This window comes from Callithrix jacchus, chromosome 19, assembly GCF_049354715.1.
Source record: "Callithrix jacchus isolate 240 chromosome 19, calJac240_pri, whole genome shotgun sequence".
Lineage (NCBI taxonomy): Eukaryota > Metazoa > Chordata > Mammalia > Primates > Cebidae > Callithrix > Callithrix jacchus.
This window is the reverse complement of record NC_133520.1, coordinates 27,906,092-28,186,031: the sequence shown is the minus strand read 5'-3', so window position 1 is coordinate 28,186,031 and position 279,940 is coordinate 27,906,092. Positions and strand designations below refer to the sequence as shown.

Here is a 279,940-nt window from a genome sequence, read left to right as displayed (position 1 = left end):
TCTCAATTTTTAAAAAAATTTTTTTCTTCAGTATAACCTCAATAATGTTTTCTTTTTTTTTGAGATGGAGTTTCGCTCTTGTCGCCCAGGTTGAAGTGCAATGGCGCGATCTCAGCTCACTGCAACTTCTGCCTCCTGGGTTCAAGCAATTGGTTCCAAATGATAAAACCTGATCTGTTAATACTCAAGGGAAGGATCTAGGAGTCAATGGAGCAGCTTTTCCCCAAGTGTGGAAATGCTTCAGCCTCCTGAGTAGCTGGGATTACAGGCGGCTGCCACCACACCCAGCTAACTTTTTGTATTTTTAATAGAGACCAGGTTTCACCACGTTGGCCAGGCTGGCCTCAAACTCCTGGCCTCAGGTGATCTACCCACCTCAGCCTCCCAGAGTGCTGGAATTACAGGCATGAACCACCACGCCCGGCTTAACCTCAGTAATTGTTAAGAGTGTAAAAGGACACAAGACCCAAAAGTTTAAAAACTGCTATTCTAAACAAATCTTTTCGGGGGAACCTGAGCTCTAATGGGCTAGTGCTTTGACAGGAGTGAGTTCAAACTAGAAGCTGGAACATATGACTTCTGGTCCCGGGACCTTTCCATGACCTTACCCTGCTCCTTCACTAGTGAGAGCTGAAAAACAAACCAAAACCCAAAACATTTGACCCGGTTAAGAACACTGAAACCAAAAAGTGAGCTGTTATCCTCTATTTATGCAGTGCCATGAAGGCTACCCCCAAAAGAGCATGCGCAGTTGTGGGAGCTGAACCAAGAAAAACACAACAGAGGGGGCAGAATGCGTAGCACTCAGGACTGTGCACATCAGAGTGCCTAATGGGCAACTGCTGATAGAATGCCTGACACAAACTGGGTCTAGCATATCAATTTAAATATGTGTGTATCACATCTGTGTGTGATGCCTGAGAAATCCTGCTATGGCCAGAGAGAGAGAAGTTACTCAGGTATCTGAGGATGGTGCCCATCCTATTTCAAGGACATCGCCAAGCACCTGACCTGCCATCTGTGACTAGAGGGCAATGTCCTTTGGGAGGGGTCAAGCACTCCTTTGTATCCCCATATTACTGTACCTGATCTCCCATCTGTGGCTAGAGGGCAACGTCCTATAGAAGGGGGGTCAAGCACTCCTTTGTACCCCCCACATTACTGCCCCTTTGAGAGTGTTGACCCGTATCTGTATTCTATCATTTGAGCTTTAGTCTCTGTTTAGGTTGATCTCTTAGTATGTCTAATACATGGTTGCTAATGCAAACATTAGGAAGTTAATCATCTCATAGGAGTTTGAGGTTATGAGACACTGGACAGAGAAGCTTCAGTGGGGATCAGTGGAAAAGCAGGGCATGTAGTTGATGCCAGGGAGAGTAGACACCATTTGGGAGTGATGACAGTGTTCAGCCCCTGTCCAGGAGCACCAACACTAGGGACAGCGAGTGAGGAGGAGCCCAGACCCTCAGCTGTGGCATGGATGCCAAGGCGTCGCCTCATAAAGTCAAATTGATTTTAGGATTATTGGATAAGAGTGAGTATGAACTGGAGGGTATGGGTTTTGGTCTGAGTCCTAGAGTTGCAAACTTGAGGTTAGGAGGAAGGCTAAGTGCTGAGAGGAAGCAGTGGGAGGCTCCAGAGCTTCCTTAGGCCTCCTCTGCTGGAGAGAGCACATTGCTGAGGTTACCTGGTCTTTACCCTCTCAGTGAGCCCTGAGCCAGGGGCTCCCTGCTCCCTCCTGGTTCACATTCTGACTCTGATATCACTGAGCTCTCTGTCCTCCCTTCCCATTTGCTTGTCTTAGGATCGAGCCAAACTGAACTGTTAGAACTTTCCCTACCTTCCTCTCCCTGCACTTCCCCAGTGCCATCTCTTTGCTCTTCCTACACCGCCCCTGCCCCCAGCAGCATGCCCGCCTCACCATCACCCTGCTTCTGAATGTGTCCCAAATTTTGCCCACCCTTCCTGGCAGTATTTGTTTTCCGTGGCTGCTGTCACAAATTACCGTAAACCTGGTGGCTTCGAACAACACAGACATAATATCTTACAGCTCTGTAGCCCATAAGTCTGACAGAGGTGTTCCTGAACTAAAATCAGGGTGTTCACAGGGCCGAATCCCTTCTAGAAGTTCTAGGGAAGAATGCACTGGCTTGCCTTGACCAGCTTCTGCAGCACCTACAGTCCTTGCCTGGTGGCCCCCTGCCTGCATCTTCAAAGCCAGCTGAATAGCCTCTCTCTGACCCTACTTCCACATCCATCTCCTCCTCTAACCACAGTCAGAAAAGGTTCCTCTGTTAAGGAGCCATCTAATTCGATTGGGCCCACCTAGATAATCTATCCTTACCCAAGGGCCTTAATTTAATTAAATTTGCAAGTAATATAATTACAAAATTACTTGAAAGCAGAGTTGCTGTGTAAGACAATATTCACAGGTTCCAAAGATTAGGATGTGGCCACTTGGGGGTGAGGTATTGTTCCCCCCACCACTCTGGCCCAGCCCAAGTAGCCCTCAGTGCCCTCTAAGCACCCTCTCCACTATTCTGGGCGCCCCGGGCCCTTGGTCTAGGTTTCCTGAGTGCCTCTGCAGCCTTCCCCCAGCCCAGCTCTTACCACCCTGAATTGTAATTACTGGTTGATTTGTCATTTTCTTGCAATAAATTTCAAGTTCTGTGAGAACAAGAACAGGGTTTGTCTTGTTTACTGAGATATTCCCAGCACCTAGCATAGCGCTTGAAAAATATTTGGAGGGAAAAAGCTCTTCTGATACAGGAGATAGAAATTATTTCGGCAGATAGTGAGTACAAAAAAGTCCTTGGCAGAACTTCGCGTCTAATAAGAAACAGCCCTAGAAATCATTTCTTTTCTAACAAAGAGCAACCAAACATATATAAGCAAGCTGAAAGGTTGCATGGGGGAATGCTGGCAGCTGCACTCATAAACAAGGGCTACCTGGAGGCCAGGCATGGCCCCATGGGGCTCCACCTTCCCTTTTTTGTTAGCACATGTACAGTAAGAAAACTGGGCAACATGGAGAAGCTCAAGCAGAGAACCCACACACATGATAAAGATTGGGGTGGGGCTGCCAGAGATTTGCGCCCTATGCAGATGACACACCTGGGCTAACTGGTTTTTTGTGCCCTATAGAAATGAGATACCGCCTCCCCACTAGCTCATCTATAAAACTGCCTGCATTTCACCTTGAAGCAGCAGCCCATTTTTCCAGGACCCCTTTCTGTAGCAGAGAGCTATTCTCTTTCTTTTGCCTATTAAATGACCACTCTTAACCTCAGTCTTTGTGTGTGTGCATCCTTGATCTCTACGGCCATGAGACAACAAACCTCGAGTGTCGCCACAGACAACAAAGCCGCTTTGCTTCTTTAACACATCACTTTCTATGTTACGTTCTGGCCATGTGATTGCTCCCCTATTAGGTTGTGTGTTACTTGAGAGCAGGGTTGCATGTGATTTGTCTGTTGTATCCCTGGGGTACCTAGCATCTGTGAGCCCTGGAGTTTGGCTCATAGAGTGTTTGGCACGTGTTTATGGAATTACATTGAATGAATAGTTCAGACTCACTTCTCTGGCATGGCTCATAAACACAGGCATGTGGAGGATGTATGGGCATGACATAGCCTGGGTCAGGTAGGATGATTTGGGAAAAGCTTCTGCAGGGCCAGTGCTTGGGCAAAGATTTGAATGAGATGAAAGATAAGGACTGGCAGGGCTGGGGGTGATAATGTCCTATGGAAAACTGTAATGAGCAAAGTCAAATGTAGGGACAGCTGGTGGGGGAAGTAACCAGTGATGAGATGGGGAAGTGCAGAAACCAACCAGCGCTTGGTTGCCAAATGGAGGGGTCTGAATTACATCCAACAGGGTGCTTGCTACCAGGGATTATTAAGCAATGAGTGATGCGCTGAAAAAAGTTGGAGGAAGATAGGATGGACCTAGGAGGACAGAGGAAGGGAGTGCATTTCAGAGAGCAGAATGCTAGCTGAGGAAAGATACAGGCAGGGAGATGATAGCTGCCTCTTGGGGACAGCTGGATAGACTGGATGTGGAAATAGGAGAGAGGAGTCAAAGGCAGTTTGATGCCCCAACCTAGGACCTGCAGAAATGCAGAATGACAGTGCAAGGCCCCCTTTCTGTATAATGAGGAAGATGGTGAGCTCAGTATTGGGTATCTTTAGTGTTGTGTGTCAGAGGGTCATTCATTGGAGGTGACAGACTCAGCCCCATGCTTTTGTCCCCAAGAAAGTCCCCATCTCCACACAGAACATATATGGAGTGAAGAAATGTGTTTTTCTAGAACCTGAACTATCCCTTCTGTCCCTTCGAGGTAGGCATCCTGTCTCTGCCAGACCTTGCTCACCAAAGCACCCATTCTGACCTCCACAATGAGCTAACATTTCCATTTAAAGAGCCTACCTCTTTGTGCCAGATGCTGTTCTAGGTGCTTTGTGCATATAAACTCATTATGTCCCCACAACCACCCTGAAAATTTGGCAATATGAATCCCATTTTATGGACATGGAAACAGAAACTTCTGAAAGGATTCCAAAGACCCAAAGGCGGTGTCCTAAAGGAAACCACCCAGATTCACACAACTAGGAAGGGAGGAACCAGGATTCCTGCCCTGGTCACTCTACTCCAAAGCCCTGACCTTTGTTTCATACCACAGGCCTCCTGCCCCTGCCCCCTGCCAACTAGGTTTAATTTAATTCTACCAGTTCAGCGTAGCAAACACTTCCTAAACACCCACCAAGCACAGGGCACTCTGCCAGGTGGCAAGGATATAAAAAGGAATAAGACATAAGCATAGGATAGAGGAATATAAACTCAGTGGCCTCCAGGTAAGTACCCATCTCAGTTCACAGGGCCTGCAAGGGGCTTGATTCCACCTGGGCCCAACCCATATGCTAATCCAGCCACCAACCTCAAGTTGGGGCCATATTGATACTGCCCCTCACCCTAAGGAATCCCAACATATCAAAGCTGGAGGGGATCTTAGAATCCAACCAAATCATTTTACAGATAAGGGAAGAGAAACTGAGGCCCAGAGAGGGGAGGTATCGTATCCAAGCTAACACAGCTGCATAGCAGGCAGGGCCAGGGCCAAAGGCCCGGTGTCCCCACTCCGAGTCTAGTGCCCTGAATTCAGATGACACCTCTTTCCTTCACAGCTGGCAAAAATTTCACATCTGCCCCATAGTAGCCTCGGACCCTCACCCCTGTATCCTGGCCGTTCACACTTTGCCCCATTTTGCCAGGCCCAGTACCAGCATGGGGTAGGGGGACCAGGCTGAGGACGCTGTTGTGCACACTCCTCACAGGCCCAGCCCACACCACCCCATCGCCAACCCTCGATTTCTCCTTTTCAGGGGTGTATGTAGGGGTAGAGGCGTTGCCTAGCAGGAAGTCTTCCGCAGCAAAGATGTGGATCCCTAAATAACATTTCCAGATTTTTAATGAGGACAAGGCCCTTCAATCTCTCTCATCGTTTTTGTTGATGTTACTAGCATACAGTGCATAAAGTGCTTTCTCTCTAAAACAGCAGGATGAAACAAGCTGAGCTTTATGATACAAGGAAGGGCGAAGCACTGCAGTGAGAGTTCTACAGGCCACACGAAGGCGAGACCCTTCCCCATGAGTTTGGAAGGCTGACGTTCCCTTTTCTGGTTTGCTCGGGTTTGAGAAATGCCTGCCTCTCCCTTGCGCAAGAGTCTCCACGCCCAGGTGAAGGCGGGTCTTGTTGCCATGGCAACAGCGCGGTTGGGCTGGGGGGCTGCTCTGGCAGCCAATAGAAGCTAGGAGAGGGCGGGGCCAGCTGGGTCGTGTGCGGCTGCGGCGGGGCTTGCAGGTTCGTGGACGCGGCATTGGGGGAGGGGACAGGGGTCGCGGGGGCACTAGGGGGTCCCAGTAGCTCCCAAGATCTCTGGGCGTGGTGGGCACTGGCCTTCGCCGTCAGAGCAGGGGTCCCAGGCTTGCACCCAAAGTTCCCGTCGGGCCCAAGCGGGGAGGAGCTGCTGGGCGGGCCGAGGCGGAGATGGCGGAGGGCGGTGGGACGCGATGCGCGGGTCAGACCCGGGCCTTGAGAAGAAACTAGAGGTCCCTGACGGGTGTGTCTCGGCGAGGCCCCCTCTGCTTGCTCCACCAGTTGGCCGGCCGAGAGCGGGAGGCTTAGCAGCGGGAGGGAAAGCAGCGTTTGGCGATCGGGTTTAGCAGGCCTTGGAATCCCGGAGCCCAGCCCCCAACCCCAGTCCCACTTCTTGGCAAGATGGTTAAGGGCCTAGCGTGCTGGCTGCGGTGTGGCCACCTTCCCCTTCTCCGACTCCGTATCTCTTTTTCCAGGTGTCCGGCTTTGCTGACCCAGCAAGCCTGATAAGCATGAAGCTCTTATCTTTGGTGGCTGTGGTCGGGTGTTTGCTGGTGCCCACAGCCGAAGCCAACAAGGTGAGGGAGGTGAGCCAGCAGCACCTGGTCACGACCACCGTGCACGGCCACCCTGTCTACGGGGCTGACTCAGAGGTAGCTGCTCCTTAAGCCTGCCTCTCACTCACTTACGGGGCCGTACTTTTGTAGTGGTCTTCTTTCAGGTTCCAGGCTCTAGGCCTCCCGGGGAGGAGTGGGGAAGGCACAGAGCACGGGCTCACACTCTGGATCGGACAGACCAGTGGTGGAATTCCAGCAAGGAAGTTTGGAGAAGTTATCTAAGTTCTCCGTAACTTCCTTTGCTTGGGACCGGAAGTATTTTTCGTTTCAGATATTTTGGATTTGGGAGTATTTGCACATACAAAATGAGGTATCTTAGGGAGGGGACCCAAGTCTAAACCTGAAGTTCGTTTATGTTTCATAAACGCTGTATCCACATAGGCTGAAGGTAATTTTATACAATATTTTCAACAGTTTTGTGCAGGAAACAAAGTTTATTTACACTGAACCATCAGAAAGCAAAGGTGTCATTATCTCAGCTACCCATGTGCGTAGTCTGGTTGGTTGGCATCACCGCTGTTCCAGACAATGAATTTATATGTTACAGATAAATATTTTCTTACACATAAGTACTTAACAGTAAAAAATATGATGTCCTGTGAACACAGTGAAAAAAAAATAACGTGTTCAGGGTAACTAAGCACAGTAGCATCACCAGAATACCTGTGTCAGCTGCCACACCGGGCAGCATAGGCTTTCTGTCTACTGCTGTGATGCTGTGTTACACCTTTAGGTGAGAAGTATCTGAAGCAGTAGAGGGACCAGGAAGTGGGTCCCCTAGAGATGAGACACTCTTTTCAGATGGCTTTTAAAAATGCTTTTACCAGTCACCTGATTCATTATCAAGTTTTTGTCTCAGAAGTCTCTGATTTGGTAAACTGACATGATTTCTTTTTCTGTTACGAAGGCACTCTGTTCTAGTCCTTCAAGAAGCCCGCCACGTATTTTTACGATGTCTGTAGGTGTTTTTCTGCAGTGTTCACATCGTCTTCATGGTCCTGTCAGTGCTTCACAAGTTTTAGAATTGGAGCGTTTTGAATATTTGGATTAGGGATGCTGAAACTACCACCTGTAGTAGTGGTTGTATCTGTTACTCTGCAGGGCAAATCAAATTACATAGCAATGTAAAAATGGCCTGTAAATGTAAGGTCCTGTGCGGAGTGAAGTTTCTGTTATTAAGAGTGACCCACCTAAGTTCCAGGACTCCTGAGATAACTTCCATTCTTCAGAGGGACATTCTTATGGAGCTGTTTGGGTAAATCTGCAGAACTAAAGGTCACCTGGGCCTTGAAGTAAGGTTAAGGCTGAGCGTTTGCTTCCATTCCCTCCTCAGAATTCCTAATTAGTAAAGACGTTTATGGTGATATCTCTTACTCAGAAGGGAAGAATGCTCAAAGGGGTTGCTTGAGTATTCTCACAGAAATGATCCACTTCTTATTCACCCCTGCCCTTTGTGTTTCTCCAATCCTAACCTAAGAAGTTGGAGATGGAAGGTGGGAAAGAGGCTGGCTGCCAAGTCCACTGACAGAGCTGCACACACAAGTGTGGGGTCTAGGGTAGAGGACTGCCACTCTGACACACACACACACACACACACACACACACACACTTCCCCCCATTCCTCTAAGCACTCTACTTAGGGACTGGCAGCCCTAGACAGCTTTCTGTGAGTCTTATTTGCCACCTGGACTTTTTCTGTGCTGTAATTTGCTTCTGACAGAGGCAGTCCTTGCTGGACTTGAACTTGGGGATGCAGAAAGCTCAAGAGCATAGCTATGGTTTACCTAACAGGATGGGGAACAGAAAGTTGACAATCTTGCTAGAACCTGAACCCCAGGCAGCGTCTCTGCATACTTGACATGTGCTTTCTCTTCCAGAGTTCTGAAGACATCCGGTGCAAATGCATCTGTCCACCTTATAGAAACATCAGTGGGCACATTTACAACCAGAATGTGTCTCAGAAGGACTGGTAAGGCATTACACACAAGCCCCTGGCTACTATACCCAGTCAAAGTTATGGGTATTTGCTAGAGTTCTTGGCCCCTTCAGAATAAGCATGCTCTCCCGTTCCTATGGAGAGCCTTTCAAGGAATTATTCAAAGGAATAATTGTTCATATCACGGAACCAATTCCATAGTTGTCCACTGTCTGTGGAAACAGGACCCAGGTGTCTTGAATTCCAGCTCAGGGGTCCCTGTCTAGATAAGTGGATTTTGTTGTTTTGCTTTGAACATTGGTCTTTATTGATGTATACAGAATGGTGGTAGAGAAGTTGAGAGAGGTAGGTATTATGACCACATACTATAGGATCCCTAATGCTGTAAAGCTGTGTTACATGTGTTAGTCTGTGCCAGTCTCATAGCATTCTTGTAAGGTAGGTGGGATGGATTTTGCTCCCATTTTATAATAGCTTAGACAGAGACCCAAAGAAATAATTTAGAGTCTTGAATTCATTTCTGGGTACCTCACCTTTACAAAGAGAAGAATAACTCAGAATTCATTCAGAGAAAGGAGGCCAGTGTGGTGAATGGAATTTTCAACACATTGTCCTGGAAGGAATGGTTTAAGGAAGCAGGAAGAGCCTAAAGACGAGAGGACTTGGGGACACAGGATGATTGAGAGCTGGCATGTTATGGGAGGTGGGATGTGTGGGAGCAGGTACTGGGGGCATCAGTTATGTTCAGTGGAGTTTCCTGGTGTAGAGTTGGGGCCAGTGGATAAAGGCTTCAGGGAAACCGATGTAAGCATGAGTTGAGGGAGCATTTTTGATCTAGGCAGTTTTGGGACCCAGGAAGCTCCATCCTTGGAGGGCCCCGAGCACAGACAGGCTGAGGTCACTGTGGAAGGGATCAACATCAGATGAAGGTCCAGGCCATTGCTGCCTCTCCTACTTTCTCAGAGCAGGTGAGCCTTGGGAAAATACAGATTCCCAGTACTATCATAACCCCCGATTTTGATTGTTCAAATAGAGTGAGGGGGAGGGGAGGCAATAACCGTTCTTAAAAGTTCCTTTGCTTCTTAGGATGCAGTTGATCCAGAGCAACATTTGAGAATTTTGGAACTCGTTGAATTTCCAACTCTGAGACTTGTCGGTGATTTTCTGAGAGGCAGTCTCATTAGGTAGATAGACTCCGTTCAGCCTTCCTCACTTCAAATTTAGCTTAGCCACTTGTTAATTAGGTGACAAACTACTTAATCTCCACTGCACAGATAAGATTTCCTTATCTGTAAATGGTGGCGATATTTGAGTGTTAAGTATGTATGTGTTCGTGTGTGTGTGCACAGGTAAGTAACTATAGCACTTAGAACAATACCTAGCACATAGTAAGTGCCTATGTAAGTGTTAGCTGATATTGTTAATGTATATTATCATGCCTTACTGGTGGCCACATAGATAGTCATGATCAAGCTGATACCACAGACTGAGAAAATGGGCTCCTCCTGAAGCGCTGGCCTTATATTTAGCAGAAGTCCAAGTAACCCCCTGGTATCTTGTGGTTATAGTTCAAATAGCATCAGTAAATACTTTGATGGGCTGTCTTAGCCCTTCACCAGGTAACAAGGCTGTCTTCCACACTCCTTGGGCAGGCAGACACTTGCAAATTTAGGAACACTCTCTGTCCTGGAGTTATAGATGGCGGGAAAATGCGAGGTCAGATGCCTGCAGAGGATGGAGTCCTGTCTAGACCTCTTGGGCTATAGTTTATCTCCTTCCCCTTAGAAGTCAGAATTAAGGCACTACCTGACTAATAGCCTTACACCCAGAACCTCGGGGCAGTTCCATTAAGGGTGGTGGGTGTAAACTGAGGCTGGAGGAAAGACTTCAGGATTCTAAGACCTAGTGACATTGCCCTTGACTGGGAGTCATCAGGGACTTGACATTGATCTGAGCAAGAGGAGGAGGACAGTTTGAATGGGTCTTCTGGTTTGCCATGTTTTCACTTTGGTGTCACATTGGTTTCTTGCTAAAAAAGACTTGCACTCTTCCTCTTGGCTGTGCAGAGTAAAGCCAGACCCTCTGAGTTGCGGTCCTCAGGTTTAATGGCCAAGCCATGTATGTTCCTGTGTTGTTGGTATCCTGCCATCTAGTGTTGAGAGTTTATAACCATATATGCATATAAAGGCAAAAACCCCAGTGTTGCCCTTTTCGTGGGTCTGGCAAGGAGATGTCTTATTAGAGACACTCCGAGAGCAGGAAGGCACTTAATACGTTGGCTGTTCCCTTGCCTTTAAAACTTGTTAAAATAGAACGCTTCTGCAAACAAAATCCATTTTGGAAACAAAATCTATAGAACGTAAAGACGGAATTGCTCTGGCTGAGAGGGAAGTGTCCCTCAGTCCCTCCCTGACTACTACCCCACCGTACAGTGGTTCCCGTGGGACCCAAAAGAATGCAATTTGAAAGACACTGACCAAGTTTAGTCTTCATTTATAAATGAGGAATCCCAGGCCAGGAGAAGTTAAATAAGTTGCCACAAACACAGAAGAGCTGGAGACAGCAGAACTATTTCAGCTTCTTATTGCTGTTCCCCTGGGTAGCAGGATCCCGCATGGAAGGACTCAAGTGAGCCCTACCAAACTGCCTGTGACACCTTGGCCTTATAAGAAACCCATAGATCCCACTGCAGCACTGGTGTGACCTTCTAGACCCGGGGCCCAGCATGGCTCAGGAAAGGGAGTAATCTGGAGGCTTGTAGAGACTTCCTGGAGAAGGGAAGATGGCGTTCCTTCTGGACAGGAATGACAGTCAGGCACCCTGGGGGACCCTGGCCTTGGTCCTCAACCCCGTCCTCCCAGAGGAAAAAGTGTGCAAGGCCTGAAAGCGGCACTTTCAGTTACAGCAGGGATGGAGATGTGCTCATGGAAGGGAGTAACATGTTGGACGCAGAGATGGAACTGGGTCATGAGAGGTCTAGATAAACTCATGCATGCCACATACAGATTTTTAGGAGAACAGAGCCTTTTAGAGGACATCCCATTCTTATTCCAGCACGTGATCTTTACATCACACACCCTGATGCTTCTGCCAGAAACCTAGCCCTATGGCTCAGAAGGGAGCTGTGCTTGACTTGCAGGATTCCTGTCAGAGCTGGAAGGACCTTTTAAAGATTACCTGGTGCAGCTGCTTTATCTCAGAGGAGAGGACAGGCCCAGGGTATAGACACTTGGCGGCAGAGCCAGGATAGAGCCCAGGTACACTACAGCATGACACCTGCTTCACCTCTACACACTGCCAAGGGGTTTGGTTTTTTCTACTGGTAGTGATGAAGTGCGTTCTGTAGGGTTTTTTGCTTTCTCAGTGTAGTCCATGAACCAGATGGTTGGAACCATGCTAATCTGTGGAAGCCTGGGAGTGAGAGGCCTGAGACAAGCCAGGCACCAGCCCAGGCCCCACTGAGGCTGAGTCAGAAGTAAAGACATTGAGGCTGAGGGTCTGGATTTGGGTCCTGGCCTCACCACCACTACGGAGATGCCACTTTGCCTCCTAAGCCTGTCTTGCTGTTTTTCAATGTGGAACCTATGCTCTTTACCCTGCCTTAGTCAGGAGTGCTGTTAGATGAAAGTGGGCTAAGGAGGGCTACTCTTAAGACATGTCATTCCTTTGGCAGTCACTTAGTTACCGAGCTAGGCACTGGGAGTATGGAGACATATAATACATAACCCTGTGTTCAAGGATGTACATCTCCTGGGGAGACAGCACAAATGAAGATTGGATTCCAATGCCTTGCATTGGGGGATGGGCGTGGCCAAGAGGAGATGGACAGGGGAGTTGGGGGAAGCTGGCTGTTGGGCATGGGCGGCTGAGCTGAGAGTTAAGATGTGGTGAGGTGGCAAGCCATGCCCTCCTGGTGAGAATGGGTGTGACTCATTAAGAGAGCAGCCTGGCAGATCAGTGTGACTGGAGGATGGGGAGGTGGGTGAGGGAGGAATGGCGGGAGATGGAGCTGGATTGAGGTGGGTTGGGACACCTGGCAGAGCAGTTGTGTTGGCCCTGGTGGCTCTGTGGAGGCACTGACTGGGTTTCAGCTGGGGAATGACATGGCCAGGATTGCGTTCTGGAAGACTGCTTGGCTGCCATGGGAAGGTAGTACATGTTAGGCCAAGCTAGAGGCAGGAGGGCAGTGCGGAGGCTGGGCGGTTGTCCGAGGAAGACAGGATGAGGGCCTCAGCTAAGACACAGCAGTGGGAGAGAATAAAGGAGATGGGTTCTAGGAATTTTTAGGGAAGAAAAATCACTGGCCTTTGGTGGATTCATAGATGCGGGGAAGGCAGTGGCAAGGATGATTTCCAGGATTTGACCCGGACAGTGAAGTGGACAGGAGAGGTGTTCTCTCTGCCATTGGGAATGGGAGGCAATTTGCAGGACTAGAGAGTTGGGGGCAAAGGGTATGCAGGGGCAGTGTAGAGGTCATAGTTTCAGTGGGATTTGAAAATGGTGACTCCTGTCGCTCGTAGGAGGAGAGCAGCCCTGACTGGAGATTCTGATGTAAGACCCATCAGCTTCTGAGTCGAACCTTTGGGACAGATGAGCGCATGCAGGGAGAACATAGCATGAGATGAGGAAGGCGGCTGGGGGCAGAACTCTGAATGTTGATGGTTTTGGTGCTGGCACCATAGGCACAGTTTGGAGCTGGTTTTGATGTGCAAGGGCCATGGGCTTTGAGGCTGTGGGTTGGGAAGGGATTCTGCCAGCCTTTATAAGCAACCCTTTATAAGCCCTCAGCCCTCTCTGGGAGCAGCCTTCACCTCTGCCCAGCCCCTTCCTCTCAGCTCCCTGGTCTGGAGACCTTCTGGCGGCCCTGCCCTGACAGCCCCGTCTGTCTCTGTTGCAGCAACTGCCTTCACGTGGTGGAGCCCATGCCAGTGCCTGGCCACGACGTGGAGGCCTACTGCCTGCTGTGCGAGTGCAGGTACGAAGAGCGCAGCACCACCACCATCAAGGTAACGTCAGGGTCTCTGGCAGTCAGCAGGGTTCCCAACGCCATCCCCCACTCCCGGGCTGGCGTACACCCACAGTAACTCAGTTTATTCTGGAACTTTCCAATGGCTATGAGACTGGCCTAGTATGGACACAGGGACCCACATCCCACACCTTCCTGGAGCCAGCTCCCTTCTCCGCTCTCTTTCCAGTGGTTTCCCATTACAGTGAGAGGGGAGAGCCCTGTTAGAGCTGTGTGAGACTCCTTTTCCCCTGCATCCTTTCAAGTTTTTTTCCCTTCCTCTCTCTTCTTCCATTCATCCAGTAAATCTCTTTTTGGTGCCCGCTATATTCTGGGCACTGTGCAAGATGCTGCCAGTGGGGAGGTTGGCCCGCCCTCCTGGAGCTTAGTCTAATTAAGCTTCCAAAGTGACTCAGCGCCTCTAAAAAGCATCAGAGCCGTGGACTAGGGCCAGGTGTTGGGTGCTGGGAGGGACATCAGACTGGTCCTTTTGTGTTTTCCTGATCTTTGTTCTCGTTGATCATTTGGGTAAATTCAGGAAAGAGATGATAGGCACAGCCACCACCATAGGGAATAAGGAAGGACATCATGAGGTCTCTTTGATTTCTCTGCACCAGGCAGAACTTCCCATCTCCTAGAGGCCATGAAGTCACCCCAGTAGAGGCCCTCATGACTCCCAGCCTCCCACTGTGGTCTCCTAGTCCAGGCTCTAGCAATCCTGGGCCAGGCACCTGGCACACCCGGTGCTCACTGATTACATAGCCATTTCTCTTTTTTTGTTGTTTTTTAGAGATTGGGTCTGACTCAGCTGCCTATGTTGTAGTCCAGTGACATGATCTCAGCTCACTGCAGCCCTGACCTCCCGGATTCATGCAGTCCTCCCACCTCAGCCTCCTGATAAGCTAGGACCACAGAGGCACACCACCACACCCAGCTGATTTTTTAAGTTTTTTGTAGAGACAGGGTCTCACTATCTTTCCCAGGCTGGTCTTGAACTCCTGACCTCAAGGACTGCTCCAAAGTGCTTGGCTTCCCAAAGTGCTGGGATTATAGATGTGAGCCACCATGTCCAGCCTAATGTAGCCTTTTCTGTTCCAGTTTGTAGCATTTCTCTGTTTGTCCTTTGAATAGTCTATAAACAGCACTGGAACATCATTCTCATATTTAAAGGCACTGCTGAGTCCTCCATCAGGTTTCTCCTTTTGAGACACATTTCGGGGGCAGTGGTCTTCACTGCTGTCCTTCTTGCCTGTTCCAGGGAGCCCTGTGCTGTAGCCCTCTGTGTTCTCACCACTCAGGGAAAAAGCAGCTGTTTGTCCCTGAACCCTCCCAGCCAGTGCTCTGTGCAGACCTGACTCCTTTCATCCTCCCACCTGAGGTAGCCCCTCTGGAGCTGTCTTTCTCCTTCTCTGAACTTGCTCCAGTGGGCCCAACCCTCCAGGGACCAGATGCCTGAGACCCGAAATTCAGAGCCAGATGTCGCCACCTCTCCCTGTTTGGCAGGGAGGGAACTTCCCGGCATGGGGACCTCATCAGACACAACTTTATAATCCCTCCCATTTTCCCCAGTCCTCCTACCTAGGAGGTTCCCCTCAACTTCAGCCTATTGAAGACCCAGCCCCTGTTCTCCTTCCACTTTCCTGGGGTATGTGTGAGAGGTCTGATTATTTGTCCTGTTTAAACAGGCATGAACAGGATGTCCCAATCAGGGTGGACATTGGTCCAGTGGAACTTGGCTATTGGCTGAGCTGGGCATCCTACTTGAAAGTCCTGAGGTTCTCCTTTTTTTCACCCTTCTTCACAGTCTAGGTAAGGCAGGGCTGAGATCAGAAGTCGGCAATGGCCAGGTGTTGCAGAATTAGGAAAAGCATTTGAGAGGGAGTCAGCAAGTCTGGGTTTGAGTCACACCTCCTCCATCTGGTAGCCTTGGGATCCCAGGTGATCTAGCCCAGCAGTTCTCACTCAGATGATTACAGCCCCCCAGTGGGTATGTAGAGGTGGGTGAAGGTGCTTTTGTGGTCCCAATAACTGAGGTGTATTACCAATACCGTTACAGGGACCATGGATGCTAAATATCCCACCCAAAATCCCAGAGCACCCACACTGAGAAACACTGAATTTGCCCCATTAAATCTGTCTTTTCTGTAAAAACAAAATGACCCCAGCTTGTGAAGCACTGTGTGTAAGAGATTCGTGGAGTTGTTCTGCTGCTGGCTTTCCCCTCCCTGCGGGGGCTGATCACAGGGCAGGTGTGACTTCCTCCCCCAGTGTACGCCTTCTTACCAGCCCATGCCACTCTGCACAGGGGCGTGCCATGAATGGGTCAGTGTGCCCCATCTGTCCTGTACTCCACAGAGGCAATGAGCTCCCCAGCCCAGGTTTACTCTTCCTGGACGCAGCTTTCCAGCCTCTCCACAGCCAGTTCTTCCTTGCTCTTAGTTTCTGATTGCTTTCCACCCTTCATCATGGACTCTTCTACAGCCAGGGAGGCCCTGTGGTCCCACCTCTATCCTGGGAGCCTCTCAGGACGTCAGGCTCCAGACTTCTTCCTCTGTCATCTGCCTTCTGTCTTGATGCCTACTGTGTAGACTCCCTCAAGTTAGGACAGAGTGCTTCCTCTGTGGAGTAGGGCCCTCCTTTCCCTTTGGGGCATGCTTTCCTTCTAGGCCCACGTTGCCTCCAAGCCCTTTCTCAGTGCAGCACTTGAGGAGTCACTGCCAGCCATACACAGATGGCCCAAGACTAGAAATGGATTTCTGGCCCTGGCCCCAGATGCCAGTTCACAGGCACGCTGGTGTCTTTCTCAGGTCATCATTGTCATCTACCTGTCGGTGGTGGGTGCCCTTTTGCTCTACATGGCCTTCCTGATGCTGGTGGACCCTCTGATCCGAAAGCCAGATGCATACACCGAGCAGCTCCACAATGAGGAGGAGAATGAGGTAAGAGGGCTTTGAGTGCCCAGCCCTGGGCTCCCTGCGTGTGCGTCCCCAGGACGGAACCCAGAGGAGCGTCTCCTAGATCTAGGTTCCACCCCCGCCACATGCTTCAAGTTGCTCTTTTCCCAGTTAGTGTCCTACACGTCACTCAGACTCAGCAGGGACACACCCTTTGCCCTTCCAGATGAAGCAGGACACCTGGCATCAGGCAGCCTCAGTACACAATCCGGGGGAGCTGTGTTGTCCTGCTATACTGTCTTGCCAGGCAGAGGGGATGTGACCAACCAGGGCCAGTCACTCATAGATACACGTACTATCCCCCACGTGCTCGGACACTGGTGACAAGCTGCTAGTGGACTGGAATGCGGCAGGTTAATTCGTTGGTTCAGTGATTCCACAAATATCTGTTGAACACTTGCTCCAGGGTCTGGGGGGAAATGTAGGATTTCAAGAGTGGAAGAGGAATGAGGCAGACAGCGGTGCCAGGCGGGGGACATTGCCTGATGAGTATGTATGAGGAATATTGAGCATTGTAAGGATAGGGTAGGGGTGTGGGGGAATAGTGGCAAAGAGAGCTGGCCAATAGCCTTAGGCCACATTATTAAAGATCCCAAATGTCAAGCTAAGGGGGTTTGGCTTTATCTGATAAGGTACGTAAGGAACCACTAATGCCAGACAGACTGCAAGACCTGCAGGAGTTCACACAATGGTGGGGAGCTGGTGGGGCCTGGACCAGGCCCAGCACAGTTAACAGGCGCTCTCACCATCTTCCCATTCATCCTCATCCTAAAAAGGATGCCATGGAGAGGAAACCCAGGGGGACAGGAAGGCTCAGGTGAAGGGCTCTTCATGGAAGTGAGACGTGCATATCCGTGCTGAGCAGAGTCATGATAAGGCCCACACTCCCCAGGTGGTCTAGGGGAGTCTCCTTGCCGGAGTAAGGACTGCACATTCCCAGGTGCCTCGGGCTCCCCCTTTACACACTCACCTACCCGCTAGCTGGGTGCACGAGACAGCAGAGCAGGCTGCTCAGAGGCATGCAGCCGAAGCAGGTGGGGTTGCCTGCTGCTTCCACTCTGAGCTCAGTCCCCAGGGCCTTGCTGCTGGAGGATATTCCTGTTTATTGACTGATGGAGCAGTGCCCTGAGTGAACTCATGCATATGCATAAGGAATATCGAGTGGGGAAGTGCCTCAGCTAGTCCTGGGAGAATTAGCTGAAGAAACTGAAAGTTGTTCAGCTTGAAGTTAGAAACAACGGAAGACGATGCAGGATAGCTGCCTTCAGAAGTTTGTAGGAGACAGCCTAGCCTCCCCCAGGGCAGAGAGATTTAACACTAACACGGTATAAGCTGGAAGCTAGGGGTCTCCCTGCAGACAGCGTGGTCTAACTGTGAGGTAGGTGGGCTGGGCTCCCTTGCAAGACCATGAGCCAGTTCCTCACCAAAAAGAGGACCCAGGGGCTCAAGTCTACGTGTGAGGCTACGTGGGTGATGTGGGTCTGGGCCAGCATGAACAGTGAAGACAAGGGCAGGTCGGGGAGGGAGCCTGGCTGCTCCCGCAGGCTGTGTTGCCCCCCTTTATACATGCCTGGACTTCTCCCAGTTTTCCTCTAACCTCCTGCTGACATGAGTTTGGCCAAAGGTGGAGCAGAGGAGATGAGCCTTGCCCCGTTGGAGCTGGGGCCTGGGAGGTGGTGGCACTGGCAGTTGGGTGGTCTGTGTTCAAGAGGAAACCTCGTGTGCCTACCTGGTTATTAATGTAGAGTAATGGCAGCTCTGATAGGGGAGAAGCATCGCTAATAAACACTCAGTGATTAGGGGTAATGTGGTAATTGCAGTCCCGGCTGGGGTAGTAATTGAGAGATGCAGCCCAGTGATTTCCGTGGAATGCATGGCTCTGGGGCATGGCCTTGTGTCTCCTGCTGTCCTAGCTAGGGAGTTGGAGGGAGGGCAGCTCGGGGAGGGCAGCTTGCTATCCCTGGGTCTGAAGCCAGGTCTCTCTTACCCCCAGAAGACCTGGGGTGCTCCTCATTTGCAGCCTGGTTGTATGAGGGGCCTTGGAAGAAGGGGTTAGATTTGGGAACCTATAGCAGGTGCTGGAAGGACAGTAGGTTGTGACAGTGCACAGTACATAGAAGCTGGAGAGCCATGCTCCCGGCTGGAGGGGAAATTGCAGCCCTGGGATGGATAGTATGACACCCCCTCACCTCTCACCTGAGGTTCTGAAAATTCATAAAAAGTTGTGTTTATTCTTTGATACTCTGACCTAGGGTGCAGCCAACTCTGGCAGGTTGTGGCCTGGGGCAGGTAGATCTCATCGGGTGCCCTTGACTGGGTAAGGAAGTGCCCCCAGTCCCGTTCTTTGGCATCACCTCTCCATCCCCTCACCTCCTGTGATTCTGTGTGGTCTCCAGGTCACAGGTGTCTATGGTTCAGCAACTCTGCTTTTCTCAGTATATTCAGAAGACCTGTAGGTGGCACAGTGTTGAGGTTTACACAGACCCCTTGGCTCCCTCTCCCCAATTCCTGTGGCCAGGAGCTCTCCTGCCCTGGGGGTAGAGAACCGGTAGAGGAAGGAGAGGCCTCCCACTCAGCTGCAGCCCCTGTCATGGAGGGAGATGAAAGCCTGTCATGTCTGCCCTCAGGCGTTTAAGCCCCAAAAACAGGTGAGCCAGCAGGAGACGGAAAGGCTGGCAGTAAGATCTGGCTTCCTAAGATGGGTGGTCAGCTGAGGAAGTCAGGTGCCTTGGGAGGTCCCTCTTTATTAGACAAGCGGTCGGGAAGTTACCCTTCCCTCTGTGTTAGTCTGGGAAGGAAGGCTTGATGGTAGAGGGGGATTTTCAGTGCCAGCTCAGGATGGATGGGAGAGTGACCAGTAAACTGCAGGGAGGATGAATGGGGTACTACTTCGGATGGACAGAACTCACGGAGCTTGTCTTTACATAGACCTGTGGCCCTAGTTCTGGACGGCGAAGGATGGTCTACTGCCCCTCTCAGCACACAGAGGAAAGGGATGTGGGGAAATGTGGGAGTGGGGGGCAGGCACTCAGCTGAGCAGCAGCACCTAGGCTGTGGCCGTGTCTCTGGGTTTCACCCCAAGAGGAACAAAGTCTGGACGTGGCCTCCTGGGGTACCTTGAAAGCTCGCCTAGGCCTGTACAACTCGGTGACTTTAGAAGGAAAATTCTCTCTAGGCTCCAGGGGCTTTCAGGCCCTATTCCCCAGGAGTCTGGGACCTAGTTAGAGGTGAGATCGGCAGGGCATTTTCTCAGGGCGAGGGGTACCTTGGCTCCCTCTCCCCAATTCCTCTGGCCAGGAGCTCTCCTGCCCTGGGGGTAGAGAACTGGAAGAGGAAGGGGAGGCCTCCCCCGCTCAGCCGCAGCCCCGTTCATGGAGGGAGATGAAAGCCTGTCATGTTCCCTTTGAAAGCGTTGGCAGAGCCTCAGTGGGCCCTGATTGCTGGGCGCTGCCTCCCCTGGAATTCCAGCAGCATTAGGCCTAATCCCTGGGCTCAGACGCCCTTTGAAAGGAGGAAGCAAGCATGTTTGCTGGGGCAGAAACGGCAAACAGAGCTGTTTTAGATGTGCAGGTTGAGCCCTCTTTGAAGAGACACATGGTTTCTCTGAGGCTGGGGATGTCGCTGCTCACAGCCTGGGCCCAAGCTCTGAAGAGGTCTTCAAAGTGCTCACCCTCCTGGGGCAGTGGGTAGAGTTCTGGGCCCCCGTTTGGGAGAGAGTCTGCAGGGAAATGAAGGAAAGGTGGTGATGATGATGGGAATTGGAATACATAGGCACCCAGGAGGGGACTCGGGCCACTGAGGGGCAGTTTCCCCTCCTGTCTGCACATGGGTGGACAGCTGTGTGCTGAGGACCCCAGGCCTGGGGAGCTGACAGTGAAACATGGCACAGACATGCTGATGAGGGCAATGCAGATGGCCTCCTCCCTCGAGGGCAGGATAGAAAGATGCAATTCCACAGGCTCTTCTAGAGCCCCCAGTCCGGGCGGCACAGCATTGTAGTAAATCACAGTCCTGGGAGGGCTCGAGCCCTGCCACTGTCTGTGGTGCTGACGTCCTGGTTTAGTTTTCTAAATCTGGAACAGACGTCATTTTTACCTCGGCATAACTGTTGTGATCGTGTGTGTGGAAGCTAAAGTGTTTGCCCGTCCTTAAGAGTGTGCTGTTTCAATTAGGTGTTAACACTTACGTAGCATGATGATTGCTGGAGGGAAGCCTGGGGGACAGCGTGCACAGGGGCCTGAGTGAGGCGGTCACCACAGGTAGAGAGAGACGCATGGACCAGTGTGGCCAGAGGGCTGGGGCAAGCAGGGAGGTGAGGCTGGGAGTGCCCTTGGATGTCAGGTTCAGCGGGCTTTTATTTGTGAGAAGCTGGATCCCAGCTGGGTGTTTGAGCAGGGAAACAGCATGATTTGCTGTGTCATAGGAAGGTGGCTCTGGCCGCAGCGTGCAGGCAGAGCCTCACAGCAGAGGTGCAGTGGGACTTGGCAACAGCAGCAAGGATTTGGGTCAAACTTGGAAAACTCAGAGAGGCCGTGTAGTCCCTTGCTAAAGGGCTTTGCACTTGGGCCATACTTTGCTGAGTGGCTGGTAAGTGACGAGACCGCCTGGTCCTGCTCCTGTGCCTGGGCCTGGGGAGGAGGGAGGAAGAGCAGCCAGAGAGGGGAGAGCTAGCTGCCTGAGGTGGAGTTCTCTCTCTCCCTCTGTGTCCTCGTCATCAGACTTGGCCCAAGTCCAATACCAGCTCAGAACCGGTGCCTCTGGGCGGACTGGGACGGCCTGAAGGGCTCAGGGCTGGCTTGATCAGCTCAGGCTTATCCACAGTTACTTGGGTCTTCCCAGTGCTGGAGAGGAGGGCCTCGCTTTATGTCCTGAGCACTGGTTCCTGAAGGTGCTTTGTTCTTGCTCTTGCTGTGGGGAAAGACACTAACCTGTCTCTTTGGTTGTCCACGCTGGCTCCCTCTTAGGAGAAACCAGCCAAAGAAGGATCCAGCGGGTCCTAGGATAAGAGATAGACATACATGGGTTCACATTCCGACTTGGCCACTGAACAGCTGTGCAGCCTCGGGCAGCAAGATGATGCACCTTTCAGAGCCTCATTTTCTGCAGCTACAAGATGGGATGGTTTTGCCCATTTTCCAGTGTTGTGAGCCTGGGAATAATCTGTAAAGTGCTGAGAGAGTGCCTGGCTCACAGTGGCACTGGTCATAGTCACCCTGGTCTGGTCCCCTCGGGGACCTCCTGGGAACCCATCTGTGTCCAGGCTCTTTCTCCTGATTGGGAGGGCTCCACCCGCCTCCCCTCCTAACTGCCCTTCTGTTCCCGAGTTACCCAGAGGCCCAGCCTCAGGGGGAGAGGGGGAATTTGTGATATTTCTCTTGCTTGCACCCGCCATACTTGCAGCAGAGCAAGCAGGATGAGGCCCCACTCTGGGCTTTCTCTGAATCAGATGCGGAGTCTTTAATACCTTTTAATCAGACTATTAGCGATGGAAACACAGCCTCTCAGTGGCAGCTTTCCCCCACTTAGGAGCTGTTTGTTAAGACTTTACATGAAGGGAAAACAAATGATACTGTGGTAATGCGGTGAATTTCAGCATGTTCCCTTAATGCTCTGCTCTTGGCTCTGCCTGGCTTCCCCTCCTCAAGATGCTCCCCTGAGAAGCAGAGCAGTGGAAGGAAGGCAGAGCTAAAACTGCCCCACCCTTCTAAGCCTAGCGCCCCTCACTGCAGCCCTGCCATGAAAAAGACAGTCCAAGAAGGGATGAGCTTGGGAATAGAAAGAGGAAGAGAAGGCATGCCAGCCCCCGGAGCCAGGACAGCCAAGTCCTGGTGGGCCAGCAGCTTCCTATATGGGTCTTTAGTGCCCACCTCGTGTAAACGGCCACACAGCGGCAGGACTGGGTGGAGGCTTGGCCTTAGCACTGTGGCCAACTCAGTCAGCACAGTGAACGGGGAAGGCATGGAACCAGAAGAAGGGGCACAGCCACAGCAGTTTTCACAGGTTTTTTCCTGATAGCAGGCTGCCAGCCTACTGCCTAGTAGGTTCCATTGCTAGGGTCTGATACCAGTAATCAATCCTAGGGAAGAAGGAAGGCAAACGTTTCTTGAGCCCTAGCTCTGTGACAGCCAGGATAGTAAGTGCTTTATATGTATGTCATTTAACTGTGCCATACCCATCTGCTAATCATAAACCAGGGTATTGCAAACAAGCCATTAGGTCATGAAATGAATTTTGTGAGTCATGACCAGGAGTTTTTAAAAAATAAAATGGAACAGAGCAAAGAATATCAGAATGATTTGTTTTGTGAAACTTTTTTTCACTTTGTGTGTGTCTGTGTGTGTTAGATAATTTGGTAACTATAATTCCTAATGACTGTGTAGCAGAAAAAAGTCTCAGTGACTAGATTTATTATATTAAATTGAAGCTTGGAGAAATAAAGTAACTTGTTCTGGGACACACAGCCTCAGAAGTGACTGAGGTCATGACTCCTTCTCAGCCCTGCCGTGGACCTGTGGTTCCACCTGGGACATGGGCCTAGGGGGGTCTAAGGAGGGAAGGGGCAGGTGGTCCTCAGACTAGGAACAGAATCCAGGGGTTCTAATACCAAGCTCAATATGCCCCCTGCCTGACACAGCCACCCCTGCCCTTCAGGCATTGCCTGATCCTCACCTAGCCTGGCACAGGAAGCCTTTCTCAGGGCCTAGACAAGAGGATCCCAGAGGGCAGTGTCCACCTCTAACACAGCCTAGAGATAAGTGCTCACAATACGAAGTCCTCAGGGCTCCAAGAGGACGATAAAGAACCCCTCCCAGCCTCCTCCCTGCCAGCTCATTCTCTGTCCACCCTACCCTCACCTCACCACCCCCCTTCTCCCCAGCCTGGCAGCTGCATGGTGACAGAAGCCGTGCCAGCTCGGAGCATTAGAAGCAGAGTTGCATTTACTAGGCGGCTCTGGGCTTAGAGAAGCGCACTAATCCCTTAAGAGATGTGTGGCAGGAGATGAGAGGCAGGGAGAGCTAGGGAGGAAATCCCCATGGGGGTGCGGGCCTGGCCCTCAGCTCTAATTCTCTCCAAAGATCAGGTTCAGGTCCTGCAGGAAATGCATGGGCTCCGGAGCTTCAGAGGCAGAAGTGGTAATTAGGGGAGGACGCTTTTGACAGCAGCAACAGTTCTGAAAGCAAAGGGGAAGGGAATCAGCAGAGGCAGATAGGGAGGAAGCTGAGTGGTCCTCAGCTATCAAAGGAGGGAGTGGGCCAGAGTGGACTCTGCAAAGGGAATGCTGGGGCAGCTCTGAATGTCCATCCCTGCCAGACTCCCTGAGTGATGTCACATCCCTTTTTCCCAGGGAAACAGATCCCGTGGATCTAGTTCTGTGCAGACTCCTCAGTAGGCCCCTTCCTCCCATGTCGAGCAGATGTGCTGCCATCTCAGGATAGCCAGACCCTAGCCCCTGGGCCTTCCTCCAGTTCCCTGGGCAATGGTGGGGAGGGCAGGGGAGTTCTCCAGCCTAGTAACTAGCCCATGAGGGCACCTGAGTGCATTTCCTCAAATAGCGAGTGTCATCTTGTCCTCTAAGTGAGGTCTTGAAGCCTATGCTTAGAATCCTTCTTGAGAGTTAGAAATGGTAGAGTGGGGCATGGCGAGGGGTGGGTTCAGACTAGGAACCTGATTTGAGCTAGCTCTGTTGCAGAACTGGGACCCCAGCAGAACCTACTCTTCCTGGAGTGCTTCCTTTCCCAGGCCTCAGGGAGGGGCAGGGGCCCTGTCCTGTAGATACTGCAGACACCAAGGCCTGCAGCAGGCTGGGCACACTGAGTTCAGCTCTGTGGATGACAAGGCAAGGTCCTCAGTGAGCCCACAGCCTCCCAGTCTGGGGAAGGTCATTCTTCCCACGTCAGACTTTCAGGACCCAAGACCCTCCTGGCTTGGAGTGCCAGAGCTTCTCTTGTTTTCTTCCCACTACAGGATGCTCGCTCTATGGCAGCAGCCACTGCATCCCTCGGGGGACCCCGAGCAAACACAGTCCTGGAGCGCGTGGAAGGTGCTCAGCAGCGGTGGAAGCTGCAGGTGCAGGAGCAGCGGAAGACAGTCTTCGATCGGCACAAGATGCTCAGCTAGATGGGCCGGTGTGGTTGGGTCAAGGCCCCAGCGCCATGGCTGCCAGCTTCCAGGCTGGACAAAGCGGGGCTGCATCTTCCTTTCCTCAGTGCCAGTCTTCCCTTTAAAAGCCCATGGCATTTTTCCTCCTTCTCCCTGACGTCAGAAATGTTGTGCTTGGCTATTTTGATTAGGGAAGAGTGATGGGGTCTCTGATCTCTGTTGTCTCCTTGGGTCTTTGGGGTTGAAGGGAAGGGGAAGGCAGGCCAGAAGGGAATGGAGACATTCGAGGTGGCCTCAGGAGCGGATGCCATCTGTCTCTCCTGTCTCCACCCTTGCCACCTTCCAGCTCCGAGTCTTGGGAATGTTATCCTTGGACGATGAAGCTGGGTCTTCAGGAACTCAGTGTCTGGGAGGAAAGCCTAGCCCAGCATTCAGCATGTGCTCCTTTCTGCGGTGGTTCTTACCACCACTTCCCTCCCAGCCCCAGTGCCTCAGCCCCAGCTCCAGCCCTGAGGACAGCTCTGATGGGAGAGCTGGGCCCCCTGAGCCCATGGTGGTCTTCAGCGTGCACCTGGAGGCTGGTTCCTGTGCCCCGTGCACTTCCCCCACCCAGGCATGGAGTGCCCATGCACACTCTACTGCCGGTCCTCTCACCTGCACTTCAGGGGGCTGGGCAGTCCCTCCTCTCCCAGCATCCACAGTTGCTGAGCCAGACGGTGGGAACACGAGACTCAAGAGGCTGGGCGTGGATCTGAACGCCACGGCCCCTGTCCTTGGGTCGCCTCTTGTCCCTGAACTTGATTGTACCAGTGCATGGGGAGAAACTGTCCTGTTGTCTTAAGAGTTGTGTGGAAATCAAGGAAGCCATCATTAAATTGTTTATTTCTCTCACTTTCTGGATTTTAAGAGATTTAGGGAACTAGGAATTTTTCACAAATGACCTGGTAAATGTAGTGTCCAAGAGAGGGGACAGAGCATTGTGCTTGGTAGGTCCAGACAGAGACAGAGCCTTGGGAAGTCCAGGTGGCTGTGCCAGAGCCATGGTGCAGTCAGGCCAAGGCCAGGGCTTGCTGAAAGTCCCCCTCACCTGATGAGGAAGGAGATGGGTAGGCTGGGGCAGGAGCACAGGGGGAACTGGCCCTTGGGAGTTTTCCTGACGTTTTATTTGCTTCATGTTTGTGGGCGATTCCTCTGAAACTGAACAGTGCCTGATTGATCCTAATATCCTACAGACAGAGTAAATAGTGCTCCCTGCAAAACCCATATGTATCCCCAAATGAAAACCAACAGGTATTAGGAGAAGGGTTGGTGGGGGCAGCCAGAATACTGGAGCTGCCCCATAGAAGGAAGTGCCAGCAGCTTCAACAGGGACATCCAGAGGAGCCCGGCACTGCATCAGCCCAGTCCAGATGCACGGTGCAGGGCACATCCAAGACCCAGGCAGTTGCAGCGCGTCTAGAGGGACTGAGCTGATGTTCCTGTCCTCAAGGTTGTCCAGATAAACGGATTGAGAACCTTTGTGTGGGCCCCATGGGGGTTCTTGGAGAGGGGAGGGAGGCTAGAGAACGATGTGAGGTGGGGGGTCAGTTTGAGGTGGAAAGTTCAGATCCAGTTAGAAGCATAAAGGGGTTGGGCCTGGGTTACCTGCAGATGGGGCTCCCGGGAGGAGCAGAGACTCTGGTTGGCATGGGAAACAAGGGACACCACTGGGAGGGCTCAGTGGATTATGGGATCCTGAGTTAGTGCACTTAGGAAGTTTGTGGTAGGGCTCGCAAGAGATAGATGTGCCCCAAATGCAAGGCTGAGACAGAGTAGTTGGTACTGATGCCATTTCTACCTGTTCTTTTACTGGGCAGCTACTCAGTGCCTACCAGGGCCGAGTACTGCTGTGGAAGCTACAATGGGCTATTTTCTCCCTTCAGGATGGAGATGCTTTTCAAAAGACACACAAAAGCAGCGCTTTCCAAAGGTGGGCAGGTGGGTGTATTGACTTATCGAGAACAACCAGTACAGGGGAGGACTGGTGTCTAACATTGCCAGTCCTCCCCTGTAAAACCACATGCCCTGGGGGAAACCGCGAGTGCTACATTTCTCTGAGGCTTGGCTAAGTCCTGCAGATGACCCAGCCTGGCTTTTAAGGATTTGGGCTGAAGCAAACAACTGCTGTTAACTATAAATAAGTCAAACAATAAGTCCAGTGTATGAACTTTTTTTTTTTTTTTTGAGATGGAGTTTCGCTCTTGTTACCCAGGCTGGAGTGCAATGGCGCGATCTCGGCTCACCGCAACCTCTGCCTCCTGGGTTCAGGCAATTCTCCTGCCTCAGCCTCCTGAGTAGCTGGGATTACAGGTACGCGCCACCGTGCCCAGCTAATTTTTTTGTATTTTTAGTAGAGACAGGTTTTCACCATGTTGACCAGGATGGTCTTAATCTCTTGACCTCGTGATCCACCCGCCTTGGCCTCCCAAAGTGCTGGGATTACAGGCATGAGCCACAGTGCCTGGCCAAACATTTATAAAAGATTGGGAGTGACTGTTCACTGAGGATTCAACCAGTAACCAAACATCTCAGTATGTCTCCACACACACACAAAACCCGATTTTCAGACAATGGCGGAGTATTCACACTTCCTCTCTGTGAGTATGAAAGGGTGGAGATCCCCAGCAGGGGGACAGTGCACTGCTGGCTGATAGCTGGAACATACTAAGACCCCTGCAGCCGATGATGGCAGAGATCCGAAGTGACGTTCTTCATCCCATCTTACATGATGTAAAAGGAACAGAACTTGGTGCTGTTGTGTTCAGAAATCCTGTCTTCCCCTCAAACCCGCTCACCATGCTGTTGTGTAATAGATTGGTCCCACCTGGAGAAACAACTGGCTGGGATTGGGCCTGAGAACCTGAGCCTTAGAATTGGTCTCCACGGTTAGAGGCCAGCACTCATCCCTCGTGTGGCTCACAGGGAAGCCGATGGAGAGGGAGAAGCCAGCCTGCTTCCTCCTGGCCTTTCCTTCATTCTCCACTCAGCCTGACTCGGTCCTCCTCCTCCTCCTCTTGTTTTCGGGTATCCATGGTTATGCATCTGCCAGCAAAACCCCAACCCAGTCTGTCTTCCCTGCTCCTCCCTGGGCAGCCCAGTGCTGCCACAGAGGCTGAGGGTGCCCTGGCAGGTGCGTGGCCTCTGCCTCCTTACCCCACGAGGGCAAATAATCCACTCTTGAGGCCACTAGGCAACCTTCTTGTCGTCCCTCTCCCTCTCCTAGAAAATCCTGCCTATTAAGAAAATTGAGTGATCTCTACTCCCTCACCCCCATCGTTAAATCATTCTTCATTCATACTCATCCTGACTGCCTTTGCTACAGTCTTGGGGGTAGTGTGTTCCTGCTCAAAGCCAACCTCCCACCCCATATTGCGTGGGACTCCCATCATTTCTCCAACTCCCCCCACCAAATACGCCTTGGGACCTTCATTGTTTCTCCAATTCCCCCAAATACTGCCTGAGACCTCCATCATTTCTCTAACACCCACCCCCAATACTGCCTGGGACCTCCATTATTTCTCCAACCCCCAATACTGCCTGGGACCTCCATTTATTTCCCCAACCCCCGCAATACTGCCTGGGATCTCCATCATTTCTCCAACCCCCCCACAATACTGCCTGGGATCTCCATCATTTCTCCAACACCCACCCCCAATACTGCCTGGGATCTCCATCATTTCTCCAACCCCCCCCAATACTGCCTGGGATCTCCATCATTTCTCCAACACCCACCCCCAATACTGCCTGGGTTCTCCATCATTTCTCCAATGCCCCCAATACTGCCTGGGACCTCCATCATTTCTCCAATGCCCCCAATACTGCCTGGGACCTCCATTTATTTCTCCAACACCCACCCCCAATACTGCCTGGGACCTCCATCATTTCTCCAACACCCACCCCCAATACTGCCTGGGACCTCCATTATTTCTCCAACCACCCCCCCAATACTGCCTGGGACCTCCGTCATTTCTCCAACACCCACCCCAATACTGCCTGGGACCTCCATTATTTCTCCAACCCCCCCAATACTGCCTGGGACCTCCATCATTTCTCCAACACCCACCCCCAATACTGCCTGGGATCTCTTTATCATTTCTCCAATGCCCCCAATACTGCCTGGGACCTCCATTTATTTCTCCAACCCCCCCAATACTGCCTGGGACCTCCAACATTTCTCCAACCCCCCCCAAATACTGCCTGGGGCCTCCATTATTTCTCCAACCCCCCAATACTGCCTGGGACCTCCATCACTTCTCCAACACCCCCCAATACTGCCTGGGACCTCCATTATTTCTCCAACCCCCCAAATACTGCCTGGGACCTCCACCATTTCTCCAACCCCCCCAAATACTGTCTGGGACCTCCATTATTTCTCCAACCCCCAATACTGCCTGGGACCTCCATTTATTTCCCCAACCCCCTCTCAAATACTGCCTGGGACCTCCATTATTTCTCCAGCCCCCCCAATACTGCCTGGGACCTGCACCATTTCTCCAACCCCCACCCCAAATACTGCCTGGGACCTCCATCATTTCTCCAACACCCCCCCAATACTGCCTGGGACCTCCACCATTTCTCCAATCCCCCCCTCAAATACTGCCTGGGACCTCCATCATTTCTCCAACACCCCCCCAAATACTGCCTGGGACCTCCATCATTTCTCCAACACCCACCCAATACTGCCTGGGACCTCCACCATTTCTCCAATCCCCCCAAATACTGTCTGGGACCTCCATTATTTATTTCTCCAACCCCCCCAATACTGCCTGGGGCCTCCATTATTTCTCCAACCCCCCAATACTGCCTGGGACCTGCACCATTTCTCCAATCCCCCCAAATACTGTCTGGGGCCTCCATTATTTCTCCAACCCCCCAATACTGCCTGGGGCCTCCATTATTTCTCCAACCCCCCAATACTGCCTGGGACCTCCACCATTTCTCCAATCCCCCCAAATACTGTCTGGGACCTCCATTATTTATTTCTCCAACCCCCCCAATACTGCCTGGGACCTCCATCATTTCGCCAACACCCACCCCCAATACTGCCTGGGACCTCCATTATTTCTCCAACCCCCAATACTGCCTGGGACCTCCATTTATTTCCCCAACACCCCCCAATACTGCCTGGGATCTCCATCATTTCTCCAACCCCCCCCAATACTGCCTGGGATCTCCATCATTTCTCCAACACCCACCCCCAATACTGCCTGGGATCTCCATCATTTCTCCAACCCCCCCCCAATACTGCCTGGGATCTCCATCATTTCTCCAACACCCACCCCCAATACTGCCTGGACCTCCATTTATTTCTCCAACCCCCACCCCCAATACTGCCTGGACCTCCATTTATTTCTCCAACCCCCCAATACTGCCTGGGACCTCCATTTATTTCCCCAACCCCCCCAATACTGCCTGGGATCTCCATCATTTCTCCAACCCCCCCAATACTGCCTGGGACCTCCATCATTTTTCCAACACCCACCCCCAATACTGCCTGGGACCTCCATCATTTCTCCAACCCCCCCCCCAATACTGCCTGGGACCTCCATCATTTCTCCAATGCCCCCAATACTGCCTGGGACCTCCATCATTTCTCTAATGCCCCCAGTACTGCCTGGGACCTCCATTTATTTCTCCAACACCCACCCCCAATACTGCCTGGGACCTCCATCATTTCTCCAACACCCACCCCCAATACTGCCTGGGACCTCCATTATTTCTCCAACCACCCCCCCAATACTGCCTGGGACCTCCGTCATTTCTCCAACACCCACCCCAATACTGCCTGGGACCTCCATCATTTCTCCAACCCCCCCAATACTGCCTGGGACCTCCATCATTTCTCCAACACCCACCCCCAATACTGCCTGGGACCTCCATTATTTCTCCAACCCCCCCCAATACTGCCTGGGACCTCCATCATTTCTCCAACACCCACCCCCAATACTGCCTGGGACCTCCATCATTTCTCCAATGCCCCCAATACTGCCTGGGACCTCCATTTATTTCTCCAACCCCCCCCCAATACTGCCTGGGACCTCCGTCATTTCTCCAACACCCACCCCAATACTGCCTGGGACCTCCATTATTTCTCCAACCCCCCCAATACTGCCTGGGACCTCCATCATTTCTCCAACACCCACCCCCAATACTGCCTGGGACCTCCATTATTTCTCCAACCCCCCCAATACTGCCTGGGACCTCCATCATTTCTCCAACACCCACCCCCAATACTGCCTGGGACCTCCATCATTTCTCCAACCCCCCCCCAATACTGCCTGGGACCTCCATCATTTCTCCAACACCCACCCCCAATACTGCCTGGGATCTCTATCATTTCTCCAATGCCCCCAATACTGCCTGGGACCTCCATTTATTTCTCCAACCCCCCCAATACTGCCGGGGACCTCCAACATTTCTCCAACCCCACAAATACTGCCTGGGGCCTCCATTATTTCTCCAACCCCCCAATACTGCCTGGGACCTCCATCACTTCTCCAACACCCCCCAATACTGCCTGGGACCTCCATTATTTCTCCAACCCCCCAATACTGCCTGGGACCTGCACCATTTCTCCAACCCCCACCCCAAATACTGCCTGGGACCTCCACCATTTCTCCAACCCCCCCAAATACTGTCTGGGACCTCCATTATTTCTCCAACCCCCAATACTGCCTGGGACTTCCATTTATTTCCCCAACCCACTCTCAAATACTGCCTGGGACCTCCATTATTTCTCCAGCCCCCCCAATACTGCCTGGGACCTGCACCATTTCTCCAACCCCCACCCCAGATACTGCCTGGGACCTCCATCATTTCTCCAACACCCCCCCAATACTGCCTGGGACCTCCACCATTTCTCCAATCCCCCCCTCAAATACTGCCTGGGACCTCCATCATTTCTCCAACACCCCCCCAAATACTGCCTGGGACCTCCATCATTTCTCCAACACCCACCCAATACTGCCTGGGACCTCCACCATTTCTCCAATCCCCCCAAATACTGTCTGGGACCTCCATTATTTATTTCTCCAACCCCCCAATACTGCCTGGGGTCTCCATTATTTCTCCAACCCCCCAATACTGCCTGGGACCTGCACCATTTCTCCAATCCCCCCAAATACTGTCTGGGGCCTCCATTATTTCTCCAACCCCCCAATACTGCCTGGGACCTCCACCATTTCTCCAATCCCCCCAAATACTGTCTGGGACCTCCATTATTTATTTCTCCAACCCCCACAATACTGCCTGGGACCTCCATCATTTCTCCAACCTTACCCTGTTTACTGGCCTTTCTCAGCCTAGTAACATGCTTGAGTCTGTCCTAAGAAACTTCTAGGGGCTCCAGGTCCAGCCCTGGCCACAGTGGAGTTTCCTCCCTGTCTCTGTGCACTCGGTCATTCACCCTGTGCCCCTGACAGCTGCCCTTGCCCTCCATGCCCCTCTGAAACTGCACTCAGCAAGGTCACAGCTGGCTCTGTGAGCACCAGGCCCAGAGTGTGTCTTTGGTTCTTGTCCTTCTGGCCCTCTCCGCTATATTTGGTGGTGCTGATCCTCCCTCCATAACGCTTTTCACTTGGCTCCTGGGACCTGGCCTCGTGGGTCTCCTTAGTCTTTCTGACCATCCCTTCCCTTCCCACTGAATGTTGGTTTCCCAGGCTTTCATGCTCAGCCTACTTGGCTTAATCTAAAACTTAATTTGTAAGTACTCTCCTTGGAAGTTATTCTGTTTTGCAGTTTCGTGGTGTTTATTCAGACTTCTCTATCTAACCCAGCCCTGACTAGCCCCCAAGCTGCACACTTGCATATATGGTTCCCAGTTGGACTGTGCTCCTGAGCACCCCAGAGCCTGTTCAAAATCAGCATGTCCAAGGTTAAACCCACCTTTGTCCTGAAATTGGCTTTTATATATATAATATATAATAGAGATTATATACATAAATATATAATGTATCTTTTGTATATGGTTTTTATACAAAATAAGCCACTTATATGTAACATAAAATTTTATATATATATGTATGTGTATATATATATATATATATATATATATATATATATATATATATATATAACACAAACACACAGACACACACACACGAGACCAGAGTCTTGCTCTGTCCCCCAGGCTGGAGTGCAGTGACATGATCTCGGCTCACTGCAACCTCCCCCTCCCTGGTTCAAGTGATTCTCCTGCCTCAGCCTCCCGAGTAGCTGGGACTACAGGCATGAGCCACCATGCCTGGCTAATTTTTGTATTTTTAGTAGAGACCGGGTCTCACCATGTTGGCCAGGCTGGTCTCGAACTCCTGATTACAAGTGATCCGCCTGCCTCAGCCTCCCAAAGTGCTGGGATTGCAGGTGTGAGCCAATGTGCCCAGCAGCTTCTTTTATATTCTGAACTGGTGGTGCCATCACCCACCAAGTTGTCAGGCCAGAGACCTGAAGGTCATCAATTCTTGACTCTCCTCTTGTACAATCACAACGTCCCGCCAACTTTACCTCCAAATAGTCCTTGGATCTGTCCTCTCCCCTCAGCCCCTGTTACCACATGCAGTCAGTAGTTGGTAGTTTCTATCTGTAATAATACCAGGCCTCAGGAAAATTTGATGAGGCCGTAAATCCTCATCAAATGAGGCAGGCGCTGGGGCCTAAAGCTCCCTAAATGACCCATCTTCCAGCTAGTAAAGTAAGCGGCGTGGCCGAGAGCACAAATGCTGAGTTCAGTACTGTGGGCACGAGTCCCAACTCCGCCACTTACTAGCTAGGCAGCGTAGGGTAAATATTCAAAATCTGCATGCCTGTTTCTTCACAGCGAAATGGGGCTACCAACTGTTCTTGGTCATGTCACTGCTATCAATGTCACCGCATATCCTCCACCCATCAAGTCAGGGTTTGCAGATTCAACAGCGACTTCCTGCTCAGGGTCACCAGGGGCCCTTTAGGCTCCAGAAAACCCTGACCCCTCAGCTAGATTCCACCCTTGTTGAGGTTTGATTCCACACTTCCAGGTGGCTGACTTCTCCTCCAGCTCCCCTGTCCCCAGGCGTGGAACTGAGCACAGAGCCAAGGCTGCAGGCATCCTCTGAGAGTGCCTGAGCTCCTGGGAGTTTGGGGGCTCCTCTGATTCCTGCCTCCAGGTAGACACGGAGGCTGAGGCTCCAGGCTGGGAATCAGGACCCCTGGCCCTGGCTCTGCTGCTATTTGCTGTGTGACCTTGGGCAGGACAGTCCTCCTCTCTGAGCCTCAGTCTCTCCAGATATCCTTTCCAGATAAAGCACATTAAACTAGCCCGTGGTCTCGCAAAGCATGGTGCACACATGCGAGGCAATTTTAGGTGGTGTCCAGAAAAACACATTTTAGCAATAGTTATGCAATTACATTCATATATATTAGAAAAAAACATAATTGTCACATACACCTCATGATTTTGTGGATATTAATGCTAAGGACAAGTAAAAAGGTGCCGGGGAGTGAGCACATACTCATTAGGAAAACAGTGAGTACAGACCGTGCTATAAAGGGCAGAAGCTGTGGAAGCAGCTGCGTGCTGACGGTGCCAGTGTGGGCACCCTGAGCCAACTGCCCTCTAAGGGACCTTCAGATCCCACATCTGTCAACTATGGAATCTCTAGATTTCAGTCTGTCTGTTGACCGACTGGGGCTGAAAAGGGTGAAGAGAGGGTTTGCTCAAGGCTCGGCTGCTGCAGTGATGATGGGGCAGCTCAGACCAGGTCCCGGATGGATCCACACCCAGAAACCCAGAAAGACACTGGTACAGGGGCCGGGAGTGTAGACCCCAAGGGAGTGAGACCTCGGAGCCAGACCTGAAGGTCCAGTCCCAGCACTGACGCTTCCTCGCTGTGTGACCTTGGGCAAATCAAGCTGTCTCCATTTCCCCAGCTAAAACATGGGAAGAGTGCCTTCTCTGATGGGGTGTGGTGAGGGTAAGTGTGTATGAACGAGTCTGGAGCAGGGCCTGGCGTGTCATGAGCGCTCAGTGGCTGTGGTTGTCTTTCTTCATACGTCTCTGTGCAGCGGAAAGGAGGGCCTCCCCACTGCTACTGAGAGAGGTCCCTGTGGCACCAGTCCCTAGGCTTTTTCTGTCTGCAGAGAAACAACGCAGAGTTGGATGTGGAGTGAGGGTGGGGAGGTAGAAGCTGGAACGCAGGTCTCTCGGCTCCGAGCACAGGCCTCCTCCCTAGAGCCGCAGGCCCCGCCACACAGAGCTGGGCCTTCACCTTGGCGGAGGCTCATCTGGCAGGCCGCATATCGCTGGGACGCCTCTTTCCTCTCTGGGTGCCACTGGCCTTAGCTGGCCACTGGGGAGGATGGCCTTGGTGACCTCCACCAAGCGGCCCCCTCCAGCTCTGGCACCAGGCAGCTCTGTGCGTGTGTGGTGCCACTGCCCTGCAGTCCCTGGCAGGGGCCGGCTGTGCGATGGCCCTCTCAGCCCCGCACTGTCTCCCTCGGAGCTGCAGCAGCCCTCCTAGTCACCGGTTCAACAACCCCAGGAGTGGCAGTGATCACCTGACAGTGCCCACCCGCAAACTGGCATCATGAAAGCCACTCCAGAGAGAGTGTGGGCTTCTCCTGACCATAAGGACTTCCCCCATAAAAAGAGACTCCCTGCGTGTTCCTGGGTCTCTCGCCCTTCACGCTCACGATGCGTTTCCTATGAGCTGATTCAATCCCTCCTGCTGCACAGACTTCCATTTAGAGGTTATCTGAGGCTCCCTGCCAGCTGGTCCAGATGTGCCACCCTCCCTTGGCTCTCAGTAGCAGGGCAGTGCCCTGGAGGACAGCATCTTCACTCCTCCTAGGCTCCAGCCTGGAGCTGCTTGTCGCCTGCCCAGACTCAGGGCAGCCAATCACAGGAGGCCAGGAGTGGCCCTCTCTCCTCCTTGGGAGCTGATCCCAGATCAGAGGAGCCCCCACCCCCCTGCCGCCCCTCCTCCCTCCCCTTCTGGGTGTGTTGCCGTTTGAAGCTGAATCAGGTAAAGTGTACCTGGCTCCCGGTGCTGTGGCAGGAAAGCCTGGCCAGGGGCTGCCAAAGAGCAGGCGGGCAGCCCCGGAGATTCCTCAGTCCCCCCAGAAGGTTCAAGAGCCACTGATCAGGAACAGCGCTGCTGGAGGACCAAACCCCGAGGTAACCGTGCGAAGGTGGTGGCTGAGGGATGTGCCCGAGTTTGATCCTGAAATAGTGATGGCCCCACCTGGCCTGGAGAAGGGAGGCCAGGAACACTTTCCTCAGGGCTAAGCCACCCCTGACGGCTTTCCTACCCAAAGGAGGGCATAACAGAGCTAAGCTACCTGCTAGCGGGGGTCACGGCACCCACCACTGCGGGAAATCCACTGTGCTGCCAAGGGCATTACCACTGAGCAGGCATTTTCCCATGGACTTGCTCGATGTGAAGGGTCTGGTCAGGGGAAGAGCTGGGCCTGGGTCTGAACTTGGGAGCAGGCTCAGGAGGTGCAGAGCAGTGGTGAGGGGCCTGGTGGCGGGAAAGACTGACAGGCTCACACCCCAGCTCCATCACTTAGTCGTTGTGCGGGTCATTTGCATATCCAGGTCTCTGTCCTTTCACTTGTTAACTGGGTTCATAATGGTATATGCCTCACAGCACTGCATGAGAATCAAATGGGTAAAGTGCTTAGACTAGTACTTGGTATAGTATAAATGTTATATAAATATTTTCGTTGTCTTTAATCCCGCTATTAACTAAAAATATGATCCCCCTTAAGCTCACTGAGACTCAATTTCTCCACCTGTAAAATGGGAGGAGAAAGTCATTTAAGGGAGGGCGGGTGCAGTGGCTCACACCTAAGCTCAGCCACTCTGGAGGCTGGGAGGATCACTTGAGGCCAGGAGTTCAAGATTCTGTCTCTCCAAAAACATTTTTAACAATTAACCCAGCATGGTGGTGCATCGCTATAATCAAGAGGCTGAGTCAGGAGGATTGCTTGAACCCAGGAGTTCAAGGTTACAGTGAGCTATGATTGTGCACTGCACTCTAGCCTGCATGACAAGGTGAGATCCTGTTTCAAAAAAAAAAAAATTGACTTTAAAAAGTGCTAAAGGAACTTGAAGAGATAAATAAATTGCTAGCACAAGGTAGGTGCCTGGTAAATACCAGTCTCCTTCCCTGTGGTGTGAGCCAAGATCCTGTCCTGTTAGAACACAGCATTTTCTCCCACTCAGGGCCTGTGCTTTGAATCCTGCTCCCAGAGAAGGCACTTTGCATTTTCAGGCCCATACCTCTGGCCCGCTGCTGTACCACAGACGTTAAATGAAGGTGACACAGCTCATGAGAGTACCTGCTTTGCTATAACAGTCATGGATTGGTGACACTCACCTGTGCCCAGCAATTGCCATTCATCCAGCAGCCATTTGATTGCCCCCTCCACATCAGGACACCTCCTGTCTGTCAAGGGCAGCGCTGGGCCTGCAGGATACAGAGGGGGCATAATGTTCCTTCCTTTCAAGGAACTCCTGCTCCTTGAGAGGGCAAGATGCAAAAGTGCGGCAAGGTGAATGGCAAGGCGCGAGCTCGCCAACCAACAATGACCACTGAGAGCCAACACACCAAGGCTTCAGGATTCAGGGAGAAGGAGGAAGAGCAGGAACAGGAGAGGGTAGCAGAGCTCTGCGGACAAAGAAAGACCCAAATGGGTTCCAGAAGTAGGAGTAGGAGTTGGATGGGTGGAAAGGCAAGGGGCCGATTCTCCAGGAAAGGGACAACTGTGTTTAGAAGAAAAAAAAAACATTTTTACTGTAATACAGCACTTTGGGAGGCCGAGGCGGGTGGATCACGAGGTCAAGAGATCGAGACCATCCTGGTCAACATGGTGAAACCCCGTCTCTACTAAAAACACAAAAAATTAGCTGGGCATGGTGGTGCGTGCCTATAGTCCCAGCCACTCAGGAGGCTGAGGCAGGAGAATTGCCTGAACCCAGGAGGCAGAGCTTGTGGTGAGCTGAGATCGCGCCATTGCACTCCAGCCTGGGTAACAAGAGCGAAACTCCGTCTCAAAAAAAAACCCATTTTTAACAATTAACCCAGCATGGTGGTGCATCGCTGTAATCAAGAGGCTGAGTCAGGAGGATTGCTTGAACCCAGGAGTTCAAGGTTACAGTGAGCTATGATTGTGCCACTGCACTCCAATGGGCGTAGAGGGGAGAGCACAGAGGCTGCTTGAGAGAAGAGAAACAGTTGTGTTTACGCTGCAGCTGAGGGCTGATTTGGGGTTATGGGGGAGGAGAAGGTTGGAGAGAATGATGGCAGACTGCTGGGAACCTAGATGGCAGGCCTGGGAGTGTGAGCAGGTGCTGATTCCCGAGCACTTCCCAGCCAAGAAGCATGCCAAGGTGTTTTCATGTACCATCTCCTTGAACTTGGCAGTAGCCTTAGGAAGTAAGTGCTGTTGCTCTCCCCATCCTACAGAAGAGGAAATGGAATAGGCCTGCTCAAGGTCTTATCGCTGGGAAGAGGCAAAGCCAGGGTTCTCAGACACATCTGGCTGGCTCCAGAGTCCCTGGTTGTAAGCCAAGGTACAACAAGTTCAGAGAGTACCGGTTCCCTCTAAAATACGGTAACCACAGGCATGAGACAGGTTGGAGAATCCCAGAGACAGCCTGCATGCAGAGGGAGTTGCGAGGGCCTCGTCCACCAGGAAGGGAACCTGGGGTGCAGGCAGTGGAGAACCAGGGCCGTGGTCCACCCTGGCCACAGCTCCAGGCTCTCCTGGCCTTGGTCCCTCCTGTGGAATGGGGGCTGCAGACACCCACTTCACAAAGACACCCTGAGGCTCGAATGAGATCCAGGGTGTGAGTTCATGAATCTCCTTCCCTCATTATAGACGCCATCTCCCCTCCAGCCCTGCAGCTGCAGTCACTTCCCACCTTCACTTTCTCTGGATCTATTCATATGATCTGGAGAGGCCACAAGGCCCACCTTCCTTGGGAACCCTCAAACTTTTGTTCTGTGGCCCCTAAGGGCTTTTCCGCCCATGAAATATGCATCACCTGCAAGGGAGACTCCTTTTGTAGAGAAGGGAGTGAGAATTCTATTCCCCTGAGTTGGCAATAATACGGGCCCCAGGGCATTACTCAATGCCTGAGGTCGGCACTGGAGCCTAGGGCAGGAGGGCCGGGCATACACAGCGGTGATGATGGGTGGGAGGCTCAAGGGCAGAAGCTGGCAAGCAGCACCCTCGGGGGCAGATTCAATGGTACTCATCGCTCAACCTTAGCCTCCCCTGGCTTCCCAACCTTGAAGCCAGCTCCAAGGCCGACTGTTCCTCATCAAGGGAGGCTCAGGCCCAGCTTGAATTTCTAGGGTTCAAACTGATTTCATCTGCAAAGCCGCCTGGTTTCATTCTGACCATGACTTCACTGTGTCCGTACGATGATCTTCCTCTCTGTCTTCTTTGAAATTAACGTTGATTCATCGTGAGTGTTCAAAAAGACACCTACTGTGTGCAGCCAATGGTGAAAACAGGAATCACAGTAACCTGCATTTGCACAGCAGTATGAGTCACTTCAGCCAGAGAGACCAAGCTGAATACTGGGTTCCTAGTCACAGTTTTGGCCAGGGTCTCACCTTTCCCTTCTGCAACCCCAAAATCCACACCCACTGAGGCTGTTGGACTCCTCAGAAGGTATTTCTACTTCCTGAAAGGCAAAGTCCGGAGCAGTTTTATCTGCTGGTAAGATTTGAGCAGAGTCACATTAACACTTAATGGTAGCTTTGGGACAAGAGTCCAGGAGCCCGGCTCCTGAGCCAGAGACTCTTCCTCCTCCCCTTGAGTGGGTGGGGGTAGCAGGAGCAATGTAGGGAACGGACTTTCTTCTGAATCTGAGACTTATTCTTCTGGGCTAAGAAAGATGCATCCCTGGACAGATGACGATGCCTTCTCAGTCCCAGAGTGTAGAAAGGATCCCTTGAAGCCCCGATCAACACTTGTCAGCTGTGTGACCTGGGGCGGGTTGCTTAGCCACTCTGTGCCTTGTTCTTCTTATCTGTAAGATGGGGATACCATCCTTCCTGACATCATAGGGTTGTAATGAGAGTTTTGTGGCACACTTAGAGCCGCGAGGGGCATATAGGTAAGTGCTAGGTATGTGTAGCACTGTTACTAACATGTGGTCCTTCGCTCCTCTACCAAACTGAGGACAGCAGTTGAGGTTGTCCTGTGCTGGGTCCCCAGAAGGGTTCCTGGAAGGACCTCAGGAGATGTTATGTGGTAGATGGATTGGCAGGCAATAGAACACACGGTTGAATAAATCCAATTTATTAGAATTATTCGAATTCAGTTACCCTTTTCATTCAAAGATTTGAGGGGAAAAAATCAGACACTTAATGCATAGAATTTTCCCTTCAGACATTGTGAGGGCAGATGTGACAATAGGAATCTCCCGAGTGTGAGCATGGGTACTGTGCCCACTGCAATGTTGGTGGGCACCTGCCCTCCTAGACTTGTCTTAGCTACATACAAGGGTCCTAGAGCTTGTGGGAGCTTTTCCGAAGGTCACCCCTGCCTTACCAGCAATAACAGCTACCATTAATTCAGTCGCTATTAGGTGCCACGTGGCTCACATGCATTACCTTTATCTTTACAGTAACCTCTAAGGCAGGTATTATTACCCTTGCTTTTCAGATACGGAAACAGGCTTACAGAAATCAGTAACTGGCCTAAAGCTGCTTAACCAGTGAGAGCAGCGCCAGGACTCATCCTGGCCAGTTTGATCTAAAGCCCGTGCTCAGAGTTCAGAAGGTAGAAGCCTGGTATTTTTCCTGGGAAGTGGGGCTAGTTGCCTCTGGAAACATCTTCCCATGAGTCCACAGCATTGCAAATACCCAGTTATATTCAGGGAACTGGGAAGAACTAGGCTCCTCGCCCAACTCCGGCCCCCAGGAGATCCTGTAACAATCATGACTCATAAAAAAGTTCGGGACACCTGCCCAGCCAAGAAAGTCCTCCTATATCAACCCAACGAGACCCTGGTGAATTCGACCAGCGGTGTGACCCTGAGCAGCTGCTCAGCCTCTCTGAGCATGTTTTCGCTTCTGTTCTGTAAACAGGAACAGTAATAGCTCCTCGCAGGTGTGAGGATGACATGAGATAGGGAAAGCAGAGCATGCCACAAAGCTCCAGGCATCAGAGGGCACTTAATCCATGCTAGCCCTTCCTTGTCCACCTGTTTCTCTTCTTTAAGACTCTCGACAAAGTGATGCCACATTGAGGACTCAGCTTGCTCAGCCCATGTCAAAAAGCTCTGTGAGCTTTTTTCTTCATGAAACTGGATGCAGACAGGTGGCTGGGGAGCAACAGACGTTTCCAAACCAGGGTCAGGGAGGATGGCATGGAGGGCAGTGGGAGGCTCTGGGGCCCACGGATAGTACAGCCTCATTCAGGACAGGTTAACAGGCAAGTAGGGCTGGAATCCCGCCTGCACAGCTCAACAGCCACCCAGAGCATGAAGCATCATTTTCTAACCCAGCAAGGTGCCATGTGGGCTCATGGGCACAGGGCCTGGCTGCCCCTTCTGCCATCAACGTTGAAACTATATCCATCAAGATTCTGAAAGAATTGTTTATGTTGAATATGGGGTCTGGAGTGTTCACTATGTTTACAGTGGGGTTGGTGAGGTTATCCTTCTAGAAATATTTACCGGTTATGTGACAGAAAAGGAGATCGTAAGATTTCCTCCTTGGTTTCTTGTTGTTGTTTTGGGTTTTTTTTTTTGTTTGTTTGTTTGTTTTTTGAGATAGGGTCTGGGTCTGCCACTCAGCCAGGTGCAGTGGTGCAGTCACAGCTCACTGCAGCCTCCACCTCCTGGGCTCAACCCCTACCTCAGCCTCCAGAGTAGCTGGGACTACAGTCGTGCATCACCACGTCCAATAAACTGTTTTTATTTTTAGTAGAGATAGGGTCTCCACTAAAGTATGCAGAACCCAATGAAAGATGAACATGATATTTAATGAGAGATTTTTTTCAAGTTAGTGATAAAACGATGGTCTGCTTAACGAATGCAGAATAAATGGACACTGCTCATTATTGGTCTATAATTAAAAAAGAACCTATTTGAAACCCATTGACAAAACTGAGTTCCTAAAGGGAAATGTAGGGGTGAGTAAGACTTAAACAAGCCTAGAAACACAAGTTTCCCAAGCTGGTCACAAATTCCTGGGCTCAAGCGATCTCCCACCTCGCCTCTGAGGTGCTGGGATTACAGGGGTGAGCTACCACACCCGGCCCCTGTTTGTTTTTCAAAATACATATTTATCCTGGATATTTAAAGGCAGAGTTTCCTGAAGGGTGTTCTATTTGATGTTAGTAGGCTTAGGGCAATTTATTTTTAAGTGTTCTGTGACCCGATTGGGAATTTGGGGGTTAAACACAAACAGGATTCTTTACTCAAAGGGCTTCCCAGGGCCTCTGACGCTAATGTGCCCTCCAAGGGCTAATGCTAATGTGGGTATCCCAGGATGGGCAGAGGGGCATGTGGGGAGCTGTATTTCTCAACTTATGGAGCCCTCAGGGGAAAGGTTTAAGCACCCACCTTGCCTGGAGGCAGGAGGATGAGTGAGGATGCCACAAGCTAATGAATGAATTCTGGCTTTCTGAGTCCTTGGCTTCCTTACAAATGTTCCCAGCCTTTGGCAGCAGCGGGTAGAGGGGAGGCTATGGAAGCAGTCTCCCTGCTGCTGCCCAAAAGCAACATTATGGACCAGTGAACTCTCAGAAATCTCTCAGAGTGGTAGGAGAAGACAACTATGGAATCACGTTCCCCAGTACCTCCTCCAGAGCCATGGGTTCCCTGTTGAAAGAGACATGTTCAGCCAGTTTCTGACCTCAGACCCCCAGCTCTGGTTCCAGTCCCAGCAAAGAAAATGAGAAAAGCTGGAAAGGTAGAATCATGTTGTCTGCTTCTTCAAGTTTACATCGGCCTTTGTCTCCCCAGGGCTTCCCACCAGTGTCAATCAACAAACACTTACTGAGTTTCTACTGTGTGTCTCAAAGAAGGATGAGACCAGAGTTCTTGGGCTCACAGTTTACAGCCTGGGTTGGGGGCAGTGACAGGAAGAACCCTGGGGAGAGGACCCTCAGGCTGCCTGTTGCCCACACAGAGTATAAGCCTGAGGAGAGTGGGGAGACAGGGCCCTGGAGAACGCTGGGCACCAGGGAGAGGCCTGGGAGAGATGGGAAGGGGATGAGTATAAAACCACTGACAGCAGGTTATGATAATGGGCCATCCCCGGGGGTGTGGACAGTGAGACCCTCTGGCAACAGGGACAACAAGGCGCTAATACTGCTGGGGTAAACACTAATGCTGCACACCTAGAAGCAGCAAGGCCTTGCAAAGGAGGCCCGGGAGACCCCCGCTAGCAATGCACCCTCTCTGGTGCCAGTCAGAATTGAGGATTAGAAAGTTATTTGCACAATAACTGTGCACGGTACAACTGAGCACAGACTGCAGACGTAAGAGCTCAGTGTAGTTTTGCATCATGAAGAAAGCTCTTGGGGGAAACAGCAGTCACTTCTTGCCAAGCTCATCTGCTCTGTTGTTTCCCAGGGCAAAATAAACTAGAGTACAGCTGGTGATGAATGGGTTGCTGGGGGCGAGGAGTGGCTGCTGTCCCAGAGAGGAACCCGGGCCCCTTAAAAAGGCGGACAGCGTTGCCTGCATCTAATAGTCTGTGCCTACTCGAGGCAATCAATGGGTTCATTCAGCTAGCCATGGGGGCTAAGAATGAAGGGAAAGCTCTTCCACTGTTTCGGAGCCACATTTTTATAGTAAGTTGCCTAACGCTGATGCAATGTGCTATTTTTTATTCAAACAAAGTACATCTAATTGTATTAATACATATTTTATGTATTGGTACATAGTGAAAGTTTAGGTGATATGAATTGTTTCACAAACACAGGGAGAACATTAGTAGATGTTGACAGAAAACTCAGTAGCTTTTCCTAAAGGGTATTCTCTTACCCTGAATTTTCCAGAAGACCTAGGGACCCACAGTCCCCAAAGGGAGCTGTCACAGGAAGTGATGACTTTGACACCCGTGGGGTCAGCATGGGAATTTCATCCTTGGGCAGCCGCCATTGCTTCTCACCACCACACGGTGGCGCCATTGACAGCTGGTTCTGCCCAGTCCCATGAACTTAGCGGATGTGACAGATGCTCTTGGGGCCTCTGCTCAGGTTTTCTAAGCTCAGGCAAGGGGGCTTCTGCTGCTTGAATCAGTCTGATGGTACTCCAGTCCTCATCTTCCCAGCAGCAGAAACCCATGGGCCACCCTCCAAGCACATCTTCAAGGGGATGCTACCCTCCCAAAAGATGACCAGGGTGACCTGCAGTACTTCTCTTATCAGAACAGAAGCTAAATAACAGCATCATAATTTGAATCTTCCGTGGGACACCCCCTCCAGGAATTATAATTATCATTCCTTTCCAGCAGGAATTAAAATTTACTACCATCCTATGATTATCATCACCATTATTATTATTTCACTACAATGCTTGTTTACTGCTCTAGCCTAGTTCCCAGGGCAGTCCCAGGAAACACAGGGCCCTCTGCATACATTTACTGAATGAAAATCATGCTGCTTAATGGTTATGTGCTACATTGTGCCCCTCGGCTTTTGTACTCAGTGATGGAAGCAGAACACAGTTCCCTTGCAGGTGTGTACTCACCTATGCTACCTGGCAGGTAGATTGTACAGTTTTTTCGTGTTTTTTTTGAGATGGAGTCTCGCTCTGTCACCCAGGCTGGAGTGCAGTGGCACAATCTCAGCTCACTGCAACCTCTGTCTCCTAGGTTCAAACGATTCTGTGCCTCAACCTCCCTAGTAGCTGGGATTACAGGCACATGTCACCACTCCTGGATAATTTTCGTATTTTTAACAGAGACAGGGTTTCACCATGTTGGCCAGGCTGGCTTCAAACTCCTGATCTCAAGTGATCCACCTGCTTCGGCCTCCCAAAGTGCTGGGATTATAGGCATGAGCCACTGCGCCTGGCCTATATGTTCTATTTTTTTTTTTTTTTTTTTTTTGAGACAGGGTCTTACTCTGTTGCCCAGGCTGGAGTGCACTGGTGCAGTCTTGGCTCACTGCAACATTTGCCTCCTGGGCTCAAGCCATCCTCCCACCTCAGCCTCCGTCTGAGTAGCTAAGACCACAGACACATGCCACTGCACCCCGCTAATTTTTTAAATTTTTTTGTAAAGACAGAGTTTTGCCATGTTGCCTAGGCTGGCCTCAAACTTCTGGGCTCAAGTGATCCTCCCTCCTTTGCCTCCCGAAGTGCTGGGATTACAGGCGTGAGCCACCAGCCCTGGCCTATCAGCTCTTTTCTAACAGTGAAGACAGAATTGGCTCAAGAATACATAGTCCAGCTGTGAGATTTCTTGTTCGCATCGCCTTTCTGAATGGCTGTATGAAAACATATAAACAGTACATGAGGAAAGTAAACGTTATAAATATTGAATCGACATGGACAGATAGCAGCTTGTATTTGTCAAAATTGTCATAAACTTCTGACTTCTATCGAATTAAATGTAAATAATTAAGTCAAGCTCAGGTGTGGTGTCTTACGCACTTTGGGAGGCTGAGGCAGGCAGACCACCAGGTCAAGAGATCAAGACCATCTTGGCCAACAGGGTGAAACCCCATCTCTACTAAAAATACAAAAATTAGCTGGGCATGGTGGCGCGAGCCTGTTGTCCCAGCTACTCAGGAGGCTGAGGCAGGAAAATCCCTTGAAGCCGGGAGGAGGAGGATGCAGTGAGCCAAGATCACATCACTACACTCCAGCCTGGTGACAGAGTGAGACTCCATCTCAAAAAAAATATTAAATCAAATATGAATAGACAGGAATCATATGGGAGGGTACAATCTGGGTCCCAAATTAGTATAATAAAAGAGCACTGCTGGAAAATAATTTTGAGCTCCCATTATGCGCCTAGCACTGAGCCAGGGACTGATAGGCATTACCTGAGAAATAAAAGCCCTAGCCCCTGCCTTCCGGCTGCTTACTTACATTCTGGTTGAAGACTTAGAATGCACAACCCACGTTGGAAGCTGGAGAGCTTGGGCAGTCAGGATGGGCAGGAGCTGGAATCGAGGATGGCCGGACTCTGGGGTAAAGCAGAGAGATGTAGAGAGGGCCCCCCAGACCAAAGCCAGCATCAGCCAAGTGTGAGATCAGGAGAGCAAAGAGTTCCAGAGAAGACTGACCTGATAGACTTGAGGGTCTGTTTGGGAGACGTTTTCTAGAACCTTCTCTTGAAAGAAACGGGGAGCCTTTGAAGGCCATTGAGAAGGGGAGGGATATGTGAATTTGTCCTGAATTCTCAGACATTTGGTTTCACTTGTGTGTGTGTGTTGGGGGGGTGGGTTTGTGGGTGGAATTTTGCTGTCATCCGAGCTGAAGTGCAGTAGCATGATCTTGGTTCACTGCAACCTCCACCTCCTGTCTTCAGGCGATTCTACTGTCTCAGCCTCCCAAGTAGCTGGGATTACAGGAGCCCACCAGCCTACCCAGCTAGATTTTGTATTTTTAGTAGAGACGGGGTTTCAACCATGCTGGCCAGACTGGTCTCAAACTTCTGCCCTCAAGTGATCCACCCACCTCAGACTCCCAAAGTGCTGGGATTATAGGCATGAGCCACTGGGCCCGGCCTGGTTTCACTTTTGAGAGCATATCTAAGTCTGTGATGCTTAGAATCGTTGATTTTTCTTGGTCCTCATTTAGTGTGGAGGACAAAGCCAGCTGGAAACAGACTCAGGGCTTGCAAAAAGGACAGAGGTGAGAGAGTGCAGGAGACATTCTCAGGAATCTGACTTTGCCGCCTGTCAGGGAGAGAGCCAGCCCTTTCTGTCTCTTGGGGAGGCTGTGCCCAGTGGCCAGGGTGTCACGCTGCCCATCACTCATTCACTTGCTGAGTCCTGAGCTTTTTTTATAAAGAAGAGAAAAATAATAGTTCAATAAGTGCTAAGATGGCACTTATGGGACACTGCAGACACACACAAGAGGGGGGAGTGGGATCAGAGGCTTCCTAGACAAAATGGCACCTCACTTGGATCAGATAACCACATGCAATGAAGCTTGGTGGCACCTAAACTCAACACAGACCAATTATTTCTGAAATAATAGCTTCCTAAAGCCTATGATAGGCTACGTGTAATCAGTTCCAACCTGACAAGCCCAGCTTTCTGCCTAATCCTCTCTCGGTTATTCCACACGGATCTGTGGAGCATCCATTACTTGACAGGGGCGGGCTAAGCTTGGGGCATGCAGCTGACAGAACAGATGCCTCCATTAGGTGCCATGGAGAAACCCAGGGTGGGGTAAGACGGTGTCTCCTGGACTGTCTGGAAAGGGGCAAGATGGCCTTGATGACTGTCTATGCCAGGCAGAGGGCTTTGAACGACCCAACAACACCTACCTTGTAATCGAAGAGGTATTCCTTTCCATGAAGAGATGGCTTCCCTTGTTGGCTGATGGCTGCTGCTGCTAATTCAATAGACAGTCTCAGACCTCCTTCTAGATGTAAAGCCCTGGAAGGGATCAGGGATGAGACTTAATCCCCACTCTCGAGGGACATGACAAAATTGGGCATTTGTATAAGCTGTGTCCTTTAGGTGTTTTTGCATATATTTCTTCACATCTGATTCTCATATCTTAATAACCTGTCGAGGATGTTTCCCTTGTCGTTCCGTTATGGAAACCACCACTCACAGTGGTCACCCGACTATTAAAGGGGTGGGCACAAGATTTTAAGCCAGATCTGTGCCCCTTCAGCAGCCAACTGTCTCTCCTCCTGAGGCTTACAGTCCCGTTTGTGGGTGAGGATGATACAAAGCAGCCCATAATACAGGCCTTTCCTGACTGATATGTTCACTCTCCTCTCTTCTTTAGAATGGTCCCCAGACTCCCTCCACCGAGCTGGCGGACTCCTAACAGCAGCCATCAGCGTGTGCACCCCTGACAGCCCAGGGATCCCGAGGCCGTGAGGACCAAGAACCAGGCGCTGGGGTGGGGGAGGGGGACATGGAACGTGGGGTTTAGGCCGGAGGTGCCCATGTTGGGCGGCAGGAAGAGGCAGGGCGCACGGGTCTGTGACGGTGCCCATGGGTGCTGTGGAGCGGGGTGACGGCGCCATGAGCTGGATCTGAGAAGGCGGGCACCGACCCCCTGGGATTGGCCACACTTGTCCAGGGCGATGGCTCGTGTTTGGGAGTTCTCAGAAGCCACCCTGAAGGGTGAGAAGAGGCCCTAGCAAGTCCTGGCACCCCGGAGCTGCTGCTAGCTATGTGAGTCGCCCCAGTGGTGGAGACCGTGCAGACCCCAAGCAGGGGCCATTCGCTGGGGACCTCGCTCCGGGTCCAGCTCCACGCGGCACCATGAACAATAACTTCTGCCGGGCGCTGGTGGACCGGAGGCCCCTGGGCTCCCCCGGCTGCATGCAGCTGGGCGTCGTGCCCTCTCCCCGGCAGGCGCCCCTGCCCCGCGCCGAGCCCCTGGGCAACGTGCCCTTCCTACTGTACCCGGGGCCCGCCGAGCCGCCCTACTACGACGCCTACGCGGGGGTGTTCCCCTACGTGCCCTTCCCCGGCGCCTTCGGGGTCTACGATTACCCCTTCGAGCCCGCCTTCATCCAGAAGCGCAACGAGCGCGAGCGGCAGCGCGTCAAGTGCGTCAACGAGGGCTACGCGCGCCTCCGCGGCCACCTCCCCGGCGCCCTGGCAGAGAAGCGGCTCAGCAAGGTGGAGACGCTGCGCGCCGCCATCCGCTACATAAAGTACCTGCAGGAGCTGCTGAGCGCCGCCCCCGACGGCGCGCCGCCCCCCGCTGCCCGCGGCCTCCCCGGCACCGGGCCCTGCCCCGCGCCGCCCGCCGCCCCCCGGCCCGACTGCCCCGGCGACGGCGAGGCCGGGGAGCCCTCCTCCCTGGTGCCGGAGTCATCCGAGTCCTCCTGCTTCTCCCCATCGCCTTTCTTGGAGTCGGAGGAATCCTGCCACTGATCCAGCCTGTGGCCTCCCCCGGCTTGGGGGTTGATCCGCCCGCCCCGTCCCACTCTCGGGAGCAGCTGGGGGCTGCTGGGTCACCCGCGATGCGCCGCAAGCCGGTGACTGTAGGAGGCCCGCGGCACTCCCGCGTCTGCAACACCCTCCCTCCTCCACCAGCTTGGGGCGGAGGCGCGGGCAAGGGGCGCTAGGGGCGCGATGGAGACCTGAGGAGCTCCGCGGGTGCAGCGAGGGGCAGGACCTGGGACTGCTCTGGGCGCGCTGCGTTCCCTCCGGGGTGCAGGGGGGTCACCCCAGGACTGTCATCCCTGGGTCTGGCTCCCGCCCGGCCTCAGGTGTCTCTGGTCCGTCCCTCCTCGCCGCAGGCGCAGCCCAGTCTCCGAGTCCGCGGGAGGCGAGCTCGGCTTTGATCCCTCGGTTATATGCCCTGCTCTCCACCAGATGGCCTCAAATACAATCCCGAGCGCCCTTGGCCCTTGAGAAAGGAACCCAGAGGAAGGGATGGGAGACCAGACTGCTGCCGGCGCTCAGCCCAGAGGGAACCCACAGACTTAGGAGAGGCGGCCTGTGTGCCCTGGTGGCTTCTCTGGCTTCCTTGGTGGGGGCGGCCACTCCCTCTCCGCCCCCGCAATGAGGTCGTCTAGTTTCGTCCCAGGCTGGGTGGGGACTGTGTGTTTTTTCCTCAGACTGTAAGCCTTGGGGGAGGGGGTGTGCATATGGGTACATTGGCACTGTGCTGGCACCAAAGAGCTAAATAAAATGTTGAATTTTCTCATTCCTAGATCACTGTCTGCCCTCACCCTTCTTGGTGCCCCTTTCTCACTCCCGAAACCAGTCCAGAGTACTTGCTGGGAGGGTATGTGGGGTACGCTGTTAGCTCAAAGATTCAATGAACTTTTTTTTTTTTTTTGCCTCAGGTTTTGCTGTCTCCCAGGCTGGAGTGCAGTGGTGTGATCCTTCCTCACTGCAACCTTCACCTCCTGGGTTCAAGCGATTCTCCGGCCTCACCCTCCAGGGTAGCTGGGATTATAGGCACACACCACCATGCCCACTAAATTTTGTATTTTTAGAGAGTCCAGGTTTCACCATGGTGGCCATGCTGGTCTCATACTCCTGACCTCAAGTGGTCTGCCCACCTTTGCTTCCCAAAGTGCTGGAATTACAGACATGAGCCACCTCACCTGGCCTCAATAAACTTTTTGTCTCACTCTGTCACCCACGCCGGAGTGCAGTGGCCCAATCTTGGCTCACTGGAGCCTCAACCTCCTCAGCTCAACTGATCATCCCACCTTGGCCTCCCTAGTAGCTGGGACTACAAACACACACCACTGCACCCTGCTAATTTCTGTAATTTTTGTAGAGACAGAGTTTCATCACGTTGCCCTGGGTGGTCTCGAACTTCTGAGCTCAAGCTATCTGCCCAACTTGGCCTCCCAAAGTGTTGAGATTACAAGGGTGAGGCACCATGCCTGGCCTCAGTGAACACAGGGAGGGCAGTATATGTGGGGACTCTCCAGAGGAGGGGCCAGAGTCCCAGAGTTGAAGTACACAAGCTTTACACCTGTAGGGGTGGGAGGAAGTGGGGAAGAAAGACACACAGCAGATGCTCCACAGTGAGGCAGGTGCTATGTCAGAGGTGTGCACACTCCGGGCTGTCCTGGGAGCCTTCCAGCCCACTGGGGAGGCGTTTACTGGTTCCCTGACATGGGATTGCTTGGGGAGTCTTGGCTGACGGTGCAGATACTGAGATGGGTGTGTGGGGGGCGGAGGCTGTGCTGTGGAGCTGTCCTGACTTAGGCTGCCCAGCGCCTTCTCCAGACAATGTCATGGGGCTGAGGAGGGAGAAACCTAATTTTGGCATGAGGGGGTCACTCTGCAGTTGGAGGTTCCATAGTGAAGTCTACCCCTTCCTTACCTCTGTGGCCCCAGGCTTGAAACCTTCCATCCTGTCTCCCTCTCCCACTGCCCCGCCCCCCTCCCAGGCCTGTGTGTAGATTCTTCTCCCCACCCCCCACCCCCGCCCTCCTCAGGGGACAGATTGGGAAGTCACTGACTGGGCTGGATGGAATGACAGCTGCCTGGCCTCCGGAGCTCAGGCCCAGCAGCAGGGAGCCAGGGAGCCGAGTGGAAGCTAATTTTACATGCTGGGAGCAAGGAGAGTAATCCTTCTACCCCCATTCCTGCCCCCGCCCCCCACCCCCCGCTGGCTCAGCAGGGCAGGCTCAGCCGACAGCCTCAGCCAGCCCAGTCCCCAAGGCGGGGGCATTGGGGACGCAGGGAAGAGAAGGCACTGGGGTGGGGGAGCAGGAGAAAGCCAGGTTACCGGGGAGCCATGGAGCCGTCCTCACCCCAGGATGAAGGCCTGAGAAAGAAACAGCCCAAGAAGCCAGCTCCTGAGATTCTGCCAAGGCCACCCCGGGCCTTGTTCTGCCTAACCCTGCAGAACCCCCTGAGGAAGGCCTGCATCGACATCGTGGAGTGGAAGTATCCTTCAGGGTCTGGGCGGCGGGGGAGTGTGTGTCATGGGGGAAGGATGTGGGGTAGTCACAGAGCACAAACTTTCTACAGCAAGGCCAGGGAGACCCAGAACTTAGATATGGGGTGAACCCACAGAATGGAAGCCTGGGAAGGAGTCCTCGGCTTAGCAGGAGAGGAGGAGGAAGAGGAGAAGGAGGAGGAGGAAAAGGAGGAGGAAGAAAAGGAGGAAGAGGATGAGGAGGAAGAGGAGAAGAAAGAGGAGGACTTGGTGGGAGCATTTGGTGGGTCTTCCTGGGCCTTAGTGGGCCTCCCAAGTCCTGTGTGACAACCAGAGACACCTACTGACCACCTATGGGTGGGGCCTGTTTCATGGGGACTGTTCTCAGGTGTGCCCAAATCCACATTACCATGAGGTGCCACTAGGTTTTTGAAGCACCAGCCTCATTTTGGAATAGCATAGGGACCCAAAAAAGACACGATGACCTCTTTGAGATAACTCCCTTGATTGGGTTGGGAGGGAGGTGACAGTAGAGAGGTGAGTGGAAGGAAGGCTTCCTCTGGGGGCGCGTCCCAGCTGAGGACAGAGCCAAGGGGAGAAGGGCCTGCAAGACGCCCGCCCGGAGTGGCTCCAGATGCAGGCCAAGCAAGCATGGCTGTTCTAGCTCAGACAGGCCACCCTGGGGACAGGGACTTTGAATCCCATGCTGTGTTTTCCTCTGCTCTGGGAGGAGAAATGATGAAAATATCTGGGTTATTTGGGGAAGGGAGGAAGGAGTGGCCGAGAGAGGGAGAGGCCTGTTTCCAGTGGGATCTGAGAGCAAGGGTCGGGCATATCTGAAATATTTCCGAGGAGCTCTGGAAGTCTGGGTGCCCACCAGCTGTTCCTAGAAGGAGAGAGAATGAGGGATAACCGGAAGGACAAGGGAAACATGGGGCAAGTGGAGATAGTTTGGGGTTAGGGTCAGCCCCGCTCCCCTCACCTGCTCTCAGCCAGGTCGGTGGATTGCCCGCATCAAACCCTGGGTGCTCCTTCCCTGCCTCTCTTCTGCAATCGGGTTTACCCTGTGGCTTCTCCCTCTCCTCCACCCTCTGCTCCTCTGAGCCTTGCCCTCTCATAGCCCCCTGTGGCCCTCCTCTTTTCTCAAACATTGGAGGTTACTGGGAAGAGAATGGGGTGTTTCTGTCAAGCTCATCTACATAATATGCCTCCCCATTCGCGCCCTGACAACCCCTTTGCTTCCTCCCTTGCTTCATCTAGTTCTTTTCACACTTGTCATCTGATGGGTCAGAAAGTTAAGAAAGCCCTGGGGTGCCCTCTGGAAATGGCCGTGGCAGGGTAGGTGTGTCTGGGAGGGGTGAGGTGTGACGGGTTTGAGCACGTGCACACCAGCAGGGGCACGTGGCTCCGGAAATTCAGCTTTCACCTCCCCATCCTTCGTTCCCAGTCCTGCTGGGTGAGTTCTCAACCTTACCCTACATCAACCCTTACCCTCCCGTGCCATTTCTCTGGGTGAGCCCCTGCAGATTGGCCAGAATCTGAGAAAGTCATAGCTCCTTGGGAGCAGAAGGGCGTGGGCAGGCACTGAGAGTGGAGCGGTGTGAAGACCCCCTAGGCCTTCAAGCTGAGGAGCCCTCAGCCAGGTACCAGACCTTTGCCATTCCAAAGCATCTACGTGGAAGTGACTTGCTCCTGAGGAAAGGGAGCCAGATGTCCAGGCGGGAACCTGGTCCTCGCTGTACCCTGCCAGGAGCTGAGGGAAGGAGCAGTGTGGACGAGTGTCCAAGAAAGAGCCTGTCCACCAGCCTGGTATCAGTCACAGTCCAGGCCCTCAGCTCCCTCTTCCCCTTAACCCTGTAAGTCCCGTGCCTCACTCAAGAGCTCTCCTTAACCCTGGCTCCAGGCCCTTCGAGACGATCATCTTGCTCACCATCTTTGCCAACTGTGTGGCCCTGGCCGTGTACCTGCCCATGCCCGAAGATGACAACAACTCTCTGAACCTCGGCCTGGTAAGACTGGCGCTTCCATCCCGCTTCCTGCGGGCCTGCAGTCCCAGGCTCGGGGAGGCCCCCTTGGTGGACTCTGTTCCGGTTGATGGTGCTGGTGGTTGACCTCCCTGAGGAAGCAGGCCCGAGTCCCCAGCCTCCTGCAGGGCTGGCTGAGTGGCTCAACAGATTTCAAGGATCAATCTGCTTATTCCTGATTCTGAGATATTGCCAGCCAGCACTGAGCACGCACTAACTGGTCCCAGTCACTGTGCTAACACCTTATGAGAGCAAACTCATTCAATCCTCACACCCACCTCATAAAGTGGCTCCATTTGGCAGATGTAGAAACTGAGGCTTTGTAAGGTCAGCTAGTGAGCCACAGAGGTTGAATGCTAATTTCCCTTGTCCAGATGTAATTCAGAAGAAACTTGCATCCATTGAATTTGCCTTCATGGGAGAGTTTTATCCAGGAATCTAAAGCGAAACATGTTTTAGAGTTTTGTAATACCACTTACTCTTTACCCCTTCATCAGCAACGCATGCCTGGAACCGTAAAATGCCAGGGCTGGAAGGAACTTTCAAAAGTTAGATTGTCCTACCTCCTTCCCACCTCATTCTGTTTTATGGATAAGAAAACTGAGACCTAGAGAGGTTCAGGGACTTACTTACCCAACGGCCAATTAATAATAAAAACGGTTAATGTTTAGTAAGTGCTTATTAAATGCCAGGATTTGTGATAAATATTTTACATTATTGTATTATTTAATCCCCAGGACTACTCCTGTGGGGTAAGAAACATTATTAGACCCATTTAAAAGACAAGAAGACTGATGTTGAGAAAGTTTAGGTGCATTGCCCAGGGCCGCCCCACATCTAAGCCTTGTCTCGTAGGGCCTCCAGCGTGGTCTCTCCAACTTTAGAACCTGCTTTTAAAAAAAAAAAAAAAAAAAAAAAGAGTCTCACTCTGTTGCCCAGGCTGGAGTGCCATGGTGTGATCTCAGCTCACTGCAACCTCCGCCTGCCAGGTTCAAGGGATTCTCCTAGCTCAGCCTCCCAAGTAGCTGGGATTAGAGGTGACCACCACCAAGCCCAGCTAATTTTCATATTTTTAGTAGAGATGGGATTTTGCCATGTTGGCCAGGCTAGTCTTGAACTCCTGGCTTCAGGTGATCTGCCTGCCTCAGACTCTCCAAGTGCTGCGATTACAGGCATGAGCCACCGCACCTGTCGAGAACCTGCTATTGTACAGGCTGTGTTGCCAAGGTGGTGGGTAATGACAGAAAGACTTCTAGGGGAAGCCCTCTTAGAAACAATAGCCTCAGGCTCCCTAGGGGACAGGACAATGGAACCACGTTTTCAACAGGGCTTTTTCCTGCACTGAAACTGCAGGGGTCTTGAGGGAGGAAGCATATTAGCATGTGTCCCGGGCCTGACACATCTCTGTATTTCTTTATGCTGGTTTCCATGGGAATGTATCTTGAGCTGATGGGAAGCTGGGATTCTAACGCACGCTTGCTGTAAGGGGAAAACACTCCGAGCTTCCAAATGTGGAAGGAGAGTGGGATTAAATGTTGGCAGGATCAGTACCACCTTTGCCAGCAAGGAAGACATTTCTTTTTTTTGAGACAGTCTTACACTGTCGCCCAGGCTGGAGTACAATAGCCCGATCTTGGCTCACTGCACCCTCCGCCTCCCGAGTTCAAGCAATTTTCCTGCCTCAGCCTCCCAAGTAGCTGGGATTACAGACGCCCCACCATGCTCAGCTAATTTTTTGTAGCTGTATTAGAGAGGGGGTTTGACTATGTTGGCCAGGCTGGTCTGGAACTCCTGACCTCATAACCCACCTGCCTTGGCCTCCCAAAGTGCTGGGATTATAGGTGTGAGCCACTGCGCCCAGCCGGAAGGCATTTCTTAGAGTCTGGGCATTCTACACCATGGACTTGGCTCTCTGCGGTCCTGAATGCAGGGAGAGTTCTGGGTCTACCCCACCCTTCAAGATTTCATATTTTTGGGCCTCAGTTCCTTAAGACATGGACTACTTTTGCAACAAACTCTGCCCCACCTTGGAGGATATTAAATTACACCATTGGGGGATGCAGGGACTCATGCCTGTAATCCCAGCAATTTGGGAGGCTGAGATGTGAGGATCGCTTGAGCCCAGGAGTTGGAGACCAGCTTGGGCAAGGTAGAAAGACTCCCATTTAAATTAGCAGGGCCTGGTGGCACATACCTGTAGTCCCATCTACTCGGGAAGCTGGAGTGGGAGGATTGCTTGAGCCTGGGAGGTCGAGGCCGCAGTGAGCCTAGATCATGCCACTGCACTCCAGCCTGAGCAACAAAGTGAGACCCTGTCTCAAAAAAAAAAAAAAATTACATCTTAGTGGTTGTGTCGTCTTCCATCTTGAAACAAAATGGTTGCCTTAACTGGTTCATGTGGTCCTGTGTGTGTTCTTCTTTAGTTTGTGGGCTGGAGTTGCAAAACCTTGGGTCAGGCCTAGAGTTCATAGAGACAGGATTATGAGTTCCCCGGAAGAGGGAAACCTAATCAGAAATGTTTCCAAAGCAGCAAATGTCACCTGCGTGTCGGAGCTCTATGGGAAATGAACGTTCAGTGAGGCCTCCTAATCTGACCCCTTCATTGTGAAGTCCATTGGGAGTCGGTGATACCCAAGCTCACGCAGCCAGCTTCGAGCTCAGGCCTCCTCACTGTTCATGTCCACAAAACCCAGCAAGAGGGAGATAAGAGGAGCCGAGGAGGAAGGAGCAGGAGGTGCTGTCTCTCTCTTATCCTATTGGCTGCTTTGTACGTGTCGGAGAAGAGCTAGGGTCTTTCCGGTCACCCAGAATAACCCATGGCTTTCAAGAAGGGAGGCCTAAGGATTCATTATTCATGAGCTTTCTCATTCATTTAACGAATGTTTCTTTAGTGCTTGTCATATCCCTGGCACATACTGGGGATACCGCTGTGAACCAGACAGAGTTCCCATCTTCACGGAGCTTAATTACATGGATTAAACAAGGAAATACAATAAAACCAATTAAGTAGTTAAAATGCAATGGGAAAAGTTCAAGGTTTGGGAACATTACAGTAGCATATTGGCAGAGAAAGTAAGCTAGTCTTGGGATCAGAAAGGTTTCCCAGGGATGGGATGTTTAACCTGAGACCTAAAGGTCGAGGACAGGGACAACTCAGGCATGTGCCACCTATGCAGACCCGCACTCACAAGGGCCCCACATTTGGGTTTGAATGCTCTGTGGTCAAAGTATTAAAATTTTAGTTAAGTTTATCTTTGAATTTATGATTTATAAGTGAAGCCCATTGGGAAAATGGCACACACACCTCAAGCTTAGAGCCTTGGCTTACAAGAGGTCCTGCCTTCTGCCATCTCCTGCCTCTAAGGAGGGGCTCTCAGCTTGATGTTTTGACCTCTAGGGTCCTGGGCCACTTGGCCTGAGTGGGAGGATGGGAAGGACCGTGTCTCAGGAAAGGACAGTGTCTCAGAGAAGGACATGTCTCTGGTTGTCTCTACCCTGGGCTGACAGTGCTAAAGTCAATGACCCTATGAGGTTGAGCCTCTAAGGCCCGTCCCATTCTGGGTACTTAGTGTCTCCCAGGAAGCAGAGATTGCAACACCCTCGGGTGCCAAATGTCCACTATGGGCTGAGGGGTGGGTCTGAGTGAAGGGGAGATGCCTGGCTCCACACCTCCACTTCTGGCCAGGGCACAGGATGTCGGGCAGTGGAATGGTGAGGGTGGAGGGGGAAGATTGGGAGGAGGTGCCCATGACAGTCTGCACTTGCCCCGCACAACACCGAACAGCAATCAAAAGACACCTCGGTAGGCTGAGAAAGGGGCTGAAAGAAAGGGTAAACTTCATATTTGGTGCCTTCATCAGCACTTATTTCCTACTGTTTTAACATGGAGGGCCCAATTTTCACTTGTACTGGGTCCCCCCTTATGTAGCCTGGCTGTGAGGGAGCACGTTGTAGAAGGCCGAGCAGGAGAGGGGACTCTGGGCAGAGGAAGCCACGTGGGCAAAGGGCTGGAGGCAAGAGATGGAGAGGTCAGGTGGGGATTTAGAAAAGTCTCTCAGGCCCCATGTGAGGCACGGACTGGGGTGATGTGGGGTGGGATGGGAAGTAGGGGACAGGGCAGGGAGCCCAGGGAAGTCATCCAAGCAGGAAACCGGCCGGTGCGGGGGGGTGGCAGCTGGGCTGATGTAAAGATGGCGATGGCAAAGATGGCTGCCAGGTGGCGGTGAGACCTGCCAGGTGGAATTCATGGTGAGGACTGGATGTGAGGATGGAAGTGTGGGGGCCAGGTGAGGGTGACACGGGTGTCAAAAGGGGACAGAGCAGATGACAGTGCCACTTACCAAGACTGCAGGTGGGGGTGGGGAGGAGGAATGTGGTGAGTTCAGCTTTAGACGTGTGGAGATACAGGTGCCTGTATCCCCTGAAGGGCAACTGGATTTGCAGGTCTGAGCATTTTATGACAGAGATTTCCTCACTGGCACATTCCAGACTGGCTGGGGCGGGGCTGGGATGGGGATGGTTACGGGACAAGAAAGGCTTCCCGAAAAGGGTCGGGAAATGGCTGCTGTCTGCGGGAATGGGCTCCCCTCGGAGTGTCCCCCATATCCCTTCTGCCAGTGTTGGCTGAGGGTAATAGACATGGACAAGTTTCCTGAAGCCGGGGCACCCTCTGACTCTGCCTGCCCTGTGTCAGTGGGAAAGCCCAGGATCCTCCCTGAACGGAAAAGGAAACTGAGGCCCAGAGTGAGCAAGGAGTCCTGGGAATATGCAGCAGGCCAGAGGGTGGCCAGAGAAGGACCCAGGATGCTGATGTCCTGGCCACTTGTAGGATGTCACAGTGGCTGAAGAGACGGGCTCTGAAATCAGCCCACTGTGGCATGGTAGTTATAAAAATGGGCTCCGAAGCTCGAACCTGCTTTTGAGACCAGGCCCACTCACATACTGAGGCAAGTGATGTGACCTTTCCGTTCCCTCAGTCTCCTCCTTTATAAAATAGGGATGATATTGTATACTTGAGAGAAGCCGCTGGATGAGTGATGACCTATCTATCAACAGAAGGCACTTTGATCGTGCAGGTCCCATAGTGCCTCCGAGCGGGCTCACCAGCCAAAATGCCTGTAGCCACAGAGACCCCAGGTTGTTCTAGATTCAAAGGGTCTAACCCCCAACAGTTACGCCAAAGGGTCATTTCAGGTAAAGAATTCCTCTGCACTCTGCCTGTTGCCTGTCCCCGGTTTCTCTTTACGTCTGTGCCTTCTCTCCTTGAAGCGTCTCACTTTCCTGGTCTCCCCTTTCTTGGTCTCCCCTCCCCAGTCCTCCAGCAAGTTAGCAGCAGCAGCAACGACATTCAATATTTGTGATGACTTTCCTGTTGTCAGGCACTGTTCCAGTGCTTTGTGTGTGTTATCACACTGAATGCCCACGAGGCAGGTACTTTCATTTTTCTCATTGTACAGAGCAGAGAGGTTAGATCACGGCACAGGCCCCGTGGCTCCGTGGGCAGGCCTCCGTCCTCTGTTGGGCAGGGTCACCATTCCAGCCTGGGCCAGGCGGAGGAGGGGGCCAACGTGGAAAAGCTGAAACAATAATCAACTTACTAATGATTGGGCAGAGATGAGAAACTGATTGCTTTTGCTACATTATCTCATTTCACCCTCAAACCAATTCTACGTCAAAGTATGATGCTCAAAAGGTGAAAACACAGCTGTGAGTAAAATACAGAAAAAAAACACATATCAAAGATTAGTTCAGCTCAAAAGAAAACAAACAGGCATCTGAAGCTGGGTTAAAGGGAATTAGAGGAGCAGAAGTTATGAATCCGGAGAAGGAATGATGGGATGGGGCTGGGCAAGGTGGCTCATGCCTGTAATCTCAGTACTTTGGGAGGCCGAGGCGGGCGGATCACAAGGTCAGGAGATGGAGACCATCCTGGCTAACCTGGTGAAACCAAGTCTCTACTAAAAATACAAAAAAATTAGCTGGGCTTGGTGGCATGAGACTGTAGTCCCAGCTACCTGGGAGGCCGAGGCAGGAGAATCACTTGAACCCGGGAGGTGGAGGTTGCAGTGAACCGAGATCATGCCACTGCACTCCAGCCTGGTGACAGAGCAAAATTCCATTCGGGGGAAAAAAAAATAAAAAAAAGAATGATGGGATAGGATTGCTCGGTTAGATACCAAGCTGGTTAATGTCCTACAGGGCAATAAAACCGTAACCCTTGGAGTGGTCTTCCTATCAGGCAGACTTCATTTGCATCTCTAGGGGATAGAATAGTGAGAGTTAAACAAAGCTACATTGTCTCCTAGGTCAGTGGTTTTCAAGGGATTGGGGAGGGGAAGTAGTTCTGCCCCAGAGGACATTTGTCAACAACTGGAATTGTGAGGGGGAGGGGCGGGGACGGGGGTGGAGATGTGTGCTACTAGCATCTAGTGGGGTAGAGGCAGGAGCCCTGCAAAGCACAGGACAGGCCCCTGCCACTAACAAAGAAGTATCCAGAACAAAATATCATTAGGGCTGAGGTTAAGAACCCCTGGTCTGGACAATTAGATAATCCTTGGCCAGGCCTGTTATAAAATGTTCCAATGTGAGATTACAAAGATATGGAGCCCTCTCTGCTTTATTTCCAAGTTCTGGATAATTTAGATTTTTAAGTAGGTGCCTGCTGGCCTTGAGGGCAGGGCAGGGCAGGACGGCTCGGCAAGATGGCTGCCCATTTGGCCCCTCCTGGGCTGCAGGGCACTGCCCACCTCTCAGGCATCAGCCGGCTCCACCAGGCTGACGCATTCCTGGGGTTCAAGTTGCTGCAATGTCCTCCAGAAGGCTGGAGCCTAAGCCTCTGGCAGCCAGGGGGGTTGTCTTTTTATAGGGTCTGGAATGTGCTTGCCAACTTTTGCTGCCAGCAGCCCATTCCTCTCACCATCTGGGGAGGCTGGGGCCTCAGAAGGACCACAGCTCTGGCCTCACCCCTCAGAGATCCCAGACCTGCAGAGCACAGTGTGGTTTGAGCCTGGACCACCGTACAGAGAAGTGACAGTGCTCAAAAAGGGTCTGTGGAAATGAATGAAAGCCTGGATTTGAGACCCCCCTGGGAGCCCCGCTGTGAGGACTCACCCCCCCTTTCAGGGCACTTAGCTTCTCCCCGAATCCCAATCCATGCCCCTTCACATCAGGGCCAGGGGCTGCAGACGCTGTAATAGCTGAACAACAGAAGCCTTGGAGGAAAGCCTGACGCTTTGCCCAAGCTCTGCTATCTCCCCAGGGAGTCTCGGGAAAGGACGGGCTCTCAAGTCAAACCAACCTGCCTGCAATCCAGACTGTGGTTGACAGCTTCCTGAACTCAAACAGCCATTGCTTCAACCTCATCTGTGAACAGAGGTCAATTTATTCTCTCTTCCTTCTGTCCTTCTGTCCTTCCTTCCTTCTGTCCTTCCTTCCTTCCATCCTTCCTTCCTTCCTTCCTTCCATCCTTCCTGCCTTCTGCCCTTCCTTCCTTCTGTCCTTCTGTCCTTCCTTCCTTCTATCCTTCCTTCTGTCCTTCTGTCCTTCCTTCCTTCTATCCTTCCTTCTGTCCTTCTGTCCTTCCTTCCTTCTATCCTTCCTTCTGTCCTTCTGTCCTTCTTTCCTTCTATCCTTCCTTCTGTCCTTCTGTCCTTCCTTCCTTCTATCCTTCCTTCTGTCCTTCTGTCCTTCCTTCCTTCTATCCTTCCTTCTGTCCTTCTGTCCTTCCTTCCTTCCTTCCTTCCATCCTTCCTTCCTTCCTTCCATCCTTCCTTCCTTCCTTCCTTCCTTCCATCCTTCCTTCCTTCCTTCCTTCCATCCTTCCTTCCTTCCTGCCTTCTGCCCTTCCTTCCTTCTGTCCTTCTGTCCTTCCTTCCTTCTATCCTTCCTTCTGTCCTTCCTTCCTTCTATCCTTCCTTCTGTCCTTCTGTCCTTCTATCCTTCCTTCCTTCCTTCCTTCCTGCCTTCTGCCCTTCCTTCCTTCTGTCCTTCTGCCCTTCCTTCCTTCTGTCCTTCTGTCCTTCCTTCCTTCTATCCTTCCTTCTGTCCTTCTGTCCTTCCTTCCTTCTATCCTTCCTTCTGTCCTTCTATCCTTCCTTCCTTCTATCCTTCCTTCTGTCCTTCCTTCCTTCCTTCCTTCCTGCCTTCTGCCCTTCCTTCCTTCTGTCCTTCTGTCCTTCTATCCTTCCTTCTGTCCTTCTATCCTTCCTTCCTTCCTGCCTTCTGCCCTTCCTTCCTTCTGTCCTTCTATCCTTCCTTCCTTCCTGCCTTCTGCCCTTCCTTCCTTCTGTCCTTCTGCCCTTCCTTCCTTCTGTCCTTCCTTCCTTCTATCCTTCCTTCTGTCCTTCCTTCCTTCCTTCCTGCCTTCTGCCCTTCCTTCCTTCTGTCCTTCTGTCCTTCCTTCCTTCTATCCTTCCTTCTGTCCTTCCTTCCTTCTGTCCTTCCTTCCTTCCTTCCTTCCTGCCTTCTGCCCTTCCTTCCTTCTGTCCTTCTGTCCTTCCTTCCTTCTATCCTTCCTTCTGTCCTCCTGTCCTTCCTTCCTTCCTTCCTGCCTTCTGCCCTTCCTTCCTTCTGTCCTTCTGTCCTTCCTTCCTTCTATCCTTCCTTCTGTCCTTCCTTCTGTCCTTCTGTCCTTTCTTCCTTCCTTCTGTCCTTTCTTCCTTCCTTCCTTCCTTCCTTCCTTCCTTCCTTCCTTCCTTCCTTCCTTCTTTCCTTCTTTCTTTCTTTTTACCAAGTTTCACTGTCGCCCAGGCTGGAGTGTAGTGGTGCGACCTTGGCTCACTGTAACCTCCACCTCACAGGTTCAAGCAATTCTCCTGTCCCAGCCTCCCGAGTAGCTGGGACTGTGGGCACACACCACCACACCTGGCTCATTGTTTTTGTATTTTTAGTAGAGACGAGGTTTCACCATGTTGTTCAGGCTGGTCCACAATATCTTTCTTTTCGCGACTGTCACATCCTTGAGTGCAGCAACCTCATGTCAGAGCACGCAGAAGTTGCTCAGTAAATGTTCTTTCCTTTCCTTCTCTGCCCTCCCAGCACTAACAGCTCACAGCTGAAGTCACCCTGAACCCAAGCTTCAGCGGGTAAAGACGGACCTGGGCTGAGGGCAGGATCTGACAAACTTATCCAGAGGTCCCAGGCATGCTGTTTCTCTCCCTCCCCTGGCTGGCATGGTGGCTGAGACCACGGAGTCTGGAATCAAACTGTCTGTCTATATCATGGCTTTGCCTCTTGGTAGCTATGTGATCCTGGAGAAATTAATCCCTCTGTGCTTTGGTTTCCTGGTCTGTAAAATGGGGATAAGAGTACCTACCTTAGACAGCTGTCATCAGAAGCTAGGGAGAATGATGGACTGCCCCGCACAGACCGCGATGCATGTTGGGTTTGGGTATAGCTGCATGTCCACTCCAGCGAGAGCTGGGCAACATGGAGGTTTGTGATCCTGTGGTTGACTGATGGAAATGTGTTGGGCCCTCCTTTCAACCTGGTTCCTCTGTTGGGCCCAAGGGTTGGGAGTAGGAGACCGTATCCCAGGCTGATGAGGGCTTGCCCCTTTCCTTGGGTACCTCGTTGCTTTCACCCCATACGCTTCCCTGCTTTTGCCCTCGAAGTGGTTGTATGTGGGAAGCCCGTCTCAGTTCCTGTGACCCATTTACCTTGAACCAAGGAGGAGCATCTGGCCCCTGCTGTGACACTGGGATCCGAGGCCTTTCCCTGTCCACTCTGGAGCCTGCCCTACACTGCACCAAGCACTGGACTCCCGGACCCCCTCCTTCCCTTTACTTCCCCTTTCTTGCCTTCAGGTCATGTAACCCTGTGCTCTATCCAGCACCACAGAAACCTCAGTGTTCATCCTCTGCTGGGCTCAGAGGCACAAGGAAGCCTTGGGGTGTGGGGAAAGACTGTTCTCATCTCGAGTTTACTCCCAGGCCAGGGGGCTGCTGCATGCTTCACACACACCCTTGAAAGAGGAAGCCCCTTTGGGGCAGAGAGATGAGGACTTCATCTCAACTTAGGCTGGTGGAGGAGCGGGGATGCTTTTTCTTCTCTTCTTCTTTTCCTCCTCCTCCTCCTCCTCCTCCTCCTTCTTCTTGACTTATTAGGAGTTAATGTTGCAAAAAGTACTTTACATCTCCAGTTTCTGAAGACACTTGAATTGAGGACCGATGTAGCTGTCATGGCGGGGGCCATCAGGTCTGGCCACCTCGCACCCACCATCCACCCATGGGGCTCCAAGACCTGAGACACCAAGCAGCAGCCTGCTCAGATTGCCCTGTTCATCTCACACACTCCTAAGGCTGGTCCATGCCAGCACAACCTCTGGGCATCAGACATCTGAAAGTCTGTGTGCCTCAGCCCTGAAAGGCACAGGTCTCTCTCACCCTCTCCTGCACCAGGGAGCAGATGCATTACCAGTAGAGAAGGATCACCTGGCCCTGCCCCAGCCGGAACCCCTGCGGCTCGGGTAGAGGTGCTGAGCCCCTATGTCAAAGTTGCTAAAGGTTTTAGTTTTGTTCCATCCTAGCTCTTTTTTCCCCCCTTTCCTGATAATTGATTTTACAAAAGATACAGCTCAGAGGGCCCTGGAATCGAGGAAGAGGGTGAGGGTTGTTTTTTGCCAAAAGCCTGAGTAGAGTGATCTGGGTTATCTGACACCCTCCTGGATGGAACCCCAGAGGACCCCCTGTGTGGAAGGGTCCCTGGATTTTCCCCTGGCCCCAGCCTCCCCCACTTCAGCCATGTTCATGGCAGAGAAGATAAGAACTTTTAAGAACTTCTGACATAGCCCGTTTCTCAGCGGAGAGGAAAGCTTATCTGGCTTTGTGGAGAAATTTCCATTTTACACTCGTAGTATGTGATCTTTCCTATGTGCTAGAACATCACATTTAAAAGGACATTTTAAAAAAAGGAATGTAAAATGCTTGGACGAGCTTGTATTATGACATTAACGCTATTGAGAGTATCTGCTTTCTGGGCAAAGTGTGCATTCATTCTACTCCTACCTCAGCCCTTTGTAATCTGTGATGACTATTTTTCTTTTTAATACAAAAATGTCTACAAATAAAAACTTGAAAAGCCAAAAACAACAGAAACAAAAGTACCTTATAAGGTTTCGGTAAGGTTTAAATGTATGCATGTGGCCAGAATAGGGCCTGGCGAGCAAGCGGGTGCTGGCTGAAGCCGACCTGTTACCATCGTCGTTACCCAGGACAGCACTGGCCTCCCTTCCTCTCTCAGCCCCCTTCGCCCTGCGTGTACAGACCCCTCCTGGCACCCTCAGCCCCACTGTTCCTCTGTCTAGTCAGCCCTGGTGTGCCTGGCCTGCCCAGATCTGGGGGAGCTCACTTCTCTGGTGAGGGAAGTGCTGTGCAGGGAAGGGAAGGGGGAAATGGAAGAGGAAGATGAGACCCCTGTGAGGCAGGTGGGATGGCAAGGGAGAGCCATTCCAGCTGTATCTATTTGGGTGAGCATTCATTGGGCTAAACATAGCCACTTCCCTCACTCCTCAGTGGGTCATCTTCCAAACCTGGAGGCTGAGGTGGTCGTGGAGACGCCAGAATGCTGGACACCCAGTGTGCGGCGTGGCCATAGGGGTCAACACATCAGGCCGGCCTACCAGACACACTGTGGCTTCAGTCGCGTCAGGCAGACAGGGCCTCCTAGCCTTTGGCAGGCACCTCCATTCCCCTCTTCACTTCCCTCCTCTGAGAAACAGGAAAAACGGTACAGCAGGACCGAACGTCCATCCACAACTGAGGTTGCAAGAGATGACGTGTTTTTTCCTGTGAACCAACTTTCCGTGGATCCTAAGCAAATATCCATCTGGGATGGAGAGGGATAATTGCAGCTATTCTGGTGCTTTCAGTTTTCCCACCTGCCTGGGGATGTGCCCAGGCCCTGGGTCTCAGGCAGTGCACAGGTGACAGGGTCACAGGTCCCCTGCACCCTTCTTAAGTCAGGAATCAAGGCTGCGTCCTCGATTTGGGGGCCCCAGGGCCTCCTCCCAGATCCTGCCACACCTTCAAACTGTGAGCTCTACCTTGAGGCCTCCCAATGCTGTGGGGATTCTCAGGCTTTGGAAAACAAAAACCTGGGACTCTGCCACAAACCCGTCCTGAAGCAAGGGGGCCCAGGCCTGCTGTCAGCTTGCAAGGGTGCAAGAAAGTGGGGGAATCCAGGAGGAAAGCAATCATGAATATTGTAAAACTGTCTTGTAATAGTAGCACCTGCCCAGCCTGCATAGAGAGATTCCTGTGAGGTCGCTAAGAGGGAGGGGATACTTGAGGATGTCTGGCCTCCACCCCAGCCTAAGCTCCCTGCAAGCCCCCTGGGCTCCCTCCCTCTCCCCCAAATCTACCTTGCTCCTTGCAGCACATGTGCCTTAAAGAGTTAACAACAAATAAGAGTCCAATGCCTCCCTGCTCCAGTGAGATTTGTGCCTGAGCAGGTAACCCTGCCTTGACCCTAAGGAAGGAGACTTTCAAGCCCAGGTGACAGGCAGTCATGTGTTAGTAGAGCACCTTCCCAGGGAGCCCTTCCACTGCAGCCACCTTGCCGCCTCTGCCAGCCCCTCCCCAGGCCAGTCCAGTAAGGTCCTTTCGGTGGGCTCTGTAGACCACAGAACCCTCCAGGGGGTGGGGCATAGGGAACCCGGGAGCCTGGAGTCCTGTCCAGGCCACTGTGCTAGGGGAAGGATTGCAGGGGAAGAAGGTGCAGAAGCTGCTGCTTCTGTGGTCCCAGACAGGAAGACTGGCACTAGGCAGATGCCTTTGGAGGGAAGCCCAACCAGTTCTCAACATTTTCCCACAAAACCACATGCAGGCCAGGGGAGGAGAAGCGTTCAGGACTGGCTGACCCTTGGAGATAGCAGACCCAGCCTAGAAATAGAGGCAGTGGGAGGGTAAGGTGATTGCAGCCCTGTTTTTCTAAGCCCAAGATTCTGGGAGTGCCTGTCTCCAATGTCCCTGGGAGCAAGTGCGAGGCCTGTGCATCAGGGGTGCCAACCTCCAGCTAAGTGTGGCCCCAAGGAGCACCAGTTAGAGGCTTGTCTATGAGGGAAGGACGAGAATTCCCTTGAAGGGGACATTTGGTAACAAAGGTCTTTGTTAGGGGCTGAGGTAAGGGAGCTGTTACCTCCTAAAGTCCGCAGGCTCACTGTCCTCCCCTGAGCTCAGAGGTCAGGAGGTCAGGGACAGGCACTGCTCCCCGGCTCTGGGGTCAGAGCCTGAGGTCCAGTGTCTCTTCTTAGGAATGCAGATCCCAAGGCTGCACCTGGTTTGAAGGTGAGCAGAGATTGTGACTTTCCATTGTTCATTTATTCAACAAACGTTGCTTGAGAGCCTCCTGGGTGCCAGATAGGACGATGCATTCCGGGGCAGAGCTTCTCAGATGATCTGTGGGGAAAGACCACAGTTGGTTGTTTTTACTATGAGGGGTTTTTGTTGTTGTTTTTGTTTTTGTGTTTTTTTAAGATGGAATCTGGCTCTCTCGCCCAGGCTGGAGTGCAGTGGCATGATCTTAACTCACTGCAACCTCTGCCTCCTGGGTACAAGCAATTCTCCTGACTCAGCCTCCTGAGTAGCTGGGACTGCAGGAGCCCACCACCACATCTGGCTGATTTTTAAATTTTTTGTTCTTTTTTATTTTTAGTAGAGACAGGGTTTCACCGTATTGGCAAAGGTGGTCTCAAACTCCTGACCTTGTGATCTGCCCGCCTCAGCCTCCCAAAGTGCTGGGATTACAGGCGTGAGATACTGCGTCTTGCAGTTTCTCATTTTAAATTTCTACTCCATCATGGCCTGATACATGGTACTACCGCATGGAAACTCTTCACAGTGTGTGCCAGCTGGGACTCACCATGTGACTTTGACAAACCCAGATTGGTCTATAGTCCACCCGCATGCATGGAAGTGACTGCAGATTGCCACAGAATTTTCCAAAGCTTACTCAATGCCTACACTGACCACATCTCAGAGTGATAGCGACAGTGTGCGGCCGTACCTGCCAGCAGCCTGAACCTCCAGCAGCAGAGCCCTGGGACCCTGGTTCATTCATTCCATCACAGCACTTTCAGACGCTGTTCCAGACTCCGTTGACCCGGCAGTGAGCAGAGCTGTCCCTGCTCTCATGGACGTTATATTTAGGTCAGGAAGACGGGTCAAATGAATTAACAAATACATACTGAGTCAGGTTCTGAGAACAGCTGCAAAGAAAAGTACATCAGGCTAAGAAGATAGACAGTGCAGGCAGTGAGGACCACGAAGGCCTCAGTGATAAGGTGACATTCCAGCTGGGACCTGAAAGAAAGAAGAAAGTGAGTCATGTGGATACCTGGGGAAGAGCATTCCAGGCAGAGAGAACAGCAAGGGCAAAGGCCCTGAGCTGGAAATATTCTCAGCTGTGTCAGGGGAACATAGGCCCCCGGAGAAGGGGTGTCAGAATCACCAGCTGGGGGGAACTTTTCAAGCCATACAACCTCCCCTCACCCACCACCAGCTGCAATTATGAGAAGACTTCTTTAGAGAGTGACCCTGGCCCTCATACCCAAATGCTATTACTGATGGGGGAGTGTCACCTCTCTCCTCTTCTTGGGGGGGAGAAGCCATGGAGATTCCCCACAGTTAGGAACACATCTGAGAATGACATGGTCTCAAGGAGGCTGTGGTCTGGCAGAGGCAGCAAAGAGCAGCCGAGGGTCACAGGATGGTGAGGACACAGAGCAGGTGCTCCCTGTCGGGGGTAGGGGGTCAGAGGGTTGTAACAGGCAAGGGGTCTACTTGGGCAGTGGGCCTCAGAGACATTCTAGGCAGAGGGGCCGGGGTAAGCAAAGGTGAAAGCTGGTAGAGCTGGAGAGCTAGGGGACCTGCAAGTCATTCCATGTGAGTAACAGGGTGACCAGCAGGCCAGTGGGAAGGCCAGAGGGATGAGCAGGGGTCATGTTATGGAGGACCTTGCATGCCACGGGAAGCATTTGGATTCTTCTGGTAAGTGTTGTGGAATCATTGAAGACTTGCAGGCAAGGCAGCGGCCAGGTCTGTATGGAAAAGGGCTTGGGGAGGACATGTGGATGGCCGTGGATCACTGCAGACAGGGAAGAGCAAGCAACGGCGGGGACAGTCGAAGAGGCGGGGGCTGGTTGCAGGAGGCGGTGGGGCTGGAATGGCCAGATCTGCTGGACACTGGGACCCAGGCAGAGCAAGAGGGAGGAGGAGTCCAGAAAGACCCTGAGGGTTTCTGGCTTAGGCCACTGAGTGCCTTTGGCTGAGACAGGGACACAGGAGGAAGAGCAGCTCTATCAGGACGAGGAGTTTCGTTTCCAACCTGTTGAGCGTAAGGTGGATCACAGCCAAGCCCTGGTGGCTGCTCACAGACATGACAACAACAGCTCCGTGAAAACCAATAGAACATAATGGAAACCAATAGAACACAGTGTAGGCAGAAAACAGACCTTCACCAAGAGCCCAGGTGTCTCGTAAGAGTACCTGTGATGCGTTCGGCATTTGGTGCATGCCAGGCAAGGGCAGACGCTTGCTTACAAGGTGCCATTTAATTCTCACCAAGACTCCTCCAGCTAGCTCTCATTATCTCAGTTTTACAGATGAGGAAACAGAGGTTCACAGAGGCTTAGGAACTTGCCCAAGGCAGCAGAGCTGGTGAAAACCACCACACCATACATCTACTGCCTCCCACCTGCCCATGGTGGACTCTAGGGGGTGTCACAGGAAATTGGGATGACTTTGCTCTTGGGGAGACAGCCAGGTCTTACCCAGGGCATCCAGTCTGGAGCTTAATAAATATCTGTGGAATGACTATCCCTCATTTTTCCATGGATGACTGAGCCCAGGCTGCAGAGGCTGTCGGCCAACTCAGTGTGACATTGATGACACTGTTCCTATGATGCAAGAGTGGACATATCCCTCTTCCCTGTCCTCCGGAACAAGGGCTCATGCTGTGCGCACACAGAGGGATTGTATGGTACTGAGTTTTAATTCTAGGCACTCCAGGGTTGGACTGGAGGGAGTATGGTGGAAAGAGGCAGGCCTTGGAGCTGACAGGCTGAGGAAACTGAGTGACCTCATCTGAAGCCCACAGCCCCTGACAAGCTCTTTCTGAGCCAGGCTGCGGCCAGACAGGCAGTGGCAGGTGCAGGCAGTGCTCTGGTCGTCATGGCTGGCTGCCCAGCCTGTGAACACTGCAACTATTTCAGGGCCTGTTTTTCCTTGCCTCCACAGTGTGCTGATGGGGAGGGCCCCTTGTCCCAGGACATGCTTCCAGGGGTGTGAGCACACTGGAGACTAATGGTGATGGGGGCTGGGATGTGGGGGTACAGACCCCTTTGTTGTGTGGCTCCAGGGAGCACCAATCAGGATGGATCTGTATATACACACACACCTCCTGGAGCTGAGTCGTGCTGCAGCCTCACCTAGGCAGCGGGCTTGGTCAGCGCTCCTCGGGAGGCTTTGCTTGGCTGGGGAGACCTGAGGACCAGAGCTCTTAGAAGCTGCCAAGCTAGGGTTCAGATGGCTGCAAGGAGAGCAGTTTCAGCCTGGAGTTCTGACAAGACAGACCTGCTTTCTCAGTTAGAAATAGCTCTCGCCTGGGCCTAGAAGAGTGGGAAGGGTGACGTGGCCAAGGATAGGGTAACTCGGAGGATCAGGCTACAAGGACAGGGCCTGGAGTGTTGGCAAGGCCTTTTGCAGGTGGGGCTGAGCCGAAACCTCAGCCTCTTACCAGTGCTACCCTGATACAGTGAACCCCACACTCCACTCACCCTGCTAATAGTGTCATGCCCTTAAGGGACTGCCTAAAGGAAGCCGATGTGAGGGCAGCTGAGCTGAGACAGGCAGGGAACCTGAAGGGAAAATGAATTAGAGAGCAATGCTGCCCAGGAAGGGACAGCATCGGGAGTCCTGGGAGATCCACCCCCATCTCCTACCGTCCATCCCCTGGACGATTGGAGAAGAAAGGTGCCCCAACCAGAAACCCCCTGGAGACTGTCATTTTGGGAACCTCAAATCCTTCATTTATTCAAGCAGTTCTAATCCCTGGAAGTCAAGTAATGGAAAAAATGGACAAAAATCCCCATGCTTCGGCTGGGCACGGTGGCTCACGCCTGTAATCCAAGCACTTTGGAGGCCAAGGCGGGTGGATCACCTGAGGTTGGGAGTTCAAGACCAGCCTGACCAACACGGTGAAACCCTGTCTTAAAAAAAAAAATCCCCATGCTTCATGGAGTTTATATTCTAGTGGGGAAAAGAGATAATGAACAAGACTCTCTATATAATATATTTTATAGATATTTATTATTATCATATAATATATTTTATATATATGGTATTTAAGCTAAGGGCAAGTGCTAAGAAGACCAAGTTAAGCAGAGCAGAGGAACATGAAATGCTGGAGATGGCTCGCATTACACTTGATGGCCAGAGAAGGCCTCAGTGAAGGAATTTTGAGTAAAGACCCAGTGGGAATGTGTGGTTGTGTAGCGGTGAAGGGGGTGAGCATCCCAGCAAGTACAAATGTCCTGAGGCAGGCATGCCTAAGCAACAGCAGGGACCCCAGCGTGGCTGCCAGGAAGAGAGCACAGAGGCAAGCTGCGACTGCGTTTGCCCCCACAGGAGAAGCTGGAGTATTTCTTCCTCATCGTCTTCTCAATTGAAGCCGCCATGAAGATCATTGCCTACGGTTTCTTATTCCACCAGGACGCTTATCTGCGCAGCGGCTGGAATGTGCTGGACTTCACCATTGTCTTCCTGGGGTGAGAGCTGGGTGTGGGGGACTGGAGGTCAGTCCCTCTCTGAGGACTCTGTGCCCACTGCCACCACCATCAGCATCTTAGAAGTGGGGTGGGACTCCAGAGTCATGCTAACCTCTCCACAGAGCAGCCTCTGTTAGAGGTCGGTCCGGCAAAGGTGCTGTCCATGTTGGTGGAACAGGGACCATCGCCCTCACCCTGCTCGCCAGTCCCAATCTCCTTCCCTGGCTAGATGCTGTAAATTCCATTATCCTTCTCCCATCACACACATTGGGAAATGATATGGGTGGTTCCACTGGCCAGCAGTTTCTGGATGCTCCTAAGTTTCTCAGCCTCTGTCGTTTATTAGTTTCTTCCACAGACGATGCTGAGTGCCTGTTATTTGGGTTCACAGAAACGGACACTTATTAGCCTGTATTAGTTTGCTAGGGCTGCCACAATAACACTCCACAGGTTGGGAAGCCGAAGCAGCAGGAATCCAATTCTCGCAGTTCTGGAGCTGGAAGTTTAAGGGCGAGGTGCAGGCAGGATTGGGTTCACACGGTCTCTCCTCTATGCGTGCGCATCCTTCACGTCTCTTTGTGTGTCTAGAGTTCCTCTTCTCACAAGGAGACATGGCAAATGGGATGAAACGAGACAACCTCGTTTCATCTTAGAGCCTGTTCCAACACAGTGTCTCCAAATACAACCGCCTTCTGAGGTGCTGGGGGTTAGGGCTTCAGCACATGAATTTGGAGGGAACGTGACTCTACCCACAGCATTACCATGAGTGACTACCATGTAATGATAACAATAGCGTTATGAAGCACCTAATATGTGCTTACACATACCATCTCATTTAATTCTCCCCATAATCCTGTTTTTCCTCATTTCATGAATGAGGAAGCTAAAGAACAGAAAAGTCAAGCAACTTGTCCAAGGTCACACAGGTAACTGGTGGCAGTGCTGGGATTCAAGCCCAAAGCAGTCTGGGCTCCAGAGGCTGCAAATGCGGCCTTCGGTTCTGTAAGGATAGTGTTGGTTACCCGCCAACCGTCCAGTGCTGCTTTTGGCTAAGTGGAGAAAACAGAAGAATTCTGTGAATCGGCCTCTGCCTTTAACAGGCTGCCCCGGTTGGAAGCCAGCACTAGAATGCAGAAAGCAATACCTCACACTGCATCGTTGTCTCATACGCAATGTGTCCCTGAGGTCTTCTGTCAGGAGGATTCGGAGGTGAAGGAATTTGAGATAGACTTCAAAGGATAACGGAAATTCGAGCAAATTAAGAGGAAGAGGAGGCCAGTAGGAAAGAAAATAAAGGGCATTATCAAAAAGTGCACACGGGAGGAAAAGCGCAGAGGGAGAACTTGCTGTGGATTTTCTTCTCTGGGTCACCCCTGAGTGTGGTACAGGTAACCTCCAGCCCAGGTGGGGGGTGCTCAGCCCCATGGCCAGCGACTGCACCTGTGGCACACATACCTCGACCCCATTCGGCACCCAAAGTAGACCTCACAAGTGGAGAACAGTACTCTTTTCACTGAATAGGAACTTGATGTCAGAATCCTTTTAAATGAAATTCCCCAGATAAGCATGACCAGATCATTAGTTAGCAGTTGGTGAACCGTATTTGCTGTCTCTCCCCTAGGCCTTTCCACAGGTGCCCCAGCATGGACAGAACACAGGGCCCCAGACCACCAGGGCAGTGGCTTTTCCAACCCCTGGACTGCTTCTCTCCCTCTTCTCCACTCTAGGGTCTTCACCGTGATTCTGGAACAGGTTAACGTCATCCAAAGCAACACAGCCCCAATGAGCAGCAAAGGAGCCGGCTTGGATGTTAAGGCTCTCAGAGCCTTCCGAGTGCTCAGACCTCTCCGACTGGTGTCGGGGGTGCCCAGTGGGTGGCAGTGTTCCTGCAGACCCCTTTCTCCTTTTCCTTCCTGTTCCCTTGTCCCCAGTTCTGGGTCCCCTTCCTACCTTGACATCCCAGAGGCTTCCCAAGATTTATGGGGAGGGAGGGCCGTGAGACCAAGTGTGGGGGAGGTGACCCGTCTTCCCCTCCCTGCTCACCTCTGCAGGCCTGCAAGTGGTCCTGAACTCCATTTTCAAGGCTATGCTCCCCCTATTCCACATTGCCCTGCTGGTCCTCTTCATGGTCATCATCTATGCCATCATCGGGCTGGAGCTCTTCAAGGGCAAGATGCACAAAACCTGCTACTTCACTGGCACAGGTGAGCTCCCAGGGAAAGTGGGGCTGTGGGAGAGGGCCTAGGACAGCTGGTGAGGGAGCCCAGGGGTCGGCCATTGCCAACCACACCTGTTGACCTTGGGAATGGGTTTCTCCTGGATAAGGGGGACTTGGAGGAAGGACAGCTCTGCTGAGTCAGTGAGCAAAGAAAGTGAGCAGGGGTCTGGGCCACGGCTTGTTCTGAAACACCCACGTGCAATGTGGTACCTTCCAGTCTCTCTGGGCCAGTGGTAGATAGAGACATGGGCATGGGATAAGTCTGAATTTCTATGTAAACTTTCTCCTGTTGCAGTTTTAGCTTCAGTCTGAGCTGCCCCTCAGAGCAGGCACCCAGAATAGGGGCTGAATGGGACCTCAGAAAAAACACCCAAGAGCCAAAGGGGATCATTTGTTGGGTTTCCAAAAATAACCTACGTTGAAGATATACTTGAGCTGAACCAGCATTTCTCAGACTTTCCATCTTGAGGACCCTTTTTCACTCTTATGAATTACTGAGGACCTCAGAGAGCTCTTGTTGATATAGGTCTGATCTGCTGATATTCATGGAATGAGAAATGAAAACCGAGGAGCATGTCATGATATTAATTTATTAATTCAGTTTTAAAGAACAGTAAGAAACTCATGACATGAGAACATAAATAGTATATTTCTAATAACAAATAAGTAGATTTTCCAAAACCAGTAATATTTGGTGAGAAGAGTGGTGACACTATTGCACATTTTTTGTAAATCTCTTCAATGCCTTGCTTGATAGAGGCTGCTGGATTCTCATCACCTTCTGCGTGTGTGTGCTGCCACATCACATCACATCCATGCAGCCTCTGGGAAATAACAGTCTACATTGTTCAGAGACTGGGAGACAGATGGGCAACTCCCATCTTAACAGTATTGTGAAAATCGTTTTGGTCAGGCCGACATCCTGAAAGAGTGAGTCCCACTCTGAGACTGGCTGCTCTACCCTGCCAGCAGCTCACTGGGACTTAGCCTCCTCCTTGAGCCTGAGCATCGAACTTACCAGAATAACTCTCCTTGACCTTCAGCGTCTTAGGAGACTTGACTCACCTCCTCATGCCCACTGACAACAGAGAGACAGTCAACGCCAGTCCCAAGCCCAATTCATGAGAGTAAACTCTGATCCAGCTTTCAGGGGTTACATTCCTAGACCCTCCTATTTCAGCCTCTTCCCATCACCACCACAATCTACATCCTATAATAAGCATGATCAGGATGGATACGAGGGGACATTCAATCACACCTTCAACCCGAATTTGAAGGTCTCACTGGTGTTCTCGTGAGATCTTAAGAAATGCTGAGCAGCAGTGCTCAAAAGCCTCTCTCGGATCGGGGCTTCTGACTTCATGGGATCAGGGCCCCCTGGAGACCATCAGTGTCCTCTCCTCTCCATCTTCAGAGCATTGAGCCTGCACAGCAAATATGGGTAAGGCGGAGTGTTCCAGTTCTGCTGAGCCAATCTAATCTCTGAACACAAAAGGAGACTGTAAAACATCCTAAGATAAAAGGGGATGCAGGATGTCATCAGAAGTGCAGGATTTTCGAGACAAGAAAGCACCATCCAGGGGAACAAAGGGGAGGGCAGGCTCAGGCCTGGCGGGAACTTCCCGAGTGCAGACCCCTGCCCCATCAGCTGGGTGTCTTGTACAGCCCAGCGCAGTACTGCTGGAGCTTCTCCAATTTCACCTTCCAGACAGAACTCTCAAGTCAGAACATGTGAACCCTCCACCTCCAGCTCCACTCTAGCCAGGCAGCTGCCTCCTTTTTTAAAGTTCTACGGGGACAAATGACACTCAGATTACTCCTCTTTCGTGGGTTGCACTGCATAGGACAATTAATCCTAGAAGCAGACCCTGCCATGAGGCCTGCGGGCCCAAGACATAATTCCCGCTGCCTGTAGCCATCCTCAGCCCTAGGCATTCCTCTTCACTGTCACCATCTGCTCCGTGAGAAGCTGTCTTTCGCATTTTCAGCAGTGTTTTTAGACTACGATCAATTCTCTCAGACTGCTCCTGACACCTTTCCTACTGTCACCACCCACCTACTACTTTTGTCTGACGCGCGATCTGCCTTCTGCCTCCAGATATCGTGGCCACGGTGGAGAATGAGGAGCCATCACCCTGCGCCAGGACGGGCTCAGGGCGCCGCTGCACCATCAACGGCAGTGAGTGCCGAGGCGGCTGGCCAGGGCCCAACCACGGCATCACCCACTTTGACAACTTCGGCTTCTCCATGCTCACCGTGTACCAGTGCATCACCATGGAGGGATGGACTGATGTCCTTTACTGGGTAGGTCTGGGCTTGTACCTGCTAGAACCGCCTCCCTTCATCCACAGGCTTGCAAGGGAGTGGGCAGGGAGGGCTTGCCAGTCCACACAGGAGGCCATCTCCCTCTTGCTCCTCCCTGGGGAAGCTATACAGGATGTGAGGCCCCTTCTTGTTCCCAGGTATGTGCCCCAGCATCCTGTGGGGAAGTCCTCATGAGACAGTATGTCTGTGCAGGATCCAAGGGGCAGGTGAAGAATGGAAACCAGGAAAAACCTGGCTGTGAGTGACTCAGTTCTGATGGCTTCAAATTTCAGACCTTTTGAGGAATGAAGGGCCTTTTGAGTCTTTTTCTCTGCCTCTGCAAGACTCCTTTCTCATATAAGTATTATTAGATACTAGTTTCCTCCACCATAAAATAAGGATAATAATACTGTCCATATCAGAGTTAGTGGGAGGATTAACTGAATTACAACAGTGCCTGCCACACAGTCAACAATGTATAAGAGTTTCTTTGTTGGAGTATAGTATTTATTTGGTGTTTGTTAAGAGCTTTCTTATTTCATCCTTCAATGATGGAAGACATTGCTCCCATTTTACAGATAAGGAAACTGAGGCTCAGAGAGACTAAAGTAAGTTGCCCATAGTTAAGAACTTAGCAACAGAGCCAAGAATCAAACTCTGATCCCCTGGTTCCAATCTGGAATTAACCACAATACATGCTGCCTATGAGAGGAAAATTGTAAAAGTGTCAAATGCTTTGCAAATATAAAGGATTAGTATAAATATTTACTGTAAGTGTGTATTGGGGAGCAAATTATTTAAAATGTCAAAGGACTGTCACGTGTATGATTTCACCTCTGTTTCAAGCCTGTGAGGAGAGAGAGCCCATGTCATTCTCGCTGTGAGACAGATGGGAATAATGCTCAGAGATGTTAGGTGACTTGTCCAGGGTCACGGAGGTTGTTCATTTGAAAAAATCTTGGCTTTAAATAAATCAACTGGAGATAGAGTCCATGAGAGAGGTCAAGTGAGAGAGGCAGGTAGGAGACACTCTTGGTCGGAGGGAAAATGGGTCAGTCTTGGCCCAGCCAGGTGGGCAGCCAGCAAGGTCTCCCTGGAGAGATGCTTCCAGACCATATCCTAGTCCTCAGGCTGGAAAAGTCCTTCCTGACTAGTCCTCAGGCTGGGGAAAAAAAGTCCTGTCACTGTCCCCGAATGGCTTCTCTCCTTGTCCCCCAGGGTTGGGTGGAGTCTTCATGAGCAGACTTGGGGAAGGGGAGCCAAGTCCTCAACTCAGAGGATCACACCCCTGCCCCACCAGGTCAATGATGCCATTGGCAATGAGTGGCCCTGGATCTATTTTGTCACCCTCATTCTGCTGGGATCCTTCTTCATCCTCAACCTGGTACTGGGCGTCCTGAGCGGGTAAGAAAGTTGAAAGGCAGCCGGGGGGATGGGAGGAAGAGGAGGAGGGAGAGGAGAAGGAGGAAGGAGAAGGAAACAAGGAAGAAGAAACAGGAGGGGTGGGGGGGAAGAGGAGGAGGAGAGAAAGGAGTGGAGCAGGGCAGGGGGCTGTGGGTCAGGTCCTTGACTCAACCCTGGGTTCCCTGTAACCTCAGCTGGGGCAAGAGTGCTTCCTTCCTGGTGAGCAGGAAAGAGGAGATGCAGGCAGGAGCCCCTCAATTTCTAGTTTGCCTTTCTCCTCCTCCTCAAGTCTTCCCCCATTCTCACCCTTCCTGTCCCTCTGCTTTGACACTCCTCAGTGAAGCCCCTGAGGCTCCAGCCTCCCGGCCCCAGGGGCGCCCAAGTGGCACCTCGGCACCAAGAGGCAGTGGAGCTTTTGGTTAAGGACAAGGACTCTGGAGCTAGAATGCCCACATTTAAATCCCTGCACAGGCAGCTGTGTGACCTTTACCTAATTACCTAGCTTCTCCATGCCTTCATTTCCACGTCTGTCAAATAAGAATTATTTCAGTATCTATCTCATAGGGTTCTTTGAAGATTAAATAAGTTAATACAAATAAAGTACTCAGAACAGAATAAGCACTAACTACTAATGCACGATTCATGAGAGCTGTTCTCTTTGAGACAGTCCTGCTACCATCCGTCCATCCACCCCAGCACAGAGGAGAGGCTAGAAGTCGCCATCAGCCTTCTTCCCCCTTGGTGTTACTCCATTCCAGAAGCTTCCCTCCAGGTAGTCTGTAGATAGAATTCAGGGGTCTGTGAACTTGGATAGGAAACATGTATCTTTATTTTTCACAACTGTAACTGAAATTTAGTGTTACCTTCAGTAATAAACATGCGCAACAAAGCACAGTGCTATTAGCGGGGCCTGTGACTTGTCCTCTTAGAAATCGGGTCACCTCACATTGTGAATAGTATTTACACTAATCACGCCATACTTTGAAATTATGATCATCAGACCTGCAGCTGGATCTTGCTAGTCAATGAGTTAATGAAAAAGCACATGGACTACTCCATCCCAATTTTTTTGCATTTTAATAGTGACATTATAACATACAGTCATCTGCTGCATGATGACAATTCAATGACGGGCTGCAGATACAGCAGTGGTGCGCTAAGATTGTACCGCATTTTTACAGTACCTTTTCCATGTTTAGCTGTGTTTAGATCCACAGATACTTACAGTTGCCTATAGTATGCAGCATTGTATACAGTATGCCTGCTGTCCAGCTTTGTAGCCTAGGAGCCATAGGCTATGCCACACAGCCCAGATGTGTAGTGGGCTCTCCCATCTGGGTGTGTGTAAGTACACTCGATGTCTACACAGAGATGAAGTCGCCTAGCGATGCCCTTCTCAGAACACAGATCAGTCATTAAGTGAAGCCTGGCTGTAATTGGCGTCTCTGTCGCGCTATGGTTTTATTTTACGCATTTCACATTATTCTGAGGAGTGATCCATAGGCTTCACTGGACTTTCAAAGAGTCCGTGGCACAAACTGGTCACGAGCCCCTGCCTGGACCCCGCCTGGCCCGGGCGACTCCACCTGTCCTGTGGGCCGACCCCTCCTGGCCGCTGAGCGCGGCTCCTTAGAGCCCACACCCGCGCTGCCGTCTTCCCTGTCCCACGGGTTCCTGCCTGGTGGCTCAGGACTGCCCTCTGCTGGCCTGAAGATCCCTCGCAGAGCCTCGGGACCTTTTACAATACTAAATTTCTTTCTTTCTTTCTTTCTTTTTTTTTTGAAGCGGAGTTTCGCTGTTGTTACCCAGACTGGAGTGCAATGGCACGATCTCAGCTCACCGCAACCTCTGCCTCCTGGGTTCAAGCAATTCTCCTGCCTCAGCCTCCCGAGTAGCTGAGACTACAGGCGCGCACCACCATCCCCAGCTAATTTTTGTATTTTTAGTAGAAACGGGGTTTCACCTTGTTGACCAGGATGGGCTCGATCTCTTGACCTCGTGATCCACCCGCCTCGGCCTCCCAAAGTGCTGGAATTATAGGCGTGAGCCACCGCGCCCGGGCTACAACACTAAATTTCTGAAGTAGCTTAAAAGGTTGCTGTGGACAATTGGGGGCTCCGTGGATGATTCAGTTAGGCAATGGACTGCCTTGTCATGAACCTCTAATGTCCAAAGGGAATCCCAAATCAAGGCAGGAGACACTGAGATGGATGGGAAGGAAGAAAGGAGGAAGGGACAGGGAGTGCTCCAGGGTGTTCCTGGAGAGTGGGAGAGGTGAGCGGGCAGGGAGAGGGGCTGCCCCTTAGCCACCTTGAGGGGCACCTGGACTCCTGGCAACACCCCAGGACCAGAAAAAGCAGCACTCCAGCCACAGAATGTGCTCTACCCCCAGGAAGCTCAGTCTTTCCCCAGCCCTGTTTTTTCTTCTCCTCCCCTCCTGGCATCCCCATCCCATTTCAGGGAATTCACCAAGGAACGGGAGAAGGCCAAGTCCAGGGGAACCTTCCAGAAGCTCCGGGAGAAGCAGCAGCTGGATGAGGACCTTCGGGGTTACATGAGCTGGATCACGCAGGGCGAGGTCATGGATGTTGAGGACTTCAGAGAAGGTTTGGGCCCAAAGGCGTGGTCAGTACTCACCCCACCCTCTCAGTCCCACCTCTAAGCTGCACCTTGCCTGCAGGCTCCACAGAAAGCACTACCTTCTTTAACCCCAGCAAGCCTGGGAGACCCAGTGAACCAGTCCAACATTAGCCCTTTAGGGTGAGTGACTTGCCTAAAACAAAATGGCTCAAAATGATAAGATCCAGGTGTGACCAGAGCTCTTCCCAAAGGTGCAGGCTGCCCTCCTCATGGCTCTGAGGCTGCAGATAAAGTGGGCTTTTTGGCCGAGCACAATTGTGCTCGTGCAGATCACGAGGTCAGGAGTGCGAGACCAGCCTAACCAACAGAGTGAAACCCCATCTCTACTAAACGGACTGGACTTTGTGGCGTCTGCCTGTAAGCACAACTACTCATGAGGCTGAGACAGGAGAATCGCTTGAACCCGGGAGGTGGAGTTTGCAGCGAGCCAAGATCCCGCCACTGCACTCCAGCCTGGATGATGGAGCAGGACTCCATCTCAAAAAAAAAAAAAAAATGGGCCCTTTAGCACTTGGGACTCTCAGTCTCTGAAAAGCACCAAGAAATCCAAGCCTACTGAGGACCCCTTGTCACAGATGTCTCTGGTCAATGGGCCCTTGTCTTGGTTGCCCAGCCCAGGTGTGTCCAGCATGGAGGGGCCCCGAAGGCTGACTGGCTCTTTCTCTCCTGTCTCCAGGAAAGCTGTCTTTGGATGAAGGTGGCTCTGATACGGAGAGCCTGTATGAAATTGCGGGCTTGAACAAAGTCATCCAGTTCATGTGAGTATCTGCCCACCGCCCCAGGAAACCCCCAACCCCCAGCACCCTGAGACACAAGGGTAGAGTCCAGTTACTTCCCCTCAGTGGCTTCAGAGTCACTTGTCTCATCCTTTAGAAAGGCAGCCTTTTTAAGAAAACCGGGCCAGTTTCTGCTCTGAGGGACCTCCACAGGGACCAGATCCTCAGGGAATGTGTGATCAGAGGGGTCCTGAGCAGATGACCTATTTATGTAGCACATAAGAAGGACACTGGGAGCCTCCAGGGCAGTGAGCATGCTCGGGGCTGCCCTCTGATCCGAGAGAAGCTGGGTGAGGTCGTTCATGCTGGAAACCTCTGTGAGGGAAGAGGAAGGTGCGCAGCAGAGGCTGAACAAACCAGGAGCACCTCGGGAAGTAGGCTGGAGTCAAGAACACTCGCCGCGCTCTCTTGCCTTTGCCTTAAGAGGAGGGTTGGTTTGTTTGGTTGGCTGTTTCCTGTTATAAATTCACACTTAATTATAATTTTAAAGATCAAACCATAGAGCTATACATCAAAGAAAAGAGGAAGGTCCCCAGTGCCCTTCAAAGAGGTAACCATGGTAACAGATGTGTACGCCTCGAAGACCTTTTCTATGCTCTCATCTCTGTGCATGCACACACACACATACATATGCGTGCCAGGATTTTTTTTGGTTTTGTTTTGATTTTTTTACATAATGGGGTTGTTTATGTTAACTGCTGTCACTGCAGGGACTAGAACAGTGCTTAGCACATAGGAGGTGTTGCCAAATGTTTGTCAAATAAATGAATACAATATACACTAAAGAATAATCCATTAAAGGATTATCTAGTGACTTACACTTTTTTAACTTAAAATTATCTATTGAGAGCAATTTTCACAACAGAGTCACTTTCTTTTTGTGTATCTTTGGATATAAAATATTCCACAAGATGAATATATCGCGACGTAATTTATCCTTCCCCTCTTTGGCAATGCAAGCAGTGCTGCAGGGAACAGCTGCGCATGAGTATGACCATTTCTGCCAAGGGAACTCTAGAAATAGAATTGCTGGGTCACAGGGCATAGCTACTCCTAGCTCCTTGGGAGTCTGAGGTGGGAGGATCACTTGAGCACAAGAGTTCAAGTCCAGTCTAGGCAACCTAGCAAGACCTGTCTAAATAAATAAATAAAACAATAAATAGAGCATATAGATTTTAAATTTTGGTAAGTGCTGCCAATTCATCCCCAAAAGACTGTACTTCAAAGCTGAGTTCCCCACACACCCCCACCAGATATTAATTTGTTGAAGAGTGACCTTTGATAATGAGTGAAATGTGGTGTCCCAGAGTTGCTTTGATTAAACTTAAACCACATGGAGCACCTGCTCCTTGCCGGGCACTTGGGCTAAGCATTTTGCGTGCATCCTCTCATTCCATTGCCTGGGAAGTTTGCCCTGCTGTTGCTTTTCCGTGAAAGCTGGAGGATTTTACTCAGTCTGGCTCTCCAGCTCAGGCCCTGAGCTCCTTTCATGTGGCTGGAGGAAGAGGGTGGTCAGGCTACACATGGCTGGAGTGTGTCTGAAGGCAGCTTGGAAAGGTAGGGTGTAGAGCAGCACAGCACTGCACGCCGTCCTCTGTCCCCTCCCTCAGCCGGCACTGGAGGCAGTGGAACCGCATCTTTCGCTGGAAGTGCCACGACATCGTGAAGTCCAAGGTCTTCTACTGGCTGGTGATTCTCATCGTTGCCCTCAACACCCTGTCTATCGCCTCAGAGCACCACAACCAGCCTCTCTGGCTGACCCACTTGCAAGGTAAGGCGGAACGGACTGAAGCCAGGAGGAGGGCAGATGTGGCTGGATGCCAGAATCAGCCAATGGCACCACAGGTTTGACAGAAGAGGTTGATTAGATATCAACATCATTTTCTAAAAATTATGGACCGTGAGTCCTGGATTATATGACCCAATCTGCTCCTTTCACAAGGGAAAAACAGAGGCCTCAAGTGGCAGAGCAACACACCCAACTTTCTTCTTCCTGGCCTTGTTACTCGCCGAGGACAGTAAAAGCAATAGGTTGGGTGTGTTATTATTCCAACCACAGATCACTGGACATAAAATTGCTAGTAATTTAGAACTCTAAGCACCCAAGTTCACATTCTGCTACAAAAACAGCAATCTTTCACGAGCTACTTACTGAGTGCGTCCGGTATGTAAGGCGCAGGAAAATAACTCAGGATGCAGAGAACACTAGTACACTGCTCCTGGCTTCAGGGAGCTTACTTGGCCAGAGGGGAGACCAGTGTAAATAAATAATTCCAAGTCAATACAAGGAGGGCAACGGTAGAGCTAAATACAAGGTAGCAACAAGAGGAGAATCATGGAAGAGATGCTGGCGCTCTATGGATCTTAGAGGACTGGTAGACAAGCCCCAGGCGGTCAAAGGGAGGAGGGGATCCTGCAGAAGGAACAGCATGTACAAAGATATGAAGATGGGAAACAGCTTAGTGAATTCAGGAAGCCACAGAACTTTATGTGTGTTTAAGAGAGCAGTAGGGATCCTAAGCTAAGATAGTGAGAGATGTGTTTGCTCACGGAGGCCTTGTGTTAGGCCATTGTTGCATTGCTGTAAGAAACTACCTGAGACTAGGTAATTGATAAAGAAAAGAGGTTTCGTTGGCTCACAGTTCTGCAGGCTTCACAGCAAACATGGGCTGGCACCTGCTCGGCTTCCAAGGTGGCCTCGGGAAGCCTGCAATCATGGAGGAAGGCAAAGGGAGGGCGGGCATGTTACATGGTGAAAGCAGGAGCAAGAGAGAGAGTGGAGGGGAGGTGCCACACGCTTTTAAATGACAGGTTTTGTGGGGAACTCAGAGTGAGCTCACTTACCACCAAAGAAACGGCCCAAGCCATTCATGAGGAATCCCTCCCCATAATCCAAACACCCCCCTGACCCTGCCACCAGGCCCCAGCTCCAGCACTGGGGATTACATTTCAACATGAGATCTGGGCAGAGGTATCTATCCAAACACTTTCAGGCTTTCTGTGTTAATAAAGTTGGACTTTATACCTTAGGCTACGAAAAGCCAATGAGAAGTTAAAAGCAGGAAATGATGTGATCTGACTTGAATTTTGGAAAGCTCAGTCTTGATGGCAGGTGAATGAGTCAGCCTTGTTCGTGTGGTAGATATTCCCCTGGGCGCGGAGCTCTGGACCAGGAGAGGAGTGGGATCTGAGGAAAGGAGGGCCGGTTCCAACGACACCGTGGACACACTAAGTGCCCTCCCCACCACAACATGCAACAATGCTGCATGGGGCATAGTAACGGCGTTTCATGGAATGGAAAGGAAGTCTGAGTGGCAGAAACAAAGAAGTGACCCAAAGCTGGAGCAGCGGGCTTGTGAGCTGACTTCCAAGGACGTTTTAGACCTAGGCCTAAACCCTAATGGGCAGCAGCTGGCGTTAAGCCCTAAGGCCCGTGCAGGGCTGGCGACAGGACCCTGGCCCTGCGTGAGGTGGGAAATGGAACTGGCATGCCTGCATAGAGCCAGGGCCCTGGAGAGGCTGCCCCCATGGAAAGGAAGCAAAAAGTTCACTGGGCCAGGGAGCGAGCTCAGAAGTTTATTCCCACTAGAGGCCCAAGGAGAAAGGAAACATGTCTCGAGTGAAAAATCAAAATCCTGTCAGTACCTTGTATGGGTATGGGGGCCAATATGCTGTACTTCTTGTGGTCCAAAGATCCCAAGCTAAGATAGCAACGTAAAATTCAACTTGCAAACAAGTAAAATCCCTGGGGTACCCAACAGAAGCAAACATAAACCGTTCTTTAAGGATTCTTCTTAATCTAAGGCATGTAGAATTCCTGCAGGGAAGAGTGTTTCCTGAAGATGAGCTCACAATTTAAAACAAACTAACAAAAAACCCCTGCAAACCAAAGAGGAACAGAGCCACCCTCAGAAAGAGTCATCAGGTACAACCAATGGAAGCTGGCAGCTCCGGAACCCTGAGATGATAGAACAGAGCCACCCTGAGAAGAGTCATCAGGTACAACCAATGGAAGCTGGCAGCTCCGGAACCCTGAGATGATAGAACAGTGCAAAGGACACTGTTTAAAGTGATGAAAGAGGTAAAGGAAGGAAAACAAATAGAAAACAAGACTGTCTTTTTCTATGGGAATGAAATAGGAAACAAGCTAGTTCTAAGTTACTGGCTACAGATCAGATGAATTCATTCATTCATTCATTTCAACCAGTCTTCTTGAGAGCACCTCGAATGTGCCAATCATTGTCAAAGCACTGTCAGTGACCAAATGTGGAGATGATGTGAACACTGCCGACCAAGAGGACTCAGGGGCGATTTCGAGGTTTGTAGCCTATGCAGATAAATGGGTAGTAGTGCCACCTACTGAGGAAATGGTGAATGACCGAGTATTTTGGGTAGCGGGGGAGGATGGGCAGTGTCCATGAGCTTCATCTTGGCCATGGTGAGTTTGATGTGCCTTTGAGACATCCTAATGGATATGTCAAGGAAGCAGATGGAAAAATAGATCAGGAGCTCAGCGGAGTGGTCTCAGTTGAAAAATTAAATCTGAACGGCATTGGTGGGGCTGGTCTGAAGCTGTGGTCTCAGATAACACCAGATCCCCAGGGCAGAGTGTACAAATCAAGCATTCAATGACTGCTGTTTTATCCTGCTGAACCCTCAGCTGGAATTGCCCCAAAAGCAGTGGTAGGGGAATTCTCACAAAGGACTATCCCAAACAGCCCTGAGATAAGGGTGGGTGTGATTCCAAAGAAAGAAGCACTAAACGCCAGGGTGGTCAGTCCAAAGCTGTTACTGGAGAAACTCACGACAGAATGCTGCAGCAATCCTCACGATGGACAGCAAGAGAGAAGGGGTGTTCTGCCTCAGCTTACCCGCAGCCACAGGGTCAGGGCATGGACTTTATATAAGGACTTAAGGAATCTGGCTCAGAGCTGCAGCCAGTTCCTGTCAATGTTTGGGGCAACACCTATTGACTTTATTAGTGCCTAGGAATGTTCAAAGCCCCGGGCTGAGGTCAAGCCTGCTGAGAAAAACCTGTAGCTGCAGGGCACAGAGTGGTCAAGGCACTCTGATTTTTAGTCAGGACACAGAAACAAAGTGGTGGGGTGGGGGTGGGGGGAACTGGAAGACCCTATACTTGCTGATATAAAGAAGGCACCTGTAGAGGAGGCTTAGGAACATGCAGAGAAGTAGAGGAAACCCAGAAGGATGGGACACCACAGGAGCCAAGGACGGAATGCTCGAAAAAGCAAGATGATGGGCCACAGTGCCCAGTGCAGCTGGGAGTTAGATCAGCATTAGATGTGGCAGATTGATGCCCCTGGAGGGAATTGTGTTGGTGGAGTAGTGAGGGAGCATGAGGTGAAGAGCAAATGGGGCAGGGCAAGGGTTGAAGTGAAGAGAGCAATATAGACAGCTCTTTTGGGAACTTGACGGTGAGAGGGAAGAGAGAGCGAGGACAGGAGATAGAGGGAAAATGGGAGAGACTTGGGCTTTTTTTTTTTTTCGGTGTATAAACTATTTATTAACAGACAAGGCCTACAGACTTATTTCTTCTTGGACACACCCACGGTGCAGCCACGGTGGCCAGTGGTCTTGGTGTGCTGGCCTCAGACATGAAGGCCCCAGAAGTGGAGAAGCCCTCTGTGGGCCCAAATCTTCTTCAGTCGCTCCCGGTCTTCACGGAGCTTGTCCAGACCATTGGCTAGGACCTGGCTATATTTCTATCCTTTACATCCTTCTGTCTGTTCAAGAACCAGTCTGGGATCTTATATTGGCGTGGATTCTGCATAATGGTGATCACACGTTCCACCTCGTCCTCAGTGAGTTCTCCTGCCCTCTTGGTGAGGTCAATGTCTGCTTTGCTCAACACCACGTCAGCGTATCTTCGGCCCACACCCTTAATGGCAGTGATGGCAAAGGCTGTTTTCCGACGCCCATCAATGTTGTGTTGAGTACTCGCAAAATATGCTGGGACTTTTCAGGGATCACTAGAGACATGGCAGCAGAACAAGCGGTGGCGTGTAAGCCTCCTGTGGAAGAGCGACTTGGGCTTTTAAGAATGGCAAAGGGGCTGGGTGCGGTGGCTCACGCCTGTAATCCCAGCACTTTGGGAGGCCAAGGCAGGTGAATCACAAGATCAGGAGATTGAAACCATCCTGGCTAACACAGTGAAACCCCATCTCTACTGAAAAGAGAAAAAAAGATTAGCCAGGTGTGGTGGCACGTGCCTGTAGTCCCAGCTACTTGGGAGGCTGAGGCAGGAGAATTGCTTAAACTCAGGAGGCGGAGGTTGCAGTGAGCCAAGTTGGAGCCATTGCACTCCAGCCTGGGTGACAAAGTGAGACTCCATCTAAAAAAAAAAAAAAAAAAGAATGGCAAAGGGAGGGTCCATTTGAAGGAGGAATTTAAATGTATAGGAAAGAAAAAGGATCATAGACAGGTAGCTTCCCAAAAGGGGGAGGTGGCAAAGCAAAGGAGGAAGGATTGGCCTCGGGTGCGTGGTGAGACCCCTCTCTACCTGGAGGGACGGAGGTGTATAGGAATGAGAGAGTAGCAGACTTCATGAACTTCAGTAGAATTAAAAGTAATAAGATCCTCTTTCTGTTAAATATGAGTTAGCTTGCAAGAAATCAATGGGCAAAAGTCATCAGGTTTCTTTTTAAGTTAATTAAAAAACTCACTGGGCACAGTGGCTCACACCCGTAATCCCAGCATTTTGGGAGGCTCAGGCCAGCATATTGCTTGAGCCCAGGAATTCAAGACCAGCCTGGGCAACAGGAACAAAACCCTGTCTCTACTAAAAATACAAAAAATTAGCTGGATGTGGTGGCGCATGCGGTGGGGTGGAGTATCACTTGATCCTGGGAATTTGAGGCTGCAGTGTGCCATGATTGTGCCACTTCACTCCAGTCTGGGCAGCATGAGGCCCTGCCCCCCAACCCCCCAGAAATCCATGGTGCCTTGGAAACAAAGAAACAAGGGAAGGGGTGTCCTGGGTTGAGGCCCGGCCAAGGCCAAGGCTGGGAGGCGAGAGAAGGGAAGGAGAGTGATGCCAGGGCTGTGCCACCAACCCTGCAGACATTGCCAACCGGGTGCTGCTGTCCCTCTTCACCATCGAGATGCTGATGAAGATGTACGGGCTGGGCCTGCGCCAGTACTTCATGTCCATCTTCAACCGCTTCGACTGCTTCGTGGTATGCAGCGGCATCCTGGAGGTCCTGCTGGTGGAGGTGGGCGCCATGACGCCCCTAGGCATCTCCGTGCTCCGCTGCATCCGCCTCCTGAGGATCTTCAAGATCACCAAGTGAGTGCCAGGGTCGGCTGGCACTCTGGGGTCCCCCGTGGGCACTATGGCCTGGTCTGGTCTGGTCTATACTCGTCTCATTTCCCGGGGTCTGGGATCTGTGCAGGTTCACCAGCGGCCCCTTGCCTGGACTTTTCCCTCCTTGAAATAACCTCCTTCTGTGAAAAAGGAATCACTTCCCCACTTCGAACTCTTTATCTGTTCTTTTCTTACCACAGTCTATGACAGGGCAGGGAGAAGGGGTGGTGGAAAAGAGAAAGGAAGAAGAGAAAAGAAAAGATGGGAAGAAGGAAGGCAGACAGGAAGAGCTGTAGGGAAAGGGGTGGAAACAAGAAAGAAGGAGGAACACACAGAATCGGGGCCTTTGCAAGGTGGCTAGGGAAGAGGAGTTGGGTCCATTTACTTGCAGTACTTAGCCAGCACCCGTGTGAGCTGGGTACTGTGCTAAGCACAGGGCACTGGGGCTGTGCAGGAGAGAAGCCGTCCTTACTCTCACGGAGTTTCTCGTCCAGTGATGGGACCTAAAATTTATCAATAGTCATATGAATGAGTGTGAAATAACAAACAGGAAAGTGCTCTGAGGAAGGAGAGAGTGGGCACGCAGCCACGAATCCAGGGCCTTGCAGCCCCTCCTTCTGTGTCACCTCAGTCCTGAGCTTTCCCCTTAAGCCTGTCCACACCTCTTGGGCCCCATGAGAGGGTCTGTCCCATCCCTGCTTGCGGCTCCTCCTCCTTCAGGTATTGGACGTCGCTGAGTAACCTGGTGGCGTCCCTGCTGAACTCCATCCGCTCCATCGCCTCCCTGCTGCTGCTGCTCTTCCTCTTCATCGTCATCTTCGCCCTCCTGGGCATGCAGCTCTTTGGGGGCAGGTATGACTTCGAGGACACAGAAGTGCGGCGCAGCAACTTCGACAACTTTCCTCAAGCCCTCATCAGCGTCTTCCAGGTGGGCTAGCCCTCTGCGTGTCCCTCCTTCAGTACAGTTGCTAAATCCTGGTCCTTGTCCTTCAAGGTCAAGGTGGGCATCACTTCCTCCAGGAAGCCTTCTCTGATCTCCTGGTTGAGTACAATGTCCTTCTCTGAGTTCCCCTATCACCTGTGCTTCTCTCCATTGTAACACTTGCTTGTGTGTCCCCTTCACTGCGTCTGCACCCACTTTGTCTGATTAGTCTGTGTTTCTGGCACCCAGCACAGTGCTGGCCTGCTGCAGGATAATATGACTGCATTAGGGATGGTCTGGGAGTCTAGATGTGAGCTTTCTCTCCCATGTGCTACTCACATCTCAGGCCAAAGTCAGATAAGGGAAGCTTTTTCTCCCCAAGGTTGAAAAAACCCCAGAGAAATGCAAACCATTTCCCACTCTGCAGGCACGGCCAATCCACTATCAGCCACCTGGTGAGCACGACTGTGGCCCAGTGAGAGGCTTTCAGGACGCCTGGCCTCCTGGAGGAGTTTTCTTAGTGTAGGCATGGACACACTCCTGTGTGGGGTGGCCCATATTTCATGAGTGACACCTTCCTGTTGTACCAGTGAGAGGGGCAATGTGCGATCGTCTGTCGGTCCTGTGGATGGCTTTGCCCTCTCTTTCCTTCATTAGCCCCACTGGCTGGTCAGGCCTCAGACCTTTCAAGAGACTTGACATTTCACACAACTTCTAAGGTTGGAATAACAGGAGGCCTGGATGGATGCAGCACAGTGAAGGCCGGGGATAAGGACAGAACAGGGAAGTGGCGAGCCCACAGTCCAATTCCTTGTCCACAGAGAGCAGCAGTAAGCTTCTAGATCATTGGGATAGGGGTTTTGTTTTGTTTTTTGAGATGGAGTCTCACTCTGTTGCCCAGACTGGATTGCAGTGACACAATCTCAGCTCACTGCACCCTCCACCTCCTGGGGTCAAGCGATTCTCCTACCTCAGCCTCCCAAGTAGCTGGGATTGCAGGTGCCTGTCACCACAGCTGGATAATTTTTGCATTTTTACCATATTGGCCAAGCTGGTCTCGAACTCCTGACCTCAAATAATCCACCCACCTTGGCCTCTCAATGTACTAGGATTACAGGTGTGAGCCACTGCACCCAGCTGGAATAGGGGTTTTGAGGAGAGCAGGGGGTGGCCACAAGGACCGTGGAATGAAAAGAGGGAAGGTCTAAGAGAACCACAGAGTGAGAGGAGACTCCTGAGCCCTCGTTCCTCCCTCCACACAGGTCCTGACAGGTGAAGACTGGACCTCGATGATGTACAATGGGATCATGGCCTACGGCGGGCCGGCCTACCCTGGCGTGCTTGTGTGCATTTACTTCATCATCCTTTTCGTCTGTGGCAACTGTATCCCCGGGAAGCAGGGAGCAGAAAAGAGCTTGGTGGGGGGTGGAGGAAAGGGCTTAAAACAGGGGTCAAGGGTGTCTGGTTTCTAGGCAGCCAGGCCCTCTGGCTGGAGGGGAGCTCCCAGGCCCACAGGGTGGTGGGTAGGTCATAGCAAGTGCAGATATAACTGTAGGATAATTCCTTCTGCCAGAAAGGTTAGAGACTTAATGGGGTGTGTGGCTACAGCTGGGAGGAATGAAGCCCAGCCAGGTCAGTGCGCCTGGAGCAGTGGGGAGGAAGGACAGAGCTTTGCTGAGGAGCATGAAGACAGCAGGACAGCCTCCTCCAAAGGTTCAGAGGCAGGCGGGGAGCCACTGGGACCCTGTGGCAGGGATGATCCGTCTGAGTGCTGGGACCAGAAGGATGGAGCTAGGACAGGCCGAGAGATGAGAGGAGAGATATGAGGGGAAGTGGATGAGGCATGGAGATGATGGCAGTGCCTGCACTGTGGAATCCAATATTGTGGGGAGTGGGGAGGAAGGGCACCACTGTTCCCAGACTCAGGCGTGCCTCGCATGGCTCTCACTTGTTTTGCCTCTCTGGCTCTCCATGCAGCTCAGTGTGGGAGCTGGAGCCGTCTGGACAGGAAATGCATGGGTTCAAGGCCACAGTGGATTCGGGCTCCTTTTGGGGTACCCTCTGCAGGCAGGCTTCCCTGAGAGCCTTCAGCTGTGTCCCTCGACCCACACCTTCCCATGGGTAGCTCTGGGAGTGGGGTTAGGACCTGCCCACATGCAGGCAGGCAGGACTCCTGCTCTGGAGGCTCCCTTCCACCTACAACCCAAGGATCCTTAGCTAAACCTGCTCAGACATCCTGCTCAATGTCTTCCTGGCCATTGCCGTGGACAACCTGGCCGAGGCAGAGAGCCTGACTTCTGCCCAGAAGGCCAAGGCTGAGGAGAGAAAACGCAGGAAGATGTCCAAGTGAGTGCTTCCTCAGCAGGAAGGGACCTGGAGTGCGCAGCCATGGCCATGGCCTTCCAGCCCTGGACAGGCCTCCCTGTAGCCCAATAAGCAGGGGCCCTGACATGGTGACCCCTGCCCCAGCAGGCAAACTTCCACAACCTGCACATGGGGATGGCTGAGGTCCTTCCCTGCGGGCAGGACCAGAGGCAAGTTGGCCTTCTGGACAGACAGGCCTCAGGATGCGGAATGCAAGAGCCTCAGAGCCCGGCCAGGTGGGCAGGGTTCCTCTGGGGAGGGATCCTGGGAACTCCCTTCCCAACCCTGTCATTGAGTCGCTGTGCTTCTGGGAGAGAGCCATTGCCCTTTGCTGAACCTCAGGCATCCTCTCTTCTGTGAAGTGGCCATTGGCTTCCCAGGTTCTTCACAAGTCTCTCCATCTGTGACTTTGTCAGTGAACTCTGTAGCCTGGGACCCTCCTCCAGGAGTGGAAAGAGACTGGTGTTCTAGACGGTGTTTCTCAAACCCCAACTGCAAACAAGTCACCTAGGAATCTTGTTGAAATGCTGATTCTGTTTCAGCTGGTCCAAATCAAATGGGGTGGGATCTGATTCTCCATCAAACAGGCTCCTGGGTGGTGCCCATGCTGCTGGTTGGAGGACTATGCTTCAAGGACCGAGGTTCAAGCAGAGTCCTGCTTCTTCCAATGCCCATGCCTGCAGGAATGGGACCCCAGTTCCTGCTGAGGCAAGATAGAAAGAGAAAGGGAAAACGAGGGACCAGCATGGAGTTCAGACATTTCTAAAGAGTTGGAGCTGGCTGGGTGTGGTGGCTCACCCCTGTAATCCCAGCACTTTGGGAGGCCAAGGAGGGTGGATCATGAGGTCAAGAGATCAAGACCATCCTGGCCAACATGATGAAACTCCATCTCTACTAAAAAATATAAAAATTAACTAGGCATGGTGGCATACGTCTGTAGTCCCAGCTACTCGGGAGGCTTAAGATAGAATTGTTTGAACCTGGGAGGTGAAGGTTGCAGTGAGCTGAGATTGTACCACTGCACTCCAGCCTGGCACCTGGTGACAGAACCATCTTGGGCAAACCATGCTTCCACTCTGTGAATCTTGTATAAACCCAATGCAAAGCCACATTTCACCCATTCACTATCAACCAACATTAAACATGGCTGCCCAGTAAGCCACAGGTAGCCGTGGGCCCATGCTGTGTGTCAGACCCTCTCACCACAGAGAAGGGACTTGCCTGAGCCCACTGCCCTTCCCATCTGGGGGCCGATGCCACTCCTCCCACAGATCCCCCTGGAGCCCTTGCCATGGGATCCTCCAGAGGGTGTTGTCAGGCTGAGCAGATACCTGAGAACTTTCTGGTTCGGCTTCCACTTTGTGTTTTCTAACTCAGGGGTCTCCCAGACAAGTCAGAGGAGGAGAAGTCCACAATGGCCAAGAAGCTGGAGCAGAAACCCAAGGGTGAGGGCATCCCCACCACTGCCAAGGTGAGCACCTCTTGTGGGAATGCTGGAAGGAGGCTGGGGTTCTTATAGTCCCGTGGTTCCCCTCCTGCCACAGGGTACAGATGGAGTAGGGTGGGAGGTGGGAGTTATCAGCCAGGTGAGGGCATCTCCTTGTGTGCTACTGGAGGGAGACCAGACAGATCCATCTCCAGGGACTCCTGCACTGAGAGGCACAGACCTTCCAATCTGGGAACCAGACTTCCCCAGAGAAGCAGCTTCTCACTCCAGACCAAAGAGATAATTTCTCTCCCTGACACCCACTTTCCCACTTTCCACTGAAAGGACCAGACCGGCTTCCACCATTGCTAGCCCTGCCCTGCCTGTTCCCATCTGGCTCTGCTCAACATTGCTGAAAACTGAGGAATGGAGTTGAAAAAGTCAGGGAACTGGGCCCACAGGGGCTGGAGGTCCTGGCCTGGGAAGGTCAACTCTCTTCTAGAGATCCAAGCAGCGGGCACGTGAAGATTGAGTCAGACAGGACCTTGCCCCACGGGAGCCTGTGCAAATTGTCCGACCTTGCTGGGCCTGGCTTCTCATTTGTAAAATGGGGATGATCATAATATTCCCTGTCCCTCAGGCTATCAGGATGATTGAGGCAGCTGAAAGCTCACAGGCTCTCCAGTTGATGCTCACCGAGGGGAAACTGCAACTTCTCCCTCATTGTTACAGTCATTGTGTTCCTTCCTACAGCTGAAAATCGACGAGTTTGAATCTAACGTCAACGAGGTGAAGGATCCCTACCCCTCAGCTGACTTCCCAGGTGAGGGTGCTGGAGCCCGGGCTGGAGCAGGGTGCTGGCATGAAGTAGGGGTGTGCCGGTCCTGAATTCTCCCTATGGGCACTCTCTTGTGTGTCCCTACCTGTGGAGATCAGGGCACTGTAGACATCCCTTCTGTGTAAATAAGCCATCTGCTAGTTTGTCTCTCCCAACAATGCACACGATAGAAAAACACAGACATTTTATTTTCATGTAATTCAGCGAGCATTTATTAAGCACCAGCTGTGTGCCTCAGTGCTGAGGACTCAAGTTTCCAAGAAGCACAGAGACTCGTGGGTATACAAGTCTTCCCTGACAGTCATGCAGAATGGATCATAAATGAGGACACACCCATCTGTGTAGTGATGAGGCAGATTACTCACTATCCAGTGTCCAGTAGGGCTGGGGGCCGGAGGGCACAGGGATGAACAGAACCATGAGAGGCAGTGTGGGAAAGTGCAAGGGGAGGAGAGGATGGTAGGATGGCGGGAGCACGGGTAACAAAAACCGTGGATAAACCACAGACATCTGGTAATGCAAATAACCAGTGACTGCTGCAGAAACCCCATTTATCTGGACCCAGAGGAGGACACGTGAAGGAAGCAGAACCCGGCTGGAGTAACCTTACAAGGCCACCTGGAAGAGCTCTGAGTCCTGGGTCTCTCTGGAGCACCGTGTCAGTGGGGCAATTTTAGGTCTACGTGTCGCATCCGCTGATCAGCTACTTTTGTCTGCTTGTGGAATCTGCTGATTAGCATCTGTTTGCTCCAGTGACTCTAAGCTCCAGGGGGACTTTTGTATTCCATACCTCACGGTATTTGGCTGAAGAGGCACTCAATAAACTGAATGAATGAATGCAGGAAAGAATTTTGCAAAGTGAAGTGTGGGGAGAATGGAGCTGGTCCAAGTGAGACTAATGACATTTCTTCAAATATCCACCAGCGATGAATATTTGTGCTTTAGAGTAGCTCATTTTGAGTTATTTCATCGAACAGTTATCACCTATTAGCTGGGAGTGACTGGTGTGCAGGTGAGATGGTGGCTGATAGGAAATCTGAGGTCGGGGAAAGGGAAGGGGCTGGAAAGAAGTGAGGAGGGGAGGGTAGAGGGAGTGTGGGCTGGGCAGCAGGAAGACAGCCTTACCAAGGGGTCTGAATGTGTTTATATCCTGTTTCTTTCTAAAAATAGTTTGAAACGGCTTACAGCAAAAGATATGTGCAAGGAAATTCACAAACTGGGCATAGGCAGAGGAAGTAAGAAGGCTGGGGAAGGATGCCAATACGCTCACTCTAAGAATGAGCAGTCTCTGTGATTAAGCGTGAAACGTGTCTCTGGGGTCTGTGGCAGGCTGGGCAAGACAGGAAATGTCCTGTTAGGACACTCATTCTGAGGAATAAGAGTTTTAGCTTCTCGGGGGGACAGAAAAATTGGAATGTGACTTAGTGGATTTGAGAACCCCGACAGGTGGCCATGTTGGAGACAGTAGAATCCAGTAGCTCTCGGCTTCCCTCAAAGCCTCTGCCAGGGGCCAGCAGGGGTAAGGAGAACGTAGCTCTCAGGGGAGGGAACCAAGAGAAACCCTAGCTTTGGATTGTGCCCCCACCATCTGATCATGGGATCCTCCCATCCTGGAGCTGAGGATTTCGGGTACTCAGCTTCCTCATGGGACCATGAGACCCAGTGAATGTGCTTGGGATGTCTGTTGCTTTCTCCTCTATCTCCCAGCCCCCAGCCCCAGTCCTGGGGACTGGCTGAAGCTCAAGAAATTCTGATTGCTTTTTTCCATGCTGGAAGCTTCTCTGTGAAGTTACTATTTTTAAAATCCTAGCCCAGGAGAGGATCACAGAGTCCTTTTATTTCAACAATGCTCCTGCCCCTTGTCGGATTCACAAATTGGAAAAAGCTGACGCTGAAGAAGGGCACAGACCTTCCCAGCACTGCACAGCGAGTTAGAGGCAGAGCCGGGACCAGGACCCAGGTCTCCTCTTCCAAAGCAGAGCTTTCCACTCCATCCCCACCCGCCCCCCCATGGATATTTGAGGCAGTGTGGATGGAGCCGTGAGACAGAAGATGCAACCACAAATTTATTTGGGCTTGCTCTCAACCCCATTTCTGGAAGGTTGTGGGCCTGCCTTACTGACCCCTGACAGCTCAGATGTGCTCACTGAAGGCAAGGAGATGCCCACCTGGACTCTGCTGAAGCCCTAGGGTCCCACGTCAGCCTGGCACCACCCTGCTTACTGGTTGCAGGGGCTCGTAGGAGGTCTCTGAGCACAGAAGCCACAGCATAGCAAAGCATAGGAAACACCTTTAATTCCTCCCCCTCTTCCCACAGGGGACGACGAGGAAGATGAGCCCGAGATCCCGCTGAGCCCCCGACCACGCCCCCTGGCTGAGCTGCAGCTGAAAGAGAAGGCCGTGCCCATTCCAGAAGCCAGCTCCTTCTTCATCTTCAGCCCCACCAATAAGTGGGTGCTCCCTGGCTGCTGTGGGGGTGATTTATGAGACTCTCATCTGCTTCCAGGCATGGAGAGTCAGAAGGACCTCTGGTTACACTGTGAAAAACTCAGTGTTTTAGTTTAAGATCTTGTGCCCTGTTTAAAATGCTAGTATGTCTGGGAGAAGTCATGCTTTAAACCTTATCAGTTATTTACACCTAGGAGGGACCTGTTTATTGCTTCCTTTCTGAGAGAAGAGTTTTAGACAGGACAAGGGGGAGAGAGCAAGGGAAGCTATAGTTTTTATTGGCTTCACAATGTTACATATTTAAACGATATACAGACTATAGTCTTTGTGAAGTTTCATCTGTCTAGCTCATGGATAGAGACCGAGGGACCTGTTTATTGCTTCCTTTCTGAGAGAAGAGTTTTAGACAGGACAAGGGGGAGAGAGCAAGGGAAGCTATAGTTTTTATTGGCTTCACAATGTTACATATTTAAACGATATACAGACTATAGTCTTTGTGGAGTTTCATCTGTCTAGCTCATGGATAGAGACCAGCCCGTCCCATTTTCATTTGATGGGAAATCTCAAGGTGGTGCCGTTCATTGCAGGAAGGGGCAGGTGGTGGGAGGGGCTAGGCTGGGAAGCGGAACTAAGGCTTTAGAAACAGATCGAGGGGTCAGGGCTCCCTGTGTGTCCAGCCAGAGGACCCTGCAGGTGTAGCACTGCACTTCTCCACTGGCCTGGGAGGAGCAGGATGGGCATCCCATGTCCCTCCACAGGATGGAGGCTGATGAGGCCAGAGCCTCCAGCAGCTCACAGCTCCCCTGCCCTCCTTATCTCACCCCAGGATCCGCATCCTGTGTCACCGCATCGTCAATGCCACCTGGTTCACCAACTTCATCCTGCTCTTCATCATGCTCAGCAGCGCTGCACTGGCTGCAGAAGACCCCATCCGGGCCGAGTCCACGAGGAATCAGGTGACAGGTGTCACCCTCTCCTCCACTCAGCAGCCCTGCCCCCTCCAGCCTCAGTCTGGTGCCCAGGATTCAGCTGTATCCTCTATGTGGCTATAGGCATCAGAGTTTCTTAGAGTCCATTCCTCAGGGTTAGGACAACCCACTCCAATCCTTCTGAATGGCACAGGCTGGGGCACAGACTGGCTCTGACTGCCTGCTTTGCTGCTGCTGCTGCTGATACTGCTGCCTCCTCCTCTTCTCACTGACTGCTCCCTCCCCTGCCTCATCCCCAGATTCTCAAGCACTTTGATGTCGGGTTCACCTCTGTCTTCACCGTGGAGATTGTCCTCAAGGTGAGTGAAGGCTGTGGGGCAGCCCCGGGCAGGGGGATTCCCTGATGTGGCTCCAGCTTACACACACTAAACTCGGGGGTGGAGAGAAGCAGGAAAGAGGTGGAGAGTGGCAGGAAAGACTCATGGGACCTGGTACACAGAGCAGGCCCGCAGGTGTCTGGGTGGTGGGCTGGAGAGCGAAGCCCAGTCAGCCTGAGGCTCCCCCATTCACAGAGCACAGCCCATGCCTTGAAGCCTCTGGCATTTTTCTTCTCTCTTTTCTTTTCTTTTTTTCTTTTCAAGACGGAGTTTTGCTCTTGTTGCATAGGCTGGAGTGCAATGGCGCGATTTTGGGTCACCCGCAACCTCCGCCTCCCAGGTTCAAGCGGTTCTCCTGCCTCAGCCTCCGAAGTAGCTGGGATTACAGGCATGAGCCACTGCATCTGGCTCTTTTCTTTTTTAAGATGGAGTCTCGCTTTATCACCAGGCTAGGCTGGAGTGCAGTGGTGTGATCTCTGCTCACTGCAAGCAACCTCAGACTCCCAGGTTCAAGCGATTCTCCTGCCTCAGCCTCCTCAGTAGCTGGGATTATAGGCGCACACTACCACACTCAGATAATTTTCTGTATTTTTAGTAGAGATGGGTTTTCACCATGTTGGGCAGGATGGTCTCAATCTCTTGACCTAGTGATCTACCCACCTTGGCCTCCTGAAGTGCTGGGATTACAGACGTGAGCCACCGTACCCAGTCAACCTCCGGCATTTTTCATCCACACGGTTAGCTTAAGAGCAGACCTGGGGAGCTGTGATTTGTTCCTAGACCTCTGTTACCAGCAACTGGAAAGACCTTTTCCTCCAGGAGTGCCCAGAGAAGTGACCACTGCCCTGAGCTGGGTTCCTGGCACTCTGCCCCATCACGCCTTTTCCACACCTTATCCACAGCACATCACCACCCACCCATTCCCAACACAGATGCACGGGGTTCCAGACATCCAGGGGGTGGTGGGCTCTGGAGGCAGAGGGAGGACCCATCTGTGCCTGAAACCCAGTAGCACCAGCCTGTACATTCACGAACTAAGAGAGGAGAGGCTAGCCGAGCCCCAGGAACTGGCTCAGAGCGGGCTGTGGTGTGAAATCAGGACAGTACCGTATTTCGGAGCCTCAACTATTGAAGGAATTGAGCAGAGGGAGATGGTGGCTTCCTCGAGGTCAGGAAGTTTGTGGAGTTGGGGGCATTAGAGCCCGACCTTGAAGTTGGACAAGACTTCATTAGGGAGAGACAGCTGGGGAGGTCTAGGACAGACAGTAGCCAGTACACTGTAAGGAGATTTGGGGACGTTGCCAGGGAAGACAGAATGGCCCCTTTGGGCTGGGTGCTGAGTCTGGGAAGGCAAATTAAGACGAAATCTCATAGTGTCCTGAGTGCTGGGAAAGGGTTCAGCCCTGTCTGATTTTAAGGACATAATGCATGTGTGCAAAGACCTGGAGGGCTGATAGAGAACATATCCAAGAAGCTGAGAGGGGAGCGAGAAGGCAGGCACTGGGAAGGAGATGGAGAGGGAGGAGAGAGGGCCCAGGACACCTGAGTCCTGGAGGGCTTGCAGCCTGACTCAGCAAGCCACAGGGCAGAGGGGATTGCCCAAGAAGCTTTCCAGGAAGGAGGAGAAATCTCATGTCCCGCTGGAGACAGTGGGGCCAGGGCTTCCCCACTCTGTGGCCCCATGGGAAAGGAGACACAGGGTTCCCTATGGCATGTAAAGAAAGAGACTTGCATTCTGAGAGAGAAGTCTGGCCCAGCTGCCCATGAGAAGTCCCCACATTTCAACAACCATGAGCAGAGATAGGAATTTAGGCCACCGCAAGGAGCTGAGTGAAAGACAGAGATTTCCGGAAGGCTATTGCCTCAGTAAGTGCTCTCCTGAGCAGAGGTGAGTGTCTCCCATGTCTGTGGGAGACAGGCCTGTTCCCCGAGCTCCTCCACCCAGGCTGCTGCCTCTGTCTCCCCAGATGACGACCTACGGGGCCTTCCTGCACAAGGGCTCCTTCTGCCGAAATTACTTCAACATCCTGGACCTGCTGGTGGTGGCCGTGTCCCTCATCTCCATGGGACTGGAGTGAGCAGGAGCAAGGGCCAACCCTGGACACAGACACCCTCTTCCCCATGCCAGGGCTTCGTAGTGGGAGTCCCACCCATGTTGGTGGGCACCTGACACAAGAGGAGGGTCTCTCAGGGCCTCTGATGGGGGCAGGGGGATCTGTGGGTTGTGGGTTGCCACCAGCGAAGTGGGCAGCACCCTGTTCTAGAGAATGGCAGGGGATGCAGAGAGGAGGAAGTGGCCCTTCCCTCCCTGATCTTGTGGGGAGCACAGCCCCTGCCTTCGGGGTGCTCACTGTCTGATGGGAGGGACAGAGCCTCTAGCCACTCACGGGGGAAGGCTGTACTCTGCTTCGTGACACACCCATGAGAGCACAGTCCAGATAGCAAGGGGTGGCTGTGCCCTGGAGTAGGGCACACTCTCACAGCTGGAGGAAAGGGAACGGGGAAGATGGGAATGTTTTCAGGCAGAAAGGTAGCCAGTGTGGAGGGCAGGATACAGCTGGAGGCTCCTCTGCAGAACGGGCTGGCTGGAGCAGTCTGCCCTCAGTCCTCGCATGGTTGCCGCCTCCCCAGGTCCAGTGCCATCTCCGTGGTGAAGATCCTCAGGGTGCTGAGGGTGCTCCGACCACTCAGAGCCATCAACAGAGCCAAGGGGTTGAAGGTGAGAGAGGGCCTGGGCAGGATCCCAGAAGAGGGATGGGAGGGGCTGCAGGGTCCTGACTCCAGAAACCTCAGCCCAGCCATGGGTGGGACCCCGTCCCGGCTCCTTGGCCAGACACGGGTAAGGATGAGACTGAGATAGCTGTGCTTCCCCATCAGCCTCTCCCCACCTCCAGCTGGTCAGGAGGCAGCACGTCTTGCACGCCTGGGGTTTCCTTAGCTGGGCTGGGGGGTACGGTGGGTACACCCCCAGTCCCCATTGGCCCGTCTCTCCCCAGCACGTGGTGCAGTGCATGTTCGTGGCCATCAGCACCATTGGGAACATCGTGCTGGTCACCACCCTCCTGCAGTTCATGTTTGCCTGCATCGGTGTCCAGCTCTTCAAGGTGAGGCCCTGCCCGCGCGACCAGCTTCCCCTCCCACTCCCAGCCCTGGTGCTGGCTCTCCAGCCTCCCCTCCCACTCCCAGCCCTGGTGCCAGCTCTCTAGCCAAGGCAAGGGCCCGTCAGTTGGTTTGCCCCTCTCTAAGCAAAAGGAGCCCCAAATTATGAAAACAGATGTCTTTGAATGCACAGTTTTTCATATGAGAATATCTTATTTTGAAAAATAGGTCTTTATCACACCAAATACATACGTTAGCAGAAAGCCAGTAAGACACCATTACATTTATGTAGCACCTTGAGTTCCACAAAAGCTGCCTAGTGACAGCATAAACAGCCAACGAGCTTCCAACGCTACTGAAATCGTAGCAGAGGCTCATGTGTCTATTGACTTGAAATTAAAGTACAATTCAAGAGCCATCTCTTAAAGCTATCGTCATGTGCTAAGAATTCTATCAAACAAGACAAGAAAACGTGTAGTTTGATGTCAATCTTTTAAATATGACTGTGAAATTCAGACTATAAACACAGCTTTCCAAAATCAAACTTTTAAGAGGCAGCCATCTTTCAATGATGGTTAATAGCTTAAAGAGATCAATAAGCTAAAATGAAAACTTGACAGCAACTATCTTAAGCTCTTTTAAAAATTAAATACACAAGCAACACAACACGTTGAGACTCAAGGTGAATTTGCTTCAGTTGAATGCACCGAGTTTTGAAGCTAATATATGGCAGGTCCAGATCCAGTTTCCTTGGTGACGTCCATCCCAGGCCTCTGTGGTTCTGCTGACCACCATTGCCATTGTATCTGCTGTCTCTCTGCCCCTGCACTGCTTCTCCTTGGGGAGGAACGCCCCTCCTCCCAGGGCCTTGCAGCCATTTCTCTCCCTTCCCACCCTTGCCCATTTCCTCCCATCCTGCCAGGCCTGTCCCAAGCATACACCCACCCCAGCCCCACACTGTGCCTCCCATCTTCCCGGCTGGTATGCCTGGCATCATCCACATCTACCAGGGTCTTCTAAGGCTGGGAGTTCCTCATCTCACCTCTGGAGCCAGCCTTATTCTTTTTTCACTTTCCTGGGAGAACACAGCTATTCAGTTCCTCTCTGGGAATCAGCCCTACAAAGATGTCCCTCCAAGAGAGCTCTGATTTCCAGATGTCTCTGGTTCTCAGATCATTTGCAGGACAGAGAAATTGACTCCCAAGTGTACACCAACACCCTTGATAACCCAGCATGACCCAACTGCTCCTGCCACCAGAGCACCATCCTTCAAAGCCATGATTACATAACCTCAGTCAGTCTTAGACATGTATCGTCATCGTCTTACAATTGTTCATTCATTCAACAAACATGTATAGAGCATGATTTCTATACATGAGCCGGGGCCTTTGCTAGAGCTGAGGGACTTACAAGCCAAATCCTCCCTGAGGGCAGGGAACAGGCTTTGAGAGAAGCAGCAGGGTGGGGCCTTCGGTGGGGGAACAGGTCTTTTTGGTCTCTGTCCTGGAGGGATGGGAGTGTTTATAGTGTCTGGCCACTCTGCCATGCGGCCTTCTCCCCCTGGCCCAGCTGAGGGCTGCCCACCTCCTGCCCCCCAGCCTCCTCCTCTGTCAGGTTTGGGTCCCCAGAAACCCTTGAGGGCAGAGTCTGTGTCTGCCTCATCCCTTCTCCCTTCCCCCTGCCCAGGGCCTGGTGCAGAGGAGGCCCAACAGACAAGCTCCCTGAAGGAATGAATGAGCAGCTGCCCTCCCTTTGGCTTCCACGACCCTTCCAGACAAGCAAGAGCAATTGTCTGTCAATATCCAACTCTCGCCAGGCTTTGTCTCTCATTAAAAGACCCCCAGAGCCTGCCGTCCAGGAGGTCCCAGGAACATATCAGTTCCAGTTGGCATTTGATGTTGCATTTGACTGTGCATTTGACATGGAAACTTGCCATGTGCATTCCACGTTATAGCAGAGAGTCGTGCTTTGCTTTCCATAGTAAATTGGGCATTTGGTGTTAAGTGCCCAGACCCTGCCTAAGGGCAGCTCTGTCCACTCCCTGCTTAACCCCCAGCACCATTCACCTCACCTTCACCCTCTGCTCCAGCAACCATAGAAAGGGCATGTAGTAGGAACAGCACAGACCTGTGTGGCAGGGGCAGTGGGGGGCAAGGACCAGCTGTGTCCTCAGCCAAGGCAGTTTCCCTATCTGGGTCTTTGAAGCAACTGCACTAGAAACTATGGATTTCAAGCCTGTTAGCCTCATTAAGAACCTAGCCATCCTTCTGGGTGCAGTGGCTCATGCTGGTAATCCCGGCACTTTGGGAGGCCTAGGCAGGCAGATCACTTGAGGTTGGGAGTTCAAAACCAGCCTGGCCAACATAGTGAAACCCCTTCTCTACTAAAAATACAAAAATTAGCCGGAAGTGATGGTGCATGCCTGTAATCCCAGCTACTCAGGAGGCTACAGCAGGAGAATCGCTTGAACCCGGAACACGGAGGTTGCAGTGAGCCAAGATTGTACTATTGCACTCCAGTCTGGGTGACACAGCGAGACTGTCTAAAAAAAAAAGACCTAGCCATCCACTCCTTTCTTTCAAACATGTTGTGCAGGGGCCCAGTATGTGACATAGATAAAAGGAGCAGCTGCTGTGGTCAAAGGCAGTGCAGAGGAGCACAGAGCCCCGCTACCTGTGCCCTGGGTGGGGCATGCTGGGATCCTTCTCGACTCTGATGAGAGCACAGCTGGGCTCCACCTCTGCGCCTCCCGCCCCACTGGCAGGAGGATGGAGGTGGGAGGTGGGCAGCCCCTCCTCCTTGCTCTGCAATGGGGAGCCCCCCAGAAGGCCTCCTGCAGCAGCGGGGGAGGTGAGGGGCTCAGGGGCTCAGAGGCTCAGCTCCCCGAGGAAGGGGCAGGGCCCGAGCTGCACTCATGTCCATCCCCTCAGCCCATTGCTGGGCACTCAGTAAGTGCCTTTCTGAGGCACTGCCTTCAAGGCCTTGGCAGCATCTAGGCCCGGTGGGGAAGCCCTGGGGAGCTGTGGGAATGGACAATAGTGAACAAGAGCGACTGCTCTGTGGCCCTGCCCCAAGGGTAAGTTCATGCCTCTAACAGGAAGAGACAGGCTCCTTTTTCAGACGCCTGCCTTTCCTCCCCACTTCCACTGCTCACTCCCAGAGCCCACTTTTTATCCTGTTTCCATGACAACATGCTTCCCTCCCTCCTTCTCCTGGATGCAGGGGAAGTTCTTCAGGTGCACTGACTTGTCCAAGATGACAGAGGAGGAGTGCAGGTACATGGGGCAGGGAGCACGGTGGGATGGTCACAGGGCAGGGGGCACAGTGGACAGTCATGGGGCAGGGAGCGTGGTAGGATGATCACAGGGCAGGGGGCACGGTGGAATGGTCACAGGGCAGGGGGCACAGTGGACAGTCATGGGGCAGGGAGCATGGTAGGATGATCACAGGGCAGGGAGCACGGTGGAATGGTCACAGGGCAGGGGGCACAGTGGACAGTCATGGGGCAGGGAGCACGGTGGGATGGTCACAGGGCAGGGGGCACAGTGGACAGTCATGGGGCAGGGAGCGTGGTGGGATGATCACAGGGCAGGGGGCACGGTGAACAGTCATGGGGCAGGGGGGTGCGGTGGGACAGTCAAGGGGCAGGGAGCGCAGTGGGACAATCACGGGGCAGGGAGCACGGTGGGACGCTCACAGGGCAGGGAGCACAGTGGACAGTCGGAGCAGGGAGTGCCGTGGGATGATCACAGGGTAGGGAGCGCAGTGGGACACTCCGGGGCAGGGATCATGGTGGGACAGTCACGGTGGCAGGGAACACAGTGGGATGATCACGGGGCAGGGAGTGCGGTTGGACGGTCACGGGGCAGGGAGCACAGTGGGACGGTCACAGGGCAGGGAGCACTGTGGGACAATCACAGGGTAGGGAGCGCTGTGGGATGATCACGGGGCAGTGAGCAGGATGGGATGGTCGCAGGGCAGGGGACTATGTGTTGGCTATGGTGGTACTTCCAGCTGGAAACCGGGGAAGCTTGGCCTTTAGGCCTAGGAAGGAGGGATACTCACACAGGCCCCTTTCCTTGGGGTCTCCCAGCGGTGTCCCCTCGGGTCCCAGATCCGGACCTTCATTTCTCCTGCACACTCTCCGCCCGGGGCCCAGAGGATGTGGTGGGGCAAGGTGGCCCAGCCGTGCCCTGTGGAGTGACTGGGCCTCCCTGCTGCAGGGGCTACTACTATGTGTACAAGGACGGGGACCCTGAGCAGATAGAGCTGCACCACCGCGAGTGGGTACACAGCGACTTCCACTTCGACAATGTCCTCTCAGCCATGATGTCCCTCTTCACAGTCTCCACCTTCGAGGGCTGGCCTCAGTGAGTGAGGTCTGGGGCCTGGGTCCCTCTCGGGCATGGGTTGCTCAGACCAGGAAGCCAGCCTGCCCTTTGGCAGTCCGCACGGCGCTACTGCTCCCTGTGGCAGGTGCCCACCAAACCCCAAACCCCACTGACTCTTTGATGGTGTGTTAACTGGTCACTCCAAAGTAGGCCTGACCTGGGGGGCTCTGACAAAAGGTACCCAGTCCCCGATAGGTGTACAACTCTCTGCCCACAGGGAGCCCTACTGATTAATAGGGCAGCCTCTGGAATTCCAGGATTGGGTCTGGTCTTCCCTGGCCCCATCCTAACTCCTGTCTTATAACTTGACAGTTGAGAAGGCTCTCTTGGCTCTCCATGGCCAGTGGGATAAAGCCCATCCTTCCTGGCCTGACCATGCCTTGTCACCCTGCCCAGCCTGTCCTCTCTTCTCCGCCCACCCCAGGCTGCTGTACAAGGCCATAGACTCCAATGGGGAGGATGTGGGTCCCATCTACAACAACCGTGTGGAGATGGCCATCTTCTTCATCATCTACATCATCCTCATTGCCTTCTTCATGATGAACATCTTCGTGGGCTTTGTCATTGTCACCTTCCAGGAGCAGGGGGAGACTGAGTACAAGAACTGTGAGCTGGACAAGAACCAGGTGCCTGGTCCACCAGCCAGAGGTGGAGGGCAGAGCTGCAGCAGGCCTCCTGCTGCCCAAGCCCTAGGTCTAGCCAGCGAAGAGAGGCCTAGGGGTGACCCCAGAACCTGCATTTGATGCCAAGCCCTAGCCTCCCTGCACCCTGCCCTATCTCCAACATGAAGCAATACAAGTTGGTAGAGTGGGTCTTCTCATGGAACCTCATGGTGCCCAGAGAGAGGAAGCCCTTCAGACCCCGGGCTAGTCTCCAGCACCCATGGGAACGGGCTGTGATAACTCAAGGGGAACCCAAGAGCCCAACAGGATTCTTCCCCTAAACAGTGCAGAGTCCTCAGCCACAGCCCCTGGCCACAGCTGTTCCTGATCGGCCCGTCAAGCCCATGGTGTGGGTGTGGAGAGGGAGGGAGGGAGGGAGGGACCTCTCGGTGCTGGTGCTGACCCGTCCTGTGGTGTGGTGTGTGTTGCAGCGCCAATGTGTACAGTATGCCCTGAAGGCCCGCCCACTGAAGTGCTACATTCCCAAAAACCCATACCAGTACCAGGTGTGGTACATTGTCACCTCCTCCTACTTTGAATACCTAATGTTTGCCCTCATCATGCTCAACACCATCTGCCTGGGTATGCAGGTAAGGGCTCCCCAGGAAACAAATGTCTGATCAGCCTGGGGCCAAGGGCAGGGTGGGGAGGGCAGGGCGAGTAGGGAAGGGTAGGAAGGGAAGGGTGGGAAGCGCAGGGTGGGTAGGGAAGGGTGGGAAGGGCAGTGTGGGAAGCGCAGGGTGGGTAGGGCAGGGTGGGAAGCACAGGGTGAGAAGGGAAGGGCGGGAAGGGAAGGGTAGGAAGGAAAGGGTGGGAAGGGCAGGGTGGGAAGGGCAGGGTGGGTAGGGAAGGGTAGGAAGGGAAGGGTGGGAAGGTCAGGGTAGGAAGGGCAGTGTGGGAAGCTCAGACTGGGTATGGCAGGGTGGGAAGGTCAGGGTGGGAAGGGCAGGATAGCCCGGATTCCCCCAATAGACATTGCCTGTGTACTATATGACGAGGCACTACATGGAATACACAAGTGAACTGCGTCCAGGCCTTGTCACAGGCATTTATGGCTTATGAAGGAGGTAAAAACAGTATGGTAATTCTGCAAACATGAGAGAGCTACCACAGAAGGAGGAGAAAGGGTGGGAAGTAGAAAGTGCTTTCTCTGTTTTTCTTCTGCTGTTGCAAATCTGGATGGTTGAGTTGGCTGGAATCTTGGCTCTGGTCCCAAGAAAAATGGGTTTAGTATTTGCAGAACAGGTGTCTCTCTTGGGAGCTGAGCACCCTTTATAGACAATATCTTAATGATCAGCATCGTTATCAAGCCTTGATTAAGCATTTGATTCCTTAAGCCCTGTATGAAGAGGAAGGTACAGCTAGGCTCCCTGCTCCTAGAAGCCCAAGACTTACCCAATGATGAGAACGCACATTGCTAGGTCACGGTGATATGGAAAGGCAGTCACTGAGCCGGGAGGCCCAGATCGAAGAGGATCGTCAGCATTGGCTGTGTTGGGGGCTGAATCAGGCAGAACTGGGCAGTCCTGCCAAGGCAGGGCAGGGTGGAGGCAGCCATCTGATCCTTCCGAACTACCTGGAGGTTTTGTGGTAAAGGTAGAATTTCATCCACTTTCTAATAAAAGAGGAAGAGATCCCTGGGAAAACTTACAGGAAATAGGGAGGGTCGTGGTGGGTCACAGGGCCTCACCGTCATGCCTTACCATCATCACAGGGGGTGGTGTGCAGACACAGTAAGCTTGGTGAGTTCTCAGTTTCCCACTAGTAGCCAGTGATCACGTGGACTGTGGAACCCAGGGGTCTTCTTTCCCAGTCCTGCGCCCAAATGACTAAATGGAACTGGTCACAGAGCCCTGTCTGGATGACCTGCCATCCTGGTCACCCCAGAGCCAATATGTCAACAGGCTCTGGCCTGGCAGCCCTGCATGTAAATTAATGTGCTTAGCGGGACTTGGCATTGGAGCCCCCTCCCCTCCTGTGCTCCCTCATTTGTGGTGGTGGTGGGGTAGAAGGAGGGTGTTCATAAAATTTAGTGGAATTCAGGGGATTGCTAAAGCAGCTCCTAGTTTTCTAAGCTAAAACAAGGTGAGCAGGGGGCCCAAGGGTTGGGGGCTGCCCGGGAAGAGACAGGGACTCTGGGAATGCAATCTGCAGGGTGGGCAAGCCCGGACCCCTGACCCACCACTCCCATGTCCCCTCCACAGCACTACAACCAGTCAGAGCAGATGAACCACATCTCAGACATTCTCAACGTGGCCTTTACCATCATCTTCACCCTGGAGATGATCCTCAAGCTTATGGCCTTCAAGGCCAGGGTGAGTGTGGGACCGCAGAGCCAGATGAGCAGCAAGGGTGGGTGGGCAGGGCGAGGCCTTCCAGTGGAACTCCACCCCCATCCCTCATCCTATCAGGGGCCCTCTGCCCAGCACTTCTGCTCCCAACTTGCTCACCCCTTTGCCTGCTTCCACCTTCAGACACAGGGCAGGCAAATCTTCAGGCGGCCAGAATCGAGCAATGACAGGAAGACTCTGGGTGCCTCTTCCCAACGCTTTCTTTGAGCTTCTCTTACATTCTAGCCTTCCCTTAAGTTTCTGAAGAACAGGCCCAGGGCCGAGGAAAGATCTCGCCCAGTCACTTTGGTTCTCAAGTCCATTGCCATGGTTTGCAACACAGTCCTGTCAGTTTTGCACTGTCAGGGCCCAGATAGGATGCTAAGTGAGGTTCAGGGGGTGAAAGAGATGTTTCTCTGGACCAGGACCCCAACAATTCTCCCTTCCGCTCCCACCATCTTCTGTTCTGGAGGAAAGGAAATAAAGAGCCGAGGGGAGATGAGTGTCAGAGTTGGGGGGCTCACTGGAGCACCAGTGGGAGGTGGAGTCACGGGTGGCCCACCTCGGCCTGACCCACAGCTCCACATTAGCTTGGGTGGGACACGTCCTCCGCCAGCAGCCAGAGCTCCTTCCTCCCAAAGCTCATACCCCTCTCTCCCATCCTTTTCCTTCCCAGGGCTACTTTGGAGACCCCTGGAATGTGTTCGACTTCCTGATTGTCATTGGCAGCATCATCGATGTCATCCTCAGTGAGATTGACGTGAGTATCAGGCAGGCAGAGCCATCACTAGGGTGTGTCCAAGAGCACATGTTCAGTCCACAGATATTTGTGGGGTGCCCACTGTGTGTGCAACATGGAATTCCCCAGAGGTTACAAAGATGGAATGACAAGTCGTGGCTTCTGCCCTCAAGGGGCTACCATCCTGCAGGGCAGAGAGATAACTCAGATCCCAGGTGGACATCATGGGTGTACCTACGGCATTACCAGAGGCAAGAGCCGTAATGGAAGAAGAGTTGTCTGGGTGGGGTGGTCAGAGAAAGCTTCATGGAGGTGGTGCCATCTGCCTGAAGGAAAGGGAGGTGGTGACTGGAGCTGGAGAGGAGAGCAAGCACCTCAGGCAGGGGTACTGTAGGAAAGGCACAGAGCAGGAAATGCAAAGAAGGTTCAGGGCATGCTGAGTGGTCCAGTTTATCGGAAGCATAAGAACATGCAGAAGAGAGAAGTGGGAGGGCAAGGCTGGAGAGGTAAATGGTGAGGGAGGCTTGAGCTTTATGGGGCAGGCAGTGGGAAGGCACTAAAAGTTTTTGAACAGGGCAGTGGAAGGATTAGAGTCTTACTTCTTTTTTAAAAAAAAAAAAATACTTTTGGCCAGGCATGGTGGCTCATGCCTGTAGTCCCAGCACTTTGGGAGGCCAAGGCAGGTGGATCATGAGGTCAGGAGTTCAAGACCAGCCTGGCCAAGATGGTGAAGCCCTATCTCTACTAAAAGTACAAAAATTAGCCAGTTGTGATGGCGGGTGCCTATAATCCCAGCTACTCAGGAAGCCGAGGCAGGAGAATTGCTTGAATCCTGGAGGTGGAGGTTGCAGTGAGCTGAGATCATGCCATTGCACTCCAGCCTGGGTGACATAGTGAGATTCCATCTCAAAAAAAAAAAAAAAAAGAAAAGAAAGTTTTTGGTAATATAAAGATGGGGTCTCTCTGTTGCCCAGGCTGGTCTCCAGCTCCTGGGCTCAAGTGATCCACCTGCCTCAGCCTCCCAAAGTGCTGGGATTACAAGTGTGAGCCACCACACTGAGCCCTTAGAACCCTGCTTCTAAAAAATTAATCTCGGCCAGGCACAGTGGCTCACCCCTGTAATCCCAGCACTTTGGGAGGCCGAGGCAGGTGAATCATCAGGTCAGGAGTTCGAGACCAGCCTGACCAACATGGTGAACCCCATCTCTACTAAAAATACAAAAATAACTGGATGTGGTGGCACACACCTGTAATCCCAGCTACTCAGGAGGCTGAGGCAGGAGAATTGCCTGAACCTGGGAGGCAGAGGTCGCAGTGAGCCAAGATCATGCCACTGCACTCCAGCCTGGGTGACAAAGTGAGACTTCATCTCAAGAAAAAAAAAAAGGTTAATCTGGAGGTGAGTGACAGGAAGTGAGTAAACTCAGGAGACCCAGTTAGAAGACTCACTCATTTATTTCTCAGGTATGTACAGAGTACCTCCCATGTGCCAGGTATGGTTGTTTCTGCCTGAGGTACAGCAGTGAACAAAGTTGTGGAACAAACTGGCAATACATAAATCAATCTCTGATAAGACAGGTATGACAAATACATAGTATTATACAGACACATAAAGGGAGTTAGGGGCTTGAGTGGAAGAGAATGGGAGGGTGGTGTCCAGATGACACTGGAGCAGAAACCTGAAGAAAACAAGGGCCTGCGCCAGAGTGTCGGCAGAAGAGGACAGCAGGGGCAAAGGCCCGGCAGCAGGCTGTGCTTGCTGAGTTAGGGGACGAGCAGGAGGCGCGTGTAGCTGGAGAGAATGGTGGAGATGAAGTGAGAGAGAGAAGGCAGGGGCCGGATCATCTAGGCCCTTGAAGGCTACGGTCACAATCTTGGATTTTATTCTGAGGGAGATGAGAGCCCTTTGGAGGGTTTAAGTGTGAACAGACTTTAGTTCTAAAACAATCACTGTGGCTGCTGTGTTGAGAACAAGCTAAACCGTAGGGGACACGAGGGCTGACCCAGAGAGAGCAGTCAGGGGGTTCCCGCAGTGATCCAGATGAGAGGCGAAGGGGGCTGGGGCTGCCTGTGGAGGCCGTGAGAAGGGGCCAGCACCTAGAACTATTTTAAAGGTTGAGCTAAGAGGAAGGCAGATGGCCCAGGATCTGAACTAAGGGGTTGAGGCCTCGGAGGTAGAACGAGAAACAGCAGCAGGACCTGCCTTGTGAGGGGGATGAAAGGAGCTGGGAGGCAGTTCTAGCCAGGAAGGGTCACATTCAAGATCTCAGAAGCCGTCCAGGCACGGTGGCTCACGCCTGTAATCCCAGCACTTTGGGAGGCTGAGGTGGGTGGATCACAAGGTCAGGGGTTCGAGACCAGCCTTGCCGGCATGACGAAACTTCATCTCTACTAAAAGTACCAAAAAAAATTAGCCGGCTATGGTGGCAGGGGCCTGTAGTCAGAGGTACTTGGAAGGCTGAAAGCAGGAGAATCGCCTGAATGCAGTGGGTGAGGGTTGCAGTGAGCTGAGATCGCACCACTGCACTCCAGCCTGGGTGAGAAAGCGAGACTCCATCTCAAAAAGAAAAAAAAAAGATCGTAGAAGCCGAGCCCTCCAGAGGCTGCCTTGCCAAGGGTCTGCAGGTACAGGTGGCTGCAGCGAAGGAGGGTGGAGACAATCCAAGAATCGGAGGCCGAAATCAAAAAACAGTTGCCCAAGTGGCCTCCTGGGAGGGACACAGTAAAAGAGAGAAAGACGAGCATTCTTCTTTCTGAGCCACCGTGGGATGTTACCCAAGAGCTGGCTGAGCTGGCCATGAGGGATCCCAGCACTTTGGAAGGCCAAGGCAGGTGCATCACGAGGTCAGGAGTTCAAGACCAGGGCTTTCTTCTGCACTACCCACTGCTCAACAGAAAGCCCTTAGGCTGTGCCGGCCCAGGGCTGAACCTTAGGGTGGGTTGGGGATAGGGGTGCAAGGGTCAGCACTGGAGATGCCTGAGGTGGGGTGTAGGTGAGAGAAATGGCTGAGTTAAAGTCTGGAGTCTCTGAAGAAGGAGCCCTCAGCTGAGGCTCCTAAAGGCTGAGCCCTGGCAGGGAGTGGGGACTTGGCTGCCTCACAGGCTGTCTGATGTGTTAGGGTGGGACCCCTGTTCATCCACCATGTACAGGACAGTGACAGACAACCCCATCTGCTCAGATCCACTGGGGCCCTGAGCCAGAGAGGGGCAGGGTGGGCTCTGAGCAAAACCGTGTGTGTGTGTGTGAGTGTGTGTGTGTGTGTATGTGTGTGTATATATGTGTCTGTGTGTCTGTGTGTGCATATATGTGTGTGTATGTGTGTATATATGTGTATGTGTCTGTATGTGTGTCTGTATGTGTGTGTATTGTGTGTGCATATATGTGTGCATGTGTGTGTATTGTGTGTGTATGTGTGTATATGTGTGCATATATGTGTGTATGTGTGTACTGTGTGTATATGTGTGTGCATACATGTGTGTATTGTGTGTGTGCATGTGTGTATGTGTGTGTATTGTGTGTATGTGTGTATATGTGTGTGCATATGTGAGTGTATGTGTGTGTGTGTGTGTGCATGTGTGTATGTGTGTGTGTGTTGTGTATTTCTATCCACACTCAGTTTTTGCTGGGAAATAGTATTCCAAAAGGCTCCATGGTTTGACAGCACTTCTCACCAGCACAGCCAGAGCAGAGAAATCTAAACAGCCAAAATAAACAGCCTAAACTAAAAATAGTTACTTCTTAAAATTTGAGGTCTGCGGAGGGGAAGCCTGGATGAACCAAAACAGTTTCTTTGGTGATGGAGGCCAGGAGGGTGTCACTGGTTTTTGTTATTTGATTTTTCAGGAGTAGCAGATGTCTCTTACAAGTAGTGTTTGCTTAAAGTCACGTGAAGATTGATTTACATACCTGATGTACCAACCAGGGAAAGGACTAGGGGAGCACACTGGTTAGAACTTTTTGTGAAGACAGAAATGGCCTGCCCTGTCCAATGGAGTAGCCACTAGCCACAGATGTCTGCTGGTCACTGGAAAGGCAGCTAGAGGAACTGAGGAACTGGGTTTTCTGGTTTTATTTAATTGTCATTGTATTCAAATGGTGACATTTGGCTAGTGGCTGCCGTATTGGAGAGCACAGGTATAGAAAAGTGGTTGTCATCCTCGCTTGCAAATGAGAATCACCCGGGGTGCATTTAAACTTCTGAACCAGCACCCCTCCCCTAGAAGCTGACCGAATTGACCTGGGGGGGAGACCCAGCAAAGGTATATGTATTTTTCAAGTTCTCCTGGTGATTCTGACATGCAGCAAGGCTTGAGAACCAGCAGTCCAGGGAAAATCTGCCCCAAACAGTGCTGTTTAACGGGGAGACCAGTATGCCAGGGATCAGTCTACCTGTAGAAAACTGGAAGATAAAACATGAAATCTTTTGACCCAAGGCTCCAGAACAAGGTCTTCTCATGAACAGTGACCCACGGGAGTAAACAGGAAAAAATTGCTCCCACACACCTACCCACCTGCTCTTTAGGAGCCTGATTACTGAGATAAGCCTTGGTCCCAGGTCCAGTCCAGGGCAGAGAAACATCTGCTGTGGGGATCTCAGATTCCCCAAGAGGAGCTGTGCCCCTGGGAGATGGGATTTCTGCAGGGGCCTGGACCTTGGCCTCGGGGTGCTACGGATGTGAATCCACTTACAATGAGTGGGCATTTTCCAATGCACCCTAGTCGGGGATGTCCCCAGCATCACGTAACCCAAATGCATAAGAAGAACCCCGAGCCCTCACCACGGGTAGCTGCATCTCCAACATGAGAAGGGACCTATCTATGTCCAGCCTTCCCTCCCTTCTTATTTCCTCGTCCCCCGCCTCTTGCCTCACAGTTCCCACAGAGCTTGAGTCCTCACTCCCACCCACCCCACCCTGATTGACAGCCCTGTGGGGTCTTCAGCCCCTGCCTCTCTTTTTCTCTTTAACTCTTCTGTGTGTCTGTCCTTTCTGACACGTCTCTTCACCTCCCTCCCACGTGTCCCTCCTCCTCTCTCTCTCCTCTCCTTCCCCTCCCCTCGTCTCTTTTCTCCACAGACTTTCCTGGCCTCCAGCGGGGGACTGTATTGCCTGGGTGGAGGCTGCGGGAACGTTGTAATTTCAGGCTGCACGAGCCTGCTCGGCACGCTCACCAGCTCCCGCCCTGCCACTTGCATGCATGGGCCTGGCTGCGTGGATTGCATGGGGTGGATCAGCACTCAGGGCTCCCTCCCCAGGGCAGGCCCCGCTGAGGACCCAGGCTAGGCTGGGGCGGGGGCAGACGCTCTGCGCTCAAGTGTGCATGGATATAGTGGCTTCCTCAGAGCCCTGGGAGACGGAGTTCGGGTTCTCTCTGGCACCTTCTATGCAGATGGAAACACAGTCCAGAGAGAACTGTGATTGCTGGCAAAGGACCTTAGTGACAGTTTATTGGGCACAAGGCCTTTGAGGACACAGGAAGCAGAGCAGGGACGGTTCTCCCTTCCAGAGTAATTCGTGTGTCTAAAGCTGGCACAAGATTAGAGGCTTGCCTGGCTTAGAACAGCTGCGTGCGGGGTGGGAGTGATGGGGAGTAGCCACATTGAGTTTACAGCAATAGAGCAGCCAAGCTTTGGGAAATCTTTGCACTGGGAGGACGCCAGGGGAGGTGCCCTAGGAGGGCCACCAGGGTCCTCGACTCAGTGGCCGCTTGAGGAGGTTGTGAGATATGGAGGAGGCCCCAGAGGGCGGGCAGTGGGCCCGGGTGCAGCTGCACCCCAGGGCAAGTCCCTGCCTCTGCTCCTAAGCGTGGGCTCACCATGCTGCCCGGTGCCCCATGTACTCTTCCCTGCCTCCCAGCTGAACAGCCCCAGAGCCCTGCGCCTGAGGATGGCCCCATACAAGTGGACAACAGGGCTTCTGCGTGGGGCTGGAGCTCCTCCCTGTCACGAACATCTCCCCAACACACACAGCGCACCTCCCTCCCCGCCCTACCCCTTAACCCTCTGAGGTGCTGCCCCCAGACTGACCTCTGGGGCTGCTGCCCCGCAGGACCCAGATGAGAGTGCCCGCATCTCCAGCGCCTTCTTCCGTCTGTTCCGAGTCATGAGGCTGATCAAGCTGCTAAGCCGGGCAGAGGGAGTGCGCACCCTCCTGTGGACGTTCATCAAGTCCTTCCAGGTGCAACAGGGACCCTGGAAACTGGGTGGATCTGGGGAGGCCACTAGGGACATCTGCCTGAGCCCAGGGTGGGCCCCTGGGGAGCCAGGGGCAAGGCAGAGCCCTGGGGAGCTAAGGGAGGGCAGTGCCGCAGACACACAATGGAGCCCTAAGACACTGACTGATGCTCCCGCCCTCCCCTCAGGCCCTGCCCTACGTGGCTCTGCTCATCGTCATGCTCTTCTTCATCTATGCTGTCATCGGCATGCAGGTGAGAGGCAGGCGGGCCCAGGCCAAAGCATGGATCTTGGCCAAGTTAGAGGGTCATCCGTGCAGCCTGAGGAGGCTGAGCAGCACATGGGCTGGGCCCTCTGCCCTCCCTGCTTTGGTTATGAGAAAGGAGAAACACCTCCCTGACCCTGGATGGCGGGAGTGTCAGATGCTTAGATGCCATCCAGGAGAAACCTGGGCATGTGGATGGACAGCAGGGGCCAGGCTGTCTCTAGGCCCGATCGGAGGCCTGGGTGGCCTCTGTCCACCTCCCCTGAGGGCCCTTCCCCCACACATTGATTCACTGGGTCCACTTGCAGCTGGGAAAACTGGTCTACCCTCCTGCTTTTCTTTGGCTTGCTGGGAAGAACTTTACTTGACCTAGAAAATCCCTTTTTCTTGGCTTCAGGTCTGATGTGGCCTGCAATGAAGGGAATTAGGGGGAAGTGGGGGCAAAGGTAGAGGGCAGGCAGGAGAAGGCTGTGGGAGATAAGCTGAGGGGGCCCTTTTATCTAGGCTCCACAGTCAGGGCCCTTTGTGACTTGCAGATGTTTGGGAAGATCGCCTTGGTGGATGGGACCCAAATAAACCGAAACAACAACTTCCAGACCTTCCCACAAGCTGTGCTGCTGCTCTTCAGGCACGAGTCTCCCACCACCCGTCGCCCCGCTCTGATCCCACTGCCCAGTCAGAACAGCGCAGCCCTCTAGTAACTTGAATCATAGATTGATTTTGCCCTCTTCTCTAAAGTTTAGCTCCTGCTTGTAACACCCCACGGGGGCTGCGGCACAGAGGGGAAACTGAAACCCAGCTCACACTGCGCCACCCGGTGAACTTGGGCCTCCCTACATCTGGGCAGCAGCCCCAGTTTGCTCATCTGTCCACACCCTGCTCCCACCTGGCTGCCAGCCTCCTGCGGGGCCAGGCAGGAGCAGATAGGTGACAGGAGCCTCTTCTGTCCTCCAGGTGTGCAACAGGTGAGGCCTGGCAGGAGATCCTCTTGGCCTGCAGCTATGGGAAGCTGTGTGACCCGGAGTCGGAGTATGCCCCAGGGGAGGAGTACACATGTGGCACCAACTTCGCTTACTACTACTTCATCAGCTTCTACATGCTCTGCGCCTTCCTGGTGAGACGCTGCGGGCCTGTGGGGCAGGGAGACAGCTTTGATGAGCCCAGGCAGGAGGGAGCCTGCCTGCTCCTTCCCGGCCAGCTTCCGCCTCTCCTGGGATTCATCTCAGGGACACAGGAAGCTCTAGTTAGGTTGTCCCCGGTTCTGGAGATCCCGCGTGTGACTTTGTTCCCTGGGTGCTTTTTCATGCTAAGAGAGGTTGCCAAAAGTTCTTACTGTCTTTTGTTTGGTTAGCACTTTATCAAAAGGAATTGAACAAGGCCAGAGGGCACTGACTGTGCAAGAGCACAGGGATATGACAGAGCATTGCTGTGTGTGTGACGTGGGTGGCTCAGAAGGGCTAGAACCAAGGGCACAGGTAGTGAGAGATGGACATGGCCACCTCCCAGCTCCCCCCTCCTATCCCTGTACCAACTGCCTTCTGTGTGGGGAACCCTTGGTTCTTCTCTTGCAGGTCATCAACCTCTTTGTGGCTGTCATCATGGACAATTTCGACTATCTCACCCGGGACTGGTCCATCCTGGGCCCTCATCACCTGGATGAGTTCAAGGCCATCTGGGCAGAGTACGACCCAGAGGCTAAGTGAGTCCAGTCTGTAGGCGCTGACCCTTCCTAGCATCTGCCCAGTTTATTCAGTATGAGTGGGCTTCTCCTTCTCCCCTCACCTATCCAGGGTCTCAGATCAGAGAATCAGAGTCTCTCCAGGTTGGAAGGAATCCTACAGCTTCCCAGGGTGGAAACATCCTTGACTTTATTGGGAAATGGTCATCCAGCTCCTGTTTGGACACTCCATACCTCATCAGGAACTGTAGACCCCGAAGCAAAGTGCAGTCCTCTGACCAGCAGAATCTGAGCTTGATTAAAATGCAGAGTCCCAGGCCCCGCCCAGACTGACTAGATCAGATTCTTGCATTGCTGTCAATCAGAGTGCATGCATATGCACTTTAAAGCTTGGTTAAAATGCAGAGTCCAAGGCCCCACCCAGACTGACTAGATCAGATTCTTGCATTGCTGTGAACCTGAGTGCACGCATATGCACTTTAAAGCTTGGTTAAAATGCAGAATCCCAGGCCCCGCCCAGACTGACTAAATCAGATTCTTGCATTGCTGTGAACCTGAGTGCATGCATATGCACTTTAAAGCTTGGTTAAAATGCAGAGTCCCAGGCCCCGCCCAGACTGACTAGATCAGATTCTTGCATTGCTGTGAACCTGAGTGCATGCATATGCACTTTAAAGCTTGGTGAGCGGGCTCTCTTACATTCTTTCCTAACAGAAAATATGCTCATATTTCATGAATGTTTCCCAGGCATCAGGCACTGTGCTACACACTACTTGTATCATCTCATTTAGTCCTTCCAACAGCCTGTGGCACAGGCTTCCTGATGGTCTCGGTCTCGGAAACTGAGGTTCAGAGACGTTAAGTAAGTTGCCCTGGGCCACGCAGCTAGTAAGGGATGATGCCAAGATTCAGTGCGGTCTACCTGGTGCCTGTAGCAACCATGCTGTAAAATGCCTCCGTCCACAGAAGCCAAACCCACTTGCCTCCACCAGCCACCCACAAGTCCTCACTCAGCCCTCTGGAGACAGGTGGGAATGTTTCATCTCTTTTTCACAACACGCCCATCAAAGAAAAGAGGAAGCTACTATGACCTTCCAAAATAATTTTTCTCAGGCAACACTCACAAGCCGCTTTTGCCATGCTTGTTTTTGATCTGACCCCCGGGTTGTCGTGTTTTATGTCTATTCTGGGAGTCATGGTGCCGAAAATGTGGTTTCCAGCTCTGGACTAGCCTCTGGAAGTGGGCTTCCACCTCCCTTGATCTACACCCTCTACTTCTATTAATATAGCCCAAGAGCCCCTATTAAAGTGACCAAAACCTAAAAAAGGTCCTGATGGGGAAAATGAGGTCTGGATTCCAGACCTGGAGATCCCATATCTGAGGAAATGCCCCCAAAAAGAGAGCCTATTTTGGGGTACCCATTTTGCAGGCAACAGCGAATCCTAACATTGTCTCTTCTTTTATGATGTCTCTTCTTTTAAAAGGGAGCTGGGCTCCCACTTCCTAAACGCAGTTGGAAAGTAAGGAAATGCTCCCATTTCCTGGCTCTCCATCCCTTTGCCCATCCTCTGAGCAGAAAGGTTCTGGCGGCGGTGGAGGATACCAGGTACACAAGTCTCCATGTCCTCCCACAGGGGGAGAATCAAACACCTGGATGTGGTGACCCTGCTGAGAAGGATCCAGCCACCTCTGGGCTTTGGGAAGTTCTGCCCTCATCGGGTAGCTTGTAAGGTAACCAGAGCTTCCAGGGACGGGTGGCCCCAGGGAGAGGTGGAGTCACTGAGGCACAGGGAAGCTGGTGAGGACCTAATGGAATGAAGCATTTTAGTGCTGGGATCTCCTGGGTCCCCAAGTTCCTCCTGGAGGACCTGAAGTCCCGACAATGTCGCCCCAACTCTTCATTCTGTCCCCTCACAAAGGACGTCCTGGTCAGCCAACACCCCCAGCCCTCATGTCCCATCCCCTCCCGGCCCACAGACAGGGTGAGGATGATCAGCCGAGCTTGGCCTGGTCCCAGCTCAGCAGCAAGCCACTGCCTCTCCCTGCACAGCGGCTGGTGGGCATGAACATGCCCCTGAACAGTGACGGCACGGTCACCTTCAATGCCACACTCTTCGCCCTGGTCCGCACGGCACTCAAGATCAAGACGGAAGGTGAGAGGGCCTTCCAGTGTGAGCCCCTCCTTTCTCTCAGAGGGTGTTTCTGGCTCAGATTCTGCCAGATTCTCAGAGTTCGATTGCTCTCAAGATCTGTGGGAAGAAGCAGAGGGAGGACCCCAGGCCATGGCCACAAAGCCCTCCTGCTCGGAGGCTCGAAGAGAGCCCGAGGGTTCCCTGCAAGGCAAAGATCACCAAGGGTCTGTTCCCACAGGCCTCAGCTGTGTCTGGGGGCCAGAGAAGGGCCAGTGCTAGCACAGGGTTCAGGGGTGCCCTGCAGTCTGGCTCTGAGCAGGAGCAGAGGAGGTTCTCAGGCAGTGCTGGGCAGGCTGACGGGAGTCCACATTCGACTCCACTAAATCACAGGTTCTCAGCTACTGGGAAGACAGGCATGGTGGGAGCAGGGGAAGGAGTCAGGGTGGGGCCTCAGCATTGTCTCTGAGCTCTTACTCAAGCCTCCCACTGTATCAAGTTCAAGGCTCCAGCTGTATCAGGTCCGTCCCCACAAAGGGACCATTGCAGGAGTCTGCGACAACCTCAGGGTAAGCTTCCTTAAGAGGGCAAGATGAGGAAGGCCAGGAGTCAGGAAGGAGCAGGTTAGAGCTGCAGCCAGGCTGCCTGGAGGTATTTGGGACAGACCACAGTGCCTGGAGAATTGAAAGATTTTGGAAGAAGAGCAGGAGATGACAGCCAGTAAAGCCAACCACTCTGAGCACTGGAAGCCAAGGCCTGTGGGGAGAACGTACATGACCTAAAGTTTGGGCTGCCTCAGGGGGACAGTGATGCCCTCCCACCATTGCCAGTACCCAGCAAGGCACTTGCCGCAAAAGAAAACTCAGCCAATGTTGCTGAGTGAATGATTGGTTCTCTGAGAGGTTCAGAAAGAACTGGGTGGCCCTGTCAAGTGCAGCTGGTGTGACCTGGAAAACTTTGGACCACTTTGCCTTTCTCCTTTTCCAGGTAACTTTGAGCAGGCTAATGAGGAGCTGAGGGCCATCATCAAGAAGATCTGGAAGAGAACCAGCATGAAGCTGTTGGACCAGGTCATCCCTCCGATAGGAGGTAGGTGCTGCTTTGGGGGACCAGAGTCCAGAAGCAGCTGCAGGATGGGGAGGGGAACTTCTCCAAGGAGCCCCATGGGAATCTGAGAATGGACCAGACCCTCCATAAATGCCTTAGTAGACCCCGTCGACATCCAGCCTCAGGATAGAGATCACTTAATGACCAAGTCAGCAAGACAAGGGATGGCTCGCGTGCCGGGCCTGATGACAGCTGGCTCCCGCTCTGAATCCAGGGTCAGGTTCCCACCAGCCTTCAGGGCATCTCATGTTGGCTCCTCTGCAGATGATGAGGTAACAGTGGGGAAGTTCTACGCCACGTTCCTCATTCAGGAGCACTTCCGCAAGTTCATGAAGCGCCAGGAGGAGTATTATGGCTATCGGCCCAAGAAGGACATTGTACAGATTCAGGTAAGCCCAACCAGGAACTTTCCAAGGGGCCCCCCACTGAGCCAGGTCTCCAGACTCTAGTTATCCTTCCCTGTCCTTGAGGGGCCAGTGGTGGAAACATGGAGATGACAAAGGAGGCCCAGAAGAGTGAAACAATGTCAGGACAGTTCTGGATAGTTCACAATTGAAAATGTTTCAACCTCAAGAAAAGAACCAGGAGCACTTCATCTCTGGATAACAGGACCAAAGAAAATAGGATTTGTTCCAAGGAACGACAAATTAGATAAGTACAATGGTCTCTAGGCTAGGCACAGTGGCTCATGCCTGTAATCCCAGCACTTTGGGAGGCCGAGCCGGGCAGATCACTTGAAGTCGGGAGTTCAAGACCAGCCTGGCCAACATGACAAAACCCCATCTCCACCAAAAATACAAAAATTAGTTGGGTGTGGTGGCACATACCTGTAATCCCAACTGCTTGGGAGGCTGAGGCATGCAAATCGATTGACCCTGGAAGCTGAGGTTGCCCTGAGCTGAGATCACGACACTGCACCCCAGCCTGGGCAACAGAGTGAGACTGTGTCCCAAGGGAAGGGAAGGAGAAGGCAAGAGGAAAGGAAAGGGAAGGGAAAGGGAAGGGAAGCCCTCCTTTCCAGCAGGCAGCTCATTTGGGGTTGGGAGTTCAAGACCAGCTTGGCCAACATGGTGAAACCCCACCTCTACTAAAAATACAAGGATTAGCCGGGCATGTTGGCACACACCTGTAATCCCAGCTACTTGGGAGGCTGAGACAGGAGAATCACTTGAACCCAGGAGGCAGAAGGGAAGGGGAGAGGAGAGGAGGGGAGGGGAGGACAGAGGTCTCTAAAGAAAAGAGGTCTCTGAAGGGCACTTAAAATGTTCCACTGGGTATGGGTCCAGGTGCAATGGTTTATGCCAGTAATCCCAGTATTTTGGGATACTGAGAAGGGTGGATCAGTTGAAGTCAGGAGTCCAAGACCAGCCTGAGCAAGATGGTGGAACCCCATCTCTACTAAAAATGCAAAAATTAGCTGGGCATGGTGGCATATGCTTGTAATCGTAGCTATTTGGGAGGCTGAAGCAGTAGGATCACATTGTAATGCACATAGTTTATAATTTATGAATGCACATAAAATATAAAAATTTATAAAATATACGTGCATTGGAGCTATGTGCTCAAAAATTTATTTCAATGACTATTTTTATTTTGAAATCATCTCATACTTTTAAAAAGTTGCAAATATAATACAAAACCTTTTTTTCCTGAACCATTTGAGAGTAACTCCAAAATGGTGTTCTATCCTCCAAAACACTTTAATGCATATTTCAAGGTATTATGTGTGTATTCAAAGCAAAATGTGTATTACAAGGGCATTACCTTGCATAATTTTTCTATGTAACCACAACATAACCACCAAAATCAGAAAATTAACACTGATACTGTTTTTTTTTTTTTTTTTTTTTGAGACAGAGTCTTGCTCTATTGCCCAGGCTGAAGTGCAGTGGCACAATCTTGGCTCACTACAAACTCCCAGGTTTAAGCCATTCTCATGCCTCAGCCTCCCGAGTAGCTGGGAGTACAGGCACACACCACCATGCCAGGGTACTTTTTGTATTTTTAGTAGAGATGGGGTTTTGCTATGTTGGCCAGGCTGTTCTCAAACTCCTAACCTCAAGTGATCTGCCTGCCTCAGCTTCTCAAAGTGCAGGGATTACAGGCATGAGCCACCATGCCCAGCCAATACATTACTATATCCTAACCCTTAGATCCCATTCACATTTCACTTGCTGTCCCAATAAATGTCCTTTATAGCAAAAGGATCCAATCCAGAATCACACAGTGCATTGAGTTGCCATATCACTTTAATCTCTTCCATCTGGAAGAGTTTCAGTCTTTCCTTGACACGATCTTGACACTTTTAAAGACTGCACGTCAGTATGTCCCTCAACTGGGGTCTGATTACTAGGATATGCATCTTGGATAAGAATGCCACAGAAATGATGCTGTGTTCTCATTACAAGCTATTAGGTGACATCAGTCTTGACTTGTCCCATTGTTGCTGATATTAACTTTGATCAACTATATTTGCATGACATATGCAATCAGTAGAGATCACTGATCTAGGAGACTACTGAGGAAGAAGACTTATCAACCTGGAATCCTGGGAAGGGCATGAAGTTTCCACCAGTGGGGTCAAGAGATGACTCACTGGGAGTAATTAACATGTGGGCTATTCCAGGGGCCAGAGCAGGACTTGGTGGCCTTTCAGGTCCCTGAGATGTTGAATGACCCAAGAGGGAGAGTGGGGCCTAGACTGGGGCTTCGGGAGAGCCCTGGGCACAGTGATAAGAGACAAGTGAGCCACAAAAAGTGGTTTTGGCTGGGCCCAATGGCCCATGCCTGTAATCCCAGCACTTTGGGAGGCCGAGACAGGCAGCTCACTTGAGGTTGGGCATTCAAGACCAGCTTGGCCAACATGGTGAAACTCTGTCTCTACTAAAAATACAATCATTCACCACGTATGGTGGCGAACACCTGTAATATCAGCTACTCAGGAGGCTGAGGCAGGAGAATCACTTGAACCCAGGAGGCAGAGATTGCAGTGAACTCACATTGTGCCACTGAACCCCAGCCTGGGCAACATAGTGAGATTCTGTCAAAAAAAAAAGTGGTTCTGGTATCCTCTTCTGGGCCGGAGAGAACACTGGGTCCCTTCTCCATCCCCAGGCAGGGCTGCGAACCATCGAGGAGGAGGCAGCCCCCGAGATTCGTCGCACAGTCTCAGGAGACCTGGCCGCTGAGGAGGAGCTGGAGAGAGCCATGGTGGAGGCTGCAATGGAGGAGGGAATATTCAGGGTGAGGGAGAGCCAGGAGCACTCCTAGTGGTCTAGACACCATGAGTGGCAATGTCCCACAGAGGAGCACCAGAAGCCCAGCCACACAAGAGGGGGACACGGGAGCCAAAGATACCCCTCTCCACCTCTCCACCTCACCACCCAGTTCTCCTGGGACTCAGAATCAATGACCTGACCTACTAGAGGTGTCAAATTCCACACACCCTTTCCTGCCTTTCCCTGCCCAATGTCACCCCTTCCCTCTCCTCCCCAACCACAAACCCTAGGCAACCACCCAGAGGCCCTCCAGGATCAAATGCCCCGCCTGCCTCCAGTGAGGCCTGTCCTCCATCCTTAGCACTGTCTGTTGTTTCTTACAACACTTTAGAGCTGGAAGGTCTTCGGTGACACCTAGGTAGGTCTTTTTGGGTTACTTATGAGGAAATAGTAACCCACAGAGATCATGTGAGATGTCCAATATCAACTAGTAAACTAGTTTCAGAAAGGAAACTAGAACCCAGTGTTGCAGACTCCGGATTCAGCCCTCACCCCTACACCACACTTCCCTTCTGTGTGCCTGTGTCTCCTCTAACCACACTTCCTTTCTGTGTGCCTGTGTCTCCTCTGACCTCACTTCCCTTCTGTGTGCCTGTGTCCCCTCTGACCCCACTTCCCTTCTGTGTGCCTGTGTGCCCTCTAACCACACTTCCCTTCTGTGTGCCTGTGTCCCCTCTGACCTCACTTCCCTTCTGTGTGCCTGTGTCCCCTCTAACCACACTTCCCTTCTGTGTGCCTGTGTTCCCTCTAATATAACTTCCCTTCTGTGTGCCTGTGTCCCCTCTAACCACACTTCCCTTCTGTGTGCCTGTGTTCCCTCTAATATAACTTCCCTTCTGTGTGCCTGTGTCCCCTCTAACCACACTTCCCTTCTGTGTGCCTGTGTCCCCTCTAACCTCACTTCCCTTCTGTGTGCCTCTGTTTCCTCTAACCACACTTCCCTTCTGTGTGCCTGTGTCCCCTCTAACCTCACTTCCCTTCTGTGTGCCTCTGTTTCCTCTAACCACACTTCCCTTCTGTGTGCCTGTGTCCCCTCTAACCTCACTTCCCTTCTGTGTGCCTCTGTTCCCTCTAACCACACTTCCCTTCTGTGTGCCTGTGTCCCCTCTAACCTCACTTCCCTTCTGTGTGCCTCTGTGCCCTCTAACCACACTTCCCTTCTGTGTGCCTCTGTTCCCTCTAACCACACTTCCCTTCTGTGTGCCTGTGTCTCCTCTAACCACATTTCCCTTCTGTGTGCCTGTGTCCCCTCTAACCACACTTCCCTTCTGTGTGCCTCTGTTCCCTCTAACCTCACTTCCCTTCTGTGTGCCTCTGTTCCCTCTAACCACACTTCCCTTCTGTGTGCCTCTGTTCCCTCTAACCACACTTCCCTTCTGTGTGCCTGTGTCTCCTCTAACCACATTTCCCTTCTGTGTGCCTGTGTTCCCTCTAACCACACTTCCCTTCTGTGTGCCTCTGTTCCCTCTAACCACACTTCCCTTCTGTGTGCCTCTGTTCCCTCTAACCACACTTCCCTTCTGTGTGCCTGTGTCCCCTCTGACCTCACTTCCCTTCTGTGTGCCTGTGTGTCCTCTAACCTCACTTCCCTTCTGTGTGCCTGTGTCCCCTCTGACCACACTTCCCTTCTGTGTGCCTGTGTGCGCTCTAACCACACTTCCCTTCTGTGTGCCTGTGTTCCCTCTAATATAACTTCCCTTCTGTGTGCCTGTGTCCCCTCTAACCACACTTCCCTTCTGTGTGCCTGTGTGCGCTCTAACCTCACTTCCCTTCTGTGTGCCTGTGTCTCCTCTAACCTCACTTCCCTTCTGTGTGCCTGCGTCTCCTCTAACCTCACTTCCCTTCTGTGTGCCTGCGTCTCCTCTAACCTCACTTCCCTTCTGTGTGCCTGCGTCTCCTCTAACCTCACTTCCCTTCTGTGTGCCTGCGTCTCCTCTAACCTCACTTCCCTTCTGTGTGCCTGTGTCTCCTCTAACCTCACTTCCCTTCTGTGTGCCTGCGTCTCCTCTAACCACACTTCCCTTCTGTGTGCCTGTGTTCCCTCTAATATAACTTCCCTTCTGTGTGCCTGTGTGCCCTCTAACCACACTTCCCTTCTGTGTGCCTGTGTCCCCTCTAACCACACTTCCCTTCTGTGTGCCTGTGTCCCCTCTAACCACACTTCCCTTCTGTGTGCCTGTGTCCCCTCTGACCTCACTTCCCTTCTGTGTGCCTGTGTCCCCTCTGACCTCACTTCCCTTCTGTGTGCCTGTGTGCCCTCTAACCTCACTTCCCTTCTGTGTGCCTGTGTCCCCTCTGACCTCACTTCCCTTCTGTGTGCCTGTGTCCCCTCTGACCTCACTTCCCTTCTGTGTGCCTGTGTCCCCTCTGACCTCACTTCCCTTCTGTGTGCCTGTGTGCCCTCTAACCTCACTTCCCTCTGTGTGCCTGTGTCCCCTCTGACCTCACTTCCGTTCTGTGTGCCTGTGTCCCCTCTGACCTCACTTCCCTTCTGTGTGCCTGTGTCCCCTCTAACCACACTTCCCTTCTGTGTGCCTGCATCTCCTCTGACCTCACTTCCCTTCTATGTGCCTGTGTCCCCTCTAACCTCACTTCCCTTCTGTGTGCCTGTGTCCCCTCTGACCTCACTTCCCTTCTGTGTGCCTGTGTCTCCTCTATACCTCCTTAGGCATGTGGGGTCTGCCCCATCAAACAAAGAACTTTCTATCGGTAGGGATTCTCTTCTTTGGTCTCACCACTCATTCCATCCTCCTCTGGCCTTATGCGTCATCTCTCAAGACTATCACTTCTTCCCAACACCACTGTCCCAGAGTGACAGTCCCCCATGCCCTTCCTGCCCTCATCCCTAAGTCACTGCTCTTCTCTTTGCCCCTAGAGGACTGGAGGCCTGTTTGGACAGGTTGACAACTTCCTGGAAAGGACCAACTCCCTGCCCCCTGTCATGGCCAATCAGCGACCCCTCCAGTTTGCTGAAATAGAGATGGAAGAGCTGGAGTCACCTGTCTTCTTGGAGGACTTCCCTCAAGATCCACGCACCAACCCCTTGGCTCGTGCCAATACCAACAATGCCAACGCCAATGTTGTCTATGGCAACAGCAGCCACAGCAACAGCCATGTGCTTTCCAGGTAGTGGCGGCCACTGCCATCCCTAGGTGTAGATGTGCTGGGATAGGACTGGGAGGACAATGTTAGCAGGTTACAGATCGTATTGGAAGAGGGTGCCCCAAAGTTGTAGGGTGTCTTTGGCTGGCCTTTGTGCCCCATCCATCCTGAACCTTAATCTAAGAGGCCTATCTGGACTGCAGAGGCTCCTTTGGCCAGCAGGGGGAAGCCTCACGTCATGTCAGTATTGGCCCCAATGCTGAGGGGTTCTTTAATTCCATCGTCCTCAGCAGGTCTAGAAGGTGAGACCTATTGAGTACGTGATAGGTTAGGAGAGGACCTTCGGTAGCAGCATGTACCACAAAAGACTGTGGACAATAAGGTTCCATCACCAGATTCAGGTTTCAGGGAGATCCCGCTGTGCTGTGTGGTTCCCATCTCACCAACTTAGGCTGTACATTAAATATAATCTGTGATTACGTGTCATAGAAAACAGCAGAATGAGGGGGAGAGCATCTCAGCAATTATAACTTAGAGACTGGGCTCCAGGCAGAGCTTCTGTTCCAGACGGGAGGTCAGCTGATTGGAGGTCTCTCTGGCTTGGAAAGGCTAAGTCCCAGGCCTCAGGAACAACAAGACAGGGCAGTAGCAGCGACCTCTCATTGCCAGGGCTACCTGCACACCGTCCAGTCACAGAGACCCTTTAAATTCAGCCCACAAGCCTTGAAGGGTGCATGCACCTTTGGGTCACCATGGTGCAAGGTGAAGTGGAAATACAGAAGTGTCAGGAAATCCAGAAGTGTCAAGTCCCTCAGGACCCTGCCCTGAGGGAGGTTGTAGTCTTGTTGGGTGATATATTATGTCATATGATAGGGACCAAATAATCACAGAGGCTGGGCATGGTGGCTCATGCTTATAATCCCAGCACTTTGGCCAAGGCAGATGGGTCCCTTGAGGTCAAAAGTTTGAGACCAGCCTGACCAACAAGGTGAAACCCCGTCTCTACTAAAAATACAAAAAAACTAGTCAGGTGTGGTGGTGCATGCCTGAAATCTCAGCTACTCGGGATGCTGAGGCAGAAGAATCTCTTGAACTCAGAAGGTGGAGATTGCAGTGCGCCGATTGTGCCACTGCACTCCAGCCTGGGTGACAGAGCAAGACTCTGTCTCAAAACAAACCACCAAAGAATCACAGGTTCACTGCCCTGAGAGTGCAGAGCGGGTATGGACCACCATGGGCTGGAATGACCTAGAACAGTTCTCAGCCTTGGCTGTACATTAGATAATCTAGGGAGCATCTGCAAATCCCAGTGCCTGGGCCTCACCACAGACGCTGGGTGTGGGACACAGCCAGCACTCATCTTCAGAGCTCCTCAGGTGACCCTATGCGTGTCCAGGGTGGAGAAGCAGTGTTCTAAAGGCTGGGAGGCTGCAGCTGGGCCTTGGAAGACGAAGAGACTGTGGAAAGGGCAGAGGGGGCCACTGAGCAAAGGAGTGGAGTCAGGAATGCACCGGCCTCCTTCCTCCCAGACAGTCAGGGCCAGCTGGGGCACAGTGGTGGGAGTGCCAGCCTGGAGTCACGGCTACTGTACTAGGTTGGCCTTGCACAGACTCTGAGGGAAAAGGACGTTTGGGGCCACAGAGGGGCAGGGGTGGTGAGAGAACTAGCAGCCTTCTCTGGTTCATCCAGCCTTCTTCCATTTCAGTGTCCACTTTGAAATGGAGTTCCCAGAAGAGACAGAGACACCTGCTGCCAGAGGAGGAGCCCCTGGCCAGCCCTGCAGGGCCCTGGGTCAGTCCCTTCTGTGCATCTAAGAAGCTTGGGTCTTCTCTCAGACGGGTCTGAGAAGCCCCACTCTTTTCTTAGAGGCTGGGAACTTGGCTTGGGGGGCTGGCTTGGGGTCCTGCTACAGTGGCAACCATCTGGGCCCTGGGATGGGAAAACCATCAGGGCCAGCTCCTTGTCTGGGTGGGAAAGCAGGGCACCATCTAGGTGGCTGAGCGAGGTGGAAGGAGGAAAGCCTATGCATGCTAAAAGGGCCCTCTGCAGCCTCCCAGGAAACTCACCTCGCCCCCTACACCATCCCCAGCACAGGAGTGTCCACACTGCCCCAGGTCCCTGGAAGGGCAGCCCCTGGACACACTGGCATCTTGACTCTGGGGCCCTTCAGCAGCTGATCTTGCAGTCTCCTAGTACGTCCTCGACCACTGTGTGTCAGTAGGAGCCCCAGGGATGCTGGGGGGCAGTGGCAATGAGGATACTGCTGTGTTTTCCAGCACACATTCTCTAATGCGTGCACACCCAGGGACCACAGAGCACCAGCTTGGCCAGAGACCCTGGCCCTTATCCCCTCTCCCAGACACTCAAAAACAGAGACCAGGGCCAGTAGAGCTGGGGCAGCCCTGCCTGGCCTGGAGTTGGTTGAGCCTCATTATGTGTCCATCCCCTAAGACTTCCACAGCCCTGAGAGTCTCAGAGAGCTCTCAAAGTTTGGCTAGCTGGCCAAGCGAGCCTCTACTGACTTGGGGCTCCTGGCAGAAGTCAGCAGCCCCTCTTATCCTTGTCCCTTCTTACCCACAGGACCCCATGGCAAAGCCTGTGTGGAGAAGCTTCAGGGACTGCTGACCCAGAGGGCAATGCCCAGAGGCCAGGCACCTCCTGCCCCCTGCCAGGTAACAGGGACAGAGGCCTGGGAGCAAACTCCATACAGAGGCCCTGCCTGGCCTGATACCTGGAGTGGGACCATGGCAGGGGAAGGCTGTGGCAGCAATGTGTCCAACAGCACGGAAGGGATGGGATGGCTGCCTCCTCCCCTTTCTATGGATCTTAGTTGATTTGCCCTCGGATGATCTGGAATTTTGCTCACTGGTGGGCTCCAGCGCCCCCATGGGGGTCTTTGCTTTTGTGCATTTGGAACAGTGCCCCAGGGCAGAGTCCCCCATGCCTGAGGACAGGAAGAGCTCCACAGCAGGGTCTCTGTGTGAGGAGACCCCCCACGGCAGGAGCACCAGGGAGAACACTTCCAGCTGCTCAGCGCCAGCTACAGCCCAGTTGATCCAAGAGGTGAGCCGGGGGCTGGGACGCAGCAGTGGCTGCACTGAGTGGTGGCCCTGTGATGGCTGGCATGGAGAGAGGGGAGGGCCAACAGAAGCGGGTCTCCAAAGGCCGCTTCCCAGGAAGACCCCGCCCAGCCTCCTCTCCTCCCTGCAGGCTCTGGTTCGAGGGGGCCTGGGCACCTTGGCGGCTGATGCAAACTTCATCAGGGCAACGGGCCAGGCCCTGGCAGATGCCTGCCAGATGGAACCGGAGGAAGTGGAGGTCCTGGCCACAGAGCTACTGAAAGGACGAGAGGCCCTAGAGGGCATAGCCAGCTCCCTGGGATCGGTGAACCTCGGGTCCTCCCTGGGCAGCCTCGACCAGCACCAGGGCTCCCAGGAGACCCTTATTCCTCCCAGGCTGTGAGGCCCACACAGCATCAGCATGGGCTTAGAGCTGGCATGACCAATGGAGGTGGGGAGGTGGGGAGGTGGCTGGGGTGGAGAAGGGCTGGCCCACCTCAGCAGCCTCCCTCCCTCTCAGCAGCTAGATGCATGGCCTGAGGCGGGGTGGTCAGGAACCGCTTCAAAAAGTCGGGAGGAAGTAGCTGGACAGGCCCCGCCCCTCACCAGCAATAGGCGTGATTGGATGGAGCTTCTCATGTCATTCAAAAAGGCCTGGTCAGTGCCTGTGTCTGTCTGGCCCATGGCCACTTCCACCAGCAGGACATTAAAATCTCCAGGCCTGTGACACTGGCAACGGGCCTCTGCTTGTCCCCTTTTTTGGACTCTTCTACACTCATGCTTCCCCTCCCTAGTCCCTTCCCTAGGAACCCTGCCCATGGGCTTGGGAGACTGGGCCAGAGAGAAAGACAGAAGGGCCATCTGCATTTTCTCTGCATGAGGCAGAGAGGGACCTGTTGTAGGTTCTCCCGGAAGTCCACAGCCAAGTCCACTGACTGAGGCCACGCAGCCCCAGGAAGGACTGGTGGCCTCAGAAGCAGCCCCACGCCCCAGGTCACACCACAGCCCAACATCTTCGAAGCTATTACCATGTCTCATCGGCCAGAGTCCAGTGCCAGCACAGCCTCTCAGAGCCCTCAACTGCCCCGGTTTATGGCCTTGATATCAAAGTTCTACATTCTCCAGGGCTCCTCTTAGCCTCGCCAAGTAATGATGAGTAACAGTGACTACTATTTACCAAGTGCCTCCCGCGTGCCACCTTTGCACCTGCTCTCATGCCAGGGGCCACAATACGTTATGTTTACAAAGCACTTTCATTTACAATATTCATTCTACTGCCACCCCAACTGTGCGAGGTAGGTGCGGATTCCACGTTAAAGACGAGGTGATGGAGGCATGCAGAGGTGATGGGACAGCCCTGGGGTGCACAGCCAGAGGCAAGGTCAGGACTCCACGGCAGGCCCTCTCTGTCCCCGCAGCTTCCTCCCCCTTCACTGGACTCTTTGCTCTTCTCACCATTCCATCATTAAGCCTGTTCCAAGCGCCTAGTCTGTGGCTATTGTTGTGGAAACCACACTGGCCTCCCAGTGCAGCCTCGTGGCAAACCCTCAGGCAGCTTCTGGGCTTCTCAGCCACGCCTAGGGTACCAGTCATGCAGGGCAGGGACACTCACACTCTCAGTGCACTGTGCATCCCCACCCCCAACCTCAACAGGGCCCCATTACTTCCTAGTTCGCCGTACAGCAATCTCAACTCCCTTCTCTCCTCGAACCCCAACACCAACGGCTAGCTTTGCTCCCTCCTCCACAAAAAATAGAAGCTATCAGGAGGTTCTCATCTCAGCTCCTGTGCCCACACTGATGGACCCATCTGTTTCTGCCGTCTCATTCTCTCCTTCCCTTCTGACCCAGTGGATGCCAGGTCTCTCCTCCTGCCAGCTCCTCAGATTCTACCCCAGCCCTTATCCCCTCTCTGCCTCTCCACAGGCTCCTTCTAGCTGCATGGAACATGTTCCAGGTGCTTCCCTCATAGCAGACTCACCCTGCAGCCATCCTATTTCTCTCTCCCTCTCTTTCCATCCATCCATGCATCCATCCATCCACCATCTATGATCTATCGTCTGTCAACCTATCTCTTTCCACTATTGAGGGCCAAAATTTTTTTTTTTTTGAGACAGAGTTTCACTCTGGCACCCAGGCTGGGGTGCAGTGGTACAAACTCGGCTCACTGTAACCTCCACATCCTGGGTTCAAGCGATTCTCCTCCCTCAGCCTCCTGAGTAGCTGACTGCAGGTGTGCACCTGGCTAATTGTTGTATTTTCCATAGATACGGGGTTTCACCATGTTAGCCAGGCTGGTCTCGAACTCCTCACCTCAAGCGATCTGCCCACCTCAGCCTCCCAAAGTGCTGGGACTACAAGCCTGCACCACTGGTGCCTGGCTGAGGATCAAATTTCTTACCTGGGTGGTCTTCTTGTCCACACTTCTGTTTCTCCTTCCATTCCTATTTCTCCCCTCCAGGCAATCCGCCTCTGCCCTACCCCTTCTCTACCAGCTATCTGGCAGCTAACCCACTGAGCTCTGACATCTTTTACCTTGACTTGTAGGCAGCATGAGATACAATTTACCTCTCTCCCTGCCTGAAATTCCTAAGTGCCAGATCTCCTGAATTTTCTCCTACCCCTGGAGTGTTCCAAGTTGAAGCTTCTTTGGAGTTCTCCCTTGGCCCACCGACCTCTTGGGTAGACTCTGTCTCCTTAACCCTTTCTTCTGATGCGGTACACGTTCATATCTTAGTTCCATGTATGTACTGATAATTCCAAAATCCATATTTCTATTCCAAATCTCTCCTAAGCTCCAGATCTCCGTAACCTGCTCCTCCCAGACAACTCTGCATAGATGTCTCAGTTGCACCTAATGCTCACTTTGTCCAATGGTGGCCTCTTATTTTTTCCCCAAAGCCTGCTACTCCTCTGGTGTCGCCCGTCTCAGAGAAGCCCACTCCTTATTCAAACCAGAAGTCTGGCAGTTGATCTGGTCGCCTACCTCCCCCTCCCACCGTGCCCCACAGATTCACCCTCCTAAGTACCTCTCACACCTGTCTCCCTTCCCTCCATCCCCGAAGTCACTCTCCTGATACACTCACCATCATTTCGTGCTTCATCCATGTGACAGCCTTTGAACAGGTCTCCCAGCCTCCTCTTTTCTCTTCCTCCCCATCTGTCTCTGATCTTTCTAAAAGGAAGAACCAATCATCTTATTTCCTTGCTGAAAACATTTATTGGCACCCCCAAAACCCTCTGAATAACAAGCAAAACCCTTGTCTGGGCTCACAAGCCTCTCCCAGGTCAAACCTTGCGCAAGTCTCCTGCTCACCATACCCCGAGGGAGCTCTCACCTCTGAGCTCCCGTGTGCCATTCTCTCTCTGGAAGCGTCCTAAGCCCTCCACCTGACTGACCTCTGATCACCCTTCAAACCTCAGCTTTGCTATTGCTTCCTGCAGAAGGCTTTCCCTGAACACTCTCAAACGCTCGGTAGCCTGGCGCAGGAATTTGGCCACCATCTCTCCTCCGTTCCAGTAGGGATTCTAACTGTGTTCTAACTACTTGCTTATTTTTATCCCAGCCAGACACCAAGCTCCACAAACCAGGAGCTGTGTCCACCTTGTTCACAGTTCTCTCTCCAGGGCTGAGCACTTTTCAACAGAGATTGCTGGCTCTATGTCACTTGTTAAATAAATGCAGGAAAGAGCTATGGGGTATGGACCCTGCCCGCAGCAGGCTCTCTGACCAGTATCACCTGCTCAGCTCTGCAACCTCATCTGCGGTGGCTGTCCCATCTATACCAAAAGGAGGCATCAGGGAGGGGTCTGCCTCTGGAGGGTGACCAGCTAGACTCCACAGTGCAGCTCCCACAGGCAGGAGGGGGCACTCCACACCCCACAGCTACATACACTGTCTCCTGTTCAACTGACTCATCTCCAGGGTGAGACAAGATAATATGGAACATAAGGGTATGTTGTAAAGTTCTAGAAAAAGACATTCTTATTTATTAGGGAACTGAATATCTTAAATTAATGCCTACCACATATAGAATGCTAACTAGGGCTACACGCAGTGGCTCACACCTGCAATCCCAGCACTTTGGGAGGTATAGGTGGGAGGATTGTTTGAGGCCAGGAGTTTGAGACCAGCCTGGGAAATGTAGCAAGATTCCTGTCTCTACACACACACACACACACACACACACACACACACACACACCATGGTTGCACTATCTGATAGCTACTTAGGAGATTAGGATGAGAGACAGTGCTATTTACTCCAGCCTGAGTGACAAAATGAGACCTTGTCTCCAAAAAAAACCTAACTATGTGGCAGGCCCTCTTCCCAGGTTTTGTATATATTAATTTATTTAATCCTCTTAACAATTAAGAAAGGTATCATCATCCTCACTTTGCAAAAATGACACAGAGAGGGCCTGGTGCATTGGCTCACACCTGTAATCTCAGCACTTTGGGAGGCTGAGGTGGGTGGATCACCTAAGATCAGGAGTTCAAGACCTGCCTGGCCAACATGGTGAAACCCCATCTCTACTGAAAATACAAAAAAATTAGCCAAGTGTGATGGCACACGTGTAATCCCAGCTACTTGGGAGACTGAGGCAGGAGAATCGCTTGAACGGAGGAGGCGGACATTGCAGCGAGCCAAGTTCACACCAATGCACTCCAGCCTGGACGACAACTACAAAACTCCTCCTCCTCAAAAAAAAAAAAGACAGAACAAAAGTAACTTGCCTAAAGCCACATCGCTCATAAGACAGCCAAGGTGGGAGTCAAACCCAGGCAGCTTAGCGTCAAATTCCACGTCCTTGACTGCACCATTCAGCAAATCTGTGCTGTCCCTCCCGGCCTAACAGATACATGTGTCAACACAGGCTCTGAGAAACTTTCCTATTAGGTCTTCACCCTATGGAAAAGTTCAGGCATTTTCCTTTGCAACATATAAGATGTTGTAATTTATCAGAATGCACAAAATCCCACCTCTGCACCTGCTTCGCTTGAAGTAATAGGTGGTTTTCCCCTTATAGGGCTGCCAGGCTACTCAGATAAACCCTGAAAGGGACAAACTGCAACAGGATGAGGGCTGAGGTGGGAGGGAGGAGAAGGGGGTAGATACAGAGAAGACAGACGCCCCTCAGCAGGACTCCCTGACAGAGACAGTGTACCCCTAGGAGCAGGTGGGCCCCCTTCTGTCACCTGGGGGCAACTGGCCAGGGACAGTGTCTGCCAGACTGCTGTCTTCACCCTGACAGTTCCCTGCAGACATGGGGCCCAGCTGCTGGATAAGGGGATCTGCCAGAGTGTCGGGTTGTGGCTGGCAGGAGGGGTAGACACAAAGCCCCATGGTGGGGCTGTGGAGACTGAGGGACCCCTCCATCTGGGGGGCCCAGAGCTCAGCTGGTGGGAAGGTGGAAAAGGGTGGGCCACAGTTCCAGTCCGTCTTCAGAATGGGGAGGAGCTCCCAGGCCTGAGGAACTCCTGCGGCAGGGAGGTGCCTGAATCCCTTTCCCCTGTGTTCATGTTGAGTGATGGTCAGGCAGTTCACACAGCCCTCTGAAGTCTCTGCTCCTCCCTCTGTCTAATGGGAAAGTCATTCCCACTCCTAGGGTTGCTGTGAGGTGTGAATGTCACGGTGGAAGGACCTAGTTCGGGCAGGAAGGGACGCTGTTGTTTTGATTCTGTCAGATGCTGGCTAGTGATGGGGTCAGACCTGTCAGACAGGAGAAAGCCCAATTTTGGGGTCCCCAGGAACTTTAGGGGACGCAGGGCAGCAGTAACAGGCAGCCCACACACCTCAGCACCAGGCCTCGTCCTTCTAAAGGCCCCGACAGCTCTCTCCAACTGGCATTGCTGTAGAGGCCTGTTCCTGCCCCAGACCACTAGCAGAGACGCTGCCAGCCCAAGGCTGACCTTAACGCCAGCTCCTATTTCACAAACTCTTGCCCCCATTCTTCTGGCATCTGATCCCTAGTATCATGTGACTCCACGCCTTAGGCTGACAGTTCACAGTGCCAATCTCACCACAGGTTATCCTCCTGCCATTTTACTGATGAGGCCACCGAGAGGTAAGGTCTCATAGCTGGTAAGTGGCTGATCTGGGATATGCCCTCAGGCCTTCTAATTCCATTGCTACTTTCCCCCATGGCACACAACTGTGTCTCTCAATGGAATTTAAAGTCCAGTTGAGGAAACCAAAGCACAGAAGCATTTTTAAAAGAAATTGGCCACAAATACAAGGGACAAGAGACGATTTTGATATGGAGTGTCTGCTGAAAACGCTATGGTGTCACATACCTTGGTAAGACAGACACTGGAGTTCAAAAGGTTCGGAGGAGGGAGACTTTATGGGTGTTGCTTTAAAGTCAAATGAAAATTAGCCAGGCATGGCAGTGTGTGCCTGTCATCCCAGCTATGTGGGAGGCTGAGGTGCGAGGATCCCTTGAGCCTGGGAGATCGAGGCTGCAGTGAGCCGTGGTTGCACCACTACACTCCTGCCCCGCCAACAGAGTGAGATCCTACATCAAAAAATAAATAAAAATAAGCCAGGTGCGGTGGGTCACGCCTGTAATCCCAGCACTTTGGGAGGCAGAGGCAGGCGGATCACAAGGTCAAGAGATTGAGACCATCCTGGCCAATGTAGTGAAACCCTGTCTCTACTAAAAATACAAAAATTAACTGGGCATGGTGGTGCACACCTGTAGTCCCAGCTACTTGGGAAGCTGAGGCAGGAGAATCCTTGAACCCGGGAGGCAGGGATTGCAGTGGGCTGAGATTGCACTACCGCACTCCAGCCTGGGCGACAGAGCGAGACTCCGTCTCAAAAATAAATAAATAAATAAATAAAAATTAAAATAAAGTCAAATGAAGAAAGAGGAGATTCCATGGTGGAGAGAAGGGAAACAAAGACCCAGGGAAGAAAAAACCCCATGTACCTCACATCACTAAGCCCACGAGAAGAGCCCGGAAGAAACCCCAGGCCCCCTCAAGCAAGCTTCGGAAAGGCTGCACTGAAACGCGCAGCCTGCAGGAGAGTGAGGCCCTGGACTCGCAGAGCACCCATTCCCATTTCTGCTTGTGTGCTCTTCTAAAAATGTTTCTGTCCTTTGGTTTCCTCAGCTACAGAACAATAAGGGCTGTAACATACATTGAGCCTGATGCATTAATCATTTTGCCTTTCATATCTCATGCAATCATTGGGACACCTATAAAATAGGTATCACTATTAGTCCCATTTGATGATGAAAAAACAGAGGTTCAGAAAGGCTGAGTGAATTAGTTGCAGTCACTTGGCCCTGAGATGGTGAAGCCAGGTGTCTAGCAGGAGCCTGGCCACTATTCTTAAGCCTCTTACTTCCTGTATTCTTGTGAGGCTCACATGACAATCCACCCCTACCCTTCGATCCCCACTCATCCTCCACTAATCTGGCCTGAAACCCTTTGCACACCCTGCCAAGCACCAGCCCAACCACACGCAACTCAACAACTCCCCCTTGCACAGGCCACGAGCTCTCAGGCTTCCACAACAGTGTCCCTGCACCCAACGAACTCCTCCTTGGGTCTCAGCCTGACAGTGCCTCTCTCAAGTCTTCTCTGACCCCCTCAGTGAACTTAGTTACTGCTTCCTTAGTGCTCCTAGAGCACCTAATAGCTCTCACTGTGGCATTTATGACACTGCATCCTAATTAGGAGTAGCAGTTTGTTCTTTCCAAGCATCCTGTGAGTTTCTCAAGGGCAGGCACTGAATCTTTATCAACTTTGTATTCCTAGCAAGGAAAAAAATGGAAGGAAGAAAAAAAGGAAGGCAGGAAGGGAGGAGAGAGGGAGGAAAGGGGGGCAAATGCGAGAGACTGCTATATAGAACATATTACACGGTATCATTTGAAACTGCCAATATTCTGCGCCTTCTTGTCTATAAAATGGTAAATTATATTTTACTTAGTGTAATGAGGGTGGGTTTCCCCACTAGCCAGACCCACCCAAATACCCCCACTCACCCTCTCTTAGCCCCTGTATTTTGTTTTGGGACAGTTTACAAGTGTCTTGACCACACAAAATGGTTAGGATGGGGGCTTACCAAGGTGGGCACACTATGGGGTAGTTCTTGGGCAGTGTACAGACCGAAATTGATGGGGGCTTTCTGTACCTCTTCTCATTGAGACCACCTTGAGAGGTCAACCTCTGAGTCCCCTCTGAGTGGGGAGGTGAAGGCTGACTCAGTGATGATATAGAGTCTACAGGTGGGGGCCCAGCCACCATGGGAGCTTGACTGCCTCTCCAGGAATGCCTCCCTTGCCTCTCACAGCACCCCAAGTCTGATCCTCTTGTCTTGGGGTCTGACCTCCTTTAAGGCCTGGTCCCTATCTCTTCTCTCCCCTTTTCTAGCCCAAGGGACCCTCATTGCTGGAGGGTGAGAGACATTGAGAATTTGGTAACATTAAGAATTCCCCACAGCTCTTCCTGCCTCATCACTGGAGGGTGGGAGAAACGGGCCTCTTCTTCTACAATCTTTTTAATTTTGTTTTATTTATTTATTTATTTATTTATTTATTTATTTAAGACAGGGTTTCACCATGTTGGTCAGGCTGGTCTTGAACTCCTGACCTCAGGTGATTCGCCCACCTTGGCCTCCAAAGTGCTTGGATTACAGACATGAGCCACCATGCCCGGTCAATCTTTTTAATTTTGGTTGTGACTTAAAGTCTTTGCTCCACTCAGTCCTGGCCTGCTGTTTGGATCCTCTGAGTTCAGAAGTTAAAGAGGAAAAAGGGTCTTTTCCTACTTCTCCGCATCCTCACTAAATCCTAATTCCCAAATTCTCCTTAAGGCAAAGGGTCTCCTCTGTCTACTGATACAAGTGTCAGGAAATATAAGGGTTGCAGGGAGGACACAGATGAACTTTTAAGGAATTGTTTCACCTCAGGCCAACGTGCCTACCTTGGTCAAAAAGGCCTTTGAAGTGCTCCTGAAACCATCCATGAGATTCAGCATGCACACTGCCCGGAGTGCTGGCATTCACCACTGTCCCTTCAAACCCTCAGTCTGGCTGCATTTCTGGAGAGCTGGCACTTTAGAGGTTGACCTCTCCCCATGCTGCCTCCAAGCCCTCTCCTCTTCTCCTCGATTTTTAAAGTGTTAAATGTATATTTGCTGGCAATTAGCTCTGCAGGGTCTGGCTGAGGCAACTGTCTATTAAAATCCAAGAAAATGACGCATCCTGGGGACTGAGCGTCAACGGCTCCCAGGGCAGAGCAGGGTGGTGGTGGTGATTTGTTAACTTCATTAGGGGCAAGGGCGTACACGGGTGGCATCTGACAAAGGAGGGAAATGTCTCCTCTGGGGTTTGGCCAGGACTGCTCAGAGCCTCCTCCTCATCCCCAGGGGTGGGAAGGGGTCCCATTCCTGTCTCTCCTCTTCCCTTGTCCCCAGGCCTGAGGCTTCATCTCTGTTTTTCTCTTCTCTGACGTCCCCAGCCTGGCCTCTTGCCGGCCTCTCTCCTGTTTGTTTGTTTTTGTTTTGAGATGGAGTCTTGCTCTGTCGCCCAGGCTGGAGTGCAGTGGTGCGATCTCGGCTCACTGCAGCCTCTGCCTCCTGGGTTCCAGCAATTCTCCTGCCTCAGCCTCCTGTGTAGCTGGGTTTACAAGCACATGCCACCATGCCTGGCTAATTTTTGTATTTTTAGTAGAGACAGCATTTTGCCATGTTGGCCAGGCTGGTCTCAAATTCCTGACCTCAGGTGATTCACCCACCTTGGCCTTCCAAAGTGCTGGGATTACACGCTCGAGCCACCATGCCCAGCCCCTGTCTCCTATTTTATGCCACTTTCTGTCTGTGTTTCTCAACTTCCCTGCCACTAGCACCTTCTTGGGAGGTGGCACCTTCGATGAGGCCATAGGCCATGTGGTCTCAGGGAGAGGTAGCCAGGACTTTAACTGACTGTCCCCATGACCTAGAAGAAGTCACCACCCACTCTGAACCTCTGTTTGAACAAAGAAGTCAGGACAAGTTATTTTTCAACAGCTTTATTGAGATATTAAATACTATTAATGTATAATAATCTGCACATATTCAAAGTGTGTAATTTGATTAGTCTGAAAAATGTATTAGCACACACCCATGGAAGCATCACCACCATCAAGACAATATGCCAGGCGCAGTGGCTCATGCCTGTAATCCCAGCACTTTGGGAGGCCGAGGCTGACAGACTGCTTGAGCGAAGGAGTTCGAGACCAGCCTGGGCAACATGGTGAAACCGTCTCTACAAACATACAGAAATTAGTCAGGCGTGGTGGTGCGGTGCGCGCTTGTGGTCCCAGCTACTCAGGAGGCCAAGGTGGGAGGATCCCTTGAGCCCGGGGAGCTCGAGGCTGCAGTGAGCCATGATCGCACCACTGTACTCCAGCCTGGGTGACAGAGGAAGGCCTTGTCTCAAAAAGAAAAAGAATAAGTAAAATAAATATAGCCACCACCTCGAAATGTTTCTTATGCCCTCCTACCCCTCCCAGATCCATCCCCTTGCCAGGCGACCACTGATCTGCTTTATGACACTACAGTTTACAGTCTAGAACTTGTGTATCAATGGAATCGCACAGCATGTGCTCTTTTTGCTATGGCTTCTTCACTGAGCATAATTAATTTTGGGATTCATCCATATTGTATCATGTATCAATAATTCACTCCTTCTTGTTACTAAATAGTATTCCACCATATGATATACCACAGATTCCTAATCCATTCCCCTGTTGATGGACATTTATGGGGTTTCCAGTTTCGGCCTATGACAAAGCTGCCGGGGTCCTTTGTACGCATGTAGACACGTGAAGCTGACAACTTCTTAGGGGGCTGTGCTCACTTTTCTTGGCAGCTCAGCAGTTGCCAGGACCAGATTCATCCGTTTTCTTCCCTGTAATTCAGTGGAGGATGAAACCGGCAGCAGCATGCTTGAGTTTGAACCCTGCCCACCATGTGCGGTACGACCTTGTGTGCCTCTTGGTGTCCTGGTTTTACATTCCCTCCTCCCTGGGTTGTGTGAGCCGTCCATGACTGTATGGATCAGAAACATTTAGTGCAATGCCCAGCATGAGGTTCAGAAATCGTAGCTGTTTCTCATTTTGCAGGCGCCTCTGAGAAGATCTACTCAATCCAGAATGGGCTTCCTCTAGAATCTCCAAGCAGTTACCCTAACCCTCTGAAGTGGCTCCATTTCACAGAGGAGTAACTGGGTCCCAAAGCCAAGAGTGACTTGAGGAGGGCTGATCTCTGATTTGGGAGTGAATGCAGACGTGTCCTGATACCCAACTATTTCCTAGTTGGGTGATAAGCAGAGAGGAAGTTGGAATTTTCCAATTATTTCTCAGAGCATCTCCTGGAAAACCCTGAGAAGCAGCTCAGCACAGCCAACCAGAAAGACTATGAGACCCCCAAAGGTTCATACAAAACCACACTCATTTAGTGAGTTCGCAGGGCTCAGCAACCTGGAAAACCCACAAAATCGCGGTCAAACCAGGGGGTAAAGAGATAGGGGTCGGGAGGATGTCTACCCTACCCCATCCACCCCACAGTGCTCCAAGTAGACCAAAAGGGGGCTTCTGTGTGTCTTGGGCAAGCAGGTCGATCTCTGGAAGGCACTTACGCACTCTGGCATTTTTACAAACCAGGTCTGAACTCTGGCTCTGCCCCTTATTAACTGTGTCAGGGTAAGCCAGGCTTGACACGGCAACACACAACTTGTAAGTTCAGTAATTTAACACAATAAAAGTTTATTTCTCATTTACACTCTATGAACAACATAGGGTTGAGGGTGCCAGAGTCCTAAAGCTTCCACTAGAGACAACGCCCATCAGCTCCGCCACATTTTATTGGTTAAAGTCGGTCACGTGTCCACAGCTAGCATCAAAGAAGAGTGAGGACATGCAATCCTACCTTGTGCCAGAAGGCAGAGAGCCGGAAATATTTGGAGACAGCACTAATGACCACTACACTAGCCAAGTGACCTTTGAGCTCATTTCCTCCTCTGCAAAATGGGGACGAGAACAGTATTTGCCTCATAGGTCGTTGTGCGGATTAAAAGAGAAAAGTTATGTAACACCCTTGGCACAGTGTGGCCCACGGCTGAGGTTGAGGCTGGGGTATTTGTGTACAATGAGGACCCAGCATGCCATGCCTCCCTCCTCCCTTGCAAGCACTGACCCTGGATCCCGAGGCCCCGTCAGAGAATGGATAATTTTCCACCCTAGGATCTTACAGTGACCACTTAGGTCAGGCAAACTGCATTGCCATAAAATGTCCCCCCACCCCCAGCATCATTCACACTCATCTGAGACTTCCTATCCCTCACCTGACTGCTTTATGACAAAGCTGCCCTTCTGTCCAGTTAGAGGATAGGAGTCCACTGAAGAAGGGTTAAAGAATCCGAGGTAAATGTGAAGGAAATTAACATCTATTTTTTGCTGAGCACTGTGCTGGATGCTTGACCCACATTACCTCATTTAAACCTCATAATAGTCCTGAAATAAAGTGAGTGTGATGATCCTCATTTTGAGGTGTGGGAGCTGATGCTTGCAGTAGCTTCATACCAGCCCAGGGTTACATAGCTAGTCAGTGGCAGAGCTAGGATTTGAACACAAACTCCGGGACTCAGAAGACCACACCTTAGCTTCTGGGCTGTCTTTTCCTATTTCATTCAGACTTTTCTTTTTCTTTTCTTCTTTTGAGACAGAGTCTTGCTCTGCCCCCAGATTGGAGTACAGTGGCTCGATCTCAGCTCACTGAAATCTCTACCTCCCAGATTCAAGTGATCATCGTCCCTCATCCTCCCGGGTACCTGGGATTACAGGCATGTGCCACCACATCTGGCCAATTTTTGTATTTTTCAGTAGAGATGACGTTTTGCCACATTGGCCAGGTTGGTCTTGAACTCCTGGCCTCAAGTGATCCACCCACCTCAGCCTCCCGAAGTGCTGAGATTACAGGCATGAGCCTCTGCTCCTGGTCCAGACTAACTTTTATCCCGGCCATAAAGTCACCAACAGCCCAATCACAGATGTTTATTAACCTTTGGGTTCTATTGTGCTGTTGTGGAAACTGCCCTGCTTCTGAAGCACAGGGACCAGGCTTTTAGTCACTGTTCACTCCCTACCCTACTGTGCAACTTTGGACAAGTCCTTTTACCTTTCTGGGCCTCAGTTTCTTCACTGAAAATAAAGTTATTGCAGGACTAACTTTCTTAGGTTCTTTCCATATCTAGGATTTGGTAACATTGACAATTCTCCACATCTCTTCCTGCCTTTGGCCCTAATACTGTATTAGAAAGCATCACAAAGTAGAAAGGTAGATAAAGATCCCACATTTGAAGTTATACAGAGCATTAATTAGACTCATTATTATTTAAAACTAAAAATAGCTTGTTTGAAGATTGATGGCGTGTTTGTAATCCATAGCAGTTTTCTCCCTTCCTTGCTATTTATAACAAACCCTGGTTTCCTCTGTAACTAAGTCTGTCTCCTCCTATAAAAGAGGAAGTCAGGCTGAGCCTGCTCCTGAGCTAAGATCTCCTGAGTCTGCACCCCCGGAGAGCCTCTCTGGAGTTCTGAGCGCCTGTTGTTGGGCGGAACTGGGCTCAGTCTCCAGGTGGGCATTGGAAGTGGCTGGACTATAAGCCAGCAGGATGGGCTATGTTTGTTCTCCCATGGAACCATGCATAGCTGCTGGGGTGTGCCTCGGTGTTAGAGCTGGAGGTCCAAAACGCTGTATCTTCCACTCCTAGAACTTTTGCTTAATGCTCCAAGAGTTTTTGCAAATGCCAAATGCCCAGTGCTAACCCTGAAGAAGACAAAAGGAAACAGGGCTCAAGTGCGGGCCACTTTGGGAGACATTTTCAGGGTCTGTAAGTACCTCTTAGGTTTTAAATTTGTTCCGATACGGAGGTTGTTGAGAGTTGGGTGTCCTGGGAGATCTGGGCATCCCAGATGGCTGCCCCAAGTTGCTGCGGAGTATTTTAACTACAGTAGCGTGGGAGCTTCCTGCCTCAGAGAGGGCTCCCCACACCTCCCCTAGGTTCCCATCTGCCCAGACGCCCACAGCTCCTGTCAAGAGAAATGATGGAAGCCCCAAGATGCCTGGAGGGAGGGCCTCAGCTCAGGACAAGAGCCGGGCTCAAACCCCAGTCCAATCAGCGGACTCTCGGGGCCAGCTCATCGTGGCGTGTGTGTGTCTGTTTCTGTGAGGCAGTGAGGAACGCATTGGGGGTGGGGGAGATAGGCACATGGGCCACCAATCCTGAGAAACTTTGGGTTTTGGGAAGGAGAGAAGAAAGAAGAAAAGCTGGAAGGGGATAGAGGTAGTGGGAGAGAGGGGGACGGGAAAAACCAAAGAGAAGACGCAGTGGCTGTGCTGACGCTGGACAGTGACTGAAAAGGGCAAGGCTTGTCCTAGACTTCCTCTGACCCATCTAACCTAAATCTCCCCACGCTGTGGTTTAAGCCTCTTTCCCACCTTGGCCCCCATCTGGCCTCTGAGTAGCAGAGCCCAGGAGTCAGGTCTGGAACGGTAGCTGCCCTGCTGCTCCCTGGTGGCCCAGAAGGGAGCTACTTCCAAATAGCCAAAGTCCTGAGGAGTTTCCTGCCCATCTGCCTCCCTGCTTCCCCTGACTTGACACCCAGTGTCCTGGAGGGATACAGGGCGGGCAGTGGCTCTGGAGGCATTTCCCAGCAGTAGAACTGTGAGTCAGAGGGTCACCTATTGTCGGAAGTCAGAGGGGACCTCCTGCAGGCAGGAAACCAGAGTTGGGTCCCAGAAAGGTCCTGAGATGAGTTGGCGGGAAAGTAGCTCTTCAGAATGCTACCATCTGGGAGGGTTGAACCCGGAGCCCACTTTGCCTGCAGGAAAAGCCTGAGCCAGCCCAGCTCCCTTCTGCCTGGGCAGTTACTTGGAGGTCATCTGGGAAGTCTGGAAGCAGATATACAAGTTCAAATCCAGGCTCTGTTGCTTATGTGCTGGAACTCATATATGTGAGGCTCAGTTTCCCCATCTGCAAAATTTAAAAAGAATAAAAAAGCCCAGCTCACAAGGTTACAGGGATAAAATGAGAATATGTGCATAAAGTACCTTGTGTAGGTGTTCGTTACGTGTTAGTCTCCTCCCCACGTCTTACTTTGGTTGGAAGATGGGGAGGAATTGTCCAGGATCTGACTGCAACATTCTGCTAGCCTCTTGCTCCAGGAGAGGTGATCCCCTGGCCCCAGGGAGAGCTTCCTCTACATTCAAATGCTAATAAATGGTAATGAAAGGCCCAGGATCCCACTGAGACCTCCTCTCCAGCCCCCACCCAGGGGGCACTGCTGGTGGTGCTCCTCCCATTTGCCACCAGGATGAAAAGGATATGTTGATTGGCTCTTGAAATTTGCCACCGAAATTATCTTTGGTTTTGATTTGACCTTAATAGGTCAAGCCAAACAGGGATCCGAGCTACTGGATGGAGCAGTGTGGGGGAGGGGGTGGGGGGAGGAGTGGAGGAGGGAAGAGAGGAAGATGGCACCAACAGATGCATCCTCAGACCCCAGTTCACACCCTTGTCAAAATCTCTGACAGGTTTTCATCATCTGAGGGTGATATAAGAGGCTTGGAGTCAGGCTCCCCTTCCTCCCCTCCCCCAGAGATCCCCATCCACATCTGGAGCTGCAGCTGGGTCCTCCTCTTGGGCCCTTTCCAGGGGAGGGAGCTGGGTGAAGTGAGGGCAGCTGGTGAGGGGCCCTGTGAATAGCTGCAATGTTGGGAGGCAGGGGGCAGGGAAGAGGCGTCTGGGCTCAGAGGGAGGTGGACTGGGAAGGGAACTGTGGCTTTGCAGCACTGGTCTCCTCCATCCAGGCCCAGTGCTGAAGTCTCCATGGTCCTCCTTGTCCTTTATACCCATTCCTGCAGGCAGCTGCCCTCCATCTTCCCTTCCCCACCCACTTCACCGCCCAGCCTCTCTACCCAGGTGCTTGGAACTGAGTGCCCCTTTGTTCCCTCCTCTCCCCCAGGGCAGCTCAGGCCTCCCACACTGACCCTCTGGCCCCACTGCCACAACAAGCAGAGTGTGAGCTGGGCCCAGTGGGGTCATCTGTGGGTCATAAAGGTCAATGGGACAGTCGTCTAGCAGTAGGAAGGGGCTAGTCTTGTGCTAGAAGCCTGGCCAGGAATCAACTAAAACACGAGCTTTAAAATGCTGCAGGGTGGTGGAGGCTGGGGGAATTTTAGTTAGGGGCTAGCAAGAACTCCCTTCTAGAAGGGTTGGCAAGTTTACTGGAATAAATGCAGAAGGGAAGCTTGCCTGGCTCTTTCGAACTATAAACCGTCAGTCGCTGTGGGATGCCGGGGAGACCAGGGTTCTTACCAGGCTTCCCCACCAACTCGCTCTGTGACCTTGGGTAGTTCCCCTCTTTGAGTCTCAGCTTCCTCATTTATGAAATGAGAATCCCATTGAAGCCGAGGTTCTGCTACTCCAGGAGCTTAGGTTCTAACGTGGACTGCCTCCCGTGCCCCCACCCCCACCCTCCAATCCCGCCCCCTACCCCAAGCCACCCCTTGGCCGCGAGCCAAGAGGTCCCTTTAAAGGCGCGAGTCCTGCCCCCGCTGCTCATTCGGGCCTTCGATTGGCGGCTCCTGGGTGGGGCGGGGCCGGGCGCGGGATCTGGGCGGGCTCGGGACCGGGTCGGCCCCCGCCCCCTTTGTTCGCGCTGCGGCGGGAGGTGGCGGCAGGGTGGGAGGTGTGCGCGCGTGTGCCGCGCCGTAGGGAGCGGCGGGTCGCGCCGCCGGCTGTCAGCTAGCTCCGCGCCGCCGCCCGATGGCGCGAGGAGGCGCGCGGGCTCCCCGGGAGGCCGCCCGCGGGTGAGCCCCCCGGCCTGCCGCCCGCGAGCATGTCACCTCCAGCCGCCGCCGCAGCCTCCGCCAGCCGCGCCCCCGCCTCCCGCAGCCGCAGCCGCTGCCTCAGGCATTGGCCCCCAGACCCCCGCCTCTGATCCACGCCCAGACCCTAGCGCCAGAGGGCCATGGCCGGCCAGGGGGACTGCTGCGTCAAGGTGGCCGTCAGGTAGGGACCCGCGGCGGGGAAGGGGGCGCGCCGAGGGGGCTCGGGCTTTGTCTCGCGTGGGCTCTGGGCGGGGGGCGCGGGCACTGATCGGGCTGAAGCCCGCACTCCCGGAGGAGGGGCCGGCGTGGGACCGGCTGCAGGGCGCCGCGCGCTGGCCGGGCTGCCGCAGGGGAGCGGCGACCCCGCGGACACTGGAAGGTGGCTTTGTTTGGGTGGTAATTTTGGGCTCCTCTTGGGAGCCCTTAATGATCAGAAAATCGAATAAACAAGGAAATCCGGTATTTCACACCCAGCCCTGGCCCAGGCCGGAGCGTCTGTGCGTTTCCTCTTCGCCTCCCCACGAGGCTGCTGTCTCATACGGGGATACCAGAGGGAGGAAATTTCCCCCTCATCCACGCGAGTCAGCTAGTTCTGTGCTCTTGGTCCAGTTAGCAAAGGCAACACACCCGCCCTGGGAGCCAGATCTGCAGACAAAGATTGGGAGCGGGTACCAACGGAAAAGCTGGGATGATGCTTTGGCCTTCTGTGGGAAGTCAATGGCTTTCAGGGAGAATCCTGCCAGCCCTGTCCCAAGAGGAGATGGGGCTGGGAAGGGAGAAGACTTGTATCTGAGATGCTACCCTCTGAGAGGACAGGAGGGTGTGATGTGAAGCCCCATCCTCAGGCACTCAGATAAAATTGAGCAGGGAGGGTTGCCTAGACTTATCTGGGGTTCCATTCTCAACAGCTCTGGGAATTGAGCCGGCAGACAGGAGACAGGGAGAGGACATGACTGGGTGGGTTCTATTGAGAGGGATACACAAAGGTGCAGGGGCAGGAAATGCTGTGAAATTGAGCCATCTGTGTTCTTTGTGCTGGGTGGAGACTCTACACCTCACCACCTCCCCCAGTTTTTGCTTTGGGTTTTTCTCTTTGAGAGGGGTGTATTGGTGGCAGAGTGCCAATCGGGCTGCTCATCAAGGTAGGGATGTGGAAAGAACATCTATCTCTCCCCCAGCCCTGTATGATGGGGCAGAGGGGATTGTCCAGGTCTAGGGTAGGTCTCTCAGGTCTCTAGATCCCTTGGGTCATATGTGACCCAGATTCCAGGGGTCCTGGGAGGTTGCTCCTAGACAAAGTCAGAGATGGCAATGAAAAAGCTTTTCTCTTCCTGCCCCAGGGCCGATGCCCCTCGCCCTGGCCACCTGGCCAGCCCTCTGCAGCCCAAAGAGGAGGTGACACTGATCAGTGCTGGGGTTGAGGGAAGGAGATTGAGGCACCCCCACCCATACACCCCAGGCAGCACTCAAGAGCCACTTGAGCACAGCTTTCCTGGCCCTAAGCAGCCAGAGAGACAAAGAGGATCCCCGCAGGTGCCTGGTGGGCTGGCTGGGGCGGGGCCAAGCTGCTGCTGGGGCTGACATTGCAGCAGGATCTTGTGGAGGTCGAGGGAGCGGGTGCATGGCTGGGGGGTGGGAGTGAGAAATGTAAATATGGCATCTGCAGCAGATTGAGAGAGTCCGAGAACACCATAAAAGGAAAATGAAGCTCTGGCCCCCACCCCTTGTGAATGAGGGCTGGGAAGGAAGGGGCTTGGGGTGCCCTTTCCACAGGGGGCTTTCCTTTAGACTCCATCTTGCTGGAGAAAGCTAAACAAAGACCCCCTACCTCTGTTCAGGGTCCCCAGGCTGGACTGGGGCTGAAAAGATGTGGGGCTCCCACCCGGGGAGCCTCATGGAATTGGCACAGTGAGGAGAGGCTGGTGTTCTCTTCCCGCTGCTGCCACCAGAAGCTTCCCGGGACCCTTTCCACAGGGAAGGGATCATGCCTGCCCTCCGCACCCAGTTCAGGGGGATGTGTGTCATCTCTGGTTCCCAGTCAGATTGCCCTAAGTGGAGTCCCGGTGCCCCGCACCTTGCCTTTGAGTTGCTGATATGGATAAGGGGTGGGGGATTGAGCATCACAAATCAGGCTTTCAGGGTCTCCGGGAAGGTGAGGGCCCCGCCCACTCCTCCTCTCCCACCCCAGCATGAGCGTCCAGCCCCAGCACATGCCAGACCTCAATGGGCAGCCGGCCGTGGAAGGCAGACAATGCCTGGACAGAACCCAGTTTCTAATCAGAGAGCTTAGGACTGGGCTGGGGCTGGGCTGGACCTGGAAGGAGAGCAGATGGTGCCGGTGACAGGCTGTAGGGGGAGTTTTCCTTGCTTTTAGATCCTCTTCTACCCCTCCTCCCCTGTAGCACTCCCAGAAATCACTTCTCTCACCTGAAAGACTGGGTGGTGGGCTGCACTAGAGTAGAGCATTTATTAAAGGCAAGGCTTGTCCAAGGCCTGGTCTAGCCTCAGGGCTCACTACCTCCTGCCAGGTTCAGCTGTCTTTTTGATTTTCTGGAAGTCCTTTTTGTATCCAACCTGAAGTGCTTTCTGAATTTCCATGAGAATAACTTGTAGTGAGCCTGGACTCCAGCTTTTCAGACAAGGAGGGTCAGGAAGTGGTCTGGTGTGTGTGTGTGTGTGTGTGTGTGTGTGTGTGTGTGTGTATAGAGGAGAGAGGCCCCAGGGCTATTAGATTAGGTGAGAAGTGCCGGGCCCAGTGCTCTTGTTCCTGCAGTCTGTTTGGGATGAGGAGGTAGAAGCTGGCTGGCTGTGGAGTGCTTCAGTGAAGGCCTGGGCTCCTGGAGAGCCGGAAGAGGAAACTTTCAGGATCTGGGGCTCAGGGTAAGGGAAGAAGGTTCAGGGGTGAGCAGACCCCCAAAGCCCCACCTTGTGGCCGCCCCAGCTGGATGGAGTCTGGCCCATCTGTCCCTGAACCCAGGCTAGTCGGCTTTGCACTAAGGGATTCCCAAGCCAGCCTCTCCAGCCTGCCCTGTGATCCCTTCATCCACTAATCCCCTTGTACTGTAAAGTTCTCAGCTTCCTGAGCGGGACTAGAACTGGCCATTACCTGGGGGAGGAGGTGTGCAGCAAGGCTAGCGATAGGTAGGGCGGAGCTGTGTCCTGCCCCAGGCTGCAAAATACAAGGCTGACAAATAGGGGAGAAAGGGGTAGCTGTTAAGAAATGCAAGTTGGCAAAGTTGAAATTGGGGAAGGAAGCCAACTCACATGGCGAGTTTGTTTAAGACCCTTTCAAGTCCCCAGCTCTGAGCCCCCACCGTGAGGGGAGCCCTCCGTGTTGCCGAGCCCCCTCCCCTCTTATCTCTGCCTGGCTTCTCTAAGCTTCCTTCCTTTCGTTTGCTTGGCAGTGCCTTGGCCGGGCCGGCATCCATCTGTTGAGACTACAGGGTTAAGTAGGGGATAGGGAGGGGCTTGGGGGATCCAAGGGACAATGTTTGATTGCACCCCTGCCCTCTATCTGCAGATATTTGGATTCTCTATCTGCAGTTATTTCCCTAGTTCTAGGCTACTCTGAAATCTTGGTCAATGACTGTCTGAATTTTGAACCAAGAGCAGTGGTGGCTTGAGAGAGAAAGACTGAAGCCAACAGAAGAAACTGGGCGGGGGAGGGGGGAGGTATTTGGGGTACCTTCAGAGTCCCAAAGCCAGTCAGTGCCAATCAATGCCACCTGTGTCCAGTTTCTAGTTCTGGGGAACTGAGGCCCATACAGGGCCTCCTGTGGGCTGTGCAGAGACCTGAGAATCTTAGTGGTGGCCTCCTGCTGCAGAAATAGAGTTTATGTCATCACAAGGAAGTGGAGTGTAGTAACCACAGGCCCCGGAAACCTCCCCCTCCACCACCCAGCCTGCCTGCCTGATTGGAGCTCAGCTTTTGAAAACCTCCAAGTGGAGGTGGGGTGGGGCCCAGGCCTGAACAAGGGAGGTGGCAGAGGTGATACATGCCTGGCATGCTTATTTTTACAACCCTCGGGGCAAAAGGAGCTGATGCAGTTCATCCACTGGCTACATCATGGGGCACCTTCCCTGTTTGTCATTCTGGGCCTCAGTTTTACCCACTGGAAAATGGGAACAGCTTCTTTGTTCTGGTTTGTTCATTTGTGAAGAGCAGTAGCTTGGAGGAAGACGAAGGTGTGAAAATCTTTGGAGGGAAAAAAATGCAGAGTAGATTCCTGAGGATCTGAATATAAATCAAATGTTTTTTAAAATAGGCCCTAATATAAGTGTACCTAAGAGATGTCTCTGTAGTTTAAGCTTTAGTGAACTATTTAGTAAATTGAATTCACCTCCGATCTGTTGATTAGTCTGTTAATTTAAAGCAGAATGCACGGTGTGATGAAAGGAGCGTGAACCAGGATGTGGCTCAGCACTAGAATGTACCAAACACTTACTCTGTGCCTACAGCATCCCATTCAATTGGCCAGGTGACTGCTGTTATTCCCATCGTATAGATGCACAAACACAGGCAGTAAATGGAGGAGGCTGGACTGGAACGCAGGGTATTCTCAGGTGCCAGCATGTGCTCTTCATGCCACTCTAAGCTGCCTTCTACTTCAGCTGCTGATTAGCTGTGTGCTTGGAGTCTTTGTGCCTCAGTTTCTTCAAATGCTTTACTATACACAGTGGCCGTGAAATTGAATATGGGAAAGTGAAGGTGGGAAGGCACATGGTTCTGTGCAGATGTGTGGCCGGGCTGAGGCTGTGCAGATTCTCCTGTATAGGATTGCTTAGCAGCATGGGGCTGCCTGGCACCACTGCGGTCCTAGTTCCTAAATCCATGCTGTTATCATTTGTGTTAGGGGAGCGTCCCCTCCACATTCTCCCTTTCTTAGATCGCTGCAGCCATCCCTGGCATTCGTCTTCCTGCCTGGATTCCACCATGGCACTCTCTCAGGAAGGATGTCCTGGGGGCAGCCAAGTCTTTTGCTGGCCCCCCACCTCACACACACCAAAGGGCAGACCCCCATGTGTGCTGGGTCTCCTAACATTTCATTTCACCCTCTAGAAAGTGCTGAGAACATTGAGGAGGAAAGCAGTGTCCCGTTAGAACAGCCAGAGGGGCACTGAGAGGGCCCTTGCTGGGTGGGGATTCGAGGTTGCTTCCCTGCCATGCAGGAAGCTGGACTGGAACGCTGGCTCTTGCTTGGCCCCAGAGATCCACCCCTCAGTCCCTATGTGAAGTCCCAGGGCAGGTGGCAACAGTGTTGGATGCAGTGTCCTGTTTCTGAAGGACTTTCTCTTTCACCTCCAGCTGCTCTGGGGTATGGAAAGGAGGTCATACTGCCATCCTATCCCCAAATGCCCGAGTGTCTATTCCTCTATCCCTTTGCCTTCCTTAGGTGAAGCCCCATGTCCTTTACAAAGGCTGGGCTGGTCCAACCAGAGGCTGACTTAAGGTGCGCCGAGGAGAGTGGGCCATATGCAGTGAGGGCAGGGGGGCAGAGCCAGTGTGGAGGGGAGAGGCTTGCTGCCCTCTCCAGCCACCCTCCTGTTGCTCTGCATTCCTCAGCAGGGGAGTGTCCCCAGGGCCCAGTCTCCACTGGCTGTCCCCCTACCAGATGCAGATGCCGATGCCGTCACAGCTCTGGGCTCTGGGCGAAGCCTGACTCTGCAGTGTCTCCTGTCTCTGGGGAGGTCATGGGAAACCCCTGCCAGATGCCCCGAGGTGGGGGTGGGACAGGGAAAGCAGTGCTGCAGCACAGCTGAGCAGTACTTCCCTAGGCTGGGCTTACCCCTCTTCCCAGGCCCCAGAGATGGAGGAGTCCAACCCTGGCCCAGGAAGTTCCTGGCCCCTGCTCACAGCCAGGCTTGTATGGCTGATGGCAGGCTAGGGATATATCCAACTCAGGACAGGGACTGGCTCCTTCTCTCCACCCTTCCTGCACATCCCTGCTCCCTGGCTTCTGACAGCTCACCCCAGTCTCCTTGTTGGCCTCAGTCCTCCACACAGCTGAGATCCTGATGCCCTGGAGGGCCATAGACCACCGGACTCGCAAGGTACCTTATGCCAGGCACTCCCTCCCCTGTTAGCCTGCCTGACCCTTGGCATTACTCAGAAACCAGTGGCCAAGACCCTAGGATGAACTGAAAGAGTTAGGTCAAGGACACTCAAGAGGAGGTGGTGGGGTCAGAGTCCTGAACCCCAAGCATCCCAAGCTGATAACCCTAAGGCTTCCTGTAGGTTTTCCTGGAGTATCACACCCAGGACAGGCAGAGAGGGTTAACAGATCCCTTTCGCCATGCCGGCCAAGGCCTCCTAAACCCATGCCCTTTGGCCACACAATACAAAGCCTTCTTGTCTGGGGGTTCAGAGTTCCGAGGGCAGTCTCAGGAGGGCTGGCCTGGGGAAGAGTCTGGAGACCAGAAGAGGGACAAATGGGAGGGCAACAAGACCCTCTGACTGCTGCAGGGCTCCCATGGCTCTGCCCCCAATATTGCTGGGCTCTCCCCACACCTTACCCCTGCAGCTAAAAGGGCAAGCACCCCAAATTAGATCTTGCCACCTTGTTTCGTAGAAGACTAGTCTCTCTGAGAAGATGCTTTTTCTGGGCGACGTCAGCTAAAAGCCCCCGGGTGTCTGGGAGCCAGACTCCCCTGAGAGCAGGGATTTTACTTCCAGCCGCCTTCCCCAGAGCTGGCTGGCTGCCATGGGGAGGAGGAGAGGATGCTCATTAAAATGGGGGTGTGGACGTCCTCTTTCTGCCACAGAGGAGAGACGCCTTCCTCTGACAGGGAAGCAGCCTCCTGGGTTCCCGACTCCGTACCTCTCCCTGCTCCAGGCTTCAGCTTTCTTAAGCATGAAACGGGGGAAACGCTTTCCCAGCAGACAGCTCGTGGCACTGCTGGCAGCTGTTGGCAGGATCAGTCCGGGAGAGTCTCTGAAAGGATCATTTTTCTCCAAGCCGACCTCTTTCCCGCCCTGGTGCAGAGCTGCTTGGTGAATGCTTCAGGACTGGGCACAGGCGGGTTTGGTTCGGATTTCATCTCCACCATTACAAATTGTGTGACTCTGAGCTTGTTAAATTTCACCTGCCAAGCCTTGGTAACATGGGGCACATGTCCCTGGCTTCACAGGATTGTCTTAGCACATGACATGTGTTCACGTACATAAAGGAGTTTGGCACATAGGCTCTCAAAAAGCATTAGGTAGTGTGTGTCCTCATCAGACAAGTCCTAGGTGGTGAAGAACCTGTAGAACAAGGCAAGAGGGATCTCAATGATTTCTGAGGAGGAAGAAGACTCCACAGACCCCTCCAGGCTCCCCTCTCCCAGGCTTAATCGTCTTTGCAGGCAGGAAGTTCTTTTTGCCAGCTTATCTAAATCTCTCCTGCTACAGCTGAGTTCCCTTTTGATCTTGCCCTGTCACTGATGAGGAAGCGCTGGTGTCTGGAGGTCACCACATGGCTAAGTGACCCCTGGGTGCCAGGCAGACTAGCCATCACCGGGCTTCCCTCTGTGTCTCCTCCCTACACTCACACATCCACCATGGAGGATACAGCAGCTTGGCTCTGCTCTGCCCCACTGCCCGGGCTGGAGCCAGGCCTGCCAACTGGAGGCTGGGCGCAAGCAGAGGTCATGGAATCAAGACAGACATTGCTCTTCCCCTTAGGCTTGGGTGCCGTACACCCAGAGACAGGGCGATGAGCTTCCTGACTTTGCAGTCCCTCCCTGGGCTGTCTCATCAGCTTCTAGGAGCTCCTTTTCAAGATTCCAGAAAGGCATTAGGGACTAATGCCTCTCTTAAAGGAGAAAAGAGCAGATAGGCTTTTAGCCCCCTGGGGCTTTTGGGGCTTTTTCCGAAGGGACTAGTCATTTTGGCCATCTGAAGTGTGATTCTAGTCTGGGTCTGTGGTTCTTCTCAAAGCCTTTGAGGTAGGGAAGAGGGTGTCTGCCAGCCTAAAAGTCCCTGAAGTGCAAATTACACACAAGTGGGCAGCTGCAAGCATACCAGCTCTCACCAGATCGCCTCTGGATCGAATCTGCAGGGCTGATGGCTAACAAAGATAAAAACCTTTTTGCCTATCAGCTATGTGGCCTTGAGCCGAGTTACCAGTTTCTCTCTGAGCCCTCATTTGTAAATTAACGGCAAAAATACCCACCTTAGAACTAAATGATAGAATGTAATAACCTAACACGTGCAAAGCATCCTAGATAGTGTCTATGAGAGGCAGTCCTTGCTCTGTAGATGTGCTGGTGGTTACTAACTGAGGAAGTCAGTCAGGCAGGTGTGACGGTGTTACCGTTACTGGCAAGGAAAGGCATCAGGAATCACAGATCTTGCACCATAGTTGTAAGAATTTCTGGATTCTGGTTAGCTGTTTTAATACAGTAGCCTGTGACCTCTCACCAGTGAGAAGACAGGCCCTTCAAGTGGAAAGAGCCTGGGACTGCACCACTGGGGACCTCAGTGTAAAGATTTGGGGGTAGGTGAGTTAGGAAGCGAGGGAGGGACCCTAGCCAGCTGATTGGGTGGGACTGACTTCACCTAAGAAGCTGAGCCAACCCCTAGGAGCCCAAGGTCACTGGGCAGAGCTCCTGGGAGGGCTGATTGGCGGGCTTTGTGTGATGTCATTAAGGACGAGGCTGGGGATGAGGCCAGGCTAGCGCCTTCCTCCCTCCTAAGCTACGGGATAGGGTGCGGGGCTCCCGGCACGTGCCCGGATGTGCCCTGTCGGTACCCTTTGCAGTTTTCTCTCCTTGGCAGTCTCTCAGCATACCCCCGGGCTACCTCCTCCCTGTCTCCTCTGTCCTCCCCTTCCGCCCCGTCCCCTTGGCTCCCCTAAGAGTCGAGGATCCGCTGAGCTCAGCTCTTCCCGCAGCTTTGCGCCTCGGGCTCGCAGCCTTTGTCCCGCCGCCACCGCGGGCACCCAGGGGGTCGGGGGCAGGGGGTGGGGGTCAGCCTGGGAGGATGGGGGCTCCCCAGCCGCCTCACGTCCCTGGCCTCCGCGTGCGTGTTTCTGCGGGGGTGGGGGACGGCTTCCCACATCACACCCGCTCCTGCTCAGTTGTGAACAGAGGAAGCTCAGCAGCCTCGCTGCCTGAGCCAGATCCTGCCTCTGAAAAGCTCCGGGCCCTTTCTCCTCGCTCCCGCGCCCGCTCTACCCGCCGCTCAGCCTCCGGGTTGCCAAGTGGCAAATAGGCCCGGCTCTGTTCTGGGAGATTCCGGGGGCCTTTCTGAGTGGGGCTGTCCAGCCGGCCCTCCCTCCCGGCAGAGCCTTGAGAAGGGATGGAAGGAAGATTGCAGGGGTGGGGCCTGGGCTGAGATGCCCCCGGTACCCTGGGCAGAAATGACACTGGATGTTTGGGCCACAGAACTTTACTGGCAGAAACCGGCAGCTGGTCTGTCATGGGCCACAATTTGCTAATTTGGGTTTTAAGATACTACACTAAGTTGTAATTTATCTTGATTACTGAGTTTTTTCCTTGCCTCCTTAAATTTTGAACTGAGGGTGAATGCCTCCCTTGCTTCACCCTAGTCCTGGCTCTGGTTCACACCCTCCAGGGCCTGTGTTTTAGCTGGAAGGCCCTGCAGGCCACATGCATGGGCTCATGCCTGTAATCCCAGCACCTCTCGAAGCCGAGACAGGAGGATCACTGAAGCCCAGGGGTTTGAGATAGGCCTGGGCAATATAGCGAGACCCTGTCTCTGCAAAAATGTTTTAAAAAGGAAGACCCTAGAGATCCCTGACCCCCTTCCATACCCCCGGGGAGGAAAAGGACTGTTAGTGGTGCCCATCCTTGCCACCCTGCTTCTTCCTTCCGCTTATCTGGGGCCAAGTGGGCCACTGCCACTTTGAGGGCAGCCCAAAAAGGTGACCTCACCAAGGGTGGGGCCAGGAGAAGAGGCTGCTGCAGGGGTAGGCGATGGAGTTCTTAGAAAGTCGAAAGCGGCAACAGACCTTCTAGATAGCCTAGGAGGAAGCAGGCTTGTGAACCACAAGAGTCAGGGCAGAGCTGACAAGGACCCTGGTCGCTTGTCTCCCACCCCTTTTGTCTCCTACCTGTGGGGTGTCAGTTCGAATTTGCCACCAGGCAGGGTGTGGTGAAGAGTGAGCCCTCAAAGGCAGGGCAAGCCTGGTACCCAGCCCTGCGCATATGTAAACAGATATGCAGGGCTCCTTCTGGAGAACCTTCCTGCCTCTGATGCAGGTGGTGTGGGATGAAGTTTATTTATCAATTTTAGGATTAAGAGTTTTCAGCTGGGCATGGTAGCACATGCCTATAATCCCAGCACTTTGGAGGGTGAGGTGGGAGAATCACCTGAGCTTAGGAGTTCAAGACCAGCCTGGGCAACATGGCAAAACCTCGTCTCTACAAAAACACAAAAATTAGACGGGCATGGTGGTACGTGCCTGTAGTTTCAGCTGCTTGGGAGGCTGAGGTGGGAGGATCACCTGAGCCCAGGAGGCCAAGGCTGCAGTGAGCCATGATTGTGCCACTGCATTCCACCCTAGGGCAACAGAGTGAGACCCTGTCTCAAAAACAAAAATAATAAATAAATAAGTAAATTTTCTGACAGAAAGCAGCTGGAGGAGTGGAGAGGCATTCATAGCCAGGTCAGGGGTCGATGCCCAACTTCACTGTATTTACTGTGTGTGTGGTTTAAGCACTTCAAGCCTCTACCTTCCTTGCTGGAGAATGGGGATTAAAATCCCTAAGTCATAGCATCACTTAACAAGGTGATCTGTGGACGGTGCCTGACCCAGCGCTGGCACATGGAGAGTGTCTCTGGCAGCTTAGTTCCCCTTTGCTTGCATTTCCATTGACTCATTCTGTCCAACACTCTCTCCCTCTTCCAGGTGAGTTGCTTTGGGAATTGGTGACTCATCCAGGGTCCATGCCCCCTGTCTCCCAGACAGTATCTGTTTCTCTGGGTGATGCTGCTCACGCATGCTCACCTGCACCCTGACAAAGCAGTCTGGTGCTAAGTGTAGATCAGTGTTGGGCTGGTTGGCTCTTTCTGACCACAGAATGTGTTGGGTCAACAAAGGGTACCACGATGAGTGCCCAGCTGACCCCACAACTCCTGGACCTGAAAACTCTGGGGTCTCCTCCCTACATCCTCTCTCCTAGACTGTTGTTCTGCCCACTCTCTTGATCCTGGCAGGCAGGCTCCCCAGGTGGTCTAGGGTCTGATTGCTGAAGCAAAAGCTGCCCCACTCATTGAAGGGCTCTGACAAGCCAGGGCTGTTGCCCCTCCTCCTGCTCCACTGTCTCCAGGGATGGTGATTTGATTTCCTCCAATCGCCAGCATTGCCATCTGCCTACAGTAATTAAATGGTATTTGAACTGAATCCAGAAATCCCACTGCAGGCAGCCACGTGGTAGGGAGGCTGTCTTCAGGAGCTGGTGCTAGCCAGCAGAGCTGGAGGGTCCTCAGAGGCTGCCCACACCAGGCCTTTGATTTACCTAGGAATACCTGGGTGCCCTGGGAGGAAGTGCTTAGTCTTGGATCCTAGGAGCCCAGGGGCAGAGCCAGGTCTGAGAGCCAGATTCCTCTTTAGTACCTGTGTGTAATGCCATGCCCCTCCTTCCAAGATTGCTCCTGCTCTCTCTCCCTGCATATGTGAGATGTTCTTTCCCCCGGCACTCTGAGCCCTGGTCCTTGGAGACAGGGTAGCGTACCACTGAAAGGGCAGTGCGTGCAGACTGCATAGGTTCAAGCCCTGGCTCTGCTCCTGACTGTGACCTGTAACTCTGGCTATGTGCCATCTCAGCTTCCTCATTCATACGTGAGGGTCATAGTCCTCACCTCCCAGTGTCTTGAGGACCAAGAATGAATCCATAGCAGTGTTTAGATGCTGCCTGGCACAGAGCGAGTGCTCAGTGTGTGTTCACTGCCATCATTAGCAGTAGAGGTAGAAGGAGAGGTAGGAGCCTTGCTGACCCTGAGCTCTTATTGGAGCCTCAGGTTTCTGGTCTGGAGGTCCAGAAGGATGAGCAAGAATCAGCCATTCTCTTCCCAGGCAGAAGCCAATTCAGGTGGAAAATGGAGAAGCAGGGCTTCCCTTCCAACCTGGGACAGACAGCTGGATAAATGTGGTGACTTCTTTTGGGCTTCCATTCCTTTTAGAGGAGAGCCACTGACCTGTGAGGGCCTGTTCACACCTCAGAAACACTTCTGAAGAAGGTCCAGACTCCTGTCTGTGGGTCAGAACTGGACCTGGTGTAGCTCACCCCCATCCCTCCCTGCCGGGCTTTCCCCACCTCCCCATTCTCCTTTATTCCCTTGCAGTAGAAATGTAGGCAGCAAGCTCAGGTGAGCACCTTCCCCAGCCTACAGCTCTGAATGGGCCTTGGGGACTGGGGTAGCTGGGGACAGAGACAGGATGGCGACTTGGAGGCCCTAGACTCTGTGGCTAGGTGCCTCTGGGCCCAGGATGGGTGCTGGCCTGGCCCCTGGCATTCTTTCTTCTCTTGGTGAGTGTTGGCTTAGGGAGGGGAGGCCTGACAAGCAGCTCATTGTGAGTGCCTGCTGATGCGCTGGCTTGTGTGAGCCCATGGGCATGAGAGCCTAACCCCCATCCCCTTTTACTTTAGGGGGTTGGGGTGGGGTGGTTCTTTCTGCCAATCCCTGCACACGCATGCTTGCTGACTCCTTCTTGGTTGTCATGGGAACCTTGTCATAGTGATGGCTGCTTGGGGGAGAGAGGAAGGGGTGGCTGGATAGAGATAGTTCTGTCTATGGCTGGCTCCTCACTCAGTTCTGATGCCACTTTTCTTCCTCTTTACAGGGAAGCCTGCCAGGATCTGGCTTGAGAGCACACCCTGGGCTGGCCTGGTGTCCTTTCTAGAGGCCCTTGCCCTTCATAAGGGAACCTGGGACTTGACCTGGTCAGCCCCAGATGTGCGTGGTCTGGCCCCTCCACTCCTAGAAAGGAAGCAGAGCTGGGGCCTGAGAATGTCCATCAGACTCTGGCATCTGGGAACGGGGCTCCTGGTCTGGCATCAGGGAGGAGAGCTCCCGGCCTCCTGCTTGCAGCCCCCATAGGCATTGGCAGAGGCTCTGGCCTCTTCTAGAACTTAGTCCTGGCTCTGGGAATGTGGCCCAGAGCTGTGGGAGCATCCAGTTCCTTCTCTTCCCCACCCTGGCCCTGCGCTTTGCCTCCCCAGCAGTGGGCAAGCCATCTTCTCTCCCCTGGCAATATGCTGATTTCTGGGGCTTCCAATCCAGTCGGGAGTATGTGCTTTTCTGTCACACAGACCTGGATATGGCGCCATCACTTTCCATAATACACCCTTGGGCAAGTCATTTAAACTCTCTCAGCTTCAGTTTTCTCATCTGTAAAATTAGGCAAATAATAGGCACCTCACAGGTTTATAGTGAAGAGTACATGAATTAATTTATGGAAAGTACTTTGAACATAGATCTGATATATACTGAGTGCTCAATAAATGTTAACAACTGCTGTTTTGATGATGTTGATATCGTTATTACTTTTGTATTACAAAAGTTGGCCGGGCATGGTGGCTCACGCCTGTAATCCCAGCACTTTGAGAGGCCGAGGTGGGTGGATCACGAGGTCAGGAGTTTGAGACCAGCCTGGCCAACATGGTGAAACCCCATCTCTACTAAAAATACAAAAATTAGCTGGGCGTGGTGATGTGTATCTGTAATCCCAGCTACTCAGGAGGCTGAGGCAGGAGAATTGCTTGAGCCCAGGAGATGGAGGTTGCAGTCAGCTGAGATGGCGCCACGGCACTCCAACCTGGATGACAGAGCAAGATTCCCTCTCGGGGGGAAAAAAAAAGTGGCCCATGTCCTCTAGGGGCACATAAGCATCCCTCCTTTTCCTCTGGCTCATGGGGGAAGTGGCAGCTTGGCAGTCAGTGTCAGGGAGGGGCCTGTGGCAGTCCCCTTCCAGCTGCCTGACCCAGGGCTCTCTCCATCCTGGACAGGATCCGGCCTCAGCTGTCAAAGGAGAAGATTGAGGGCTGTCACATCTGCACCTCCGTTACCCCGGGAGAACCCCAAGTCCTGTTGGGGAAGGACAAGGCCTTCACCTATGACTTTGTCTTCGACCTGGACACCTGGCAAGAACAGATCTATTCCACCTGTGTGAGCAAGCTCATCGAGGGCTGCTTCGAGGGCTATAATGCCACGGTGCTGGCCTATGGTCAGGTAAGCCATCTTCACACCCACTTATGGCCACTCCAGCCTTGGTCTCCCTGCATCCAATGAGAAGGCCCCACCTCCAGGGGGGGGGTTTTGTCTGTTGTCTAAGGGTTGACACAGCCTCAGGGTTTTGTCTGTTGTCTAAGGATGCTGCTGCACCGCTGGTTAGCAGAGGGAAGGCTGTCAGTCAGACACTTCCCCAGAGCATGGCTGCAGGACCAAGAAAGCCGCAGGGGAACCAGGCTGGGAGGTGGATGAGCTAAGGGGATTTGGCCCAGGCACAGGGTTTGCTGGTACCCCCAGAGGGTGTGGAGTTACACCCTTCTATCTTTGCCAATGTAGACGGGGGCCGGGAAGACGTACACCATGGGTACTGGCTTTGACATGGCAACGACGGAGGACGAGCAGGGCATCATCCCGAGGGCCATCGCACACCTCTTTGGGGGCATTGCCGAGCGCAAGCGTCGGGCGCAGGAGCAGGGTGTGGCTGGACCTGAGTTCAAAGTCAGCGCCCAGTTTCTGGAGGTACTGTGGCCTCGTAGGGCGGGCAGGTGGGAGGCTTGGTGGACTGCAGGACCATGGAAGCTGGGCCTTCCTCCAGTGCAGTGGAATAAGCCCAGGGGATCACAGGGGCATCTCCAGGTGATGAGTTCCCTGCTACTGAAAGCATCCAAGCTATGGTGGAGGACTACTTGGTGGGACACTTGAAAGGGGTTCCCGCATCAGATGGAGCTTGAGTTGATGACCTGTTTGATCCCTTCACACCTGACTGGTTTTAGCTCTGACACTGATTACCCTTGTGACCTTGAGTTAGTCATTTCACCACATTGAGCCTCATCTGCAAAATGGGGTGATACTGGCCTTCTCTGCGTCCCCCTTCAGCTTGAGGGCAGCTATCCTGCCCCTCTGGCTCAGGTGCTTCCTGCCCCCTGAGTCTTCTCTGACCCCAGGCAGGAAGGTCCTCCAGGAAAGGTCTTTCTGTGTACCCGCCCTTCCTGTCTCTGGGAGAATGCCAGGCCCAGACTGGCAGCTGCGGAGGGGCTTTTAGTGGGGAGCAGGGGGTCTCATCTTGACCCCCACCCAGTAAGGGTGCTTACCCATAAACCCTGGAGCTCTGATTGTATCCAGGTTGCCCTCTGAGGGAAGCATGTGGCCTTGGCCCTCTCCAGGCCTTCCCCAACCCCAGCCTCTGCCTATTACAATACAGCTTCCCCTCCTGGGCACACAAGTGGTGACTTGCCCTCTAGGGTACCCTGCATTTTAGAATTTGGAGGTTTTCTTTGTTCCTCTGGACTTTTGCTTCTAATAAACGAACTGCCTATGTGTGTGTAACTCTGTGTTCCTATCTGTGTGGGTAGGTCGTCTGTGTGTCTGTGTCTGTGTGTGTCTCTGTCTTGTGTGTCTATGTGTGTGTGTCTGTGTGTCTCTGTGTGTGCCAATCTGTGTGTGTCTATGTGTCTGTGTGTGTGCATCTTTGCCTGTGTGTGTATCTGTGTATGTGTGTCAGTGTGTCTCTGTGTGTGCAAGTCTGTGTGTATGTGTCTGTGTATGTGTGTCTCTGTGTCTCTGTGTGTGCATGTCTGTGTCTCTGCGTGTGTGTATGTCTGTGTGTGTGTGTCTATATGTCTCTGTGTGTGTGTCTGTTTCTGTGTGTACAATCTGTATGTGTGTCTGTGTGTATATATGTCTCTGTGTGCACATCTGTGTGTGTCTGTGTGTCTTTGTGTGTGCACATCTGTGTGTGTCTGTGTGTCTTTGTGTGTGCACATCTGTGTGTGTCTGTGTGTCTCTGTGTGTGCACATCTATGTATGTGTGTGTCTATGTGTCTACATGTCTGTGTGTGTGTGTCCGTGTCTGTGCATGTCTGTGTGTCTCTGTGTATGTGCATTTGTGTCTGTGTCTGTGTGTGTGTCCATGTCTGTGCATGTGTGTCTGTGTGTCTCTGTGTGTGTGTTTGTGTCTGTGTGTCCGTGTCTGTGCGTGTGTGTCTATGTATCTGTGTGTGAGCGTCTGTGTCTGTGTGTCTCTGTGTATGTGTTCATATCTGTGTCTGTGTGTGTGCGTCTGTGTGTATCTGTGTCTGTGTGTGTGCGTCTGTGTGTGTGCGTCTGTGTGTATCTGTGTCTGTGTGTCTATGTGTCTGTGTGTGTGTGTCCATGTGTCTGTGTCTATGTGTCTGTGTCTGTGCATGTGTCTGTGTCTCTGTGTATGCGCATCTGTGTCTGTGTATCTATGTGTCTGTGTCCGTGTGTCTGTGTCTGTGCATGTGTCTGTGTCTCTGTGTGTGCGCATCTGTGTCTATGTATCTATGTGTCTGTGTGTGTGTGTGTCCATGTCTGTGACTATGTGTCTGTGTCTGTATGTCTATGTGTCTGTGTGTCTGTATGTCTATGTGTCTGTGTGTGTGTGTGTGTGTGTGTCCGTGTCTGTGTCTGCACGTCTGTGTCTCTGTGTTTGTCTGTGTGTGTGGGTGTCTGTGTGTATCTGTGTTTATGTACATGTCTGTGTCCTGCTGCTTGTGTATCTCAGTAAGTGTCTCTCTCACATCTCTTTGTTTTCATCCCTTCCTTATCCTGTTGCTGTGGAGAAGCCCCAAAGAGTAGGTTCCTGGAAAATCAGTTCCATACGGTGAACCACAAGAGGTCAAATGATGCAGTGTGTCTGCCCCAACACAGACAGACAGACAGACACCTTGGGCCCCCATCTGCACCATCCATTCCATCTGCTCCTCCCCATTCATGTGGGATATTTCAGTCCCTTTAGGGCTGTCAAAGCCTGGATGTCTGAGGGCTGCAGTCTCCCCCTGAGCCCCACAGCATTTTCTTGGCTGCTGCCCTAGCTGCCCCATCCCTATTCCACTCCCCAGCCCTCACTCCCTGCCTGCTGAGCATCCCAGATTTCAGCAGGTGATACTTGCCCTGCCAGCAGTTCCAAACACAGGAGTCTTCTTGGCTGAGACCGCCTGAAGTGGGGTGACTGCTCCTGGTCAGGCCCCCTCACCACGATGGTCTCACCAGGCATGCTCTCCATACCCACCTGCTGCCTAACATAGGGCAAGGCACACAGGTGTATTTCTTCCCTCAAGAGCTTGTCATCACCTCAGAGACCGCCAGGATCAGGGCACAGCTCCCCTGGTCTCCACTGAGCTGTGTCTCTGCTCTCCCTCACCTGGAGGCACATCCCCACCCACTCTTTCCCACTCCAGGAATACAACAGGATCTGCTCAAACTGTGGCCACCTCTTCATCTCCTGCATCTTAGAGCCCTATCCCTTTGTCCTCCTTCCGTCCTTAGCCCCTGCTGGGACCGAGCTGCTGGCTGCTGGTTCCTTGGGGAGTGAGGAACAGTGTGAAGCCTCCAGCTAGTTCTGCTCAGGTCCCAGCTGCCTCCTGCCCCTATCCTTCAGAAAGGCCATGGCATTCAGAACCCAGAGGGGACCCAGAGCCTCAGTTTGCACATCTATAAAACAGAAATGGTTTACAGGCATGTGGCAGCCACCTGGGGCCCCACTGCATGCCTTGTGCATTCACTGGTTTCCTTCCTGCACAGCTCTACAATGAGGAGATCCTTGACCTGTTTGACAGCACCCGTGACCCTGACACCCGCCACCGCAGGTCCAACATCAAGATCCACGAGGACGCGAACGGTGGCATCTACACCACCGGCGTCACTTCTCGCCTCATCCACTCCCAGGAGGAGGTGAGCATCTGCTGGAGGTCTGGAACAGGCCCGGGTCATCCTGAAAGGGCAGGGGCTGGCACCACCATAGTCCCGAGACCTCACTTCTGCCTCCGTTTCCAGCTGATCCAGTGCCTGAAGCAGGGGGCCCTGTCGCGCACCACAGCTAGCACGCAGATGAACGTACAGAGCTCACGCTCCCATGCCATCTTCACCATCCACCTGTGCCAGATGCGCGTGTGCACCCAGCCCGACCTGGTGAGGAGCCTGCGGTGGGTCCAGGAGCCAGCTTGCTATAGGGGCATCCCAGGAAGGGCAAGATGAGAAGCCACAGATCCAGAGATAGCAAACAAGATTGAGGCTAGCCTCTGCCATTTGTTGATTTTTATGTATTTTTCTTGAGCCTCAGTTGCCCAATTTGTAAAATGGGTTAATGATCTCTCTATCATGGTGCTGTGAGGATTAAATGGAAATCAGGCTTGTGCAAGTACTGTGCACATTGTCAGACGCTCTGCCTGTGTGGAGGACAGTGTAACACATTTGGCCGTCTGCCTGGCATCTCCCAGATGGCAGTACTGTGAGCAGGGGAGCCAGCGAGGTGGGCGAGGGCCGGGTGAGTCAGAGCTGACTTCTGCTGCAGGTGAATGAGGCGATGACCGGGCTTCCTGATGGTACACCTCCCTCCAGTGAGTATGAGACACTCACCGCTAAGTTTCACTTTGTGGACCTGGCCGGCTCAGAGCGGCTGAAGCGGACAGGGGCCACCGGCGAGCGGGCCAAGGAGGGCATCTCCATCAACTGTGGCCTGGTAGGCACATGGCAGGTCATCAGCCCTAGCACCCACCACTCACACAGCTCAGTCCCAGACTGAGGCCCTGCAATCCCATGCCTGCTGAGTCCTCCTTGGACATCTTACCAGTTAGCCCTTCACTCCCAGACCTCATCCCTGCCCCCAACTTCCCGATTTCACCAGCTTATCCATCTGCCTGTAAACCCACCCAGAGAGCAAGAGAGCTGCTGGGGCCAGAGAGGCAGGTACAGATGACTTGGGGATTGTCTTGTCCCTCCCTCCCTCCACTCCCTGAGTGACTCTTGAGTGCCAGGGTCTGTCTCCTGCAGCTGGCCTTGGGCAATGTGATCAGCGCCTTAGGGGACCAGAGCAAGAAGGTGGTGCACGTTCCCTACAGGGACTCCAAGCTCACTCGGCTCCTCCAGGACTCGCTGGGGGGCAACAGGTATCTGGTGACCAACACCCAGGAAGGGGACAGGGGAGGCAGGGAGATTCCTGGAAGATACTGGTGTGTGGGTGTGGCACATGCCTGCCTGGGAGGAGGAGGCCCTCCCATGCTAGGCTGCAGGTTTGGGAGGCAGGAACCTTGAGGTGCTTCATGACCTTTAGACAGCTATGGTCAGACACAGTTTCCCTATCAGTAAAATAGGGGGAGATGTTCCTAAGGAAAGTCCTATGGCTCAGATGAGATGATAGATGGGAAATGCTAGAAAATGCAGAGCTGGCTGGGCATGGTGGCTCACGCCTGTAATCTCAGCACTTTGGGAGGCCAAGGCGGGTAGATCACCTGAGGTTAGGAGTTCAAGACCAGCCTGGCCAGTATGGTGAAACCCTGTCTTAAAAAAAATAATAAGAAAAAAGGAAAAAAAAAAAAAAAGAAAGAAAATGCAAGGCTGTGGCTCATCCTCATCACCAAGCAAAGGACTCTGGCAATTGTGCATCACTGCACCCTTAGCCTTGGTAGCTGCCTTTGCTGTGGTTACCTGCTGTTGCAGTGGAAACTCCTGGCCAGGTGGTCCAGATGCCACATCCCAGGATCTGTCCTCCTGAATGCCCAGGTCCTTTGGGCATTAAGGCAGTGGGGGAATGGGATGGGAGCAGGACCTCTGCTCTGAGGCAATGCTTCTGGAGACTGGCTGGGTCCCTCACCCTCACGTCAGCCTTTCTGCACCCCCAGCCAGACCATCATGATCGCCTGTGTGAGCCCCTCAGACCGAGACTTCATGGAGACCCTCAACACACTCAAATATGCCAATCGGGCCCGCAACATCAAGAACAAGGTGGTAGTGAACCAGGACAAGACCAGCCAGCAGATCAGTGCACTGCGGGCTGAGATTGCCCGGCTGCAGATGGAGCTGATGGAGTATAAGGCGGTGAGCATGCTTCTGGGCACTGCCCAGCACACCTTCCTGGAGCTAACGTGCCCTCTCCCGCAGCCTCACCCTGACTCTCATCTCCCTATCACCCACCATCCACTTTGGACGTGACTCTTGAGCATTGGTTGTGTGCCAGGCATGATGCTCATTATTAGGGACTCACCCAGGTGAGTCAAGCACAGTCTGAGCCCTCAGGATTTTACAATATTAAGTTGGAGGAAGACGGGCTCCCCAGCTTTTGTTGCATAGATCTTATGGACACGGAAGACACTCTCCAGGGTGTTTTCATATCTGCTGACTGTGTTGTGTGGGAACAGATGAGACGCTGGACTGGCACAGAATCATTGGTAGAAGGGACCGCAGGGGTAGCTCAGTGTGCTGCAGAGGAGAGAGTTGGCCTTATTTGCTTGGATGGTCAGGGAGGGCCTCATGGCTCCTCATGGAAAAAGGGGCCTTTTACATGGATTTTGCGGAATGAGTGAGATAATAACAAAATGAGATGGGACAAGCATTCTAGGTAAGGAACAAACCATGCACAGAGAAACAGAGTGGGAGAAAATGGGTCCTTTGGGGGAGTGTCTAATTCCATGTGACTAAGGCAGAAGTCACCAACTGGTAGCCCACGGCCTGAATCTGGCACATAGATGAGTTTTGGTTTGGCTTGCACTTGTTTTAAAAGAAGACAACTTAGTGGTCAACCTTTCTGAAAGTCAGGGAATTTCAGATTTGCTGGAACTACTTATGGTACTAAGTTGGCTGGAGTGGCATAGGGGCTGCGCCTTTTATACTGAGTCTGGACTCTCTGAGCTCCAGTCTCTACCCCTCCCTATTGTCTTACACCCAGCCTGACTCATTTGTGCCGGCTGCCTGCAGAGAGGGGTTTTGATCCTTGTACTAGTGTTTATGGAGATATATGAAAGTACACTGTGGAAAGGTAGGTCAAGTAAGATTGTGAGAGGCCTTGGGTGGCTGCTTACAAAATTTGGACTGTTTATTGTCAAGGAGAACTGTGTAAGGTTTTTGAGCATTGGGGGCCAGGAGCTGTATTTTAGGAAACCTGTGGCAGGGGAGAATGGTGGTGCTGCCATATCCAGGGGAAGGTCAGGGTGCTGGCAGAGGGAGGGGCATTGTCAGCCCCTTCCCCCGCCTGCGAGCTCTGCTGCCTGACTGCTCTCCGTTGCCGCTGCTCCCAGGGCAAGCGAGTGATCGGGGAGGATGGTGCCGAGGGCTACAGTGACCTGTTCCGGGAGAATGCCATGCTACAGAAGGAGAATGGGGCTCTGCGGCTCCGGGTGAAAGCCATGCAGGAGGCCATTGACGCCATCAACAACCGCGTCACCCAGCTCATGAGCCAGGAGGCCAACCTGCTGCTGGCCAAGGCTGGTGAGTTGGGGTGTGCCAGGGCAGCTCAGAGCACCAACGAGCTAGGACTCCCTCTTCCCACACCCACCCCAGAGCATCGGGTGGGCTAAGCCAGCCAGTCAGTTCACAGTTCAACTCATTTATGCATTTTTTTCACTGGATTTTAAAACATCTTTGTATGGCACAAGTAATACATGAACACTTCCTTCTTGTTCAACATGCAAACAATATATCACTATATGAAGTGAAAGGTTAAAATTGCCTCTCCCTGAACTCTCCACCCCAGGCCCTCTCTACTTCTCAGAAGGAACCTCCATGAGCAGCTTGGTGTGTATTTTCCCACACCTTTCTCAGTATTTGTTTCAAGTATGAATATGTATTCATATATATTCTTAAATGTGCATACAATATAGACTACTTTTTCTATGTATGAGATTGTATGTATTGCTCTAAGACTTTCCATTTAGCATTCTGTTTTAGAAATCTTTCCATATTAAACCTATTTTGGGTTCATGCCTGTAATCCCAGCAACTTGTGAGGCAAAGGCAGGAGAATTGCTTGAGCCCAGGAGTTTGAGGCAAGCCTGGATAACATAGGGACGCCTAGTCTCCGCAAAAAAATACAAAGATTAGCCAGGTGTGGTGGCACATGTCTGTAGTTCCTATTACTTGGGAGGCTGAGATAGAAGGATTGCCTGAGCTCAGGAGGTCGAGGCTGCAGTCAGCTGTGACTCTAGCCTGGGGGATAGAGCAAGACCTTGGCTCTAACCAAAAAATTAAAAAAAAAAAAAAAAAAAATACCGACATCTCTTCATCTTCTGCCATGGTGTCCCATATCTGATAATGATGAATAAATTTATTTTCGGCTTCTAGTGATGGGCATTCGGGTTGTCTGCAGTTTCTTGCTGTTGCCGACAGTGCTTGTATACCTCTGTGCAAAGTATTTTTTGATATAGATTCTTTTTTGGAAAAGGCTCACATGAGCTACCCTATTACAGGCACAGATAGAAGAGCAGTAGTCCAGAGGTGATTCCCCCTCCTCCTCCTCCTCCTCCTCTTCTTCTTCTTCTTCTTCTTCTTCTTCTTCTTCTTCTTCTTCTCCTTCTCCTCCTCCTCCTCCTCCTCCTCCTTCTCCTTCTTCTTCTTCTCCTTCTTTCTTCTTTTTTCTTCCTTTTTTTTTTGAAATGGAGTTGTTGCCCAGGCTGGAGTGCAATGGCATGATCTTGGTTCACTGCGGCCTCCGCCTCCTGGGTTCAAGCAATTCTCCTGCCTCAGTCTCCCAAGTAGCTGGGATTACAGGCATGCACCACCACGCCCGGCTAATTTTGTATTTTTAGTAGAGACGGGTTTCTCCATGTTGGTCAGGCTGGTCTTGAGCTCCCGACCTTAGGTGATCACCCATCTCGGTCTCCCAAAGTGTGGGGATTACAGGCGTGAGCCACTGTGCCCGGTCTGTTTATCTTCTTTATCGCACCCTCCTTCCCCGCTTCCCACTTCAGGCGACGGCAATGAGGCCATTGGTGCACTCATCCAGAACTACATCCGGGAGATCGAGGAGCTGCGGTGAGTGAGCTCCGGCAGGTGTGCGTAGGCTGGACCCCCCCATGCCCCCCTCCCCCGCCAGGTGAGGCCAAGGGCATTGGTGGCTTACCCGGCCCCGCCCACTCGCACTTCCTGCGCAGGACGAAGCTCCTGGAGAGTGAAGCCATGAATGAGTCGCTGCGACGCAGCCTCTCACGGGCCTCGGCTAGGAGCCCGTACTCCCTGGGTGCTTCTTCGGCCGCCCCTACCCTTGGGGGCAGCCCGGCCAGCTCCATGGAGGATGCCTCGGAGGTGATCCGCAGGGCCAAGCAGGACCTGGAGCGGCTAAAGAAGAAGGAGGTCAGGCAGCGGAGGAAGAGGTGAGTGGAGTGCTGTCCCCGTCCCCGTCCCCAAGAGCCCTCAGACCGCTTCAGTGGATGCTGCCCAGCCCCTAGGAGGACTGCTGCCCACCCGTGTTTAGGAGGGAACCCCCACTCTCCTAGCCCTAGGGACTGCCTCAGTATTGCTTGGGAATTCATGGCTCAGATTTGCTAAGCCTTTTGGGCAGCCCCCTCCCCCACATTCTCCCATGCCATATGCTTTCCCCCAAGGAGAGGAAGGACTGAGCTGAGCCAAGGTCAGTTCTGGGTGGCCCTGGGGAAGAGCAGCGGGGTTCTCTGCAGAGTAGGCACCGGCGCCCTCCCCACCCTCTGGTGAGAGCCTTCCTGTGCTGCTGCCCCACATGTGTATTCGAGGCAGGGCAGCCTTCTTAATCCAGCCTCCCTGTGCTCCCTGAGCAGCCCTGAGAAGGAAGCCTTCAAGAAGAGGGCAAAACTCCATCAGGACAACAGTGAGGAGACGGATGAGAATGAGGCAGAGGAGGTAAGGGGTACGGCTCGCCCCAAGTCCCTGCTGGGGTTGGGGGACCTCCTCTGCATCCTTGCACAGAGTGAGGGAGGTGGTTGGGGCTGCATCCAGTTGACCCTTGTACTTCCTTATATCACTGGCTGGTTACCATGGTGATCTCCCCCCCAGCCCCCACCCCATCCCACATGGATGATGCAGGTGGGGAGGCCATCCCAGAGGAATTCCACCAGGGTGTTGGGGGAGGTGGTGCTCTTCCAGGAGTCAGGGGGTGAGCAGGGGGCTCTGCTGTGGCCTGTCCCAATCCCCACCCTCCTGACACACCTGAGGCACTGTGTCAGGACGCACCTCTGCTTCTGGGCTCCCCTCTCTGAGGCCAGGCCCTCCCCAATGGTGCTTGGTGCCCAGGAGGAGGAAGAGCGAGACGAGAGTGGCTGTGAGGAGGAGGAAGGGCGCGAGGATGAAGATGAGGACTCGGGCAGTGAAGAGAGCCTGGTGGACTCAGACTCAGACCCCGAGGAGAAGGGTGTGTGGGCCTGGGCTGTGGGCTGTGGGGGATGCAATGCCTGGTCGCCAGTGCCTGGGGGTGGGTCGGGCCCTGCTTGAGCTCTCTAAGATGATGGCGTCCAGGCCCCAGAACTCCCAGACATGAAACAACGACAACAGCAGTCACGATGGCGATGACGGCAAACCCCTCCTGGTCATTCACAGGTGCCAGGCACTGGGCTCACCTTAACCCTTTGCATGGGTTGGTTCTCTCAGCTGTGTGCATAGGTGGAGTGAGCGTCCCTATGTTACCACCGAGGAACAGCTCACAGGGGTTTAGAGACCTTCCCAGTGCGGTCCATGCAGAGCAAACGTGGACGTAGGCCTGACTGGTGCCAAAGCCCTCTCCTCTAAATGGAGATGCTGCCCCTTAAGCCCTGCCTGCTGCCAGTGCTGGCCCTAGGCATGCAAAGTGCTCTTAGTCACCCTACCTTCCTCCACCCAAGCTGGTCCCATGTCCTCTACAACAGGTGAATGTTGGCCTCAGGCACGGCTGGGCTGGGAAGGATCTGTAGATCCCCCTGCCAGCTTCTGAGCCCCCCCTTGTCTTTCTGGGACTGCTCTTTACATGTGTTACTCCTTCTGGCCACATTCTACCTGTGTTGGGATTTATCATTTTGCCCAGCCTCTGGTCACTGATTGGTCATGGCTGACCAAAGGAGAGTCCCAGCGCCCAGGACTGGTGCATCTGCCCCCCATTTTGCCCCTTGCCTTGTTGCTGGGCTGAACCTGGCTGTGCCCCCGTAGAGGTGAACTTCCAGGCGGACCTGGCCGACCTGACGTGCGAGATCGAGATCAAGCAGAAGCTCATCGATGAGCTGGAGAACAGCCAGCGGCGGCTACAGACGCTCAAGCACCAGTACGAGGAAAAGCTGATTCTACTGCAGAACAAGATCCGGGATACGCAGCTGGAGCGAGACCGCGTGCTACAGAACCTCAGTAAGGCCAGCGCCATGCCCCCCACCCCATCTGTTCCGTCCCTTTCCTGTGGGCCCCTCCTCTGTCAACAGCAGCTGGCATGTTGGGGTTAACCTGCTCTTCTAGGCAAGGGGCTTGCAAACCTAGTTCCTATGAAACATAATTGATTTTTTTTTTTTTTTTTTGCTATCATGTCACATATTAGGATTCTCTCTATCTTTTTTTTTTTGGTCTGTCACCCAGCCTGGAGTGCAATGGCACAATCTTGGCTCACTGCAACCTCCAACTCCCGGGTTCAAGTGATTCTCCTGCCTCAGCCTCCCAAGTAGCTGGGACTACCAGTATGCGCCATCACACCTGGCTAATTTTTGTATTTTTTAGTAGAAATGGGGGTTTCACCGCATTGGCCAGGATGGTCTCGAACTCCTGACCTCATGATCCACCCGCCTTGGCCTTGAAGTGCTGGGATTACAAGTGTGAGCCACTGCGTCTGGCCAGGATTCTTTACATACCTAGGCACACGAATGTGACACTCCCAGCCTTTCCTCCTGCATTCAGTTCCTTGAGTCTTTTCCTTTGGACCTGTTTGTAAACCTCCCATTCTACCTTCCTCATGCTGCTCTTCAGCCCATTTATTCCATATTTTATTTATTCGTTCATTGATTTACTTACTCAGCAATCACATGTTGAATATGTCTTATAGAGCAGACATCGTTCTAGTGCTAGAGATATTGGAGTGGGCAAAATCCCTGCTCTCATGGAGCACACATTCTAGTGGGGAAAGACGGGCATAACCAAAAAAGCAGAATCTATAGCATGTTCTGCTTATAGCACGTGACATGCTATAGGTGGTAAGTATGAAAAAAATATAGCCAGGAAGGGGAACAGGAACTGCTGAAGAACGAGTTGTTTTGTAAAGATGGTTGTGGAAGACTTCACTGGGAAGGTGACATCTGAGCAAAGACTTCCAGGAGGCGAGAGAGTGCTAGAGCTGAACCAGCCAGGGGAAGCGCGTCTCAGGCAGAGGGAACAGAAGATGCCAAGGCCATAAAGCTGCCATGTGCCTGGCATGTTGGCAGAATGACGAGCGGCCCAGGATGGCTGGAGCACAGCGAGAGGGGACAGGCCAGAGAAGACACGTGGGGCCACATCATGTCATTGTACTCTGAGGGAGTACATTGCCTTATACTCTGAGGGAGATGGGATGTGTGTCGTTTCAAGAGAGCTACGAGATGCGAAATGTCAAAGCGTTTTTAAAAGATGACTCTGGCTGTTGCAGCGGGGGGATGAAAGTGGAAGCCGGAGACCACTTAGGAAACAGTTACAAAGACCCCAGGATAGGTGGCTTAGGGGGTGGTGAGAAGTCAGACTCTGGGTATATTTTGCAGGTTGAGGCAGAAGGCTTTGCTGATTGCTGGGAGGGTGTATGAGGGAGAGGGGAGCCAAGGATGCCTCAGGGCGTGAGCTTCTAGAAGGAGGTGATGCTGTGTTCTGAGGTGGGCAGGGGTGGAAATGAGTTGGGTTTTGTACCTGTAAGTTGGAGATGTCTGCTGGTAGTTCAGGAAGGAGAGGGTGAGAGTGGAGAGTCAGCTTGTTTCTTCTGCCCTGGCCCATACCTCTCTGTCTTCTCTTGCTGACTCTTTCCCCTTCCCACGGGCCCCAGCCCTTTCCTCCATACTGGATCATAGGTCAGAACCAGCCAGCATGAGTGAGCTACAGGACCCTCTTGGGAAGCTGGGGACCAGGGGCTCAGAGCTCTCAACACAAAAACACCCCTGCACATTCCAATAGGATGTCAGAGCAGGAAGGGGCCTTGGGCATCAGCTAGTCAGACCCCCTCATTCAAATGAGGCAACAGGCTCAGAGACGGGTGTGACTTGCCTGAGGTCATTCAGTAAGACTGGAACAGAGGCTCCTGCGTTCCCCCTTGATGACCTGTGTTTAGTGGGAGCCCTTGGGGACCCAGCACTGACAGCTGCCTCTGGTTGCTCTCAGGCACCATGGAGTGCTACACGGAGGAGAAGGCCAACAAGATCAAGGCAGACTACGAGAAGAGGCTGCGGGAGATGAACCGGGACCTGCAGAAGCTGCAGGCCGCCCAGAAGGAGCACGCCCGGCTGCTCAAGAATCAGTCACGCTACGAGAGGGAGCTGAAGAAGCTACAGGCCGAGGTGGCTGAGATGAAGAAGGCCAAGGTAGGGGCTGAGGATGTGAGGAGTGCGGCCTGGAATGCATGTGACATCTTAGAATCCACTCACCCTGTAAAAATAATCATTGCCGTCAAGTGTGGATTCTCTTCTCAACACACAGCATTGCCTAGTTTTACCCTGTGTTGGCCCTGGACATGGTCCTCTTAGCTGAGAGCATCATCCAAGGTGAAACAACCCACCCCGTAGTGGGGCCAGTATGCAGAGATGGGGTCTGCATGGGGGTTGTGTTCAGGCAGGTGAGGATCTCTGAGGACCCCACTCGGTGCTGCCTCCTATGGGGGAGGCCACAGCACACTCACTTCAGGTCTGCACAAAGCGCACAAGAGGCCCCTCATGTGGGGCACCCCGGCATCAAATGATGATAGTAACAGTTACCATCGTTTGAACGTTTACTATGGCCAGGCTCCGGGCTAGTCATCTCACACGCGTGATCACATTCAGTCCCTAGAAGAACCTCATGAAAGAAGTCCTATTATTCTTCCTTTATGTACAAGAAAGTGAGGCTCAGAGAAGTTAATTCCAGCTCCCAAGAGATAGCACTGGGATTTGGACTCGGTTCTCTGCCTCCTAAGCACTCTGCTTTCCAGGTGGCACAAGGCCTCCCTTTTCTACTTTGCCATCACTCAGACTGCTCTAGTCTCTGGGGCCCGGGGTTGGCCCTTGTGCTTCTGGCTTTGGGGGCTCAGGTCTTGTGTTTCCGTGTCTGGTGTGTTTTGGCTCCTGCCTGGGGCTCAGCAGATCCCTGCTCCCTTTCAGTCCTCCCTACCCCTGGGCCCTCCCAGTCCTACATTCTTGCTTGCTCTGACCCTCAGCCATCAGTGGCACCCAGCTTTCCACAGCCCTGAGCTAGGTCCTGGGCACTGGTGGCAGCCCCAGTGTGCTGTGAAGGACTGGCCTTGGGAACAGAGATGTAGGAAAGGGATGCTCCCCAGTGCTTGGGGCTGATGGGGCATCTAGGAGCCATTGGTAGCTACACCCTCACGGCTGACTCTGTGTGCAGAGGAGAGAGGCAACGCAGTGGTGGCTGATGTAGATTCCGAGAAGAGGTGGACCCACAGCTGTCATTGAGGCCCAGCCACCTCACCTGGGCAGGCTCTGTCCCCAAGCCTGGGCTGCAGGTCCAGAGGCTTCATCAACCTGACCAGAGTAGAGAAGGCCCTGCCTTGCTGTGCTCAGACCTGCTTGGCCTGGGCTGGTTCCAGAGAGCCCCAGTTTCACCATCTCCTTCAGTGCATCCACCCTGTGAGGAATTGAGACTCAAGTGTGGACTCAAATACCCAGATCACCAAATACCCCAAGTGTGGACTCAAATACCCCAGGTACCCAATGATGGTTTAGAGGGAGGGACTGATGGGCCTTGGTTATCCCCAGGGTGGAGCAGCACTCCCGCCAGGGGCCTGTACATTCTGCAGCAGCTTCTATAGCACTTTTGGGTGCGCTTATGTGCATCCCCACTCTGTCTTCTGGGGGTTTCCGGCTGATGCCTCTGCAGGGTATCCCACCCTGTCCTGGCCAGCTCACATCTCAGCTGTGGAGGCCCTGTAGAGCCTCATGAGGGAAGATCCCTATGGCTCTGAAGCCTGGCAGATAATATAATGCCAAGATGCATCTGACAGACAGAAGGCTCATGTGCAGACCTGTGTGTCTGTCTCTGGATTGCTGAGCTCCTTCAGCCAGGTGCCTGGCTCTGTCCACATGACTTTGTTCTTAGGAACCCAGAGCTAGAAGCAGAAAAGAACACCCTTGGGTCATCCCAGGAGGGGCCTAGGTTTTCTGTTGGAGGGACAGAGGGTACAGCAGCCGAGGATTCAAACCAGAAGCCATGAGAGCCAGTGCCCCAGAGTCCTCCCATGGCTGTTCAGCTGCAGGGCCCCAGTGATTCACAGAATGGAACCGGGGTGGGGCCTGCAGCCACAGGGTCTCCCAGGGAGAGGCCATAATGCCTTCCACCTTAAACCTGCAGAGAATGCTGGTCTCGGGCACCACGGCCTGTTTCCACTTGTCGTGTGCATAGAATGTGCTCATCTGTTCTGAGACCTTTGCCTCTGTGATAGCCACCATGGAGCTTGACCACACATGCAAAGTCAAGTGGATGGGTCTTTGACCAGGAAGACATAGCACCTCCCCAGGAAGACTTAAGCCCCTGACCCCAGAAGATACGTGACACCTTGGGTTTGCACACAGCTCCTGGGATGCTGGAGTTTTCAGGTCCACTTTTAGCCAAGGGTCTGACTTGTTCTTCTAGTCCTTTCGGAGAACACTCATTCTGGACTCCAAAGCCCCAGCAGCAAGCAGTCCCTCCTCTTCTCTGCATATCCACCCCAACAGACCCTGCCTGCCCTCCTGCCCTCCCAGAGAGAAGCCAACCCTGCTAGCCATTAGCCCTGCTCTCTCATGCCATTTCCTCTTTTTTTAAAAGGCAGTCTTGCTCTGTTGCCCTGGCTGGAGTGCAGTGGCACTAACATAGCTCATTGCAGCCCAACCTCCTGGACTTAAGTAATTCTCCTACCTCCTGAGTAGCTGGGACTGTGGGCACACGCCACTATACCGGGCTAGTTTTTGTATTGTTTTTGGTGGAGACAGAGTCTCACTGTGTTGCCCAGACTGTTCCTGAACTCCTAGAATCAAGCAGTCCTTCCACCTCGGCCTCCAAAGTGCTTGTGCTGGGATTACAGGTGTGAGCCACTGCACTTGGCCTATTTCCTTTCTTGACTGTTCTGAGGGCAGGGCAAATTGGTGACATTCCTAGTAGTGTCTGAGGCTTCAGTGGCAGAGGAAGGATTGACTGTCATGTGTTTCTCATGCCCCTGTCACTTGGAATGAGTCCAAAGCCCTGTATACATTACACTTCTATGTTCTGGGCACCAGGAATAGGGAGCAGATGCCGCAGGGCCCCAGGTCAGTGGCTCCCCAGCACATTGGGTCACCCCGGCCACACTAATGGTGCTCTCTGTGCCTTTGGTTACATTTCCAACAACTCTGGGGTCCCTAGCGCTTGATCCCTAGCTTTGCTGACCTCCCATGGAGCCATCCCTGGGACTGCAGGAAGAGCCAGATTAGGAGGCAATGATTTGTTATCGGAATACAGCCATCATTACTAGTTTTATGACCGTAGGTCCCTTTGTCTCTCTGAGGCTCATTTCCTTGTTTATAAAACAGGAACGATAATGCCTCTCTCATGATTGTCATGAGGAGGGTGCCTGGCATGCAGCCAGATCTCAGTAAATAATGGTGGTTTTTATTTCTGTCACTGTGAGCCTGGCCATGGGGGCCCTGACCTTCACTTCAGCCCTGTCTACAGCTCAGCTTTCGGGAGGGGAGAGGATTACCTGCCTCCAGAAACCCAGGCCAGTTCTGGAATGGCCAGACACAGGACGGTGGCTGTGGGTGAGGGCCACCAGGGGCTGTGGCATTCTGAGCAGCGAGGGCCACGGTTGGGCCTTGCAGAGTGGGGCACCTGCACTGCCAGGCTGGCTGTCAGGCCACTCCTTTTGGCAGGTCACCCAGGTGGCTTCAGTTCCTGCGGAGAGTGGGAGGTGGAACCCCTTACCTCAGACTCCCAGCCCTGAGCCAGTGTTGCCTGGCTCACCACTATCCCTGCCCCTGTCCCCAGAGCTGGCCCCTCCCTGGAGAGTGTGGGCCAACTGCTTCCCAGTCCTGTCTCAGCACCAGCACCTCTCTCCATCCCAGGTGGCCCTGATGAAGCAGATGCGTGAGGAGCAGCAGCGGCGGCGGCTAGTGGAGACCAAGAGGAACCGGGAGATCGCGCAGCTCAAGAAGGAGCAGCGGCGACAGGAGGTGAGGGGTGGCCCTTGGGCCTCCCAGGAGCCTTTGGCCCTGGCTCTCCCAGCCTCCTGGTACAGCTGGTTGCCCCTCCTGACCAAGCAGGCCTCAGTCTCCACTGTCCTAAGTGGTAATGGTCGTGCTTGGAGGACAGTGCTGCCTGTCAGAGGAAGACCAGACCCTGGTCTGGCCCAGCCTCCACATGTTAAGAGTGGGGACTTGAGCCCTGGAGAGGGGAAGGAGCTTGCCCAAGGTGACCAGCAAGCCAGAAATGTGCAGCTTCAGGCCCTGCAGAGAAGCCCAATAGGGCTGAGCCCTCCGTGCCAGGATTCTTCCCCACTGGAGGGAAGAAGAGGCTAAGGAATTGCCCTTGTGGAGAAAGTGGACTTCACTGCAACCACTGGGGAGGGCACCTCAACTCTGGGTCCCACTTTATCAAGAGTTTGGCTGCATGAAAATCACTCTGAAGCCCAGGCTTTTAACTGCGGAGCTGGCCAGCCTGTGTACAGACAGAGGGGGCCAAGGTGCCTGAGGGTGGACCCTAGCCCTCTTCTGTCTCCCACAGTTTCAGATCCGAGCTCTGGAGTCCCAGAAACGGCAGCAGGAGATGGTCCTAAGGAGGAAGACCCAGGAGGTGAGCTTACTCACGGGCTGCTGAGGCCCCGTTCTTGCTGCACATGTGTGTGTGTGTGCGCGTGCGTGCGTGCCTGTGTACGTTGCTTGCCTTCTTTCTTGGGCCTCCAACTTCCTGGCAGTAGAATAAAGGTGGTATTTCCCAGTTCTGCCAGAGCCGGCAGGGAGGGGAAGCAAGCCCTGCCTGTGACCCTGGCTCTCCCTCCTTCCATTCAGCAGGCGTAGTCGGAGTCCAGATTGTGTCCAGCCTATTAGATGGGCTTTTCTCAACAAGAGCTCAGGCTGTAGGGCAGACTGCAGGCTCCGTTCCCAAATGCCTGAGCTGTGCATTAAAAAAAATAGAAGGTGGCAGCCTCTTTTGTGTTCATGTCACATCACACAGAGACCCCTTGGCCCTTTTGCAGCCCAAGCCCGGGCCAGCACAGAGCAGTCTCTGTGTTCTCGCTGCCTGGCACCCCAACCTGGGCCCATCTGTGTGGCTCCAGGCCACCCTGCTCACCAGCTCCCTCTTTTCTCCCTGCTGCCCCAGGTTTCTGCACTGAGGCGCCTGGCCAAGCCCATGTCTGAGCGGGTGGCAGGGCGTGCAGGACTGAAGCCACCCATGTTGGACTCTGGGGCCGAGGTGTCGGCTAGCACCACCTCATCTGAGGCTGAATCAGGGGCCCGCTCTGTCTCCAGCATCGTGCGCCAGTGGAACCGCAAAATTAACCACTTCTTGGGGGACCACCCTGCGCCTAGTGTCAATGGCACCCGTCCTGCCCGGTAAGGTGGACTGGCAGTACCCTGGCCTGTGCAGGCAGAGGGGGTAAGAATATGGGACAGGACCAGGGTGAGGGAGAGGGAAGCTCTGGAGAGTACTCTAGGTTCCCACGACTGTCAGCTCCAGGGAGGGAGCTCAGTGGAGCTGCAGAGGTTAAAAGGAGTCCTGTCCAATCCCCTTTGCCTGTGTCTTGCAGAAAGAAGTTCCAGAAGAAGGGGGCCAGCCAGAGCTTCAGTAAGGCAGCGAGGCTCAAGTGGCAGTCCCTAGAGCGGCGGATCATTGACATCGTCATGCAGAGAATGACCATTGTCAACCTGGAGGCCGACATGGAGCGGCTCATCAAGGTGAGCCCTCCTCCCCCTTCTTTCCCACTCTCCCATCCCACTGTTCTGCCTGTCCTCTGTCACCTCCAACTTCTCTGGCTCTTCAGACCTTTCCCCGTACCCCACTCCCTCTGCTCATTGTGCCTGGAATCCAGAGGTGCTGAGGGGGACCTCACAGACCAGCCTGTGGCGGGAGCTGTGGGCAGGGCTGGGCAGCTACCTGAGACCACTCCTCCATCACAATTATCTCCCGACCCCAGAAAAGGGAGGAGCTGTTCCTCCTGCAGGAGGCCCTGCGGAGGAAGCGGGAGCGGCTGCAGGCTGAGAGCCCTGAGGAGGAGAAGGGGCTGCAGGAGCTGGCCGAGGAGATCGAGGTGCTGGCAGCCAACATTGACTACATCAACGACAGCATCACCGACTGCCAGGCCACCATCGTGCAGCTGGAGGAGACCAAGGTGTCCGCAGGGCTGGGCCTGGTAGGCGGAGGCGGGCGGGGTGAGTGGCAGGGGCAGCCCCAGGTGACGGGGCTCTCTGCCTCCCGGTCCTAGGAGGAGCTGGACTCCACAGACACATCCGTGGTCATCAGCTCCTGCTCCCTGGCCGAAGCCCGCCTCCTGCTAGACAACTTCCTCAAGGCATCCATCGACAAGGTAAGCTGGGAGCTCCACGGGCACAGATGCCCATGACATACCCTAGTGGGAAGCCCGGGGGCCTGGCTTCTCCTCACCTGCATCACTCACAGGCTGGGACAAGCCGCCCAACCTGCACACCTCCCACACCACAGCTGTAAAGCTGAGAGGATGACCATACCAAGCTTGTAGCTTGTGGCGTGGCTTGAACGAGATGCTGTGTGTGTCGGGGGGGGGTGCGGGGAGGGAAACGTGTCCTGGCACCTGGCACACAGCAGAGCCTCTGTTAGAGTTGACCTTGGGTGTCTGGCACAGGCCTGTTCAAAGCAGTGCTGGGCTTGGTTCATTGGAGGTAGAGGGAAAAGAGTGCGTATGTAGGGGCAGGAGAAGGATGGACAGACAGACCACATCCCACTTGGGGGCTCACAGCAGAGCGTCAGGTGTTCCTTGGTGTTCCTTGGGCTCCTCTCCTCTCTCCTTGACAGAGAGCTAACCAGAGGATGTGCCTCCTTCCCTCCTGGGGCCCGTGGTCTTTGGGGACAGGCCCTACATGGTGTGCATTTATGTAAGTCTGAAAGGAGGTGGGAGACTCTGCCACCTGACCCCTCCTGCTGGCTCCACTGAGCTTCTTAAAGCTCTGCTGTGTGTCTGGGGACTCTATGAGTTTGTCAGGGCTACCATAATGAAGTACCAGTCTGGGAGCCTCAAATAAGAGGTTTATTTTCTCATGGTTCTGGAGGGTGGGAAGTCCAAGGTCAAGGTGTTGGCAGGGATGGTTTCTTCTGGGGCCTGTCTTCTCCCTGCATCGTCACGTGGTCTTTGCTCTGTGCCTGTCTGTGTCCGATCTTCCCTTCTTATGAGGATGCTGTATTGAAGTAGGGCCCACCTGTATGACCCCAGTCACCTCTTTAAAGGCCCTATCTGTAAATACTTATATGCTGAGGTAATGGGGTTAAGGCTTCGAATATGAGTTTTGGGGGGACATAACCTGGCCCATAATAGGGTGTGTCCTGAGGTGAGCTTCCCTGATGTGTGTATGTGGGAGCTAAGGGGCTGGGAGTTCTCTCAGATGTATGCCAGGTACAAGGGTGTTGCTGGGAGCTGGAAGGGAGCCCTCCAAGGTATCTTGAGGGGCAGAGGTTATGTGATATGGAGAACCCCCAACCCCAGGCCAGGAGGGGTAACTCCAGGCTTTGTTCCCTGCCTCCAGGGGCTGCAAGTGGCACAAAAGGAAGCCCAGATCCGGCTGCTGGAGGGCCGACTGAGGCAGACAGACATGGCGGGGTCCTCCCAGAACCATCTGCTCTTGGACGCCCTGCGTGAGAAGGCCGAGGCACACCCCGAGCTGCAGGCCCTCATCTACAACGTGCAGCAGGGTACGGGTAGGGGCGGGTGGAAGCTGCCAGCTCCTCGGTACTCCAGTGCTCTTGGGCTTGGACCCCCAGGAGGCCGTCATTTCCCCAGAACCACCCCTAGCCCCTACTAGGAGCCCCGGTCTGATTGCAGCAGGTGACATGCAGGAGGGAGGCCATCTTCCCTCCCCAACTCTTGAACGGGGCCTCTCACCGTCTTTCCCTCCCTCCTTCCTTCCCACAGAAAACGGCTATGCCAGCACAGATGAGGAGATCTCAGAGTTCTCTGAGGGGAGGTGAGTTTGTGAGCTGAGAGTGAGAGGCTGGCTCACAGCAGGTACCTGGGGCTTGTGGGAGGAGTTGCCATAGGTCCCAGGGCTGAACCTCCTGAAGTCCCTCTGCTTCTTCCTCAGCTTCTCCCAGTCATTCACCATGAAAGGCTCCACCAGCCATGACGATTTCAAGTTCAAGGTGAGCCGCCGGCAGGCAGTGGATGCGGCAGGGCCAGCCTCCCACAGCCCATTTCCCGCTTACTGTGGCACTGCTCCACCCTCAGCCACAACACAAGATTGTCCCTAGCTGGGTTGGAGGTGCAAAAGAAAATTTAGCCTGGAATTAGGGGTTGTTAAAATATGTAACTTGTTACAGCCCATTTCTTCTGAGGTGGGTGGAAGGAGGGGGAAGTGTCTGGAGTCACCGCTAGCCTCTGTTCCCACCCTGCTAGCAACCGCACCATAACCAGGGTCCCTGCGTTCAAAAACATCACCTCCCCCCACCCCCCAACAATTCTGCCTCATACCCTGGGTCAAAACCTAACTCGAAGTGTCTGGTTACCTTACATGCACACAGTTGATTCAACCATAGGAGAATCAGCAATGAGGAAGTTTACCTAACATTGAGGGATCAGTTTCACTAGACTGAACCAAGACTTATTAAGGAGGACCAGGGCTTATTAAGGAGACAAGGGAATAGCAAACTGGGAATAGCTAACTGTGCATGCTTCTGGGGTAAACTGATGAGCTGGTGAGCAGCACAGAAGTCAGGCTGGGCATTCTGTGTTTACTAGTCCAACTAAGGGCAGTGAAACAATTTCATTTGCTCTGGATGCTTCAGAGACCCTGAGAGTTTTGCCGAAGAGCACAGGTGATGTCTGTCTGGGTTCTTCCATCAGGTCCTCTACCTTAGGTCAAGAGAACACCATTTCTCTTGTTAGAATTTCCAGGCGGGCCTGGTGCAGTGGCTCACCCGGTCATCCCAGCACTTTGGGAGACTGAGGCAAGAGGGTTTTGTGAGCCCAGGAGTTCAAGACCAGCCTGGACGACATGGCGAGACCCCATCTCTACAGAAAAAATTTTTAAATTAGCCAGGTGTGGTGGCCCATGCCTGTAGTCTCAGCTGCTGGGGGAGACTGAGGTGGGGGGATCACATGATCCTGGGAAGTTGAGGCTTCAGTGACCCATTTTACACCACTGCAGTCCACTTTTTTTGAGGCCCTGTCTCAGAAAAATAAAGTAGGATTTCCCCTGGCTTCCCTTTATGTGCCATGCCATTTGGGCAAGTGGATCTACCCTGTTCTTTCTTTCCCAGAGCGAGCCCAAGCTGTCTGCCCAAATGAAAGCTGTGTCGGCTGAGTGCCTGGGGCCCCCACTGGATATCTCCACCAAGAACATCACCAAGTCCCTGGCCTCCCTTGTTGAGATCAAAGAGGATGGCGTGGGCTTCTCCGTCCGAGACCCCTATTACCGGGACAAGGTCTCGCGCACCGTCAGCCTACCTACCCGGGGCAGCACTTTGTAAGGACAGAAGCAGGAATGTGGATTGGGGTGGGGGTGGAGTTGGGTCTGGGCCTCACTGGACTCTTCTGTTCCAGCCCCAGGCAGTCTCGAGGCACAGAGACGTCCCCGCTGACGAGAAGGAAGTCCTACGACCGCGGGCAGCCCATTAGGTGAGAACAGGTTCTAGAATCCGCTCTGGAGTCACGACCAGTCCAGTCCTTGGGTACATGAGAGGCTGTGATATTCTGCTCTGTAGATTACCTTGCACTGTGTAAGCTGGGCCAGCTTGCCTGAGCCATTAGGCTTCACCCAGTGGTCCCTTCCCCACCCTGTCAGGTGTGGACTCAAGAAATGGGCCAGGCATGATGGCTCACACCTGTAATCCTAGCACTTTGGGAGGCTGAGATGGCCAGATCACTTGAGCCCAGGAGTTTAAGACCAGCCTGGCCAATATGGTGAACCATCATCTCTAGTAAAAATATGGAAATTGTCCAGGCATAGTGGCGCATGCTTATAATCCCAGCTACTCGGGAGACTGAGGCATGAGAATGATTTGGACCTGGGAGGCAGAGATTGCTGTGAGCCGAGATCGTGCCACTGCACTGCAGCCTGGGTGACAGAGATTCTGTCTCAGAAAGAAAGAAAAATGAAAAGAAAAAGAAATGTAGTCTCTGTAACATACCTGAAACCACACAGCCGAGCCAAATGCTGGAAACTGCTGCTGTGCACCCAACACAGAGGGCTTTGGAGGGGCTTGGATTGGTCGTTGCACTGATGTGCTTCAGCCCCTTTTCATGACCATGGGTTCTGCGGAGCTTTCAGGTAGGTCTTTTTAAGGCCTTATTGTGTGAGAGGAGATTAGAAATTCTAAGGAAAAAAGAGATCAATGCAGAATGGCAGGGAAGTCCCCAGCTGGTCACCCGCATGCGGGCCAGGCCCACAGAGCAAGATGTTTGGTGGCGCGCAGCTAAATACTGGGAAAGCAAGGGCTCAAGATGGCCTCTTGCCACCTGCCTTGGTGGGAGGCAGGAGGATTGTTTTCTTTTTGGAGATAGGGTCTCACTCCATCACCCAGGCTGCAGTGCAGTGGCACGATCAGGGTCCACTGCCGTCTCCGCCTCCCAAGCTCAAGCGATCCTCCCACCTCAGCCTCTCAAATAGCTGGGACCACAGGCATGCACCACCATGCCCGCCTAATTTTTTTACTTTTTGTGGAGTTGAGGTCTCACCATGTGGCCCAGGCTGGTCTCGAATTCCTAAGTCCCAGCAATCCTCCCACCAAGGCCTTTCGATTTACCGAGATTACAGACATGAGCCACCACACCTGGCCACAAGTACATTTTAACAAATAGGTGACTTTCCAAATATGGAATCTGTGAATGATGAGGATGGATGCTGAAGACAGCATCCAGGAGCTTAGCTGGGGGTTGAGCTCTGAGAATACTGCACAGCCGGCCCTGCCCTGCGGGCCTCACAGCCCTGACAGAAGGTTGAAGCCCAGCACCAAGTGGGGGCCTGTGGGCAGGGATGGTCACTAACAGGCTGCCCTCGTCCCGGCTCACCAGGTCCACAGATGTGGGATTCACACCCCCGTCATCCCCTCCCACTCGGCCCCGCAATGACCGCAATGTCTTCTCTCGTCTCACCAGTAATCAGAGCCAGGGGTCGGCGCTGGACAAGTAAGCAGGGCAGAGGGGCGAGGAGGGAGGGCACCGAGGTGGCAGTGGGGAGCGCGTAGACACTACTTGCTGGAGGAGGGCTTAGGTGGCCAAGCCAACCCCAGCCTGAGGTTCCAGCCCCTCCCAGAGAAACGCCAGGAGATGGCACCAGAGAAATGCCCTGATGCCCTCTCCTGGTGTTTCTCTCCTTCCTGTACTGACTGGGGGCCATTCACCTCCCCTCAGCATGCTGGGCCCTCAGGAGAGGGCAAGAAGGAGGCCGCAGGGATTGGGGCTGGGCAGTTAGGCAGGCTAGCCATGTAGGGCTCTCCGGAGCTGCCCTTTAATCCACCTCTGCTGCTGCTTTGAGTCTGCTCTGAAGCCCCTTCATTCAGCTTCAACCACTCCACTCTATGCACTCTCGCAGCAGAGAGAGACCAGACCAGACCCCCAGGCGCAGGTCCACCTATATTCACAGCTCCTGATACAAGGCTCTGATGTCTAACGCTGTGGTCTGTGTTAACAGCCTCCACTGCATCCAGAAAGCACTCGCCCTGTACTTTACAACCTGCTTTCATATATGTGACTTCATTAGGCTAAGAAACAACCACGCAAATTGTCTTCCCTATTTCACACGAGAGGAAACGAGGCTCAAAGAGGGCGCCAGGGATCTTCACCTAGAAAGTGGCAGGATTGCACTCTCAGCCCGGGACTTCCAGCTCCTGCCTGCTGTGCCTCAGGAGAGGGGAGGACCCTATTCTCCATGTCCTGCTCTGGGCTTTCCAGCATTGCTGGGCCTACCCTGGCCCTGATTTGCTCTCTGCAACCCCCAAGAGGGCTCCTCTCTTAGTTTCCTGAAAGCTTCCCTACCCCAGGGTGACAATGCTGTGTCCTCCAGGGGAGCCTCAGACTAGAAAATACTTGTCCTTGTACCTAGTGCCTGACATTCACCCTCCCCACCTCCCCACAGAAATGCCCCTTCCTGAGTCAAAACACTACTTGAAGAATGCTGAGCCCAGGAGGCAGAGCCCTGCAGACATGGCACCCCAGACACCTCCTTCTCCAAACCTATCTTGGTTCAGGCTGCTGTAGGGGGAGCCAGGGACCACTCCTAGCCCATCTCCATGTGGTTAGAATCAGCAGGTCCCCATTTTGGAAGGACTGGGGTAGGATTGCCCATCCCAGCCTGGTGGTCTTCATGAAGCCTTGGTCTTGTCCGGTGGTCCAGGTCTTAGAGCCTGTGCATGATGCAGAGCCAACTCCAGGCACTGCCCTGTGAGTCCCCGGGAAACAGTGGGCTTTTTAAATAAGTGAGCCCCTGAGGAATTGCTCGAAGGAGCCAGCTCCCAGGGAGGAGCAGGATCAGGCATGGCTTCTTTCAGCCTTGGGCAGGTACAAGCATTGCTGGGGTGGGGCAGGTGCCCCCAGCTTGTGCACTGGGACAGCCAGAGAGCTTGGAACCAGCAAACAGCCCCAGAACCATCTCCCCACGTGTGGGGCTGGTGCCCCCACGTCTCCCCATGGCCCCCTCCACGCTCCTGTCCTGCCAGCCAAGAGACCCTGGTGGCCCACTCCTGGGGGAGAGTCCCAGGTCCCAGGCCAGTCCACCCCGCCTCCTCCCCTGCTCTCCCGAGGCCCTCATTCCTCTGCCTCTCTCCACTCCCCTGGAAGAGAATAACCTGCCCTCTGACCTCCCCATGCTGCTGCTGCCTCTGCGTCCCTCTGTGTGCGTCTCCTCTCACCCCCTAATCCAGCTAATTTTCTGCCCTCCCCAGGTCTGATGACAGCGACTCCTCTTTGTCGGAGGTCCTGAGGTACACACAGAACGTCTCTCGTGTTTGCTTCCCCACTCTTGCTCTCGGCACCCTCTCTTCTCTGCCTCTCACTGCACCCCTCCCGCCTGACACCCGTGTCCTCAGCATGCAGCCCCTCCACTCCCCTCCCTGCTGCCCCCTTTCCAGACCTGTCCCTGTCCCCACCCCTATGGTTCCTCCCTCTCAGGGTGGCCACAAAGCCTTGGACTGCACCGGCTGGAGCTGGGGGCTTGGGGAGGGCACACAGTTGCTTGTTGCAAGCCCTGTTCTCTTCTCCCTCCTCACCTGGGCAGGGAGGGGATGCAGCATGGAGGCTGGGGGATGCTGGGCTGGGCTGAGTGCTCCACCACTGGAAGGCAGGGGAAATGCTAGGGCTGCTCCTTTTGCGAGTGCCAGTGGTGTGCTCTGGGTCTTTTGATTACCCCAGCTTGTGCTGGGGGTGAGCTCTTCAGACATTGGCTCTGGGAGGGGCATCAAGGGGGCAGCGCCCTTTGCCCACACCCTTTGGTACACACAGATCTGTGGGTACCTCCACTCCCTGCAGCCTATGGGTTGGCTGGAGGCCAGTTCTCTTAGCCAGCCCAGCACAACACCCCACAACAGGAGCAAGACTCAGGACCTGGGGCCCAAGCCCCTGGCAAGCCGGGGTCCCCTCATGGGCTGAGAGCTTCCTCGGCTGTCCTGGCGAGCTGCCTCTGCTCCTTGAGCCTCCAGCCCTGGGTGTTGACATCAGGCTTACTGCGGGTCATGAGGCTTTGCCGCCACAAGACGGTAGCCAGCTGGCCAGGCTGTCAGCAGGGCGGGGGAGCGTGGTCCCTTGACGTAGTTCCATAGCCATGCAGTGAGGCCAAACCAGGGTCAGAACGGGGCACTGGAGCAGCTTGGGGAGCTATTTGTGCATGTGGGGCACCCAGCTGGCAGCTAGACTTGTCCAACCACCATCTTCAAGGGCAGGCCTGGCAGAGTCGGGGGGAGCTGTGTGAGAAGCGCCACGGGCAGAACCGTGATCGTTTCAGTAGATCTTTGGCCACAGAGTCACTGTCAGGAGCAGCATTCTCTGGGGGAAAAAACACAGCTGGGATATATTTTCAGACGTAACTCAGCCAGGGTCTCATCCCAGAAGTCCCTCACTGAGAAACATCATCCTCAGAACCTCAAGAAGCTGGATGTGGCAAAATCTTCACGCTTGCGTCAGCCTCATTCCTGCTCCCCCAGTATCAGGGGAGCAAGAAGGTGCTGTGCCAGGTCCATACAGCCCCATTCCAGAGAGTTCCAAACCTGCCCCGAAGCCAAGCCAGCTCCTAAGGGATTTAGCCCTTTATAAATTCCAGTCACAGGTTTGTCCCTGTTGGTCCAAAAGGTGTGTATATGTATGCACATGGCTCTCTGCTTGGAAGATGCCAGCCCCAGAGGCAGTCACTGGCAGAAGGGTTTATTAGAATCAGGGTGCATGGGGTGGCAGCCTCAGCACCCCTCCCTCTCTGCAGCCCTCTCTCACACTTGTTCACTGAAGCAGCACGCAGCTTTTGGTGAGAGCTACAGAGCCCTGCTCTAGCCCCTGGGCCTCTGCCCTGCCCAAATGGGCCCAGGTGTATTCACATCTCAGGATCGAGTCAGGCAGCATCAGGCGGGAACTCTGAACAGAACCCATATTTCCTGCACCTTCTAGCTGTGCCTCACACAGGGTTTGCTTCCCCAGAAGTGCTCAGGATGGCAGCTGACAGATTGCTGATTAAGACAGGCTGTCTCTACTCTGTAGCCCATTCCCAACTCAGACCTTGGTGGAATTTGGCTGGAGTCCTTGAAGCCTCTGTTATTAGGCCCTCATCCCCTCCCTGCCCTGACCCGATCCCATGCACATGCCTCAATCAGCCTGGCCACAGTCTCCCTGGCTAACGAGCGTGCCCTCTCTCCCTCTCTCTCGGGAAGGGGCATCATCTCCCCGGTTGGAGGAGCCAAGGGTGCACGGACGGCCCCGCTGCAGTGCGTCTCCATGGCTGAAGGCCACACCAAGCCCATCCTCTGCCTGGATGCTACAGATGAGTTGCTGTTCACAGGGTCCAAAGGTGCGTGGAACCCCAACTAGCAAGGTAGGGTCAGGATCTCCTGCTTACCCCTGCTTCCATTGTCACAGTGGTCTGTGAAGGAGATAAAAATATACAGCCCCCAGGAGTTGAGGGGGAGTCAATTTGCTTGCTACACTTGTTTCTTACCTTGGCCAAGCCTTCCCTCACACCTGACCTGGTGACTCCATCCAGCGCTTCCTTCGACCTCCCAGGGAAACTTCAGGAAGCTTCTTGGGTGCCCCACCTGTATTTGCACTGCCTGACATCACCCCAGCTCATACATGTAAGCACTCCCTATCATCTCAGCAGCAGCACTCCACAAAGTCACATTCACCTAATTACAGCAACAATGTCAAACATTTTACCAGCAGACAGGCCGGACACAGTGGCTCAGACCTGCAATTGCAGCTCTTTGGGAGGATGAGTTGGGAGAATTGCTTGAGCCTAGGAGTTTGAGACTACCTGGGTGGGCAACATAGTGAGACCCTGTCTCTGCGAAAAATAAAAAATTAATTAGTGACTTGGGCCTGTAGCCCCAGCTACTCAGGAGGCTGAGGCAGGAGGATTGTTTGAGTCCAGGAGGTCAAGGCTGCCATGAGCTGTGTTTGCACGATTGCACTCCAGCCTGGGCAACAGAGCAAGACCCTATCTCAGTAAGTAAATATATAAATAATTTGTTTATTTACTTTTCATTAATTCATTCATTCTTTTACTGACAGAACTAGTCTGTAATAGGCACGCATATTAGAAACACAAGCATAAATATAGATCTCTATGGCAGTAGGGGGATAGCTGTCAATCTAAGTGTGATTGATTGATTCCACATTTTCCCATAACAGTTGCTGGCACTGGTTCATTTAGTGTGTCAGCAATTAGCGTTTGGAGGAACAGGTACCATAAAGGCTTAAGAATTTTGTCTTAGCTGTGGACACCTTAGCAGCATGGCTCACAGAACTCTGGTGCTGGTGGGAAATGTGATTGAGAAGCCCTGGTCTGAAGTTCTTAGAGAATTCTCTCTCCTCTGAGTTTTTTATGAGCACACATACATGCCAGTGAGCACACGTGGGCATGTTTCTTTCAACTCTGGAGCTCTCTGGATCCCTTTCCCCTATCCTGGCAGCCCCTGCAGAGGCAGAGCTACGCCCCCTAGTGGCTGACATCCCTCCCCTCCCTGTCTCTCGCAGACCGAAGCTGCAAGATGTGGAACTTGGTTACGGGGCAGGAGATCGCTGCTCTAAAGGGTCACCCCAACAACGTGGTCTCCATCAAGTACTGCAGCCACTCAGGGCTTGTGTTCTCCGTGTCCACCTCCTACATCAAGGTGTGGGACATCCGGGACTCGGCCAAGTGCATTCGCACCCTCACGTGAGTACCCGCTGCCTGCGTCACAGTGGTGGGCTGCAGCAGACTGGGTGGGGTGCAGATGCTCCCAGCCCATGACCCACTCAGCACAGCACAGCACAGCCTGGCTACATGGGCGCAAAAGCCATTCCCAGCCTATGAATTTGGCTTGACCCTGGGGTACAAGGTGAGATCTCTTAGTTTGGGTGACAGTGTCTGGGGCGGGACCACTAGAGGATTTTTTGGCCTGCCTGGCCTCCACCCACTGCCTAGTCCCCCAAGCCCTGCCTCTTGAAGTGTGTTAGATATCATGCTACGAGTCTGAAAGGGGAGCTGAGGAAACAGGGCGAGCTCCTAAAGCCTTGCTGGCCACTGCCTGTGTAGGTGACCACCCAGCCACAGCCCTGAGCCCTGTCCCGACAGCCTCAGACACAGGCACAGGGCAGGGGAGGCAGAACTGAGACCAGGAGTCTTGTAGCACAAGTAGATTTTTAGCAAAAGTCACACTACATTCTCACATTAACATTGTAAGCTACAGCCTACTAGTTTGATCCTTAAAAAGTAAACAGGCTGGCCAGGCACAGTGGCTCACACCTGTAATCCCAGCACTTTGGGATGCCGAAGTGGGTGGATCACAAAGTCAGGAGTTCAAAACCAGCCTGGCCAACACAGTGAAACCCCATCTCCTCTAAAGATACAAAAAAATTAGCCACGCATGGTGGCATACACCTGTAATCCTGGGTACTCAGGAGGCTGAGGCAGGAGAATCGCTTGAATGCGGGAGGCGGAGGCTATAGTGAGCTGCACACTCCTGCCTGGGTGACAGGGCAAGATTCTGTCTCAAAAAAAAAAAAGTAAACAGGCTGGACACAGTGGCTCATGCCTAGAATCCCAGGTATTTTGGAGGCCAAAGCAGGGGGATCACTTGAGGCCAGGACTGCAAGACCAGCCTTGGCAACACAAGGAGACCCTGTCTCTACAGAAAAAATTTTTTTAATTAACCGAGCATGGTGGTACCTGCCTGTAATCCCAGCTACTCGGGAGACTGAGGTGGGAGGGTTGCTTGAGCCCAGGAGGTTGAGGCTGCAATGAGCCATTTTTGTGCCACTGCACTCCAGCCTGGGCAACAGAGCAAGACCCTGTCTCAATCAATAAAGGAAACAGGATTTTTAGGGCAGTGAAATTTTTCTGTATGATGCTGTAATTGTAGGTGCCCATCATTATACATTTGTTCAAACCCACAGAATGTGCAACACCAAGAGTGAACCCGAACGTAAACTGTGGACTTGGGCAATAACCATGTGTCAGCATGGGTTCCCAATCGAAACAGAGGCAGCTTTTGGTGGGGGGTGTTGATAATGGGAGAGGCTGTGCCTGTCGGGGGGCACTCGAGGAATCTCTGTATCTTATACTGTTTTGCTGGGAGCCTAACACTGGTCTAAAAAATATAAAGTCTTTTAAAAAAAAGTAAACAAGGCTGGGCACAGCAGCTCACATTTGTAATCCTAGCAGTTTAGGAGGCCGAGGTTGGCAGATCACCTGAGATCAGGAGTTCGAAACCCCGTCTCTACTAGAAATATAAAATTAGCTGGGCATAGTGGTGGATGCCTGTAATCCCAGCTACTCAGGAGGCTGAGGCAGGAGAATTGCTTCAACCCAGGAGGCGGAGTTTGCAGTGAGCCGAGATCACACCACTGCACTCCAGCCTGGACAACAAGAGTGAAACTCCATCTCAAATAAAATAAAATAAACAGAATGTGTATTTTAGCTGATGAGGAAACTGAGACTGAAGGAGGTTGATTTCCAGAAGATCCAGGTTCACGCCCAGTCTCACGACTGAGCCTTACCATCTTTCCAAGGCAGTGACCAGGAACACAGGCAGCCCTCATGGGGAGTTGACTCACCAGGACTGGAGTGGAGCTCTCCCCTGGGGCTCACTTATAGGAGAAGCTGTTGTTCTTCTCTGTCAGTCAACGAAGACTTCCTGGGCTGGGCATGGTGGCCCACACCTGTAATCCCAGTACTTTGGGAAACTGAGGCAGGTGGAATGATGAGACCAGCCTGACCAACATGGTGAAACCCCATCTCTACTTAAAATACAAAATTTAGCCAGGCATGGACAGGTGCCTGTAATCCCAGCTATTCAGGAGGCTGAGGCAGGAGAATCACTTGAACCTGGGAGGCACAGGTTGCAGTGAGCCAAGATCGCACCACTGCACTCCAGCCTGTGCAACAGAGCGAGCCAGGATCTCAGGAAAAAAAAAAAAAAAGCCTTCCTGGAAGAAGTGGGGAAGTGGGCTACCTGGGCTGGTCTTAGTAAGGTTTGATTGGTTTCCTGGACTGTGCACATGGATAATTTTGACCTCTGGCCTTGCCTTTCTCCTTCTTGGGCAGGTCTTCGGGCCAGGTGATCTCAGGGGACGCGTGTGCCTCCACATCCACCCGTGCCATCACCAGTGCTCAGGGGGAGCATCAGATCAACCAGATCGCCCTCAGCCCTTCAGGCACCATGCTGTATGCCGCCTCGGGCAACGCCGTTCGCATCTGGGAGCTTAGCAGGTCAGCATGATACCTGGGCAAGGAGGGCTTGGCATGCCCAGGCAAGGTTCCCAGGTCTCGGCTTGGGGGGACCCGCCCTGGGGTGGATAGGACCTCCCCCATGCTGCTGGGCCTGTGTCCTTCCAGTGAGACTGCTGGGATGCAGGGCAGCTCATGTCTAGATTCATGATCTTGCCTTGAGCGGGAGGGGAGGGTGAGTACCCTGACCAGGTCTGTTTGTTCTGGGGTGGACCCCGCCCCCAACCCAGCGTCCCCTCTAATTCACCTATCCTTCACTGGGCCTCTTCCCGCTGCAGGTTCCAGCCTGTGGGCAAGCTGACTGGCCACATCGGCCCTGTGATGTGCCTGACGGTCACCCAGACGGCCAGCCAGCACGACCTCGTGGTGACTGGCTCCAAGGACCACTACGTTAAGGTACCTGGGGCTGCCTTGGCTCTGAGGCCGGGCGGGGGCTTGTCTTCCACTCTCCTCAGTCTTTGCCCTCTATTGCCTTGGGGGTACTCATGAAAAACTGTAAGACTTTGGGGGATGTCTGCTCAAGAAATCACCCCAAAGGAGGCAAGAATTTATGTGCAGAAAGTTATCAATGGCAGCATTATTCTGTAACTGGTGAAAAATTCCTAGTAACTTAGATGTTGAAGGGTAGAATGACTGTCAAATGATGGAAAATCCACCTAATGGGATGCACTGCAACTATTAAAATGATAAAGGTCAACCAAACATGAAGTGTACAAGCAACACTTATTTGTTTGCGCTCTGATTGTGCCGTTGAAAACTGTCCAGATGCGGTCTGAAACTGGCAGGAAACCGGCCAGGCGCTGTGGCTGACGCCTGTAATCCCAGTACTTTGGGAGGCCAAGGTGGGAGGATCACTTGAGGTCAGGAGTTTAAGACCAGCCTGGCCAACATGGTGAAACCCTGTCTCTACTGAAATACAAAACATTAGCCAGGCATGGTGACGCACGCCTGTAGTCCCAGCTACTTGGAGGGCTGAGGCAGGAGAATCACGAGCCTGGGAGACAGAGGTTGCAGTGAGCTGAGATCTCTCCACTATACTCCAGCCTGGGCAACAGAGGGAGACTCTGTCTCCAATAAAAAAAGGAACTGTAAGGAAGCAGGGTTTTCAGGGGTGGTGGGATTGTGATGAATATTTTACTAAAAAACAAAAGAATTCTAGAGGGAGGCTCACACCCCGAACCCGCCTTTCTCCATAGCAGCTGCCTGTTCAGCTGTGGGGTCTCGGCGTGATGAGCTAATTCACCCCTGCATCACTTGAGTTGGTCTCCTCCCACCCCTGCCCCAGTGTCCATGGGAACGGTCATGACCTGAACCTTCAGTGTTCCCAGTCCCTTGGAAGCAGCAGCCCCACCTCCAGAGCCCTCGCCTTTGGGGAAGCGCCTCTCCCCAGAGGGCAGTGGCTGCCACCCTAGCTGGACTCCTGGGTCTTCAGGCCTCTGGGTCCACAGTGCTGCAGGCTCTGCCTTCCCTCCTCCCTCCTGGCCCCTCCTCCCACAGCTGTTCGAGCTGGGCGAGTATGTGACGGGCACCATCGGCCCCACTCACAACTTTGAGCCCCCGCACTACGACGGTATCGAGTGTCTGGCCATCCAAGGAGACATCCTGTTCAGCGGCTCCCGAGATAACGGCATCAAAAAGTGGGACCTAGACCAGCAGGAGCTCATCCAGGTCGGGAGGAAGGGGAGAGGGCAGACCAGGGGAGGGGCTAGACCAGCAGGAGCTCATCCAGGTCGGGAGGAAGGGGAGAGGGCAGACCAGGGGAGGGGCTAGACCAGCAGGAGCTCATCCAGGTCGGGAGGAAGGGGAGAGGGCAGACCAGGGGAGGGGCTAGACCAGCAGGAGCTCATCCAGGTCGGGAGGAAGGGGAGGGGGCAGACTAGGCCCAGGCAGGGCTTTGGAGACCCTGGGGCCCGGACTCACAGATCCTCAGGCCAGATGGCTTTCAGAGCTCCCCAAGCCCTCCTGTTCTTCCTCTTCCTCCTCTGTCTCCATCCTCCCTTGCCTACCCTCGGCCTCTCCTGATGCCCCATCTCCCCCTCAGGCAACCTGCTTTCAGAAAAGCCTTTGCTCTCAGCTCTTGGGTTTGAAAGTGAAGCTCAGTTACCTCGTTCCTTTCCTAGGAGCGTTTGTGTTTTAGCCCGACCCATGTGAGGGATAAAGGTTCTCCGCCAGGGCAGGATCTCAGGCTTGAACCTGGAAAGCAGAGCAAAGGGACCCATCTCTGACCCCCTGAAGCCCACAGCACAGGCCACTCCAGCATGCCTCCTGGAACCAGCGTTGCCTGCCTGTATGGCAGGTCTACAGGCCGGGGGAGCCTGGAAATAGCTCTACTACTAGCAAGAGGGGCCCTGGGGCAGGTCCTCTCCCTCACAGCCCCCCAGCCCTCACCAGCCCTGATCCTCCCACAGCAAATCCCCAACGCACACAAGGACTGGGTGTGCGCCCTGGCCTTCGTCCCAGGCCGCCCCATGCTGCTGAGCGCTTGCCGTGCAGGCGTCATCAAGGTCTGGAATGTGGACAACTTCACGCCCATTGGTGAGATCAAGGGCCACGACAGCCCCATCAATGCCATCTGCACCAATGCCAAGCACATCTTCACAGCCTCCAGGTGGGTGCTGGACAGAGAGGTCTGCCTCTGCTCCCCCTCATCTCCTGGTATGGGCAGGGGAGGCTGGGAGTCTCAGGGCCCTGCAGCTGGCCCCACAGGCTCAGTTCACAGAGCAGATTCCATTGTGGCCTCGTCTGCATACCTAGCCCGTGCCAGCCTTCACTGGATGCCCACCATGTGCTGGGCGCTGTGCTAGACAGGGGAGGAGGAAGGTACTGGGCCCCGGGCCAGGCCTTGCCCACTTGTCTCCAAGCCTTTCCTACCCTCCCAGCTGCCCTGGCTGTCTTCCTGGTCCAGGTATCTCTCAGAGCACAGAGCAGCCCTGCCAGCCCTCAGACCCGGCCTCTCACACCCCCAGCTCACCCCCTGCGTGGGGAGCACCAGCCCTCTGTCCCATGGGGTGCTACTCAACGGCTTTCTTTCTCGTTCCGACTTTTTCCCTTCTCTCCCTTCCCCTTCTTATCTCCTCCTGCCTCTCCCCTCTGTCCTCGCCTCTCTCCGCCCACAGTGACTGCCGGGTAAAGTTGTGGAATTACGTCCCTGGACTCACCCCCTGCCTTCCTCGCCGAGTCCTGGCCATAAAGGGCCGCGCCACCACCATGCCCTGACCCTCCCCATCTCTCCCTGTCTCCTCTCTCATTCTTCCCCTCTTTCCTTTTCCCTCTCTTTCCCCACTTCGATCTGAGCTGCTTCTTCACGGTATGAGATTATTTTACTTCCTTCTTCCTCTCCCTTCCTGTCCTGCCTGGCCCAGAGAGGTGCCCCGCCCATCCTTCCTGCTCCCACCGTCCTCCCCCCAGCATGAACAGTGGGACAGGCCCCAGGAGATGGGTACCGGGAGCAGGGAGCACAGCAGGAGCCTTCAGGCCTGGACAAAACAAAACACCAAAAAGAACAAAAGAAAACCCAGAGCTAGGCTCCTCCGGGGCCTCTGAGTGCACAGTCTCTCCATCTGCCCAGCGCCCCACCACCTGCAGCCCACCTTCCCATAAGCAATGCTTGCCTCCCAGCCCCAGCCACATTTGGGGAGTTTGGGGAACTCAGTTCATCCTCTACTTTTGGGGGCAGACAGCCAAGCCCACTACAAGAGCTGACCCACACCCCCGACTTTGTCCTCCACCCCAGTGACCTGACGGTGAAGTTCTGGAGTGCCCGGCGCTTACCCCACAGCATGCCACCCTAGGAGTGAGGTCAAAGGGATGCCCCTGGACCCTCGACCCCAGCAGCCTGGACAGCATGGAAGGGAAGCTGTGACCTGGCCGATGGGGCCGGCTGCCCTGGGGACAGAGGGCGTGGCCCCCACTCCTGCCCTCCTCCCTCTCCCTTGGCCTTCCCACAGGACACTGTTCCCACCATCCCTCCCCTGCTTCTCAGGAGCCTCTGGGTGAGAGAGAGGCTGGGGAGGAAATTAAGCTGTGAAGCCAAAGGGCATTCTCTCTCCTCATTCCTCTCCCTGCAGTCCTGGCCACAGTGTCTCCTGCTGAATTGGCTCTGCCCCCTTTCCAGGCCTTTGGTCCAGAGGTGGGGCCCGGTGGGGAGGCGCAGCCGCCAGGCCCCATCCTTCCCTCCGAGGACCTGGCCTCCCCGCATCTCCCAGCCCAGCCTCTAGAGTCATTGCACCTGCCTCTGAGCCCAAAAAGATAGTCCTCAGGTAGCTAAGGAAACCAGGTGTGGGCAGCTGGGCCTTACAGCTAACCCTTAACCTCTGGCCACCCGCAGAGAGTCCCAGCTGGCCCAACAGTTCCCAACATCCCTTCAGATGGGGCCAAGGTGGAGCTGCTAGAAAGATTCCTTTGGGGAGATGGTCAGAAATACTTCAGTTATTTATTATTTTTTTTATTTTTATTTTTTGCTGTTGCCTCCTGGAAACTGACTTGAAGTTTCTTCCCACATATTCTCTCCCTCAGCTCTTGGGGGCCAGAAATCCCGAAGGGAGTCTGCTGCCCTCCAGGGCCACCTCCTCTGCTTTGCAGAGGAGGGAACGGTTCCTTCGACTCTGCAGCCCCAAAACAGACCCCAGGGAGCCTTCTAGCTTACCCTTGGCCTCTAGGCCGCCTGACGCTCAGTGCCTTCCTCCATCCCGGGGCCTGGCACCCGTACTGGGCAGCCTTATACCAGCCATGCCCACACCACCACATGTGTCTTCTCACTTTCAACATCTCGTGCCCAGCGCCCCCCAGGAAGGCAGGGGCGCTCACCCCACAGCCCAGGCCCCAGGGTTCTGCCCCAGAGTCCTGCGTGGGCCATGTAGGAAGCAGCATGGGGCTGTGTCTGCTGGGAGGTGGCTCAGATGGGGAGGATGGCCCAGCACTCTGGTCCCTGTCCCTCCCCAGCCCTCCATTCCCCTACTGGGCCAGGCACATGTGCTGGGCACTGCGCTAGGCAGGGGAGGAGGAAGTCTCTCCAGCTTCTTTGTCTCTGGTTATTGAGGAGACACACTTTCAGCCTTAAAAATGGCGTGGAGTGCAGGCCCTCCCTTGCCGCAGATGACCGAGGAAGAGGGAGTTGGCAGAGTTTCTCTGCCCTGGGGCTGGGAACGCTGAGCTCCAGGGAGGTTGCTAAATCAGTGTTCAGGCACCCCCTGTTGGGGAAACTCTGGAATTACAAGAGTGGGCCTTGGGAGGGACTAAGCTCCATCCTCTCCCCTGCCCCACCCCCACCCAAAGCCACCCACCGTTTTTCCGTTGCTTCACTGGTCTTCTGCTTCCTGGCTTCAGTCTGGGAGTCAGGAGCCAGCCCCCACTCCCTTCAGAGGACGCAGTGAGGTTTGGACTCTCCGGAGGTGGCTCTGCGGTTCTGCCCGTGGCTCCTCTCTGTCTTGGGCCGGCCAGAGCACCTGGAGCCCTCTCTATGTGGTGCCCAGTGTTGGGGGGAGGCAGGCCCCAGTGGAAGCTATGTGAGGCCTGGTCGCTTCCCCGTGCCCTCCTCCGAGCTGCCACAGAGACGAAGAAGGCTGACCTGCTGGTGCTGGCCCTGCTGGATGTAGTATTGAGGTCTGGGCAGCTGATGGCAGGAAGGAGACCCCTCAGATGCTGGTCTCCTGGGACGTGGACAGTCTGTCTGCAATGACTGGAAATCCTTCTTCCTCTGGCCACCCCGGAGGTGCTGGGCGGCCCCTTTAGCTCCGAGACGTGGCTGCAAATCTCTTCCCACTCATCTCTGTCCCTCCCCGCCTGAACAGAAAGTTTTGACCTTGCAACCTGTAAGAAAGAATCTGTCCGCATGACTGTTTACAAGCTATAGAAACACATAAGACTCTGTCCCCTGAGCTCCCGCAAGGGCCGGGGATGCCCCACCTGGGGTGACTGCACTGTAGCTGCAAGGCCTGGTCTTGCACCACATGTGATCTTTTGGCCCCGCGAGAGGTGCTCATCATCATTGCCCGTTTTCTGCTGTTTCCCATGGGTCAGCTACCTCACAGCGGGGCAGGCTCTGCTGTTCTGGCAAGCGTCATTGACTCTAAACTTGAAGTCCTTCGGGAGACCTGAGCCCGACGTCCCTGAGACATCCCGAGTTGTGCTCCGTGAGAGTTGGCGTCTGCCCACTCAGGGATGTCCCAGGTCCATAGTTAGGGGCAGGCCCCCAGCTCCACTCACTGCACAAGCTCCCTAAGTGTTGGAAGCACAAAATGGTCGTGACTGAGCACAATGGCAGGGTCCCGCAGGCACACTCGGCAGATCCAGCTCGGGAGGCTCCTCCCAGCTTGGCTCTGTCCAAAGTGAGGTTGGGGACGGCCATGTCTGGGACAGGGGTCTGTCCTTGCTCAGTCCAGGCCTTGGCTCATGGCTCATCCTAATTCTGGGATTTCTAATCTTACTTCATGCCCTTCTGTGCCCATCTAAGACTTGAGGCTGAGCCCCGTCAGGCCCAGCCACATCTTTACGCCATGGGAGCAGGAGTAAAGTCCTCTCTAAACCTCACCCCCCTCAAACCTCTAACTGCCTGAGTTCAGGCTGAGTCCTAGCCCTAGTGAGCCTAAAGACCTTGGACTCAGATTCCCTGTCTCCTGGGTCAAGCCTCGCTCCGTGCTTGTGAAGCTTCTGAGTGTATTCCCCGGATAGAAGGAGTCTTCGTCCCCTCTGCCTTCGGGCCTCTTCAGCACAGTCCTGTGCCAGGGCCCTGTCCTCACCATCAGCCACATCAGTATTTGCTTTCCTGTGAGTGACTAACTCCTCTGAGGCAGCCGGAACTCTCAAAGGCAGCGCCTGGAGTTGCCTTGCAAGATTTCCAAGGAAGGCGGAAAGGCTGACGGGAGAAGGCTGGCACACCCGAGCCTTTGAGGTGGTCAGCCCCTTGGGAAGGGACAGCTGTGGGTCCGGGAGTGGCCTCATTCCAGATGCAGCCTAGGAAACCCTTCACCCTCAGCTGTCCAGCCCTGCTGCCAGTCCAGGCTGTGTGGCCTGGGCAGAGGGCAGTTTAAAGCACAAAACCGCATGGGGGAAAGGTGAGGTCACTGGGACTTTCTCCTGTGCCTGATGTGATGGAGACAGGCAGGCAGCCGCAGTGAAGTTAAGGAACCTCACGCTGCTTTGCCCTGCCAGCTCTCTGCATCCCCGATGTCCAGGCTGGGAGTGGGCATAGCCCCTGGTTGTTGCTTGTGCCCGGTCTGTTCGCCATTGTGTGTGTGTGTGTTGGGGGGCAGAGGCCACCCTGCAGGAGCAGTGCGTTTCTCCTCACAGGCTGACCCAGACCTGTGGGGTGTGTCGCTTTGCCATCCCAAACAGGCAGCTGTGCTGCTCTCCTCCCTTGGCATAGCCTCCTGGTCATCGGCCGCTGCCCTGCAGGCCTTCCTGTGCCTGACCCTCCTCTCCCAACTCCCAGATCCTTCCCTGCCCTCGTGTGCGAGAGAGATTGTGCAGGAAAGTTCTGCTTCTTCTTTGACATCTTCGTTCTGCCCCCTGCCCCATCCCCAGCACTCATGATCTTGAAGCCCCCACCACACCCTAGCTGAGTCCTGTGAATCATGTCCTGAGGGCCTTGCAGAGAAGTAGGAAGTAGAAACTGCTCCACAAAGAGCCGAGAACACCCCTGAGATCGGGGCCCTGCCCTGCCACCAGCTCTTCTGATAATTGCGCCCTGCTCAGGCTGCAGGGTTTCATCCGGCTCTTGCCATCCCCCGAGATATGGCTGGCACAAGGTGTATATATGTTTTGTACCTCTGCCGATGGCTGTACATAGTGTATGAAAGTTATTTAAGCTTCATGTTGTACATTTCTGTTCCTAGATTGGATGTGAGTGTTCTAAATTGTCATAAATAAAACCTGAATGACCAATGTCTGTGGAGCCCCCTCTGAGGGGCTGCTGACTTTTGGCTGGGGCCTCCGGAGAGGCAGTGGGTTGCGGGGTGGCGGGGTGAGTGGGTGAGTGGGTATACAGCAGGCCTCTGGGGCTGGGCCTAGCCTGATGAGAACTTTCTGAGCTGTAGTTTGGGGCTTCAGCAGTTAGGAAGCAGAGAGCTTTGAGAGCATCACATTCTCCTCCAGTCTCCTGATACTGCCTCCGGGGGCTGGTGCAGCAGCCAGGAGAGTAGGCAGCAGCATTTCTGGCCCACCTACTATATTCTAGGCTCTGTTCAGAGCGGTTTTCATCGTGTCTTCACTGCCCTGTGTGACAGGTAACAGTCTCATTTTATGAAATGAGAAAAGTCTCAGGATGGACGTGATTTACCCATGATCACAGCTAGTAAGGAGAGAGCCAGGTTCTGCATCCAGAGCTGCCTCACAGCAGCCTTTGCCTTTGACTAATGCAACACATGCCTCCCTAGGGCCTGCGCTGCGCTGTGGTGCACGCAGACACGTCTCAGTCCCCTGCCACTTATGGAAAGAAGGCAAGACTATAAAAAGATCATAGGAGAAAACAGCTCCACAAAGGTCATTATTATTATTTGTTTAATAGAGATGGGATCTCACTATGTTGCCCACGCTGGTCTCTTAACTCCTGGGCTCAAGCCCTCCTCCCATCTCAGCTTCCCAAAGTGCTGGGATTACAAGAGTGAGCCACCATGCCTGGCCAGGATTTTTTTTCTAGATCAGTGCTTTTCAGTCTTTAAGAACCCATATTCCCTTTTGGTTTTTTGTGGGGTTTTTTTGTTTTGTTTTGTTTTGAGATGGAGTTTTGCTCTTGTTACCCAGGCTGGAGTGCAATGGTGCGATCTCGGCTCACCGCAACCTCCGCCTCCTGGGTTCAGGGAATTCTCCTGCCTCAGCCTCCTGAGTAGCTGGGACTACAGGCATGTGTACCACCATGCCCAGCTAATTTTTTGTATTTTTAGTAGAGACAGGGTTTCACCATGTTGACCAGGATGGTCTCGATATCTTGACCTCGTGATCCACCCGCCTCGGCCTCCCAAAGTGCTGGGATTATAGGTGTGAGCCACTGCACCCAGCCCCATATTCCCTTTTGATAACCATGAATTGTTTCACCAACTCCTGGAGATTCCAGCCCATCCCCTTGGCAGAGAGGCAGAGAGCCCGTGACTGATTAAAAAGCTTAACTTCTGGCCAGGCACGTGGCTCACACCTGTAATCCTATCACTCTGGGAGGCTGAGGCAGGTGGATCACGAGGTCAGGAAATCGAGACCATCCTGGCTAACACGGTGAAACCTCGTCTCTACAAAAAAATACAAAAAATTCGCCAGGTGTGATGGCATGCACCTGTAGTCCCAGCTACTCAGGAGGCTGAGACCAGAGAATCACTTGAACCCGGGAGACAGAGGTTGCAGTGAGCTGAGGTTGTACCACTGCACTCCAACCTGGGCAACAGAACAATACTCTGTCTACAAAAAAAAAACAACTTAACTTCTGATTTTTGTGTCAGAAATACAATAGGGTCTCTCTTTGCTTTGTTACCCAAATATAAAACCAAATTGCTTCCTTCTTCAGCCTGCACAAGTCCCCCACTGCGTGTCCAGACTTATGGCTGGGACGAGTGCTCTGGCCAGGGAATTCCTCGAGTCCGTAGGAGACAGAGGTCACCGTGGGTGGAAGGTTGAGGGCTTCCTGGGGAAGGTTTCCTCCAGAGAGGCTTCCAGTCCTCAAACAGAAGGGCCTTGGCGAGTGAGAGAGGGACCCGGAGCCATCGAGGGAGACACAAGTGGGCAGAGTTGCCCTGATTTGCCAGCCCTGCTGGTGGGCACAGAGCTGCCTGCCCCGGAAGCAGAGTGGCTTCTTGCGGATAGCTGTTTTGGCTGGCTGACCTGGCATTACCCGTGCCACTCCCCGCCCCACCCTCAATCCCCACAGGCCCATATTTTACATGGGATGCTGCCTGACAGTGGGACAGAGTCTACTGTGAACTGCAGGGAGTGACACCTGGCCACAGCCAGCTGCAGGCTGGGCAGGGTGTGTGGGAGAGAACCAGAGACTGGCCGCTGGGGAACTGGTCAGGGGCCGGCCCTGGAGTGGACTCCAGCCAGCTGGTTCCTCCCTGCCACTGCGCTCCTCCCCATAACCCCTAAGAAGTTTCACAGCACAAGGTAATTTTTCCAAATGCAGGTCACCCTGTCTCTCGAGGATGCCAAGGCTTTTGCAGGGTGCAGTGGGGGACAGGAACAGAGGATTAAGAGATTCTTCTTTTAATGTGGGGTGTTGTTTTGTTTACAGATTACATGCATAATATCTGCTTACTTTAGAAAATTTGGAAAACAAGAAATTGCCAAGAAAAATCCCATTTAGGATATAAGGTATGGGGCAGCTTTCCCAGGCACAATCGAACAGCACCTCTCAGAATGTGGTAAGAGCCATTCATTGTCAGAACTAGGTGGCATCTTAAAAGGTGATTTTTCCTCAGCCACTGAAGTTGAGTTTTTTTTTCTTTTTCTTTTTTTGAAACAGAGTCTCACTGTGTCACCAGGCTGGAGGGCAGTGGTGCCATGTCGGCTCACTGAAACCTCCACCTCCTGGGTTCAAGCGATTCTCCTGCCTCAGCTTCCTGAGTAGCTTGGACTACAGGAGTGCACCACCTGCACCCAGCTAATTTTTGTATTTTTAGTAGAGACAGGGTTTCACCTTGTTGGTCAGGCTGGTCTCAAACTCCTGACCTTGTGATCCTCCCACCTGGGCCTCCCAAAGTGCTGGGATTACAGGCGTGAGCCACTGCACCCAGTGCAGTTGAGTTTTAAAAAACAAAGATAATGTTTTCCAACTCTCTCAGTTTACACATTTGCATTTTACAGAATGAAGGCCCAGAGAGGCCAACAGAGTTGGCCAAAGTCATCCTGGGACAGAGATGGCCCTAGAATCCACTACTTTCCATGCATTCATTACCTCATATTTTTTACGTTATACTAGACCAAAGTGAGGGGGTGGCTTGTAGGGGTGTCAGAACAGTCTATGAGGTGGGCTTCACCCCAATGCACTTGACCTGTTAATAGGTTTTGAATAAGAGCTACCTTTTTTTTTTTTGAGATGGAGTTTTGCTCTTGTTACCCAGGCTGGAGTGAAATGGTGCGATCTCGGCTCACCGCAACCTCCGTCTCCTGGGTTCAGGCAATTCTCCTGCCTCAGCCTCCTGAGTAGCTGGGATTACAGGCATGCGCCACCATGCCCAGCTAATTTTTTGTATTTTTAGTAGAGACTGGGTTTCATCATGTTGACCAGGATGGTCTCGATCTCTTGACCTCGTGATCCACCTGCCTCAGCCTCCCAAAGTGCTGGGATTACAGGCATGAGCCACCACGCCCGGCCAAGAGCTACCTTTTATCATTGCTTGTAACAAAGCAAAACTGCCCTGGCAGAGGTGGGGCACTGCAGGGCAAGCATCCGGGCCTGAGTATGGACATCTGAGGTGTGGTTTGGGCTGTGCCAGGGCCACCCATGGTGGTTTTCTATAGAGCAGCGCTGTCCCTGGCTCTGTGGTACCCAAACTCTGATTTTCCGGGATGTTTTGTGAGCTCACTGACAACGCTTTAACAAATCACTTTCCTGCTTCAACCAACCAGAGTGCACTCTTGCTTAATCTCACAACTGCATTCTAGAACACCTCATGCATGCCAACATTACTTTCCCCATGGCTCATTGTTGAAGTTGGTTCAAAAGAAACTGCTTGCTCTGTCCGCAGACCATGTGTCTGAATGGGAGAAGGGAACAGAGAGGCATAGCAGGAAAGGTCAGCCCGGACCCAGATGTTTGTTGGAGGGAAGGTGGCTCACAAGTGGCTCTACCCCAGAAGGCCAAGAATTGACTGGAAAGACAGCATGATAGCTATTTTCACAAAGTTGCATGCTTTTTCCTTTTATGATGAAGATTCTGCAGGGATACATCTCCATTTCTAGTATAGGACCCAGGAATCTGGCCCCATTGTCACAGGGTCTAATGGCCAGGCCTACATCTGAGACCCAAGAATGCAGGCTCAGAAGTAGCGCCTTTGGGGTCTCCTCCTGGAGAAGCAGGATGGGGGTTGCTTAGCCAGTAGCAGCTTCTTGGCGTCCAGGATATAGAAAGTCTGCGTGGCGAGGCAGCTGACCGTGGGGTCAGAGTCTCTCTGCATGTGTCTTAGGGCTGCAACAAAGACATAGAAAGGCTAGTGGGCTGGGCAGGAGGGTCTAGGCCTTGCGTTGCAGAGAGGTACCAGGCCATGGGGTCAGGACTGGCGGATTTGAAACTATGAACAGGAGTTTCTTCTGGGAGTCCACAGTCTCCGTCACAAGCAAGACTACATAGCCACCATGTGCACAGGGAGATGCGAGGCCCACGTGCTCCTCACCCTGCACCCATTGCCAACCCCCACTCCTCTCTGCACAGGGAGATGCGAGGCCCACGTGCTCCTCACCCTGCACCCATTGCCAACCCCACTCCTCTCTGCACAGGGCGATGCGAGGCCCACGTGCTCCTCACCCTGCACCCATTGCCAACCCCCACTCCTCTCTGCACAGGGAGATGCAAGGCCCACGTGCTCCTCACCCTGCACCCATTGCCATCCCCTCACTCCTCTCTACTGGCCCTCCCTGGACCTGTGTCCCCTCTTCCCCATAAAATAGCTGTGCATGAAGTCCTCTGCAGCCAGGGGCTCAACCACACATGGGGGCTCAATGCTGTCTCTCCCACGAGAAGCCCAAGGGAGGCTCCTGGTTGCTGGATGGTCTCTGTGGTGGCGAGGGTGTGAGTGAACATGGGGCAGGGGGCTCTGACCAGCACCTCAAAACTGAAGCGCCTTGAGATGAGTCCACCTCTTCACTCTTCTGGATAATCATTTTTGTGAGGCCATCTGCCCATTGTTCCTAACTTTTGAGCATTCCTCCCCAACACTGGTGCTGCCAAAAGACGCAAGGAGGAGGAGAGCGGGCTGCCACTCACCCGTGTGCGCCTCGTCAGTGTCATCCATCTCTTCCAAGTCAAGGGTTTGGAGAATCTGTCCTACAGGGGCACACAGAGGCACCTCAGAGCCCCCACAAAGAATCACTGGGGCCCTGGCTGCAGGTGCTCTTGTCCCCTTTCCCAAAACACTCACCATGCTCTCCTTTTTCTTGTCTTCCCCTCCCTTGGCCACCAGCCTCAGGTTTGAACTTTTCCCATGAAGTTGAACTTGTGTTCCCTTGATTCTCTGAAGGATTCTCAGCAAATTGGGCTGGGTGAAGGAGTGGACACACCTCTCCCCAAAGAGCTCTTGCCTGGGGTGATCTGAGGCAGTCCCCCACCTACCTCTGAACTGCCCCGACTCAGTAGCTCCCAGACCACAATGCCGCACCCTTTGGCTATCTGCTGACTACAGGGGAGGGAGCAGGAGGCAGAGGTAGGCACTCCCACCTCCACTCTTACCCCCCAACGAAATCCCCATGGGTTCTGTCTCTCCTCATGTCTTGGGTGCTCAGTCTGCTTAAGGGACCCTACAACGAGGACAAAGTGGCTCCCAGAAGGCCAAAGGCCATACCTGCAAACCACACAGCTGCCCAGCGGACGGGAACCTGGGGGCTGCTGAAACACGCCACACACTGCTTCAGAAACCAGAGGGCTTTGTTCGTCTCCTGCTCCAGCTGTAACAAGAGGGGTCAGATTATGGAAAGGACCCTCAGACAGTTTTCAGATTACACTGGAGCCATCTCCTGAGTGCAAAAATCCATCAAAACCTTCTCCATCTCCATCCCCTCCTACCCCAGCTCCTGAAATCTTCTTTCTTTTGTGAAGCCTTCCTGGACTGCCCATGCTGCAGGGATCACACTCTGTGGCCTTGACTCAGTTTGAGCATGAAACTCATAGACTGGCCCCAGTGTTTGGCTCATACATTTTTTTCTCTCCTACTCCCAATAATAGAAGAGTGAGGCCGGGAGTAGTGGCTCACGCCTGTAATCCAAGCACTTTGGAGGCCAAGGCGGGCAGATCACCTGAGGTCGGGAGCTCAAGACCAGCCTGACCAACAGGGTGAAACCCCGTCTTTATTAAAAAAAAAAAAAAAAAAAAAAGAGTGAAGCCTATTGTTTAAATCCCATTTATTTCTATCTTATCTTAAACCTTCAACCTCATATGCTTGAGGTTGCAGAAGATCATGCCTACAGAATTCTGTTTAAGCAGAGCCTTAGTCACATGAATGCGAAGATGGGAACAATCTCAGTGTTCCAAAAAAGAGGAGGGGGGAGGGAGGGAGTGGGGCAAGGGTTGAAGAACTATCTATGGACTATGTTCACTCCTTGGGGATGGAAATGTTAGAAGCACAAACCTCATCATCACACAGTACACCCACGGAACAAACCCGCACCCATACCCCCGAATCTAAAATTTTTAAAAGAGGCCAGGCACAGTGGCTCACGCCTGTAATCCCAGCACTTTCAGAAGCCAAAGCAGGAGGATCTCCTGAGCTTGGGAGTTCAAGACCAGTCTGGGCAACACAGTGAAACCCTATGTCTACTAAAATAAAGAAGTTAGCTGGGCGTAGTGGCACGTGCCTATACACTTAGTTACTCAGGAAGCTGAGGCAGGAGAATCGCTTGAACTCAGGAGGCAGAGGTTGCAGTGAGCTGACGTGGCACCGCTGCACTCCAGCCTGAGGGACAGAGCCAGACCCTGTCTCCAAAGAAATAAATAAATACATAAAATAAAATAAAATACTTAAAATAAATAAATAAAAATAAACAGAGCCTAGCAGTGCTGCCTGTAATTCCGTGTTTTCATACCTCCCATCACCTGCCTAGGAATGCAGCCCCTTCTGCATTCATCAGACTTCCACCCTTGAAGGTTAAAGGATGATGTGACCTTCCCTTTGCAACAACCACTAACCCAAGCCCGGTCTCCTGCATCTCCTTCCTAGCTCCGATCCTAACCCTCCTTTTTCCCTCTGCAGTCGATTCTTAAAACAGAAGGCTACATCCATGGTTTGCCCCAACTTCTTTTGTCAGGATCTTTTCTTCAAGTAGAAATCTTAACTGGAAACCCAATATCCCGAACCTGTAAACCCAGCACTTTGGAAAGCCAAGGTGGGAGGATCACTTGAGCTCTGGAGTTACGGACTAGCCCTGGCAACATGGCAAGACCCTGAGAAGAAAGAAGAAAGAAGAAGAAGGAGGAAGAGGAAGAGGAGGAAGAGAAGGAGGAGGAGAAGAAAAAAGAAGAAGAGGAATCAGAAGTGGCAGAAAAAGAAGGAGGAGGAGGAAAAGGAAGGAGTAGGGGAGAAGGAGAAGAAGAAACAGAAGGAGGGGTAGTGGAGAAGAATAAGGAGGAGGAGGAGGAGAAGGACAAGGAGGAGGAAGAAGAGGAGGAGGAGAAGGGGGAAAGAAGAAAAAGGGGGAGGCAGAGGGGAGGGGGAGAAGGAGGATGAAGATGTGGAGGAGGAAGAAGAAAGGGAGGGAGGGAGGGAGGGAGGAATGGATGGAAGGAGGGATGGAGGGGGAGGGGGAGGGGGAGGGGATCTCTTGAACCTGGGAGGTGGAGGTTTCAGTGAGCTGAGATCACCCCACTGCACTCCAGCCTGGGCTTCAGATCAAGACCATCCTGGCCAACATGGTGAAACCCTGTCTCTCCTAAAAATACAAAAATCAGCCAGACATGGTGGCATGCACCTGTAGTCCCAGCTACTCGAGAGGCTGAGGCAGGAGAATGGCTTGAACCCGGGAGGCAGAGGTTGCAGTGAGCTGAGATCGAGCCACTACAGTCCAGCCTGGGTGACAAGAAGGAGGAGAAGGAGGAGGAAGAGAAGGAAAATGAGAAGAAGAAGAGGAAGAGGAAAAACGAAGAAGGGCTCTGCTGGGGTTGAAGGAAGTGGGAAGGCTGCGCCTAGTCTGCCAGCCTTCTCTCCAGTCTTTTGAAGTTACCCGAGAAACCCTCGGGGGTTTTTGCGCCCTTGATTGCTTCCTGAAACTGGCCTTGGTCCTTCCTAGGTGACCACGGCCCTCCTCTCTTGTTGCCCTCCTTTGACTTTCTGCCAGATTTCCTTTCCTCGTCTTCTCTGTGGGATCCTTGGAACTGATGTCTCCTGGGATCTCAATGTTGACTCCTCTGCTGCTCCCACCACAGTGTCCTTAGGAGGGCTCACCTGCACTCAGAGCTGCAATGTCCATCTACCACCCAGCAGGCAACAGCCCTGTCCTCCAAGGTTCAATGATACCTATCTACCTTCCAACGGAATAGGTCCACTTAGTGTTCTCACTGATTTTACAAGGTCTCCATGCACAAAACCACGCCACCACCCTCCCCTCCACACCTGTTCCTCCCTCTGTATTTCTGACCTCTGTCTGGAACACCAGCGTGTATCCACGTCAGAAGCCAGAAGGCAACTTGTACTTCCACAATTCACATCGTATCAATCTCCACAACTAGCTAGTCCTGCCGGTGTCTTTGTCTTCCTGACTCCATCTCTCCCCAGACACTCTCAGCACAGACTCCAATTCCCTCCCTTGGGGACATTTCTCTGATTTGTAGCTTCTGTGATTTGTGTGAAATGCACATATCTCTGGCCATACTATCTGCTTGCTCAAAATGCTTCAACTTCCCTTGCGTACAGCTGCAAGTCCCAGTCCTCACTGGGCCCAAACCTCCACAGCACAGTGTGGCCCAGCCTCCTGCCTCCTGCTTGGTGTCTGCTGCCTGGACTGCACACTGGCAGTCTATGAGCAAAACAGCCTGAAGATATTTTTTTTTATTTGATCTACGTAATAGTTTACATTTTAAATTATTTGCAAACATTAGTGTAGGAAATTTCACCCCAAATCAGGATTTCCTGCTTCTTTTTTTAAAATTAAAAATTAATTTTTGAGACAGACTTTTGCTCTGTCATCCAGGCTGGAGTGCAGTGACATAATCTCGGCTCTCTGCAACCTCCACCTCCCGGGTTCAAGCAATTCTTCTGCCTCAGCCTCCTGAGTAGCTGGGATTACAGGTGCCTACCACCTCGCCTGGCTAATTTTTGTATTTTTAGTAGAGATGGGATTTCCCCATATTGGCCAGGCTGGTTTCAAACTCCTGGCCTCAAGTGACCTGCCAACCTTGGCCTCCCAAAGTGCTGGGATTACAGGTGTGAGCCATAGCACCTGGCATGGATTTCCTGCTTCTCTTAACCCTGAGCCACTTTCTCTCCTAGAAACAATTGGTGAGTTCTCAACTAGGGACTGCACTATGTGGAGGGAATTATGAAACTGGGAGATGTTTATGGTTTTCAAAATGATGATGTGGTACACCAGTTTCTAAAATCCCATTACACATTTATGTCTATCAAAACCCTACTTATAATAATCCATGCCTAGAACTTGGCTTTTTTAGACAACAGAGTACTTTTTTTTTTTTTTTTTTTTTTTTGACACAGAATCCGGCTCTGTCACCCAGGCTGGAGTGCAGTGGTGCAATTTTGGCTGACTGCAACCTCCACCTCACAGGTTCAAGTGATTTTCCTGCCTCAGCCTCCTGAGTAGCTAGTACTACAGGCACATGCCACCATGCCCAGCTAATTTTTGTATTTTTAGTAGAACCAGGGTTTCACCAAGTTGGCCAGGATGGTCTTGATCTCTTGACCTCATGATCTGCCTGCCTCAGCCTCCCAAAGTGCTGTGATTATAGGCATGAGCCACTGCACCCGGCCAATGGAGTATTTTTTCACAGTTCAACTATATACTGAATTTTTCTAGGAATGCATCTGCAATAGACATCAAAGACTATACTGCATCTTGTTCAGAAAGTCACAAAATGATTCTTCATTTTGGAAGTCCCATCACCACCGGCAGCCCTTCTTGTGGTATTTGAGTCTCCAACACAATGCCCCTATGTCATTCTGCATTTGTAGCAGATTCATTCACAGTGATATTCTGAAGAGGGGCAAGGATTCATGTACATCATTGTCTTCTTAAGTAACTAGGCCCTCGCAGGGCGCAGTGGCTTATGCCTATAATCCCAGAACTTTGGGATGCTGAGGCAGCTGCATCATCTGAGGTCAGGAGTTCGAGACCAGCCTGGCCAATATGAGGAAACCCCGTCTCCACTAAAAATACAAAAATTAGCCAGGCCTGATGGCAAGCGTCTGTAATCCCAGCTACTTAGGAGTCTGAGACAGGAGAATCGCTTGAACCCGGGAGGAGGTGGAGGTTGCAGTGAGCCAAGATCGCGTCACTGCACTCTAGCCTGGGCTTCAAGACTCAGTCTTGAAAAGAAAAACAAACACAAAATAAAGTAACTGGGCCCAAGCATTCACATATAGTATTTATGCCCTATTATTATGTTGTGTTTTGCTGCATTGTGTTCCATACATTCATGCAGATTATTTTGTTATAGATTACTTTCATTTTTCCTTTGGAGTTAGGGCATTATATTACTTATTTTGGAAATACTCAAAGGTAGAGGATATTATTTATGCATTTCCCTTTAGGAGAGTAAAGGCGGTGCTGCTGAATGTGTGCTGTGACGGCGGTGTGTGGTGTCTGGTCATGCTGAGAAGGCTCCTTGCGCTGGGCCTCAGGGCCTAACGTTCTCTTCCGGGCCACCCAGTCTGATCTCTGGTTGCTGTTTCCAGGCCTTTGCTTTTTTTTTTTTTTTTTTTTTTTTTTTTCTGAGACGGAGTCTTACTCTGTCACCCAGGCTGGAGTGCAGTGGCACAATCTTGATTCACTGCAACCTCTGTCTCCCAGGTTTAAGCAATTCTCTGCCTCAGCCTCCTGAGTAGCTGGGATTACAGGCGCCTGCCACCACGACCGGCTAATTTTTGTATTTTTAGTAGAGATGGGGTTTCACCATGTTGGCTAGGCTGGTCTCGAACTCCTGACCTCATGATTCACCTGCCTTGGCCTCCCAAAGTGCTGAGATTACAGGCATAAGCCACCGCACCCAGCCAGCATTTGCCTTTTCTGCCCTGCTCTAATGATTCCAAGGCACTTACATTAATAGCTCCCCACACACCAGGCCCTTCTGCCCTTATTTCTCAGGACGGTTGTGAGGATCAAATCATACCAGATAATGTGTGCAAAGTCCCTGGAATAGAGTGAGTGCTTTGCTCCACACCCCTGGGCACAGCATCACCTCGGCCTGCATTCTTAATTCCTTCCCTTTACCTAAGTGTTACCCTGCCTTCCATTTCTCCTTCTGAAGATGACACCTCTTCCAGGAAGCCTTCCTTCGACTCCCAGACTGTGCTGGGTACCACTCCTGTGCCCTGCCCAAGGTATGTTGAGATTCTCTGCTTGAGTGCCTGGCTCCCCAATTCAGACAGAAAGCAAGGCAGGGGCAGGAACCATATCTAGGTGCCAAGCACAAAGTAGATGCTTAATGAGTATCTCATCGTTGCCCTGTTGCTGCTGCCACTGCCACTACTGCTACAAACCTCAGAGCTGCAGGAAAAGGACCTAGACGGCTGGGGATGCCGCCCTGCCTCGCATAGGGGCAGAAGGTGAGCAAGTTGCTCGCTTACCAGGGCTCCGAGAATGTTCCACACATCTTTCTCTGCAAATACTGCTTTCAGCTTTGACCAGCCCAGCACAGCAGCTGTGTGGCAGAGGGCAGACCGGCAGATCTGGAGGAGAAGGAGGCTCAGCATGAGGAGCTGGGGAGTGGGCCCGGGCAGGGACACGGCGGGTGCAAAGAACAGAGACAAGCAGCATCAAGTTCAGCCTCAGTGGGATGGAAATGCTGGTGAATCTTAGGGAGAAGGCAGGGGTCCGGGCAGCGTGCCTCCACTTACACCCTCCTTTTCCCACTAATGAGAAGTTTAAAAATTACAGTTCTAACATTTTCCCAGTTGCTGTGGTGTGACACTGAGACCCAGAGCACTGGAACTATCCAGCTCAGAGCCTTATTCACTGGCCATATGGCTTCCCACGCCCCCGCCCTTGCCCCCCGCTCCACCCCACAAAACAGTCTCTCTGAAAACAAATTTCCCCAAAGTCTTAATCCCCCAACTGGGTGGTCACTGCTCTAAGTCAGGGCTGGCTCTATGGGGATACCACGGCTGAGTTCACCGGTGGGGCTCTCCCGCACAAAGATAATATCCCCATTCAATCGCTTGCCCAGCCGGCCTCAGATGCGCCTAAGAGGCCTCAGTGACGACAAAGTAGCCTGCTCTGTGGAAACAAGGTGTCCTGTCACAGAGTAAGTCAGCCAGTCTTCAAGTGTTCGAGCTGCAGTTCACGTTCCTGGGGCTCCCGGGCTCAAAGCTGAACTCATTCATTCCGGAAAGAAGGCCAGTTCTAGGCCGTCTCTGTTCTGCCCAACACACTGTCTCCCACGGGGGCTTCCCGGCCCAGCGAGCCCTGTCTCCATTCACAGGCAGAGAGTATGCAAACAGCAGCGTGGAGAGGGGGCCCCTGGAGCCACAGGCAGGGAAGCAGAGAGAGGGACTGAAGCCTGTTGATGAGACTCTCCTCCTGGGAATAACACCAGTGGGAGTCAGTGGCCAATTGGATGGAGCCAGATGCTGGAGAAAACTTCAGTGCAAGCATCTGTCAATCTCTAGTCTCTTACTGAAACTCTGCAGGGTCGGGGACTACTTGACTCCTTCAGCACCATCCAGTCCTGCCACAGCCCTGCCTAAGCACTCGACATGCTTAGCATTTACCTCCCATGAAAACAGGGACTGAAGACCAGACTCCACGGCCTGGACTCTAACCAGAGCCACGTCAGTATTCACGTCCTGCAGGTGGAGCACTAGGGGGACTAGCAAGTTGAGGATCTGATGCTTCAAGGGGAAGACAAGGCTCCTCTTCTTGACCTTGGCCAAGACACTCCCATAGATCTCAAAGGCTGTCAACCGCAGATCCTCTGACACCTGTGTGGGGAAGACACCTCTGAGTCTGTCTTTTCACCCGGCCACCCAGGGTCAGGAGGTCCTGAGCTCCACCCCACCAACCTCACACTCCCGTGTTCATTCCCTCCCCCACATGACCTGCTCTGATCCCCGCCAGCTGTGGTCTGTTTTCTCGCTCCATCTCGCCCATTCAGAAAGATACAAGGAGGGCAGAAGCTACCAGGCCCCTACAGAATGGTGTCATATTCAAGGTGAAGGGCCTTGAATCATTCTGCCAACTCTGTGTGGGTTTTTTTTTTTTTTTTTTGAGACAGGGTCTCAGTCTGTCACCCAGGCTAGAGTGCATGGCATGATCACAGCTCACTGCAGCCTTGACCTCCTGGGCTTAAGGAATCCTCCTGCTTCAGCCTCCCAAGTAGCTGGGGCCACAAGCACCTACCACCACACTCAGCTAATGTGTTGCTGTTATTAGAACAGGGTCTCACTATGTTGCCCAGGCTGGTCTTGAACTCCTGGCCTCACATGAGCCACCTGCCTTGGCCTCCCAAAGTGCTAGGATTATAGGTGTGCACCACCACACCGAGCCAACTTTCTTATTTTACAGATGCCTAAAGAAAATGACCCCAGAGAGGCCTTCACCTCCTCAAAGAAGGGCACCAGCGTGAAGGTGAGCTGGATCAGGAAGGAAGATGAGTGCTGCCAGGTGAGGTGACTCAGGAGATTCCTCAGCACCAGCAGAGTCTCCAGCACGATGTCACTGTTCGAGGAGTAGCAGCAGTTCAGCACATAGGGCTGGAGGATGCGGAGCCATCTGACCTGCGGGTGACAGTGGCTCAGGGAATGAAGAGCTGAGGAAATGACTCCTGCCAAGCCAAGGAATTCTCATTTCAAGTCAATTCAGCCCCTCAAATGAACTCCACATTCTTCTGCTTTTTCATTCTGGAGCTGGGACTGGTCCAGCATCTGGGTAGCACTTGGAATGAGCTGCCCAGGAGGACATTTGGGGAGATACCTTGTGCCCATCATGAGAAAAGGGGAGAAGACAGAGGAGGCCCCCTCCTCCCACTACACCATAAGTTTCCATCTCTGCTGCCTTTCTCATCCCTGATGACAACAGCAATCTCCAAGGGACCTGGATGACATGTACAAGATCCTGGGGTTAGCTTGGCCTGTTCTCTGAAATGACCCATGAGAAAACTTCCTCAGGAGACCTTTCCTGAGAGGGAGAAATCGTGACTGGCTCCTGCCCCAACTCCTGTCTGTGGTGCACTGGCCTCATGAGGATTTGCTCTCTTTGATCACAAGAGTGTGTCCCACCCTATCTATAACTGGACACACCAGATGTTCCTTGCCCTGGTGACAACATCTCCTGGGAGCACACCCTTGGCTCCTGCCCCATTTCACCATGTTTTCGTGCTTCGCGAAGACCTCCAGCATCCGCAGCAACAGCTTCACTGTGGCTGGCTCCTCACTCTTGAACCAGTCGGCCAGAATGTGGGTGGTGATGTCATCCACTACGGCTGCCACATCTGGGCACTGGAGCAGCTGTGGAAGGGAGACCAAGAAAGGCAGGTGGGCAAGGAGAAAAAAAAATCCTCAATGACTTTGGATCTAGGTTCCTACTCATTAGTAGGGAAATGTTCTCAGGGGTTTAGAATTGGTAGAGAGGCCAAAGCTTAAGGGGTGAATTCGTACCTGTCATTCCAGAAGTCATATATTCATTCTCCAAGTTTTCCTTAAGCATTGTTTTTTTTTTTCCAGGACAGAGTCTTGCTCTGTCACTCAGGCTGAAGCGCAGTGGTGTGATCTCAGCTCACTGCAACCTATGCCTCCAGGGTTCAAGCAATTCTCCTGCCTCAGTCTCCTGAGTAGGTGGGACTATTGAGTAGCTGGGACTACACGCATGTGCCACCACACCCAGCTAATTTTTGTATCTTTTAGTAGAGATGGGTTTTCACCATGTTGACCAAGCTGGTATTGAACTCCTGAACTCAGGTGATCCACCCATTTGGCCTCCCAAAGTGCTGGGATTACAGGCATGAGCCACTGCACCTGGCCCCTTAAACATTTTTTTTTTGAGACAGAGTCTCACTCTGTTGCCCAGGCTGGAGTGCAGTGGCACGATCTTGGCTCACTGCAACCTCCATCTCCCAAGTTCAAGCTATTCTCCTCCCTCAGCCTCCCCAGTAGCTGGGATTACAGGCATGTGCCACCCTACCTGGCTAATTTTGTATTTTGAGTAGAGACAGGTTTCACCATGTTGGTCTGGCTGATCTTGAACTCCTGACCTCAGGTGATACCCCCACCTCACTTCCCAAAGTGCTGGGATTACAGGCATGAGCCACCACACCCAGCCCCCTTAAGCATTCTTGATAAGGGAAACTGTAGGAGATAAAGTAAGATGCGCACTCTGCCCTCAAAGATCCTAGCAATTCAGCTGGAGAGTGAAGACTTAGGTACATGAACCACCTATTGAACATTTCAAGGCAATAACACTACACAAATTCAAAGCAAGTAAAAAGTTATTATAAACAGGTATTGCTCTATCTAGGAAAGGTTTATGAAAGAGGTAGAACTGGAGCGGAACTTGAATAAAGAGAACTTCAGTGAGCAGATGGGAGGGGAGCATAGGGGTGTGTGTGTGTGTGTGTGTGTGTGTGTGTTTAACAGGAAAAGGTGGGTATAGCAAAACAAGAGAAAAATGTAGGGAATAAGTGTAACGTAGTTGAGGGAAGGGCAATGGGTGCTGACCCCACTCCAGAGGATCCCATTGGTGAGGAGTTGGACGTGGACAATGTGTTGGGTCGACCAAAGTTCCTAGGAGGAAAGAGACCAGCATGTCATCTTATGGTGTTGCTCCAGCTGGGTGTGGTGGCTCACACCTGTAATCCCAACTACTCTGGAGTTTGAGGCAGGACAATCACCTGAAGCCAGGAGTTGGAGACCAGCCTGGGCAACACAGCGAGAATCCCTGTCTCTAAAAACAAAATAAAAATAAAGTTGCTTCAAGCATAGGTAATAAGGGTCTGGACTAGGCCAGGTAGTGGGAATGGAGAAAAGATGACTGAAGAACATTGCAAAGCACATATTAGTCAGATTTACTGATCTGCTGGAAAAAGCAAAAGAGAAAAGTCAAAGACAGTCCCCTGGAATAATCCTTTTTAAAAGGGAGGATTAAGAAATCACTGTTGGCCAGGCATGGTGGTTCACACCTGTAATCCCAGCACTTTGGGAAGCCGAGTGGGGGATCACCTGAGGTCGGGCGTTAGAGACTAGCCTGACCAACATGGAGAAACCCAGTCTCTACTAAAAATACAAAATTAGCTGGGTGTAGTGGCTCATGCCTGTATCCTAGCTACTTGGGAGCTGAGGCAGAGGAATTGTTTGAACCTGGGAGGCAGAGGTGGCAGTGAGCCGAGATGGCGCCATCGCACTCCAGCCTGGGCAACAAGAGTGATGTCTCAAAAAAATTTAAAAAATCACGTGAACCCCGGAGGCAGAGGTTGCAGTGGGCCGAGATTGCACCACTGCACGTACACCAGCCTAATGGCAGAGCAAGACTCTGTCTCAAAAAAGAAAAAAAAACAAGAGAGAGACCATCCTGGCCAACATGATGAAACCCCGTCTCTACTAAAAACACAAAAATTAGCTGGTCGTGGTGATGTGTGCCCATAGTCCCAGCTACTTGGGGGGCTAGGCAGGTGAATCGCTTGAACCTGGGAGGCAGAGGTTGCAGTGAGCTGACATTGCACCACTGCACTCCAATCTGGCAACAGAACGAGACTCTGTCTCAAAAAGAAAATTATTTTAAATAACATTTTTGCTTGATAACTTGTGATATAGAAAATATATTTTAAATAATAAAATGACATTTAAAAAGCCAAAAGTCAATCAGATACATTTAAAATATATGTACTTGCTTTAGCATGCACGTATGCATGCTCATATGAATGTACATTTACATGTAACTAATGGCAAAGAAGTCTTCATTAGCATCTCAGCAGTTTTCATCTGACTTTGACTGGCAGTCAGGCAGATCCATCCTAATTAACTCTCTAGTTGAGTAAATAAGCTAGAGAGTAAATTCTCTGCCTTACTTTCGTTCTCTACAAAATAGAGGTAAATAACACCCTTTTCACAGAATTAGAGAAAATTAAAATAACAGAGCTCTGCTGTTTCTTGAGTACACTGAAGAAAAGCACACAACCTTTTCTGTTTTAAATATTTCTATTTGTGATCATCTTAAAGATAACGAAGCAACAGCTAGTTGCGGTGGCTCACACCTGTAATCCCAGCACTTTAGAGGCCTAGGTGGGCAGATCACCTGAGGTCAGGAGTTCGAGACCAGCCTGATCAACACGGTGAAACCCCGTCTGCATTAAAAAAAAATAAATAAAGATAATGAAGCAACAAACGGAGAGACAAAGTCTATGAAATATTAGAAAGCTTTCTTAGCCATGGTCTCTCACTTACAGATCTTGACCTACCTACTTACCTGGTACCTAAAACCCCATTGGATTACCACTTTAGAATCTACTGCTTCTCTCTCTGATTGCTGAAAATGGGGTTCACCCGTCCCCCTACTGCGGTGCTCCTTCCAGCCTCTCCCCAACATGCTGACCTCCCCTCCCCATTGTCAGCCCAAAACCCCAATCAGGGTGGCAGATGAGCAAATGCTGTATCATGTGTCCCCTTATTTCAGTTGGGTATCAGACACTTGGGGAAACTTCTAGAGTGATTCTCAATCCAAGCTATATTTCTAGAATATACCTTTAATCCTGGGAGCTTCTAAAACAAACTGATGTCTGGACCCATGCCAGATCAATTCAAATAGAAAAACTAGACAGAGAGTGAGGGGCAGGGTGGAGGCTTGGCATTAGCATTTTTGAAACCTCCCATGAGGATTCTGATATGCAGCAGGGTTCGGAATTACTGCTCTAAAGAGAGAGGCAGCCATCTCATGGTGGCCTCCTGCCCACTTGGGCTTGTGCCTTGTACTGTTTCTCCAAGCTGGGTCCAAGGACTATCTGTGGCACAACAACCACCGGAGTACTTCTAGAAAATGAAGACTTCCGCTGGGCGCAGTGGCTCACACTGTAATCCCAGCAGTTTGGGAGACTGAGGCGGGTGGATCACCTGAGGTTGGGAGTTCGAGACCATCCTGGCCAACGTAGTGAAACCCCGTCTCTACTAAAAATACAAAAATTAGCTGGGTGTGGTAACACACCTTTATAATCCCAGCTACTCAGGAGGCTGAGGCAGTGCTTGAACTCAGGAGGCGGAGATTGCAGTGAGCCAAGATCGTGCCATTGCACTCCAGCCTGGCGACAGAGCAAGACTCCATCTCAAAAAAAAAAAAAAAAAAAATCAGGTGGCTTGAATTTTAAAAGGGTCCCATTTAAGGCTGTAGTGGGTCAGAAACTCTGAAATTATCTCAAATACTATTGGTGGAAGTCTAAGTTGATACAGCTCTACCAGAAAGCAATTTGTCTTCTTTGTTAAAATTCAAAGAAGACGTTCATACTTTTGTATCCAATAGTTTCACTTATTATATTCAATAGTTAAGGAAATAATCTGGAATATGGGCAAAAACTTTTGAAAGAGATGTTCAAATATAAATGTTATTTATAATTGTGCAAAATTGGAAACAGAATGTTGAATAAATTATAGATCATCTTTGTGATGAAACATTGTGTCACCACTAACATGTTTATAGGCCAGGTATGGTGGCTCACAACTGTAATCCCAGCACTTTGGGAGGCCCAGGTGGGAGAATCACTTGAGCCCAGGAGTTCAAGACTAGCCTGAGCAGTATAATGAGACTTCCTTCTCTGCATTAAAAAAAAAAAATTTAAATTAGCCAAGCAGGGTGGTACATGCCTGTAGACCTTCATCCTCAGAAGGCTGAGGTGGGAGGATCACTTGAGCCCAGGAGATGGAGGCTGCAGTGAGCCATGATCAAACCACTGCACTCCAGCATAGAACATACCTTTAAACCTGGGGCAACAGAGTGAGACCCTGTCTCAAAAAAAAACAAAATAAAACAGAATTTTAAAATGTATGTTACAGGCTGGGTGTGGTGGCTCACACCTGTAATCCCAGCACTTTGGGAGGCCGAGGTGGGTGGATCATGAGGTCAGGAGTTCAAGACCAGCCTGGCCAAGATGGTGAAACCCTGTCTCTAGTAAAAATACAAAAATTAGCCAGGCATGATGGCATGTGCCTGTAATCTCAGCTAATCAGGAGGCCGAGGCAGGGAATTGCTTGAACCCAGGAGGCAGATGTTGCAGTGAGCCGAGATCATGCCACTACACTCCAGCCTGGGAGACAGAGCAAGACTCTCTCTCAAAAAAGAAAAACCTACGTTACAAAGAACATGTAATGACATAGACAGATATTTGAATACAGCAGGATATAGAATATTAGTAGAAAACAATTTCTACTAATGCAGTCGCTCACACTGGTAATCCCAGCACTTTAGAAAGCTGAGGTGGGTGGATCACCTGAGGTCAGGAGTTTGAGACCAGCCTGACCAATATGGTGAAACCCCATCCTACTAAAATTCTAAAAGTACAAAAATTAGCCAGGCGTGGTGTTGTGCACCTATAGTCCCAGCTACTTGGGAGGCTAAAACAGGAGAATTGCTTGAGCCCAGGAGATGGAGGTTGTAGTGAGCCAAGATTGCGCTACTGCACTCCAGCCTGGGTAACAGAGGGAGACTCCGTCTAAAAAAAAAAAAAGGAAGAAAGAAAATGATTTCAACCAGCACACACACACACACACACACACACACACACACACACACACCTCTATACAGGCAAAAACCTGAATGAATGTGGTTTCCTCTGGGGATTATTCTTCGCAATGGTTTTATAGTTTTTGATATACTTTTCCATATTTTCGAAATTTCCTATTTTTTTTTTCTGCAGGTGGCTGAATCATATTGAGTCAATCAGGGGCCCTAAGCAAATATTAACTTTAAAAGGCTGCTCAAGGCTGAGGTGGTTGAAGGAGAGAGCTGTGTGGTTCCGTAAAGTCAGGGCAGAGTCAAACTGCCAAGAGATTTCAGGAGGCGCCAAAGCCCCCAACTCAAGGTAACCAAATCAAGTGCCATTAGCCATGTCCCCCAACCCTTCCTAGCAGTGAGTCGGTGGCCTTCCTGGGAGGTGTCTGTTGGGTGTGGCTGTCTTACAGAGGGATCACCCTCACCAGCTCCCCTCCCGCCAAGAGCCAGTCACCTCTGTCAGGAGCACAAGGGCTGTCAAGGGATTCTTGCAGTCTGGGTCCTGGAGGAAACTGATGATGGAGCCGAAGAGCGGGCGGTTGTGCCAGCAGTTATTGATGACCAGGGACCTACCGACAAGAGCACAGTGTTCAAGTGAGGTCTGGGCTGCAGGAGAGGGCCAAGTGAATGGCTGGCCCTCCAGCCGGGACCCAGGTGCAGCTCACCTGGCCAGCAGAGTGACTCCATCATAGTGCCTTTCAGGATTGACGAGCAGCCCCCAGCCCCCATGTCTCTGAATAGAAGACACATGGTCCCCATACCCACAATTTTGCATCAAGGTCTTCAGGGCCTCCACGGTAGAACTGAAGAAAGAGCAGAAAACAGAAGTCACTCACCCTCTGCGCTCCTCTCCCTCATCAACCACCTGCCCGACTCCCAAGGCTTTCTTGGGATCATAAACTGCTGGTGGTGGGACAACCCCCAGAGACCCAGTTAATATTTTACAAGTGAAGCAACTGAGACCAAGACAGATGTGACAGCTGCAAGGTGACACAGTGAGCTGGCAGAAGGGTAGGGGAGGCAGTCCAGGTCTGTGGACTCAGATGTGTGTTTGATCTATGATATTGATCTCACTTTGGTACAGAATCTGTGCATCAGCCTAGTAGGCCAGGTTTAAAGAAGGAGTCTTTTCTAAAAAGTCCAGAAAGCTGGACTCCCACCTGCAATCCCAGCAACACAGGAGGCTGAGAGAAGAGGATGGTTTGAGGCCAGGAGTTCAAGACCAGCTTGGGGAAAATAGCAAGACCCTGTCTCTAAAAAATAAAATAATAAAATGCAACTTTTTTTTAATCCAGGAAGACTTCTTCTTACAAAGTGCGGAGAACAGGTTAAGTGCCCTGGCAGGAGGGTGTACAAAGGGTATTCAGGCCCAGGCTGACAAGTCAGGCGAAGGTGCTAAGCTGAATGCCCCTGGAGCGTAATCACTAGCAAACGCCAAAGGTACCTTATCGGGTCCACCCATTCAGCTATGTGTTGCTGATCCTGGCTTATTTCATCACCCCCTTCAAGCACAAAAAAGGAGATCTGGAATAGCAGGGCCAGGAACAAGGAGGAGAAGAAGGACTGCACCTCCATCCGCCGGCTGGGTACCCGCAGGAGCTCATGGATGGCCCTGGTGGCCTGGGAGGGAGGAGGAGAGTGAGCCATTATCATATCTTCAACTCATAGGTCCTGTCACCAGAAAATTTCTTTCCACAACCCATCATTATGACAGATTTGTCCAGTAAAAACCATGCTGCTAGAGCAAGTGAAGACTAAATTAGTGTGAGCCAGAAAAATCAAGGGCAATTTCTAGAATGTCGTTGTTTTAAAAGCGCTCTTCTAATCATGGTGGCTATTTTAGTCTCTTATATTTCGAGAGTTAAAGAGGGCTGGGGAATCCATTTCTTCTATCTTCCTGACAAAGCAAAGTCAACTGAAAAACCCTCCCTGCAAGCCAACTCCAAGACTGCCATTAGACTGCTCCACCAAACACTGATACCTAAAAGGTCAAGGCCTAAAGAGCCCGCTACAGCAAGGACAGGACAGCAGGGAGTCCCCTTCCCTACCCCGGCCCCCCTCTGTTGGCCTTTCCATACAATCAATGGTGAGATCTCTGTTCCTCTGTGGCTGGGCTTCTGGTCCTTTGATCTCTGGTGTGGAGTCAGCCTCTGGAGCAGGTATTCCATGATCATTTCGTAGCCTTTGGGGAAGGATGCCAGGATTTCCCAGGGCTTGCAAACCCCTCTGCAGAGTCAGAAACCCACCAACACAGTTACCCGCTTCAGGTAGCCCACTCTCCACAGGTCCCATGGTGCTTCCAGGAGAGGTGACACTAGGCCCCCTCATTTCTTCCTTCTTTTTTGCCTCTCTCTTCATTACCCTTCTCTTTTTCTCCTTCTGTCCCTTTCATCTTGCCATCACCTCCAGACCTCCATGTTCCCTGTCATCTCACACAAATCTGGAAATGTTCACTTGCTCTGTGAACCTGGTTTGAGAAAATACCTGAGGTCAAAGCTTGTTGGCCACACTTGAATGTGTCAGATTGGTGAGAAGAGCATCCCATGGGTCCCTTCTCTCTGGCCTGTCCAAGCTGTCAACCCCCACCCACCCTCAGACCACTGCATCTGTCTTCCAGGCTTTCCGCTGTCATCCTTAATACCCAGCATGACCGCACCCCTCTTCAGGCTGGCTCTGACCACCAGCCCTGCACAGCACCCATGCCTCATCTCATGCACCCACTCACTCTCCTCTATCATCAGGCACATGCCTTTCTCTTTGCCTGGCATGTCTCCCCACTCACCTTTACCTGGCAAAATCACACTCAGAAGAAAAGTACATATCTGAAAAGCATTTGCTACAAATAACATAAAATGTTAGGAAAATCTGCTTAGTGTCCTTGTGAAGTCATGGCCTTTTTGAAACAGGAAGAGAAAGCAATGAGGAAGTGAAGATGAAATAAAAGGTGAAGACAGACTTTCACAGCTGGCAAACAATACACAGCATGCTCTGGGGACAAAAACAAGAGAGGAAAAAATGGGCTGTCAATGAAACAATGGCAATGAGACTGACAGCCAATTTCTCCACAGAAACAGTGGAAAGCAGAAGACAGTGGAATAAACCTTCCAAGCATTGAACAAAAATAAAACATCAACCCACAAGTTCCCAACAAATCTGTCATTTAATGCAGATTTGCTTTATAGATAAGCAAAAATAGATGGTGTGATTCATAGAGTCTCACCAGAGGATAAACTTCTAAATAATGCCTTTAGGAGTATTTTTTCTTTCCCCTTTAGGGAAAAGAAAAATAATTTCCTAAGGAAAGTTCGAGGTGTAAAGGATGGTGAGCAAATAGAATGGTAAATATGCCTATAAATCTAAACACAATATTAGAGTAAGAATGTGCATAACAGCATAACAGCACTGTTAATAATAGCTGGAAACAACAGTCATTTAAAAAAGAATGGGTAAAATAAGTTTGTAATAATCATAAAATGAGAAATGAAACAATCAAATAAGCCTGGTCTGGCTGGGTGAGGTGGCTCACACCTGCAATCCCGGTACTTTGGGAGCCTGAGGCAGGAGGACTGCTTGAGCCCAGGAATTCAAGACCAGCTGGGGCAACATGGTAAGACCCGTCTCTACTTTAAAAATATACAAAAAAGAAAAATAAATAAATAAACAAGCCTGGCCAGGCATGGTGGCTCACACCTGTAATCCCAGCTCTTTGGGAGGCTGAGGCAGGTTCCTGAGGATCACCTGAGGTCAGGAGTTTGAGACCAGCCTGGTCAACATGGCAAAACCCCATCTCTACTAAAAATAAAAAAAAAAAATTATCTGGGTGTAGTGGCAGACACCTGTAATCCCAGCTACTCGGGTGGCTGAGGCAGGAGAATCACTTGAACCCAGGAGGTGGAAGTTGCAGTGAACCGAGATTGTGACATTGCACTGCAGCCTGGGAGACAGAGCAAGATTCATCTCAAAATAAACAAACAAACAAATAAGCCTGGTCTAATAGATGACTTTGCATGTAGTAGAGAATATTGTTTCAAATATCCATTAAACATATAGTACAGCTGATAATCTTAATCTTCCTGGAGCATGCGCACAGAAGAACCCCTCAACACATTCTCTAACGGAGAAGATGAAGATTTCGATCATGTTCTCTAATTTTCATCCAGTAAAACTAGAAAAAGATTATCAAAATATCTAAACACTTGGAAATCAAAAGATTAAAGAAAGAAATCTGTATAAATTTGAATAAATATGTCATTAGAGGTTGTATTGGCATTCAGTATATTTCAAAGTCTATTATTTTATTTTTCAAAAAACTCAGCAGATGTTATTTCTTTGTGTCGAAAGCTTTCAAAAGCCTCTCTTCTGGCTGTTTTGTAATATATGATACCTTATGGTTGACCACAGTCACTCTCCTGTGCCAGAACTTATTCTTCCTATTATATTATAACTTTGTTTCTCCAGCCGGGTGCAGTGGTTCACGCCGGTAATCCCAGCACTTTGGGAGGCCAAGGCCGGCAGATCACCTGAGATGGGAGGATAACTTTAACCTGGGAGGTTGAGTCTGCAGTAAGCTAGGATCATGCCTCTGTACCCTACCTGGGGCAACAGAGCAAGACCCTGTCAAAAAAGAAAGAGAGAGAGAGAGAGAGAGAGAGGGAGAGAGAGACACACACACACACACACACACACACACACACACACACACAGAGAGAGAGAGAGAGAGAGAGAGAGAGAGAGAGAGAGAGAGAGAGAAAAGCAAAGAAAGAAATAGAAAAATGAATGTTCTCAGCTGAGAAACTGAGAAGCTATTTTAAAACAAAATGGAAATTTTAGGACTGAAAAATGTCATATCTAAAACAAAAATTCACTGGATGAGATCAAGAGGAAAATGATTATAAATAGAAGAGTTCATGAACTTGCAGACAAATTAATAAAAATTATACAATCTAAAGAAGTAAGAAATTAGAAAAAAAATAACAGAGCTTCAGGAATTTATAGGACTCCATTAAAAAGTTGAATATTCAGCCAGGCACAGTGGTTCATGGCTGTAATCCCAGCACTTTGGGAGGCCAAGGAGAGTGGATCATGAGGCCAGGAGTTTAAGACCAGCCTGGTCAAGATGGTGAAACCCCATCTCTGCTAAAAATACAGAAAATTAGTCAGGCATCATGACAGGTGCCTGTAATCCCAGCTACTCAGGAGGTTGAGGCAGAGAATTGCTTGAACCCTGGAGGCAGAGGTTGCAGTGAGTCGAGATCACACAGCTGCACTCCAACCTGGGCAACAGAGCAAGACTCTGTTTCAAAAGAAAAAAAGAAAGTTGAATATTCATGTTATTGGAAACTTGTAAAGAGAAGAAAAAGAGACTGGTACAGGAAAAAAAAAAAAAAAACTAAAGAAATAATGACCTAAAACTTCCCAAATTTGGTGAGAGAGATACATTTACAGATTCAAGAAGTACAGTGAAGTTTGAACAAGATACACTAATCACAAGAAATATTGATTACATTAAGAGCCCACTTGAGTGATTCACAATAATCTCCCCATTTCAAGATTCTTAGCTGATACAGCAAGGAGCTGTTCAAAAAAAAGAATAAGATTCTTAGCTGAAAAAGCCCCTTTGCCATTGTCTCAGTTTGTATTGTGCTGCTACCACAAAATCTCATAGACTGGGTATTTTACAATGAACAGAAATGCATTGGTTCACAGTTCTGGAGGTTGGAAAGTCCACAACTGAGGAGCTAGAATCTGGCAAGGACATACAGTTTGCAAGGGCAAAACTAACAGAGACCATGCCCAAACACATTATAACCAAGCTTCTGAAAACAAGGATAAAGAAAAAAACATCTTGAAAGCAGCCATGAATAAAACAAGAATAAAACATATGGAAAATAAGACGTTGCATATAGGAAAAAATGTCTGAATCACTGCTGATTTCTTATTGCAATGCTGATTTCTTATCGTAAACTATAAGTCCAGAAGACACTGGAGCAATATGTGATGGAAAAAAAAGAACCATCCACGTAGATTTCAATACCCAATAAAAATACTCTTTAAAAATGCAGGTAAAGTTCAGGCACAGCGGCTCAGGCCTGTAATCTCAGCACTTTGGGAGGCCGAGGCCAGGAGTTCAAGACCAGCCTGAATAACATGAAGAAACCCCATCTCTACTAAAAATGCAAAATTAGCCAGGCATGGTGGTGCATGCCTGTAATCCCAGCTACTCGGGAGGCTGAGGCAGGAGAATTGCTTGAACCCAGGAGGCAGAGGTTGTGGTGAGTGGAGATCACGCCATTGCACTCCAGCCTGGGTAACAACAGTGAAACTCCGTCTCAAAAAAAAAAAAAAAAAAAAAAAAAATCAAAATCTAATAGACGAGTTAAAATAGAATGGCTAAAAATATTTGAACAATTGGAAAGAATGCAGGAAAGGGGAACATAGGAATAAAAAACAAAGGGGAGGAACAAAATAAATCCTAAAATGGTAGACTTAAATCCAAACATATTATTAATTACATTTTTAAATAAATGATTTAAAAACACAAACTAAATGGTAGAGATTATCAGATTAGACAAAAACACAAGTCTAACTACATGCTATATCAAAAAAAAAAAAGCATTCTTGACAGGCGCAGTGGCTCACACCTGTAACCTCAGCACTTTGGGAGGCCAAGGGCAAATCATGAGGTCAGGAGTTCGAGACCAGCCTGGACACTATGGTAAAAATCTGTCTACTAAAATACAAAACTATCTGGGCATGGTGGTGGGTGCCTGCAATCCCAGCTGCTCAGGAGTCTGAGGCAGGAGAATCACTTGAACCCAGGAGGCAGAGGTTGCAGTAAGCCAACACTGCACCATTGCACTCCAGCCTGGGTAAAAAAAAAAAAATTCTAAATATAATTATACATATTAGTTAAAAAAAAGGAAAAAGATGTACCACACAAATACAAACTATTTAAAAAGCAAAATGGCCATACTAACATCAGACAAAGGAAACTTCAGGACAAAGAATAGTACCAGGGACAAAGAGGGACATCAATTAATGACAAAACAGTCAATTCATCAAGAAGATGTAGCAACCTTAAATGTATATACACCTAAAAAAATACATGAAGCGAAAAATTATAAAACCGAAGGAACAAATAGATAAACCCATGAGTGTATAGGGAGATTTCAACACTCCTCTCTCATTAATTGACAGAATATGTAGACAGAAAATCAGCAGAGTTACAAAAGTCTTGAACAACACTATCTTAATCTAACTTAGAGAACACTCAGAAACAACAGCATAATATACATTTTTTTTTTTTTTTTTTGAGACGGAGTTTCGCTCTTGTTACCCAGACTGGAGTGCAATGGTGCGATCTTGGCTCACCGCAACCTCTGCCTCCTGGGTTCAGGCAATTCTCCTGCCTCAGCCTCCTGAGTAGCTGGGATTACAGGCACGCACCAGCCCAGCTAATTTTATGTATTTTTAGTAGAGACGGGGTTTCACCATGTTGGCCAGGATGGTCTCAAACTCCTGGCCTCAAGTGATCCACCTGCCTTGGCCTCCCAAAGTTCCGGGATTACAGGTGTGAACCACTGCGCCTGTCCAGAATACACATTCTTTGTAGGTGCACATGACCATTCCCCACAATATACCACATTCTGGGCCATGAAATAATCCTGAACAATTTTTGAGGAATAGAAATCACATAAAGTATGTTATCTGGCCATAATAAATTTGAACCAGAAATACATGAAGCAAAAAATGATAAAACTGAAGGAACAAAAAGATAAATCCATAAGTATATTGAGAGACTTCAATACTCTTCTCCCAGTAATTCACAGAATATGTAGACAGACAATCACCAACAGAAATATACCTGAACAATCCACAAATATTTGGAAATTAACAATACTTCTAAATAATTAATGGGTAAGAAAGACTTAAGGGAAATTAGAAGAGATTTTTGAACTAAATGAAAATGAAAATACAATATATTTTTGTTAGATGTAGCTAAAACTTAGATGTATGCTTAGAGGAACATTCATAGCATTAAAATGCTTATTTTAAAAAAGAATAAAGTTCTCAAATTAGTAATTTACAATTCCACCTTAAGAGACTAGAAGAAGATGAGCAAATTAATAGCTAATCTGAATGATCGTAACTACTAAATAAATTCAATCCATAGTTTTAAAACTTTTAATGAATACAACTCTAGATCCAGATGGTTTTAGTATTGAATTCTACTAAATATTTAGAAAAAATTAATACCCATTTTACATAGTCTCCTCCAAAAAATAGAAAATAAGAAAATACTCCCAAAACAATCTTCTGAGTTCAGCATTATCTTGGCACAAAAACCAAAGACCAAATATCTCCCATGAAAAAAATCCTCAACCAAATAGACTCAAAAGTCCTTAACAAAATATTAACAAATTGAATACAGCAATATGTTAAAAAGATCATACATTACAACCAAATGGGGTTTATCCTGGGAATGCAAGGCTGGCTCCACAGTCAAAAATGTAATTTATCATATTAACAGAATACAACAGAAAAAACACACAGTCATCTCAATAGATGTAGTAAAAATGATTGTGATAATCTCCATTTGCAGTAAACACTCACAACAAACTAGAAATAGAAGGAAACTTTCTTAACCTGATGAAGGACATCTGACATCAACAACAAAGTGCTACCATCTAGCATCATACTTAATGGTGAAAGACTGAAAGCTTTTCCTCAAAGATTGGGAATAAAGCAAAGATGTCCACTCTCATCACCCATACTCAGCATTGTACTAGGCGTCCTAGCCAGTGTGATAAAGCAAGAAAAAGAAACACTATAAACGGCCACTATTAACAGATGATATGATGGTTTATGCAGAAAATCCCAGTGAATCTATTAAAAACCTCTAAGAATAAGTGAAACCTACTTATTACAGGATATAAGGTCAGTTAAGGTCAATGTACAAAAATTTATGTTATTTCTATACAGCAGTAATAATTACATTTTTAAAAAATTATTTTTGTACCATTTACAATTGCACAAAAAATACTTAGGTGTAAAACTAATAAAATATTTGCAAGATCTGTGTACTGAAAAATACAAAAGATTGATGAAGGAATTTAAAGACCTAAATAAATAAAGAGATATGCCATGTTCATGGACCAGAAACTCAATATTGTGAAGATGTCGATTCTCCTTATGCTTATCTACAGATGTGACATAATCCCAATAAAAATACCAGCAGAATATTTTAAAAGAAACAACTATATAAATTATAAAATTTATGTGGAAAAACAAAGAAAATAAAATAGCCAAAACAATTTTGAGAGTTATAGGCCAGGTGCAATGGCTTACACCTGTAATCCCAGCACTTTGGGAGGCTGAGGTAGGAGGATCAGTTGAACTCAGGAGTTTGAGACCAGTCATGCAACACTGCAAGACTCCGTTTCTGTATAAAAAAAAAAAAGGCTGGATGAGGTAGCACGTGCCTGTGGTTCCAGCTACACAGGAGGAAGTGAGAGGATTGCTTCAGCCCCAAAGTTCAAGGCTGCAGTGAACTAAGATTGCACCACTGCAGAACTCCAGCCTGGGTGACAGTGACACCCTATCTCAAAAAAAAGAAAAAGTAATAAAATGAGACAGTACGATACTGATTAAAGAATTGATATACAGATCGATGGATCAGAAGAGAGCCCGTAATGAGAGGCACACGAATATTGTCAATTGATTTTGTTGTTGGTTTTTTTTTTTTTTTTTTTTTTGAGACAGGGTCTCACTCTGCCACCCAGGCTGGAGTGCAATGGTGCAAACTTGGCTGGCCTCAAGGTCCGCCTCCCTGGTTCAAGTGATTCTCATGCCTTGACCTCCCAAGTAGCTGGGATAACAGGTGCCAGCCACCATGCCCAGCTAATTAATGTATTTTTAGTAGAGATGGGGTTTTGCCATCTTGGCCAGAGTGGTCTCCAACTCCTGAACTCAAGTGATCTGCCCACCTTGGCCTCCGAAAGTGCTGGGATTACAGGTGTGAGCCACCACACCCAGCCATCAACTGATATTTGATAAATGTGCAAAGACAATTCAGTGGAGAAATGATAATCTCTGCAACAAATGGTGCTGGAACAATTAGACTTCCACATGCAACAAACTGAACCTTGACCCATTCCTCACACTTTCCAAAAAGTTAAGTAAAAATGAAATATAAACATAAATATAAAACACAAAAGCTAAAACTTCTAGAAGGAAACATGGAACGAAATACCTATGACCCTAAATATGGTCCATAAGAAACAAAATGTTGGATTTCATCAAATTAAAAACTTTTGAACTCTTAAGAGAATGAAGACAATCCACAAAATGGGAGATACACACGAAAATCATACATCTGGCAAAAGACTTGTGTACAGAATATATAAAGACCTCTCAAAACTCACCAATAAGAAAACAAACAACCCAACCATGAAATCGGTAAAAGACTTGGATGCTTGACAAAGAAGTTATATGAACAGCAAAGAAAGACATGAAATGATGCTCATCATCATTTGTTGTAATTGAGTCAGGGAGATGCAAATTAAAATCACAATGAGAGGTTACCCCACACTTGTTAGAATAGCTACTTTTTTTTTTGAGACAGCCTCACTCTGTCTCCCAGCTTGGAGTGCAGTGGTATCATCTCGACTCACTGCAACCTCCGCTTCCCAGGTTCAAGCGATTCTCCTGCCTCGGCCTCCCAAGTAGCTGGGATTACAAGCACTCACCACCATGCTCTGCTTATTTTTGTATTTGAAGTAGAGATGGGGTTTCACCATGTTGGCCAGGCTGGTCTCAAACTCTTGACCTCAAGTGATCCACCCGTCTTGGCCTCCCACTCCCAAAGTGCTGGGATTACAGACATGAGCCACCGCGCCCGGCCTGAATATGTGTTAAAAAGAAGCAAATAAACTACTGGGGGCATGAACATGTGGAATTGAAAGTCACCTACTTTTGCGACTGATCTTCTATCTTAAATAGTGTCAGGATAACTTCATCAGTATAGGACTGGGACAGCAGATACAGGATCTTCCTAATGGGCTTTAGGGCTATGGCTTCTGTAATGCTGTTCATGTGGTAGTAAATGTACTGGATGATTTCCGGCACCTAAAATGAGGGAAAAGGAGATTCTTTCCAGATACTCAGCATCAGCTCACCAGCATTCACATAACTAGGCACCCACTTCACCTGTAGGGCTGCACACAATGCTTACATAGCATGTCCAGACCAAAGAAGTCACCATCCCACTGCACTTTGCCCCGGTCAGGCCACACCCTCAGGACTGTGGACTGTCTTGGACCCTATGGGGCCTGAAGAAACTCCAGATTGGATGCTAATCCACCATATTGACTTTTTTTTTTTTTTGAGACAGTCTCGTTCTGTCGCCCAGGGAGCTGGAGTGCAGTGACGCCATCTCAGCTCACTCAGCTCACTGCAACCTCCACCTCCCGGGTTCAAGTGATTACCCTGCCTCAGTCTCCTGAGTAGCTGGGAATACAGGCGCATGCCACCATGTCTGGCTAATTTTTGTTTTATCTTGTTTTCAGGCAGAGTCTCATTCTGTGGCCCAGGTTGGAGAACAATGGCATGATCTTGGCTCACTGCAACCTCCGCCTCCCGGGTTCAAGTGCTTCTTCTGCCCCAGCCTCCCGAGTGGCTGGGATTACAGGCATTTGTCACAATGTCTGGGTAATTTTTGTATTTTTAGTAGAGACAGTGTTTCACCATGTTGGTCAGGATGGTCTCAAACTCCTGACCTCAAGATCCACCCACCTCAGCCTCCCAAAGTGCTGGGATCACAGGCGTGAGCCACTGCGCCCGGCATGGCTTCTGCTTTTAAGTCAGTATTAAATGTTTCTCAGAAACTGGATTCTCAACCTCTCTCTTTGACCTCTCAGCTTCCCTGGACTTTAAGGGTAGCTGCATACAGACCCGCCCACCATGGAACAGCCCCCATATTTTAAGAGGGACAAAATAGACAGCAGTCAGGGGAGACCAGAACCGTGTCTGGAAACCATGTCATGAAGAATGAAGGAAGACTTTGAGGATGAGCGACTTAGAGAAAGGAAGACAGAGGGCGTAGAATCGCTGCCTCCAAGTGGTCTCCAGACTATTATGGAGGGAGGGAAGTCAGTCCTTGCTGTTTACTGGCCATGTAGGTGGTAGACAGCATGAACTCTGAAGTCACACTCCCTGGATGTGAATTTCATTTCCCCACTTACTGTGCGAGTTTGGGAAAGCTTTTCATCCTCTCTGTGTTCTATTTCCTCAAGCAAAACGTGAGGACAATTCTACTTACATCAACAGTTCTGAGTTAATGCATCTGAATTGGTTGGAACAGTGTCTGTCACAGAATAACTGCTCAAGAACTTCAGTAATTAAGGCTCGTCACCTCTTTGAGCCTTTTCTCATTTTGTTTTTCTTTTGAGACAGGGTCTAGCTCTGTTGCCCCAGCTGGAGTGCAGTGGCGCAATTATAGCTCCCTGCAAAGCCTCCACCTCCTGGGTTCAGGCAATCCTCTCACCTCAGCATCCCTAGTAGCTGGGTCTACAAGTACACACCACCATGAGCAACTAATTATTTTGATTTTTAGTAGAAATGAGGTCTTGCTCTATTGCCCAGGCTGGTCTTGAACTCCTAAACTCAAGAGATCCTACTGCCTGGGCCTCCCAAAATTCTGGGATTACAGGTGTGAGACACTGCGCTGGGCCTTCTCATTTCTAAAGAGAAAATAATAATTACAACAGATATGTTGTAAAAACTGAATAAAAGAACATGTAAAAGAAGCTAGCATAGTATATAACACCTAGCATTAGGAACACTTGAATATTAACTGTATTCTGCATAACCCCAGAAGACAAACTTGGGCCAGGGACTAGAAACTATGGGGGTGCAGATTTCACTGCTCTGTAAGTTAGAACTTTTAGGTAAGGAAAGTGGTTCACCCTTACACACTGTTGGTGGAATGTAAATTAGCATAACCATTATGGAAAATTCCTGCTAGGCCTGTGGCTCACACCTGTATTCCAGCACTTTGGGAGGCAGAGGTGGGTGGATCACTAGGTCAGGAGATCGACAGCATCCTGTCTAACATGGTGAAACCTCATCTCTACTAAAAAAAATACAAAAACTTAGCCAAGCATGGTGGCACATGATTGTAGTCCCAGCTACTCAGAAGGCTGAGGCAGGAGAATCGCTTGAAGCTGGTAGGCAGAGGCTGCAGTGAGCTGAGATTGAGCCACTGCACTCCAACCTGGGCAACAGAGCAAGACTGCATCTCAAAGGAAAAAAAAGGAAACTTTCAACATTATGGAGGTTACTCAAAAAACTTAAACTACCAATACCACTTACAGGTATATAGCCAAAGAAAATGAAGAGATAGCTGCACTCCCCTGTTCATTGCAGCATTTTTTGTAATAGCCATGAAAGGGAAAGGACCTAAGCTTCCAAGAGCAGATGAATGGATAAAGAAAATGTGGCTTATACACAATGGAATGCTATTCACCCTTAAAAATGAAGGAGGCTGGGCCTGGTGGCTCACGCCTGTAATCTTAGCATTTTCGGAGGCTGAAGCAGGCAGATCACCTAAGGTCAGGAGTTCAAGATCATCCTGGCCAACATGATGAAACCCTGTCTCTACTAAAAATACAAAAATTAGTTGGGTGTGGTGGCAGGAACCTGTAATCCCAGCTATTCAAGAGACTGAGGCAGGAAAATCACTTGAACCCAGGAGGTAGAGGTTGCAGTCAGCAGAGATTGCACCATTACACTCCAGCCTGGGGGACAAGAATGAGACTTCATCTCAAAAAAACAACAATAACAAAAAAAAAAAAAAAAAAAAAAGGAAACCCTGTCATTTGTAACAATATACATGAACCTGGAGGACATTATGAAAAGCGAAACAAGCCAGGTATAGAAAGATCACCCACAAATACTGGGTGATCTTACTTAGATGTGGAATTTTAAAAAGTCAAATTAATAGAAGCAGAGAGTAGAATGGTGGTTACCAGGAGCTGGAGGTTAGGAGGATTGGGGAGATATTGGTCAAAGGATACAAAATTTCATTTAAACAGGAGAAATAAGTTCAGATTTATTGTACAAGAAAATTGCCAAGATGGTAGATGTTCAGTGTTCTCACTACAAAAAAATGAGCATGTGAATTAATGGGTATGTATGTTAATTAGCTTGATTCAACCATCCCACAATGTATAGATATTTCAAAATATCATGTTGTATGCCATAAACATATATTCTTTTTGTAAATTAAAAAAAATTTTTTTTTGAAAAGCAAGTAGTTTACAAATACAAATGAGCTATGGTTTAAGGTGGTGAACGCCTCAAGATTGCTTTCAGCACCGTCTGGCTGTCCAGTGGTCTGGGGTGCTCTCCAAGAGATTACAAGCATTGTGCTTGCTTTACATACACTAAAATTGGATGATACAGAGAAGATTAGCATGGCCCCTGCACAAGGATGATATGCAGATTCGTGAAGCGTTCCATACAAAATAGATTTAAAACATTCAAAAGAGATTACAGTCATCAAGTGCAGAGTTAGAGTTGTTGACCTCTGGAGTCCCCTTCAACTCTAAGAGCTTATCTGTGGTCTGCTCTGAGGCATTCAATCAAATGGAAATCCAGGCCAGAGAAGTGGAAAGTGTAAGATTCCTGAAGTGCTAATAGAACCTATTGAGGGCTGGGCGTGGTGGTTCACGCCTGTAATCCAAGCACTTTGGAGGCCAAGGCGGGTGGATCACCTGAAGTCGGGAGTTCAAGACCAGCCTGACCAACATGGTGAAACCCCTTCTTAAAAAAAAAAAAAAAAAAAAGAAGAAGAACCTACTGTGGAGAGGTAAGTGAGGTAGAGAAGTGGGTTAGGCCATTAAAATGAGAGCGACTCCATCAGTCCATAAGATCTTTTAAAACAGTGTAATAAAAAGGTCAGCTAAACTGTGCTGGCTTGACTTTATTATTATTATTATTATTTGAGATGGAATCTTGCTCCATTGCCCAGGCTGGAGTGCTATGGTGCGGTCTCAGCTCACTGCAACCTTCACCTCCTGGGTTCACGCGATTCTCCTGCCTCAGCCTCCTGAGTAGCTGGGATTACAGGTGCCTGCCACCATGCCTGGCTAATTTTTTGTATTTTAGTAGAGATGGGGTTTCACCACGTTGGCCAGGCTGATCTCGAACTCCTGACCTCATGATCCACCCACCTCAGCCTCCCAAAGTGCTAGGATTACAGGTGTAAGCCACTGCGCCTAGCCCTATGCAGTCTTCATTTTATGGAGAACCAGTCCCAGCTCTCATAAAGGAGTCTCTGTATTTCATCTCTACTTATGTTAAAGTCTCATAAGTGTATGGATGTGTACGTAACACACACACACACAAACACACACACATATATATGTACAAATATAAATATCTATACTCCCCTGAATCCTCCCTCCTGAATAATGAAGAAGGCACCTATAGATCTAACATATCAAATACTGTCTGGACCCAGGAAGGATGGCTGAGGTCTCGCCTGGTCCTAGGAGCCCCTAATAGTCTGCTACAGCATTGACTCAATTTTTCTTCCCATCCTGGTGGAGATGGAGGCCAGATGGTCACCCTTTCCCACAGAAGAGTCTTTTCCACAATCACAAACAACTCCTCATTCAACCTTTTCTCCTCTGGGTTGAAGCATGGTGATTCTTTAAACTCCAAACTGGTAGGAGATAGAACAAGACCCAAAACAGAACAGTAAGGAAGAATCCTTAAATTGACCTTGAACCACCAGGTTCCCAGAGCTGCTACCTTCCCAATCTCTGGAATCGTGTACTTCAGGATCATCTTTAACATCTTGGAAGCTCCGGAGATGTCATGCCTGGTGGTGTTGGTCATGGCCTCCATGGTCACCATGATCACATCCGCTCTCTCCTCAGGGGTCAGGTATTTCTTGAAGAACTGAAGAAAGAAGAACAGCTGTCTCCACAATGCCAGCATCCCAACTTAGGTCTGCCCTAAAGCCTCTGATCTCCAAAGAGACAAATCAACCAGGGGCCAGTGGAGGCAGTCCCTGGCCAGCATCTGGCTATTCCATGGTGTGAGCCAAGCTTCAGAGTGCCACCAGCTCCAAAGTCTCCAGGAAGGAGCAGAGGTCCAGAGGACAATGCAAAAGCCATTTCTACTTTGATTTGGAATGCAAGTAAGTGAGTCCATTAGAAATGGCTTCTGATGTTGTTGTTGTTGTTGTTTTTTTTGAGACAGAGTTTCGCTCTTGTTACCTAGGCTGGAGTGCAATGGTGCAATCTCGGCTCACCGCAACCTCCGCCTCCTTGGTTCAAGCAATTCTCCTGCCTCAGCCTCCTGAGTAGCTGGGATTACAGGCGCACGCCACCATGCCCAGCTAATTTTTGCATTTTTAGTAGAGACGGGGTTTCACCATGTTGACCAGGATGGTCTCCATCTCTTGACCTCGTGATCCACCCGCCTCGGCCTCCCAAAGTGCTGGGATTACAGGCGTGAGCCACCGTGCCCGGCCAGTGGCTTCTGATGTTTAGTGAGCTTGCAGCATTCCATGCAAATAGGATTGCTGTTATGTACAGCAGACATGCCTCATGCCTCTGACCCCTCACCTGCATAACCACGTGAAGCTCATTCACTCAAACAATATAGAGGCCCAGCTCTGTGCCTGGTTCTATTGCTGGGAACTGGTGACAACTGTGACTAAGACAAACAATGCCTTTACACTCAAGGAATTTACCATCAAGTCAGGGTAAGTAAACAGGCAGTTATAGTGCAATGTGAGAGATACAGTTTGGTTGTGTTCCTACCCAAATCTCATCTTGAATTGTAGTTCCCATAATCCCCGTGGGGCTTTTTCTTCTTTGCTCAGCACTTCTCCTTCCTGCCGCCATGTGAAGAAGGATGTGTTTGCCTCCCCTTCTGCCATGATTCAGACCCGAGGAAAAGAAGGACAGAGTTCCAGGCAGAGGGAACGGAATGTGCAAAGGCCTGGAGTGAAGGGAATTCAGCCTCACTACTGAGTCCTGCAAGGGAGACCCGGGCCAGTGGAAAAGGGGGACTGAGACAAGAAGAGGCAGGACAGTTACAGCAGAGACCAGGTCATGAAGGGTCTTGTGGGTCAAGTGAGCAAGTTTGCAATTTTTTTTTCTTTTTTTTAGAAATAAAGATGGGGTTTCACCATGTTGGTCAGGCTGGTCTTGAATTCCCAACCTCAGGTGATCAGCCCACCTTGGCCTCCAAAGTGTTTGGATTACAGGCGTGAGCCATCACACCCGGCCACGCCTGCACTTTAGATTGAGGACGGTGTGGAGTCAGTGCAAAGTTTGAAGGGGAATAATAATTTTTATTATGTATTTATTATATTTGTGTTTATTATTTTACATATTATTAAAAATAATAAATTTTAAGAATTGCAGTTCTCTGACTGCGGCATAGAAAATGCTGTGACAAGAAGCATAGATCAGTATGCTCAGTAAGGGGCTGCCGTAGTGACCCAGGCAGGAGATGGAAACAGAATGATCAGTAAGGGGCTGCCGTAGTGACCCAGGCAGGAGACGCTGGGGGCCCCACAGTGGGGCTGGAGCAGGAAGAGCTATCCAGAGGGCAGAGCAAGCAAACCTGCTGTTGAATTGGATGTGGAGAGTGAGGGAGAGGAGAGAGCAAGGGAGGACTCCCAACTGGAGTGATTTGAGTTGACTGAGCCTGAAGACACCATACCTAAGACAACCAATACATCTTTACTGAATGAAAAAAATTAAGGCCAGGCTGTAAACAAGGTGCAAGGACACAATCTGTAGGAGGAGGATAGGGCTGACTATAATTCTTTTAAGGAACTCTCAGCCGGGCACGGTGGCTCATGCCTGTAATCCCAGCACTTTGGGAGGCCGAGGCAGGTGGATCATTCAGGAGTTCAAGACCATCCTGGCCAGCATGGTGAAACTGCATCTCTACTAAAAATACATAAAATTAGCCAGGCATGATGTCACAGGCCTGTAATCCCAGCTATTCAGGAGGCTGAGGCAGGAGAACTGCTTGAACCCGGGAGGCAGAGGTTGCAGTGAACCGAGATCACGACACTGCACTCCAGCCTGGCAACAAGAGCAAAACTCCGTCTCAAAAAAGAACTCTCTCAGTGACCTCAAGCCTCAGTCAACTCAAGTGCAGCTAGAGGGATGGGCCTTACCCATCCAGCCTGCTGTCCAAGAGACTTTGAGCTTTGGAGACACTGCCCTGGGTGAAGGATTACTCCTCTGTGGCCCCACCCAGGCCCTCTACAATCTCCCCCCGCCCCAGCTCTCCTTCTTCCCTGCCGTAGGTCCCCATCTCGGCGTTTCATGCACTGTAGAGAGTGAGGGTTACCAGTGTTAGATCCTGCAGGCTGGCAAACCATTCCCCACGGAAATGTTTCTGTAAATCCTTCAGGATAGTCTCTGTCTTCTGTTTCTCACCTACAATCCAAAAACAACAATTAAAGGGCAGGGCCTTAACAGGGAAAAAGGAACACACCCTTCTTTATTTTCCCTCCAAACCTCAGAGAAGATCAACAGAGTGAAATGGGTGAAGTAACATTTGCTCAACAGAATGGGGAGAGTTCCCCAGCACCAGGCCAATGGGTGGAGGGAGAATGTGGTTGGGGACTCAGTCTGATCCGTGCGGCTGTCCCTGTGCCGTGCCAGAATATGGACTGTTCTACCTACGGGTGCTGAGCAAATGCCCTCATGAGAAGTATGCCCTATGGAACCATGAGAAATCAGAGTTTCTGAAACTCCTTTTAGGGATATTTGCAAATCCTCCTGGCACCTCTGTAAGCATGTATGGCTATTTGTATTTTTTGTTTTCCTCGAGCAAAGATGGACTCAATTTGTTCCCTAAGAAAATATGTTCATTTTCTCAGTCTTAGGCCTAGCAGTAAGGCTGGGACTACTGGAAAATACTGAATGTCCAAGTTGATTCCACAGGTGGCTGCAAGCCTTGCTCCCCTTTTCCCCAACAATCTCATACAAGAGGGCATTGCATCAGCAAAGGGGGTGTAGCTCATCCAGACAGTTTCCAGATCTACTTGTAACAGGGCTCCCTCATCTTGGGGCATCTTAGCATATTTACTCCAGCACCTTCGTGAGAAGGAACTGCCCTTTATCATGTGCCAGACACAATGCGAGCATTCAGTGAATAGTGCATATATGCTTTTGCTATTCATGGGTCCCCATGGCTGCAGCCCAATGGCCACCCAGGCTCATAGTGCTTACTTCTCTGAAGCACAAGGAGTTTGAGCAGGTAATGCAATGCCTCTGATGCCTCTATGCTGATCTGGTAGTTGCAGCCCATGCAGAAGAGGCCCAAGATGCTCATCAGTTTCCCACTCATCGCGAATTCCTCCATGTGCTACCCGGAAGAGGAAACTGGTTAACTCCCCACCATCCCAAAAGGGGCTTCCCCACACTGTGGCCACCACCCCTGTCCAACTTCTCCGCCCTTCCACACCGCTAGATCATTTTCCTGCATGCATCGCCTCACCTCACCAGCTACACACTCTTTCCCTGGCCAAGAAAAACCTTTCAAAGCAGCACCCAGGGAAATGGGGCAGCCAGATCCCTGAAACATGTAGCCAAAGGGAAGCCGTGGACCCAACCCAGCTGTTTAGACCCAGGTTCCCCAACAAGGCTGAAATGTGCCCAGCCAATTGGAACTCATATGCCATAGGAACAGAAAAGGCACTAATGCAAAAAAAAAGGGGGGGGACACTCTGACCATCCACCCTCCCCTCTGTGGAGCCATAGGCTCTCAGGTACCCCATGTGCAGAGAAGCAGGGCCCGCTGGGTCAGCCTTTTCCCCCACTCCAAGCACTCACTGACAGTTCAGGGAAATTGCAAATAAACCTCAGCAGCCGGGAAATAGTGCCCAAGGCCCGCGTCTGTTCATGTACTTTGTCTGACAGTAATGACCAAGGTAAGATGATCTGGAAAAGAAGCAAAGAGACCTTTTGACAGTTTCTGTGGGAGTGCCGCTCCCTTCCTTCTCTTGGTTCCACATTCCTGACTGTCAGAAAGACAAAAAGGAGGAAGTCATGGCAGGCTCCAGAGCGCAGAGCCCCATGAACTTGGCAAAGCAAAGGTGTGTTTAAGAGTCTTCGGGGCTGGCCAGGCACAGTGGCTCATGCCTGTAATCCCAGCACTTTGGGAGGCTGAGGCAGGCGGATCACCCAAGGTCAGGAGTTCAAGATCAGCCTGACCAACATGGAGAAACCCTATCTCTACTAAAAATACAAAATTAGCTGGGTGTGGTGGCACATGCCTGTAGTCCCACCTACTCAGGAGGCTGAGGCAGGAGAATCGCTTGAGCCCAGGAGGCAGAGGTTGTGGTGAGCCGAGATCATGCCGTGGCACTCCAGCCTGGGCAACAAGAGTGAAACTCTATCTCAACAAAAAAGTCTCTGGGGCTTCACCTGCTACCTTCTGGGTCTCTTCTGACAGACAGTGTAGACAAGCAGGAATGGGATAAGGTGGGGAGACAGGGCTCTCTTGACAGTGTGTCCATACAGACCCCTACCTGCTAGGCCAGAGGAAGGGGTAAAGTGGTCTCTGAAGGATGAGATTCAGAGCCATTCCTTTCTGGAGGTTAATAATAATCGTGACACAGGTGAGTATTCTGAATAGAATAATTCACTCTATCCTCCCAGAAACCCTGTAAGCATTATATTACTACACCAGGTTGAGATCCCACCAGGTAAGAGAGGCCTGTGCCCTGCTTGCTGTAAACTTTTGGAAAAGTGTGTCCTGTATCATAGCTGCTGGACAGGTGCCCTTCAGGGTAGTCTTTCTCCCAAGGCATTGAATCCCATCATGGACAGCCATGTGCCAAAAAAAGAAAAATAAACCGTTAGAAAAATACCTAACCATCCAATACAAAAGTTAATTCAGAATTGACCACAGACTTAAAATCTAAAATGATGAGACTCTAGAAGAAAATGAGAAAATACTTAAGGAAGGCAAGAATTCCTACATGAAACAAAGAAAGTATAACTATAAAAATAATAATAATTTGGACTTTATCAAAATGAATAACTACCTGCTCTTCAAAAGATACTGTTAAGAGTGGCCAGGGCCAGGTGTGGTGGCTCACACCTGTAATCCCAGCACTTTGGGAGGCTACGGCGAGTGGGTCACCCGAAGTTAGGAGTTCAACATGTTGTGGGCTTTCAGTGAATGTCTGATCAGAATGGTGAAGCCCTGTCTCTACTAAAAATACAAGAATTAGCCGGGTATGATGGCATGCGCCTATAATCCCAGCTACTTGGGAGGCTGAGGCAGGAGAATTGCTTGAGCCCAAGAGCTCAAGACCAGCATGGGCAACATAGGGAGACCCTATCTCTACATAATTTATTTTTTTGAGAGGAAGTCTCTCTCTGTTGCCCAGGCTGGAGTGCAGTGGTGTGATCTTGGCTCACTGCAACCCTCTTCTCCCAGGTTCAAGAGATTTTCCTGCCTCAGCCATCCCAGTAGCTGAGATTACAGGCACATGGCACCATGCCTGGCTAATTTTTATATTTTTAGTAGAAATGGGGTTTTGCCACTTGGCCAGGCTGGTTTTGAACTCCTGACCTCAAGTGATCCGTCGCTTCAGCATCTCAAAGTGGTAGGATTACAGGAGTGAGCCACTGTGCCTGGCCCATAAAATTCAAATCTTAGTGGAGCATGATGGCACACACCTATGGTCCTAGCTACTCAGGAGGCTGAGGTGGGAAGGTCTCTCAGGGAGGTTTGAGGTTGCAGTGATCAGTGATGGTGTCACTGCTCTCCAGCCTGGGCAACAGAGTAAGACCCTATCTCAAATAAAATAAAATAAAGAGCTCTCAAATCCCCAAATAAGAAAATAACCTTTAAAAAAAAGGGTAGCCTGGGTGTGTTAGCTCATGCCTGTAATCCCAGCACTTTGGGAGGCTGAGGCCAACGGATCACCTGAGGTTGGGAGTTTGAGACTAGCCTGACCAACATGGAGAAACCCTGTCTCTACTAAAAAAATTGCAAAATTAGCCGGGCATGGTGGTGGGTGCCTGTAATCCCAGATATAGGGAGGCCGAGGCAGGAGAATCGCTTGAACCTGGGAGGCAGAGGTTACGGTGAGCGGAGATCTTGCCATTGTACTCCAGCCTGGGTAACAAGAGCAAAACTCCATCTCAAAACAAAACAAAAAAAATGGGCTAAAGATTTAAACAGACACTTCATCAAAGCAGACATGTAGATGGCTGGCAAATAAGTCTATGAAAAGGTACACAACATAAGTCACTAGGAAATGCAAGTTAAAACCACAGATATCACTGCACATCTGTAAGAATGACTACAAGGAAACCCTAACAATACCACATGCTGGCAGGGATGCAGAGCAACTGGAACTCTTACACATTGCTAGTGGGAGTGGAAATGGTATGGCCACTTGGGAAAACACTTTGGAAGTATCTTTTTTTTTTTTTTTGTGGAGTTTTGTTCTTGTTGCCCAGGCTAAAGTGTAATGGCGTGATCTCGGCTCACCACAACCTCTGCCTTCCAGGTTCAAGCACTTCTCCCACCTCAGCCTCCCGAGTAGCTGGGATTACAGGCACACGCCACCATGCCCAGCTAATTTTGTATTTTCAGTTGAGACAGGGTTTCTCCATGTTGTTCATGCTGGTCTCAAACTCCCAACCTCAGGTGATCTGCCCACCTTGGCCTCCCAAACTGCTGGGATTACAGGAGTGAGCCACCATGCCCAGCCTGGAGGAAGAATCTTATAAAGTCAAATGTTCACATGCCATACAACATAGCAGTCTCACTCCGAGAGATTTACCCAAGGGTAATAAAAACCTAGGTTCATGTAAAATCCTGTACACAAAGATTTATAGCAGCTTTATTTGTAATGGTCCCAATCAGGAAACAACCCAAAAGTTCCACAACTGGAAAATGAATGTACAAACTGTGATCTTTCTACTCAATTAAAAAATAAAGAGAAACGAAGTACTGACATGCGTAGCAACGTGAACAAATCTCAAATTCATTATGCTAAATGAAAGAAGACAGACTCAAGAGACCGTCTACTGGATAACTCCATTTAGATGGCTTTCTTTTTTAAATTTGAGACAAGGTCTCCCTCTGTTGCCCTGGCTGGAGTACAGTGGCATGATCACAGCTCACTGTAGCCTCGACCTCCTTGGCTCAGGTGATCCTCCCACCTCAGCTTCCCAAGCAGCTGGGGCCACAGGCACACAACACCATGCCCAGATAACTTTTTTATTATTTGTAGAGATGGAGTCTGTGTTACCCAGTCTGGTCTTGATCTCCTGGGCTCAAGCGATCCTACCAAAGTGCTGGAATTACAGGCATGAGCCACTGTACCCAGCCTTAGATAACATTTTAATTATTTTGTTTATTTATTTTTGAGACAGGGTCTAGCCTTGTTGCCCAGGCTGGTGTGCAGTAGCACAATCACAGCTCACTGCAGCCTCAACATCCAGGCCTCAGGTGATCCCCTACCTCAGCCTCCCAAGTAGCTGAGACAACAGGTGCACACCACCATGCCCAGCTAATATGTATTTTTTTATTTTTAGTAGAGGTGGGGTTTCATATGTTGCCCAGGCTGGTCTCAAACTCCTGGGATTAGATGATCCCCCTACCTCACCCTCCCAAAGTGCTGGGACCATAGGCATAAACCACTGTACCTAGATGATATAGGGACAGGAAACCAATCAGCCATTGCCAGGGGTGGGGAATGGGGAAGGGGCTGAAAGAGTCATGGGGGAATTTGGGGGGTGATAGAACTGCTCTATAGCTTCATTGTGTCTATAGTTACAGGACTGCATGCATTTCTCAAAACCCACAGATCTACACACTAAAAGCTGAATTATACCATATGGAAATTATACCTTAATTTAAAAATGGAAAACAAAGCCAGGTGCGGTGGCTCACACCTGTAATTCCAGCACTTTGGGAGGCCAAGGCGGGCGGATCACAAGGTCAGGAGATTGAGACCAGCCTTGCCAACATGGTGAAATCCCGTGTCTACTAAAAAAAAACAAAAATTAGCTGGGCGTGGTGTTGCACACCTGTAATCCCAGCTACTCAGAAGGCTGAGGCAGGAGAATCACTTCAGGCAGGAGAATCACTTGAACCCAGGAGGCAGAGGTTGCAGTGAGCCAAGATCACACTACTGCACTCTAGCCTAGCAACAGAGCAAGACTCCATCCCTCCCCGCCAAAAAAGGAAAAAGAAAAGAAGACAAAAGAAAAGGAAGGCCCTTAAGAAAACATATAGCCCTCAAATTTGACCTTTCTGATCCAGCTATGCAAAGTCAAATGTGAAATAAATGATGTCGTATTATGCTATCATGTCATCCTTTAGGAAAAAACATGTCTAAAATATACACACTTGACTGAGAATTATCTCAAGACAGCAAACATAATTTTTTTTCTTTTGAGACAGAATCTCGCTCTGTCGCCCAGGCTGGAGTGCAATGGCATGATCTCAGCTCACTGCAATCTCTGCCTCCTGTGTTCAAGCGATTCAGCCTCCTGAGTAACTGGGATTACAGCTGCCCGCCACCACACCTGGCTAACTTTTGTATTTTTAGTAGAGATGGGGTTTCACCATATGGCCAGGCTGGTCTCAAACTCTTGACCTTGTGATCTCCCTGCCTCAGCCTCCCAAAGCACCAGGATTACGGGTGTGAGCCACCACATCCAGAGCAAATATAATTTTATTACACATAAAAATAACTTGTTTTTACACTTTGTATTTCATTTATCAAGATAAATTGATTTCTCCTACAAAAGGTGGGAACCTGTTTCAGGTGGTACTTTTGCAGGGCACCATTTATCTTTGGATAATGAGAACCTTAGTAATGGATCTCTTAAAGACTCCACCCTGACCAGGACCAAAGTTTTGCATCTCTGTTCCTCAAAGACTCCAAGAACAACAGAAGGGTCAGGCACGGTGGCTCAAACCTGCAATCCCAGCACTTTGGGAGGCCGAGGCCGGTGGATCACGAGGTCAAGAGATTACGACCTTCCTGGTCAACATAGTGAAACCCCGTCTTTACTAAAAATACAAAAAATTAGCTGGGCATGGTGGTGTGTGCCTGTAATCCCAGCTACTCAGAAGGCTGAGGCAGGAGAATTGCCTGAACCCAGGAGGCGGAGGTTGCGGTGAGCCGAGATCGCGCCATTACACTCCAGCCTGGGTAATAAGAGTGAAACTCCATCTCAAAAAAAAAAAGAACAACAGAAGAGCATTTGTTCTTACATTTATAGCGAGGTTGACTAAAAAGCACAAAAATCCTTCTCAACAAACATACCAGGGATGGCACATTCCAAAAGAACTGTGTCACGCATCCAAATGTGGACAAATTTCCTTCTAGCCGAAGCCCTTGTCAAGGTCTTTTTATAAGGTGCCTGGGCAGTCTTGTCTCCTTATTTGCAGTCATATCCAATGTTTTATGCAAAATTATATTACCCTAATTGATTACCATCCTGTTCATGAAAGTCGGTTTCAAGTGACTCTTGGCTGTTTCCCCAACTCAAACTACTCTCAGGGGATAACTATTGTAACTAAGAATATCTGAAATGCTTTAAAGCTCTACAGACTGTTAAGGAAGTACAACGAGTCTCTGGTGAGGATGACATTAAGGGCTATAACAGCAGCCTGGATGGAGAAGCACTGAGATCTTTATCACAGAGCAATGGCAGACTCTGCCACAGGGGAAAGTACTTTGAAGATTAAAGTGTGACATGGATATAAATGTTGTTATCACTGAAGCCCCAGTATGTCCAAGTTCTGGGGGGAAATGGGTCCTCAGCTTAATTGGTTGGGCTTCCAAAGTGGGATCCTCAAAACGATATGTTATGGGAGACACAAAACTTTGTCTTCAAGTGATGCTTATGCATGCTGAGGCTTGAGAACCAGTGGTCTTTGGACTAGAGTGACACCCAGGCTATCCTGACCTTCTTCTCCTTTCCTCCCAAACATGCTGGAATTAACATGGAGTTTCCGTTTCCCTGATCACTTTTCCAGTTTTCAGTTTCCACGGGCACTTACCTCCAGGAAGTTTTGCAGTATGAGCATGTTAGGCCTCATGTCGTCCATCACAAGAGCCTGCAACATATCATCTAAGGCCTGGACCGTCTGACAAGTGAAGAGACAGGAGCGTCTAGAACGGACTACCACAGTGCCAGCTCGGCTCCCTGGGGGCACTCCCCCATCTCCTTATCCCCTACCTCAGGAGGAAGAAATAGGGCTAGCCTGGCTCTGCCTCCCCCCACATTCCCTCTCATGGCCAGCCACACTCTGATCTTCCTTGGTGCTGACCTTTCTTGGCCTCAATGAAGACTGGACCAGGCCCAGTGGTAAAATGCAGGCACTGGGCCATTTTCCCCAGGAAAGCCAGACCCCGTGGGACTCTCCCCATTACAGTCATTCTGTTGGGTTGAGGAAACGTCTATTTTTAAAACTACAAAGGCTGAGGTGGGAGGATAGCTTGAGCCCCAGAGGCTGAGGCTGCAGTGAGCTATGATTGCACCACTGTACTCCAGCCTGCGCAACAGAGTGAGACGTTGTCTCAAAATTTAAAAATTAAAAATAGAATAAAGAAAACTATAGGTCCCTGGGAAGATTTGGCAGTCTACTGGTCAGTTGCTCCACAGTATCTGTGGGTTTTATTATTAGACTGTCTCCCACAGCTGAAGCTGCTGTGAGCCTTAGTGAGCAAGGACAGGGCTAGGGCAGGAGCATGGGCCAGATCCCCCAGAAAGACAGGCGAGGGTAAGACAGCTGGAGCGCCTCTTAGCAGCCTGAGGGCCATGGGTCAAGGGCTCTGCAGAGAGTTCAGAGCAGGAGGAGGGCAGGGGAGTTAAGAGACAGGAGGTGACTCCAAAGACAAACCCTCCCAGTGGAGCTCTCCATGAAAAGGTGGGAATTACCTGGAGGTAGAGACTTGCGTTGTCTCTTTGGCACAGACTGGGCAGGATGAGGGGCAGAGAGAACATGCTGGAGATGCCCACATTTACCAGGTCCAGTTTCTGGGACAAGTGGAATGGTGGATTCACCTGGCTGCAGGGAGAGACGGGGAATGACAAGAGGCTTCAGGAGTCCCTGGGAGAGCCTGGGTTATGTTGCTGGGACCCTCTGGGAGAATGTGCTCTGCTGCTTTCTCTGAGGTGCAGGAAACAGTGGGGACCTGAGCCCCCAAACACTTCCCAATGGCCTGTCCTCCGGGGGAGGACATTTCCTCACTGAATGTCCTAATACACTCCCAAAAGTACAGTTGAAAAATACAGCCCCTCCACCCCAGGATGCAGGCAGATAAAGTGGCAGCCATCGGGGCTCTGCCACCCACAAGCCAAAAGTTAAGTCCCCAAACCTTGCCCTTCCTCCCAACCCAAAAGTTCTCAGCACCAGAGACCTAGGGGCTCTGAAAGGGTAAGAGCAAGAAAGGCACCTCAGCGCCACGATGCAGAGCATGGCTTGCTGACGCACGCTGCCCATCAGATTCTCAGTGGATTCTTCAAGAATTAGTACCTAGAAAGGCCAGGAAAGAAAACAAAAACAAAAACCGAGAACCCCCTTCAGAGAGAGATGCCAGTCCTCAGGTCCGGGACTTGTCATCCTCATCCCTGAATGACCATCTCCCAGCAGAGCTTGGGTGTTTCTTACCTCAATTTTCTTGGCCAGGATGGTTTTGGGGTAGTAATCGTCCATATTACCATCTGCCTGGGCATGCACAGCACAACTCAAGATTTCCACAGCCCTCAGGAACTTCAGCTTGGTGAACTCGGACTAGGACACAATACACAGACTACTGCCCATAAGCTGGGCCTCAGCCCTTAGTTCCACCCATGGGCAGCACCTGAGACCTGCACCCCGCCCCTGCCCCTCACTCCCAGCCCAGATTCTGATCAACTAGGCCGAAGGATGGATTGCTCACTCGATTTTCTCAGCACAATGTCCTTGTCCCCAGGACTGCTGCTCATCCATGTCTGGCCACTTATGTAGGGCTCTGGGGGACAGTGGGGATAGGGATCTCTGATGAAGATCCTTCCTACAGGTGGGGAACTGCAAGATCTGAGCCCCAGACACCCCGTCCAGTGGACTAGCTACCTAAGATCTACCTGGTCAGGAAGCAACAATGGGCTGTGTATCTGGTGGCTTCCAAGCCAGGGCTAGTACCCAAAACCCAACGAGGCATAAGCCCTCTTTTTTTTTTTTTTTTTCTACTTTCCTCCTCAGTTCACAAAAAGGATCAGAGAACTTTCTTACCATATGTTCTTCTTCTAGAAATTTCACTATGAACTCATAGGCTTCTCTTTCTGATTGGCGCAATCCTGAAAAGGGATGTAGTTGAGGAGTTTGGCTGATTCCACCAGATGGAACAGGGAGGCAGAGCCATCCTCTGCCCTCCCTTCCTGTCTGTCCACCAAGAGGGCTCAGAAGCTACCAGGGTTCCCAGAACCGACTTCTCTAGGCCAATGGAAGCCAAAGTGGAAAGGACATCATGTGGGGACTTAGTTAAGATATTTTCTGAATCAGGCATGGCCGGGGATGGAAGAACAATTGGGAGGAGAGAGACCTTTAAGTCACTCCCAGTGACCACAGATCTCTAGGGCTGTCCTGGACTGCCTTTGAAAGTTTTGGTTGTGAATGGACTTGAAACCCCAAGTCAGCCCAGGAAGCTTCTGTGCCAACTGGACCAGCACAGCCTTCAGGCATGCCTCCCTGAGCCTGACGGTTGAGGCCAGGAATAGAGCCTGTTCACCAAAGTGGAGTCGGGAGGAGGTAAAGCAAGAGGAAGGAGCTGGTGACACCACTGGGCTCCAAAGCGACATGGGCCACCGGCCTGAGTTCGAGTTGCTGCTTCCCTCTCACATTACCCTGCAAGCAAAGACCCTCGCAGTAGGACTTGGAGCCAAAGAACGGAGCTACACACAATGGCTCTGGCACCAAACCACATGGGTTCAAAACTCAGCTCCTCTGCTTTATTGCCTCTGTGATCTTAGGCAAATTAAACTCTGTCAACTTTACTTTCCCCATCTGTATGACATGGAAGATGATAGTATCTGTTATTGTTTGAGGATTAAATGAACAATGAGTCTTTTTTTTTTTTTTTAGAAGGAGTCTCCCTCTGTCGCCAGGCTGGAGTGGAATGCAGTGGTGCGATCTTGGCTTACTGCAACTTCTGCCTCCTGGGTTCAAGTGATTCTCCTGCCTCAGCTCCCAAGTAGCTGGTACTACAGGTGCGCACCATCACGCCCAGCTGATTTTTGTATTTTTAGTAGAGACGGGCTTTCCCCATGTTGGCCAGGATGGTCTCGATCTCTCGACCTTGTGATCTGCCTGCCTTGGCTTCCCAAAGTGCTGGGATTACAGGCGTGAGCCATCGTGCCCAAACAACGAGTCTTAATACATATAAGAAGTGATCTTGAGCAAATTAAATTCCCCCAAGCTTCAGTTCTGATATCTTAACCTGGGGATCATCACAGTATCTATTATTGTTGTGAATTTAAATGAATTAGTATGTGAAAAAATGTTAGAATACTTCCCAGCATATAATAGGAAATCAGTAAGTGCATTCCTCATCATACATTTATTGAGCGCCTACTGTGTAAAAGGACTCTTCTAGGCATATCAGTGAAAAAAGAGACAATAATCTTTGCTGTCACAGAGCTTCTTACACACCAGGGAGTTCCTTCACAGGAACTACCCTTCGGTTTTTTTTTCCCCCTTAGAGCTCAAATACTGGGAAAACTACCCTTCTTTGTTTTGTGTTTACCCATATAGGTTTGTATATGTACATACACAGAAGTCATTGAATCTGAGTGGGCTTGAAGGACATGAATGGCAAGCCATTTATATATCTGGTGAGAGAGCATTCTAAGCCACGGCAACAGCAAATATGAAGGCCCAGAAGCCGGATCGTGCCTAGCAAGCTCGAGGAACAGCAAGAAAGACAGGATGCCTGGAGCGGGAGGAGCAGGGAAGAGAGGTGGGAGGTGAAGGTAGAGCAGTAATGGGCAGATCAGGAGGGACTCATTGTAAAGATGATTGGTTTTGGGGATGGGAGCCCTGGGCAGGTTTTGAATAAAAGTGGTCTGACTTTGAATAACAACAGCACTGTAGCTGTTGAGTTGAGAATAGATCAGGAGCAGAGGTGGAGAATGGCACGGGGTGTAGGCAGAAGCAATATACCAGCAGGGAGATTGTGACAATAAACCAGAGGCGAGACGACAGTGGTTCACACCAAGGGAAGTGGTTAGAAGCAAATGGTCAGATTCTGTATCCATGTTGAAGGTAGAACCAACAGGAATAGCTGATGGGCCAGATGTGAGTATGAGAGAGAGAAGTCAAGAATCTCAGCCTTGAGACACTGGAAGGATTGAGTTGCCATTAATTGGTATGGGGAACAGAACATATTTGGGGTTGGGAGTAAAGTTAAGAGGAGGTGTTGCTCAGTCTCAGACAATGTCTTGTTCCTGGTCCAGCTCCAGGCTTCTCAAGGAGGCAAGCCTGAAAAAGGACAGGCATGCAGAGTCTAGAGCTGTGACGGGATAGCCAGAAGTGGGCAGATGTGTGCCCATTAAGTATACCTCAAGTGAGGGTGTGGGCAATCACCACCACTTCTGAGCACCTGCAGTTAATTGAGAAACAGGACCAACTGCTCACCTGCTAAGTTGGACTTCCGAGAGACTTGTGATGTTGATGGATCAAAGATTACTCTGCTTGGTTTTTGCTTGTTAGAACTCGGATTCATCTGTGTGCTTGGGGCAGGAGACTGCGGCTTGTGACAAGAATGGTGGGCAGGCCAGGCACAAGACAGTCCTTCCTAGGGATGCAGCCTCTCCAGGGGCAAGCTGCCCGAGGCAGATCCTGCCCATTTACCACGAAAGGAATTGGCTGAGCAGGGCCAATGCCGGGTCCCAGGGTCAGCTTCTCATTTCTTCCCCATGGGAAGATTCAGGACCCTCTGAAGGGTCCTGGGCTCTGGGCAGTCCAAGCTCCAGGAATGGCTTGGAGGCACTTATCCACCCATCTCCACCCTCTGCCTGGCTAGTCCCCTGTCCTTCTTGGTGAAGTGACTCCGGACTTGCCTAGGAGTCTTCCATCCTGGGATCTCCCTGTATAGGGAATCTCAGACCCACAGGCGAGCTCCCAGGTCACAGTGGCCTTTCAAGTCCCTCTTCCTCCAGGCCAAATTGCCTTTGGGAGTCTTGCTGCTAAAGCCCTGAAGCACCCTCTTCCCAGAGGCCTCTGTCCCCACTCCCTAATTCATAACCTCACTTCTGCCCTATGGTAGGGGAGCTAAGAGCCCCCACATGTCTGCCCCTCCCAGACATGGCCCAAGGAAGCCTGCTCGTGGACCAGGAAGAAACTGCAGGCAACCTGGTTCTCTCACTGCCTGCATTTCGGGTCCCCAAACAGCGCGTCCCATGGCTCACTGCCTTAAAGGGCCTTGCTCTGTCCCTGTGTCCATCTCTTTGTATTCCCGCTCTTAGCTGGTCTCTGTCGGTCCTATCGCTGGGAGCTGACCCTCAGACAGGTCATTCCCTGGGAACTTGCCCACACTGTCAGGTTTCCCTGGGCCTAACTCACCATCATCTAAAATACAGAATCCAGCGGCCGATTCCCCACAAGCCATAGGTGGAAGGGCTCAGGTCTGAGATCAGGATGCCCCACAACTTCTCCAGAGACCCTGGAGCCGCCTCTCTTCCCCACCTGCCTTCCCCAAGAACGGAGCGCCCCAGGCCCCAGAGACCCCGGATCCCCGCGGCCCCCAGGGCTGCACCGGCAGGGCTGGAGGCGCCCCTTCTGCAGCCAGGGCCCGGGCCCTCCGTGCCCTGCCCCGCCCTTTCCTTGGTCCCCCTCGGGCAGGGGACCCCCTTTACCTGACAAGCCGGCGCCTCAGGTCCGGGCACAGCCTCTCTAGGGGGAGCTGTGCTCTGAGGCCCTGGAGCGGCCCCTGCAGGGCAGGCATGGAAGGGTCCAAGGTGGCGCTCCGTACGCGGCTGCAGTGAGATGGGGGAGGGGCCTGTGGAGAGCCCCGCCTCCCCACCACCCCAAGGAGGGGCCTCAGTCTTCCAGGTTTGGAGAAGGGGCTGTTTCTCATGAGCCTGGGCTCTGGGCAGTCCAAGCTCCAGAAATGGCTGGGAGGCACTTATCCACCCATCTCTACCCTCTGCCTGGCTAGTCCCCTGTCCTTCTTGGTGAAGTGACTACCAGAGGCCAACTCCTCAGGCTGAAGAGGAGGCCGTCAGGAGCTTTGACAGGGTTTGTGCTGGCTTCCACCCTGCCCTGGAAGCAGAGAATCTGAGAGCCTCCTTCTACAACCCCAGCCATGACACCAGCTTCCCAGGGACCTGGCCAGACCAGCTGGAGGGACCAGGGAACTCGGCCACCTTGGCAGGCAGCCCAAGGGTTTGGGCTCAGCCTCTGCTCAAGAAACTTGGCACACAACACCCACCACCCCCCCGCCCCCGCCACACACACACACACACACACACACAAAATCCCTCATCCTCAACTCAGCCAATCACAACAGACTTTATTGAAGTATTTGGCACTAACCCCCACACAGTTGCAGCCCTGTAGCTGAGGACACAGCCACTTGGCAACGGCACCAGGACCAATAAGTTAATGTAAAGGACGCTCTTTATGGGGGCCCATGGCTCAGCAGTCTCCTGGCTCAGACCAAGGAGCTCTGGGCTGTGGTGAGGATGCTGAGGGGCCAGGGAAACCATCATGCTCTGGGGAAAGGGGCTTAGAGACAAGCCTGAAGAGCACAGCATCCAAGCAGGGCATTCACACACGTTTGGGGACAGGGTTGGCCCAAAAGGGGTGGGGCTGCTGATGTGGTAAGAGCACAGGGAGAGAAATGCCAGGTGCATCCCTTCAGCCTCCCGCATCCTCCCCCAGGTTCCTTGATGAGCCATCCTGGGTCTTCCCTCGGCACCCTGTGCACTCGGCTACACTGTTTTCTTTCCAGTAGGGAGAACTGTGCCTCTTCTCAGTCAGGCAACAGAGTTCTTGGAGCCTTCTGCTGTATTCACAGTCCATTCCAGTCCAGGTAACATGGGGCAGAGAGTTCTGCACAGGTGAAGTCAGAACTCAGCTCTCCCTACCCCTCCTAGCCTCAACTCAGTTGCTTTCTCATTGAAGCAGGACCCCTGACCTGCAAGCAAAGAAGGCCCTAGGATGAGAACCCAGGGACTGCTGGGTAATCTTAGCACAGGCAGCTTCCTGACTTGCTCCCGTTGCTGCAGCTGGGATAATGAATGAATGCCCTCAAAGAAGATTCAGCATCTCGTCAGTGCTTGGGAGGGAGTATGCCCATGTTTGTATAAATAAGTACCTTCTCAGAGCAGAACCACAGCTGAGGGGGGAGTGGGAACTGTGACCCCCTTCCCCAACATGCCACAAAAGTGGTGCCTTTCCAAAACCACTTGTAAAGAATTGGTGTTTAGGACTATGATGAAAAAATGTTAGAAGGGCCAGGTGCAGTGGCCCACACCTGTAATCTTAGCACTTCGAGAAGCGGAGGTGGGTGGATCCTTTGAGGTGAAGAGTTTGAGATCAGCCTGGCCAAAATGACAAAACCCCATCTCTACTAAAAACACAAAAATTAGCCGGGCCTGGTGGCACGTGACTGTAATCCCAGTTACTCAGAAAGCTGAGACAGGAGGATCTCTTGAACCCCAGAGGCAGAGGTTCCAGTGAGCCAAAATCTTGCCACTGCACTCCAGCCTGGGCCACAGAGTGATACTCCATCTCAAAAACAAACAAAATGTTAGAGGGAGCAGTGAGTGGGGCTGCAAGCCCTTGAGACGCCCAGAGGTGGCTGTCAAAGGATGGCTGCTGTCCACTAACCACCAGTATGGGCCAGTCCCCAGCTGGACCCCCTGAGGCTACAATCTGTGATGCCACCGACTCAAAGCTCAGAAGTCTGGGGACCCACAGGGCATAGACAGGGCATAGTGACTGGGTCCCTAAAGAGGATTTATGGGGTCAGGAAAATAGCACGGTCTACCAAGACAATACACCACCAGGATATACTGATCTTTGACCTCGCACTTGGTGTGCATCACAGAGCACATTAGAAAGGGGAAAGGGATTCTCCCCCAGCCCAGGCCCAGGCACTCACAGACCTGGGACATGGGGGAGAGTCATGTGCATGAGTATGTACCGTATCCAGCCTCCAGCAGTAGTGGGACAGGAGGGCCGGGGCAGTTCTCCAGGGAAGTTCTTAGGACCAGAACACAGAGCTTTGGAGAACTCCCAAGGTGGCCCACTCTGCTTCACGTGTCCCCTGCCACTTGTCTTGCCTAAGGAGACAGATGCTGTCAGTCAGACAGGCAAGACCTTAAGTCCAGTAGGCCAAACTCTGGAGGGTAAAGCATAATCATATCACGGGGATCTTCAGGATGATCACATATATAAATCCTTAGGTCAGGGCTTCTGAAAAAAGTCGTGTAAAAAAAACAAAATAAAAAGTCTCAGCTCCAGGTCATCGGCCTGCGATGGGGGTGGGAGAGCTGAAAGAGGCACTCAGGGGTGGGGGGTCTCAGCCCACCCCCTCCGTGAAAGTCTTTTCCAGCATGGGGCACAGAGTTACACCTGGCTGATGATCTCTCCTTTCTCAGGTACAAAGACTTGCACAGGGGCCCCGTCAGGCGATCTCCGCAGCACACACACTGTGGGCACCTGCCAGGGTCGGGAAGGAGAGGTGGGTAAACGAACCAGGCAGAAAAGCGGGGACAGTAGGCACAGCTACACCATCCTTATCCCTTAGGGACACTGACCAGCAGCAGCAGCAGGCCCTGGCACTCAGCCCCTTCCTCCCCAGGAGGCTCTGTCCTTCAGGGATCCCCCTTTACACATTTTCCTCCAGGTTCCTTTGGGGTGTGACAGGCGCCCTGACCTCCTCCTCCCCACATTTCCTGCACTCACTTCTCATCACCCTGTCTGGCAGGTTGGGATGGGCTGGGTCTATCCAGCCAAGGACAGGCCCAAGCGTGCATGAAGGAAAAAGCACGTCAGCTAGAGGGCGAGGCCTGGGACTGGGGCCAGGGTGTTGCCAGGCCCAGGATGCCAGCTGCAGCCCAGAGTACCGTGGGTGGGGGAGGGACACGCAGCTGGGCCTGCTGGGAACCTGGGGTCTAAAAGAAGCAGCTTGTTGGTAACTTCTGGAGCACGTCCCCTGCAGAGCCCTCCGTACCAGGGAGAAAGAATGAAGAAAGGATTCCTGTGTGTGATTCCCCACTTCCAGAATGAAGAAATAGGGGCCAAGGAAACCAAGGCTGCCACCCTACCCAGTATCAGAGTGCTCTATCCTTTATACTGCCCCCCAGCCTGCTCCCTGGCCTCTGCAGCCCTAGATGATAATAATGTCACATATCTAGTGCTTGCCATGCATTGCTCTAATCATTTCTGCCTCTTGGCAGCCCTGTGAGACAGGTACTCTACTACTTCCATTTCACAGGGGAGGAAAGAGTAAGTCCAGAGGGGTTAAGTAACTTGCCCAGTCATACAGTTCGTAAGTGGCAGAACTGGGATTTGAATCCAGTGGTCTAGCTTGAGGGTCGGTGTTCTTTTTTTTTTTTTTTTTGAGACAGTTTCAAAAAAACTGGCCTTGTTGCCCAGGCTAGAGTTCAGTGGTGTGAGCTTGGCTCACTGCAACCTTCACCTCCCGGGTTCAAGGGATTCTCCTGCCTCAGCCTCCTGAGTAGCTGGGATTACAGGCGCCTGCCACCACGCCCGGCTAATTTTTTTGTATTATAAGTAGAGATGGTGTTTCCCCATGTTGGGCAGGCTGGTCTTGAACTCATGACCACAGGCAATCTGCCCGCCTCAGCCTCCCAAAGTGCTGGGATTACAGATGTGAGCCACCGCGCCCCACCGAGGGTCGGTGCTCTTAACTTTGATGCCACCGTTCTTCTCGGCTTGGTGCTGAGGAGGGGTGTCGGGGAGGATGCTGTTGCACAGGGTCTGGCCTCTGCAACACATTTCCTACTCTCCCTTTGTCCTAGACCTTCAAATGGACATTTAAGGGGCTGATTTGGATTGGATTTTTTATTATGAAGAGGCCTGTCTGCTTTGTGGATCATCATTTAGGGAGGGAAGAAGTCTCAGTATCTTCGGGGATCATCTCCGCCAGTGTATTTACTCTTGAGCTACACATGGCCGGCAAAATTAGGAGGTGCCCCGGGGAAGCCAAGAGGAAATGATTTTTTGGCCTGTTCTTCCTAGCTGGGGATTACCCGGCCACTGGGTTGCTGCTTCGTTACCTCCCTGCCCTTGGACTTGCTAGAATTGAGGCCCCTCCCCAGCAAGACAGCCCTCCTGCCTGGCCCCAGGGTCCCTCCAGAGCAGCCATACCTGTGTCCGGGGTCCCAGGGCTCGCCCGAAGCCCTCTCTCCCCAGGGGCAGGCTCCTGACGCGGAAAGCCCCTTGTCGGTCCAGTGAGTGGGGGCGGGTGCTCCGGAGGCGTGCGCGCTCGTGCCACCACTTGAGCTCCTCGGACACAGCAGCCTTGCTGAGTCCCCGGCCTGCCGGGCTGTCCTTCAGGGAAGGCGTCCGCACGATGCGGCTGCGGGAGGGCACCAGCCGCTGGTAGCGCAGGGGAGCGCCGTCCTCCTCGTAGGCAGGGCCCAGGGCTGCGCGGAAGGGCTCCCACTCGCCAGGCGGCAGGGGGCTCTCAGCCACCACCACGTACCGCCCCGCCGGGAAATAGCCAGGGGGCAGCAGCAGCTTGGGGTGGTAGACCGCCAGCTCTCTGCTGCTAGCCGGGCCCCAGGCCCCGCGGTGACGATGGGTCTTGGGAGGGGAGAGAGGCTGCAGAAAGGAGATGTCAGGGCTGCTGCTGCCAGGCGAGGTGGGGTGGGAGATGCTGGAGACATCAGAGCCACTGTCTTCTGAGCAGGAGTGGCAGGCAGCGTGCGGGGCATGGGGCAGTGGGGGCTTGGTTGGAGGAAAGCAGGAATCTGGCACTGTCACCGTGTAGTGAGTGGGGCGGCGGCGGGGAAAGGCGCTGCGCCCTCGGCCCTCCGGACCCGCCCGGAAGGAATCCACCCTGAAGAGATAAAGAGAGGCATCCTGAGTGTGGGAGGTTGGGGGAGTGGAGTTAAAACAGGTGAGTCCTGCTCTGCCTCAATGCCCAAGCATGGCCCTAATGCAAGGATCTTAGGTCAAACTTCCCAAAGCAAACCAACAATCCCTCTGCTGGGCTGTGTGGGTGCAAGGCACTCCCTCACTGTGTCCAGATGTGTTCCTGATGCATTCACAAGCTTGCAATTTGTATAAAGTGTGCTACATCAAATAGAGCATGAAGCTTTTTTGTGGGGAGGCGGGACGGAGTCTTGCTCTTTCACCAGGTTGGAATGCAGCAGCACTATCTCAGCTCACTGCAGCCTCCACCTCCCGGGTTCAAGCAATTCTCCTGCCTCAGTCTCCCGAGTGCTGGGGCTACAGGTGCGTGCTGCCACAGACAGCTAAATTTTTTTGTATTTTTAGTAGAGATAGGGTTTCACTATGTTGTCCAGAATGGTCTTGATCTCCTGACCTCATGATCCGCCCGCCTAGGCATCCCAAAGTGCTGGGATTACAGGTGTGAGCCACCACGCCCAGCCATGAAACCTTTTTTTTAAAAGTACTATATCAAGTACTTCCAGCTTAGGTACACTGTGTCCAATCGCATATCATCCACAGCATCTGTTCGGTAGGCACTGTCAGGTACTTGACTTGAACGTATAAAAGCTACCAATCCAGAGCAGGTGCATGCAGCCCAGGACCAGCAGGGGCTGAAATCCAGGCTCCACTTCACTCTGCCAATGCACCCACATATGGGGCTGTGTCCACCTGTTCCTAATCTGCACAGAGGCATGGTTTGTAAAATGGCCCTGGGAGAATGTAAAATATAAAATCCATTGGTTTGTGGTGGTGCATGCCTGTAATCCTAGCCACTCAGGAGGCTGAGGCAGGAGAATCACTTAAACCTGAGAGGCAGAGGTTGGAGTGAGCCAAGATCACACCACTGTACTTTAGCCTGGACATCAGAGCAAGACTTTGTCTCAAAAAAAATTAAAACAAATTCATTGCTCTCCTTGAGAGCAGTTGTCTCAGGCTGCACCCAGTTCAGTGCTGCCTGATCAGCAAATTTAAGCTGGCAGAGAATTCAGCAATGCCTTCATGATGCCCCAGCCCCCATATGGTATGGCCAATACTGCTTGTCAACACGCAGCCATTTAAACTATTACCAAGTAGCAGATGACTTAGAAAATAACATACAGTCAGGCCAGACGGGGTGGCTTATGCCTGTAATCCCAGCACTTTGGGAATCCAAGGCAGGCGGTTCACCTGAGGTCGGGAGTTCAAGAAAATAATATACAGTCAATTCTCATTATTTGCAGATTCAGTATTTGCAATTGGCCTGGCTGTTAACATTTATTTGTTTGTTTATTTATTTTATTATTGTTATTATTATTTTTGAAATGAGTCTTGCTCTGTCACCCAGGCTAGAGTGCAATGGTGCGATCTCAGCTCACTGCAACCTCTGCCTCCCAAGTTCAAGCAATTCTCCTGCCTCAGCCTCCTGAGTAGCTGGGGTCACAGGCATGCAACACCACACCCAGCTAATTTTTGTATTTTTAGTAGAGACAGGGTTTCAGTATGTTGACCAGGCTGGTCTTGAACTCCTGACCTTGTGATCCGCCTGCCTCGGCCTCCCACCATGCCCAGGCATTTTTTTTTTTTTTTTTTTTTTTTTGAGACAGAGTTTCACTCTCGTTGCTCAGGTTGGAGTGCAGTGGCAGCGGCACAATCTTGGCTCACTGCAAACTCCACCTGCCTGGTCCAAGTGATTCTCCTGCCTCAGCCTCAGTGTATGTCTTTTGCTTTGACTGGTGATTCTGCTGTTTAAAATGGCCACAAATATAGTACTAAAGTGCCGTCTACTGTTCCTCCATAAGGCATACTGGGAAAGGCCGTGATGTGCCTTTTGGAGAAAATACGTCTGCTAGGTAAGCTTCATCTGGGTATGAGTTACAGTGCTGTTGGCCACGAGTTAATGAATCAACAATCCATATTAAGTAAGATGTCTTTAAGCAGAAACTCATATAACACAAGGTTATATATTAATCAGTTGATGGAAAATGTTGTGAGCGAAGGCTCACAGGAACCTTCTATTTCCCCAAGGGCCATGGTTCAGTATTTGCTAATTCAGGGTTTGCGTCAATTTTATAGAATGAAACTACCACAAATAATGAGAAATCACTCTACGTCAACTGAAGAAGTGAATTGCCTATTGTCAGTGACTAATAATAATCTGCCAGCACCAAGAAACATGGCAAGGGTAGAATATGTCAATCAAGTTATGCAGAAAGACAAAACTAGGGTCTTTGGAAGAAAACAACTTGCTTCATGGATGGCCTTTGGCTTTGCAGGTTGCAGTGTAGTCTCTGTCGAGAGGTGCCCCCAAGAAAAGATCCTAAGAGAAGGCAAGGCACTAGCCATGTGTCACTCACGGTTGTCCCACCTGTGTCCTAGAAGCTCCCACCCTCCAACCATAAGCTCTGGGTGGGTCCCCCCTCTCTCTGGGGAAGCTGTTTCTTACCTCAGAGACTGCGACTGGCCCCTCCTGCCCTGCATCTCGGGGGTGGCTGGGGCACTGGTGCGACCCTGCCACTGGCCAGGAACACCACGGATGGGAACCACGTGGTAGGAGGCAGGCTCCAGAAGCCACAGGCTGGAAGCACTGGGCCCATCCTGTGGTGTGGTGGCCGGGCTGCTGCAAAGGGATTAGAGACAGGTCAGTGGCAGGAATGCCTCCATTCAGGGGCTCAAGAGCTGCAAAAGAATGGGGACACATTGGAAGAGGCTCCCAAAGTTAGTGTGGCAAACTGCAGCACCCCTGGGGAGCTGCTGGGGTGCACCCCTCCATCACACAGCTGCAGGAGCTATCTCCTTCACCTTTCCGCTCTTCCATCTGCCCAGCCCATGGCCATCCCCAGCACAGCTCCCCTCTGACTCCCAGCCCTCCCCTTCTCCCTTCCACACCGCATCCAGACCTGGACTCGCTCCAGGGCTCAGAAGACTTCCTCGGCTTCTCATAGGGATGGTCCAGGCTGGTCTCCTTCCAGGGGCTATTCTGGACTGGAGCCCGTTCCAAGCCCCCAGGCTCAGGTCCTGCTGGCTGCAGACCTTCAAGGGTTTGGGGTGGGAGAGGCCGAGAAGGTGGAGCTGGGGACTCTGGAGGAGGTTTTGGCACTTGGGATTCCTCTGCAGGAGTAAAAGAACCTGGTAAAGGTAGAGGCTGGGGGAACCGGCCCAACAAGAACCTCCACAAACCACAGCCTGTGCTGCGCTCTCCCTCCCATGGCCGGCTTGTGCAGCTGCCCCAGGCCAGGACTCCAGCCCTAGATGCTCAAACATGTTTTATTTTCCTTTAGGACTTAGTCCTTCCCTCACAGCCCTATTTTATGCCTTCCTCCTTCAAGAAGCCTCCCAGATTGACTCTCTTGGGCTCACAGTGCTGTACTTTCTAACCTTTGTTCCTGGTACCATGTCTGCAGTTATCTTTTGTTGATCTATTTTTCTTGTTCCTGCCATGCCCATATGGCCTATTTCCTTATTGGCTTGGGCACTCCCCTGGGCAGGACTGTAACAGCTTCTCGATCCACCTTGACCCTGGCATCCTCAGAGTTTATACACAGGGTTCTTAATCTTTAGACTTGTGTTTGCTCCCCCAGTGCTCCCTTCTTGTCAAAAAGGGCAACAATGATTGTGGGCAGATTGCTCTCTGGCTCTGACTGGTGCATCTTGAAATCAAACCCCAGGGTGAAGGAGGGACATCTGGGCTTCATCAGCTCTCTTGGAGTTCATCTTTCCTTTCCCTGTAAAAATAATGAGCTTCCAGAATGGGAGAAGATCAGCACATTCGCCATCTTCAACTAAGCATGTGCAGGGGCACATGGAAATTGACACGAGGTCCAAGAGGAAACCCTGAGCCTGGCACCCTTGCCTTCACTCCCACTTAAACTCCTCACCAGCAGACTCTGCCCAAATCCCATGGTCGTGCAGTAGGAGTCTAGCCTTGACAACAGTCCCCCGAATATCGTTCTCACCTTCCTCCAGGAGCAGCCCATCTGACAGGGAGCTGTCATCAGAAGCACTGAGCTCTGGGAAAGTCAAAGGGGAGAGAAGAGAAGGAAGAAATGAACAAACGGATATGAGTAACAAGCAGTCCTGAGCGCTCAGGCCCGCTCACTCCCGAAGGATAGCATTCGTTATGAGGAAATACCCACTGTGTGCTCAATACACACTGGGAGTGATTTTTGTTTTTTCCAGAGACAGGGTCATACCCTGTTGTTCAGGCTGGAGTGCAATGGTGTGATCATGGCTCACTGCAGCCTTGACCTCCCAGACTCAGGGGATCCTCCAACCTCAGCCTCCCAAGTAGCTGAGGCCACAGGTGCATGCTACTACACACAGCTAAATTATCTTATTTTTTGTAGAGAAGAGGTCTTGCTGTTTTGCTCAGGCTGGTCTTGAATCTCTGGGCTCAAGTGATCATCTCACCTTGGCCTCCCAAAGTGCTAGGATTATACGTGTTAGCCACTGAACCTGGCCCGGTTTAAACATATTACATAGAAGTAGAAAAAAATAGAAGGCAGAGGCTAGGAGATAGGAAACCTGATTTTAATCCTGACTCTGATATTAGCTATGCAGACTTGAATAAACCATTTCAATGTTCTAGGCCTCAGTTTCCCCACCTGTCAAAAAAAAAAAAAAAAAAAGGCATCCTCTTGCAGGGCTTCCTGGCAGTGGAAAGGGAAGACAAAGAGTCATTTTGGAAGGCCCATAGGGTAAAAAGAATTTCATGGCCAGGCGCGGTGGTTCAGCCTGTAATCTCAGCATTTTAGGAGGCCAAGGCAAGGGATGGCTTGAGCCCAGGAGTTCAAGACCAGCCTGGGCAACGTGGTGAAATCTGGTCTCTACAAAAAATACAAAAATTCACCAGGGATGATGGTGTATGTTTCTAGTCTCAGCTACTCAGGAAGCTGAGATGGGAGGATCACTTGAGCCTGGGAGGTCGAGGCTGCTGTGAGCTGTGATCATGTCACTGCACTCCAGCCTGGGCAACGGAGTGAGACCCTGTCTCAAATAAAAAAAAGAATTTCTCTCCAACTGTCGTATAATCGTCTCACATCACAAATACATTTCATTTGTATTACCAACTGCATTACCAACAAGAGCAACACGAAGTAAGAATTTTAATTTAAGATACGGTCTGGCCAGCCGGCCCCAGGGAAGGTTCTTGGTAATCTGGCAAGTCACCTGAAGGAAATGGAGTGTGACTTTTCTGCATGACATAGCAGCACTTGTTACCTATGAAGTCAGAGGGAACTCATTTTTGCTACTGTTCTTGAGCAAACTTAAGCCTTCAGATCTTTTCGTTTTGTTTTGTTTTGAGATGAAGTCTCACTCTGTCGCCCAGGCTGGAGTGCGGTGGTGCAATCCTTGCTCACTGCAACCTCTGCCTCCCAGACTCAGGAATTCTCCTGCCTCAGCCTCCCAAGGAGCTGGGATTATGGGCTCCCACCACTACACCTGGCTAATTTTTGTATTTTTAGTAGAGATGGGATTTCACCATGTTGGCCAGGCTGGTCTCGAACTCCTGACCTCAGGTGATCTACTCGCCTCGGCCTCCCAAAACGCTGGGATTACAGGCATGAGCCACCGCACCCGGCCAAGCCTTTAGATCTTAAGAATAAACCTGAAGAGACCTGGATAGAACTCACAAAACATTTTCAACTGTATTTGAGAAGGAAGATGAGGAAAAAGTAGTAATTGCTAATATTTCTACCGTGCCAATATATTTCTAAATACAGCACTTTATATATATTCATTTAGGTAATTCTCATAACCACGTAAGGTAGATATTATCAACTGCAAGTGACAGTTGAGGAAACCACGTTTCAGAGGAGTTGAGTAACATGGTTAAGGTTCTACATTCACCAAAGGTGGTTGAGTCAGAATTCACACCCAGACAATCTGACTGGAGCCTGCTCTTAACCACAACCCTTCATGGGCTCTCCCCTGTGAGCTTGCATCTCAGACGCATGGGTCGTTACCCAGGAAGTTTCAAGAAAAGTAAAAAGTTCCAACCATTTTGAAACCCTTACAACAGGGATTAGCAAACTATGGCCCAGAGACCAAATCCAGTGCAATCGCTGCTTTTGTAAATAACGGTTTATTGAAACACTGCTCTGAATTTGTTTATGTAATGTCGGCTGTTTATCACTGAAGTAGCAGAGCTGAACAGTTGTGATAAAGACCAAACAGCCCACAAAGCCTAGAATATGTACTATCTGGCTCTTTACAGAAAAGGATGCTAACCTTTGCTCCACAACATTTTTTTTTAAGATGGGGTGCTACCATGTTACCTAGGCTGGAGTCCAGCACCCAATCACAGCTCATGGCAGCCTTTACCTCCTGAGCTCAGTCAATTTTCCACCTCAGCCTCCTAAGCAGTTGGGACTACAGGTGCCCACAATCATGCCTATCTGATCTTTTTATTTTAATTATTGGTAGAGACAGAGTCTCCCTGTGTGTGACCCAGGCCGGTCTTAAACTCCTGGGCTCAAGAGATCCTTTTGGTTGGCCTCCCAAAGTGCTGGGATTACAGGCTTGAGCCACCAGTCCCAGCCTGCACCGCAATTTAATGAAATAAAAACTTTACCCAGCGCAGGTCTTAGATTTGTAGTGCATATGGTGCCAGGAGCTGGGCCTGACTCCTGAGTAGCCAGACAGCCCATGCTTTGCTTGGCTTACAACTAGCCATTGCTTTAGGGTTCAATTAAAGAGTCACCCTCTTATTGAATTCTGGTCTCCTGCCTCTGATCTGTTATGAAAACCTTGGGAATAAAGATTTTTACTGGGCCAGGCACACCTGTAATCCCAGCTACTCCAGAGGCTGAAGCAGGAGGATTGCTTCAGACCAGGAGTTTGAGACCAGCCTAGGCAATACAGCAAGATCCCATCTCTAAAATAGTTGTGTGTGGTTTTTTTTTAACTTGCTGGGTGTGGCGGCACATGCCTGTAGTCCCAGCTACTAGAGAGGCTGAGGAAGGAGGATCCCTTGAGTCCAGGAGTTCAAGGCTGCAGTGAGGTATGATCACACCACTGCACTCCAGCCTGGGCAACAGAACAAGACCTTGTCTCTAAAAAAATTAAATTTAAAAAAAAATTGCAGTTTCTGAGAGCTGCTCACTGTCTCAGCCACTGTCCCAACCCTGCCCTGGCTAAACGTCCCCTTGTCCCACTGCAGCATTGCAGGACACCCTAGGCAGAGGTAACAACACCCTAGGGGGAGGTCACAATAGAGATTATACTCACAAATGCTGAGCCTCCTCCAAGGCTGCGCTGTCCAACACAGTTGCCACTAGCCACATGTGTCTATTTGCATTAAAATTAAATAAAGTCAGTTCCTCAGTCACGCCAGGTACAGTTCAAATGCTCCGTAGCCACATGCAGCGAGTGGCTACTGCATTGGACAGCACAGATACGGAACACTTCCCTCATCTCAGAAATGCTCTGGAAGGCCAGGCGCAGTGGCTCACATCTGTAATCCCACCACTTGGGAGGCCAAGGCGGGCGCATCATTTGAGGTCAGAAGTTTGAGACTAGCTTGGACAATTTGGTGAAACTCCGTCTCTACAAAAAATAGAGAATTAGCTGGGCGTGGTGGCACACATCTGCAGTCCCAGCTCCTCAGGAGGCTGAGGCAGGAGAATCACTTGAACCTGGTAGGTGGATATTGCAGTGAGCTGAGATGGTGCCACTGCACTCTTGCCTGGGTGACAGAGCGAGACTCCATTTCAAAAAAAAAAAAATGCTATAAGGGTGTTGCTAATGGCTGGTGTTATTGGTCAACAAATGCATCCAAAGCGCCTATTACATTACACTGGTAGGTGCTGAGTGGCCCTCAGGGGTTCACCCTAGTAAATTAGCTCAATACCTGGCTGCTCCCTGACACTGCAGAGTATGGCTGATGACTCTCACCTGGCACAGGTACTGTCCCAAACTGAATAACCCTTGTATGGAGCCCAAGGGGGCAGCGTGAGTTTTTTTTTTGGTGTGGGTTTTTGGTTCCTTTGTTTTTCTCCCTTTTTTTTTTGAGATGGAGTCTCGCTCTGTTGCCCAGGCTGAGTGCAGTGGCGCGATCTTGGCTCACTGCAACCTCCACCTCCCAGCTTCAAGCAATTCTCCTGCCTCAGCCTCCCCAGTAGCTGGGACTACAGGCATGCACCACCATGGCTGGCTATTTTTGTATTTTTAGTAGACTCACTATGTTGGCCAGGCTGGTCTTGAACTTCTGATCTCATGATCCGCCCACCTCGGCCTCCCAAAGTGCTGGGATTACAGGTGTGAGCCACCGCACCTGGCTTTCCCTTTTTAATTCAAAACACCTCAGCTACTAAGAATCCCTCTTTACTTCCTCCTTTCTAGGAGGTCTCGGAAATTACTTGACCCCTTCTGTGCTCTCACAACAGGACTTTAGATCCCAGGGCCTGAACTTGGCAAGCGGGGTTGATACCTGATGCGACAAAGTCAGCGGCTACGCCGGTGTCTCTTCTCCACAGCCTGTCTTCACCTGGACTAAGTGCTCCGAGGTTTCAGAACCTCAGCCTCCTGACTCCCAGAGCCCCACGCCAATCCTGACTTGCTCTCAACTCCCAACAAGAAGCATTATGCATCACAATGGCAGCTTCGGGGTAACACTCCTCTTCCACCCATCATGGGCAGAAGCTACCAGCAACCCCAGCACTTGTGGGCAGAGGAGGCTGCTGAGCAGTGTGAGGCTGGAGAGGGAAACAGGAGACGCTGCAACCAACTGGCACATCTCACCATCCTGACCGCGCCCGCAAGCACAGAACAAGTTGGCCCTTAGGGGCTTCCATGCCCAAATCAGCAGCTACCTTTGAAGGTTGCTGTCAAGTCTGGGGATCCCTGTTGAGAGTGGAGTAAGGATGGAGAACTTGTCTTCCATTAGAGCCTCGGAGACTCCAGGCCAGAACTACTGGAACCAGACAGAAGTCTGGCCATTTTTCCTGGGTCAGCCCCACTGTCTTCTGAGTTTACTGGGTCAATGGTCACACGGAGGCATCTCCTCCTTTATCACCTACTCTTGGCTGCGGGAGGTGACCTGGATGGTGTATGGTCACACACTTTCCACCCTAAATTAGAGGCCATGGGTGGGAGCAGCGACTCCTGAGACCTGTGCTAAGATAACTCCCTGCCCGAGGCATGGGCCACAGGGCACAGGGACCAGCAAGGGCCTTCCAGCTTCCCCCATGGGCCACAGGGCACAGGGACCAGCAAGGCCTTCCAGCTTCCCGCATGGCCACAGGGCACAGGAACCAGCAAGGGCCTTCCAGCTTCTCCCATGGCCACAGGGCACAGGGACCAGCAAGGGCCTTCCAGCTTCCCCCATGACTGTTCCCAGATGAGGAGCAGTCTTAGCAAAAGGCAAACACGATTTGCAGGGATGGAAGCTTGAGAACGTGCGTGAAGCAGCCGCTCTCCAAGCTGGGGCCGAGACCTCTGAGTCCAATTCTGCTGCAGGGCCACGACTCATTCCCTCCTGGTTCCCTCCCAGGCAACCAGGGAGGTCTGGGCCTCATGTGAGACACCTGGGGGCAGGGCTAGGTCATGGGCCTGCAGTGGTGGAGCCTGGAATGGAGAGTGGCAAGTCCTGATCTGATAGGCTGGTCGTGGGTCAGGACAAAGGAAAAGTCACACCTAAGGGCTCAGAACCACCTGCTGGAAGCTAACCTACGCTGGACACACTGAGGTGATGTGGCTGGACCCTGGGCGTCGACAGCTCACTAGGTGCCCACGGCCACCAGGCTCTGGGCCAAGGAGCTCAGGATTGAACCACAGACATCAGGAGGGCAGAGAGCACACGTGGAAGGATCCCACCCTTGACCAGGGTGGTTGTAGATACTTAAGGGGCTGTGGGGTGTGGCATCAGTGCTACTGGATTTCATTCTGAAACAATTCAGGGATCAGTAACGCATAGCGATGGTCAACCCCTTTGCTGCCTAACTCAGGCCAGGGGACTGCGCATCAACTCAGAGTCTCGGGCTCACGTGAACCCCACACTGCCCTCACCCAGATAAGCCATCGCCCTGTGGGCCTGGAGGGCAATGGGGCTGGCCTGGGCCACCCAGTTGAATACACCTTGGATTCAGCTCAGGGTCAGCTGAGAAATACCTCTGCCTACACAGTCTCTTGAAGGTAGCGTATTTTGAGGAGGACGAGGAAGCAGTCGAGTTTTCTAAGGAGACCGGGGAGAGGGCCTCACAGGATGGGGAAGCCTTGCTGAAGCTGCAGAGTCAGGATATGGTGGAGGTGAACCCAAGAAGTGGCTTTACCCAGCAGGGGCCCAATGCAAAGGCGGTGGCACAGGGCTGTGCGCCCACCATCCCTCAAAAGCTCATTCAAGGGGCATGGCCCATGGGCCCTTGGGCCAGCTGGCTCACCTCGGCCCAGGGGGAGCGGGGCGGCGGGAGGGGGCTCGCTGTTGCGCCGCTGCTCGAGCAGGCAGCGCTGGAGCTCCTGCAGCTTCTTCTCCTCCTGCAGCATGGAGTGCTTCCGCTGCCGTCGGGCCTGCCGGCTCAGGTTCTCCTCCAGGCACAGGCGACGCGCTGCCTCTGTGATCTGCAGCTGCAGGGCCAACTGGCGCTCCAGGCTGCTTAGGGGGTCCTGAGAGAGGAGGCAGGAGTGAGGCTAGGGAGAGGCACGGAGCTTGGCGGCTCAGAGGGTAGAAAGCAGCCCTGACACAGGGCTCCGGGTCCCAGCCCTAAGCCTAGAGGACAGAAGAGAGGCAGACAGCAGCACCCATGGTCAGACGTGGAGCAGAGGGTGGAGCGGTGGGAGGAGCCGAAGAGCAAACTTGTCAGCCTGAAAAGCTGGCATGGGCACCCACCCACCAGCCTACCTGCTGAACTGGGCAGGCTGGGAACCCAAGTGGGATACTTTCCCTCCTGACCCCAAAGGGTGGGGCAGGCCATCCCATGGGAAACTATTGCCATTGATGCCACGGGGCAGGGCACCCAGGGCCTGACTGCCCCCACCTCCTCCAGAGAAAGGAGGACAGCCCTAGGGGCCAGAGTAACCTGTCTGAGCAGGCTATTGCCCACTGGCCTGGTGGCTGGCGCTCTTAACTGATCTTCTGCCCACTAGGGCCAAACCCCCAGTGTCCTCCCTTGAGCTTCCAGCTCTCGGTTCCATGGTGGCACCCCTTCTCCATGGCCATTTGGGCTACACATTCACAGTGCCCCTCACCAACACACAGCCAGTGTGAGGGAGTGGAAGGGAGCCTGCCAGTGTACCGGGCTGAGGAGCGGCGCCTCAGTGATCAGCCTTGGGGATGGAAGGGTACTGGCAGCCCCTCGAGGATCCTCACCTCCCGGTGCAAGGCCCAGTCATCCAGTTTGTAAGCTGCTCCAATCCTGCGGCGAACCTTGGGGGCTTTTTCCCCTGGTTTGAGGGGATACTCCGGTGGCAAGGTGCCTGTCAGCTCCTGGGGAGGAAGCAGAGTCAAGCCAGGCCCTCTCCACCTGCCCAGCCTTGGCCACTGGCCCCTGCACTGCGTGTGCCTGCCTTCCGCAGATGCCCTGGTACAACCACCCTCCACCCATCCCATCCCATCCACGCTGTCTCTCCCATCTTAAGGCTCACTCTGCACCTCCTCCCCTTTCCCTTCAGACCTCCTTCTGATCGATGTGATCAGAAGCTACACTGACCTGGATAAAACACTCACATGCACTTATGTCTACACAGTCCCTCTGCAGCCCCTGAGGACCTCTGTCCTTTGTGCCTGGGACACCACCTGGGTCTGACTCTTCTCCATCCAGCGAGAGGTCAAACACTGCGTCATGGGGACTCTGGGTCCCAGCCCCCAGCCTGATATCCAAAATTCCCTCAAGAATGGGGGTCCCTCTCCCCAGCCCCTGCATCCCCAAACATGGCTCCACAGGTCCTCAGATGAACCCCATGCTTGTGTGTGCTGGCTGGTGCCTCACCGCCTCCCGCAGGCAGAGTCTCCTCAACTCCTCCAGGCAGGCCTCCAGCCTTGCCTCCAGGGCCCTCTGCTGCTTGTGCACTGCATGGGTCAGCTCCTTCATTGGGGAGACTGGGCTGTCAGGGCCTGCAGGGGTGGGGGGCACATGCTCAGGGAGGTTGAGGGTGGAAGCCTCCTCTGTACTTGTTGACCACCCTAGGGGAAAACACATGTATACACACACACACACACACACACACACACACACACACACCCTCATGCCTGCCCACAAATTACAGGCTGGCTGCTGTGGCCTGCATCGCAGCCACAAAACACCACTCTGCACAAAGGCACAAATGTTATAGCTCAGAAGGGAGGGTTGTCCCACCAGGTGATGTACAGTGGAGGGTGTGCAGGGAACAGAGTTCTGCCCATGCAGTCCTTCCCCCAGTCCTCCCTTCTTCTTCCCCGTTTTCTTCTCCTTCTTGTTCCTCTCTCCCTCTCTCCCTCTCCCCACTACCCCTCTCTCTTACACACACACAAGCCTCTTTCTTGTCCTCTGTCAAGACTAGGCCAGACTAGGCCCACAGGTCTGGCCAAACAGAGAGGCGAGACCTTCACATTGCCCCAGTGAGATTTTTCAACTTCTCAATCTCGGCTAAAGGAACACTGCAGATCCCTTTTCCAGATAGAAACGAAACTCCAGGCCAGTTTTCTCCAGGGAGGAAAAGTTCACATGTCCCTGAGGCTCCAGCACTTCCAGAACCTCCCCCTCCTCCCAGCAGAGGCCTCTCCCTCCCCTTCCTCTCAACCCTTGGGAGTCTCAGCCCCACCAGTCCTAGAGCCTGGGGACTCCGGACTCAGGAGTCAGGGCCAGGGACCAGGGCAGGGGGATTTCCCCAACACTCACCAGACTGCAGGATGATGCCGCTGTCGGTGTCGCTGACCTCATCCTTACTCTCCATGGTGGATTTCTGGGAGGAGAAGACACAGAGCAGGGAGGGGGGACACCGTGACCAGCCTGGGCCAGGATGTGTAGGTAGCCTGGAGTTTTCCCAGCTTTAAAGAGAAAAGAGGACAAGAACAAAAAAGCTAGATATGAACCCTCTTGCTTACAGAAAGCTTAATAGATGCTTGAGAGCAGGGGAGTGGAAGGGAGGGCTGTACTTCAGGAACCAACTAGGGCGGGAGATTCTGGCACTGGGGGTGCCATGTGAGAGAAGGGGCTGTAGCCTCACCAGCAAACCCTGTTCTCAGTGGGCTGTCAGAAGCCCAGCCTAGTTCCCCTCTGGGCCAAAGTCCTCTAGGCCGAAGGAGATTGACAGCAGTGGCAGCCACAAGAGCCACTGGAGTGGGGAAAAGGGCAAGAAGGAAAAAAGCAGAGAAGATAAAAAGGAAGGGGACAAAAAAATGGGGTGGGATGACAAAGAAAGGAGGAAGGGGGTCCAGCATGGTGGCTCACGCCCAGCCCAGCATTTCTGGAGACCGAGGCAGGAGGGTTGCTTGAGCCCAGGAGTTCAAGACCAGCCTGGGCAACTTAGAGCCCATCTCTACAAAAATAAAAATTAGCCGGGCGTGGCAGTGTGCACCTTAGTTCCAGCTACTCAGGAGGCTCAGGCAGGAGGATTACCTGAGCCTGGAGAAATCAAAGATGCAGTGAGCTGTGTTTGTGCCATTGCACTCCAGCCTGGGGAGCAGAGAGACCCCGTCTCCAAAAAAGAAAAAAAAAAAAAGAAAGGAGAAGGGGAAGACATCATCATCGTCATGGGACACAGCTATTCTCAACCCAAGAACCTAGGAGGTGTGAGGCATGTCCTACTGACTCAGTGACCGAGGGCACTTCAAGAAGTAGCTGGGCGCTGGTGGGAAGGCACATGGCCAAGAGTCTGGTCTGGGGCCTCCAAAGCCCAGGACGCCTGCTCTCTGAATTGGCATCCCAGACTCTGAACTTTACATCTATAGACACGTGCAGCCACTCTATGCTAGAGAGCTGTCCCAAAGCCCTCAAACAACTTTCAAGCTGCCAGTTACTCCTAGGAGACCCTTTGAGGGGAATCAGCCTGGATCACCAGAGGAGACGCAGGGCTGTGTCCATCAGGGTTTCCAGGAGTTGACAGGTGGGGGGTGAGCAGTGACTAGAGCAGAAGCTTTGCAAGGACAGAGAGGAGATCACCTGCTCCCCTGCCTGCCGCGGGCTGGAGAGCACTTGGGTGGTACAGGTGCCATCCCACTGTGTCAGCTCAGCTGGGGACCAGTCACCCAAATAACACCTGTGCCCTCTCCCTCCTCACCAACCCACACTCCAGACTGTGGTCCCAACTGGCCGGGGCCTGGCAGCTGCTAGCTGCGGCAGGGGTGGGCGGAGCCCGTGCAGGCGGTCGGGTCTTGGAAAGAGAGCCCAGCCACCTCCTCACTGAGTCAGCCCATTGAGCAAGAGTCCAAAAGTCCTTCCGAGTTTCTGTCTGGAGCCTATCCTGCCTCCTCAGAGTGCGGGGCCGCAGGGTGGGGGAGGTGAGCTCCACCCTTCTGCAGGCAGCGAACACAGCAAAAAAGTCGGCCTTGGGAAAGCTGGTAACAAAGCAAGGCCCTCAGAGAGAGGGGGCTGCTGCCAGCCGGTCCCCCGGGTCTCCCAAGATGCCTCTCACCTACCAAGATGGAAAGAGCAGGACCATCAAGAACTTTTATAGACCTACATAAACAACCACAGGCAGCAGCAATCAAACACACAACCCTGAAAGCAACATGTATCTTGCACTTTGGAATTTCAATTATCCAAGGCAATCTAGAGAATGCATGGGAGAGGTTTGGTTTTTTGCTTTTGTTTTTAATGTTTATGGGAGGCCTTTGCAAACATGCCAAAGAGAAAGATTGGCCATATATTCTGGGACCCTACCCTGCCAGGGTACTTAGAATGACTGTTAGTTCTGCACTGTCCATCTGTCCCAAATTCTATCCCTCCTAGAGATAAGAACACAGCGAAGCAGGCAGCTCACCCCTCTTCCCACCTACTCTAGCCATCCTCCCACCCTCCCCAGAAGCCAAGGGCAGGCTGCAGCCACAGCTAGGAAGCAAGGTGGTCTCCGATAGCACGCTGAGTGTGTCTGCTTTGGAAAAGAGGAGGAAGCAATGTGGGAGGGGAAGCCATTAATTAGTCATGCTTGCTAATTAATTATTAACCACTAAGTAGTTCCCTTGGAAAGTTGGGCCAACTCAGCCCCTGCTTCTCAGGGGCTCTGAGACTGTTGCAGTGAAGCAGGGACTTACAGGGACAGAGGGGTACCTTGGCTCGCCTCGTGTCTCTGCCAGCTTCCTCTTGTCCGAGCTCAGCCCAGTCTCTCACTGCCAGGGTCAAAGGGGAGGCACTGATATTCCCGGTGGTCCCAGGCTGATGCTGGGTCCCCTCAGGGATGACTTGTCGCCCCAAACAGAGCAATGAGAGCAGCATTGGAAGCCCAGAGCCGGGTTGTGGTTTCAAGGCTCGGTTCTGCTGCTGTCTGTGCTCCCTCAGGGAAGCCACCGGGCCTCCCTGCGCTTCCTTTCCTCCTGTGCACAGTGTCTAAGGCCCTTTCTAGGACCCTGGCCTGAATCTGGACCTCTTGGACCACATCAGGCCAAGAAGAAAACCCACAGAGCCACAGCAGACCCCCACATCTGCCTCTGCCAAGGGCGCCCTCCACAGCTATAGGGAACCTCCGAGTCCACAGGTGAGGGCGAGGGCACCGCCCCCACCCAGGAGGCTGTGAGTCTTAGGTGTCTAAGGCATTGCTTTTAGATAAAGGCAGTTCAGGTGACATCCCTACCCCCTCCCCAACACAGGGATCCCTCCTGGGCCTCTTCAAGCCCCAGTACTGGGCCCTAAGAAGCAGCCCACCCGGCTGAACAATGTCTCCAGAAAAAGGCAGAGGAGACCAGAAGGGGGACAGAGGGAGGGAGGGAAACTCCAGAGCACCTTCCCTCAGGCAGGGCCATGGGGGATCCTCCTGTATCCCAGGTATCCCCCAAAGCTAGGTCTCGGGCCTGCCTACCCCCGCTCATCTCTGCTTACCCTCTCTCTGGTGCAAACTAAGGCCTGGGGAACCAAAGGAACAGGCTCCAATCCAAGCCCACCAGCACCCCCTGTCATCCCTACACCCCAGACATAGCTGGGGGTGGTGAGGGGTCAGAGGGGGTTGATGGCCACTGCCTGGGCCCCAGCAGTGCTCTAGCCCAGCCTGCTCTCAGCCCCAAAGACCCGTTCCACCTACCCCGCCCTCACCTGCTTCTGGGCTTTAGTCCAGGAGTTCCAGAAACAGCCCGTGCTCCCAGTCAGGGGGCGCAGGGGCCTCGCATGTCACCTCAGGGTCTCCCAGGCCACAGGCCTGTGCTCTCCCTCTGACCGACGGGGCTGCTGGCCGTCCCTCTCGGCTCACCTGCCCACCTTGCTGTCCCTCGCAGGCTGCCGGGCCAGGGGAACCAGATTACTTGTTATGACTTGAGTCAGAGGGGAGGAGCAGGTGAGCAAGTCCTTCCCTGAACTAATCCCGTGCAACTGGTGCCGGCAGGCAGCTCCTGGGCCTCTGCACTTCCGGGGGGCGGGAGGGTAGCAGGGAAAGAGGGGCTTCCATGGAGGAATCCCCGAAGAAGAAAACAAGGGTCATGTCTTCGTGGCCTCAAGAGACCTTAGTACAATGTTCTGACCGGTGAGGTACCTGAGTACCCTCCAGCCCTGACCCTGGCTCTCCCTGCCTTCCTTTGACCTCAGTTTCTCTTTCCAGAAATCAAGGCCTGTTAATTCCCACAAAAGCAGGGTGAAATATTCACTGTCCATTGAAAAAACAAGTAGGAAATTTACAAACTGACAAGGATGGGTCATTGCTCTTCCCCATACACGGAAATGGAGACCAAGCCCTGGGTTTTGTCTCTCTCGAATGAGGATTTTAAAACCTCAGTGAGGGCAGCTGGAATTCCAATATTCAGAAGCTCCACAATCCTAGAGAGGATCAGGCTGTTCTTTTTATCCCAGACATTTTCCCCTGGGGGTATCAAGGCCATCAAGTCCCTGTTTATTATTTACATCAATCCCAGACCAACGCATGTTCATGGGGCAATGACAGGCACTGACCTGGGATCAAGTCCTGTTCCCTACTCCACAGGAGGTCCACTGTGACCCCAGACCCCAAGCCCAACCCCCCAAACGCAAGGCCCCAGAGACCAAAATGGAACTTATTTCCTACAAAAAAATAAGCCTCAAGGTCTTCCATCCCATCAACTCCCAGGCAAATGGAAAACTGGAATCCATTTCATAGGGAAAAGCAGAGCTAAAGCTGACTGTTACCTGTCCCCAGCATGGAATACACAGGCTGCACCCCTCAAGTCTGAATCCCACCCCACCACTCCCTTTCACCCCACTCCCTGATCTTCCCATCGTTCCCCACACCGAGATTCCGGTGCCTCAATATATGTCTGGATTGCTTCCCCTTCCCCAGCCCCTAAAGAGCCCTGCCCCACTCCCCACCCCGAGTGCAGGGATGACAGAGGAAGTTTGCTTTCAGCAAGCATCTCCTGTGGGGCAGAACTCATGGGGCTGGAGTCCGCCAGCATACCCCACTGCTCCTGTGCACACACCCAGCACACCTTCACATTCCTGTACACACCCACTTTCCAAACAATGCTAGCCCCAGAGTACACCAGGCTGACCACCTCATTTTCTCCCCAGGCTAAGGCTGAGGGGCCCTAACAGGGGACAGATCCTCATCTCCCCACCCCATGGGGAGCTTGTTCTCTGGGTGTCCCAAAGAGCCTGCAGCACTGCCCTTCCCCCAGTCCTCCACGACACACAGTCCCTCCCCATCGAGGCTTGGCACTTTCTCCAAAAGTCAGAGAGGGGTTGACTCTGGATATAAGCGGCCCTTCCTCCGCCTTGCCTACCCCCAGCTCCAGGTGGGGGTTGGTGGAAGTTTCTAGAATAGGTTCATAGCTCACATTCCTTAATGCATAAAATAAAATTAAGAAAATCACTTTGGCCGGGCGCCATGGCTCACACCTGTACTCCCAGCACTTTGGGAGTCTGAGGCGGGTGGATCACGAGGTCAAGAGATCAAGACCATCCAGGTCAACATGGTGAAACCCCGTCTCTACTAAAAATACAAAAAATTAGCTGGGCATGGTGGCACATGCCTGTAATCCCAGCTACTCTGAAGGCTGAGGTAGGAGAATTGCCTGAACCCAGGAGGCGGAGGTTGCGGTGAACCAAGATCGCGCCATTGCACTCCAGCCTGGGTAACAAGAGCGAAACTCCATCTCAAAAAAAAAAAAAAGATCACTTTAAAAATCAATTACATAGAGTTCTAAAAATATAGCAATATATATGCTTCTTTATTAACATTACGCAGGGTCTAGCACTGGGTAATTTCATACAACGGCTGAGTGCAAACAATATTTCAAGACAGCCATGACTGCCATGTGATCCTAAACTGTTAATTCTATTAATGGCAAAGTCACAGGTACTGCCAATGCTACTGTCATTTGTTGTCTTATCAATAACTAAAGGTGACGTTAACATCTGTTAAAGGTGGGTGAAAAACAAAGATATACTTTTTTTCCTCACCTGGGTTACAAGCCCTCTGAATGCTATCTACTGATGCCTAATGTCCCCCGCTCCCCCCACCCAATTAAGAATCCCTGCCCTCAGGTAATCCACCACCTCTGACTTCAGGGGAGGTTAGTACAGATGCTCAATCTCACTGTTTGCCTGGATCCTTTGGAAATCTCAGAAACGCCTTGCTCCCCCAAATTCACACTCAATATTTCCTGAACCTGCAGAATCTGAGGTCTGGAAGGGAGCTGGCAAACCTACCCTCCTGCCAGGAACCCCAGGAAGCATCCCTGGAACTCTCTGACGGCCATGTCATTCAACTCAAAATACCGATGGTGAAGTGGGCACTCCAGAGGCCAGCTGAGTCTGAAACAGCCCGCACTCCAGCCAGGCCAGGGGGTCAGGGGACTAATGCCCCAGCCCCAAACCCCAGAGCGCCTTCCAGACCACCAGTTGGTGAGGAAGTGGCATTTCCTTGCAAAACATTGCAGTACTTGGAATCTCGTCTTTGCAGACAAGAGCCCTTCCCCAGGGAAGATAAACTGGACCTCTTTAGCGTTTTCATCTCTTAAGGAAAAGTTCCAAATCAGAAAACTCTTCCCCAGCGCTGTAGCCATCCACTCTCCATTTTTTAAAAGTTCCTTCTTTTAGCGTCTTCTGATAAAACCAGATTGGAAGTTAAAGCAAGGGCCTGGTCCTACCATCTTCACATCCTCAGCAGCTCCCAGCAAAGTACTCTCAGACCCTGCTAAAATCTTACTTCATGAATTAAGGGATCAATGGCCAGCTGCTAGAGCCAACAGTGAAGAGGAAGGAGCGAAATAGCCCTGGACCCTCCAGGCAAGATGTGGGGGAGATGGTTCCTCCGCGGTTTTATTACTGGCCTCTGCTCCCGGCCCACTAGGAAAGGTGTTCGCCTCCACTAAGCGAAGGTGGAGTGGGCTGGGACAGGGGAACTCCAAGCCAGTCTGGCATGCGCCCTGAAATGAGACCTCTAGGCGTTCTCTAAAAAGCCCCTTTGTCCTGTCCACCCTGCTCCCCTCCCCCACCGCGCCCTCCACATACAGGCTGGCCCAAGACTTTGCTCCTTTTGTTTGGCTGCTTTCTGGCTTCCAGGAACCTGGCCAGGAAGATCCACAGGCAGGAAGAAGGTCGAAGGAGAAAGGTGGAGGGGCTGGAAGTGTGCATTTTTGGTAGAAGCTCAGAATTCCCGCCCCCTTGATAAAATTACCCCATTCCCTGTAGGGCACCCTCCGCTGAGGCTGAAGACCGTGGGCTCAGGGGCCCGATCCCTCACCCCAGTTCACCCGCGCTGGGTGCCCCTAAGTTTTCCCGCTTACCTGTCCCATGGAGCACTGGCGCCGCCCGCCTGCCCCTGCGCCCTCCGCTCCAGCCTCGCAGCTTCAGGACCTGTCCGTCCAGGCCATCCTCCCTCCCCCCGAGCCTCCCCGCGGCCTGCCCTCCCCGGAGGTATTTCATTTAACTTCGGCATTTGCAGCATCCCAAATGTTAAAGATCCCAAGACATCTGTCCCCTGGGGCGTACCAAGGCCCAGAGGAAAGAGGGGAAGACGCAAGGAAGGTCTGGAGAGTCCGATCCAAGAGTAGGGGCGGGGCTCCGCGCGGGGGTGAGGAGGTGCCCTTAGAGGTCCGCGAACGGGGCGGGCAGCCGCTCCAAGGGAGAGGCTGTCCCGTTTCTCCCGCGTTCGGACGCCCGCGCGGCGGGACACCCCCGGCGCCTCCAGTTTCCGCAGCCCAGGCGGGACGAGGCTCCTCTCTCGGTCCCAGTGCCGCCTTTCATTCGCGCGCTCCGGCCTGGCTGGGGCGTTTTCATTCCTGGAGACCCCCGAGTGGAAAAATGAAAGGAGCCCGCGGAAGGGCGCTCCCCCGACCCGCTCCTCCCCGCAGGCGCCCTCCCCCTCGCTGTGCGGCATGCGGGTGGCCGGGGCTTGGCAGCCTTTCCCCAGCCCCGGCCCACTCCTCCCGCCCGGCCCGCTGGCTGAACTCGGGCTGGCTAAAGGGAAGGGGCACCCTCCCGGCGAGCGCCTCCTGCTGCCCGCTGCCAGCTGCTGTGTCCCCATCCAGTCATTTATTCACTTGTTCAATAAACATTTATTGAGCACCTACTAGTGCCCGGCACGATGGATCCAAGCTCAAGCCCCTTCACTGGAGGACTCTCGGGTCTAGACGAGTGATAAAGCAGCACAGTAACTGAATAAGGGCCAGGACCCCGGGCCAGGAGACAGGAGGCTGACGCAGGCTGAGCCTCCTCAAAGCTTGGCCCGAGGAAGCAATACCAGAAGATACGAGGGGAACTCGCAACAGCAGTGACAGGTGTGCTAAAGCACAGCAGCAAGGGAGCACACACGGTTCCAGGAGCTGCACGGAAGCTAGGGTTTGGGAAGAGAAAGGGGTAAAGGGAAAGCACATGGAGGAGAGATGAGGCTAATGCGGCAGTCAGGGGCTCATCGAGAAGCAGGCAGCCAGGCGCAGAGGCTCACGCCTGTAGTCCCAGCACTTTGGGAGGCCCTGCTTGAGGTCAGGAGTTGGAGATTAGCCTGGGCAATATCGTGAAAACTGTCTTTACCGAAAAATCAAAGAAACTGGCCAGGAGTGCTGACACACACCTGTAGTCTCAGCTGCTTGGGAAGCTGAGGTGGGAAGATCACTTGAACAGGGAGGCGGAGGTTGTAGTGAGCTGACATGCCCGGACTGCTCTCCAGCCTAGGAGACAGGGCAAGACCCTGTCTCAAAAAAACACAACGGACACTGTGTGGTGGCTTACGCCTGTAATCCCAGCACTTTGAGAGGCTGAGGCAGGCGGATCATGAGGTAAGGAGTTCAAGACCAGCCTGGCCAATACGGTGACACCCTGTCTCTACTAAACATACAAAATTTACCTGGGCATGGTGGCAAGTAACTATAGTTCTCAGCTACCCGTGAGGCTGAGGCAGGATAATCGCTTGAACCCGGGAGGCAGAGGTTGCAGCTAACTGAAATTGCGCCACTGCACTCCAGCTTGGCAACAGAGCAAGACTCCATCTCAAATAAAACAAACAAACAAAAAAGAAAACAACCCACAACAAACACCCAGCGAGGTGGCTCACACTTGTAATCCCAGCACTTTGGGAGGCCAAGGCGGGCAGATCACCTGCGGTCAGGAGTTGGAGAATGGCCTGGTCAACATGGCGAAACCCCGTCTCTACGAAAAATACAAAAAAAAAAAAAAAAAATAGCCTGGTGATGCCTGGTGCCTGTAGTCCCAGCTGCTCGGCAGGCTAAGGCACGGTAATCAATTGAACCCCTTCGTCAGAGGTTGCAGTGAGTTGAGATCACTCCATTGTGCTCCAGCCTGAGCGACAGAGCAAGACTCTGTCTCAATTAAAAAAAACAGACACACACACAACAAACAAGCAAAAGTAAGGCAGCTCTGCGTGGTTGTCCAGGTCGTGCACCATACCAAGAGCAGGTTCACCTTCTCCACCCACCCCACCCTGTGTTTGGTCAGAGCTGTATCTGCCTAGAGGGGGTGACTTTTTCTAATTTGTACAAACGCATTATATGGGCTAAGTTGACTGAGAGCCTTGTGGGCTAGGTGAGGATTTAAGATTTTTATATTGAGATTGAAGAGAAGCTACTTGAATTAATCAGTGTTCTCTGAGAAACAGAACCAGTCAGATGTGTATTATAGATAGGTAAATAGATAGCTGTATCTAGAGAGGAAAAGTGAAAGAGAGAGATTGATTGATTTTAAGGAACTGGCTCATGGGATTGTGGAAGCTGGCACATCCAGAATCTGCAGGATAGAGTATCAGGCTGGAGGCCCAGGAAAGAGCTGGAGTTCAAGTTCGAAGGCAACCTGCTGGCAGGATTCATTCTTGCTCCAGGGAGGTCAGACTTTGTTGCAACCAGGCCTTCCACAGATTGGAGGGTAATCTGCTTAACTCGAAGTCTATTGATTTCAATGTTAATTTCATCTAAAAAAAAAAAAAAACAAAAACGCACACGCACAAACAAAAACAACAAAACACCTTCAAGAAACATCTAAAAGGCTGGGTGCAGTGGCTCACGCCTGTAATCCCAACACTTCGGGAGGCTGAGGCAGGCAGATCACAGGGTCAGGAGTTTGAGACCAGCCTGGACAATATGGTGAAACCCCGTCTCTACTAAAAATACAAGAGTCAGCCGGGCATGGTGGCAGGCACCTGTAGTCCCAGCTACTCGGGAGACTGAGGCAGGAGAATTGCTTGAACCTGGGAGGCGGAGGTTGCAGTGAGCTGAGATCACACCATCACACTCCAGCCTTAGCAACAGAGCGAGACTCCGTCTCAAAAAAAAAAAAAAGAAAGAAACATCTAAAACATTGTTTAACCAAATATCTGGGCACCAGACCTAGCCAAGTTGACATGTAAGATTAATCATCACACTGCGGACAAATGTTGACCCAGGAGATGAACTGGGCAGACTGACCTTCAGAAGATGAATGGTGTGTGAATGGTGGAGTGGGGCAAAAGCATGGCAGGCAGGAGTGTAGGCGAGGGCAATGGGGCCTAGATTCCCATCATGGCAGTGGGGTGAGAATGGGCAAAAGGTGGAGGGAGGAGGTCGAGGGCCTCAGAAACAGGCGTCATGGAGGCACAAACCAGAGCCCTCATTGGAAACTGACTGCTCAGCCCATGGAGGGGGAGGAAGGAGGTACAATTTGGGAGAGGCCTTTAAGCCTCCGTCAGCTTTCTCTCCTTCCTACTTTGTCTAAAGGGGCAAGCATTCCCTATCAGATGGGGATTTCTGGGAAGTGGAGGTAAAGTTGGGGAAAACTTCGAGTTCTTGCTGGAGAGGAGAAAGGGAGCAGAGTTGGATGTCCTTAGCTGAGCTTCTGAAAGCTGCATGG

The 279,940-nt window shown here is 52.0% G+C and overlaps 6 protein-coding genes, 2 long non-coding RNA genes and 3 pseudogenes across 32 annotated transcripts in view; 6 read left to right on the top strand and 5 right to left on the bottom strand.

Moving 5' to 3' along the window:
* TMEM9 (transmembrane protein 9) overlaps nt 1–25,378 on the top strand; it is a 33,310-nt gene extending 7,932 nt beyond the window's left edge. For 3 of the 11 annotated variants that reach the window (XM_008985380.5, XM_078356787.1, XM_078356786.1), the window contains 6 exons: nt 5,555–5,736; nt 6,352–6,453; nt 8,370–8,461; nt 13,326–13,434; nt 16,241–16,372; nt 24,353–25,378. In XM_008985380.5, the coding sequence (XP_008983628.1) occupies nt 5,698–5,736; nt 6,352–6,453; nt 8,370–8,461; nt 13,326–13,434; nt 16,241–16,372; nt 24,353–24,505 (627 nt within the window). In that variant the 5' untranslated portion in view covers nt 5,555–5,697 and the 3' untranslated portion in view covers nt 24,506–25,378. Of the gene's footprint in view, nt 1–5,554; nt 5,737–5,829; nt 6,120–6,351; nt 6,529–8,369; nt 8,462–13,325; nt 13,435–16,240; nt 16,373–24,352 lie in introns of those variants that run through there. The other 8 variants (XM_078356788.1, XM_008985378.5, XM_002760629.6 and 5 more) reach the window with 8 other exon arrangements.
* Nucleotides 25,379–44,562: 19,184 nt separating this feature from the next.
* On the bottom strand, nt 44,563–48,946 carry LOC103789256 (uncharacterized). Its single transcript, XR_001908280.5, has 4 exons — nt 48,772–48,946; nt 46,984–47,095; nt 45,576–45,672; nt 44,563–44,968 (listed from the first exon to the last, which is right to left on the bottom strand). It is a non-coding gene; the product is annotated as an uncharacterized LOC103789256 (long non-coding RNA).
* On the top strand, nt 47,011–49,346 carry ASCL5 (achaete-scute family bHLH transcription factor 5). Its single transcript, XM_035280877.3, has one exon. The coding sequence runs from the start codon at nt 47,942–47,944 to the stop codon at nt 48,560–48,562; it is 621 nt and encodes a 206-aa protein (XP_035136768.1). The 5' UTR covers nt 47,011–47,941; the 3' UTR covers nt 48,563–49,346.
* Nucleotides 49,347–50,811: 1,465 nt separating this feature from the next.
* Nucleotides 50,812–129,545, top strand: CACNA1S (calcium voltage-gated channel subunit alpha1 S). 4 transcript variants are annotated; one of them, XM_035280465.3, is made up of 44 exons: nt 50,812–51,049; nt 52,945–53,050; nt 70,687–70,826; nt 72,554–72,696; nt 72,878–73,030; nt 75,143–75,348; nt 76,649–76,752; nt 79,213–79,358; nt 80,069–80,150; nt 81,779–81,939; nt 87,249–87,474; nt 88,213–88,420; nt 89,677–89,797; nt 90,646–90,760; nt 92,156–92,249; nt 92,958–93,027; nt 95,360–95,492; nt 96,317–96,446; nt 96,719–96,778; nt 98,764–98,870; nt 99,428–99,515; nt 99,793–99,900; nt 103,118–103,170; nt 104,119–104,265; nt 104,711–104,912; nt 105,380–105,538; nt 107,153–107,263; nt 107,955–108,038; nt 113,094–113,150; nt 114,066–114,194; nt 114,379–114,444; nt 114,992–115,083; nt 115,410–115,569; nt 116,027–116,154; nt 117,769–117,865; nt 118,185–118,287; nt 119,251–119,352; nt 119,635–119,759; nt 122,485–122,613; nt 125,524–125,774; nt 127,456–127,541; nt 128,331–128,422; nt 128,670–128,813; nt 128,961–129,545. In XM_035280465.3, exons 1-44 carry the CDS (start codon nt 50,898–50,900, stop codon nt 129,210–129,212), a joined length of 5,622 nt encoding a protein of 1,873 aa, XP_035136356.3. In that variant the 5' UTR covers nt 50,812–50,897; the 3' UTR covers nt 129,213–129,545. The 4 variants fall into 4 exon arrangements, with proteins under 4 accessions (XP_035136356.3, XP_078212910.1, XP_035136357.3 ...); XM_078356784.1 differs by having other exon boundaries at nt 76,567–76,752; XM_035280466.3 differs by lacking the exon at nt 113,094–113,150.
* Nucleotides 85,662–86,212, bottom strand: LOC100393978 (small ribosomal subunit protein uS13 pseudogene; annotated as a pseudogene).
* Nucleotides 129,546–140,547: 11,002 nt separating the features above from the next.
* On the bottom strand, nt 140,548–145,305 carry LOC118149491 (uncharacterized). Its single transcript, XR_008477914.2, has 2 exons — nt 145,181–145,305; nt 140,548–143,836 (listed from the first exon to the last, which is right to left on the bottom strand). It is a non-coding gene; the product is annotated as an uncharacterized LOC118149491 (long non-coding RNA).
* Nucleotides 145,306–145,516: 211 nt separating this feature from the next.
* Nucleotides 145,517–199,725, top strand: KIF21B (kinesin family member 21B). 5 transcript variants are annotated; one of them, XR_008478015.2, is made up of 36 exons: nt 145,517–145,876; nt 159,649–159,871; nt 160,208–160,390; nt 163,415–163,564; nt 163,667–163,801; nt 164,184–164,351; nt 164,663–164,778; nt 165,511–165,706; nt 166,903–167,092; nt 168,570–168,633; nt 168,753–168,971; nt 169,392–169,473; nt 169,864–169,981; nt 170,749–170,940; nt 172,915–173,114; nt 176,820–176,927; nt 177,478–177,546; nt 178,075–178,307; nt 178,502–178,649; nt 178,889–179,083; nt 179,177–179,278; nt 180,468–180,633; nt 180,854–180,905; nt 181,023–181,080; nt 182,197–182,402; nt 182,480–182,554; nt 183,950–184,063; nt 185,818–185,856; nt 187,786–187,922; nt 189,107–189,287; nt 191,658–191,822; nt 192,119–192,236; nt 193,338–193,508; nt 194,249–194,448; nt 194,957–195,147; nt 195,574–199,725. XR_008478015.2 is itself a non-coding variant. In XM_054248329.2 (35 exons), exons 1-35 carry the CDS (start codon nt 145,836–145,838, stop codon nt 195,629–195,631), a joined length of 4,872 nt encoding a protein of 1,623 aa, XP_054104304.1. In that variant the 5' UTR covers nt 145,517–145,835; the 3' UTR covers nt 195,632–199,725. The 5 variants fall into 5 exon arrangements, 4 of the variants coding, with proteins under 4 accessions (XP_054104304.1, XP_054104302.1, XP_054104305.1 ...); XM_054248329.2 differs by lacking the exon at nt 194,957–195,147; XM_054248327.2 differs by having other exon boundaries at nt 194,957–199,725.
* Nucleotides 196,247–199,725, top strand: LOC144580384 (uncharacterized; annotated as a pseudogene).
* Nucleotides 199,726–202,623: 2,898 nt separating this feature from the next.
* On the bottom strand, nt 202,624–251,775 carry LOC103789276 (maestro heat-like repeat-containing protein family member 7). 3 transcript variants are annotated; one of them, XM_035280669.3, is made up of 23 exons: nt 251,303–251,775; nt 250,083–250,286; nt 247,683–247,747; nt 247,080–247,202; nt 246,865–246,944; nt 246,347–246,476; nt 245,466–245,552; nt 239,255–239,362; nt 238,652–238,787; nt 237,765–237,853; nt 235,194–235,343; nt 230,350–230,504; nt 221,456–221,603; nt 220,822–220,997; nt 220,043–220,180; nt 219,832–219,946; nt 213,998–214,138; nt 213,233–213,409; nt 212,456–212,614; nt 211,262–211,363; nt 205,316–205,418; nt 204,742–204,801; nt 202,624–203,946 (listed from the first exon to the last, which is right to left on the bottom strand). In XM_035280669.3, the coding sequence occupies exons 2-23, from the start codon at nt 250,168–250,170 to the stop codon at nt 203,798–203,800; spliced, it is 2,679 nt and encodes an 892-aa protein (XP_035136560.1). In that variant the 5' UTR covers nt 250,171–250,286; nt 251,303–251,775; the 3' UTR covers nt 202,624–203,797. The 3 variants fall into 3 exon arrangements, 2 of the variants coding, with proteins under 2 accessions (XP_035136560.1, XP_078212909.1); XR_004736866.3 differs by having other exon boundaries at nt 203,873–203,946; nt 204,896–205,418; XM_078356783.1 differs by having other exon boundaries at nt 250,083–251,775.
* LOC118149578 (U6 spliceosomal RNA) lies at nt 233,804–233,903 on the top strand (annotated as a pseudogene).
* A 163-nt stretch (nt 251,776–251,938) lies between the features above and the next one.
* INAVA (innate immunity activator) lies at nt 251,939–276,655 on the bottom strand. 6 transcript variants are annotated; one of them, XM_002760627.7, is made up of 10 exons: nt 276,391–276,655; nt 269,387–269,535; nt 268,499–268,623; nt 267,880–267,996; nt 266,954–267,176; nt 260,531–260,584; nt 259,475–259,685; nt 259,021–259,194; nt 255,789–256,482; nt 251,939–254,114 (listed from the first exon to the last, which is right to left on the bottom strand). In XM_002760627.7, exons 1-10 carry the CDS (start codon nt 276,549–276,551, stop codon nt 254,022–254,024), a joined length of 2,001 nt encoding a protein of 666 aa, XP_002760673.5. In that variant the 5' UTR covers nt 276,552–276,655; the 3' UTR covers nt 251,939–254,021. The 6 variants fall into 6 exon arrangements, with proteins under 6 accessions (XP_002760673.5, XP_054104307.1, XP_035136558.1 ...); XM_054248332.2 differs by having other exon boundaries at nt 276,596–276,655; XM_035280667.3 differs by having other exon boundaries at nt 269,387–269,450; nt 276,391–276,622.
* Nucleotides 276,656–279,940: the final 3,285 nt, after the last annotated feature.

Bases quoted from the DNA above. Each gene is read 5' to 3' on its own strand.
- ASCL5 (XM_035280877.3), top strand. From the start codon at position 47,942: ATGAACAATAACTTCTGCCGGGCGCTGGTGGACCGGAGGCCCCTGGGC.
- CACNA1S (XM_035280465.3), top strand. From the start codon at position 50,898: ATGGAGCCGTCCTCACCCCAGGATGAAGGCCTGAGAAAGAAACAGCCC. The intron at 79,359-80,068 runs GTTTGGGCCCAA...TCCTGTCTCCAG, and splicing joins TGTTGAGGACTTCAGAGAAG to GAAAGCTGTCTTTGGATGAA. The intron at 96,779-98,763 runs GTGAGTGAAGGC...CTGTCTCCCCAG, and splicing joins CCGTGGAGATTGTCCTCAAG to ATGACGACCTACGGGGCCTT.
- KIF21B (XM_054248327.2), top strand. From the start codon at position 145,836: ATGGCCGGCCAGGGGGACTGCTGCGTCAAGGTGGCCGTCAG. The intron at 178,308-178,501 runs GTAAGGTGGACT...TGTGTCTTGCAG, and splicing joins AATGGCACCCGTCCTGCCCG to AAAGAAGTTCCAGAAGAAGG. The intron at 192,237-193,337 runs GTACCTGGGGCT...CTCCTCCCACAG, and splicing joins CCAAGGACCACTACGTTAAG to CTGTTCGAGCTGGGCGAGTA.
- LOC103789276 (XM_078356783.1), bottom strand. From the start codon at position 250,170: ATGAATCCGAGTTCTAACAAGCAAAAACCAAGCAGAGTAATCTTTGAT. The intron at 239,363-245,465 runs GTAAGTGCCCGT...CTTCTTTTCCAG, and splicing joins TACTGCAAAACTTCCTGGAG to ATCATCTTACCTTGGTCATT. The intron at 211,364-212,455 runs GTTAGAGTCCAG...CTTCTCCTCCAG, and splicing joins TGAATACTGACGTGGCTCTG to ATCTGCCGGTCTGCCCTCTG.
- INAVA (XM_002760627.7), bottom strand. From the start codon at position 276,551: ATGCTGCAAATGCCGAAGTTAAATGAAATACCTCCGGGGAGGGCAGGC. The intron at 259,686-260,530 runs GTGAGAACGATA...TTACTCCTGCAG, and splicing joins TGGGCTGCTCCTGGAGGAAG to AGGAATCCCAAGTGCCAAAA. The intron at 259,195-259,474 runs GTCTGGATGCGG...ATCCCTTTGCAG, and splicing joins GAGCCCTGGAGCGAGTCCAG to CAGCCCGGCCACCACACCAC.